At 49.0% G+C, this 250,509-nt stretch overlaps 9 protein-coding genes, 1 long non-coding RNA gene, 2 other non-coding genes and 2 pseudogenes across 15 annotated transcripts in view; 8 read left to right on the forward strand and 6 right to left on the reverse strand.

Moving 5' to 3' along the window:
• GADD45B (growth arrest and DNA damage inducible beta) overlaps positions 1-795 on the reverse strand; it is a 2,115-nt gene extending 1,320 nt beyond the window's left edge. The window contains exons 1-2 of the mRNA XM_077121234.1: positions 524-795; positions 299-400 (exon numbers count right to left, since the gene is read on the reverse strand). Coding sequence (XP_076977349.1) covers positions 299-400; positions 524-567 — 146 coding nt within the window. The 5' untranslated portion in view covers positions 568-795. The remainder of the gene's footprint in view (positions 1-298; positions 401-523) is intronic.
• A 13,557-nt stretch (positions 796-14,352) lies between these two features.
• LMNB2 (lamin B2) lies at positions 14,353-44,322 on the forward strand. 3 transcript variants are annotated; one of them, XM_077121236.1, is made up of 12 exons: positions 14,353-14,574; positions 24,201-24,337; positions 36,761-36,917; positions 37,156-37,281; positions 38,860-39,030; positions 39,135-39,260; positions 39,527-39,747; positions 39,854-40,139; positions 40,216-40,323; positions 40,737-40,856; positions 41,068-41,184; positions 41,724-44,322. In XM_077121236.1, the coding sequence occupies exons 1-12, from the start codon at positions 14,368-14,370 to the stop codon at positions 41,763-41,765; spliced, it is 1,818 nt and encodes a 605-aa protein (XP_076977351.1). In that variant the 5' UTR covers positions 14,353-14,367; the 3' UTR covers positions 41,766-44,322. The 3 variants fall into 3 exon arrangements, with proteins under 3 accessions (XP_076977351.1, XP_076977352.1, XP_076977353.1); XM_077121237.1 differs by lacking the exon at positions 14,353-14,574 and adding an exon at positions 21,182-21,200; XM_077121238.1 differs by lacking the exons at positions 14,353-14,574; positions 24,201-24,337; positions 36,761-36,917; positions 37,156-37,281 and adding an exon at positions 37,819-38,250.
• On the forward strand, positions 22,153-22,270 carry LOC143651144 (U5 spliceosomal RNA). The gene has a single exon (XR_013159877.1). It is a non-coding gene; the product is annotated as a U5 spliceosomal RNA (small nuclear RNA).
• Positions 38,558-73,456, reverse strand: LOC143650456 (uncharacterized). The gene is made up of 2 exons (XR_013159567.1): positions 73,017-73,456; positions 38,558-41,514 (listed from the first exon to the last, which is right to left on the reverse strand). It is a non-coding gene; the product is annotated as an uncharacterized LOC143650456 (long non-coding RNA).
• Positions 52,890-53,529, forward strand: LOC143650455 (small ubiquitin-related modifier 2 pseudogene; annotated as a pseudogene).
• Positions 73,457-73,559: 103 nt separating the features above from the next.
• On the forward strand, positions 73,560-74,577 carry TIMM13 (translocase of inner mitochondrial membrane 13). Its single transcript, XM_077121239.1, has 3 exons — positions 73,560-73,730; positions 73,813-73,881; positions 74,099-74,577. Exons 1-3 carry the CDS (start codon positions 73,611-73,613, stop codon positions 74,195-74,197), a joined length of 288 nt encoding a protein of 95 aa, XP_076977354.1. The 5' UTR covers positions 73,560-73,610; the 3' UTR covers positions 74,198-74,577.
• Positions 74,578-74,868: 291 nt separating this feature from the next.
• TMPRSS9 (transmembrane serine protease 9) lies at positions 74,869-157,651 on the reverse strand. The gene is made up of 19 exons (XM_077121235.1): positions 157,569-157,651; positions 129,608-129,774; positions 120,669-120,796; positions 111,994-112,061; positions 111,707-111,882; positions 110,170-110,211; positions 106,009-106,122; positions 103,809-103,980; positions 102,247-102,521; positions 100,383-100,519; positions 86,941-87,262; positions 85,391-85,562; positions 84,246-84,517; positions 83,616-83,752; positions 78,061-78,448; positions 76,850-77,021; positions 75,921-76,186; positions 75,704-75,840; positions 74,869-75,174 (listed from the first exon to the last, which is right to left on the reverse strand). Exons 2-19 carry the CDS (start codon positions 129,747-129,749, stop codon positions 75,013-75,015), a joined length of 3,282 nt encoding a protein of 1,093 aa, XP_076977350.1. The 5' UTR covers positions 129,750-129,774; positions 157,569-157,651; the 3' UTR covers positions 74,869-75,012.
• Positions 157,652-160,058: 2,407 nt separating this feature from the next.
• On the reverse strand, positions 160,059-177,796 carry SPPL2B (signal peptide peptidase like 2B). 2 transcript variants are annotated; one of them, XM_077121240.1, is made up of 15 exons: positions 177,713-177,796; positions 172,511-172,630; positions 171,894-172,076; positions 170,831-170,920; positions 170,357-170,496; positions 169,190-169,332; positions 168,985-169,081; positions 168,005-168,121; positions 166,118-166,199; positions 165,574-165,648; positions 165,428-165,490; positions 165,121-165,220; positions 164,762-164,839; positions 163,255-163,415; positions 160,059-161,971 (listed from the first exon to the last, which is right to left on the reverse strand). In XM_077121240.1, exons 1-15 carry the CDS (start codon positions 177,782-177,784, stop codon positions 161,708-161,710), a joined length of 1,785 nt encoding a protein of 594 aa, XP_076977355.1. In that variant the 5' UTR covers positions 177,785-177,796; the 3' UTR covers positions 160,059-161,707. The 2 variants fall into 2 exon arrangements, with proteins under 2 accessions (XP_076977355.1, XP_076977356.1); XM_077121241.1 differs by having other exon boundaries at positions 161,858-161,971; positions 163,190-163,415.
• Positions 177,797-177,889: 93 nt separating this feature from the next.
• Positions 177,890-185,203, forward strand: LSM7 (LSM7 homolog, U6 small nuclear RNA and mRNA degradation associated). The gene is made up of 4 exons (XM_077119546.1): positions 177,890-177,919; positions 178,002-178,092; positions 182,992-183,063; positions 184,892-185,203. The coding sequence occupies exons 1-4, from the start codon at positions 177,914-177,916 to the stop codon at positions 185,032-185,034; spliced, it is 312 nt and encodes a 103-aa protein (XP_076975661.1). The 5' UTR covers positions 177,890-177,913; the 3' UTR covers positions 185,035-185,203.
• Positions 185,204-209,452: 24,249 nt separating this feature from the next.
• On the forward strand, positions 209,453-211,252 carry LINGO3 (leucine rich repeat and Ig domain containing 3). The gene has a single exon (XM_077119547.1). The coding sequence runs from the start codon at positions 209,453-209,455 to the stop codon at positions 211,250-211,252; it is 1,800 nt and encodes a 599-aa protein (XP_076975662.1).
• Positions 211,253-217,377: 6,125 nt separating this feature from the next.
• Positions 217,378-221,594, forward strand: PEAK3 (PEAK family member 3). The gene is made up of 3 exons (XM_077121242.1): positions 217,378-217,459; positions 217,896-218,434; positions 219,825-221,594. The coding sequence occupies exons 1-3, from the start codon at positions 217,378-217,380 to the stop codon at positions 220,602-220,604; spliced, it is 1,401 nt and encodes a 466-aa protein (XP_076977357.1). The 3' UTR covers positions 220,605-221,594.
• A 1,333-nt stretch (positions 221,595-222,927) lies between these two features.
• Positions 222,928-226,264, reverse strand: OAZ1 (ornithine decarboxylase antizyme 1). Its single transcript, XM_077121243.1, is given in 6 exon segments — positions 222,928-223,496; positions 223,745-223,830; positions 224,112-224,284; positions 224,625-224,711; positions 224,713-224,764; positions 226,028-226,264. Coding segments are annotated over 6 exon segments (678 nt in total). The 5' UTR covers positions 226,174-226,264; the 3' UTR covers positions 222,928-223,362.
• Positions 226,265-235,901: 9,637 nt separating this feature from the next.
• Positions 235,902-236,831, reverse strand: LOC143649620 (small ribosomal subunit protein uS2 pseudogene; annotated as a pseudogene).
• A 1,658-nt stretch (positions 236,832-238,489) lies between these two features.
• On the forward strand, positions 238,490-238,560 carry TRNAG-GCC (transfer RNA glycine (anticodon GCC)). The gene has a single exon. It is a non-coding gene; the product is annotated as a tRNA-Gly (tRNA).
• Positions 238,561-250,509: the final 11,949 nt, after the last annotated feature.

The raw sequence follows: 250,509 nt of genomic DNA on the forward strand, positions 1-250,509 counted from the left end.
CGGGTGCAGGGCACCGCATCTGCAGGCCGAGGGGGACGGGGGAGGGGTGCAAGGATTAAGGTATTGAGGGGGGACAGCGTAAGTGGAGGAATGCTTGCAGACCATGCAGGTCCTGGACGCCGAAGTCAACCCCCTCCCCTTCCCCCAACACCGAAAGCTAAGAGGTCCCCAACCCACTGTGAGGGCACTAGGGGAAATCCCAGCCCCATGCAAACGGAGGGGTGCTGGGGGCGTGCAGGCGTGCAGCGCGGAGGGGGTGCCCACCCCTGCGCGCGGCCCGGGGAGGGGGGTGACTCACACATTCATCAGCTTGGCCGACTCGTACACCCCCACGGTGAGCCGGTCCTGGCGCTGCGCAGCCACCAGCAGCTCTTCCACGGCTGAGCTCAGCATCTGCATCCTGGGACCAAGGGAGAGGGGGGGTACGTCAGCGCCGGGGACGGTCGCCGCGTTTCCCCCACCCCCCACCCCCACCAGCGTGGCCCCGCCGACCTCAGGCGGCGGGAGGCGTCCCGCAACTTACTTCTGCGCCGCGTTGTCGCACGCCACGAGCTCTTCCAGCGTCATGGTGCAGTTATAATCCACAGCGGAAAGAGCTCCACGACAGCCCCCAGGAAAAAAAAGCCAGATCCGAGGCCACACCGCGCAAAAGCTTCCCACGAGGCCGGAGAGCGCTTCGCACACTTCCGAGAGGCGGCGAAATCCCCACGAATAAAAGCGAAAGAAAAGTGCAAACTCCCCAGCGAAAGAGGCGGGGACAGCAACGAAATACAGACGTGCGTCTGGACTCCCGCGATCTACACCCGCGGCCGGGCGGCGCCGCCCTTTATTTCCTCTCAGACCCGGGGCGGGGCCTCGGCGCCACCGTCCGCCCTTCCGATTGGCCGACGGGCCAACAAAGGCGAGAGCAGCGCGCGCGGCGGTTGGTCCGTGGAGAGAGAGGGCGGGGTGCGGCGCGGTGGGGGCGTCCCACGTGGGGGCGAGAGCCCCAAGGAGGGAAGCGACGTCTAGGGGGTTAGCGGGCGCGGAGGGGGGGGGGGGGCGGTAGCATGAGTGCCAAAAAAAGAAAAAAAAAAAAAAAAGCAGAAGTTTTCTCCTGATTTCCCGGCAGCGGCGCCGCGTTTCGGGGCGCGCGCGGGATTTCCAGCGCGCGAGGCGGCCTAGCGCCGTCCGGACTTTTGGCGGCGGTTGCTGGAATCCTCTCCCGACGCTGGAAGAGCTCCCCTGGCTCGCGCTCTTCGCAGGCTTTGCGGGGTCCTGCCAGGGAGGGGGCGTGGGTGGGCGAAGAAGGAGCCCCGCTTTGCGGCCCGATTGCTCCCAGGTGGCTGCGGGGACCCCAGACCCGGGTTGACTGCTCTTCTCGGGTCTCTGTAGCCCCCCACTCCCCGCCCCGTCCCATACAAAGGCAGCTTTACCTCCCCGGTTGGAGGAAGCATGACAATTTTAAGAGGCATACAGTAAGCGCTCAATAGACGTCACCTGGGGGCGACGGGAGGTTGCCTCGAGGTTCCTCCAACTACAGATGCCCCAGGCATACTTGGGGGAGGAGTCGGGGCGCCCCCTCTCCGCACCTCCACAGCCCCAGTTTCAGGTTGGGGCCCTCGTGGAAGACGCAGGTGGCTTTGCAGCTCGCTCCACCGTCCTTCAGTGGAGGGAAATTAAGACCCAAGAGAAAGTTGGGGGTGGAGGGGGGCAGTAGGTGGTGGTGGTGGGACGGCTCTTGCTTGCATATGCGCTGCAGCCTCTGGCCTGCTTGCATCACGATCGCCGCTTTTATGATATGCATTGGGCGCCTATTGCATACCAGGTGCTCCCCGGTCCGCCCGATCAGGGTTCATTTAATCCTCAAGCACCCGGGAAGCTGGAGCTATGCTTATCTTTATCATGCAAAAGGGGAAACTAAGGCTTGGAGAGGCCGTCCCTCCCCCAAAGCCACTGGCTAGCGGGTGTCGGAGCCCAGCGCGCGCGCGCGCGGGCACTGCCCCACGCAGTCACACCCGCCTGCCCCGGGGAAAGACGCTCACGAAACAGGCAGGCAGCCTCGCGGGGGGCCGGCTCCCACGGGCAATCGGGGGCTCCCGGGTGACTCACGTCTGCGCCCCCTCCCCCGCCAGTCTGGAGCCTGGCTTCACTCCCCCGGCCCCCCCCCACCTCCTCCCGCCCGCGGGGCCAGCTGACGCATCGCGCCGCCTCCGCGCCGCCCACACCTGGGGCGCGAAAGGTCCCGGGTGCTGCCAGGCGCGGCGGCGCCACCTGGTGGTCACGCGGGGTCTCTGAGCCCGAGGGCCCGGAAAAGAGTGTCAATGCCGGAACCCGGATGAGAGTTGCAATATTTTACAGACACAAAATTTTACATACGCAATAGATATTTTACATCCTATAGACGCAATACTTAAAAAAAATCGTCAAACTGCTGCTCAGGGGAACCTGGTATTATAAATAAAATTGTCTGGGACCTGGGTGGAAGCGTAGGGTAAGGCGAGTGAGGCATTTAAGGAGGCGTCAAAAATCTCAGTTGTTAAGATAAACAGCTCCCCCCCTTTTTTCTTTTATTAGAAAAGTTGTGGGCTTAATCATGCATAAGATAAACGATGCTTTAACGCAATCTTTTTTTAAATCAAAACTTTTGCCAAAAAATCTAGAGATGAACCAAACATCAAGATTTTAAATAAAGACAGGATCCAACCGGGCTCGGAGTCGGGGGAGGCGGGGGAGGTGAGTTGTAAAACTGTACAGTTGGTTCCTGTCTTTATTTGCAATTTTGATATTTTCTCCATCACGGATTTTTGGGGGGGGGGGCCTTGATTTTGATTTTTTCTGGAATTAGAGAACGGTGATGGTGACACAACGTTGTGAGTAGACCGCAGCCACTGAACTGTGCAACTTAAAACGGTGAATTTTTTGGTGGATGACTTGCATCTCAATTTTTCAAATGAGGGCACAAAGGTATTTTGAAGTCTGAGTTTGGAGGCTCCCCCTTCAATATTTTGCTCGTTGGAAGTGCCTTCCCTAATCCGGGCCTGAAGGAACCTCGCCAGATGGGAGCAACACCTGGAGAATATTTCCCACGCTCTAGAATCCATAAATTCACCTTTAGTTTTAATTTTGGCTTAATTTTGCACCGCCTTGAGATATTACTAAGAACCAACATTTATTAAAAGCTTACGAAAAGCAGGCATCTTAAAAGCATTTTCTTCTTCAATGCCCGTGAATCCCTGGTAGTCATTATGTCCATTTTACAGAGAGGGAAACAGGGACTGGGGAAAGCAAAGTTATGTCTGCAACTCAGAGCTGCATTGATGCTATTCCAGGATCTTTCCAACATTCCCAAACCCCAGGGACCAGGGCTGGGGGGAGGGGCGGGTGAAGAAAGTCTGCCCCGGGGGGGGAGGGGCGGGGGGAGGGGCGGGGGGGAGGGGAGTGAGCCTTCAGGGATGAAGTGGAGAGGGGGGTCTTCTCTGGGGAAGAAGGAAACAGCACTCCAGGCAAAGGAAACAGTCATCTTGGCGGAGGAGGTTGTCACAGCTGGAGTGGCAGGTGCACATGGAAAAGGGCCTGGAGAAGTTTCTCCCAACTCCTGCTGTGTGCTGGGAAAGGCTAGGGATTAGCACTCAGGTGCCAGATTGAAGGGGGGCCCCCAGACTCACTCCTCAAGATAAATAACATTTTCCCCTCATTTAAAAATTGCGATATAATTCACATATACCCTGAGATTCACCATTTCCAGAACAAGGTAAATAATGACTTAAAAATTCTTTTTTCTCGAAAAAATTTCAAACTTACAGAAAAGCTGCAAAAAGAATACATCAGTGGAAGACTCCAATTTTTCCCCCATGCCCAGATACCCAGTTACCAACTGTTAACATTCTGTCATCTGCGTTATATCGTTCCATCTGTCTATCCATCCATCCATCGATCAATTGATCAATTTTCTAAACATTTGAGTGTAGGTTGTACAAGCCATGCTCCTCAAATTCATCCTAATTCCATGTACGTTTCCTAAGTACAAGGACATTTACATCTATAGCCACTCCAAGTGCAGGAATCAAGTTCATGAAATTTGACATTGATATAAAGCTGACAGTCTAGATTCTGATTTTTTCCTATATCCCAATAATGTCCGTTTGAACATTTTACAATGAGTAACGTTTTGGTCTTTTGTTTTGTTTTGTTTTTTTAATATGGGGAGGCACCGGGAATCAAATCCAGGTCTTGGGCATGGCAGGCGAGAGCTCTGCCACTGAGCCACCATGGCCTGCCCCATGAATAACGTTTTAATGCAACATTTTAAAGTCAAAATGAATTTCCCCAAAATCCATGATGAACAAAATATTAACATTTTAAATCAAGCCACGATTAATAACTGTGCCACACCAAGCCAAGGGGAAAAAAATCAGCGTGACTGATCTTGGCTTGATTTTAAAATTGGAAGGGAAGGTCTCATTTGCAATGGATTTTTGCCCTCATTTTGAGTTTGTAAAATATTGTGTTAAAATATTACTTATCAGGGCGGGCCACGGTGGCTCAGCAGGTAAGAAAGCTTGCCTGCCATGCCCGAGGACCCGGGTTCGATTCCCGGTGCCTGCCTATGTAAAATAGAAAAAAATATATATATATTACTTATCTTGCTCTGAAATTGGATGGCTGCACTTCGAATATACTAGAAACTGCTGAACTGTATGCTTTAAAATGGTGAATTACATCTCAGTTGAAAAAAAAGTCAAAGGGAAATATTTACCTGGGTGATTGAGTTCTTTTGTGCCTGAGATAAATGCCTCGCTCTCCTCACCCTCATCCTGCCGCTACTTGGCACCTGCCTTTAACTCCCAGAGCACACCTGGATGTGGTGGGGTGGTGGGGTAGGGAGGGGCCCACTGGACAAATGAGGAAACCAAGTCTCTGGGAGGTTGAGGGGTTGGCCAGCTAGGATGAGGGATCTGGGTGGAAAGGTCACAGGATTAGGAGCCTCAGAACTGGGGAGGGATGTTGGGAGAGGCAAGCATAGAGACAAAAACCCGATGGCATGGTAGGAGGGGTGAGAGGGACCCGGGCGAGGGGCATGGGGGGACAGACAGATACCCCGAAATAGCTCATGGGAGGGATTTGGGGGTGGGAGGCAGGATGGCTTGAAACCTCTGTTCTGCTCCTGGCCAGCGGTGAGGTCCTGGCCATTCCCCCTTCCAGTGCCTCAGTTTCCCCTTTTGCAAAACGGAAATAGTAAATTCCCCAGGGTGATTCTGAGCATGAAATGATGTTCCAGCCCACCCTAGGAACAGTGACTGGTGGGTCGTTTTCTAATGGTGTGACATTGGTGGAGGACTCACTGGGTGCCAAAATACGGGGTGAATAGGACAGACACAGATCTGGCACTGGGGGTGAGGATGCACGGCTATGTCAGCTTAGGGGGTTGGGGTGGGCTTCTCTGGGGAGGTGGCATTTGAACTGACACCTGCACAACACGGAGAAGCCAGGCTCGGAGACAGCATGTGCAAAGGCCCTGAGGTGAGACAATGCTGGGCATCTTTAAGGAGCCCCAAAAGGCTTGGAGCAGAGTGAGGGGGGGAGGGGGGAATAGTGGGGGGGAATAGCCGGGAAGGGGGAGGAGCGGGGGAGGGGAGCAGGTTGTGTGTGTGTGAGATCAGAAAGGTGGGCCTTGGTTGGGGGCTGCAGGAGGGAGCTAGGTTCGACTCTCAATGTGCTGGGAAGCTGTTGGTAAGTTTTAAGCAGGGAAAGGGCTCGGCTCTGACATCATGTGTTTTGCAAGGACGGACAAGATCTGATGATTCCCGTCCCTGAGGAGAGACTTCCTGGTGAACACGAGTCAGCGTCTGAACTTTGAGACATTTGTAAGATAGGAACTGGGCTGGAGGAGGCGGGAAGGGCATACCACTCGATGTGGGGGTGGAGTGGGGTGGGGGGTTGGGGGGGAGCGGCTGGGGGTGCGGCAAGAGCCAAGGTGAAGAGGTCAGGGAAACTAAGGTGCCTCTAGGGGCAGGACACTAGCCGGTTTCACATCCCAGCTCCACCCCGATGAGCTGTGCATCCTTAAGTTGGTGACTTAACCTCTCTGAACTGCCCGCGCCTCGTGGGAAAAGGATGGCATAAAATGAACACTTAGAATAGACTTGGCGCATAGAAAATGCTCCTTTCAGTGCTGCTGCTGGAGGAAGGACTTTGAAAGCCCCTTGCAGCCCGCATGGCTCCCTGGATACCTGCTGGCCCTCTGCCGGTTCTCTGCACAGTGCCATGAGGGACCCTTTCAAAAACTGAGTCATATCATGTCCCTCCTCAAAAATCTGCTTACCTTCCTAAAGCAAAACAAGGCTGGAAAACCCTTCCTGTTGTTCTTTGAATTTACCCACCATGTTCCTGCCTTGGGGCCTCTGTCCTGCTGGTTCTGTCCCTGGGAGACTGTTCCCCAGGTCCCCATTTTATCGTTGCATCTCACCTCCTCCAGTTCTTGCTGAAACATGCCCTCTCGGTGGGGCTCCACCTGGCCCCCACTCAGTGCATTTCAAAGCCGTCCACCCACACATTTCATCGTCCCTCCCCTGCTTTGGTTTTTTTCTTGTTAGCGCTTACCACCATCTAATATTTTACCTATTTATGATCACTGTGCCTGTGAGAGTTGGACCAACTGTGCCATTTGAGAGAATACATGCCACGCGACTGTGCCCACTCCTGACACCAACTGCAGATTTGGAGGATTCCTCAAATCTCCCTCGGGATTGATAACTTGCTAGAAGGACTCACAGAACTCACAGAAAGCTGTTATCCGCCTGCTTTCCAGTTTATCAGGGGGGAAGGATGCAGATTAACACCAGCCAGGGAGGGCAATGGTGGTGCAGTGGCAGAGTTCTCGCCTGCCATGCTAGGAGACCCGGGTTCAATTCCCGGTGCCTGCCAATGCCAAAAAAAAAAAAAAAAAAAATCAGCCAGGGAAGAAGCAGGAGGAAGTCTGGCAAATAGCAAAAGAGGAGCTCCTGCTATGCTCTCCCTGTGGAGTCAAAATGCATTAATTGCCTAGCATCAATGTGTGATGATATGCACATAGTATTGCCAACCAGAGAGTCTCACCCAAGCCTCTGGGTTCAGGGATTTGATTGGGGCTTCATTAGGTGGGCAAGATAGATGAAGACAGATGGATGGGTGAATGGGTGAGGGTGGATGGATGGGTGAGGGGGTGGATAGGTGGAGGGTGGGTGTATGAGTGGAGGGGTGGGTGGATTGTTCATGTGTATGATTTCAGCCATTGCTCATTGTGCTGGTTTGAAAGGATATATGTCCCCTAGAAAAGCCATGTTTTAATCTAAATCCCATTTTGTAAAGGCAGAATAATCCCTCTTCAATACTGTATGTTTGAAATTGTCATCGGATCATCTCCCTGGAGATGTGATTTAATCTGGATTAGGTGATGACATGTCTCCACCCATTTGGGTGAGTCTTGATAAGTTCCCGGAGTCCTATAAAAGAGGAAACATTTTGGAGAATGAAAGCGATTCAGAGACAGCCGGAGAAAAACGACATAGCCACGAGAGTCCACAGGCCAGTGACCTTTGGAGATGAAGGAAAACGCCTCCAGGGGAGCTTCATGAAACAGGAAGCCAGGAGAGAAAGCTAGCAAATGACTGCTTGCTTGCCATGTGCCCTTCTAGCCAAGAGAGAAACTGTGACTGCATTTGCCATGTGCCCTTCCACTTGAGAGAGAAACCCTGAACTTCTTCGGCCTTCTTGAACCAAAGCATCTTTCCCTGGATGCCTTAAATTGGACATTTCTATAGACTTGTTTTAATTGGGACCTTTTCTCGGCCTTACAACTGTAAACCAGCAACTTATTAAATACCCCCCTTTTTTAATTAATTAAAAAAAATTAACAACAAACAAACAAAACAAATCATTCCATTCTACATATATAATCAGTAATTCTTAATATCATCACATAGTTGCATATTCATCATTTCTTAGAACATTTGCATCGATTTAGAAAAAGAAATAAAAAGACAACAGAACAAGAAATAAAATGATAATAGAGAAAAAAAAGTTATACATACCATACCCCTTACCCCTCGCTTTCATTTATCACTAGCATTTCAAACTAAATTTATTGAATACCCCTTTTTAAAAGCCATTCCACTTCTGGTATATTGCATTCTGGCAGCTAGCAAACTAGAACACTCATAATTGCCACAATGTGGAAAAAACCAAATGTCCACCAATGGGATGAAAGCAGAAACAACATGGGGTCCATCCATTCGGTAGACTATTATTCAGCCCTGAAAAGGAGTGATGGTCTGATTCATGCTACAACTTGGATGCACCTTGAAAGGAGGCAGACACAAAAGACTGCCTATTGTACAATTCCATTTATGTGAAATGTCCAGAACAAGTAAATCCCTAGAGATTGGAAGTAGATTGTTGGTTGCCTGGGCCCGGGGGGGTGGAAAGGAGAGGAGTGACTGCTAAAGGGCACAGGGCTTCTTTTTGGGGTGATGAAATGTTCTAAAATTGTGGCAATGGGTGCCAAAATCTGTGGATATACTTGAGTCCACTGAAAAGCACATCTTAAACAGGCGAATTGCATGGTATGTGAATTAGATCTCAGTAAGAAAGCTGTCCCATTAAAAAACAAAAAGGAAGACTGCAATCCTTGGGCAACCCTGCAATGAGAGGCAGTGGGTTTTCCCTTTCCGTGACTCTGGGCTGGGTCCGTGATTGATATGGCCAGTGTGGCACAGAACCGAAGCTCTGCCAGCTGCAGGACAAAACTCCCAAGGACTGCCACCTTATGTCTTGTTTTCGGGGAGTCCTAGGCCACCGTATAGGAAATCCAACCGGGCTCTAGGGATGTCTATTGAGAGGGCCCAAGGCTACACAGTGAGAGCAAGAGGACAGCTGCATCCAGCCGACCAGCTGTCCCCACCAAGGCACCTGTCTTGAAACCTCCAGCCTGGCCTGGCCACAAGCTGGCCAGCCACCGCCGAGAGACCCCATCTGTTTTCGTTTATGAGCTGTTAAAACCAATACCATACGATGGGTCGGCATAAACAATGGGAGCTTGATGGCTTACGGTTTTGAGGCTAGGAGAAATCCCCAGTCCAGCATCAGCAAAGCAATGCCTTCTCCCCCAAAGACTGGCACTCTGGGCTGGCTTGCCACAAGCCTTGGTGCTTGGCCTTTCTGTCACGTGATATTGCACGTGGAACATACAGGAGGCATGGCTCACTCTTGGGAGGGGCAAGAGGGGATGACAACTGCACAGGCATTGCAAACAGGGAATTCCCGGGACCTGGGTACTCGAAATAAGGTTGAGAAGATGGAAATGTGGGGAGAGGGGCGGCCAGGGGCCAGCCAGCTCAGGGCAGGGAACCCGTTTGCTGTGTCTTAGGGTGGTCCCAGCCACTGCCATCTCTCACCTGCTTGAATGTCCCAGCATCCTCTCTGGTGTCATTCACTCACCTGGGCTGCCCCGGTAGCTTTTTTGGCCATATGAGGCTACTGAGTCCTTGAAACATGGCAAGTGCGACAGAGGGACATAATTGTAGATTGAATTTAATTTTAAATTAACTTCAGCATAAATTAACAAACTTGCAATTTAGGGGTTCAAAACCGAAATCAGATCTAAACTGTCTTTCCACTATTCAAGGCACTTTGTTTTGTTAAACCATGGAAAATGTAGCACCAAAATCACAATATGCCATTAAGTGCAAAATACACACTAAATTTTAAAGGCTTAGTATTAAAAAATGACTGTGAAATATCTCCTCCATAACTTTTACATACTGACTGCAAAATTGTTTGTAGCATTTGGCATATACTGGGCTAAATAAAACGCTAAGATTCATTGCCTCTGTTCCTTTCCATTTTTTAATTAAGTGACAACTAGAATATTTAAAGTTACTTGGGTGGTTTGGATTCTATTTCTATTGGGATAATGTGGCCCTTTCAGCATACCAGGGAGTTTTTTCTCTTTTTCTGCAACTTTTTAATTTTGAAATTATTTTAAACTTACAGTATAGTTGCAAAAAATCTATAAAACACCATACAAAGAGCTCCAACATACACCCCCTCACCGGATACCCAGATCCACCGATTTTTAACATTTTGCCATATTTGCTGTATCATTCTACCTGCCCATCCATCCATCCATTAGTCTATCAATTTTCTGAACTATTGAGTATAGGTTGTATACGTCATGCTCCTTGAACATTTAATACTGCCATGTACATTTCCTATGAACAAAGCTATTCACTTATGCAACCAGGTGATGCCTGGATTCAGGTGTCAATTTGGCAGGCACTGGCCTAACAGTTATTACAATGGCATTTTGTGGACTTAGTAAATCACCAGTATGTTGACTGCATCTATGGCTGATTGCATCTACAATCAACTAAGGAGAATGTCTTCAGCAATGAGAGACCCTTAATCCAATCAGTTGAAGGCTTTAAAAGGAGAGTGATGACTTCAGCAGTCAGAAGAGAGAATTTCCGTCTCTACTTCAGGTGGCCAGCTTCTCCTGGGGAATTAGTTCATCGAAAACCTGCATCCGAGTTGCCAGCTTGCAGCTTGCCCTATGGACTCATGCATCCCCACAGTTGCATAAGGCACTTTTTATAAAATCTCATGCAGACATCTCCTGTAGGTTCTGTTTTCCTAGAGAACTCTGACTGATACACCTAGTAACGTGCTTTGGGGCCTTTTCTCCTCCACTGAAAAATCTAGTCCAGGATCGTGTATTGCATGTATTGTCAGTTTTTTATCATTTTTGAAGCATGAAGCATAACCTACACTCAAAATGCATCTAGCACATCCATGTTCTCTTTAGGGAAGATAAACATCTGTGACGGCCAAGCTTACATAATAGAACACAATCAGTTGTGTGCCCCATTCCTCTCCCCTCCAGAGGGAACCACCGTCCTAATTTTCAGCTCACCTATGACCCTACTTTTCTTTTCAGTTGCATCACATTTATAGCACCCCTAACTAGCATATCAACCAGTTCAAGTGGCTTTTGCATCTTCTGCAAATGGATGCATATGGTAAGTATTCTTCTGCAGTTTGCTTTCTTTGCATTCTATTATGTTTGGAAATGTTGCGGGGGTGTGCTCCTTTGCACTGCTGTATAATATTCCACCATATGAACAAACACCAAATTATTGGCCTGCTGACAGTGGGTTGTTTTCAGTTTTTGTTTTCCTATTATTACAAACAGCGGGGGGCTCAAAACCTAAATCAGACTCCCTCTCTCTCTCATGTTGGCCCCTGGCCATCGGCCACCTAGGACCCAAGGCTCTCGATGCCACAGCCTGCAAAGAACTCCAACCTGTCTACAATCACAAAGGGATTCTGTGGGGTTGAGCCCTGGGAACACCTTCATTGTATCCTGGAGAAACCCTGAGCCTTCATGTCCAGCTAAACCACCCCCAGATTCCTGGCCCTTGGAAACTGAGGATTAACCATTGGGAGTTGTTTTAAGCTGTTACAATGGGGGATGGGGTGGGGGATATTTATTACACAGCAATAAGTAACCGGTATACTTGTGTAAATTATAGGTGTGTTTTATTGTCTAATGTCTGTGTCTCCTGCCAGATTTGGAGCCTTCCTTCATCCCCTCCCGCTGGAATGCCCCCCCATCCCCATTTCTACAGGGCTCAACTCTTCACTCTTCAGTGCTTGCTCAAATGTCTCCTTCTCTGAGAGGCCCAAAACGCATCCTGAAGCCCACAGCCTGCTTTATTTTCCCAGGACACTTATTGCCTTGTAAGATGCCGTGAAATTTCATTATTTGCACCTGGGTTTCTTGTCTGTTCCCCAGCCCACCCCACCTCTGCCACAGGCGCTCCCCCAGGGCAGGGACCTGCCTGCAGCAGCCTGGGGGGCCTAGGACAGCCCCAGCACACAAGACATGCTCGATCCATAATGCGTTTGTCCTGACTCCATTCGCCCACCAGCCGCGTGGACCTGCCCACCGCCCTGATTTCAGGCGCGATCCAGGGTTCAGGGCCCGGGGTCCTCGAATTCTGAACCGAGATCGCAGGCGGGGTTTCCGGGCTTGGGAATTTGAGTTCTCAGCTTTGCAATCAGGGTTCCCGTAGAGCCAGACTCCGGAATTCTAGATCCGGCCTCGAGGTCCGGGCCGGGAGCCAGAGGCAGCCGTTGGAATGAGAATTTGAAAATCTGGCGGCAAAAGTTGGCGCGGAGCAGGGAGAGCCGAGAGGGGGAGAGGCGGGGGGGGGGGGGGGGGAGGGGCGCCCCCGGCTGGGCCGTCCCGCATCCACTCCCCCACCCCCCACCCCATCTCTCCCGAAGCAGATCGCAGCCCGGCGTCAATTTCCCAGTTGCAGCAGGTCCCGCGTTCGAATCCCCGGAGGTCGCGGGACAGGTCCCAGTTCTGAAATGGACCCGGAGCCCCCCCGGCCGCGTGCACGCGCCTGGGGAGGGCATGGGAAAGGGGGCGGGGTGCCCAGGCCGCAGCTGTCGTCGTCCCGCCAGCTCAGCGCCAAGATTTAAAAATTGCCCAACGCCTCCCCTGCAGCCCGCGGGGAGCGGGGAGCCCCCCCGGCCCCACCCCCGGGCAGCGCGGGGCGTGCCGGGACTTGGAGTCCAGCACCCCACCTTCCGGGGGTCCCCCGAGCCCCCGCCCAGCGCCGAGAGAGGAGGGAGGGGAGGAGTTGGAGCCTCCGCCCTACTTTGGAGAGACGGAGACCCAAGCTCGCGCAGTCAGGATGGGAACAGCATTCCACGCGCAAGGAACCGCACGACAAAGCCTGGGAGACTCTTGGGAACCTCGAATCCCCAAGAGGGAACAGAAAAGCGTGACTCCCTGCAAAGTCCGGTCAGACTTATCCCTTTTGATTCTGCCTCCTGCCTTATTATTAATATTATTTCAACTTTTAAAATTATATGGTATAATATATATGCAAAGCAAAGAAATAAAAAAGCAATAGTTTTCAAAGCACTCCTCAACAAGTGGTTACAGGACTGATCCCAGAGTTTGTCATGGGCTGCCATATCCTCTCAGATTTTTCCCTCTAGCTGCTCCAGAATATAGGAGGCTAGAGGGCTTAAAATATTGTTTTTTATCATCACAATCGACTTTTTTCCTTTCTTCTTTTTGTGAAAAATAACACACATATATATATACACCAAAAAAAGCTATAAATTTCAAAGCACAGCACCACAATTAGTTGTAGAACATATTTCAGAGTTTGACATGGGTTACAATTTCACAGTTTTAGATTTTTACTTCTAACTGCTCTAAAACGCTGGAGAGGAACCATTATTTATTTTAAACCTTACTTTAAACCCCTCCTCTCCCCCACCGCCTCAGTTTACCAACTGTCTTTTATATTTATATTCCTACCATTTGGCAGGAAAAAAATGTGCTTGGGGCCCATATGTACAAGGCAACTTTTGATAAGACCAGATAGTTACATTGTAGCCTAGAACAGCTGCCTGCCTCCCTTCTGTTTGAGTCAAATCCCCTAATGCAGGATTTGTGGACTAGGCAGAAAGAACACGTGGCAAATGGCAAAGGGAGAGGAAGGGGCTTTGAGCTGGGGTGGAGGTCTTGGTGGTGATTCTACCCCCACAGAAACGTTTGGCAGTGTCCACAGACACTCCGCGGGGGTGAGGTGGGGGGCTTGTTCTCAGCACCTTCACAATGCCCAAATCCTGCTCTGTAGATCTTTCTGGACGTTTCATATGAATGGAATCTTAAAACATGTGGTCTTTTGCGTCTGGCTTCTTTCGCTTAGCGTGTGTCAGTACTTTAGTCTCCACCTTTAATTTTCCCTACACTAGCAACATTAAGAGATTGTCTTTTATTGCATACTATCGATTCTTATATGGAAAAATGGTAGTGTGTACATGTGCAAGATATGAAGATATCACCGCATGGGTTCCTCCACCCCTCACAGTAACCCCAAGGACCACCGACATAAGGATTCAAGTAGTAACATGAAACGCTAGATTATACAAGCAGGGAAACTGAAGCACTTGACGGCAACCCAACGTCACATAGCAGCTGGGCTGGACTTATGAAGCCGGGGGGTTGGCTTTAGAGGATCTCGCCCTTTAACTAAAATCTAGTGAACAGAGCAGGAAACTGAGGGGGAAAGGGCAGCCCGCCCCTCTGCCCCCTCCCCCACCGCGCCCCACGCGGCCATGAGCCTGGGAACTACGATCCCCAGGATGCTCCGCGCAGGCGCCCAGGCGGCAGGACTACAAGTCCCGGCGTGCCGCGCGGCTCGGCGCAGCGCGCGGGCCGGCGGCGAGCGGCGCCATCTTGGCGGTCGGCGGCGCGGGATTGAATGAGCCCGCGGAGTCGCGGGCCGCTGTCCTGAGCCGCGCAGGCCCCGGGCCGCCGCCATGGCCACGCCGCTGTCCGGCCGCGCGGGCACTGGGCCCGCCACGCCGCTGTCGCCCACGCGCCTGTCGCGGCTGCAGGAGAAGGAGGAGCTGCGGGAGCTCAATGACCGCCTCGCGCATTACATCGACCGGGTCCGAGCGCTCGAGCTCGAGAACGACCGGCTCCTGCTCAAGATCTCCGAGAAGGAGGAGGTGACCACTCGCGAGGTAGCCCGGGCGCCGAGGGGTGCGGGCAGGGGGCCCCGGAGCGAGGGTTGTGGGCTGGGTGGGCCCCTCCTGCTGAGGGGTCCCTGGGGGATCCTGGGGTCCTCTGGAGCGCGGGGGTGCGGGCTGGACGGCCCCCGCCTGCTGGGAGGGATTTTGGGGGCCCCGGTAGTGAGAGGTGCGGACTGGACAGCCCGCCCTCCGAGGGGCCCTCGGGGAATCTCAGAGGCGCTCTTATCGAGGGATGCGGACTGGGTGGGCCCCGCCCTCCGAGGGGTTTCCAGGGAATCTCGGGGGTTCCTGGAGTGAGGGGTGCAGACTGGACGGACTCCGCCTTCCGAGGGGTCCACAGGGAATCTCGGGGACCCCTGCAGTGAGGGGTGCAGACTGGGTAGGCTCCGCTCTCGGAGGGTTCCCTTGGGATTCTTGGGAGCCACCCCCTCCCCCGAGTGAGTGGTGCAGACTGGACAGCCCCTCCTTCTGAGGGGGTCCCTGGGGAATCATGGGGTCCCCCTCCTGAGTGAGAGGTGCAGACTGGTCAGGCCCCACACTCTGAGGGCTCCTTGAGGAATCTCGGGGATTCCCGGAGTAAGAGGTGTAGAATGGATGGCCCGCCCTCTGAGGGGTCTCCAGGGAATCGCAGGGGTACCCTGCCCTGAGCGAGAACTATAGGCTGGGCAGCCCTGCTCTCTAAGGGACCCTAGGGAGTCTTGGAGGCCCTGGAGTGATGGATGTAGACTAGGCAATACCCACCCTCCTAGGGGTCTCTGGGGAATCCTGGGGGGGCCTCACAGAGTGAGGGTTGCAGCCTGGAGCAGGCCCTGTATTCCGAGGAATCTGGCCCCCCATCTTAGTGTGAGCCAGGTTAGGCCCTGCCCCTAAGGCAGTTGTGGGGGAATCTCCCAGGAGATTTGGGTGCTAGGTGTCCAGTAGAAAATTTGGGGGATTGTCTGGACTTTGAGGGGGCTGGGAGACTCCAAGGGGGTCCTGAGGAGGGATGGAGGGTCTTACAGGGGTCCCTGAGACAGGTCACGGTGTCTCTTTTCCGTGGAACTTCTCAGGGGTCTTGTGCTGAATCCTGGGGAGTTCCATAGGTGGGGGTGGGGGGATGGGCAGTAAGCGCTCCTCTCACCGGGGCCTGGGGTGAGATGCGTATCAGGGAGGGGGTTTATGCCCCTGGGGACCCACAGGAAATTTGGGAGGTCCTTACTTGGGCCTCGAGACACCCCCAGTGACTCAGGGGCAGGAGCCGGCTTGGCCTCACCCCTAGGGATGTGAAGGAGAGGGGGTTAAGAGGTCTTGGGGTCAGTGGGAGAAAGTTTTAGGGTTTCAGATAGATCCTGGGACTTCACTGCTACAAAAAGGGGCTACAAAAGCTCTTCCTCAAGAGAGATATGAAAGGGGGATATTGAGGGTCCCCTGCAGTGGTCTTAGGGTCCCCTCTTGGGATCTGACCTCAGTTCACAGCCATGCCTGAGAAGCTGACCCCAGGCCCAGTCATCCGGGCTGCTCTTTTCTCCTTCCCACTGGTCACACCTGACCCAGGGGCAGGTCCTGAGAATAAAGGGTCTGGGAGATGCTCGGCCACGTGGTTTGGGCCCCTGGTGGGGTCCGTGGTCCCCTTCCTTAAGGCTCCACTTCCCCAGCCCCAGCACTGGCCAAGTGATGGGACCGCACGCTGTTGGGGGGTGTGGTCAGCTTATCCTCTGGGTGACCTTGGTTAAGGCACTAGGCCTTTTCAGGTCTCCATAGCCTCGCCTGTAAAATGGGAATGGTCTGCCCACTTTTTTGAGGTTATTTGTGGGGCCGAAATGAGTTAATGCTTGTGAAGTATAGAGCGGAAGCAGTGCTGCTGAACGGAGCTATGTGTTCAGGGCCGGGGAGAGCCTTACAGTTCGTGGAGCAGCTCCAGAGTCTCCCAGGACTGGATTTCCACTCTGGGCAGGTCCCCTCTTTTTCATCACTGTGCCTAACTTTTGTCATTGGCACAATGGGGAGAGAATTGTTTATTCCCAGGGTGGCTTTCGCCTGGGCCAGGTCCTGGGACCTTGTGGCCCACCCCCCCAGGGGTTGCTTTGCTCCCTGCCGCCCCCCACCCCCAAGGAGCACAGGAAACCGCTACACTGCCCTCGCTGGCCCAGGCTGACCCGAGCTTGAGCCAGGGTGGGTGGGCCGGGTGAGTCCACCCTCCTGAGCTGTCTGGGTGGCAGGGTTGTGTATTTCCCAGCTCCCTGGTGCCTCTCAGCGTCCAAGGCTTGTTGGAATGCAGGGCTAGCTTGGGGCTGAAGGGGGCGCTGGTGGGGTGTGTGCAGGGGGCCTCAACCTGCCCCTGTGTGCACCCACAGGGCTCCTGAAAGGGCCAAAGTGTCTCTCCCAGGGGCAGCTGAGAAGGGCGAGCCCACAGGTTGCTGTAGAGAGCAAGTGGCCCAGGTGGCCTTGGGCTCCAGAGAACTGCCCTTCCACACAGGCGGACAAAGCGCAGCTGGTTCAGGGAGTGGCCTGGCAGGAAGTGGGCAGTGGGGGGCAGGGTGCACCCAGGAGAATGCTGGGAAGGGGGTGCTGGCTGTGAAGAGGGATGTGCCCACTGCGAGGAATGTGGGTGTGTCACACATGAGAGTTTGCAGTGTACCTGTAGACCAGGGATTTCCACATGGGGATCTGGACTCCTGCCCCCCAGGGGACATCAGGTGATGTCTGGAGACATTTTGGTTGTCACATCTGGAAAGGGGGTGCTCCTGGCCTCGATGAGGGGGGACAGGGACGCTGCTGTAGAGGTGAGGGGCCACTTAAGTGATGTCCTGGAAATTTGTCATTTGAAATCTCATGGGCATAACACCAACTTGTAGTAGAAAAGAAAGCTTTGTCCCCCTCACCCATGGGCCAGAGCATGTCTCGTCCCCCCTCTTCCGCTCCATAAACATTCTCTCACACATACTTGTGCATACACCCAGAACTGCATGCAGATCCCACCGATTCTCTTTTGACACTTGTCAGTGTCCTTGGTGTCACAGTCCTCTCCTTGAAGGGTCTCCTGGAAGGCGGTGGGGGGAGCTAGTCAGATTCAAGGGTTCAAGTCAGATCTCAGGACCCAGGGGCGGGTGGAGTCAGGGAGGCCGGGCCCAGGGCGGTGGTTCTGAGGGACGGGGAGCGGGGTGCCATCCCAGGGACCTTCCCCGCCGAGGTCTTGAGCTCCTTGAAGGAAGGAAGCTTGGCTGCAGTTTCCCGCCCCTGGGCTGGGGGGCCTCATGGGAGGAGGTGGCACTTATAGTGTCCCGCATGGGTGGCCCAAGGGCTGGAATCTGGATTTCAACTGGAGAGCGATTTTGCTCCCAGGTGACATCTTATATCCCCCAGCTGTGCCGCCTGTCCCCACTGGGCATCTGGGGGACCCCACCAAATAGGCATCTCGGGTCATGGAGGGGCGCCTCCCTGCCCTGGGCTGCCATATGCTGGCACACCTGTTGGGATCCCTCATGCCAGGCACACTGCAGTGAAAGATGCAACGAGAGTGCTGAGACTCCCGCTGGCCGCACCTGGCCATTGCCCTCCTCTCAGGATGGGCCTGCAGGCTGGGGGTTCCACAAATTTTTACTGAAAGGGACCGGGGAGACAGTAATTTTGCTGTAGTGTGAAAGCAGCCACTGCCGTTCCGTGAGCAAAGGGACGGGGCTGGGTGCTGATACAATTTGATTTATACCCACCCAAACTGGAATTGAATGTGATTCACCTGTGTCACGAAACTTCTCCTTCCCCTGTCCCCTAACTATTTAAAAATGTAAAACCATTCTGGGCTTATAGGCTGGGCAGAAACAGGTCCAGGGCTGGAGTCGGCCAGTGGGCTGGAGTTTGCTGACTCTGGCTCCAGAGAACTCCTTAGTAAGACAAAACAGTTAAAAACCTGCACACAGAAACCCATTATACTGCTGGAGAGCCTGAGCGCTTTAAACAAGAGACCCCAAGATTGCAGAGAGGGCACCCTGGGAGCCTGGAGCGAGTCCTGGGCTGGGGTGAGGCACTGGCCTGGAACACAAATGCCAAAATAGTCAGCCATCGAGACAGATCAGATATGTGTGTCTTTTTAATTAATAAAGTGTACTATTTTTTAATGCAGTTTTATTGAGATAAAACACATACCATAGAAACCATCTGAAGTGTGCAATCACTGACTCACAGTATCATCACGTATTGTGCGTACATCCCCATGATCAATTTTAGAACATTTTCATTACTCCAGAAAATGAACAAAAATAAGAAAGGAAACCTAAATTCTCCCATATCCGTTATCCCCCCCATTATTGACCCACAACGTTAGTGTGGTACGTTTGTTATTGTTGATGAAAGAGTTTTAAGATATTACTGTAAATTATAGTCCTTAGTTTGCAAGAGGCACATTTTTCCCCTCTGTTACTTAATTCCTTCTAATTAAACATCTGCTCTAGTTCATGGAAGAACTTTCTTTATATTTGTACACTTGTACACAGTGTATCATAGTCACTGTCCAGCATAAGGTTCAGTTATTCATTCCCGTGTTTTAGCCCCCAGCTTTCCTTCTGTGACATACGTGGCTCTTAACTTCCCCTTTCCACCACTCATTATTCTCACAATAACATGCCACCGTCACCTCTGTCCATTTCCAAACATTTTAAACTATTTTTTCCAGCAGTTTTTGATATACAGAAAAATTGAGAATTTATTACAGTGAGCTCCCCACATCCCACACCCCGTGTCCTCTATTAGCCAACATCTTACAATAGCACCTGGTGCATTTTTCACAATTAAGAGCCCGATCGATACACTTTCATTAGCTAAGGTCCGCACCTGATTCCGATGTCCTCAGCTTTTCACTAATGCCCTTTCTGTCCCCGAGCCCTGTCTGTGACATTTGGTCGCATTTCCTTGGTGATGACTGTTCTTAGGCTTTTCTCGTCTTGGATGACCTTGTCAGTCCTGAAGTGGCCCAACGGTTGGGAGCCTATCTCGGGCCGAGACTCAGGCCTCACCGGGGGAACCCCATCTCAATGGAATCCATTTTTTAAGATCAAAACTGGTGGTTGCTAATGGTACAGAGATTCCACTGGGGCAAAGAAAAACTTTGGAAATAGATAGTGGTGGTGGCTACACAACACTGAATAATTAATGCCACTGGATTGTGCATTAAAAATATGGGGAATTTTATGTTTTATATATGTCACCACAATGTTAGAAAGATTTACGTTCAAGTCTTTAAGGTATAAATTACAGATAAAAAAGGTTAAGGATTTTTTTTAAGTGGCTAAACTGGCAAAGTTTCTTATATTATGTTTTAGCATGGTTGGGAACAAAAAAAGAAAAAACAAATTAATGCCAAAAAAACCCCATGATAAATCAACTGAATATCAAAAACTTAAACATAGCATCAGTCACCGATTTTCCCTTTTCCCTCGCCCTCAAGTAGCTCAGCACTGGTCTCTTATTTAAAGCCCTGATACTTTGTTTCTGGAGCAGGAAGCTGCAGGAGAAAGAGCCCCAGAACCCAGGCCTTGGGGGGAACAGGAACTGTGGACCCTCCCACAGGTTGCAGGACCACCCTTGGGTTCAGGGGAATTGAGAAGCAGGTTCATCCCTGTCACCTGCAGAGCTGCAGTGAGGACATGTCCCCAACCATCCTGGGGGTGAAGCTGCTGCTCTTTGTGAATGAGGGTTTATTCAGAGTTCAGTTCCCAGAGAGCGGCCATTCAGGGTGTGGCCTGGGACGGCCACCCTTGAGGGAGGATTCCCCCCTGCATGTCCCAGGGAAAACAGTCCAGGGGATGACCACCCTGGACCCACCTCAGCCCCCTAGCCAGCTGTGGGCAAGAGATGACATTTTCCTGTTCTGTGCCCCAGTTTATCCATCTGTAAAAGAGGGCAAGGCACCTATGGTAGTTAGATTCAGGTGTCAGCTTGGCCAGGTGAAGGCACCTAGTTCTGTTGCTGTGGCCATCAGCTAGTAGTACTGAACCTCATCTGTTGCTCGTTACATCTGCAGTCAGCTAGGAGGCGTGCCTGCTGCAATGAATGATGTTTGATTTAATTGGCTGGTGCTTAAATGAGAGAGCTCAGCCCAAGCAGCTTACCATACCTCATCTCACCACTTGCAGCCCAGGCCTTTGGAGATGTAGAAAGGAATCACCCCTGGAAAGTTGTTGGAACCCAGAGGCCTGGAGAGAAGGCCAGCAGAGATCACCCTGTGCCTTCCCGCATAAGAAAGAACCTCAGTTGAAAGTTAGTTGTCTTTCCTCTGAAGAACTAATCACCTTTTATTAAAAACCAATCCATCTCTGGTATGTTTCATTCCTGCAGCTAGCAAGCTAGAACAGATTTGGTACTGGAGAGTGGGGTACTGCCTAAGTTTGCAAATACCAGATATGTTGGAACAGTTTTTTTTTGGATGGCTAAGGGGAAGATTTTGGAGGAACTGTGAAGAGAATAATGGAGAAGTCCTAGAGTGCTTGAAGAGACTGTTGGTGTAAATGGAACCACTGCCAATCTGGACAAAGGGGGCAAAAAAGGGACAAATTGGAGTCTGCAGAGTGAGAACCATGGAAACTCGGGTCTGAAGCCAAGAAACCTCAGCCAGGAGAGTGGACCCACCCATATACATGGAGAGGGTGAGTTTACCCTGAGGGCAGAGGATGAGTCTCCCATGTCTTTGCAGTGGAAGAGTTGTGCCGCCTCAGGCCTTGGAGAAGGTACAGCGCACTCCTTGGGGACTAGGTAGAGCCTGGCTGCCACCACCTATAGGGGTTGAGCGTGTGCCTTGGAAATGGCAGAGAGCCCAGGTGTCACTCCTATGCCTGGAGAGAGTGGAGCCGAGGAAAAGGTGGTCTCCTCAGTGTACCCTAAGGTTGATTTGGAAAGAGGCGGGCCACTGCATAGGGCCTTGGAAAGGGTGGGACTGCAGCTTTCTAAAGCTGAAGGATAAGTGGCTTTCAGACTTCGAAATCCAATAGTGTTTGCCCTGCAGCTTTTTCCTTCCGATTTCTCCCTATGGATCCTGTGACTGTCCCTCCTTTGCATATTGGCACCAGATAACTTGTTTTGAGATTCATAGGTCCACAGCCAGACTAGAATTTTTTGCACCTTAATATTGTTTAAGGTGATATGTGTCGTTGCCAAGTTGATGGGGGGTGGGCATATGGTAGTTAGATTCACTTGTCAACTTGGCCAGGTGAAGGCACCTAGTTCTGTTGCTGTGGACGTAAGCCATGGTGCGTGAACCTCATCTGTTGCTGATTTCATCTGCAGTCGGCTAGGAGGCGTGCCTGCTGCAATGAATGACGCTTGACCTAATTGGCTGGTGCTTAAATGAGAGACTCAGCGTAGCACAGTCCCAGCAGTTCAGCACACCTCATCTCGGCACTGGCAGCTCAGCCCAGGCCTTTGGAGATACAGAAAGGAATCACCCCGGGGAAAGTTGTTGGAACCCCGAGGCCTGGAGAGAAGGCCAGCAGAGATCACCCTGTGCCTTCCCACGTAAGAAAGAACTTCAGTTGAAAGTTAGCTGCCTTTCCTCTGAAGAACTAATGAAATAAATCCCCTTTTATTAAAAGCCAATCTGTTATACTCTAGTTTCTCTTCAAATTGTATAAATCTTTCGCCTTTTACTAAAGATTTCCATGGAGAGAAGCAGTTATGAGTCGTTGAACAATTTTTTGAAGGCCTTGGTTTTTTTCAAGGTCCAATGTGTGCGTTAAAGCTATTCCTTTTAAAGTTCTTTGTAATTACTCAGGCTTTTTTCATTAAAAGCGACAGTGTTAATAAAATAAACGACGTAGATGCGTAAGAAATTGCATTTAAAAAAAAAAAAGCCAATCCGTCTCTGGTGTGTTGTGTTCTGGCCGCTAGCAGACTAGAACAGCGCCCTTCTGTACCCTGCCAGCACATAGACTGGGCATGAGGTTCCACCTCGTTCTGGTGTGCCCACTGAATGTCCTGCATTCCATGCAGGCTGGGACGGTTGGTCACCCTGCCTAGAGGTGGGTGCTTGGTGGCTCCCCTAACCCCCTCCACATGGGCCTTTCCTGTAAAGGGAGCGGGGCATGAACCCTTCAGGTCTACCCCAGCTCCTATCCCCGATGCTGGTAGCCCTGGGGGAGATACTGCCCACTAGGTGCCTCCCGTGAATCATGCCCCAGCCTGGCTTTTCCATCACGAGATGGCCCTCTATCAGTTCTACTGAGATAGAACTCACCTGCTATCAAAATCACCCCTTTAAAGGTACAATTCAGGGATTTTAGTATAGTCACAGGTTTGTGCAGCCATCACCACCGATTCAGGAACATCAGCTGATGGACATTTGAGTTCTTCCACCTGAGGGGGCAGGTGGCAGTGTGGCAGCAGCTGGGAAGGGCAGCGTAGGGGGCAGGGTTGTCAGGACTTCAGCTGATGGGGAACCTCTGGGGATACCAGGAATGTGCATCCTGACACGGGCTGGCCAAGGACCCCCAAGCAGGGTAACCTTTCAGGGGCTGTGTGTGCATCCTGAACCCCTGGCTGGGCTACTGGTGGAGCGGGGAGTTGGAAAAGACAGGCCAGCCAGTGTGGGGGAGACCCGAGTAGACAGACACTCCATGTAGACAGGTGCACTGCTCTGCCTGGCACTTGTGTCCAGCAGCTGGGGCTGGAGAGATCAGTGCTGAGTGCCAGGGAGGGCGACGTGGCTTGAGTGAGGAGAGCTCTCAGGAAGGGCGACCCTGAGCTGGGTTTTGCAGACAGCATAGGAGTGTGCCTTAGGCAGCAATGCCCATGAAAGCACCAGGAGTGCAAGAGCACGCCCAGCACCTGGAGGTGGGCTGCCCCCAAAGTTTGGACGGCACAATGTCCTTGGTCATAAGACATACTGGCAATGAAGAGACAGTGCTTTTTGCAGGAAAAAAAAATGCTTTTGTCTGCTGGAAAATTCATTCACTTTTTAGAGAAAAAGAAAATAGAGTAGTGGTTTGTAACCGGTCCTCCCCACCCTTGGACACCTGGCAACTTCTGGGGGCATTTGTGGTTGACATGACTTGGGGGTTGCTGCTGCTGGCATTGACTGGGGGGAACCCAAGGAAGCTGCTCGGCACCCCTCAGTGCCCAGGACGCCCCGAGCGCAGAGAACAACCTGGCCCCAAATGTTGGCCGTGCTGAGGGAGAGAAACACTCTTAGTATTTTTTTTTTTTTAAAACATGGGCAGGCACCGAGAAATGAACCCGGGTCCTCTGGCATGGCAGGCATGCCATGAGTGGCCCACCCCACTCTTAGTTTTTGAAACACTAATTTTTCAGTGATAAACTTGAGCTCCATCTCTCTCACTCACTCTGTACACCAGAATAAATTCTCAATGGGTTAGATGTCATAAACAGAGTGACCCCCTAGCTTCTGGGGTTCCCCCCCACCCCCCACTCAGTTTGTGAATTTAAATGTGTGCTGCTGCTTAGGCTGTCGGCAGGTTTTTGGATGACGATGGGACACAGAGTCCCTTGGGGTTTAACAGAATCTATTCCCCGACAGCATCTCAACTGGGATGACACTGCTCCTGGGCACCCAAGGCTTTGTTGGGACATTTGTGGTTGCCACTTTCTCTCCTCCTTGCCTGGACCCTCACCCCTGCTGTGCTCTCTCTTCCCAGGTGAGCGGGATTAAGGCTCTGTACGAGTCAGAGCTGGCTGATGCCCGCCGAGTCTTGGATGAGACAGCCCGGGAGCGCGCCAGGCTGCAGATCGAGATGGGGAAGTTGAGAGCCGAACTGGAGGAGAGCAACAAGAGGTATGGGGAGCAGCTGGGCTCTTGGGGGCCCCAGTTCCAGGGGTGGTGGTGGGACAGGGTAGCCCTCCTCTTGTGAGGGTAGGTGCACCTATCAGAGATCCCCTCCGAGGGCTCCCCAGGGCTCACCAAAGGCCTCAGGGGTTCTAGCTGTGCCTCTGTAGTGGGTTCCTGAGGACACACGAGCTGGGCCTTGGGGACTCACTGGTGCTGGGGGGCAGTGGCCCGGGCCGCCTTCGATCCCCTGTGGTGGCTGCGTCTGGGCTGGTGAGGGAGTGCCCCAGGTGTTTGCAGTGGGGGCAGCCCCTGGCTTCCCTGGCCTGGTCGTCCAGCTGTCCACCCATCTACCACACTTATTTGCTCCAAATGGGGATGTGAAGCCTGAGCAGCTCTCAGGGCCTGCTCGGCACCCCTGGGAATCTTTGGTGCCTTGGGCTGTGATCTCAGCTCAGGCTTCAGAGTCAGCAGCAGGGAGGAGATGCAGCTGGGCTGGGGCTGGAGCAGCCACTGCAGGCTCGAGCCCTTCTTGTTCTTTCCTGAGCACATTCGTTTCTGTCTTCTTCTGTATGAGTAAAACACACGCAGAAAACATGGGGAACGGTGTTTTTCAGGAAGAACATTTCGTCTCAATGTAGAAACATACTAATGCAGTGGGCTGTCCCATCTGAGGAGTGGCCTTGTCCATTGTCAGGTCCAGTTGTTTCCGTCCGCCTTTAAGCAGAACTTGCCAGATTCTGGGCCTGACTGGGCAAACGCTTAAAAGGACAACAAAGAGAATGTAACTCACACAGTACGAGAAGAAAGTCCGTCAGCATTAGGGCTTACAGCTTCTCTTCAAAGCCCCCATGTAGAGAGAAGGCTTTCTCTGCTCTGCCTCTGGGCACCTCTTGTTTTTCTAAGTCTCTGGCCTTCAGGTTTTTTGAATCAGTAGGAGCTTTGTTAGGGTTTCTTATTTGTCTACAGGCCTTTCGGAGCAGGGAACTCGGTGGAATGTTCCACCTACTCTTTCCCACTGTTTTCCCCCCAATCCTCATAGCCCTCCCCCAGGCCTTGGAGAAGGGTCCGTGGGTGCCTGCTGCCCCCTGCTGGTGGAAGCTGCACAAGGCCTTTCTGCGGGAAGGGGGCTTGGTCTTGCTGCCCACCTCCCTGCCTCCAGGTCCTGCCTGCTGGGGGCGTCCTCTGCCACCTGCCCGGGAGGTGGGGAGTAGGTCTGGGGGGTATAGGAAGTGCTGGCAAGGACTGTCCTGGGGGCTTGGAAATCTGTGTGGTTCCCATGTCGGAATGTGGCCAGAGTCATAGCTGAGGCCCTCGTTTCCATCACTCTCAGTACCTGAGAAGAGCCCCCCGTGACTGGCTGGTGGGGTCCAGCCCTTCTTTGCCTCCTCCATCTGCCCCAGATAGAGGCCAGAGCTGCTTCTGGCAGCAGAGCTGATTTCCCCCTGCCAAGAGCGAAGGCCTTGTGTGCCACTGCTCAGTCCGGGCCTTCAGTGATGGACCCTGTGAGCGCTGTTGGGGGCCCTGGGGGGAACCCGGGGCCAGGCAGGAGTGAGGACGGCTGCCCCCAGTCCTCGCTCACACCCAGCCCTCACCCCAAAAGCAGGCCTTGGGCTCCAGGCTGCCGGCCTGCAGCCAAGGGCCTGCTCTTGGGCTAATTACAATTAGGAGGTTAGGGGAGAAGCAGTGCACGAATCTTTTGACAGAACTATAAAGCATCAGAAGGGGATTTTTTTCCTTTACTATTTTTTAATACAATTTTACTAAGATATTCACACATCACACAATCCATCCAAAGTGTACAGTGGCTTACAGTAATCACATAGTTGCTCACTCACCACCACAGTCAATTTTAGAACATTTTCATTACTCAAAAAAAGAAAAAGAAAACCTAAAACATCCTATACTCCATACACGTTATTACCCGCTATTGTTGACCCATAGCATTGGTGTGGTGCATTTGTTACCACTGATGAAAGAATATTAAGATATGACTGTGAACTGTTGTTCATAGTTTGCAATAGGTACAATTTTCCCCATATGTGACTATTACTAATTCCTTGTCATAGTATCGTACTTTTGTTCTGGTTCATGAAGTTAACATTTTTATTTTTGTACAGTTAATCATGGACATTGTCTACCACAAAATACACTGTGTCGTATGTTCCCATGCTTTAATCTCCAGCTTTCCTCCTGGTGACATACGTGACTCTGAACTTCCCCTTTCCACCACTCTCACCCACAATTCAGCATGTTAATTGTGCTCACAATATCACGCTACCATCACCTCTGTCCACTTCCAAACCTAGTAGGCCTTCTGCACGTATTAAGCTATCACTCCCCACTCTCTAGCCTCATTCTATCTCCTGGTTACCTGTATTCTAGATTTCATGACTATGAGTTTAAATATTATATTTAGTTCATATTAGTGAGATTGCATTATTTGTCCTTTTGTGTGTCACTAATTCCACTCAACATTATGTCCTCAATGTTTATCCATTTTGTGTGCTTCAGGATTTCCTTCTCACTGCTGAATAATCTTCTGTCGAATGCATAGACCACATATCGTTTATCCATTCATTGGTGAATGGACATTTGGGGTGTTTCCATCTTTTGGCGATTGTGAATAATTCTGCTATGAACATTGGGGTGCAAGTGTCTGTTTCCGTCCATGCTTTCAAATCTTCTCGGTGTATACTGAGTGGTGGGATTGCTGGATCATACGGCGACTCTGTACTTAGCTTTCTGAGGAAGCACCAAACCGTCTCCCACAGCGGCTGTACCTCTTCAAATTCTCCCTAGCAGGGAATGGGTGTTCCCCTTTCTCCACATGCTCTCCAACACCTGTCGTTTCCTGTTTGCTTAACAGTGGACATTTTACTAGGTGTGAGATGATCTCACATTGAGGGATTGATTTGTATTTCCCTAGTAGCTATTGAAGATGAACACCTTTTCTTGTGATTTTTTAGCCACTTGTATTTCCTCTTTGAAAAAATGCATAGTCATGTCTTTTGCCATTATTTGAGTTTTTTTATCGTTGAGTTATAGAATTTCTTTCTATAATCTGGATATCAACCCCTTATTAGATATGTGGTGTCCAAATATTTTCTCCTATTGAGTTGGCTTCCTTTTCCCCCTTTGGCAAAGTCCTTTGAATCACAGAAGTATTCAGATTTGGGGGGTGGGGTGGGGGTGCACGGTCTGTGAATCGAACCCGGGTCTTGCACATGGAGGGTGAGCATTCTACCACTGAACCACCTGTGCCCACCCAGAAATATTCAGTTTTGATGTGGTCCCATATATCTATTTTTCCTTTCATTGCTTGTGCTCTGGCTGTAAGGTCCAAGAAACTACCACATATCACTAGATCTTGAAGATGTTTCCCTACATTTTCTTCTAGGAATTTTATAGTACTGGCTTTTATTTTTAGGTCTTTGATCTGTTTTGAGTTAAAATTCATATAAGGTGTGAGGTGGGGTCCTCCTTCATTCTGTTGGATGTGGATCTCCAGTTCTCCCAGCACCATTTCCTGAAGAGACTGACTGTCCACGTTCAGTGAACAATTGAATCTCACTAAGATGAACTAATGATATAGAAACTCACAAGCATAAAATCTAGAATATAGAATATACCAGGAGATAGAACGAGGCTAGAGATTGGGAAGCAGTTGTTTAATATGTGCAGAATTTTTAACTAGGTCAGACATAATCATTTGGGAATAAATAGAGATGGAAGTAGCATGTTATTATGAATATAATCAACATTGCTGAATGGTGTGAGAGTGCAGTGGAAAGGGGAGGTGTAGAGTCGCGTATGTCAGCAGAAGGAAAGCTAGAGGTTAAAACATGGGAGTGTTTATTACAGTAAATCCTGTGGTGGACGATGACTGTGATTTACAATAAAAAATATAAAATATTTTATATTTATACTGATACTGTTAGCCATTGATTGTAGACTTTGGATGGATCGTATAGTTTGTGAATCTCTCTCTAAAGTTACATTAAAAAAAATGAATTGACCAGAGATCTGGAGGTCAGTTCTGGACTCTGGATTTGATTCCGTTGGTCAGTGTATAATCTTTATGCCAGTACCATGCTGTTTTGCCCACTGTACCTTTCTAATAAGCTTTAAAGGCAGGAATTGTGTGACCTCCCACTTCATTCTTTTTCAGAATGTTTTTGAGCATTTAAGGCCCCTTTCTCTACCAAATAAATTTGATAATTAGCTTCTCCATTTCAGCAAAGTACACTGGAATTTGGAGTGTGATTATGTTGAATCTGTAGATTGGTTTGTGCGGAACTGACATCTGAACGAACTGTTGCCTTCCAATCGATGAATATGGGGTGTCTTTCTATTTATTCAGGTCTTTGGTTTCTTTCAGCAGTGTTTTGTAGTTTTCTGTGTACATGACCTTTACATCCTTGGTTACGTTTATTCCTAGATATTTGATTCTTTTCATTGTTATTGTAAATGGACATTTTTTTCTTGGATAGTTCATTAGCATATATAAACCCTACTGGATTTTGCGTGTTGATTGTGCATCCTGCCACTCTGCTGAATTTATTAGCTCTAGGAGCTTTGTTGTAGATTTTTTGGTACTTACCTCTAGGATCATGTCATTTGTGAATAGGGGAAGTTTTACTTCCTTTCCCACTTGGATGTCTTTTATTTTTCTTACCTAATTGCTCTAGCTAGAACTTCTAGTACAGTGTTGAACAGCAATGGGGACAGTGGGCATCCTTGTCTTGTTCTTGACCTTAGAGGGAAAGCTATCAGGTTTCACCAGTGAGTGTAATGCTAGCTGTGGGTTTTTCATGTATGCCCTTTATCATGTCAAGGAAGTGTCCTTCAATTCTTGCCTTTCAAAGTGATTTTTTTCCCCCCAGATTTCTCACATGTTTATTTGGAGTTAAGAGAGAGAATGGGGGTGGTGGTTGTGGTGGTGGAATATTTATAATTAACCAAATTTAGTGAAATATATTTGCTCACCAAATACACCCTTTAGTTGCTGGCTAGAGCCTGCTAAGTATGTCCTGTTTAAGGAGAGGGCAGACAGCTGCACCACTTCATCTACCCGAGGGATGGTGCCCCATAACATCAACCAAAGTTCATCTCCCTCTCACCCTCCCTGGTTTCTTTCAGAAACAGGCAGTTGACCAACAAAAGGACTGAGCAGATCAGCCCATCTACAGGGATGCACACAAGTCACAACTTGGCTTTGGCCGCTCTCTGTAAATCTAAGTCCATGCAGCGTGAAGCCCAGCGCAGCTTGGAAACCCTGCACAGCTGTGTACATTTGGGCAAGATGCTCCGTGGCTCTGGGAAGCCATTCCTGCCCGAGGGCGCACGGAGATGAGGCAGGACCGCTGTGCTTTGAGAAGTGGCACAGCATTACTGCCGTCTCTACCTGGGGTATTGGTAGATGCTTTGCAGTCTCTTCTGAATCTGGCCCTTGCCACACAATGAAAGGAAGATTCCAGTGTGAGGAGAGCCGGTGTGAGAGAAGGGAACTACTGTCTTTTCTGTTCTCTCCTGCAAGGGGAGCTCCTGTAAGCTCCATCCCGCCTGCCCTGGTGGGGCCAGTGGCACCCACCAGGGATCACCCTGAAGGATGTTTCTTCACTGCCTTCTCCAGAAGGCGAGCCAGCACTGCAAAACCTAGATTTCTGTCAGGCTAGTGGGAAACTCTGAGTGTTTCTTGTTGAAGTATCAAGGTTGGTCAAATACATCCTTCCATTTTCTGGTCTCTGAATTTGAGCAAACAACTCTCCTGATAAGGGCGGGGGGATCAGCCTAACTGGCTACCCTTGGCTTGCCCAGACCTTAGAATTTCAGACCTTAGGGGTCTCCAGTGATGTGTTTGGGCTGCCGTTGCAGCCTCTGCCCTCAAAATCAGGAACTTCATGGCTGTCCTTCAGATCCAGGGACCTGTCTGCAACCTTGGGACAGGTCCTCTGCATGGCCTCTCTTGCCAGGTCAAGAACCCAGCACCCTTTCTGTTCCGCCTGCAGAGCAGCTTCCTGCTGGGCTTTACTGGCATCGGGTGGGGGCACACTTGGTGAACTTCTGCTCCCTCCTGCCCCGGGCACTGGCTGCCATTCCCGTTCCTTTAGGGGAAGGAGGACTACTCCTTTCGTCCTATCCAGCAGGGATCCTGAGGGATCCTGGCACGATGGAAAGCTGCTGAAACCTCTTCTGGTTGGGCGGGGGAGGTGGAGATCGATCAAGGAGGAGGGAGAAGGAAAATATACATCAGGGACATGTCTGATCTGAATCTACCTGGAAGTCCACTTGGTTTTGAGCTGGCACGCCACTGCAGGTGAAGGTGACTTGGGCCAGTGGCACCCACATCTCCAGGTTCAGCAGGTTGTTGAGCCCCACTGTTTTAGTTTGTTAATGCTGGCGGAATGCAATACACCAGAAATGGAACAACTTTTAAAAAGGGAATTTGTTTAGTTGCAAGTTTACATTTCTGTGGCCACAAAAGTGTCCAAATTAAGGCATCCAGATAAAAAATACTTTAACTCCAAAGAAAGAGCTGATGACGCTTGGGCTTTCTCAGCTGGAAAGGTACAGGGCAGTGTCTGCTAGCCCTCTCACCAGGCCGCACATTTCATAAGACATCCCCGGGAAGAAAGATGCGTTTTCTTTCTGCAGCTCCAAAGGTCTCTGGCTGTGTGGGCTCCAAAACTTTTTCCAAAATGGTACCCTCTTAAATGGCTCCAGTAAGCAACCCCAACTTGAATAGGTGGGGACACATCTCCATGGAAACCACCCAATCAAAAGCTACCACAATTGGTTGGGTCATATCTCCATGGAAACAATCAAGAAGAGCCCACCCAACAATATTCAATGAGGATTAAAGAACATGGCTTTTCTGGGGCACACGACAGATTCAAACCAGCACACCCATAGTTAGGTTTCCAGCGAGCATGTGGCCCGTGACTCCTCCAAAGCACAAATCCTTGAACTTAGGGTGTGAAGGAAGCACAGTAACACCCAAGAGAAGGTTGCCAACTCAAGTACTGATTCGGCTCCCTGGGGCTACCCTTCTTTCCTTCCTATAAACCCCTTCCTCCCTGCTTCCATCAAAACAGCAGCTCACAACTATTTGCTTGATTTGCAAGTATTTTGTTGAGGATTTTTGCATCTATATTCATTTAAGAGGTTGGTCTGTAGTTTTCTTGTAGTATCTTTATCTGGCTTGGGTATTAGGGTGATGTTGGCTTCATAGAATGAGTTAGGTAGTATATTCCCTTTTCTTCAGTTTTTTGGAAGAGCTTGAGCAGGATTTTTATTAATTCTTCTTGGAATGCTTGGTAAAATTTGCCCATGAAACCATCTGGTTCCTGGGCTTATGAGACACATCTCAGCCTCTGTTTAACTGTGAATATTTTTAGACTCTCCCTCATTGTTGAAGGACACCTGTGCTGGGTAAAGAATTCTTGGCTTGGCAATTTTTCTCTTTTAGAATCTTAAATATATCGCATCACTCCCATCTTGCTTCATGGTGTCTGATGAGAAGGCAACACACAGTCTTGTGTGGCTTCCATTGCATATGGTGAATCACTTCTTTCTTGCTGCTTTCAGAGTTCTCTCCTTCTCCTTGGCATTTGACAATGGGTCTATTTGGATTTATTCTGTTTGGAAACATTGGGCTTCTTGGATTGCTTATTTTTGTCTTTTATAAGAGTTGGGAAGCTTTGGGCTGTTGTTTCCTCAAATATTCTTCCAGGCCCTCTTTTCTTTTCTCCTTTCAGGATACTCATGATGCACATGTTTTTTGCATTTCATGTTATCAGTCATTTCTCTGAACCCCTGTTCAAAGTTTTTCTGTTTTTTCTCCATTTGTTCATTTGTGTTTTCAAATTCAGTTGCTATGGTAATTTGAAGCTGTTATGCAAGCCAACTCACCTGGGACAGAACAGTCTCTTCAATAAATGGTGCCTAGAGAACTGGATATCCATATGCAAAAGAATGAAAGAAGACCCATCTCTCACACCCTATACAAAAGTTAACTCAAAATGGATCAAAGATCTAAACATTAGGTCCAAGACCATAAAACAGTTAGAGGAAAATGTTCGGAGATATCTTATGGATCTTACAACTGGAGGCGGTTTTATGGACCTTAAACCTAAAGCAAGAACACTGAAGAAGGAAATAAATAAATGGGAGCTCCTCAAAATTAAACACTTTTGTGCATCAAAGAACTTCATCAAGAAAGTAGAAAGACAGCCTACACAATGGGAGACAATATTTGGAAATGATACATCAGATAAAGGTCTAGTATCCAGAATTTATAAAGAGATTGTTCATCTCAACAACAAAAAGACAGCCAACCCAATTACAAAATGAAGCTGTTATGTACTCCAGACAAGGCCATATTCTTTTTTTTATAACATATATACAAAGCAAAGAAAAAGCAGTAAGTACAAAAGTACACTTCAACAAGTCGTTACACAACAGATTTCCGAGTTTATCATGGGCTGCCATTCCACTATTGCAGATTTTTCTTTCTAGTTGTTCCAAAACACTGGAGGCTAGAAGGAATATTAATATAGTGATTCGGTAGCCATCCTTGTTTGTTAAATCCTGTTTTCTCTGTCTTGCTCCTCTAATCCTTCTCCTAGTCTTTAGGAATCTTTAGGCAATGCCCATTCTGACTTTTTCATGTTGAGAAGGGGTGTCAACACTAAAGGACAGGGGAATGTAATTAATTGATAACTTTTGAGAGGTCTGTCCCACTGGGTTTCAGGATGTATCTGACCTAGGTTCCAGGAAAGCAAACTTAGTGCATGAAACATTTACAGAGTCGCAGTTTGAGCCCTAGGTGTTCTTAAGAGTTAACAGGAGTGATGTTGATTGGGGTTTAGCAAACCATGGCAGTTAGCACTATCCAACTGAAGCTTGTGTTAAAGAGTAGCCTCCAGAATAGTCTTGACTCTATTTGATTTCTCTTGGCCACTGATGCCTTATTTTATTACATGTCTTTTCCCCTTTTGGTCAGGAAGCCAGTGTCAAGTCGATCCCACGGTACCATGGCCAGATTCATCCCCAGGAGTCATGCACATTCTCAGGGAGATTTTCACCCCTGGATCTCCTGTCCTACGTGGCAGGGTGGGGGGTAATGATTTTACTTGCAGAGTTGGGCTTAAAGAGAGAGAGGCCACATCTGAGTAACAAAGAGGTTTCCTGGAAGCAACTCTTAGACTTCATTATGGGTTGTCTTAGCTTCTCCCCTGCAGAATTAAGTCTCATAAGTGTAAGCCTCAAAATTCGGGGCTTATAGGCCATGTTCTTTTAATCCATTCCTGTGCGTGCAGGCCTTTTATAGGTGTACCTTTTGGTTAGGTTATTTCACTTGAGATGTGACCCAGACCATTTAATCTTTTTACTGGAGTTGTTTGTGAGGATAAAAGACAGAAAAAGCCCACAGAGGGCGGGCCACGGTGGCTCAGCAGGCAGAGTTCTTGCCTGCCATGCCGGAGAGACCCAGGTTCGATTCCCGGAACTAAACAAGATTTGATTAGTTCCAAATTCTGTGTCTCCTCTGACTTTTTAATTTGTTCCTTTGACTGAGTCATATCTTCTGTGTTTTCAAGTGCTTTGTGATTTTTTTGTTGGTGTCTGGTCATCTGATTATCTTGACGGTAGCTTTCTCTCTCTTGTCTAAGATTTCATTGTTGCCTGGGTTTGTATACGGCATTGCTTTGACCATTGAATAGTGTTTCCCTGACAGAACAGGCCCGGGTCTGGTACAGGGGTGTAGACCCACTCCAGGGAATCGGCCTGGGATAGGGTCTGGAGAAGCTCCATAAGGCCCTTGTTTTTTTGCCTGCACTTCCTTGGCCTTCTCAGAAGATGGTGCTGTTCGGCTCCCCAGTTCCCTGCAAACCCGCCTGGAGCCCATCAGTGTCATTTTGTCCTAATAGAATTGTAGGAAAGCATGATGATATATCGTAGTCTGTCACTGGTTGCAATTGCTAGATTTATGGAGCAGATATAGAGTTTTAATAGTTGATTCTCCAAGAAATCTATCTTGGGGGTAATTACAGTATTACAACTGTAAATTTATAGGGTTTTCCTTAAAACACTTCATTTAAGTTATTCTCAGGGTATTTCAATTTCTTTAGCTGTGGGAATTTTTATTTTGGAGATGAACAAATTGAGGTAGCAGGTAGATGAAAAGATCTGCTTATGCTCAGCATTCAGGGTAGGTACAAGACCAAGAAATCCTATTCCTTTTACCCTGATGCATTCTGGAGCCCAAAAACCCGGGTTCAGATCCCAACTCTGCCACGTGCTGTTCGTGCCTATATAAAAATATACACATACAACGTCACTGAGTTGGTTTCGAGGGGATTTACAAGAGCCACATATGATGTGAGAAATACACCATCTCTGACTCAGTGTTGAGGATTCCTAAGTCACATTTTGGCAAACTGCCACCATGTAAAATTAATTATACATTAGACTGATTTCTCAGCCTCATTTATATAATCCCTGCCCTAGTCTGCCAGGGCTGCTGTAACAAAGTACCCTCAGATTAGTGGGTTTCAACAGAAATTTAGTATCTTGCGCTTCTGTATAAAGCCAAGGTGTTGGCAGGGCTGCAGTTTCCTGTCGGGAGAGAATCTGTTCCCTGCTGTCCCTGGCTCCTGGTGGGCTGGCGGCGGTCCCCTGGCAGTTCTTGGCTTGTGCCCCCATCACACAGCCACTGCGTCCAGCACGTGGCCATCTGTATCTCTCTCTCAATGATTGTCCTAATTTCCTCTGCTTATACAGATACAAATAGTAACATCTTCAAAGGCCTTATTTACTATTAAGTTCACATCACAGGATAGGGTTAGGACTTGCACATGTCCTTAACAGTCCCAAACAGCATGCACTTCCCGAGAGGATAATACATTTATCCTCGTAACACTTAGAGGCCTTAGTAAGCCAGGGTCAGTCCAGGAATTAGTTTACACAGTCAAGAAGTCTACTCTAATGCCTTTAGGTGGAGGCTGAGTGAGCCACCAGCCCCTCTGGTTTGGGGGCCATTCCGTGTAGTTCCGTGGAGCCCTAAAATTTCTGTTCAGTTGTTGAGAAATTTTGCACATGACCACATCTGTCTGCTCATCACTGTGGCCTCTGCTGGCCTCGCACCTGCTGGCACACCCTACCCTGGGCCTCTGTCCTTCCCAGGGTGGCTCATTCCAGGGCTCTGGGCCACCTGCTTGGCCTGTATGATGTAAATGTTGGTTCCCAACCAACCCATACACACTCATCTTTCTTCCCTGCCTTTCCCCTCTTATAACTGGATTCACATCTGACAGTATATTTTAGTGTCTCAACCCATGAGAGTGTTCTGCTTCATGAGAGCAAGGGGGTGGTTTTGTTCGTTGATACATCCCAGCAATGAGGACTGCTTTCCACTGGGATTCACTGATCTGTTGAAGGAATGATCCACGTTTTCCCAAACCCATGTAAGAATCCAACCCAGGAATACGGGCTTTGCAGCCCGGTTAGCGAGGGAGCCCAGGAGTGTGGGCTGCCTGGACCCCAAGACCTGTCTTGGCAAGGACATTGACACATCTCAGAGCTCAGCGTCCTTGAGGGGCTGCTGGCAAGTTACTGGCCTCTGTGCCACCCCAGTGGCCCTAAATCGGGCAGTTCTGTGCCACCTCACCTCCTTCCCAGGACATGAGGCAGTGTCTGGAGACATTTCTGGCCGTCAGAACTTACGGGGAGGGAGGTCCTACTGGCATCATGTGACGGGAGCAGGGAGGCTGCCCTCCAGTGGCCAGGACTCCCCCACCCCAGAGAATGAGCTGACGTGCCAACAGTGCTGAACCTGAGAAGTCCCAGAAGCCCCCACCGTAGCTTGGGCTGACACCCTCTGATCCTTGGGGGGAGGAGGGGACAGGCATTGAACTTCAAGAAGATCTAGAATTAAACTTAGTGATGTTCATGAGCCTCGAATCCATGATATAATTCTTTGTGTGTTCATGTCTGAACATGATTCTAAATACTTCACCTCTAAGATGAACTGTCCATTTAGGAGATCAGCTTAGCCTGCTTCCAGTAGTTTACAGGAAGCCTCTTTATAGATGACATCACCCAGTCAAAGGCCAGGGTTCGTAATTTGTAACTAACACATTTACATGAATTTTCCCAAACCAAATGTCCCCTGGAAGGATCTCTTCCGAGTCCAGAAATCACTGGAAAGGAGATTAAAAAAGCCTCGTCTTGCGTCCCTGAGGCTCATGGGCTGTCGACAGCCAGGGCCTTGGGGTGAGGCACATGCCTGCTGCCAGGTGTGTGAGACTGCCGTCCAAGGGACCTGATCGTTCCGTCCCCTTGTGACGGGGGCTCCCCTGGCTCCCTGGCACCCCGAGCTCCAGGGTGGCTGCTTGCCAGCCCTGACTCACAGGTCCTCTTGACTTCCAGCTCCAAGAAGAGAGAGGGCGAGCTCACGGTGGCGCAGGGCCGCGTGAAGGACCTGGAGTCCCTGTTCCACCGGAGCGAGGCGGAGCTGGCTGCCACCCTCAGCGACAAGCGCAGCCTGGAGAGTGATGTGGCTGAGCTGCGGGCCCAGCTGGCGCAGGTAGGCATCGGCACCTGTGCCCCGGCCTGGTGGAAGGAAACCTCTCCACGGTGGCAAAGCTTGACATGAATGGGGGTGGGGGCTTCATGTGCCAGGTCTCAAATACTAGTGGTCAGAGATCCCTCACCCTCATCCACAGCTCATCAAAATGTGCATTTGAGGGCACCCCCCTGGGCCCCAGGGAACTAGCTATGGTCCAGCAAACAGACTGTCATCTTTGTGCCCCTGTGACTTCCAGGCCGAGGACGGCCATGTAGTGGCCAAAAAGCAGCTGGAGAAGGAGACGCTGATGCGCGTCGACCTGGAGAACCGCTGTCAGAGCCTGCAGGAGGAGCTCGACTTCCGGAAGAGCGTGTTTGAGGAGGTGGGTGTGCTGGGTGCCAGCCGGCAGGTGTCAGGGGCTTTTATAGGCTTCCCAGGCCTGCTGTAACAGGCCACCAAATGGCGGGGCAAACGGCAGCAATGGATTCTGTTGGTCTGGAGGTTGTGCACCCTGGGCAGGCTCTGGGAGGGCCGTGCCGGCCTCTTCCGGCTCCTTGTGGCCCTGTGCGCTCCTTGGCTTGCGGCTGTCACGTTTCTGCATCACGTGGCCTTTCCCCACTGTCCGCGTTTCTGTCTCCTCGAGGATGTTGGTTTAGGGCCCCCTGGGAGTACAGGATGATGTAGTCTGAGATCCTTAATTTCAAGACACTTTTTCATAAATTCAGGGGATTAGGATGTGGCCTTATCTTTTAGGGGGCTGCCATTCAAACCACTATAGGGCCTCTGTCAAAAGGATGTTGCTCCCAAACATCCCCTCCTTGGGGCTGTGGGGGTATGGCTGGGAGTGATGGGGGGGTGGAGCTGGGTTGAGCCTGCCCCCAGCTGGGGCCCCTGGTCCAGCCCTGTCCCATCCCCAACGTGTCACAGAGCCCTCTGTGCTGTCACAGCCCAGGGGCCCAGAAGAGAACCCTGGGGCTGGCCAGTGCACTCAGCCCAGGAAGAGCTACCTGCTGGAAGGATGCTGGTGTAGCGGGGGAGCCGTTCCCAGCCCTGACCAGGCCTCGTGGGGGCTGCCGAGGAGGAGGCCAAGAGGGGACCTATGTGGGAAACTCTGAGGGGATCTGTGAAGAGATGTCCTAGGGGACCCGCAAAGAGCACTGGGAGGGAACCCGTGACAGGACATGGGAAGAGATCCCAGGGGGAACCCATGAAGAGCGTTGGGAGGGGACCTGGGAGGGGATGTGGGAAAGGACCTTTGGGGGCACCTGTGATGTGCACTGCTGGGGAAGCCCGAAATGAACCTGTGAGGGAAGCCAGGAGGCACTCCTTGAAGTGGCCCCTAAGGGAAAAGGTGAGGAAGTCATGGAGGGAAGTGCTGAGGCAATCAGGGAAGGGGTCCATGGGGCTGGGCGTGCAGTTGCGAAGGCAGCTATTGAGGTGGGTTTTGTCAGGAGTGGCCCTGGGAGGGGCCCACCCTGGACCCTGGGCTCAACGGTAAAAATGATTGGTTTCCCTTAGAAATATGTTCTTCTATATCCTAGCCATACCAGTGAGCTGTGAGTGGATTCCTGTGGCAGCTGATTTAGGGGGCATGGGTAGAAGTGGGCCCCCCAAGGCTTGGTTCCCTGCAGCCCCAGGAAGGGATGGGTCAGCAGGCCTTCCATTCCCAACTCTGCTTTATTGAGCCCTGATCCCCACACCACAAAGGCCACCCATAAGACACAGGCCAGAGTTTCAGTAGGTTAACAGTGCTAGGAGACAACCACCCCAAATCCCAGAACCTGCTCCCCATGTGGCTGCAGCCACCCACTGTGTGGTAGGGCCGCCTCGCCCCTCCCCCACTGTTTTTCATGGCCACTGGGAGTCCACATGGGAACCCATGGAGGGATCGGGGATGCGCTGGTGCGTGTCGCGCCAGGACTCCTGCCCTGCACTAGAGCTGAGGCCCACCTGCCCCCAGGAGGTGCGGGAGACACGGCGGCGGCACGAGCGGCGCCTGGTGGAGGTGGACAGTAGCCGGCAGCAGGAGCACGAGCTCAAGATGGCGCAGGCACTCGAGGAGCTGCGTGCACAGCACGATGAGCAAGTGCGCCACTACCGCGCCGAGCTGGAGCAGACCTACCAGGCCAAGGTGGGCAGGCTCTGGGGTGGGGGTGGTGCCTCCTTCCTCTCTTGCCCCTTTTCCCTCCCCATGTCTTCCTTTTCCGCCTCTGACAGCCTCTTCCTGTCCCTCAGCTGGAGAACGCCAAGCTGAGCTCAGAGCAGAACGACAAGGCGGCCAGTGCAGCCCGTGAGGAGCTGAAGGAAGCCCGCATGCGGGTGGAGTCCCTCAGCTACCAGCTCTCCAGCCTCCAGAAACAGGTGATCCCCCACTTCTCTCAGGAAACCCCCATGCATCAGGGACCCTGCCTCTTGGTGGCCAGTGAGGCCTCAGAGGTGAGGCAGGTGCCTGGTGACCTGGAGCAGGAAGTCCCTGGTGGTGTCCGCCCCATCCCTTGGGAGCCTGCCACCACCACAGTGGGTGTGGGACACTAGCCTGCCTGTCTGTTTGGTGGAGCCCATCCATGCCCTGTGGCAGCCCCAGTAAGTCTCATAGCCAGAGGCCTGATGCAGCCACCCCTACCCAGGCCAGTGCTGCCGAGGACCGGATCCGGGAACTGGAGGAGATGATGGCTGGAGAGCGGGACAAGTTCCGGAAGATGCTGGATGCCAAGGAGCAGGAGATGCTGGAGATGCGGGACATGATGCAACAGCAGCTGGCCGAGTACCAGGAGCTGCTGGATGTCAAGCTGGCCCTAGACATGGAGATCAGCGCCTACCGCAAGCTCCTGGAGGGCGAGGAGGAGAGGTAGGTGGGCCAGGGGAGGTGGGAGCTGGCCGGAAGGGAGGCTCCTTCTGGTGATCCCAGGGGCGAGCTGGCCCTGCCTGCTGCTCATGCCACCCCTGTCCCTAAGGCTGAAGCTGTCCCCAAGCCCATCGTCTCGCGTCACCATCTCTCGGGCGACCTCGAGCAGCAGCAGCAGCGTGTCTATGGCAGGGCGCCTGGGCCGCAGCAAGAGGAAGCGGCTGGAGGCGGATGAGCCCCTGGGCACGGGCTCCAGTGGCATTGGCACTGGTAGCAGTGCCGGCAGCACCAGCAGCTTCCAGCTGTCCCAGCAGGCATCGGCCACAGGCAGCATCAGCATTGAGGAGATGGACCTGGAGGGCAAGTTCGTGCAGCTGAAGAACAACTCAGAGAAGGTGACGGGTGGCCACGCTGATGGGGAGGACGCGGGATGGCCTCGGGCTGGGTGTCACGTGGGGACTGCTTTCTTAGGACCAGTCTCTGGGGAACTGGAGGATCAAGAGACAGATCCTGGACGGGGACGAGATTGCCTACAAGTTCACGCCCAAATACGTCCTGCGGGCTGGCCAGACAGTCACGGTAGGCAAGGGGGGCTGGGGAGCAGGCATGGAAGGAGTGGGGCAGGAGAATGGAGTGGGGGGTGGGTGGCAGAAAGCGGCCAGGGTACAGAGTGGGGGCCGGGACAGAGATGTGTGGGGTCTGGAGAAGCAGGATGTGGCTTACCAAATTGTGGCCAGGCTCTGAGGACAGTCACTCGTGACACAGCACATGTGCACCGGCAAGAACTCTGATGGCCTTCCACACTGGGCAGGGGGAAACTGAGGCACAGAGCACCTGGGCAACTGGGCCAAAGCAGGGACTGAAGTCAGGCCACAATGGGCATGTACCTGGAGGGCTCCACTGCAGACCCCAGCCACACCCTGTTTGCAGGTAGCCTCCCTGCTGTGGGTCTAAGGGTGGCAGGGACTTTGACAGCTACCTCTTACTCTCAGGTGTGGGCCGCTGGGGCTGGTGTGGCTCACAGCCCCCCTGCCACTCTCGTGTGGAAGAGCCAGAACAGCTGGGGCACAGGCGAGAACTTCCGGACAAGCCTGGTCAATGCCGATGGAGAGGTGAGTCTGGGGCTCTCAATGCCGATAGAGAGGTGGGTCTTGGGGCTCTAGGCTGGGAGGCTTGGGTGGTGCATCCCTGGCACCCTCCACCCCACCCTTGGGCCACGCCCCTAGCACCAGGGTCCCTGAAGAGCTGCCGAAGTCCATTCTTGGTGAGCAAGCCTAGGCCTCCTGGCCAGTGCTGCGGGCCCACAGCTGTCACCTTGCACAGGAAGTGGCAATGAGAACAGTGAAGCAATCCTCGGCGGCGCGGGAGAGTGAGAATGGGGAGGAGGACGAGGAAGACGACGAGGCTGAATTTGGCGAGGAGGATGTTTTTCACCAGCAGGTAGAGGCCCCTGAGCCACCACACCCTCTGCCTGCCGGGTCCCCAGCAGGACAGTCACCTGGCCACGGTGGCTGCAGGTGCAGGAGGGGCCCCTGCCACAGAAAAGGGGCTGCAGGGGAAGAACCTCTGCGTCACTGCTCTGCCCCCGTTCTCAGGTCTTGTCTGTGTGTGGCTCCTTAACAGAGCCCACCAGCGGCGTGCCTGGGGGTCTGTGGGTGCTGAAACGCTGACTGCGTCTCTGAGCTGCCCCAGTCCAGCCCATGAAGCTTCAGTCAGGCATTCCTGCCACTGTCTCCTCCATTCAGCAAGCAGTGATTCAATTGGTGGCTTCTGGGGGGAAAGAATCACAACCGTATTCACATTCAGCATTTACATCCTAAGACCTCTCTGGCTTCTGAAACAATTGGAGGTTGCATGGGAGGTTTGGGAGACTGTTGTAGCCGAAGCCACTGGCCTAGCACCCACTAACCTTCCTGGGATGGGTGGGTGGGCGGGGAGGGTGCCGGGACCCACCCTCAGCACCATGTCCTTCCTTCCAGGGGGACCCCAGGACCACCTCGAGAGGCTGCCGTGTGATGTGAACCAAACACTCCTCATTCACACCTTCCGACACCCAAGAGCCACTGAAAACTATTTTTATATCACTGACCTCCTTTTGTTGTTGATACATTTCTAGAGAATTTTAAAGCAATCTGTGGGAACATGGGGTGGGCCTCTCTGTTGATCGTTCTAGTTGTTTTTTTCTCCGCACACCCTCCCTTCACGCCACTGCCCAGGAAGTGTTTTTTGCCCCATTCCATTTTGGTTGAATTTGAGGCCCAGGTAGGGAACTGGGTGGCAGGAGGGCACTGCCCATTCACTGCCACTGCCTCAGTGCAGACCTGGGCTGCAGCCCACAAAACCGCTTAGGAATCCAGTAGTGTTGTGTGTGTGTGTGTTTAAGCTTTTTAAAAACCAAACTCAGCATCCAGGGTCTGGCCTGGTGGAGCCAGGAGCGCCTGTCAGCAGCGGTCTCCCTGGCCTCCACCCCAGGGCCTAAGGCAGGGCCTCGTTACCTGGCCTTGGACTTAGGGTGTTCCAGAACTTCCCACTCTGATGGCTCTGATTCGGCATCAGGCACAAAGCCTTCTGTGGTTCTCTGTTGGGGCTGGTGAGAAGAGAACCTGCAGCAATATTCGTCACCCAGGTCAGTGACAAGGGGACAAGTGAAAGGTTCGGACGTTCTGCACAAATGTTGTGAGTTTCTGAACCATGGCCATTGGAAGGAAAGTGATTTTGGGGTGCTCTAGGGGTTCCCTGCCCCTCTCTGTATACTTGCTTATGGATAGTGTAGCTTTTACCTGTAACTTCCTTGCTGAAATTAGGTTTCTCAGTCAGACATGCAGATGTAAACTAGCTTGCTTCAATGGAAATTCAGACTGCAGCCCCACTCCAGCTGCCTGGTCCCTTCCTGCATTACCTCGTCCTTTCACCCTGCTCACATAGATGCCCAGAAGTTATTTTTTTAGTGGATATTTATTTTTTTACATTGGTCAGTACACAGGCTACTGGGATCCTGCACTGCTGACAGCCCCCTTACCCCAGGGGCTGGTGTCAGGGCAGGACATGGCTCGGGAGTTCTAAGCCCCCAAACAATAAGCTTCCTTCAGAAAGTGTAGTTGAGTGTAAGTGACACCAACAGTGAGCCTGGGCTGTGTTCCACCCCAGAGTAAACCACGTGGGACATCCCTGCACCCTGCTGGGGTTGGAATATGCCTACAAAACTGCCCTGCCCCAGCTGGTGTACTTTCCCTATCCTGTTTGCATGGCCCCTGTGTCTGGCTTTCCTTGAGAATTGCTTGTGGTGAGGAGGGAACTGGAGCTTTCTGCCTGGACTATGCCAGTGGCTGGCAAACAGAAGAAGGCTGCCATTCCCACTGCCACTGCTTGCAGAATATGCCATCAGCCCCATGTGACTGAGTTCCTTTTTCCCTGTGCCTTACCAGAAACAATTCCCAAGTGAAAGTCCAGACATTCCCAAACCACTAGCTCCAGAGTGCTCTGCCCACTCTGGTAGATGCAGCTTCCCTCCACCCTCACAGCTGAGGCTTTCCTGGGGCTACTGGAGAAGCAGTAATGTTGGTGATGGTGCCCAGGCGCCTCCCTCTGAGCCATGTGCAATCTCCCCTTCCCCTGCCACCCTAGCAGGAAGCACAGATCTGGAGAGCAGAATCTGAGGCTCCATGGGGTGGGTTCTTGGTGGCTCCCAGACAAGAGACACATAGAAAGCCCCCAGGTTTCAGCAACATACACACATTTTGGAAATACCTTGGATTGAAGCCACTTCTAGAGACTGGCCTGCAGACTGAGCTGGTGGACAGGAAAGAATGGGGTCCAGCCTCCCTACAGGTCCAGCACCCTAGTGCCCAGCCTTTCCCCACCCGGAACAAAGCCAAGGTGAATAGGCCTAGGTGGCCTAGGTGGCCTTAGATGGGCTGGGGAGTGGCCTAGGAACTGGGGGGTGGAGGGGCAGCTGGACTGGCAGCCACTGGGTGCTGAGCTCAGCTGACAACGGGTGCTGGTTATCCAGGAGCAGAAAACATGGAGCAGAACCTGATTCTTTAAATGCCTGGGAAACACTTTGTTTTTGTCCTCAAATATGCTAAACTTTAGGCCACTTAAAATGATACGGAAGTATTGGTTTGTATAGGGTCTGGAAACGCTCAGACTTCAGCCCAGTGGAGGTGTGTGAAGCACAGGGCTTCTGAGCCTGCTGGACGGGGGGCTGGGGCCAGCCCCAGAGCAAACACTAAGGCCAGTGGGGCAGCCACTTCCATACCAGTGACAAGATGGGTTCCTTTCCACCAACACTTACATTGCAGCAATTCCATTCCTAGTAAGCACTGAGTGGGGACTGACATTCCTAGTGGACTTGGCCACTCCAAGTGGCTCCCGCCGTGCACTGAGCAAGCAGCAGCACCACAGCAGGTGGAATCTGCCTCGAGAGCTACCGGCTGGTCTAGATGTCAACTTCACAGATCTGCTGGGCTTTTAAGATGCATGCCAAATGTGTGGTCTTTTCTTCCCCCAATGATTTGTAATATACATTTTATGACTGGAAACCTTTTTGTACAACATCCAATAAACATTTTGATTTTATATTCTCTTCCATTTACTCCTAAAAGGGACTGAAATTCACTTGACATGCTGATCAAAGTCACAGCATATTCGCCCACTAAGACAGCGCCTCCCGTTCCCAGATGCCCAAAGCCACAGCATCCCTTCTATCTAATAAGCCCCCCCAAGCCAGTCAGCTGTGCTCACATGGAAAGAGGGACCCTGAATGTAGTGACCCCAGAACATAGAATACCCTGAAAATGGGATTATAGTAAGCAGGGACATCAGGAAAAATAAACACCGGACCCCAAAAGAAAACAAGAGGTCTGTCCACTGTCAGATCCCACAGTCTGGGCCCCCATCCCAACAAAGGGCCCAGCAGCAGCAGGTATGAGTTTGCAGTCCCTAATCTGACTGTTTAAACAGCAGTAGTTAACCTGCAGTTGCTAGGTTAGGTATCTACTAACCAATTCCCGAATGCCAATATCCCAAACATCCTGGTCTGCACCGTCCTATTTTTGGTTTTAATAAATGCCCATGTTCTCTAGTTCTGGGAGGCACATTTGAGACTTGATCTGTCTCCTAACCTCTGCTGGCTCTTTCCTTATTTCCCAAAGACTCAGTTTCACTCTGTTCAGAGCACAACGGGTGAGGACATACTGGGGAGACTGTCCATGTCAGCGTGTCACATCCTCAACCCCTGCAGCTGTTGTGGACAGGGAGAGACAGGGAAGCCCAGGCTCCCTGGGGGAGACGCGGTACAAAGGGGGACACTATAAATTAATAAAAGGGGCAATTCACCAAGAAGAAATAACAACCATAAATACTTAAGCCCCTAATCAACGTGCCCCAAAGTACATGAGGCAAACAGGCAAAATAAGGGAGTAACAGACGGCTCTACTGTAACAGTGGAAGACTTCAACACACCACTCTCTTCAATACACAGAATATCAAGACCAGATCCTTATTGGAAACAGAACCTAAAAGACATATCCATGTAACACTGCACCCCAAACAGCAGGATATACATTCTTCTCAATTGTTCATCGAACATCTCTCGGATCGACTCACACAGGAGCACAAAACAGATTTTAATAAATTAAAAAAAACTGAAATTGTACAGAGCACTTTCTCCAATCATAATGGGAATGAGGCTAGAAATCAGTAACCGGTAGAGAACTAGACATTTCACAAGTATATGGACGTTAAACAACACACTCAGACAATCAGTGGGTCAAAAAAGAAATTGCCAGAGAAATCAATATCTCAAGATGAATGAAAACGAGAACATAACATATCGATACTTATGGGATGCAGTGAAGACGATGCTGAGGGAGATTTACAGTCCTAAACCCTACATTAAAAAAGAATAAACAGCTAAAACCAAAGACCTAACTGCACCAATAGAGGAACTAGAAAAAACAGCAAACTAATCCTACAGCAGGCAGAAGAAAACAAATAACAAAGATTAGAACAGAAATAAATAAACAACAACAAAAAAACAACAATCAATAAACTTCTTTAAGAAGATCAATAAAATCAACAAACCCCTGGTCATACTCACAAAGACAAAAAAAAAAAGATGTAAATAAATAAAATCAGAAATGGGGAGCGGGGGCGGGTTTCATTTCCACAACCACGGAAAGAGTAAAAACGTGAGGATGCTATGAAAAACTGCATGCCAACAAACTAGAAAAGTTAGATGAAATGGACAACTTCCTAGAAACATACAAATTACACTGACTCAGGAGAAGAAATAACAACAAACCAATTACAGTAAAGTGACTGAGCCAGTTATCAAGTCCCTTCCAACAAAGACAGGCCCAGGACCAGTTGGCTTCACAGGGGAATTTACTAAACAATCAAAGAATTAATACCAATCCTACTCAAACTCTTCCAAAAGACTGAAGACAAGGGAACGTTACCTAACTCATTCTGTGAAATCAACATCACCCTAATACCAAAGCCAGATAAAGATACTACAAAAAAAAAAACTATAAACCAATCTCTCTACTGAATATGGATGCAAAAATCCATAACAAAATACTAGCAAATCAAATCCAACAGCACATTATAAGAATTATACAGCATGATCTAATGGGTTTTATTCTAGGTATGCAAGAGTGGTTCAACACAGGAAAATCAATTAATATAATACATCATATTAACAAATTGAAGGGAAAAAAAAACACCGATCATCTCGATCGACACAGAAAAAGCATTTGACAAAATTTAGCATCCTTCCTTGAAAGATAAGAATGGAAGGAAATTTCCCCAACATGACAAAGGGCATATAATGAAAAACCCACAGCTAACATCATATGCAATGTAGAGAGACTGAAAGTCTTCCTTCTAAGACTGGGAATAAGACAAGGACGCCCACTGTCAGCACTGTTATTCAACATTGTACTAGTTCTGGCTAGAGCATCTAGGCAAGAAAAAGAAAAGGCATCCAAACTGGAAGAGATGAAGTAAAACTTTTACTATTTGCAGAGAACATGATCATATTTAGAAAGTCCTGAAAAAACTATGACAAAGTTACTAGAGCTAATAAATGCAGTCCTGCAAAGAGGTGGAATACAAGATCTACACACAAAACCCAGTAGTGTTTCTATACACTAGTGTTTCTATATACTAATGAGCTATCATGAAATTTTTTCAAGAAAAAAATTTTCGTTTACCACAGCAATTAGAAGAGTCAAATATCTAGGAATAAACTTAACCAAGGATATAAAAAAACCTGTATTCAGAACACTTCAAAACACCACTAAAAGAAATCCAAGACCTAAATAAATGGAAAGGCATTTCGTGTTCATGAATTGGAAGGCTAAAGGTCATTAAGATGTCCATTCTACCCAAACTGATCTGTGGATTCAATGCAATACCAACCAAAATTCCAACAGTGTACTTTCTAAATAGGAAAGGCTAATTATCAAATTTACTTGGAAGGGTAAGGGGCCTCAAAAAAAGCCAAAAATATCTTGAAAAAAGAAGAATGAAGTTGGAGGACTCATGCTTCCTGGCTTTAAAGCATATTATAAAGCTACAGAGGTCAAAACAGCATGGGACTGGCATAAAATCAGACATACCGACTGCTGAAATCAAACTGAGAGTTCTGAGAATCTATTTCTGATTTATGGTCAGCTGACTGTTTTTCAAAAGACTAACTTTATTTTTTTTTTTTTTTTTTTTTTTTTTAAAGGAAAGACAGAGAGAAGGAAGGAAGGATAGAAGGAAGGAAGAGAGGAAGAAAGGGAAACATCTTTTTAAACATTTTCTTGTTTTATTGTATTTTGTTTCTCCGTTTTCGTTACATGGGCTGGGGCCGGGAATCGAACCGAGGTCCTCCGGCATAGCAGGCAAGCACTTTGCCCGCTGAGCCACCGCGGCCCGCCCTATTTTTTAAATATACTAACCTAATCAGCACATTAAACAAGATTGGCTGACCATGTTAATAAAACTACATCTCCCTTGATAAACAAACGAAACATCAATTATCTGAATACAGGTTCTTACTTCTTTGTAAACAGTACTAGTTTGCAGTTTGTATCTAATACAGTCATTTTCATTAAAAAAAATTTTATTTAGATATCTACACACACTATACAGACCATCCAAAGCATGCAATCAATGGCTCACAATATCATCACATAGTTGTATATTCATCACCATGATCATTTTTAGAACATGTGAATCACTCAAGAAAAAGAAATAAAAAGAAAAAAGAAAAAAATCCCACACACTCTATACTCTTTACCCCTCCATCTCATTGACCACCAGTATTATAATCTATCCCAATGTTTTTAACCCCTTCTCCCCCCACCATTATTTATTTATTTTTGTCCTTATTTTCCTCTTTTCTGTTCATACCCTGGATAAAGGGCATGTCAGCCACAAGGTCTTCACAATCACACGGTCATAATATCAAAGCTACATAATAATACAATCATCTTCAAGAATCAAGGCTACTGGAACACAGCTCAACAGTTTCTCCAGACACTCCAATACACCATAAACTAAAAAGGGCTATCTATATAATGCATAAGAATAACCTCCAGGATAGCCTCTCGACTGAAATCTCTCAGCCACTGACACTTTATTTTCCCATTTCTCTCCTCCCCCGTTTGGTCAAGAAGACTTTTTCAATCTCATGATGCTGAATCTTGGCTCATCCTTGGGAGTCATGTCCCAAGTAGGGGGCAGGGCAGTGAGTTCATCTGCTGAGTTGACTTAGAGAAAAAGGCCACACCTGAGCAACAAAACAGGCTCTCTGGTTCAGATGTGGCCTATCTCTCTCTCTCCGCCAACATGACAAGCAAACTCAGTGCCCTCCCTCTCTCTACATGGGACAATGACTCCCATGGGGTGTAAACCTTCCTAGCAAAGAGGGTTAGAAATCCTAGAATGAGCTGGGACGCAGCATCAAGGGATTGAGAAAACCTTCTCGACCAGAAGGGAGAAGAGAGAAACGAGACAAAATAAAGTGTCAGTGGCTGAGAGATTTCAAATAGAGTGGCGAGGTTATCCTGGAGGTTATTCTTATGCGTTAAGTAGATATCACCTTGTTAGTCAAGATGTAATGGAGAGGCTGGAGGGAATTGCCTGAAAATGTAGAACTGTGTCCCAGTAGCCATGTTTCTTGAAGATGATTGTATAATGATATACCTTTCACAATGTGACTGTGTGATTGTGAAAACCTTGTGTCTGATGCTCCTTTTATCTATGGTATGGACAAATGAGTAAAAAGTATGGATTAAAAATAAGTAAATAATAGAGGGAACAAACGTTAAAATCAATTTAGTAGATTGAAATACAAGTGATCAATGAAAGGGAGTAGTGGTATAGAAAAGAAAATGGGAACAAAGGTTATAATGTATTGGGCAGATGGAAATACTAATGGTCAATGAGAGGGAGGGGTAAGGGGTATGGTATGTATGAGATTTTTCTTTTTATTTCTTTTTCTGGAGTGATGAAAATGTTCTAAGAAACAATCATGGTGATGAATATACTACTATGTGATGATACTGTAAGCCATTGATTGTCCACATGTATGGAATATCAGTATGTTAAGAATGTTCCTGTTTGTATGCTGTTTGCGTTTGTCAATTAAAAAAAAGAGGCTCTCTGGGGGTTATTCTTAGGCATAATTATAAGTAGGACTAGTGTGCTGTTTTGAAAGAATATATGTACCATAGAAAAGCCATGTTTTAATCCTAATCCCATTTTATAAATCCAGCCGTTTCTTCTAATCCCTGTTTAGTACTCTGTTTGAATCTGTAATTAGATCACCCCCCTGGAGATATGACTCAATCAAGAGCGGTTGTTAAACTGGATTAGGTGGAGACGTGTCTCCACCCATTTGGGTGGATCTTGATTAGTTTATGGGAAACCTATAAAAGAGGAAACATTTTGGAGAAAGTGAGAGATTCAGAGAGAGCAGAGAATGCTGCAGCACCGTGAAACAAAGAGTCCACCAGCCAGCAACCTTTGGAGATGAAGAAGGAAAATGCCTCCTGGGGAGCTTCATGAAACAGAAAGCCAAAAGAGAAAGCTAGCAGATGATGTCATGTTTGTCATGTGCCCTTCCAGCCGAGAGAGAAACCCTGACTGTGTTCGCCATGTGCCTTCTCACCTGAGAGAGAAACCCTGAACTTCACTGGCCTTCTTGAACCAAGGTATCTTTCCCTGGATGCCTTGGATTGGACATTTCTATAGACTTGTTTTAACTGGGACATTTTCTCGGCCTTAGACTGTAAACTAGCAACTTATTAAATTCCCCCCCTTTCTTTTATGCATGGGCAGGCACCAGGAATTGAATCCGGGTCTCCAGAAATTACCCTTTTTAAAAATCATTCCATTTCTGGTATATTGCATTCCGACAGCTAGCAAACTAGAACACCTAGCTTCTCCTTTGCAGGAATAAGTTTCACAGGGGAGAGCCCCAAGACTGAGGGGCTGGCTTATTAAACTGTTTGTCCCCAGGGCTTGAGAGTATCAGGAATTCCCGAGGTAGGGAAGTTATTAAATCCTCCTTTCTTCCTAGTCCCTCACGGGGACTTTGCAAATACTTTTTTTATTCTCTGTCCAAATTACACTGGGATATTTCGGAGCATCCACTAACCTGTACAAACCAACACGATTTCACTCCCTATTCAAGGTTCCATGTAATAATGTGTTTAAATAAACTGAACATACAAGTTAAATTAGATAGTATTTGGCACTTCCTCCAATCTAATTAAATTAGATAAATTTTACACCAAATAAACATCTCTTTCTTCATATCACACAGAAGCTGAAGTTTTAAAATATAGACCACATCATCCTTTACCCTGCAGTCTGATTTACCTTAGTCCTATCCAGATCAGCTTTGTTCTAGTTTGTCAGCTGCCAGAATGCAATATACCAGAAACGGAATGGCTTTTAAAAGTGGAATTTAAAATGTTGCTAGCAAAAAATAAATAAATAAATAAAATTAAAAAATAAAAAAATATAATAAAATGTTGCTAGTTTACAGTTCTAAGGCTGAGAAAATGTCCCAATTAAAACAAGTCTATGGAAATGTGCAATCTAAAGCATCCAGGGAAAGATACCTTGGTTCAAGAAGGCTGATGAAGTTCAGGGTTTCTCTCTCCTCTCTCATCTGGAAGGGCACACGACGAACACGACATCATCTACCAGCTTTCTCTCCAGGCTTCCTGTTTCATGGAAGTCACTGGGAGGCATTTTCCTTCTTCATCTCCAAAGGTCGCTGGCTGGTGGACGCTGCTTCTCGTGGTTATGTCGTTCTGCTCTGCTCTCTCTCAATCTCTCATTCTCCAAAATGTTTCCTCTTTTGTAGGACTCCAGTAAACCAATCAAGACCCACCCGAATAGGTGGAGACATGTCATCACCTAATCCAGCCTAACAACCACTCTTGATTAAATCACATCTCCAGGGAGATGATCTAATTACAGTTTCAGGCATACAGTACTGAATAGGGATGAGAAGAAATGGCTACCATTACAAAATGGGATTAGGAATAACACATGGCTTTTCTAGGGTACATACATCCTTTCAAACCAGCACAAGCTTCATTCATATCTCTGCTTGAAATCTGATCACTTTTTCAATTTTTTAAACAGTTGCTACATGGGGTAATACTGACTTTCACAGCTGTAATGCTCTGAGTCTCAGTTGTCACACAAATACCCGAAGTTCCAAGGAACAATCAGGTTTATTTGTGGGAATAACTGACAAACAGTGCAAAAGGAAACCTTCAGTGAAAACGAAGTAAATACTAAACATTAGATGAGTAAAGGAAACCAACTTGCAAAATAACCACATCAAGATAATCAAAAGACCGAAACACAACAGAAAATCATAAAGCACATGAAGATTCAAGCAGAAATGGCCCAGCCCAAAGACCAAATCAAAATTCCAGATGATTCAAAGAATATGGAACAACAACTCAAGAAAATTTATAAAGAAATAAGGGATATCAGGAAGACACTTCAAAAGCATAAAGAAAAATTTGAAAATTAAATACAAAAATGGCAGATACTCACAGAAATAAAAGATACAATAGACCAAATTAGAAACATACTAGAGACACATGATAGCAGATTTAAAGAAGCAGAAGGAAGAATAAGTGAGCTAGAAGAGCAATTGAACTAGAGTGCACAAAAGAACAAATGGCAAAAAAGATGGAAAAAATACAACTGGACCTTAGGGAAATGACAGACAGTGGAGGTACACAAATGTAAGAATCACTGGTGTCCCAGAAGGAGAAGAGAAAAGGGATGGGAAGGTTAGCTGAAGATGTAATTGGGGAAAATTTCCCAACCCTTATAAAAGACATAATTTGCAAATCAAAGGGGCCTAATGAACTCCAAACAGAATAAACCTGAATAAGCCAACCACAAGACACATACTAATCAAACTGTAAAATGTTGAAGAGAAACAAAGTCCTGAAAGCAACACAAGAAAAGCAATCTACTACATACAAAGAAAACACGTAAGACTGACTTGGGACTACTCAACAGGCATCACGGAAGCAAGAAGGCAGTGGTATGACATATTTAAGATACTGAACGAGAAAGGCTTTCAAAAAAAGAATTCTTTATCAAATCAAGTTTTCCTTTAAAATTGAGGGAGAGATTAAAACCTTCAAAGACAAACAGAGATTGAGAGAACTAGTCAACAAGAGACCTGCCCTACAAGAAATATAAGGGGCATTCTATCAGCTGGAAAAAAAAAGACAGGAGAGGGAGGTCTGGAGGAGAGCACAGAATTGAAGAACATGAGTAATGGTAATTTAAAGGATAAAAAGAGAAAAAACACAAAGAATATACAGATATGACAAATAAAAACTAAAGGATAAGATGGTAGAGTTAGGAACTGCTTTCACAGTAATTATTTTGAAGTTAACAGACTAAACTCACCAATTAAAAGATATACATTGGCAGAATGGATTAAAAAACATAATCCATCTATATGCTGTTTACAAGCGACACATCTTAGACTGAAGGCCGCAATTAGATTGAAAGTGAAAAGATGGAAAAATATCTTCCATGTAAGGTGTCATCAAAAGAAAGCAGGAGTAGACCACTGCCGCCGTCTCCTTCTGCCGCTGTCTCCTTCTGCCGCTCCTGGGGCTGCTTCAGGCTCCCACGGTGTGGGCCTGGTACCACCCTCTCTTGTCGTGGACCCGGTACCTCTCTTGTGAAGTGGTAGCCGAGGAGACTCTGGCTCTCGCCATGGCAGATGAAAAGCCCAAGGAAGGCGTCAAGACTGAGAACAACCATCATATTCATTTGAAGGTGGCGGGGCAGGATGGTTCTGTGGTGCAGTTAAGATTACGAGGCAGACACCACTTAGTAAACTAACGAAAGACTATTGTGAGTGACAGGGTTTGTCAATGAGGCAAATCAGATTCCGATTTGATGAGCAGCCAATCAATGAAACAGACACACCTGCAGAGTTGGAACTGGAGGCTGAAGATACAATTGATGTGTTCCACCAGCAGACAGGAGGTGTCTGTTAAAAAGGGAGCCTGCTACTTCACTCCAGAACTCTGTTCCTACAGACCAAGAATACATTCTCAATTAGGAAAACCGCAATTGGGTTCTACCACATCCTAACTACTACAGTATAGTTTTCTCTCTTCTTTCATTTTACCCTTCCCTGTTCTTTTATTGTACCTAAAGTAACTGGTGTATGTGCACAAGCATATTGCTTCTTCTTTTTTTAACTAAATGCCAATGGTATGTTTTGTTTTAATCGACATCAAATGGAGGTGGGATGGAAAAAAATACTGGTTCTGTGAAAATACCCCTTTTCTCCATCAGTGGCATGCTAATTCAACTCTTATCTTCATATTCCAGTAAGTTATTTTGTTTCACTATTTAACAAAAAGTAACAACATAAAAAAAATCCTTGCATACCTTGTTCGATTGGAGAATTTTAATGTTTTTCATTTATCATTGTAAAACCAAGGACAATTTTATAACTTTTTTGAACGTAGCCGTTACATGTAGGACAATCTGTCTTTTAAATAGGGATAAATTACTCTAAAAGAAATGAATCCTAGATAGTTTTCCCTTCAAGTCAAGTGTCCTGTTGTTTAAATAAAATTCTTGTTTAAAATGGAAAAAAAAAAACAAAACAGAAGGCAGGAATAATTATAGTAATATCAGACAAAACAGACTTTAAATATAAAGACGTCATAAAAGACAAAGAAGGACACTACATAGTAATAAAAGGGACAATTCACTAAGAGGAAATTAGAATCATATATGTGTATGCTTCCAATCGAGGAGCTCCAAAGTACACGAGGCAAACACTGGCAAAACTGAAGGGAGTTATAGATGTTTCAACAATTATAGTGGGAGACTTCAATACATCACTTTTCACTATAAATAGAACAACCAGAGGATCAACAAGGAAACAGAATCTAAACAATGGGATAAATGAATTAAACCTAACAGACATATACAGATCATTACACCCCCAAACACCAGGATATACATTCTTCTCTAGTGCACACAGAACATTCTCCAGGACAGATCATATGCTGGGACTCAAACTGAGTCTTTATAAATTTAATAAGACTGAAATCATCCAAATCACTTTCTCTAATCACACAATGGAAAAACTGGAAATTAATAATCAACAGAGAACCAGAGCTTTCACAAATCTATGGAGATTAAACAACACATTGTTAAATAATGAGTGAGTCAAGGAAGAAATTGCTCAAGAAATCAGTAAATACCTGGATGAATGAAAATCAAACTACAACATATCAAAACTTATGGGATGCAGCAAAGGCAGTGTTGAGAGGGAAATTTATTGCACTAAGTGCCTATGTTAAAAAACAAGAATGAACAAAACTTGTGGATTTAATTGCTCACCCAGAGAATTTTGAGAAAGAACAGCAAACTAACCCCAAAGCAAATAAAAAGAGGAAATAATAAAGATTAAAGCAGAAAAAAAACTGATCTGGAGAACAATAAAACAATAGAATCAATCAAAGAATCAGCAAAACCAAAAGTTGGTTCTTTGAGAAAATCAATTAAATTGATGAATCCCTAGAAGACTAACAAAAATAGAAAGAGGACACAAACAAAATTAGAAATGTCAGGGGGGGTCGTTATCACAGATTATGAAGAAATTTTAAAAATCATAAGAGAATATTATGAACAACTGTATTGCCCACAAACTAAACAACTCAGATGAAATGGACAAATTCCTAGAAACACATGAATTACCATTACCAATTCGAGAAGAAACAGATCTCAACAAAACAATTACAAATACACAGACTCAATGAGTCATCAAAAATCTTCCCACAAAGAAAAGCCCAGGACCAGATGGCTTCACAGGTGAATTTTATCAAACATTCCAAAAAGAACTAGCACCAATCCTGTTCAAATTCTTCCAAAAAACCGAGGGGCAAGGAACACTACCTAACTCATTTTATGAAGCTAACATCACTCTAATACCAAAATTGGATAAAGATGCTACAAGAAAGAAAACTACAGACCAATCTCCCTAATGAACACAGATGCAAAAATTTCTAACAAAATACTAGCAAACTGAATCCAACGACATTAAAATAATTATATATTGTGACCAAGTGGGATTTATACCAGGAATCCAAGGGTGGTTCAATGCAAGAAAATCAATCAACGTAATACAATACTTTAACAAATCAAAAGGAAAAATCACATGATCATATTAATTGATGCTGCAAACATATTCAACAAAATCCAACATCCTTTCTTGATTAAAACACTTCAATAGTTAAGAATCAAAGGAAACTTTCTCAGTATCATAAAGGGCATATATGAAAAACCCACAGCCAGCATCATACTTAATGGTGAGAGATTGGAAGCATTCCCCCTAAGATGGGGAACAAGACAAGGGTGCCCACTGTCACCACTGTTATTCAACATTAGAAAAAAAAAAATATATATATATATATATATATGTATACGAACTATTAAACTCTCCCATCTGGGAAACCCCAGGTACCTTCTCAACCCTCTCAACCACTGGGGACTCCCAAGAAAATAGGTCAAGTCCTGGATTTCGAGGCTTGCTCTTATGAAACTTACTTTTGAAGGGGAGACACGAAGACTACCCCTAACAAGGCCTAAGAGCTGCTTCCAGGAAGCCTCTGCTGCTCAGATGTGGCCTCTCTCTAAGCCCAACTCTGCAAGGAAAACGTTGCCCACCCCCCACCCTACCCCCCCGGGGTGGTACAGGCCATTCAAGGGTGAAAGTCGCCCTGACAATGCGGTGTGTTGACTCTGGGGGATGTCTGGCCCTGGACCAGGTGGGGAAAGAAGTATAATAAAGTAGGGTGCTAGTGGCCAACAGAGATCATCAAGGGAGTCAGGAGGCTGTTCTGGAGGTTGCTCTTAGGCAAGCTTCAGTTAGTGCTGACTGCGATGGTTTGTTAAACCCCAATCAGCACCACTCCTGTTGACTCTTGGGAATAACTAGGGCTCAAACTGAGACTCTCTAAGGCTTCATGCACGAGGTTTGCCTTCCTGGAACATATAATTCCTGGTGGATTTTTTTTTTTTTTATTAACGGAAAGAAAGAAAAAAAAAAAAGAAATTAACACAACATTTAGAAATCATACCATTCTACATATGCAATCAGTAATTCTTAACATCATCACATAGATGCATGATCATCGTTTCTTGGTACATTTGCATCGGTTTAGAGGAACTAGCAACACAACAGAAAAAGATATAAAATGTTAATATAGAGAAAAGAAATAAAAGTAGTAATAATAGTAAAAAACAAAAACAAAAAACCCTATAGCTCAGATGCAGCTTCATTCAGTGTTTTAACATGATTACTTTACAATTAGGTATTATTGTGCTGTCCATTTTTGAGTTTTTGTATCTAGTCCTGTTGCAGTCTGTATCCCTTCCGCTCCAATTACCCATTATCTTACCCTGTTTCTAACTCCTGCTGGACTCTGTTACCAATGACATATTTCAAGTTTATTCTCGAATGTCCGTTCACATCAGTGGGACCATACAGTATTTGTCCTTTAGTTTTTGGCTAGTCTCACTCAGCATAACGTTCTCTAGGTCCATCCATGTTATTACATGCTTCATAAGTTTATCTTGTCTTAAAGCTGCATAATATTCCATCGTATGTATATACCACAGTTTGTTTAGCCATTCTTCTGTTGATGGACATTTTGGCTGTTTCCATCTCTTTGCAATTGTAAATAACGCTGCTATAAACATTGGTGTGCAAATGTCCGTTTGTGTCTTTGCCCTTAAGTCCTTTGAATAGATACCTAGCAATGGTATTGCTGGGTCGTATGGCAATTCTATATTCAGCTTTTTGAGGAACCGCCAAACTGCCTTCCACAGTGGTTGCACCATTTGACATTCCCACCAACAGTGGATAAGTGTGCCTCTTTCTCCGCATCCTCTCCAGCACTTGTCATTTTCTGTTTTGTTGATAATGGCCATTCTGGTGCGTGTGAGATGATATCTCATTGTGGTTTTCATTTGCATTTCTCTAATGGCCAGGGACATTGAGCATCTCTTCATGTGCCTCCTGGCCATCCGTATTTCCTCTTCTGGTAGGTGTCTGTTCAAGTCTTTTTCCCATTTTGTAATTGGGTTGGCTGTCTTTTTGTTGTTGAGTTGAACAATCTCTTTATAAATTCTGGATACTAGACCTTTATCTGATATGTCATTTCCAAATATTATCTCCCATTGTGTAGGCTGTCTTTCTACTTTCTTGATGAAGTTCTTTGATGCACAAAAGTGTTTAATTTTGAGGAGCTCCCATTTATTTCTTTCTTTCTTCAGTGCTCTTGCTTTAGGTTTAAGGTCCATAAAACCACCTCCAATTGTAAGTTTCATAAGATCTCTCCCTACATTTTCCTCTAACTGTTTTATGGTCTTAGATCTAATGTTTAGATCTTTGATCCATTTTGAGTTAACTTTTGTATAAGGTGTGAGATTCCTGGTGGATTTTATAGATCAGATAAATCCCGAAATCCAGAAGGACCAGCCTCTCCAGGATTATCAATGAATTATGTCCCCCTATCCTTTAGTGTGGACCCCCTTTTTCAACATGAAAAATTCAGAAGGGGCACTGCCCAAAGATCCCAATAGATTGGGAGAAGGATCAAAGAAGGAGGAGGCGTAACAGAGAAAATGGGATTTAACAAACGAGTATGGCTGCTGAATCACTATATTGACATTCCTCTAGCCTCCAGTGTTCCGGGGCAGCGAGAAGGAAAAATCTGAGATGGTGGAACAGTAGTCCATGACAAACTCTGGGATCTGTTCCGGAACTGTGTGAGGAAGTGTGCTTTAAAAATTACTGCTTTTTTCTTTCTTCACTTTGTATATATGTTATACGATAAAAACTTTTTTTTTGTTTTAGAAAAAGCAAGTATTAAATTAGAAAACAAACAAACAAAAATCTCCTCTAGGCACCAGGTTTCAAAGTCTTTACACTGTAATTACTGTAAACAAACCTGGAGGTTGGAAAGAAAGGGCCCCCCTGGGATCTGCCCAGGGTAGCAGAGGGCTGCCTCCCATATGGGTGGGGGTGGGGGAATGTCCAACTGTCTGAGTCACATCTTTAGGCAAAATAGATCTAATAATTGGAAACAATTAAAAGAAGGGCATAGGAACACCCATCAATACTAAGGCCACCTTAGATGTCTGAAATCCCACCGTTACTGAACAAAAGTGGTGAGTTCTCCGCCTTATGCACTCAAAGACCAATTCCTGAGACACAGGCAATAAACACTACACCCAAGGAATAACCAGTTAACGGTTAAACAGGCATGCCTAATTCCATTAAATATCAATTAACTGTTAGATGACTTATTTTCCAGGTGTATACGCAACCGCCAGACTCGGGACAGGATGTTAAACCCTATATAGACAAACACAGGTCAGGGCTCCAACCCTGTACAGAAGAGTACCGAGAAAACAGAAAAGTATAGAGATCAGAAAGGGAACTGTTCTGGAAGTGGAACCCTCCTTATTAACTTCCCGACCCACTTACCCGGTCAGATGTCCGGACTTGTAACTTAAAAGAGTTTCTCTCTTTCAAGCTCCTTAAGGTGCCAAAAGGGTCTGTACTGCTGGCGGAACAGAGAAAAACCCGACTGCCAAGCCTCTACACTCAAGCATGTCCAGCGGCCGCAAAAGACTCGCTTATGGCATCTACCTGCTCTACACCCAGGCCGGCAATGGCCAGTCCCGCACCCAAACTAACAAGGAGGAATTCTCTACAATGGAAAAAGAAGTCAGGAGCAGCCATTGGCATCCAGAAGCCATGATCAGGGTAGCCTGGTCACGAGCTGCAGCTGATTCAAACCAGACTTGGAAACCTGTCCTAAGATGAACTCTGGCTCATGATAATAGTAAATTTCCATCTCTAGGAGGAGTTGAAGTGCCATTTTTTGAACATGCTTATGCATATGCATAAAAGATGGAGTGATAAGCAAATGTGTGGTGAGCTGGGGAGGAGGGAAGGGGATGGGGTATAAGGAGGGAGGGAGAAGTGGGCTCGCTCGGGGAGGCAGTGGGTTGCACAGTTAGGGTCGCCCCAGGCCCATGCAGATGCAAATAATAAAGCTGCTGACCTCACCTCTGTGAGCAGCTCCTTCTGTCAGTGGCACTGACGAGTGCCCCCTGCTCAGGTCCACGGTTCCACGGTGCTGCCAGGGACCCAGAACCTCAGGCAGTCAGCCTCCTTGCTTCTTTGGACCTTCTGTCCCATCTGGGGTGCCAAATTGTTACCGGACAAATGCAATGGATTCTCTGCCTGATGTGTTCAAATGACCAATTCCTGAGACACTGGGATTTCAAAGAGAGTTTATTGCTAGGTGCAAATCAGGAGAGGAGATGGCCGATGGGTCTAAAACTCTGTTCCCCTGAACTGCTATAATTCTAACAGTTTTATAGTATCAAAAGTTGGGCAGGGTTTAGGATAATGAGCACAGTGGCCCCAGATGATATAATCAGAGGGGATCTAATCATTGGACATGCACAGATCGATTACATACTTAGCCACAGGATGTATGTAAGAAAACGGCACCTTCATATGATGACTGGGCATGATTTTAGTACTGTAATGAAGTATAGGTGAGTTATAGGTTAAAGTCGAAGCTACTGAGCATGTCAAGCGGGCCCATTTTGGTTAGATCCCGTTTCAATTATCAAGGTAACTTTGGACTTGGGGTGGGTTAGGTCTGGGCTGACCTAGGACCCTGCGTTAATAAACATTAGGGGCTGTGCTTCGTGACCACAAGACTCCAAAGTGAAAAAACCAGATAAAAAGGGTACAGGTAAAGATCAGTCACAAGGTTTTTACAATCACGAGGGCACAAGATAAAGACGATACAATCATCATCAGAGATCAAGGCAGCTGGGTTACAGCTCAGAGATTCCAGGTATTTCCCTCTGTCTACTGCAATATACCAGAAAGCAAAAAGCAGTATCTAGACAGTGATTCAGTAATCAAAATCATCCCCTAAATCCTCACTTCTCAGTTACACTAGAGCCACCTTAGGAGTCCAAAACCCCACTGCCCTCATTTTAAAACTTTCAAAACCAAAGTCAACAAACCAGGCCTCATTCTCTTTCTTTCCCTAACCCTGCCTCAGGGTGTAACCATTTAGAGCACCTACGGGGGAAGGGCTGGGTGCAGAGAGACGGGGGACGTGCAGAGAGACAGGGGACATGCAGGCTTGGTGTACAATTCTTTCTACTGGGCCTGCAGATTAGAAATGTTAGGAAATGTTGCAGCCCAGACCATGCTTATTCTGGGAGAATCCCCCACTTTCAAATAATTTTTTCCAATAATACTTTTGCAAAGCTGGCCCCAATAAACAAATCATTATGCTTAGAGATAAATAATTGTAGCATATTTTCCAGAGTTTCATGCTCTTTCGGTTGTTCATAATTTTAGGATACTATGAAAACAAAGAGTTTTCTTTTCAAAACCTCCAGTTAAAAAAAAAAGGACAAACACACTTGCAAAAATACAGTGACAAAGTCTAGTCCTATTCTTGTTTTTATGATGACCTTTGTAACAAACAAATATGATTTTATTCTACTTGATAAATGTGGTTTACCCTAAATGTAGACAAGCTTACTGCTAAAATAAGCAAGGCTCATATCTGTTAAACCCTTAAGGTTGTGAAAAAAGTAAGTTTGTTTAATAAAATTAAATGATTATTCTGACAATTTTTTAAACAATTAGTTTTTTTATAGGATGTTTAAAAAACGCATCAAAGATCTTTTTGGTAACTGAGGTACGCGGGTGTGTGAAGTAGGCCGGATGTGCTTTGTTAAGGAAGAATATGGAATTCTGTTCTCTGGAATGTATAGGAAAAAGCCTGGGTGAAAAGGGAAAGTTGCGGGAATTTGTGAAAAAGAATTCCATTTGTTGTAATCGATGCCAGTCAAAAATGTGACAGGAGGGGACTTCCGGGTCAAGATGGCGGCTTAACAACGTGCGTGTTTTAGTTCGTCCTCCAGAACAACTACTAAATAACCAGAAACAGTACAGAACAGCTCCTTGGGCCACGTAAGTGACCAGACACACAGTGTACCCCAGTCTGGACCAGCTGGACCGGCTGCGAGCACCCCCCCCCCCCAACCGTGAGTTCCCAAAGCTGAGGCAGCCAGTGCCCCTCCCCCACAGGCTGCTTTCCAGAGGGGAAAGGAAAGGACTTTACCAGCAGCAGAGACTGGGCACAAACACCAATTGTGGAACTAATTAACAAATTCTGACTACTAAAAATAGGCCCCCAGCTTAGGTGAACCTGATCAAAGCAGAGGTTGCTCATTTTTGCCCCAGCGCCAAGGGGGCAGGACTGACAGAAAGAGGGGGAAAAAAAAGAAGGAAACAGAGGTTTTTGTGGCTGTGTATCTATAAAGGCTTGACTGCCTCTGGATACAGCAGCAGGACTTTTCAGGCTACAACTGCCCCAGACATAGGCAGAAGTGAGCTCTTTTGGGGGCTTGTCTGGAGCCTGTGCCTTCCCCAGGGGAGGGGTGAAGCCCAACTCAGGTGGAATCCCTCCATCAAGGAATTCAAACACCAGGGCTTGGTAATTTGAAGCCATTAAAACCAGCCTACAACCTCTCCTCTGCCTCCACCACGCCCCCAGCAGGGTGAGTCTGCCAAAGTTAAAGGTACCACATCATCTTATGCTGGTGGGACCTGCAGTCAGACAAGCACCACATACTGGGCAGGATAAGAAAAACAGAGTTCAGAGACTTCACAGGAAAGTCTTTCAACCTGTTGGGTCTCACCTCAGGGAAAACCGACCCAGGTGACTCTTTCCTCCTGATAGGAGGCCAGTTTGGTCTGGGAAAATCTGACTGGGGTCTATAATATCTAAGTAGACCCTCCTAAATGTGTGTGGGTGAAAGGCACCACACAAGCAGGGCAAGAAACAAGAAAACAAGAACTGGAAAATTCTCCTCTGTTAAACAAAACTTAAGCTAAAGGTCCAGATAAAGCTGAACGGAATGTCAAAGAACAGATAGACAACAAATTCATCCAGCAAGAAAACCCTAGATAAAAGAAATGAAAGCAACCTCCAGAATAAACTAATTAAGGTAATTAAATGCCTAGACGCCAGCAAAAAATAACAAATCACACTAGGAAAATTGAAGATATGGCCCAATCAAAGGAACAAACCAACAATTCAAATGACATACAGGAGCTGAAACAATTAATTCAGAATGTACGAACAGACATGGAAAACCTCATCAAAAACCAAATCAATGAATTGAGGGAGGATATAAAGAAGGCAAGGAAAGAACAAAAAGAAGAAACTGAAAGTCTGAAAAAACAAATCACAGAACTTATGGGAATGAAAGACACAGAAGAAAAAAACAATGGAAACCTACAATGGTAGATTTCGAGAGACAGAACATAGGATTTCAAAACTGGAGGATGGAACATCTGAAATTCGACAAGAAACAGAAACTATAGGAAAAACAATGGAAAAATATGAGCAGGGATTCAGGGAATTGAAAGACAATATGAAGCGCATGAATATACGTGTTGTGGGTGTCCCAGAAGGAGAAGAGAAGGGAAAAGGAGGAGAAAAACTAATGGAGGAAATTATCACTGAAAATTTCCCAACTCTTATGAAAGACTTAAAATTACAGATCCAAGAAGTGCAGCGTACCCCAAAGAGAATAGATCCAAATAGACATACTCCAAGACATTTAATAATCAGAATGTCAGAGGTCAAAGAGAAAGAGAGGATCTTGAAAGCAGCAAGAGAAAAGCAACCCATCACATACAAGGGAAGCCCAATAAGACTATGCGCAGATCTCTCAGCAGAAACCATGGAGGCGAGAAGACAGTGGGATAATATATTTAAATTATTCAAACAGAAAAACTGCCAACCAAGAATTCTATATCCAGCAAAACTGTCCTTCAAAAATGAGGGAAAAATTAAAACATTTTCAGACAAAAAATCACTGAGAGAATTTGTGACCCAGAGACCAGCTCTGCAAGAAATGCTAAAGGGAACACTAGAGACAGATACAAAGACAGAACAGAGAGGTGTGGAGAAGAGTGTAGAAAGGAAGACTATGAGTAAAGGTAAAAAGAAGGAAAATTAGATATGACATATAAAATCCAGAAGGCAAAATAGCAGAAGAAAGTACTACCCATGCAGTAATAACACTGAATGTTAATGGTTTAAACTCTCCAGTCAAAAGACATAGTCTGGCAGAATGGATTAAAAAACAGGACCCATCTATATGCTGTCTCTACTCAAAGAACATGAGGCCAAGGACACAAATGGACATTTTACACGTCAATGTTTATAGCAGCATTATTAACAATTACCAAGAGATGGAAACAGCCGAAATGTCCATCAATAGACAGCTGACTAAACAATCTGTGACATTTACATAAGATGGAATATTATGCAGCTGTAAGACACAACAAAGTTATGAAGTATGTAACAACATGAATGGACCTTAAGGACATTAGGCTGAGTGTGATTAGCCAGGAACAAAAGGACAAATACTGTATGGTCTCATTGATATGAACTGACATTAGTGAATAAACTTGGAATATTTCCTTGGTAACAGAGACCATCAGGAGATAGAAATAGGGTGAGATATTGGGTAATTGGAGCTGAAGGGATACAGATTGTGCAACAGGACTGAATATAAAAACTCAGAAATGGACAGTACAATACTACCTAACTGTAATGTAATTATATTAAAACACCGAATGAAGCTGCATGTGAGAATGATAGAGGGAGGAGGACTAGGGACATAAATGAAATCAGAAAGAAAGATAGATGGTAAAGATCGAGATGGTATAATCTAGGAATGCCTAGCATGTATAATAATAGTGAAATGTACAATGTAGAAATTTTAAAAATGTTTTTGCATGAGGAAGAACAAAGGAATGTCATTATTGGAGGGTGCTGAAAATAGATGATAATTAATACTTTAAAATGTCACCTTATGTGTGAGACTAAAGCAAAAAATGTTTATTTGCTACAAAATTTATATTTTGGTTAGAGCATTTCCTAATATAACTCATGTAGATAGTTTGATTGAATGTCATAAGTACTTGGAATCTCAGGTAGCACATGAGATTATGTTAGTTTGTCCAAAGTGATGCCCTGATGAATCCCAGAGTGATTTGATCAGTGACTAGAAAAGTGTTTGCAAGCCCCCTTCGGGGAATGGTCAGAGTGGGGAGATATTCAACTTCCGCAAGTTGAACTGCTGATATTCTCACAAGCAGTGTAGACAACCAAAGCTATAGGCTGAGCCCCCAGTCTTGGGGGTTGTTCATATGAAACTTAACCCCACAAAAGATATGTCAAGTCTACTTAAAATTTAGGCCTAAGAATCACCCCCAAGAGAGCCTCTTTTGTTGCTCAGATGTGGCCTCTCTCTCCAGCCAACATGACGAGCAGTCTTACCACCCTCCCCTTCTCTGCGTGGGACATGACTCCCAGGGGTGTGGACCTTCCTGGCAACATGGGACAGAGATCCTGGAATGAGCTGAGACTCAGCATCAAGGGACTGAGAGAACCTTCTCGACCAAAGGGGGAAGAGTGAAATGAGACTAAGTGTCAATGGCTAAGAGATTCCAAACAGAGTTGAGAGGTTATCTTGACGGTTATTCTTATGCATTAAGTAGATATCACCTTGTTGTTCAAGATGTAGCAGAGAGGCTGGAGGGAACTGCCTGAAAATGTGGAGCTGTGTTCCAGTAGCCATGTTTCTTGATGATGATTGAACAATGATATAGCTTTCACAATGAGACTCTGTGAATGTGAAAACCTTTGTGTCTGATGCTCCTTTTAGCTACTATATCAACAGAAGAGTAGAACATATGGAATAAAAATAAATAATAGGGGAACAGCCTCTTCCGCCTTCACCGGCTCCTCCACCACCGTCCTTGACAGCCTTGCCATCCTCACCTTTCCTCCTCCAGAACAGCTACTAGGGGAGTAGAAACGATACAGAACAGCTCCCAGAGCCACGACAGAGATCAAAAAGACAGCGTACCCCATCCTGGAACGGCTGACTGGCTGGGAGAACCTGCTCCGGTGAGATCGCCGAGGGGCGCGGGCTTCCCCAGGTGGGGCAGCAAGCGGCAGAAGTCCCTCCCCTCCTCCTTCCCGGGCCAGCTGACAGAATTGGGCAGGCGGTCCCCTCAAGCCGCGGCGGCTGGCGCCACCACCACGCGCGGCCCCGCGGACCAACTGAGAGAATTGGATCGGAAATCCCCAGGCCGCGGAGAACGGTGACCCGGGGGGTCCCTTCCAAACACGTGACTCCCCGTTCTGGCTGGGATCGGTGCACTATCTCGGGCCGCAGCGGCTGGCACCCTCCCACCACGCTTGGCACCCCGGGCCGACTAGGAAATTCGGACAGGCGCTCACCCAGGCTGCGGCGGCCGGCGACCCTCCCCACGTTCAGACCCCCAGGCCGGCTGGCACTCTTCCAAGCGGCTTCGGCTGGTGAACCTCCCCCACGGCGAGAGTTTTCCAAAGTTAAAGGACCCACTGCACCTTTTACTGGTGGGACCCGCAGACAAACGTGTGCCACGAGCGCCACCTACTGGGCAGGATAAGAAAAACAGAACCCAGAGATTTCACAGAAAAATCTTTCAACCTGTTGGGTCCAACACCCAGGGAAATCTGACTAAATGCCCAGACGCGAGCAGAAGATAACGGACCACGCTCAGAAAATTGAAAATATGGCCCAGTCAAAGGAACAAACCAATAGTTCAAATGAGATACAGGAGCTGAGACAACTAATGTTGAATATATGAACAGAAATGGAAAACCTCTTCAAAAACCAAATCAATAAATTGAGGGAGGACATGAAGAAGACATGGGCTGAACAAAAAGAAGAAATAGAAAAACTGAAAAAACAAATCACAGAACTTATGGAAGTGAAGGATAAAGTAGAAAAGATGGAAAAAACAATGGATACCTACAATGATAGATTTAAAGAGACAGAAGATAGAATTAGTGATTTGGAGGATGGAACATCTGAATTCCAAAAAGAAACAGAAACTATCGGGAAAAGAATGGAAAAATTTGATCAGGGGATCAGGGAACTCAAGGACAATATGAACCGCACAAATATACGTGTTGTGGGTGTCCCAGAAGAAGAGAAGGGAAAAGGAGGAGAAAAACTAATGGAAGAAATTTTCACTGAAAATTTCCCAACTCTTATGAAAGACCTAAAATTACAGATTCAAGAAGTGCAGTGCACCCCAAAGAGATTAGACCCAAATAGGCATTCTCCAAGACACTTACTAGTTAGAATGTCAGAGGTCAAAGAGAAAGAGAGGATCTTGAAAGCAGCAAGAGAAAAACAATCCATCACATACAAGGGAAACCCAATAAGACTATGTGTAGATTTCTCAGCAGAAACCATGGAAGCTAGAAGACAGTGGGATGATATATTTAAATTACTAAAAGAGGAAAACTGCCAGTCAAGACTCCTATATCCAGCAAAATTGTCCTTCAAAAATGAGGGAGAAATTAAAACATTCTCAGACAAAAAGTCACTGAGAGAATTTGTGACCAAGAGACCAGCTCTGCAAGAAATACTAAAGGGACCACTAGAGTCAGATATGAAAAGACAGAAGAGAGAGGTATGGAGAAGAGTGTAGAAAGAAAGAAAGTCAGATATGATATATATAATACAAAAGGCAAAATGGTAGAGGAAAATATTATCCAAACAGTAATAACACTAAATGTTAATGGACTGAATTCCCCAATCAAAAGACATAGACTGGCAGAATGGATTAAAAAACAGGATCCTTCTATATGCTGTTTACAGGAAACACATCTTAGACCCAAAGATAAACATAGGTTGAAAGCGAAAGGTTGGGAAAAGATATTTCATACAAATAACAACCAGAAAAGAGCAGGAGTGGCTATACTAATATCCAACAAATTAGACTTCAAATGTAAAACAGTTAAAAGAGACAAAGAAGGACACTATATACTAATAAAAGGAACAATTAAACAAGAAGACATAACAATCATAAATATTTACGCACCGAACCAGAATGCCCCAAAATACGTGAGGAATACACTGCAAACACTGAAAAGGGAAATAGACACATATACCATAATAGTTGGAGACTTCAATTCACCATTCTCATCAATGGACAGAACATCTAGACAGAGGATCAATAAAGAAATAGAGAATCTGAATATTACTATAAATGAGCTAGACTTAACAGACATTTATAGGACATTACATCCCACAACAGCAGGATACACCTTTTTCTCAAGTGCTCATGGATCATTCTCAAAGACAGACCATACGCTGGGTCACAAAGCAAGTCTTAACAAATTTAAAAAGATTGAAATCATACACAACACTTTCTCGGATCATAAAGGAATGAAGTTGGAAATCAATAATAGGCGGAGTGCCAGAAAATTCCCAAATACGTGGAGGTTCAACAACACACTCTTAAACAACAAGTGGGTCAAAGAAGAAATTGCAAGAGAAATTAGTAAATACCTCGAGGCGAATGAAAATGAAAACACAACATATCAAAACTTAAGGGATGCAGCAAAGGCAGTGCTAAGAGGGAAATTTATTGCCCTAAATGCCTATATCAGAAAAGAAGAAAAGGCAAAAATGCAGGAATTAACTGTCCACTTGGAAGAACTGGAGAAAGAACAGCAAACTAATCCCAAAGCAAGCAAAAGGAAAGAAATAACAAAGATTAGCAGAAATAAATGAAATTGAAAACATGAAAACAATAGAGAAAATCAGTAAGACCAGAAGTTGGTTCTATGAGAAAATCAATAAGATTGATGGGCCCTTAGCAAGATTGACAAAAAGAAGAAGAGAGAGGATGCAAATAAGTAAGATCAGAAATGGAAGAGGAGACATCACTACTGACCTCACAGAAATAAAGGAGGTAATAACAGGATACTATGAACAACTTTACGCTAATAAATACAACAATTTAGATGAAATGGATGGGTTCCTGGAAAGACATGAACAACCAACTTTGACTCAAGAAGAAATAGATGACCTCAACAAACCAATCACAAGTAAAGAAATTGAATTAGTCTTTCAAAAGCTTCCTAAAAAGAAAAGTCCAGGACCAGACGGCTTCACATGTGAATTCTATCAAACATTCCAGAAAGAATTAGTACCAACTCTCCTCAAACTCTTCAAAATAATCGAAGTGGAGGGAAAACTACCTAATTCATTCTATGAAGCCAACATCACCCTCATACCAAAACCAGGCAAAGATATTACAAAAAAAGAAAACTACAGACCAATCTCTCTAATGAATATAGATGCAAAAATCCTCAATAAAATTCTAGCAAATCGTATCCAACAACACGTTAAAAGAATTATACATCATGACCAAGTAGGATTCATCCCAGGTATGCAAGGATGGTTCAACATAAGAAAATCAATTAATGTAATACACCATATCAACAAATCAAAGCAGAAAAATCACATGATCATCTCAATTGATGCAGAGAAGGCATCTGACAAGATTCAACATCCTTTCCTGTTGAATACACTTCAAAAGATAGGAATACAAGGGAACTTCCTTAAAATGATAGAGGGAATATATGAAAAACCCACAGCTAATATCATCCTCAATGGGGAAAAATTGAAAACTTTCCCCCTAAGATCAGGAACAAGACAAGGATGTCCACTATCACCACTATTATTCAACATTGTGTTGGAGGTTCTAGCCAGAGCAATTAGACAAGAAAAAGAAATACAAGGCATCAAAATTGGAAAGGAAGAAGTAAAACTATCACTGTTTGCAGACGATATGATACTATACGTCGAAAACCCGGAAAAATCCACAACAAAACTACTAGAGCTAATAAATGAGTACAGCAAAGTAGCAGGTTACAAGATCAATATTCAAAAATCTGTAGCATTTCTATACACTAGTAATGAACAAGCTGAGGGGGAAATCAAGAAACGAATCCCATTTACAATTGCAACTAAAAGAATAAAATACCTAGGAGTAAATTTAACTAAAGAGACAAAAAACCTATATAAAGAAAACTACAAAAAACTGCTAAAAGAAATCACAGAAGACCTAAATAGATGGAAGGGCATACCGTATTTATGGATTGGAAGACTAAATATAGTTAAGATGTCAATCCTACCTAAATTGATTTACAGATTCAATGCAATACCAATCAAAATCCCAACAACTTATTTTTCAGAAATAGAAAAACCAATAAGCAAATTTATCTGGAAGGGCAGGGTGCCCCGAATTGCTAAAAACATCTTGAGGAAAAAAAACGAAGCTGGAGGTCTCGCGCTGCCTGACTTTAAGGCATATTATGAAGCCACAGTGGTCAAAACAGCATGGTATTGGCATAAAGATAGATATATCGACCAATGGAATCGAATAGAGTGCTCAGATATAGACCCTCTCATCTATGGACATTTGATCTTTGATAAGGCAGTCAAGCCAACTCACCTGGGACAGAACAGTCTCTTCAATAAATGGTGCCTAGAGAACTGGATATCCATATGCAAAAGAATGAAAGAAGACCCATATCTCACACCCTATACAAAAGTTAACTCAAAATGGATCAAAGATCTAAACATTAGATCTAAGACCATAAAACAGTTAGAGGAAAATGTAGGGAGATATCTTATGAAACTTACAATTGGAGGTGGTTTTATGGACCTTAAACCTAAAGCAAGAGCACTGAAGAAAGAAATAAATAAATGGGAGCTCCTCAAAATTAAACACTTTTGTGCATCAAAGAACTTCATCAAGAAAGTAGAAAGACAGCCTACACAATGGGAGACAATATTTGGAAATGACATATCAGATAAAGGTCTAGTATCCAGAATTTATAAAGAGATGGTTCAACTCAACAACAAAAAGCCAATTACAAAATGGGTAAAAGACTTGAACAGACACCTACCAGAAGAGGAAATACAAATGGCCAAAAGGCACATGAAGAGATGCTCAATGTCCCTGGCCATTAGAGAAATGCAAATCAAAACCACAATGAAATATCATCTCACACCCACCAGAATGGCCATTATCAACAAAACAGAAAATGACAAGTGCTGGAGAGGATGCGGAGAAAGAGGCACACTTATCCACTGTTGGTGGGAATGTCAAATGGTGCAACCACTGTGAAAGGCAGTTTGGCGGTTCCTCAAAAAGCTGAATATAGAATTGCCATATGACCCAGCAATACCATTGCTGGGTATTTACACAAAGGACTTAAGGGCAAAGACACAAACGGACATTTGCACACCAATGTTTATAGCAGCGTTATTTACAATTGCAAAGAGATGGAAACAGCCAAAATGTCCATCAACAGAAGAGTGGCTAAACAAACTGTCGTATATACATACGATGGAATATTATGCAGCTTTAAGATAGGATAAACTTATGAAGCATGTAATAACATGGATGGACCTAGAGAACATTATGCTGAGTGAGTCTAGCCAAAAACTAAAGGACAAATACTGTATGGTCCCACTGATGTGAACCGACATTCGAGATTAAACTTGGAATATGTCATTGGTAACAGAGTCCAGCAGGAGTTAGAAACAGGGTAAGATAATGGGTAATTGGAGCTGAAGGGACACAGACTGTGCAACAGGACTAGATACAAAAACTCAAAAATGGACAGCACAATAATACCTAATTGTAAAGTAATCATGTTAAAACACTGAATGAAGCTGCATCTGAGCTATAGGTTTTTGTTTTGTTTTGTTTTGTTTTTTACTATTATTACTTTTATTTTTTTCTCTATATTAACATTCTATATCTTTTTCGGTTGTGTTGCTAGTTCTTCTAAACCGATGCAAATGTACTAAGAAACGATGATCATGCATCTATGTGATGATGTTAAGAATTACTGATTGCATATGTAGAATGGTATGATTTCTAAATGTTGGGCTAATTTCTTTTTTTCCGTTAATTAATAAAAAAAATACAATAAAACACTTTCTCTTTCAAAAAAAATAAATAAATAATAGGGGGAACAAATGTTAAAATAAATTTAGTTTGAAATGCTAGTGGTAAATCAAAGCGAGGGGTAAGGGGTATGGTATGTATAATCTTTTTTTTCTCTGTTATCGTTTTATTTCTTTTTCTGTTGTCTTTTTATTTCTTTTTCTAAATCGATGCAAATGTTCTAAGAAATGATGAATATGCAACTATGTGATGATATTAAGAATTACTGATTGTATATGTAGAATGGAATGATATCTTAATGTTTTGTTTGTTAATTTTTTTAATTAATAAAAGAAGTTAAAAAAAGTGACAGGATTATTTACAACATATTTTTAAGAGCTTTTGTGTCAAACTGTGTATTCATACAAAACTGGGGTTTAGTTTTCTCTCTGTTAAAATAATGCAGAGTGAGGTCTGCACTTAAAAAAGGTTATAAAATGTTTTTCTTAATCACCTGTGGATCCTATCTAGAAGACAAAGATTTTATGTCACATCAGAATAAGTTCCTTGTTGATGTGTGTTGACCTTCTTATCCTTTATTTTAGAAGACACGTCATCTCACTTTTAAAGGAATTAAAAATCTTTTTCTTAACAATCATATCAACTCCTATTTTGCTTTTCATCGTCACTTTGGTTAAATAAGAAACCGCATATTGTTTCATAGTAGCCCAATTTCCCTGTTTAACATAATATTCAAACCTACCAACTTTTGACACTTTGCCCTCCCCAAAATCAAACCTACTCCCTGGTTAATAAACTTGGAGGACATTTTGGAGGTGACTCTTATGCAGATGCTGTAGAAACTGCCAACACTTCCTGAAAACCTTAAGGCACACCCCAGATTCTATCTAAAATCTATCAGAAGTTACTTCCCCAGGGTAATACAGTTATAAATCACCTCCTTTTACTCCTTGGGTTTAAACATCTAATTTCAATTTACTCAAATTTATTTTTCAGAGTCGTAAAAGCTCTGGACTGTTCCCCTGCCAGCTAAGCCCTGAGCCCAGAAGTACCTGTCTCTCCAAGGGCCACCTCCAGTTCCACCCTCAACCCCTTTTCAATGCCCCTGGCCAGTAGGAAGTAACCCAGTGGAGGTCGCCGCCAGACCTTCAGGACTGAGGAATTTGGCAACAGAAAAGGGGGCCTGAAAGGGAGTGAAATCATCACGCACGTAACCTACTAACCCAGCTGTCAGTTAATAATCATTCTTGTTAACTAGAAGAGCCCCACCCCCTCCACACCCCGTGCAGAGAAAGCCCAGGTAAGACCCCTGCCTCCCTCTCATCTAATAAACTGTCCACATCAGCTGCTGGGCAAGCCCTGAAAGAGGGACTCCGAAGGTAAAGCGACCCCCGGAACACAAATCAGCTCTGGCAATCTCACGTCCCTACTCCCGACCTTCCCCAATCCCCGCCATCCCAACAAAGCACGAATGTACAGAAGTAACGCGACTGCCGGTGCCCTCATTTGAATATTTTTCAACAGCCCCTGGCAGCAGTTAACCTGCAATGGCTAATTCAGACATTTACCAGTCCCCAAAGGCCAAAACCCCAAACGTCCTTGTCGGCACCTCCCTTTGCTGGCTATTAATTAAAACCCACGTTTCTCTAGCTGGGGGAGGTAGATGCGAGGCTCGGGCCGTGTCCCGACCTCCTGCTCACTTTGCAATAATGTTCCTTGTTTCTTCCTCAAAGTCTCGGGTCTCTTTTAGGCTCAGAGTGCACCGGGCAGGACTCACCTTCGAGGGTCCACTTCACTCCCGGGCGGACTGCAACCAGAGCCTCTGACGAGGTGGGAGGCTGGGAACCCCCACCTGGGTGTAGACCAAGCCGCCGACCGTCAGCTCCGAGAGGTGTCCCTGCCAGGTTTCCTGAACCTGAAGTCCCCGCCTTTTCCGGGTCCTCAGCGAGCATCTGGGACCTGCCGTGCCACGTGGCGGGTCCCGGCCCCATCCTCCCCCTCACGGCGCTCGGTGTAGACGGCCGGCAGGGTGTCCGTACGCATGCGCTGCGGCGTCCGCGAACAGGGGTGAAATTCGCAGACCTGAGTTAGTTCTCGGCCGAATCAAGAGCCACCCCCGCCTAGAGGTGCTCTTAATTGCGCCCACCTGCCCGTAGACTCAATTACGGGACCCAAGGTAGTCGGTAATCGGGTGGCTCCCGGCTGCGCATGCGCGCAATCCTCGTTTGCGTGCGTGCGCGCGCGACTTCGCGGGAGTTGTAGTCAGGCTGCAGCCCCACCCAGCCCGTCCGTGGTTCCGCCCCCAGCCCTCCCGTACTCTATTTCCCGCCGTGCCCCGCGCTGCCCGACTTCCGGTTGACTTTGCGGAGCCATGGAGGGCGCCTTCGGCTCGGATTTCGGGAGTTCGGGCGGCGGGAAGCTGGACCCCGGGGTCATCATGGAGCAGGTGAAAGTGCAGATTGCCGTGGCCAACGCGCAGGAGTTGCTGCAGGTTCGTGGCCCGGCCGGGGACTGGGGTTGGGGGGTCGACCCGGGGCTGGGAGTTGTGGCTGAGGGCTCCCGTGTCTCCGCAGAGGATGACGGACAAGTGCTTCCGGAAGTGCATCGGGAAGCCGGGGGGTTCCCTGGACAACTCCGAGCAGGTGAGACCTGCGAGGTCGGATCGGACGGGGCCCCAGGACCTCGAACCCGGCTGAGTGGCCGCTACCGGTGCCCAGTCGGCTGGGGAACTGTGGCGGAGAGGCTTCTGCGCGTGCGCAGTCCTTCCCCCGGGTGGTATCAACCAGGGCCGTGCGGGTGGTCCCTGCGGGAGTGGAGGGGCAGGTCCTGAGCTATGCGCGCCCCCCTCCCCATCTCCAGAAGTGCATTGCCATGTGCATGGACCGCTACATGGACGCCTGGAATACCGTGTCCCGCGCCTACAATTCGCGGCTGCAGCGGGAGCGAGCCAACATGTGAGCGGAGGCGTCGGGACCGGCCCTACAGGCTGCCAGGAGGCCACCTCGACCCCCTGCTTCCGTTCTCATCAGTATTCCTGGAGACTATGACAGCTTCGAGGCTGGAGCCAGCAAGTGAACACTGCCCACGACCTGTGAGGAAGTGGCAAGCCGTCCAGGTGGGACTGTGGCCCACCCGGCCAGCTGGTGTAGCTGGAGTCTCGGGGTCCCTGTGCCTCCCATAGTGCTGGCAGCCAAATGGCACCTGCTTTAGACTTGAGAGCCAGCCGGTCGTGTCCAGGGTCTCCCTGATTTGTACCTTCTGGGGAGTGGGGAGATCCCACCTGAACTGTGACCTCTTGAAAGCAGACAAATAAATTGCTGAGGGAGGAACAGAAAGAACCTTGTGCATTTTTCCTCCAGTGGGTCTTGGGAGTAGGTGCCTGGCTTGGCCTGAGACCCCTGCCCAGACTAGGCCTCAGCCTCCCCCTGGGGAGGATCCATCTTTCTTCTCCAGGCCACTGGGATGCCAGATGTGTTTTTCAACAAAATAGAAATCTCCAAGATGAGGCTGGCATCCCTGCCCTTGGAGGATTTGCATCCTTCCACCTCTGGACCCTGGGTGAGTGATGGTTAGTACCCCTTTCTGTGACATGGACATGCTCAACGTGCACGCTGGGGATGACGGGCTGAGTTTATTAAAACAAAACATGCAGCTGAACTGCTTCCCGATGCCCGCAGCCCCGTCAAACCAACCACTGCACACTGCTGGTCAAGCTGGCTGCCTCCTGCTTGCCTTCACGTCTAACGTCCCAGGCCTGGGCAGCCTTTTGATGGTCACCCCTGGATGTTCTGCCCGATCCAGCTTCTCACAGCTGCCACCCGGGTGTAGACACCTGGGAAGTGGGGCCGGCCGCAGCCATAACCCCAGCTTGTGACCCCAGTTAGCACCCACCGGCCAGAGGGCTCCCTGCAGGCCAGGGGTCCCCCAGCATCACCCTGGGAAGGAGAAGAAAAGATGGTGTTCAGAGCATACCAGTGTCTCCCCCACATCAGCCTCCGGGACACAGAGGGCTGGTCCAACCCAAGTACCCCCAGGTCACTGGCCAATCCAAGGTGTTGCTGGGGCTCCCTGCCTCCTCTGTGAGCCTCAACTTTTATGAGCTGGGAAATGGATTTGATTTGCTGATAGGACTCACTAGTCCAGTCGAGGGACATATGTGGACCTCACCCTGACCCCACCTGGAACAGGAGTAGGGGAACCCAGATCCTCATTTTCCCAGAGCAGCCCGGCCTGCTGTCCAGGCTGTCAGTCTCACCAGGATCGAAAATTTTCTATCTCTGCTGATCCCAGGGCCCAGGACAAGTTGTGGAGGGTGGGAATTGGCTCACAGTGGGCCCAATAAACAGTTATCCAGTAAAAATTCCTACAAAGGTGGAAAAGGCGCCCTGCCTGAGAAGTTCGCCCCCACGAGCGGAGCTTGGACAGGGAGATGGTGTGAAGGGCGCCTGGCCGGCAGGGGCTTACCAAGCAGCTGTCCACGCCGCCCTGCGGGAAGCCGGCGCACAGCATGCGGCTGCTGATCTGCACCGGGTAGAAGCGGCGGCACGTCTGCTCACTGAGGAGGCCCACGGCCGCCTTCTGCAGCTGCCGCGCCATCGAGCCTGCGGGCGACACGGGGTCGGCTGGGTTGCGCGCGGGATCCCGGCTGGGGGGAGCCGCCGGAGCCCCGGCCCGCGCCTACCTCCCTCGCGCACCGAGCCCCAGCCGGTGATGACGCAGCGCGCGCCGTCGGGGAGCCGGGGCGCAGGTTCCGGGAGGCAGATGGGCCGCACCAGGCGGCTGCGGCGCACGGGCCCCGCCAGCTCGAGCAGCGCCACATCGTAGTCGAGCGTGTAGACGTTGTAGAACGGGTGCTTGTAGATGTGGGCCACGCGCTCCAGCTGCCCGTCGGCGCCGCTCAGGAACGGGGTGCCCAGGAAGGCCGCCCACAGCTTGGGGTCCCCGTAGCTGCGGGGCGCACGGACACCGCCGTGGGGCCGGGTCCCCGCGCACCCCCTCCGGGCCCTGGGCCCCGGCCCCGCGCAGGGCCGTGCCCTACCCCACCCTACCCCACCCCACGCCCCCGGCCCTCCGGTCGAGCCTTTTGGAGCAGCGGGGAAGGCGCCCAGGCGAGCGCCTGGCCCGGAGGAAGGCGCCCCAGCTGCAGCCAGTGGTGCCCCGCAAAGAAACCCTGGGGGGATGGGGGTGGGTCCTGGTGGTCGTGAGGGGCCCCGAGCCCCGCGAGGCGCAGAGCTGGGCGGCTTTCCTTAAAGAGGGTATCTGGTCCCTCGCCTGGCCCACCCGATGGAGCACCCTGCCAGGAAGCGCCCTGGCCCTTGACTGCGCCCCACTGGGTGGCCTTGGAGGGCTGGGGCCACGCCGAGGAGGGAGGCTTGGGGAACGGTCCGTCTTCTGGACGGCGCCTCCAGAGTCTCCGGGAGAGGACAGGAGCTGCGGGCCGGCCTCGGTGGAGGGCGCGGAGTGGAGGCCCCTCCTAGCCTCGCGTGGTCAGAATCGGCGGGCGGGCAGGGAAGGCTGCAGGAGGGAGGCCAGCGACCCGCGGGGGACTGCCCCGCCAAAAGGTGACCCAGGGACGCGGGGTCAGGGGTGTCTGGGACCGGCCGGACTCACACGTCGAAGCAGTGCGCCGCCGAAAGCAGCCACTTCTCGGCCACCAGCACGGCCCCGCAGCGGTGCTCCCGGCGCCGCAGCCACAGGCTCACCTGCCACGGCCACTCTCCGCGAGCCGCGGCGCTGCCACCCACGATCCTCGTCAGCGCCGCCGCTGGCGCCAGGCCGCAGTCTGCCGGGAGGGAGCGCGCGGCGCGTTGGCTGCAGGCCACATCTCCTCCATGCAGCCCGCCCTGTGCGCCCGGGCGTGGGGACCCCGGGGGAAAAAGGAGGAGGTGTTGCAGGGCTGATCCCAGGGGGCACCTACTTCTGGAAAATTGTGCTCAAAGGGCCGCTGGGCCTAGCTTGGTCCTCCAAATGACTCTGCGCTTTTCTCAAATATTTGTCATTAAATTTAACTTGGTTTTCTATAACCCTGGCTTGGAGCCAGGCCTTCTTGCCTCTTCTCCCGACAGAGGCCCAGGCCAGGGGTGTCGCCCTCCACCCCCACCACCCCCAGGGTGCCAGGTGCCCTCTGCCCCAGGGTCTTTGCAAGGGCCTTGTGCCCTGCACGGAGGCCCCACCTGGCCTCTGCAGTCCCTGTTCCGCTCTGGCACCCTTTCCTTGGGATCTCGGGGACCCAGATCCTTCCTTTGAATCTTCCCCCACTCCCCCACCCTGCCACCAAGAGGGGCCAGGCACGAGTCAGGCAGGTCCTCAGAAGAACAAATGGTGGTTTTAAGGGGTACTGCAGCAACCACCACACCACCCATCCGGTGCACCGGTACCTGTCCTGCAATCCTGCAGGACCTTCTCCCCATCCGGAGCCAGCTCCCCACCCCAGCTGGCTTGCCCACCCTCCTGTCCCAGCCTCGGCAGGCACAAAGGCTGCCAAGTTCCCTGCCAACCCCGAGCCTCCTCTCCCCATCTTGACCTCACTCAACACCAGGCAGCCTTTGGGAACCCATGGAAGCTACATCCCCTCTCCCTGAAAAGCTCCGCCTCTACGTGAACTCTGCAAACCATTTCAGAGGGCTTCCCGCGCCTCTTGTGGAACCAGAAGTTAAGAATTCCCGGGATGTAGCGATTGCAAAAGCAAAACAGCAACAGTCTGAGAAAGTAAAACGTCTGCACGCTGGGAGGGTGGACCCACCCAGGCGATCCTGGAAAGGCTGCTGCCTCCCAGCTGCCCTGGTACCCGCCCCCCATGGGCCCTCTGCCTCTCTTGGTACCTGGCAGCTGGGAGCGCGTGGTTGTCCCGGGGGTGGCCGCAGGGGACGTCTGTCTCCTGGCCGTGCTGCTCGTGACGGTGACGAAGGGACTGGTGGGCTGGCGGGTAGTGCTGCCGGTCGAGACCCCAAGCACAGCTAGGCCAGTAGTTGTCCTTTGGGGGAGCCTGGGGGTGGTGGCCGCGTTGGGGTGTGTCCTCGCGGTGGAGCGGGGAGTGGAAGGGAGGGGGGCGGAGGTCATGGTCTCCAGGACCCAGCCTTGCAGCCTGGTGATCCGCGTGTAGACACCAGGTTTCCTGGCCTGGGCACAGCCGATGCCCCAGCTGACAATGCCCGCGAGATAGAAGACGCCAGGGGTCTCCTCACAGGCCAGGGGGCCCCCGGAGTCGCCCTAAGGAAGGAGAAGAGAGGGCTGATGTCCTGGGCACTCTGGCCTCCTGCTTGGGCAATCGGGACCCACCTGTGATCTTGACAAGCCACTGCTTGACCCCAAGCCTCAATTTTTTTTTTTTTTAATGGCAAAATACACACAATATAAAACTGACCACGCTGGCCATTCCAAAATGAATGTTTGGTAGCATTTGAGGAACCATCAACCATCTACTTCCAGGACATCTTCCAGAATGTCATCCCCACCCCACCCCGGACACCCTCTGCCCCCCACCTCTAAACTACCTCCTCTCTTTCCAGATGTCCCTGTTCTGGACATTTTGTGTCAACAAGACCAGACAGCCGTGGCCTTTTCCATCTGGCCTCTCTCACCGAGCCCCACCTCCTCCAGGCCCACCTGTGTTGCTGCACGTCTCAGGAATTCACCCCTCTTTTTTGGTTTAATGTATTGTGTCATTGTCCATGTGCCATAACATCTGCCACTCTCTAAGTGGGCGTGCCAGCAGCAGGGATCCTCTCCCAAGGCTGCACTGCCCTCACCGCATGCTGGTTCTTTGTTACGTTGCTCCAGGGGGCTGGGGGTAGACTGAATTACATTCCCCAACAAAGACAGGCTCGCCATCTTACCCCATTGCCAGTTTGAAAGTACTGTGTACCCCAGAAAAGCAATGCTTCATCCTGATCCAATCTTGTTTCTTCTAACCCTGATTCAATACTGTAGGTTGGAAGCTTTTGATCAGATTATCTCCACAGAGCTATGGCCCGCCCAATTGTGGGTGTGGCTTATGATTATATGGAGATGTGACTCCACCTGTTCCAGGTGGGTCTTGAATAGTTTACCAGAATCCTTTAAAAGAAGAAACATTTTGGGGAGAGTCAGAAAGGACAGAAACCTCAGAGAGGGTCCACAGAAACTTCAGAGCCGCAAGGACACAGATACTGACACCTGGAGAACAGAGACACGGATGTTTGGAGATGCTTGGAGCCCAGCAGATGTCGCCATGAGATGCTAAGCAAGCCAGATCCTGGAGAGAGCCAAGGGAAGCAGAGAGATGAAAGCCAGCCCCAGAGAAGCAAAGTGAGGGACCCCCACAGACACAGAGGCTGAAAGCAACAGAGCCCAGGAGCAAGGGACCAGCAGATGCCAGCCACGTGCCTTCCCACCTGACCCGTCAGCCTTACATGAATTAAGGTATCTTTCCCTGGATGCCTTAGCTTGGACATTTTTATAGGCTTAGAACTGTAAACGTGTAACCTATCAAATTCCCTTTTTAAAAGCCATTCTAGTTCTGGTATATTGCACTCTGGCAGCTTGCAAACTAACACACCCCCCCCACCCTGTGGGTGTGAACCATTGTAAAGCAGATCCCCTCAAGGCGTTATTTCAGCTAAAGTGGGGCCCAGCTGAGTCAGGGAGGGTTGGGGGGCGGGCTTCATTCCAGATGCCTGGAAACCTTTAAAAGCAGAACATTTGGGCACCATCCAGAAGAACAGGCCACAGGGAGAAGTCACAAGTTGGAGGAAACAGGAAAAGCATATGCGGGGGGGGGGGGGGGGGGGCATGTCATGGAAGCAGGGACACCAGCAGAAGAGCCCCAGGAATGCACCAAGCCAGCACCAGGGCGCTATAGACTTCGGGGAGAAAGCACAGCCTTGCCGATGCCTTGATTTTGGACTTGTGGTCTCTGAGACAGTGAGATGATAAATTCTGGTTGTTAAGGCAAACCCGCCATGTGGTGTTTGTCGTAGCGGCACTAGCAAACTAAGACACACTGCACAGCCCACTCCTAAGGGAAGCATGTCTACATAAATTACTTGAAATCTTTCTGCAACAGGATATCTGTGACAGGAAAGCTTTAGATTCAGGCTTGTATTGATTTGAATCTGTTATGTACCCCAGTAAAGGCCATGTTCTTTTTTGGCTTATTTTTGTCTTAATTATTTAATTTATTTTGCATGATCAAACCAAAACAACATACAAACATGGCCATTCTTAACATATTGTCATTCTGTGCATGGTGGACAATCAATGGCTCGCAATATCATCACATAGTAATATATTCATCACCATGATCATTTTTTAGAACATGTGATTCACTCCAGAAAAAGAAATAAAAAGAAAAAATTCACACATGCCATACCCCTTACCCCTCCCTCTCACTGGCCACTAGTATTTCCATCTACTCAATAGATTTTAACTTTTGTCCCCCCTATTTTTTTTCTGTACCCCTGTGCTGGTCTGAATCTGTGGTGGACCCCAGAAAAGCCATCCCCTTTGATCCTTGTTCTATATTGCTGGGTGGGAGCATCTTGATTGTTCCCATGGAGATGTGACCCACCCAATTGTGGGTGGTAACTTCTAATTAGATGATTTCCATGGAGGTGTGTCTCCACCCACTGAAGGTGGAGTTGCTTGCTGGAATCCTTTAAAAGAGGAAACATTTTGGAGAGAGTCCCTTTTTGGTAGAGCCACGAGAAAGCCAGCAGACATCACCATGTGTTCACCATGTGCCCTTCCAGCTGAGAGAGAAATGTCAAACGTTATCGGCCTTCTTGTACCAAGGTATCTTTCCCTGGATGCTTTAAATTGGACATTTCTATAGACTTGTGGTAATTGGGACATTTTCTCAGCCTCAGAACTGTAAACTAGCAACTTATTAAATTCTCCTTTTTAAAAGCCATTCCGTTTCTGGTGTATTGCATTCCGGCAGCTAGCAAACTAGAGCACCCCCTTACTGCTACTCCCTTTCCTTGTTCACTAGTATTTCAATCTACTCAATTTATTTTAACATTTGTTCCCCCTATTATTTGTTTATTTTTATTCCATATTTTTTACTCATCTGTCAATATCATAGGCAAAAGGAGCATCAGACACAAGGTTTTCAAAATCACACAGTCACATTGCAAAAGCTGTATCATTATACATTCATCTTCAAGAAACATGAAGGCCACTTTTTTTGTTGTTGTTGTTGTTTTTTGCATGGGCAGCACCGGGAATCGAACCTGGGTCTCCAGCATGGCAGGTGAGAACAGGCCACGTTCTTTCAATCCATTCCTGCAGGTATAGACCTACAGTGGGTGGGACCTTTTGGTAGGCTACTTCAACTGAGATGTGACCCAGCCCATTCAAGATGGATCTGAATCCTTTACTGGAGTCCTCTGTCAAGAGGATAAACGAAAAAGTCCAGAAAGCTGAGAGAGAAACACCCCAAGAGAAACAAGAAGAACCCACAGGAGCTGAGGGAGACAGCCACTGAAATTAGAACACCGGAGAAAAGGCCCAGCAGATATCACCATGGGCCTTCCCATGAGACAGAGGAATCCTGGATGCCAGCAGCCTTTCTTCAGAGAAGGTATCTTCCTCTAGATGCCTTCATCTGGATATTTTTCATGGCCTTGGAACTGTAAATTTGTAAACTAATAACTCCCCATTGTAAAAGCCAACCCATTTCTGGCATATTGCATTTTGGTAACAAGCTTGATGTTGGTATAAGTTTCTCTTAGATAGCCTCCATCGGGCTGGCATTTAAAAATACTTTCAATTACACATGGTTGTTAAAAATAATCTAGTGACTTTTTTCCTGAGCTTTCTGAGATGATCCTATATCTTTCAGTCATGTGATGAATGATGTGACTAGGTTTTCCAGGGTTGAACCAACCTTTCTTATGAGATAAACTTGCCATGGTTATGATGAATGTATTTCATGTGCATGGTTTCCTTTGAAATCATTGAATTTAATTTGTTGCTATTTCATTAAGAATTTTTGCATCTATATTTTCAAGTAAGACTGCCCTAGATGTCGTTTCCCTGTGTGTGTGTGCCTGGCTTTGACATCAGGGTCCAGCTAGCTTCCTCTGCTGTTCCAGGGCAGGGTTTTCTGGTCCTTTATTTGACCAGCCATGTTTCAAGCACCCAATGACTTTCCCTTGCACAGTGTGGTGACATATGTGCTAATCTGCAATTTGGCTTTTTTTTTTCTGTTAATATATTCTGTACATCTTTTAAAATCAGCCTGTGACACCATGCTAAGTAAATTAAGCCCAACAATTGGGCCCATGTTCTCTGATTCCATTTCTACAAAATATCTAGAATAAGCACATTCAGAAACAGGAAGTAGATTCGAGATTACCAGGGGCTAGGGAGGCAGGAAAAGGGGGTAGTTTTTACTTAATATGTATCTGGGGTGATGGAAAAATTCTGGTGATGGAACCACAACACGGTGAATGGAACAGACACTGCTGAATTATAGATTTGGATGTAGTTAGAGGAGGAATTTTAGGGGCTGTGCTGGTTTGAAACTGTCGTGTACCCCAGAAAAGCCATGTTCTTTAATCCTGATTCAATATTGTTGGGTGGGCTCTTTCTGATTAAGTTGTTTCCATGGAGATGGGACCCACCTAATTGGGGGTGGGCCATTCTGATTAAATGGTTTCCATGGAGAGGCGTCTCCACCCATTCAAGGTGGGGTTGCTTTCTGGAGTCCTTTAAGAGGGAAATATTTTGGGAAAAGCTTCAGAGCCCACATAGCCAGAGACCTTTGGAGATGCAGAAATAAAATGCACCCCTGGGAAAGCTGTTTGAAAACAGGAGCCAAAGGACCAGCAGAGGTCAGCCATGTGCCTTCCCAGCTGACAGGAGTTCCTGACTCATGGCCTTTCTTGTGGGAAGGTATCTTTCCCTGGAGGCCTTAGTTTGGACATTTTTATGGCCTCAGAACTGTAAACTCGCAACTTAACAAATCACCTTTATAAAAGCCACTCTATTTCTGGTAGATTGCACTCCGGCAGCTTTAACAAACTAAAACAGGTGGACTGTGCTGCTCCCATGATAAAAAGGCAAAAGTGCAAATGAATAAATAATATAGCTCCCCATTAAAAAAAAAAATCGGCATGTCTCTGTTGCATGGAGAATCTACAACACGCTCTTAAACTGCAGCTTCAGCCTCTGCCAGGACATTTCGTGAATTCTCTATGCAGCTTCCTATTGGATGGACACTCGCCTCGGTCCCGGGATTTCTCCAACTCACGCTGCCTGGAAAATTCCTTGACTTCCATCACGGCGCACAGGGTCAGTGCCATGGAAGTCTAGACCTGCCCTGGACAGCTGCCGGGTCGGGGTGGGGGGTGGGGGGCCACACCCGGCCGGAGCACCCCTCGGGCCCGTGTACCTGGCAGGAGTCCACTCTGCCCTCCAGGAACCCAGCGCAGAGCATGCGGTCGGTCAGGGAGAAGTTGTAGAGGACGCTGCACGTCTTCTGGTGTATGATTCCCACAGATGCTTTCTGTAGGATATCGGGCTTGGTCGCTATAAGGAAAAGGAGACCCCAATAGGCCCCTTACCCAGCGGTCTCCGACCCCCTGGGAGCCACCCTCCCGGCCCCAGATGTGAATGGCAAAGTGCAGGCATCAACACACTTTCCCGTTAAGGGCCAGATAACCAGTATTTCCCGTTTTGCACAGCCCCAGATGCTACTCATGCCAATGGGCATGGCCACGTGCCAATAAAACTTTATTTAAAAACAAACACGCCAGGGGCCAGATTTGGCCTCCAGGCCCTCACGTGCGCCCCCTGGTGGGCGGGTGAGTAAACCACGGTTGGTTGGACCCTGTGTTGGGAGCGTGATTTAGAGCACATCTAAAGGATACCAAATACAGTCCACCCCTCCAGCTGTAGGTGCCGGGATGCAGACTGGAGGGCTTCCCCCAAATCCCTCCCTTGGGGCCTGGCAGGAGCTGGGAAATAAAACTATCACCCTCCACCCCTGACCCCCACCCCCACACCCCCAGGCCGGGCTTACCGTTTCCTTCCTGGGTGTTACCCCACCCGGAGATCATGCACCGGCGGCCCACGGGGAACTTCTGGATGGCCAGAGGGAGGCAGACGGGCTGGATGTACTTGTTGAAGCGCAGGGGCTCGGCCAGCTCCAGCACCGCCAGGTCAAAGTCGAGGGAGCCGGGGTTAAACAGTGGGTGCAGCACCACCCTGCGGAGGGCCACCTTCACGGGGCTCCCGCCCACGCCCGCCAGGGACGCCGTGCCCAGGTGGGCACGCGCCAGCTCCACCTTGGTGCTGCAGAGACAGGGGCCACAGGGCCGGGGCGGCTGCCTCCAGGGCGAAAGGTAGAGCTCCCAGGGGCCCCGCCGGGGGGGGGGGAGTGGGGGGACTGGAGGGGGGACACTCTGGTCGATGCCAGCCTCGTATCCTCTGTGTGTCACAAGAGGGAGTCGGCCCTGCAGGCACCCAAAAGCCCCGAGATGCCACCAGCATAATGACTATCAAAACCTGGTCATCAAGCGGAGGGGACAGAGGCCCTTATTTCCTTTCCCCCCATGCCCTAGAAGCCCTTCTCTGTCCTCCAGAAGACAGCTCGGCCCACCCCTGGAGGAGGACAGGCCAGTGCGGGACAGGGGCCCCAGCACCTGCTCTGCTCTCATCTTGTTTTGCAATCAGACATTCAGGGATGCCACGTCTGAGCTGTTAAGTAAGGAATCTGGGCTCCAAAAAAAGATCTGGCTTTTGTCCCAGCTCCTGGGGGTACATCCTGGGAATTCCCCAAGCGAAGGGAATGTCTCGTGTTCTCTGTGGAGGGGACCCCCCAGGTCACACCTGGCACTTTATGCCGGTGCAACGACTCGGGGTGCTTTTGGAGTTGGGGTGGGAGGGAGCTGCCCATGCCAGAAGGACCCACCAGGTGAGTGAGCATTGATCAGCCTGAGCTTGGGGACAGGACAGGGGGGCAGAAGAGTGGCTTCAACCATGCCGACGGAAGCAGATCCCAATAAACACCATGGACAAAGGCTCAGGTGAGCCTCCCTGGCTAGGGATGCCAGAGACAGTGGTGGCCCAGGCAGTGGCCCCCAGGACCAAGATGGTCACACCATGGTAAGCGGTTATTGAATATATGGGGGTGCCCAGCAGTACCTGGGGCGAGGCAGGACTTACTGGTTGAAGCAATGGGCGGCGGAGAGCAGCCAGCGATCACCCACCACAGTGGCTCCGCAGAAGTGCCGGGGACCCTCCTTCAGGCTGACCTGCCAGGGCACCTCCCCTGAGGCGGCTCCGAGCCCACCCACGATGCGGGTCGGCTTCTCCATGGCGGGCCTGGCCCCACACTCTGCAGGGGAGAGAGGGAAGGACTCAGGACCCAAAGGAATGGAGAGCGGGGACTCGGGGAGATACCTGCACACCAGTGGTCATCACAGCATTAGCCACAGGAGCCAAAAGGTGGAAACCACCTAAGTGTCCATCGAGCAAGGAATGGACCCACCAAATGTGGTCCACAGAGACAGTGGAATATTATGCAGCCATTAAAAAGGAACGAAGTCCCAATATGTTACAAGGTGGATGCAGCTTGAAGATATCACATCCAGTGAAAGAGGCCAGATGCAAGAGCACAAATGCTGTATGATCTTGCTTATATGAAATACCCAGAAGAAGCAAATTGTATGAAGACAGAGAGTAGATTCCAGGCTGCCAAAGGCCAGGGGGTGTGGAGGTGGTGGAGGAGTTATTGCTTTCTGGGCACAGAATTTCCGTTTGAGATGATGAAAAAGTTTTGGTGATTGTGCCCTTGTACACTGCTGGTGGGAATGCAACAGGGTGTGGCTGCTGTGAGAAACAAGTCTGATAGTTCCTCAAAGTGTTAAGCGTGGAGTTACCACATGATCTAGGAATCCCACTTTTAGACATATGCCTCAGAAAATGAAAACATAAGTCCGTGCAAAACAGTGTTCATGAATATTCATAGCAGTATTATTCATAATAATGAAAAGGTGGAAACAGCCCAAGTGTCCAGCAACTGGTAAACAGAAATACAAAACATGACCCGTCCATACAATAGAAGAAGCATGAGCCACTGATTGTATACTTCAGATGGATTGTATGGTGTGTGAATATATAGCTCTATAAAGTTGCATTAAAAAAAAGGAATGAAGCACTGATACATACATCAACACAGATGGAAAGTATAACTGGAAGAGAACCAAGAAATGATCACTGGTCACTCCCAGGTCACTGAGTGACTCCAGATGGATCTAAAAGTTAGTCTCTCACCCACACTGTTCCCACAATCACTTTTGCCAGATTCTTGTGGATCCTTCAGAGATATTCTATGTATACCCTCTTTTTTTTTGCTGAAATTTTTCATATTTTAGTGATTTTTCTACAAGAATAGAAATATAAGGTTCTTAAGCATTATGTTGCATTCCTAATAAATGCTGAATCAGCCAGCTTCTATATGAAACTTAATGGTGTAAATATACCCTCTTGCATTGACTGAATTTACCATGTGTGTAGACTATCCTTTAAAAAATAAAAAATATAAATCTGAAAAATGGCCAAGCTGTAACCTCCCTCTATGCCTGTGCTCATGACAGACATTACTAATCAACTGCCAGTCGCTTTCACACAGAAAGCTTCAGAAAGCCAGAACCAATCAACCCCATCCAGCATAGGAGATGACACCTCCTTCTGCCTGTCTCCCCAGAAAGTACCTTGTGGCTTGGAAGCAGTGGCTGAGTTGAGAGCTTCGGTGCCAGGGGTCAGCATGGGGTTGTTGGTAGGGCTGTTAGCTACAGGATTCCTGGTGCCAGTGGGCCAGGCACTGCTGAGGGTGACAGGTGCAGGGGCCTCCGTGGGGACCAGAGTCGTGCTTGCCATGGTAACTGCCTCCAAGATCCAGTCACGCAGCCTTGTCACGCGGGCATAGACTCCTGGCCGCCGAGCTTCTGCACAACCGATTCCCCAGCTCACGATGCCAGCCAGGAAGAACCTTCCAGAAGGTTCCTCACAGACCAGGGGGCCTCCCGAGTCACCCTAGGAGCCAAAGGCACACACTTAGGCTGAGCTGGGGTTCTGCACAGCAGCCGGCCCAAATCCCAGAGCTTCAGGGTAAAAGATGGAGCCCTGAGCTAGGGCTCCCAAGATCTCTCTCCACATGAGCTCATGGGGCAAATTTGGGCTAAAAATTCACAACTCAGACTCTTAGTTTCTTCTTTTGTAAAAATAAAACAAGACACTTGGACTATGGGCTCTCCAAAATCTCTTTTGGTTCTAAAACCTGAGCGAAATAAACAACATCCCCTCCAATCCTCACCCCAGTAGATCTTTGGTAATATTACCACTTGCTTAGGCTGCCAGTGTGGCTGCCCTGCTGGAGCCTCCCAACACTCCACCGGCAGCTGCAGCATTTCTCCCAGAGTGTCCCTCTGCTCTCACTCACCCTCTCTTTCTACCCTTTGTCTTCTCTCCATCCGCAGTTCACGTGAACTGAGAACACAAGTTCCCTCATTATTTCTCAACTTTTTCTCCAGCTCTGGTTCACCCACGCACAGGCAGAAGTCCCTCCCATCTTTCCCCCTCCCTGCTAGGTCTTAGAAATGAGAGCAAAGATTTAAACTAAAAAGAAAGGAATCTGTACTTGCACTAAAAATCAAGCAGGGAAGGACCAGAAACTATGAGGGACTCAGGAGAGGCCGAGAGAAGGAAGCAGCTGCCCAGCTGTATGGTGACACCCAAGGAGGAAGAGAAGGCTTCCTCTAAAGGAGGAGATAGCTGGCAGGGGTGTTGGTTGGGGTGCAGCAAAGTATTTGGGCAACAGCAAGGGATGAGCAAGACAGGAAGGTATTCAATTCCTTGAAAGGGGACACCTAATCCTGGAAAACGAGCTGCTGGTGTCCCCCACCCAGGGACAAATATGAAATCAACCCAAGTGTCCATCAATAGGTGAATGGGTAAACAAAAATGTGGTCCAGCCACACCATGGAATATTATTCACCTATACAAAAGGAATGAAGTTCTGATACATCCTGCAACATGTGGTCCTTGAAGATACCATGCTGAGTGAAATAAGCTAGACAAATAAGGACAAACAGCATCTGGCTTCAGTTATATGAAATGCCTAGAATATGCAAATTCCTGGAGAGACATTAGATTACAGGTTACTTGGGGGAGGGGCAGGGGAAAGGAGATTGGGGGCTCAATACACCCCACACAGAGTTTCAGTTAGGGTGACGGAAAAATTTTGGTAATGGCTGGCAGTGACATCAGCACAACATTGTTGAGTGTGACTAATGCCACTGAATTGTATACTTAAAAGTGGTTAAAATGGGGCAAAATAAAGTTTCAGAGGCTGAGAGATTTCAAACATAGTCAAGAGGTTATCCTCCTGGAGGTTATTTCTTATGCATTATGTAGATATCCCTTTTTAGTTTATGGTGTATTAGAGAGGCTAGAGGGAAGTACCTGAAACTGTTGAACTGTGTTCCAGTAGCCTTGATTCTTCTTCTTCTTTTTTTAAACATGGGCAGGCACCAGGAATCGAACCCAGGTCTCCTGCATGGCAGGCGAAAACTCTGCCACTGAGCCACCATTGCCCACCCAAGGAGCCTTGATTCTTGAAGACTGTATAACTACGTAGCTTTTACAATGTGACTGTGTGATTGTGAAAACCTTGTGCCTGATGCTCCTTTTATCCAGGTTATGGACAGATAAGTAAAAAAATAAGGATAAAAAATAAATGCATAATGGGGGGTGGATAAAGGGTAAAAAACGGTTAGATTGAAATACTAGTGGTCAAGTAAGGGGTATGCGATGTATGAGTTTTTTCTTTTTTTCTTTTTATTTCTTTTTCTGGAGTGACACAAACGTGCTAAGAATGATCATGGTGATGAATACACAACTATGTGATGATATTGTGAGCCACTGATTGTATACCATGTATGGAATATAAGAAGAAAAAATCCCATTCACAATAGCAACTAAAAGAATCAAATATCTAGGAATAAATCTAACCAAAGATATAAAGGACTGTACACAGAAAACTACGAAACATTGCTAAAAGAAATCAAAGGCCTAAATAAAGGGAAGAATAGTCTGTGTTCATGGACTGGAAGACTAAATATCGTTAAGATGTCAATACTACCCTAAGTAATTTATAGATTCAATGCAATCCCAATCAAAATTCCAACATTCTTCTTTGCAAAACTGGAAAATCCAGTCATAAAATTTATATAGAAGGATAAGGGGTCCTGAATAGCTAAAACCATCTTGAAAAAGAAGAATGTAGTTGGAAGACTCACACTCCCAATCTTAAAACTTATTACAAAGCCACAGTAATCAAAACATCATGCTATTGGCACAAGGACAAACATACAGACTAATCAAATAGAACTGAGAGCTCAGAAATCAACCCTCACATTTAGGGCCAATGGATTTTTGACAAGATGGCAAAGACCTGTCAATTAGAAAAGAATAGTCTCCTAAACAAATGCTGCCAGGAAAACTGGATCTCCATTTGCAAAAAGAGACCATGCCGGAGACCCGGGTTCAATTTTCAATTCCCAGTGCCTGCCCATGCAAAAAAAAAAAAAGAAAAAGAAAAAGGAGAAGCCCTACCTCACACCATATAAAAAATCAACTAAAATGGATCAAAGACCTAAATACAAGAGCTAGAACTATCAAACTCCTAGAAGAAAACATAGGGAACCATCTTCAGGACCTTGTGTTAAGAAATGGTTTCTTAGACTTAACATCCAAAGCACAAGCAAGAAAATAAAAAAAATAGATAAATGGGACCTCATTAAATTTAAAACTTCTGTTCCTCAAAGGATTTTATCATGAAAGTAAAATGACAACATACACACCAAGAGAAAATATTTGGAAACCACCTATTGGATAGAGGATTAATACTCAGAATATATAAAGAAATCCTTCAATGTAACAACAAAAAAGACAAAGAACGTAATTTAAAAATGGGCAAAAGACTTGAACAGATGTATCTCCAAGGAAGATAAACAAATGGGCAGAAAGCACATTAAAAAGAAGCTCAGAAAACCTTCTTGACCCAAAGGGGGAAGAGTGAAATGAGACTAAGTGTCAATGGCTGAGAGATTCCAAACAGAGTCGACAGGTTATCCTGGAGGTTATTCTTACACATTAAGTAGATATCACCTTGTTAGTCAAGATGTAATGGAGAGGCTGGAGGGAACTGCCTGAAAATGTAGAGCTGTGTTCCAGTAGCCATTTTTTTGAGGATAACTGAATAATGATAAAGCTTTCACAATGTGACTGTGTGACTGTGAAAACCTTGTGTCTGATGCTCCTTTTATCTACCTTGTCAACAGACGAGTAGAACATATGGAATAAAAATAAATAACAGGGGTAACAAATGTTAAAATAAATTTAGTTTGAAATGCTAGTGATCAATGAAAGCAAGGGGTAAGGGGTATGGTAGGTATAATCTTTTTTTTTCTTTTCTGTTTTTGTTTTATTTCTTTTTCTATTGTCTTTTTAGTTCTTTTTCTGAATTGATGCGAATGTTCTAAGAAATGAAGAATATGCAACTAAGTGATGATATTGTGAATTACTGATATATATGTTAATGTTTTATTTGGTTTGTTAAATTTCCTTTAATTAATAAATAAATTTTAAAAAAAATAAAAAGAAGCTCAGCATCATTAGCCACCAGGGAAATGTAAATCAAAACTACAATGAGATACCATTTCATACTAGTTAGAATGGCTACTATTAAAAATTGGAAAATTGTAAGTGTTAGAGAGGATGCAGAGAAATAGGAACACGCATTCATTGCTGATAGCAATGTATAGTAAAATGGTGCAGCTTCTGTGGAAGAGAGTTTGGAGATTTCTCAGAAAGCAGTCTCACCACTAGGTTTAGAACCAAAAGAATTGAAAGCAGAGACTCAAACAAAAACTTCCACATCAGCATTCATAGCAGCATTATCACAATTGCTGGAAAATGGAAGCAACCCAAGTGTCCATCAACCAATGAATGGATAAACAAAATGAGATACACACGATGAAATATTATGCAGCCATAAAAAGGAATAAAGTTCTGACATGTGCGACAACATGGAAAAACCTTGAAGACAACATTGCTATGAGAAAGAAGCTAAACACAAAAGAACAAATATTGTATGACCTCATTGTTTTGAAACAATTAGTATAAGCAAACTCAGAGTCAGAGCCAAAATATACAGGTTACCAGGGGATGATGTGGGGAAAGGGCACAGAAAGTTAAGGCTTAAAACATACAAGTTTCCTACTGGGAATGATGGAAATGTTTTGGTAAGGGATAGTGGTGATGGTAGCACAACGTTGTGAGTGCGATTAACAGCATGAAATATGTGTTCTTAAAAATGGGACATTTTGTGTTGTATATATGTCACCACAATAAAAATTATTCATGAAAGAAAGACATTCAGGTCAAACTGAATAACTATGTTTGCATGAAACATACTTAATGGAATAACCACACCTGGAATTAAATTACAGTTCTCCGACTAAAAAGAAGAAATGGCATACATGCAGCAAGAACAGGAGACTACAAAACAAAAACAGATGGCTGCGAGGAAGAAGGAAACAATTACAGTTCTTAAAGAAAAGTAGAATTACTGAAATATCCAAACAGATGGGCTGAATGGCAGAATGGATGCAGCTAATGAGTAAATCAGAAGACGGCATAGGGAAAAATCTACCCAGAATCCTCTCTCCATCTCAAGGTTAGCTGGCCAGTGACCCTCATTCCAGCTGCAATCTTCATGCTCTCAGGTTCCAGGCTTAGGATGTGGGTGTCTGGGGGTGGGGGGAGGTGGCCATTATTCAACTGACCATCATGGTAAGGGACACTCAAGGAAGGGGGTCAGATCCTAAGCCTAATAGAACCAAGGAAGCTCTCCTTAAAAATCAGCGTTCAGCCATTAAGTACTTGGAATCTCAGGTAGGACATGAGATTTTGTTGGTTTGTCCAGAGTGATGCCCCGATGAATCCCTGAGTGATTTGATCAGTGAGTGGAAAAGTATTTGCAAAGTCCCCTTTGGGGAATGGTGAGAATGGGAGAAAATTCAACCTCCCCAAGTTGAATTCTTTTTTTTTTTTTCTTTCTTTTTTTTTTTTATTAATTAAAAAAAGAATTAACAAAACAATTACAAATCATTCCAATCTACATGTACAATCAGTAATTCTTAATAACATCACATAGTTGCATATTCATCATTTCTTAGTACATTTGCATCGATTTAGAAAAAGAAATAAAAAGACAACAGAATAAGAATTAAAACAATAGAAAGAAAAAAAAACATAAAAAAACAAAAACAAAAAACCTATACCTCACATGCAGCTTCATTCAGTGTTTTAACATAATTGCATTACAATTGGGTAGTATTGTGCTGTCCATTTCTGAGTTTTTATATCCAGTCCCGTTGTACAGTCTGTATCCCTTCAGCTCCAATTATCCCTTCTCTTTTTTTTTTTTTTTAATTAACGGAGAAAAAGAAATTAACCCAACATTTAGAGATCATACCATTCTACATATGCAATCATTAATTCTTAACATCATCACATAGATGCATGATCATCATTTCTTAGTACATATGCATTGGTTTAGAAGAACTAGCAACACAACCGAAAAAGATATAGAATGTTAATATAGAGAAAAAAATAAAAGTAATAATAGTAAAATCAAAACAAAACAAAACAAAAACCTATAGCTCAGATGCAGCTTCATTCAGTGTTTTAACATGATTACTTTACGATTAGGTATTATTGTGCTGTCCATTTTTGAGTTTTTGTATCTAGTCCTGTTACACCATCTGTATCCCTTCAACTCCAATTGCCCATTATCTTACCCTGTTTCTACCTCCTGCTGGACTCTGTTATCAAGGACATATTCCAAATTTATTCTCGAATGTCTGTTCACATCAGTGGGACCATACAGTATTTGTCCTTTAGTTTTTGGCTAGACTCACTCAGCATAATGTTCTCTAGGTCCATCCATGTTATTACATGCTTCATAAGTTTATCCTGTCTTAAAGCTGCATAGTATTCCATCGTATGTATATACCACAGTTTGTTTAGCCATTCTTCTGTTGATGGAGATTTCGGCTGTTTCCATCTCTCTGCAATTGTAAATAACGCTGCTATAAACATTGGTGTGCAAATGTCCGTTTGTGTCCTTGCCCTTAAGTCCTTTGAGTAGATTCCCAGAAATGGTATTGCTGGGTCGTATGGCAATTCTATATTCAGCTTTTTGAGGAACCGCCAAACTGCCTTCCACAGTGATTGCACCATTTGACATTCCCACCAACAGTGGATAAGTGTACCTCTTTCTCCGCATCCTCTCCAGCACTTGTCATTTTCTGTTTTGTTGATAATGGCCATTCTGGTGGGTGTGAGATGTTATCTCATTGTGGTTTTCATTTGCATTTCTCTAATGGTCAGGGACATTGAGCATCTCTTCATGTGCCTTTTGGCCATTTGTATTTCCTCTTCTGAGAGGTGTCTGTTCAAGTCTTTTTCCCATTTTGTAATTGGGTTGGCTGTCTTTTTGTTGTTGAGATGAACAATCTCTTTATAAATTCTGGATACTAGACCTTTATCTGATATATCATTTCCAAATATTGTCTCCCATTGTGAAGGCTGTCTTTCTACTTTCTTGATAAAGTTCTTTGATGCACAAAAGTGTTTAATTTTGAGGAGTTCCCATTTATTTATTTCCTTCTTCAGTGCTCTTGCTTTAGGTTTAAGGTCCATAAAACCGCCTCCAGTTGTAAGATCCATAAGATATCTCCCAACATTTTCCTCTAACTGTTTTATGGTCTTAGATCTAATGTTTAGATCTTTGATCCATTTTGAGTTAACTTTTGTATAGGGTGTGAGATATGGGTCTTCTTTCATTCTTTTGCATATGGATATCCAGTTCTCTAGGCACCATTTATTGAAGAGACTGTTCTGTCCCAGGTGAGTTGGCTTGACTGCCTTATCAAAGATCAAATGTCCATAGATGAGAGGGTCTATATCTGAGCACTCTATTCGATTCCATTGGTCGATATATCTATCTTTATGCCAATACCATGCTGTTTTGACCACTGTGGCTTCATAATATGCCTTAAAGTCAGGCAGCACGAGACCTCCAGCTTCGTTTTTTTTCCTCAAGATGTTTTTAGCAATTCGGGGCACCCTGCCCTTCCAGATAAATTTGCTTATTGGTTTTTCTATTTCTGAAAAATAAGTTGTTGGGATTTTGATTGGTATTGCATTGAATCTGTAGATCAATTTAGGTAGGATTGACATCTTAACTATATTTAGTCTTCCAATCCATGAACACGGTATGCCCTTCCATATATTTAGGTCTTCTGTGATTTCTTTTAGCAGTTTTTTGTAGTTTTCTTTATATAGGTTTTTTGTCTCTTTAGTTAAATTTACTCCTAGGTATTTTATTGTTTTAGTTGCAATTGTAAATGGGATTCGTTTCTTGATTTCCCCCTCAGCTTGTACATTACTAGTGTATAGAAATGCTACAGATTTTTGAATGTTGATCTTGTAACCTGCTACTTTGCTGTACTCATTTATTAGCTCTAGTAGTTTTGTTGTGGATTTTTCCGGGTTTTCGACATATAGTATCATATCGTCTGCAAACAGTGATAGTTTTACTTCTTCCTTTCCAATTTTGATGCCTTGTATTTCTTTTTCTTGTCTAATTGCTCTGGCTAGAACCTCCAACACAATGTTGAATAATAGTGGTGATAGTGGACATCCTTGTCTTGTTCCTGATCTTAGGGGGAAAGTTTTCAATTTTTCCCCATTGAGGATGATATTAGCTGTGGGTTTTTCATATATTCCCTCTATCATTTTAAGGAAGTTCCCTTGTATTCCTATCTTTTGAAGTGTTTTCAACAGGAAAGGATGTTGAATCTTGTCAAATGCCTTCTCTGCATCAATTGAGATGATCATGTGATTTTTCTGCTTTGAGTTGTTGATATGGTGTATTACATTAATTGATTTTCTTATGTTGAACCATCCTTGCATACCTGGGATGAATCCTACTTGGTCATGATGTATAATTCTTTTAATGTGTTGTTGGATACGATTTGCTAGAATTTTATTGAGGATTTTTGCATCTGTATTCATTAGAGAGATTGGTCTGTAGTTTTCTTTTTTTGTAATATCTTTGCCTGGTTTTGGTATGAGGGTGATGTTGGCTTCATAGAATGAATTAGGCAGTTTTCCCTCCACTTCAATTTTTTTGCAGAGTTTGAGGAGAATTGGTACTAATTCTTTCTGGAACGTTTGGTAGAATTCACATGTGAAGCCATCTGGTCCTGGACTTTTCTTTTTAGGAAGCTTTTGAATGACTAATTCAATTTCTTTACTTGTGATTGGTTTGTTGAGGTCATTTATGTCTTCTTGAGTCAAAGTTGGTTGTTCATGTCTTTCCAGGAACCCGTCCATTTCATCTAAATTGTTGTATTTATTAGCGTAAAGTTGTTCATAGTATCCTGTTATTACCTCCTTTATTTCTGTGAGGTCAGTAGTGATGTCTCCTCTTCCATTTCTGATCTTATTTATTTGCATCCTCTCTCTTCTTCTTTTTGTCAATCTTGATAGGGGCCCATCAATCTTATTGATTTTCTCATAGAACCAACTTCTGGTCTTATTGATTTTCTCTACTGTTTTCATATTTGCAATTTCATTTATTTCTGCTCTGATCTTTGTTATTTCTTTCCTTTTGCTTGCTTTGGGATTAGTTTGCTGTTCTTTCTCCAGTTCTTCCAATTGAACAGTTAATTCCTGCATTTTTGCCTTTTCTTCTTTTCTGATATAGGCATTTAGGGCAATAAATTTCCCTCTTAGCACTGCCTTTGCTGCGTCCCATAAGTTTTGATATGTTGTGTTTTCATTTTCATTTGCCTCGGGGTATTTACTAATTTCTCTTGCAATTTCTTCTTTGACCCACTCGTTGTTTAAGAGTGTGTTGTTGAGCCTCCAGGTATTTGTGAATTTGCTGGCATTCCGCCTATTATTGATTTCCAACTTCATTCCTTTATGATCCGAGAAAGTGTTGTGTATGATTTCAATCTTTTTAAATTTGTTAAGACTTCCTTTGTGACCCAGCATATGGTCTATCTTTGAGAATGATCCATGAGCACTTGAGAAAAAGGTGTATCCTGCTGTTGTGGGATGTAATGTCCTATAAATGTCTGTTAAGTCTAGCTCCTTTATAGTAATATTCAGATTCTCTATTTCTTTATTGATCCTGTCTAGATGTTCTGTCCATTGATGAGAGTGGGGAATTGAAGTCTCCAACTATTATGGTATTTGTGTCTATTTCCCTTTTCAGTGTTTGCAGTGTATTCCTCACGTATTTTGGGGCATTCTGGTTCGGTGCGTAAATATTTATGATTGTTATGTCTTCTTGTTTAATTGTTCCTTTTATTAGTATATAGTGTCCTTCTTTGTCTCTTTTAACTGTTTTACATTTGAAGTCTAACTTGTTGGATATTAGTATAGCCACTCCTGCTATTTTCTGGTTGTTATTTGCATGAAATATCTTTTCCCAACCTTTCACTTTCAACCTATGTTTATCTTTGGGTCTAAGATGTGTTTCCTGTAAACAGCATATAGAAGGATCCTGTTTTTTAATCCATTCTGCCAATCTATGTCTTTTGATTGGGGAATTCAGTCCATTAACATTTAGTGTTATTACTGTTTGGATAATATTTTCCTCTGCCATTTTGCCTTTTGTATTATATATATCATATCTGACTTTCCTTCTTACTACACTCTTCTCCATACCTCTCTCTTCTGTCTTTTCATATCTGACTCTAGTGGTCCCTTTAGTATTTCTTGCAGAGCTGGTCTCTTGGTCACAAATTCTCTCAGTGACTTTTTGTCTGAGAATGTTTTAATTTCTCCCTCATTTTTGAAGGACATTTTGCTGGATATAGGAGTCTTGGTTGGCAGTTTTTCTCTTTTAGTAATTTAAATATATTATCCCACTGTCTTCTAGCCTCCATGGTTTCTGCTGAGAAATCTACACATAGTCTTATTGGGTTTCCCTTGCATGTGATGGATTGTTTTTCTCTTGCTGCTTTCAAGATCCTCTCTTTCTCTTTGACCTCTGACATTCTAACTAGTAAGTGTCTTGGAGAACGCCTATTTGGGTCTAATCTCTTTGGGGTGCGCTGCACTTCTTGGATCTGTAATTTTAGGTCTTTCATAAGAGTTGGGAAATTTTCAGTGAAAATTTCTTCCATTAGTTTTTCTCCTCCTTTTCCCTTCTCTTCTCCTTCTGGGACACCCACAACACGTATATTTGTGCGGTTCATATTGTCCTTGAGTTCCCTGATACCCTGTTCAAATTTTTCCATTCTTTTCCCGATAGTTTCTGTTTCTTTTTGGAATTCAGATGTTCCATCCTCCAAATCACTAATTCTATCTTCTGTCTCTTTGAATCTATCATTGTAGGTATCCATTGTTTTTTCCATCTTTTCTACTTTGTCCTTCACTTCCATAAGTTCTGTGATTTGTTTTTTCAGTTTTTTTATTTCTTCTTTATTTTCAGCCCATGTCTTCTTCATGTCCTCCCTCAATTTATCGATTTCGTTTTTGAAGAGGTTTTCCATTTCTGTTCGTATATTTAGCATTAGTTGTCTCAGCTCCTGTATCTCATTTGAACTATCGGTTTGTTCCTTTGACTGGGCCATATTTTCAATTATTTGAGCATGATCCGTTATCTTCTGTTGGCGTCTGCGCATTTAGAGAGATTTCCCTGGGTATTGGATCCAAAAGTTTGGAAGATTTTTCTGTGAAATCTCTGGGTTCTGTTTTTTTTTTATCCTGCCCAGTAGGTGGCGCTTGTGGCACACGTTTGTCTGCGAGTCCCACCAGTAAAAGGTGCTGTGGGACCTTAAACTTTGGAAAACTCTCGCCGTCCGGGGGGTTCGCTAGCCGAAGTGGCTTGAGCCAGCCCGGGGTCCGAATGCAGGGAGGGTTGCTGGTCGCCGCAGCCCGGGAAAGCGCCCGTCTGAATTTCCTAGTCGGCCCTGGGCGACAAGTGTGGCGGGAGGGCGCCAGCGGCAGCGGCCCGCCCGAGAGAGTGCACGTTCCCCGGGAGTCACGGGTTTGGAAGGGGCCTCCCCCACCCGTCACCGTTCTCCGCGGCCTGGGGATTTCCGATCCAATTCTCTCAGTTGGTCCGGGGGGCTGCGCGTGGTGTGGGCGCCAGCCGCCTTGGTTTCAGGGGACCGCCTCTCCAATTCTCCCAGCCGGCCCGGGAAGGGGGAAGGGAGTAACTCCGGTCGCTTCACGCTCCGCCCGGTGAGGCCCATGCGCCTCGGCAATCTCACCCGAGCTGCTTCTCTCAGCCAGCCAGCCGTTCCAGGATGGGGTACGCTGTCTTTTTTATCTCTGTTGTGGCTTTGGGCACTTTCTGTATCGTTTCTACTCCCCTAGTAGCTGTCCTGGAGAAGAAACTAAGATCCGCGCGTCTTACTAAGCCGCCATCTTCCAGGAAGTCCCCCCAAGTTGAATTCTTGATATTCTCACAAGCAGTGTGGACAACCAAAGCTATAGGCTGAGCCCCCAATCTTGGGGTTTGTTCATATGAAACTTAACCCCACAAATGATAGGTCAAGCCTACTTAAAATTAGGCCTAAGAGTCACCCTCAAGAGAGCCTCTTTTGTTGCTCAGATGTGGCCCGTTTCTCCAGCAACACAACAAGCAAACTCACCACCCTCCCCCTGTCTACGTGGGACATGACTCCCAGGGGTGTGGACATTCCTGGCAACGTGGGACAGAAATCCTGGAATGAGCTGAGATCCAGCATCAAGGGACTGAGAAAACCTTCTCGACCAAAAGGGGGAAGAGTGAAATGAGACAAAGTATCAATGGCTGAGAGATTCCAAACATAGAGTCGAGAGGTTATCCTGGAGGTTATTCTTACACATTAAGTAGGTATCACCTTGTTAGTCAAGATGTAATGGAGAGGCTGGAGGGAACCGCCTGAAAATGTAGAGCTGTGTTCCAGTAGCCATGTTTCTTGAAGATGAATGAATAATAATATAGCTGTCACAAGGTGACTGTGTGATTGTGTGTAAAGAAGGATTTTATAAAACTTAACAGCAGCTAATTTTTCTTGCTTAATTTAGCTATTTACATATATTTTAGCTTCTGAATGATAGAAATATCCAGAAAAAGCATTTGTGTCATTTTATATTCACTGCTATGCATTTGGTGTGAGTTAAGAATTGTAAAGGAAAGAGTTATGGGCCCCAACAGGCTAAGAAAAACAACTCGGGACTTCCTAGGGGCGGTTATCTGCTTAAAAGGGTTATGGGCCCCATCAGGCTAAGAAAAACAACTCGGAACTTCTCAGGGGCGGTTATCTGCTTCTTGCATGAAGCAACTCCCATGACTCATGCGCGAAAAATGCTTGTTGTAAAAATGTTTGTTATCTGCTTCTTGCATGAAGCAGCACCTGTGCCCCATGCTCGACCCTCACCCCCCCTCATCCTACCCCTTAAAAGCTTCCCCAAACCCAGGCTGGGGGCTCTCTCTCTCTCTCTGTTCCTGCGTGCTCAGTGAGCCCCATGCATGTGTGGTAAATAAACCCCTCGCGTGTTGCATGAGAGAGCGTCTCTTGGAGTCCTCCTTTGCGTGGCAAAACTCTCGAATTCTTACAGTGAAAACCTTGTGTCTGATGCTCCTTTTATCTACCTTGTCAACAGATGAGTGGAACATATGGAATAAAAATGATTAATAGGAGGAACAAATGTTAAAATAGATTTAGTCTGAAATGCTGATGATCAATGAAAGCGAGGTGTCTAGGCAAGGACACCAGGACAGGCTTGGAGGCCATTCTGGGAAGGAAAGGGGGTTTGGAGAGCAAGGGTTGAGGTTCGGTAAGACCATCAGAGCTAGCCCTTGTGAGCAAAGTGGAGCCCGGTGCCCAATCCCCATTCCCTAAAGATCCTTCCAGAACAAGGGTCCCTAAGTCTGTGGACCTCCTGGCATTTGAGACTAAGTCATGTCCATGTGGGCACTTTTCTGGGGAAGGGGGCTGGACCTCCGCTAGAGAGGAGTCAAGAAGTGGGGTACAGGCCCCATCCCTGAGAGCTGCAGGTAGCAGGGTCTTACCTGGCAGGAATCCACCTTTCCATCCAGGTAGCCAGCACACACCATCCTGTCAGTGAGCGAGTGGCCATAGAGGCTGGCACACAGGTCTTCGTCCAGTAGCTCCACTGTGGCTTTCTGCAGCACCTCTGGCTTGACCACTGCCCGGGATGGAGACAGACGAGTTGGGGGAGCATGCAGAGCCCCAGGCAGACACCCCGAAGCCGGGAGGCTGAAGGAAATCTCCCTTCTAAGCCTCGGTTTCCCCTGCTGCTAACGGGACTGCTAGCAGCACCTCACTCAGATACTAGCTGAGCCCCTGGTTCACCATCTCCACCCAGACAGCTAAGAGGCATGGGACTGACCACCAGCAAGGGAGAAGTCCTGGTTTCCCCTGTCCAAACCTGCTGCACTATCAGCTGCCCCAATCCCCAGCTCTGTCCTGCTAGAACTCAGGCCCCAAATCTCCAAGTCAACCTCTGGCCGCTCTCTGCCCAGACATCAGTCATTCCAGAATCTGCCCGTGTCTCCCTGCCCAGCCAGGAAGCTGTCATTCCTTGCTTGGGTCATTGCTTCTGCGTTACCCTATCCCTACTCAGATTATATTTGTTCTTAATCCTGCAGCCAGTACGATGCTTGTGAAATGCTTACTCAGGTCATGCTGTCGTCTCTTCAAACGCTGCACGGGCTTCTCCTGGCCCCAGTGAACGCCAACCTCAGGGGCCTCCTTGTTATCCTTCCCATGTGCCAGGCATCCTCCTACCCAAAGCCTTTGCCTCCCTGTTCCCTCTGCCTGGAATGCTTGTCCCTGCAGTATCTGTATGGCTCCCTCTATCATCTCCCTTCTCCACGAGGCCTACCCTGACCCTCCCCCTATTTAAAATTGCAGCCCCTCCCCACTTTATCCCTGCCTTACTTTTCTCTATTAGATTCATGACCATCTATGGCTTTTATTTTCTCTCTCTCTCCCTATAGCTGCCCTGTCCAGTACATTTGGCCACTAGCCACTTGTGCCTATTTAAATGCAGACTTTAAGTAATTCAAATGGAAACAAAAGCCAAAACTCAGTTTCTCAGGCCCACCGGACACATTTTGAAGGTTCGGTGTGGTGGCTTTTGTATGGCTAGCAGAGAGTAAAACATTCTCACAGTCGCTGGTTTAAACTGCGAGCCCCACATGGGCAGAGATTTCTGTGTTCTGATGACAGCTATTCCCTGGAACAGAGACTGGCATGCCGAAGACATGCAAATGTTTATCGGCTACATTTAACAACTGTCATCACCATCATCACTTATCATTGATGATGATATGCCTGGAAACACCGTGTCCTCATTAGGTAACTTGTGGCAAATGTCTTTCCTTACTGCAAGGTGTAAAAATCTTCCAGAGTTTCTCTTCCTTCTTAGCCAGGCACAGACACAGGTAAACACTCAAACCAAGACCGAGTGGCCCCTTCCCGGGATGTCAGTGGTGGTAAATCCTCAGGTTCTGCAGACAAAGCCCCCTGACCTTGGGCTGTACCCCCAGACACCCGCTCAACTAGCTTGTTTCGGCTAACTGCAGAATTAGGCAGTGAGCCTTAGAATGTTCTAGAAGTGTGCTGCCCAATACAACTTTCTGTGGCCATGGGAATGTTCTATTCCATGTCCTCTGACACCCCCCGAACACACCAGGCCCCTTTTCTGCCCGCCCCCTAGAGTTTGCACTCCCTGTCCTGCTCTGGTCTGAGCCTAAGTGTCACCTCCCTTTCCTAAAAACTGGGTCCCCCTGATTCATTTCCCTTGCAGCGTCCTGCTGGTCTCTTCCCGAGAGCCTGACCCCGCCGAGTCATCTGGCTCACTGCCTGCCCGCGGGGGACCTCCCCGCTCCGGCTGTCGGGGGTGCTTACGAAAATCTTCCTTGAGATACCCCCAGCCGGAGATCAGGCACTTCTTCCTGGGCGGGAAAACGTGCGAGGCCGCAGGAAGGCACACGGGCTGGATGTGCCGGCCGAAGGGCAGGGCGCTGCTCAGCTGGAGCACCGCCACGTCGAAATCGGCCGTGTCCGCGTCGTAGCGCGGGTGCTTGATGATTCGGGTGATCCGTGTTCTCACGGCGCTGGCCTCCGAGCCACTCAGGTGGGTGGTGCCCGCGGAGACCACCCATTCCCTGGGGTCTTGGAATCTGCCGGGACAAAGCAAGGCTCAGAGTGGGGGGGGGGGGACACCGCCGCGCACAGCGTCAGGCCGGGAAAGGGTGAGGCGAGCGAGGCACTCGCCGCAGGCAAGGAATTTATGGCGGCGACCAAAAACACAGCCACTGAGACGGATGACACGGTCATCACCACGTTGCAAAAAGTCAAAACAAAATGCAGGAGGTTCTGGATGACAGAATAGCAAAGGTTTTAAGCAGAGACAGGAGCTGGCAGGGAACTCTGCCTTCTTGCTACAGCTCTCCTATTGTAAACAAATATCATTTTATGGCCCGAATAGAACTGATACATATATATAATAAAATATAATATATATATATATATATATATATTTTTTTTTGGTGGGTGATTTTGCTGTTTAAAATGCCCCCCACCCCCCAGTTGTAGTGCTGCAGTGCCAGCCACTGCTCCTAAGCAGAAAAGGCTGTGACGTGCCTTACCAAGAAAATCTTCCTTCAGACACAACTTTTAGTGCCGTTCATTGGCTCTAAGTTCAAAGTTAATGAATGAACAATATAAATGAAATGTCACCAGAAACCGACATCAAACAAGGTGATGTGCCGATCTGCTGACGGAATAGTTGTGTCCATACGCCGGCAGGAACGACCCCTGCATTTGCTGATTCAGCATCCAGGGAGAGCAATCATAACTAATAAAAAATTAATAAACTTACAGCTGCAAATAACAAGAATCGACTGCGAATGAAATTCGCACATGGGTAGAGTAGAAATGCCCGTTATAAGCTCTTATTCTGTTAGGCTTTCTTAGAGACGCTTGTAAGAAACATTTTTTTTTTAATTCTGCCTCTTCCAGAGCATGGAAACTACCAAAATGGGGCAGTCGTTCTGCTTCTCGTGGGAATCTGCTAGTGTACCAGTTAGGGATAAATCCTCTTCCTGGGAAATCAGCCAGAAGGGGCTGCCTGTGTCACACCCCGTCCCTGGGGACAGTCTGCCTGAGTTAATGACGCCCACTGGGGTGGCAGGGAAAGGGACCCTTGGCTAATCCTCAGTCTGCCAGATGCTCTACAGCGAATGTTTACTACTGTCCTGACTCAGAAATAAAGCAATTGACATTACCTTTGAGGAACTGAGGCAGGGGCTTGTGCCAGGAGCCAGAGTTCCTTGGGGGTCCCCGAGAAAGCTGAGGAAACGGGTGTCACCCCGGAGCCAAAGGGTGGGTGGACAGAAAGGGATCTGAGCCGGCCTCTGAGCCTGCAAGGGTGTGGACGGCTGAGGCCACGGGGGCAGGGGGCTTACTCGTTGAAGCAGTGGGCAGCCGACACCAGCCACGTGGCGCTAAGGATACTGGCTCCGCAGAAGTGCTCGTTGTTTTCCCGCAGGCTGACTTGCCAAGGGAACTCTCCAGGGGCCGCTTCCACGCCACCCACGATCCTGCCGGCCGCCTTCCAGGCAGGTTGCAAACCGCAGTCTGCAAAGACGCAAGATTCCCACAATCAGGACCCCAAAGGCCCTTCTTTGGGAGGGTGCCAGCCAGGCAGGACTGGCACCTGAGCTCCTGGGACCCTTGCACTTGACTTTTGCTGCGTCCTTCGGGATAAGCCAGCCTTCCCTCTGCAGCACCTACAGCTGCCCCACCCCGGCACAGAGGTCAAACACACAAGGTCATATGCAGTTAGTGGCTGAGAAGTTCTCCATCCAGGAATCGTTTCTCTGCCCAAGCGTGTGTGACCTTCCTGGGGTGGACGTCACTTTGCCATCTTACATTTTGCCTATTACATTTATGGCCACAAGTGCCAGGTTCAAGGTGGACACTTTGGAAACAGATTTCACTCGAATTTGGGCTCTGCTGGCCCATAAACCAGAGTTGAGTCTTTGGTTTCTTGCCTTTTCCTCTCTTCTTCCCAGGCTGACCCTTGCTCCTAACTGCTCAATTCCAACGAATGTAGCCACTATCAACCAGCCTCAATAGGCTGAGGACATCTTTACCTCCCCTTGCCTTTGTCATCATCTACGTCAGGTGCCAGATTCTGAAGGTTTCCTTCATGACATTTTGCAAGTTTCAAGATTCTTATATGTTCATCTTTGACGCTGGATGCCGTGTCTTTCTAATAACTCAACTCTACTTTTATATCCTCTGGTAAAGTTTTGTGATCTTCTACTACATGTAAGCATGACACCTATTTATAGGTTTAAGTCTTTGATATTTTATTGCTTGTTGCTATCGATAATGAATGGCATTTTTCCCATTGAATCTTCTACCTTATTATCACTTGTATAGTTCAAAAGCAATAGCTTTATTATATATTTCTATTTATCTTATCCTGCCTGATTACTGCCTTGTCTTATTTTGCTAATAACTTTGGGGTCAATTTATTGATTCATTTTAGATAGACAAATATATCAACTGCAAGTTACAACAGCTTTGCCTCTTCCTTTGCAATACTTAAAGTTGCTTTTCTTATCATATCGCATGGGCTAGCTAGCATTGTTAAAAAAATGTCGACCACTCTTACAGCATTTTAATTGGCTATTCTCTTCCTCAAATCCCTTTGGCAACTCTCTACCATTTATAGGCTAAAGCTCCAGTTTCTAGTATTTAAGGCTTTCCTTGAATGTTCTGGTCTATTATTTCAGCCCAATTTCTTTTCCTACTCACTTAAGGATCCTGGACTCTACAACCTGGTCCTTTCCCTTTTCTCTGTTAGTTGTTGTGCTGGTTTGAAAGGAAGTATGCCCCCTAAGAAAAGCCATGTTTTAATATAAATCTCATTTCTTAAACATAGAATAATTCCTATTCAATACTGTATATTTGAAACTGTAATGAGATCATCTCCCTGGTTGATGTGATTTAGTTAAGAATGGTCGTTAAACTAGATTAGGGGATGACATGTCTCCACCCATTTGAGTGGGTCTTGATTAGTTTCTGAAGTCCTATGAAAGAGGAAACATTTTGGAGAATGAGAGATTCAGAGAGATTCAGAGAGAGCAGAATGACATAGCCATGAGAAGCAGAGTCCACCAGCCAGCGACTTTGGAGATGAAGGAAAATGCCTCCCGGGGGAGCTTCACGAAACAGGAAGCCAGGAGAAGACGCTAGCAGATGATGCCGTATTTGCCATGTGCCCTTCCAGATGGGAGAGAAACCCTGAACTTCATCGGCCTTCTTGAACCAAGGTATCTTTCCCTGGATGCCTTAGATTGGACATTTCTACGGATTTGTTTTAATTGGGACATTTTCTCAGACTTAGAACTGTAATCTAGCAACTCATTAAATTCCCCTTTTAAAAGCCATTCCGTTTCTGGTATATTGCATTCCGGCAGCTAGCAAACTAGAACAGTTGTTTATGTTTCTCCCCATACAATGGGTACCCCACCCTCTTCTCTACCAGCTCCGAAGCCAGCTGTGCCTGGCTGTCATGTGCCCAGAAAGCCAGACAGCAGGGCCAGCAGCTGACCCTGGGAGGGGTGCATGGCCTAGAGTCCAGGCCAGACTGACCACAGCGGGCCTCGTCGGATCCATCGGCACAGTCCACTCTGTCGTCACACTCGGGGTTCACTTTGGCGACGCACTGACCGTTCCTACAGGAAAATGCATTCCCTGGACAGCCACCTGCGGACAGAAAAAAGCCAAGTTCCGACCTTGCCTCATCTTCCCTGAGTTTTTGCTCTCTTCTCCAGAGCCCCAGAGCAGGGAAATAGCTCTTACGGGTCTGCTTAGTTCAACTGCTTCTGAGATAATTTTCTTGGAATGAGTGCAAAAAAAAATACATTAGAATTTCAGGAAGCATCGAGGCTAGGTCAGAAATATAATGAGGGCCGCATTCGGGTAGTTTTTTTTTTTTTTTAGATACACTAAAAAAAGTTTATTTTGTACCTAATTATGTATATTTTAATACTATATTTTATTAACTGCAATACTATATTTCAATTTTTTTTTTTTTTTTTTTTTTTTTTTTTTTTAAAGGAAAGACAGAGAGAAGGAAGGAAGGATAGAAGGAAGGAAGGAAGGAAGAAAGGGAAACATTTTTAAACATTTTCTTGTTTTATTGTATTCTGTTTCTCCGTTTTTGTTACATGGGCTGGGGCCGGGAATCGAACCGAGGTCCTCCGGCATAGCAGGCAAGCACTTTGCCCGCTGAGCCACCGCGGCCCGCCCTATATTTCAATTTTTATTAGCTAATTGTTTTTTGTACGCTGTATGGTGTGGGTCACATTTCATTCTTTTTCCCATGTGACTATTCTGTTACTGCAGCACCAGTTATTGAATTTTGTTGTAGTTGCTGCTGTTTTCATCATTTTGTTGTCTTTGTTGTTTCGGGAAAGTGCATGGGCTGGGAATCAAACCTGTATCTCTTGCATGGCAGGTGAGAATTCTACCCTTGCACCCCCAAGTTTAATACTATATTAATACCATAACTGTAACACTATATTAAAATAGTAACTAATGCCAATTAATTTTAACACTATATTAACGTTAATATCATATCAATTTTAATAGTATTAAAATCAGTACTAATTGATTTGCGATGTTCATTTTAATACTACATTTTTTTCAACATGCTAGATCTAAAATATTCATCAGCTCAACATGTTAACCATAGAAAAAGTGACAAGGAGGAACTTTACATGTTGTTTCTCGCACAAGTCTTAGTAACCTGGTGTGTGTTTCACACGTGTGACTTATTGGGGTTCGGAACCTGGGTTCGGAACGCGGCCATAGGGTGACAAGCATCCTGGAGGGGCTTCCCAGGACACGCTAAAGCTGGACACTTTCAGGCAAGTCAAGGCACCTTATTACTATTATTTTTTACCCTATACATTGAGAAGCTGTTTTTCATGCTATGAAAGTAGAGTGTTTCGTTCAGAGCTTTGAAGCCACTGCTCAGGGACAAAGAGTGCAAGAGACGTTTAAAGTCTTTCTTAACATTAGCAGGGGCAAAAGAGACGGGGCCTCTCGCGGTGTTGCCCGCGCTGGAGTGCGGTGGCGACTCACAGGCAGCACCCCACTACTCATCAGCGCCGGAGTTTGGACCCGCTCGATTTCCGACCTGGGGAACCTGGTTTCCCTCCGTAGGAAAACCTGGTCCCCCGCTCCCGGGAACTTATCATACTGATGCCGAACAAAATGCGGACAGCCGAGGGGCGCGGCGCCCTGCAGCCCAGGCTGCCTGGGGTGGGGGGGAAGCGGTCCCCCCCGCCCCCACCTCCCGCGAGCTGGGACTACAGGCGCCGGGGACGTCTTGGCTACAGTGAGTCAGGGATCTCGGTGCAGAAAAAAGATTTCACCACCAGATGGCAGGGACACAAGGGCTTACTCGTGGGGTGCTTGTTGGTGGGCTGGGAGGTGCAAGGAAAACTTGCCCCTGGGGATAGGGCTGGGGCATGACACGTCCAGCTGGAGGGGAGGCAGAAGCAGCTGGGTTTTTTTTTTTATGACTTCAGGGTTTTATCTCACCTGGGGTCAGCAGATGAGGGGGACAGTTTCGTAGGTCTGCAAAGCAGGCTGGCTCTAAACGGCTAGGGAATGGTTATTAGGGCAATTTTTTTTTTTAATGGAAGAATTATTTCTTTTATTGATGTAAATTATGTATTCACATCCCATGTAGCACTCCAAAGTGAACGAGCAATGGTTCACAGTATCATCATATAGCTGTGCATTTATCATCACAATCGACTTATTTTTTTTCTTTTTTGTGAAAAATAACACGTATACAAAAAAGCAATACATTTCAAAGCCCAGCACCACCATTAGTTGGAGAACAGATTTCAGAGTTTGGTATGGGTTACAATTCCACCATTTTAGGCTTTTACTTCTAGTTGCTCTAAGATACTGGAGACTGAAAGAAATATCAATATATTAATTCAGCAATCATACTAATTTGTTAAACCCTACCTTCTCGGTATAACTCCACCATCACCTCTGATCTTTCTGCCACTTTTTAGGGGTATTTGTACTATAACCATTCTAACTTTTTCATGTTGGAAGGGGCTGTCAATAATATGGGATGGGGGTTAGAACTAGCTGATGTTGTGGAGAGGCTGGGCCCTCTAGGAATAAGGACTTGTCTGGTCCAGAGACCCATCTGGAGGTTGTAGGTTTCTGGAAAGTTACCCTAGTGCATGGAACCTTTGTAGAATCTTATATAATGCCCTAAGAATTCTTTATAATTGGCAGGAATGGTTTTGGTTGGGGGTTGGCAAGCTATGATAGGTAGCAATATCTAACTGAAGCTTGCATAAGACCAACGTCCAGAGTAGCCTCTCAACTCTATTTGAACTCTCTCTGCCACTGATACCTTATTTTTACACTTCCTTTCCCCCTTTTGGTCAGGATGGCATTGTTGATCCCACGGTGCCAAGGCCAGGCTCATCCCTGGGAGTCATGTCCCACGCTATTCGAACAATTTTTAAAGCAGCTGGAGGTCTAAGAATTTCGGTTTGGCCCTGGTGGGCTTTGGGCCAACGGTCCCACCTGCCATGAAGATGTACTGAACGCCCAGGGCAGTGCGCAGTGGGGGTCTCTGGCTCATTTCTAGGACGGCTAGCTGGTTTCCTCACACGTAGTTCTATAATCTAAACCCTGCGTGGCAGGGAGAGCCACACCGGGCTCTTTCCATGGCTGTATTTCCCATCCCACACGCTCTCACGAGGTGCAATGACTCTGCTCCGAGCGCCTACAACAGCCCAGGCGGGGCGAGGTTTTGCACTGCTCTGGGGGCCGCGTCCCTGCAGTGCAGAAAAGCTGAGCAACTGGAGCCATGGATGGCTGCTCACAGGCTGCCCTGCCAGCTCCCATCCAGGCCATGGACTGAAAAAAAAAAAAAAAAAACCCACCACCCCCGAGTCAAAATGTACACTGAGCACATCCCTTCATCCAGCAAGTCAACTTGGAGGATATTTTCTTTTCTAACTGGATACCTGCACGGTCTGGATCAGGATACCAAAAAAGCTGACTATAATTTACGTGTATCGATCATGGGGACTAACGCAATCGATTTACATTGTCTGTATCATCAGGAATTTATTCTGGAACCTAACCTGGCTATTTTCCAAATAATTAACGCAGGGTGTCCTGCAGAGTTTGGCGAACGTGGGGGCGTCCTGTGCATTGGGGGTTTGCTGAGCAACGCCCTGGGGTTCCCCCACTTGATGCCAGGAGCAGCCCCGTCCCCAGCTGTGACAACCACAAATGTCTCCTGATATCACCCCATGTCCCCCAGGGGCAAAACTGCCTCTGGGTGAGAACCAGTGAGATAAAGCTAAATAAAATGTGCATTTATACATATAAATATGTAAATAAATGTACACGCATTTACATCTATATAGTGAGTTGTCTCAAAGGGTGTGCATCAAAATATTAAAATGATGAGATTCTAGGTAATCTGATACTCTTCTTTCTGTTGCTGTTGTTGGTTTTTTTTGACCTTTTTTGTTTCATTTTGTTTATTTTCCGGAAGAACACAATGCTTTCTCTGAACTACACTCAGCCATTCAATAGCACCTCTGAATTCTTGGAGGCTGGTAATCGAAACTACTATTTACTACGTTCTAGGGATTTTATTTGCTTATTTGAAAGAAGGAATAGGAAATCCCTGGAGGCAAATCAGAAAAAAATCTGGTAGCTTCCAGGGACCGCCTGGCAAGGAGAAAAACTTACGTGACTTTAAATCTCTTTCTGCTAGTGGTCCCTTCCGGTTTCCTGCAGAGAAACAGGGAAGATAAAAGGTGATTCCATTAGTGGCAAAGTTCTTATTACATGCAAAGCATCAAGCATCAAGAGAGCAACTTGACTCAAACTTAAATCAATTGAATTCCAATCAAATTGGACATTCTGTTCCTCGGTGGCACAGGCCACTTCTTAAGCGCTTGACAGCCACAGGACAACCATATTGAATTGCACAGAAATGGAACACTTCCATCATCGTGGAAACTTCTAGAAGCCTGTACTGCCATGGAGACTGCTTTAAGACCTCAACTACTGGGGAGAGGACTGCTTATAGGTGTCCTGGAGAGCAAGGTCAAGGTGATAAATCTTTATGACAGCAGTCTAAACTGGAGCACCTGAGTTGAGTCAAGAGGTGAGTCTGCCCTGAAATTACAATGCGCTGCATGCAACGCAATATTACGCAGCTGTAAAAAGGAATGAAGCTCTGATACATGAGCCAACATGTTTGAACCTTGAAGATGTCATGTTGAGTGAAATAAGCCAGATGCAAAAGGACAAATATTGTATGACTCACCGACACTAAATAATTAGAACAAGCAAATTCATAGTCTCAGAGTCTAGAATGCAGGTTCCCAGAGAGAGGCTGGGGTAAGGAATAAAGAGTTAATGCTTAAATTGCAGAGTTTCTATTTGAGATGATGGAACAGTTTTGGACATGGATAGTGGTGATGGTAGCATGACATTGAGAATGTAATTCACACCACTACATATACTTGACTGCGGCTAAAATGGGAAACTCTAGATTGCTTATATGTTACTAGAACAAAATTTTTACAGAAAAGCCCATAGGAGTGTACCACACAAACTGTGAACCCTAAAGTAAATCTTGGACTAGTTAATAGCACAACTACAAAAGCGTTTTTTTCATCAAGTGCCATGAATGCACGCAAATGCAAGGTGGCATAAGAAATATAAATAAAATAAATAAATAAAATAGAGTGGCATAAGGGGAATCTGTATTTTCTGCCTGATTTTTCTATAAACCTACAGCTTCTCTAAGAAAAATACATGCACAAATGTTAGAAATTACAATGTCCTGGAGCAGAGACTTTTGGAGTGGAGCATTTACTCTTATTTCTATACCAGGGGCTGCAAAGCACAGCCCGGGGTGGGGAGGCAAGATTGGCCCACCGCCAGTATTTATAAATAAAGTTTTATTGGCACACAGCTGTAGCCGTTCCTTTACAAATTGCTTGTGTCTACTTTTGTCCAAGAAGAGCAGAGCTGAGTCCTTGTGAGACCATCCAGGAATAGTTATTCGCTGGCCTTTTACAGGAAAACAGCGCACCAACCCCTGATCTCTCAAAGGTGAGAGTAGCGCGTGTGTATTTGTGTCTTCTCTCCACGGGGGGTGGCGATGCCTGAAAATCTAGTGGTTAATGTGACTCATAAACACGCGGCCCCAGTTGGGGGGGGGGGGCAGCTGACCCCTCTCCCCCAGCACCCACCAGCCACGGCGTCTGCTCACCGGTGAGCTCGGCCGACAGGATGGTGCCGTATGGGTCCAGGGGGATGCTGTGTTCCCGCAGCCTGGCCCGCAGCCCCTGCTGCAAGAGTTCTTCTTCTAGGTCCGGGCTCAGTGGCCGGAGACCTCGCAGCAGGAAGCGCAGTCGGAAATGCACGAGGACGCTGGAGTTCCCGTCCCTACGGGTTGGGGAAGACGTCTGCTGGAGAGTTCGGGAACCTTCCGGAACCTTCCAGAACCTTCCGGAACCTTCTGGAATCCCACCCCCTGGAAAGGCGGCCCCGGCTCACCTGTAACTCAGCACGGTGCAGCCCACGCAGCTCGTTTCTAACTCTGTCTTCTGAAAGCTACTTAAAAACTGCAAGAGATGGCGCCAGCCAAGGGAGAGGTTAGAGGATGGACCGCCACCACTGAGTGTTTCCAAAACTTTTTCCATCCCCCCCCCCCCCCGCCCCCAAACAGAAACTCCGTGCCCATCCTCCAGCTCTACCCTGACCCCTGGTGACCTCTAACCCACTTTTTAATTTTTTTGGATTTGCCTATTCTGGACCGTTCAGATAAACTGGAATCAGACAGCGGGTGGCCTTTTGTCTGACTTCTTTCACAGAGCAGCATGTCTTCAAGGGCCACCCATGTTGTCCCAGGTGTCAGAACTTCACTGTTTTATATAACATATATACAAAGCAAAGAAATAAAAAAGCAATAGTTTTCAAAAGCACTCTTCAACAAGTGGTTACAGGACAGATCCCAGAGTTTGTCATGGGCTACCATACGATCCTCTCAGGTTTTTCCCTCTAGCTGCTCCAGAATATAGGAGGCTAAAGGGCTTAAATACTTTTTAATCATCACAACCGAGTTTTTTCCTTCTTTTTTTGTCAATAACATGTATACAAAAAAGCTATAAATTTCCAAGCACAGCACCGCAATTAGTTGTAGAACATATTTCAGACTTTGTCATGGGTTACGATTTCACAATTTTAGGTTTTACTTGTAGCTGCCCTAAAATACTGGAGACTAAAAGAGATATCAATTTAATGATTCAGCATTCATATTCATTTGTTAAGTCCTATCTTCTATGTATAATTCCACCATCACCTTTGATCTTTCCAGACCTCTCTTTGGGGTTGTTTGGGCTATGGCAATTTTAAATTTTTGATATTGGAAGGGTTTGTCACTAATATGGGGTAGGGAGAAGGAAATGTCTGATGTTCTGGACAGGCTGGGCTAGATTTCACGACTTCTCTGGACCAGGGACCCATCTGGAGGTTGTAGGTTTCTGGAAAGTTACTCTAGTGCATGGAACCCTTGTGGAATCTTCTATATTGCCCTCGGTGTTCTTTAGGATTGGCTGGAATGGTCCTGGTTGGGGGTTGGCAGGTCATGACAGGTAGCAATGTCTACCTGAAGCTTGCATAAGAGCAACCTCCAGAGTAGCCTCTTGACTATTTGAACTCTCTCTGCCGCTGCTACTTTATTAATTACACTTCTTTCCCCCCTTTTGGTCATGATGGAATTGTTGATTGCATGGTGACAGGACTGGATTCATCCCTGGGAGTCATGTCCCATGTTGCCAGGAGACTTTCACCCCTGGATGTCATGTCCCACGTAGAGGGGAGGGCATTGATTTCACTTGTAGAGAACTTCACTCCTTCTTATGGCTGAATAAGATTCCATGGTCTGGAGGGACCATATTTTATTTGTCCAGTCCTCTGCAATGCATACTTCGCTTGCTTCACTTTTCAGCTGTTGTGAATCGTGCCACAATGAACACTGGGTTACAAGAATCCATCCAAGTCCCTGTTCTCAATTTGTAAGGGATCAGGAGCTCGACCCCAGCCGGTGGAAAATCCCCCCCAGGCCCATGAAGAACACCCGGTAATGGGGGCCAGGATGTGGGAATCACCCAAACCTGTTTTTGCAAAAGCTAATAGCACTCTTTGCTTCTGTAGATAAGCTTGCTTGCTTACAGCTGCAAAACCAGGATGTGGGTCTGTGAAACTAACGCCACTTCTCTGCTTCTGTGAATAAGCTTGCGGTTTCAGCCTTTATAAGCCCACCCTGCAAACCCCACGGTGCTGCTCTCTGAATCCTTCTTGGGATTTCTGAGGATTTCTGAGGCAGTTGCCAGCCGGCTAATAAAGACTCCAAATTGGCTTGCAGTTTTGGAATTTGTGGTCTCTCTTTCAGTGCGCCCCACAATAAATTCTTTTGGGAAATCATCTCCTTCTAAACTCAGTAAATGCAGTGAATTCACAGCATTGTGTAAATGACAGGAAACAAGCATTCCAAAGTTATTCTTATAAAAATAGCGTTGCCATATAATTTCTGGAGGGTTCCTAGGTAGCTCAGAGGGACCAGCCTCTCCAAGATTATCAACTAATTACATCTCCCTATCTGTTAGTGTGGACACCCCTTCTCAGTATGAAAAATTCAGGACAGGTATTGCCCAAATATCCCTATAGTTTGGGAGGAGGTGTAACAGAGAAAATGGGATTTTTTTTTAAATTAATTATTTAATTTTTAAAACATAACAAACACACATTCTTCCATATGATCATTCCATTCTACATATATAATCAGTAATTCACAGTATCACCACATAGTTGTATATTCATCATCATGATCATTTCTTAGAACATTTGTATCAATTCAGAAAAAGAAATAAAAAGAAAACAGAAAAAAATTCATATATACCATATCCCTTACCCCTCCCTTTCATTGATCACTAGCATTTCAATCTACTAAATTTAACATTTGTTCCCCCTATTATTTATTTTTAATCTGTATGTTTTACTCATCTGTCGAAAAGGTAGATAAAAAGGAACATCAGACACAAGGTTTTCACAATCACACAGTCACAATGTGAAAGCTATATCATTACACAATCATCTTCAAGAAACATGGCTACTGGAACACAGCTCTACAGTTTCAGGCAGTTCCCTCCAGCCTATCCACTACCCTTTAACTAAAAAGGTGATATCTATTTAATGCATAACAATAACCTCCAGGATAACCTCTCAACTCTGTTTGGAATCTCTCAGCCATTGACACTTGACTTTGTCTCATTTCGCTCTTCCCCCTTTTGGTCGAGAAGGTTTTCTCAATCCCTTGATGCAGAGAAAATGGGATATATCAAATGAGTATGGCTGCTGAATCACTATATTAATATTTCTTCTAACTTCCAGTGTTTTGGAGCAGCTAGAAGGAAAAACCTGAGAGGATGGTATGGTAGCCCATGATAAACTCTGGGACCTGTTCTGTAACTACTTGTTGAAGGGTGCTTTGAAAGTTATTGCTTTTTTTCTTTCTTTGCTTTGTGTATATATTATACAATAAAAAAGTTTTTAAAAAATTTCACATTGTGATACCACTGTACACATATAAGAATAGCTCAAATGGAAAAGAAAGACATCAATAGATCAAAAGAGTGGAGTATTGGCAAGGATGGGAAAACTGGAGTTCGTATTTATGCTGATGGAAGTATGAATTGGTAGAATCACTCTGGGAAACTATTTTGCAGTAGCTACAAAACCTGAACATATGACCCACCAATTCCACGCCTGGTTTCCATCCAACAGAAACGCAAGCAAATGCTTACTAAAAGCCATATCATAGGTTGAACTATTTGTATAAAAATGCCAATATTGGACTGTTGCAAACTTGCAGGAATGTTGATTTCACATGATTCAAACTAATGCAAATTCAAAGTTCATAGCAGGACTATTTGTATTAGCCAAATCCAGAATTTCTCAAATGCCCCTCAAAATGATGGTGGATATACTGAATAAACAATCTTCAAGAGTTATTCCATAAACAAAATCCAGCAACATGGATGAATCTCACAAACATGACGCTGAATGAAAGAAGTCAGCACTTACATAAAGAACAAAAAATGGACAAAACTAATCAGGATGAAAGACAAAAATAAATAAGTAATAGGGGATACCCTAGAAAAGCCATATTTTAATCCTGATCCATCTTGGGGAGGCAGCTGTTTTTTTTAATCCCTGTTCAGCACTGCAGGTTGGAAACTTGATTAGATTATCTGCACAGAGATGTGGCGTGCCCAACTGTGGGTATTAACCTTTGATTAGAGGGAGATGTGACTCGACCCATTCCAGGTGGGTCTTGATTAGTTTACTGGAATCCTTTAAAAAAGGAAACATTTTGGAAGAAGCTTTAGAGCCACGAACTCACAGAGCCCACACAGCCAGAGACTTTTGGAGAGGAAGAAGGAAAATGCCCTCGAGGGAGCTTCATGAAACAAGAAGCCTGGAGAGAAAGCTAGCAGACGTCGCCCTGTTCACCATGTGCCTTTCCAGCTGGGAGAGAAACCCTGAAAGTCATCGGCCTTTTTTGAGTGATGGTAACCTCTTGTTGGTGCCTTAATTTGGTCATTTTTATAGACTTGCTTTAATTTGGATATTTTCACGGCCATAGAACTATAAACTATCAACTTAATAAATTCCCCCTTATAAAAGCTATTCTGTTTCTGGTATATCGCATTCCGGCAGCTAGCAAACTAGAACAGAGAGTATTGAGAATGTTGAAAAATCTATTGTGATGACAAATGCACATCTATATGATGATACTGTGAACCACTGATTGTTCAATTTTGATGATTATATGGTACATGAATATGTAATACATCTCAGTATAACTGTATTAAAAATATATAGTGGTGCCTTACGCTCTCAAACCTTTCTACTCAAGTACTACCAACAATAAAGAGAAATGTTGAGCAAGTATGCATCTAGGGGCTCGAAGGGTTCCCAAACTCAAAAATCTCTTTGGCAGCCTCGTTTACATTTGCGTCACAAAAAGATAATATTTTAAATTACTGATCAGTTCAGTGAGCTTTCCCCCCAAAATGTGATTCCACGGCATCCTACCTCCTTTTGAGAATCTTAGCTTCAAGAAGAAAAATGTTAGATGTGACTTTTTGCAAGTGGTGAACACTGGAAGAAGATGAATTAAAAGCCCAGTGTAAGCAGGAAGATGAAATAAGCCCTGAAGCCCATGGCTACGTGGGTTTTAACTAGAGGATCTAAGGCTGCATGAAATAAGCCAGACGCATAAGGATAGATACTGTATGATCTCAGTATTATGACTCTGGTAAAGAAAGCAAACTCCAAATCATAAGGCCCAGGGAAGAAAATCTCTGCTCATATATAGCAATGAACCAGATTTTGCAACTCTGCAGCAAGAACATGCAAATGACTTCCCAAGCAATGGCTTCCATGTTTCATATTTTCAACACTATACCATTCATAAGAAAGATTTTTTTTAATCCTAAAAAAAGAAAGCCTGGTATGTATCAGCTGATATTAATACTGATTCAAGTATTTTTTTTTAGATCCGTTTATTATTTTATTCAATGTGCAAAACTTTCTCATTAGATTTACAGAAATATATATATACAATATATAAATACATGAGGGCCCTCATGCTATTATTAGGCAACATCTAAACCTAAGGGTATTTGACATATACAACTTTTATTTGTATATTTGTGCCATGCTGATTCAAGTATTTTATTAAACAAATGTCATCTTTAGTCACCAGCCCATACCCGAAACACCCTCAGTGCTTCCTTCATCCATCCCTTGGAGAAAAGGAGCCTAACAACAGATCGAGGGCTGCCTCTCCCAACACACTGGCTTTTATTGAATTCCCTGCAGCCCAGGGGACTCCTAATGGCAGGGTCCAACCTCTGCACCAACCCCAGGTCCTTGGGCTCTAAAATCCTGTGCCCTAAAAGAGAATGAAGAACTGACCCACGTGACAACATGACAGTGAAAGGAACCAGTCACAAGAGGCCACATACTGTCTGATTCCACTTACATGAAATGTCCAGAATAGGTAAATCCCTAGAGATAGGAAGTAGATTTGTGGTTGTGAGGGGCTGGGGGAGGGGAATTGGGGGTGGTGGTGATGGCTAATGGGCGCATGGGGTTCTGGAGTTGGGCAGTGAGGTGGTCACCTATAAAGACTGAATATACTAAAACCTGCTGTATTGCATATCTCAAATAATGGTTAATTTTATGCTCATATGCCACTCACCTCAATTAAACAACAACAAAAAGCACTGTGGCCAAGCCTGCTTTGCCAATGCAAGTACCAAAAAAATGCTAGAAGGATCTTTCTTGCTCCTCATGTACTGTTAGTGTGACCCACCAGTTTCCCCGGGGATTGTCCCCATGAAAAGTCCCACATTCCAGGAACCCCCCCACCTCTATCTTGGGTCGGTGATCTGCTTGGGTGCCAGTTCCCATGAGACCGAGGCCGAGGCTCAAGGCAACCAATCCATTTGGATTTCTCTGCTCTTGACTTTGGCAGTCAACCCTTACCATGTGGTTGGGTGACCAGATGTCCCAGGATGCCAGCACACTTCCTGTAGATTTGCTCTCCCAGTGCTATGAAGAGTCTATCCTTTCACTGGCTTAGACGCTAAACCCATGGCTGCCATACCTCCTTCCTAAACCCCCATGATGCGGTCCATTGCCTGTGGATTCTACCTCTTAAAACTTCCTTAGATCAGCACACTTTTCCCAACTCCACTGCCCCAGGCCTGCCATCTAGACCCACGCTATCTGATGGGACTCTTGGAGGTAAAGCATTTGTGCTACACCCGTGCTGTCCCATATGCAACAACCAGCCATGCAGCAGGTACTGAGCGTGTGAACTGTAGTTCGTGCGGCCGAGGGGCCGATTTCAAAATTCTATTTCACTTTAATTAATTTCGATTTCAATTTAAACACCGATTCTTGATTTGGTTACGTGTGTTTGCAGCAACTTGAGTATATAAATGTTGCAGAATCTGAACACAGATGGAGCTTTTTGTTTTTTGCATTAAAAAAAAGGAATGTGATATATTTTTCGGGTACTAAATTCCATAATAGAGCAAAATGCCTTTGTTGTCTTGTTTCATTCTACCTTGCCTAAATTTTAAGATTGCTACTAACTTTAAATTTTTAGTGAATTTTTAAAATTATTTATTTTTACTAATATATGTTATATATTCACACACCGTGTAAGCATCCAAAGCGTACAAGCAGTGTTCACAATATCATCAGACAGCTATACATTTAACATCACAATCGACTCTTTTTTCTTTTTTTGTGAAAAATAACATATATAAAAAAAGCAATAAATTTCAAAGTACACTGCAACAATTAGTTGTAGAACAGATTTCAGAGTTTGGTATGGGTTACAATTCCACAATTTTAGGTTTTTACTTCTAGTTGCTCTAAGATACTGGAGACTAAAAGAAATAATGATTATAATATAACCAAACTCATTCGTTAAACCATACTTCGCTTCATAACCAGATGGAGCATTTTTGATACAACCATACTGTCCGAATTGAGATGTGCTGTGAGTGCAAAATACACACCGATTTTGAAGGCTTAGTACAAAGAAAAGAAGGTAAAAATATCTTAATTCTTGTTTTCCATTGAAGGCATGCTGAGATGATAATAATTGGGATATACTGGTTTAAATGAAATATTAAAATTAATCTCACCTGCTTCTCTGTACATTTAAGCGACCGCTAGAAACATTTAAATGACACAAGGGGCTTGCATTATATTTCTATTGGAGACAGGTGCTTTGGGGTATCGGGTTTGCAAACTGTGGCCCCTGGACCAAATTTAAATGGTTGCCTGCTTTTGTGCTGTCTATAAACTAAGACTGATTTTTACATTTTTAAATGGTTGCAAAAAAAGAAAAAAAAATAAGAAAGAAAAATAATGTTTCATGGGTACATGAAATTTCTACAAAATTCAAATTTCAGCATCCTTAATTAAATTTTATTGGCACACCCCCATGCCCGGCCCTCCACATGCTGGTTGACTAGAGCTATTTTTGTGCCTCAACAATCCTTTGCAGAAAATGTTTGCCAAGCCCTGCTCTGGAGAACCTCTTGCTCCTCTCTTATCTTATCCTTCCTCCATCCTGTGTGCAGGGAACTCTTTGAGAAACACAAATTCTGACCCAGTCACCCTTCAATCACTCTTAAGACTAAAATTTTAAACGACTTTTTTATCCAGGTATAATTCACCTACCATAAAATTTGCCCTTTTAAATGGGACAATTAACTGAGTTTCAGAATATTCACAGACTTGTGCAACCAATGCCACAACCAACTGGAGAACGCTTTCACCCCCAAAAGAAATCCCAGGCCCATCCACAGTCACTCCCCCAAACCCCTCCCTAGCCCTCAGTAACCACCCATCTAGTTTCTGTCCCCATGGATTTGCCCTTTTTTGCGTATTTTGTGTGAATGGAATCAGACAACATATGGCCTTTTGCATCTGACTTCTCTCCCTGAGCACCATGTTGTCAAGATTTGTCCATGTCATTGCATGGATCTGAATCCATCCCTTTTCACAGCTGCGTAATATTCCATTGTCTCAATGGACACCACTTTGTTTTTCCATGCATCTCCTTATGTACACATGGGGTGCTTCCACTGTGCAATGTTTATGCATAATTCTTCTATGAACCTTTGTGTCCAAGTTCCTGAGTGTTCCCCTTTCCCTTGGGTAGATACAGAGGGCCGGAATTGCTGGGTCCTCTGGTAACTCCATGCCAAATCTTTTTTATTCGTATGCTTAATTTGTCGTGTTGTTGTTGTTTTGAGAAAAGCTGTAGGTTTATGGAAAGATCACACAGAAAATACAAAGTTCCCACACATCCACCTTCGTTTTGAGAAGCTATGGTGTTGTTTTCCTCAGTGGCGTCACCATTTCCCTTTCCCACCAGCCGTGCGTGAGGATTCCAACTTTGCCACGAGAATAAACTTTGAAATCTTTAAACACAGCCTAGAGCCTTGCGGGAGTCGGTGCCCAACGGATGCAACTGTCTCCCATGCTCCTCCTCACTCTTTGGGCATGAGTGGGCTGCTCGAGGGCAGCACCGCCGGCTGCCTACTCGGCCCCCCCACCCCGCAGGCCACACTCACCAGCCTTTCCAGGGTGGCCGTCAGTGTCCGGTAGTAGCCCGAGGCCTCCTGCTGCAAGCTGCCATCGTACTGGATGCCCTGCAGCTGGGCCGTGTGCTCCACATCGATGCCCTGCATAGAGAGGGCAGCTGCGGACGAAACCGGGGCCCCATGAGAGAGCATGGCCCAGGCAGGGGCTGGGGGGTGGTGTCCCGATAGGTGGGGTGGCCCGAGGTCCCCGACAGCTGGGACGGTCCCCTCTGCACATGTTTTTCTGAGCAATTCTTACCAGCCCCCTCTCCTCAATTCTCAGCAGTATCCTGGTTTCATGGGTGGATCTGTGTCCCCCAAAAGGCTATGTTTCAAGAGCTAACTCCCAGTCTCTGGGCATATGGCCTTATTTGGAAATCAGGTCGTGAGTGATGTGATTAACGGAATTTAAGGGTGAGGTCCTGGGGGCGGGGGGTGGGCCTGAATCCATACGACTGGGAAGAGAATAGAAGAGACACGGACGGACACACGGAGATGGCCGTGGGCACACAGGACAGAGGCTGGAGAGAGGCGTCCACAAGCCAAGGAAACCAAGGGAGGCCGGCAAACACCTGAAGCTGCAAGAGGCAGGAAGGAGCCTCCCCAAGAACCTTCCAGAGCCCTGCACCAGACTGGGGCCTGCAGCTTCTCTAAGTAAATGCCAAAAAAACTCAGGGGACTTTCCCACCACCTTAAACCTCCCTGGCGTGGGGTAGGGGCTGTGGGGACAGATGACATTCAAGGGGCATATTGTCCCTGGAGGTGGCACCCCCTAACACCACCCCAGGGGGCTCCTGCTTGAAACACTGCATCAAAAACCCACAACAGCAAAAAAAAAAAAAAAAACCCTCCACATAATCAAAAAAAACAAGGACAAGAATAGCAACCACAGGACAAGTTTCTAACTACCAAAAAGACATTGGAACCGCCGAAATACACACCAGCTAAATAAAAGATCATAATTTAAAATTTCAAAATGAAAGTAGCGACTGCTTACACCGTAAAAGGTGAGTCTGGTTCTATATATTGTTCGAATCTAGCAATGGGATGTTTTCCATCCAAGAGAGACTACAAATAAAGAAAAATGCATAAATGATTCTGTAGAGCAAATTGCCCACGCTCTGCCTCCCAGCTAGTTGGACTTTTAATTTTAAAATCAACATAGATTTGCAGGAAGTTGCAAAAAAAAAAAAAATGGTCCAGAGAAATTCCAAGCGTCCTTTGAGATGGCTTCTCCAGATGGAAACGTCTCTGACTAAATGTTTAGGCTCCCTCTGGGAAAGGGTTGAATTTTAAGGGCTTTTCAAAGGCATGCTGTGATTCCTGGGGCCCTGCTGAGGGCTTTACTTATCTGTTGTTTCCAAAATGCATCTGTGTCTCTAAGTGTCAGCCTCTGACCCCTGCTTCTCACTAACGCAAGTATACACACAGACACACACGGGGAGCCCAAGTTTTACTGCACTTGACTCCTGCATCCCTGAGGGAGTCTCGGTCAAACGTATCAGTCTTTGGAACACTCTGGAGAGATCAGGCAAATTTTTTAAAATATTTAAAAAAAGAACCCAATATGTTATTTTGCCAAATGAGGGCACGTCCCCCAAACTACCTATAGCATTGTTTCCTGAGACAAAGGTGATCTTAATGTCCAAAAACAAAACCGTAGTAAGTGCATCACTTCGAAGTAAGTCCGTTCGCGGTCAGCCACGCCCAACGGAACTTCCTGCCATGATGGAATGTTCTAGATCTGTGCCTGTCCAAATTGACGGCCACCAGCCACATATGGCCTTTGGGTGCTTGGAAGGTGGCTGTTGAGACGGAGGAACTGAATTTTAAATTAAATTAAATTTATTTAAATTTAGATAGGCACACGGAGTTGGTAACTGCTATATATTGGACATTGCTTTTGTAAAACATACAAGATGAACATTCTAGATATAACCTTTTTTTTTTTTTTTTTTTTTTGCATGGGCAGGCACTGGAAATTGAACCCGGGTCTCCAGCATGGCAGGTGAAAACTTTGCCTGCTGAGCCACGGTGATCCACCCTAGATACAATGTTTTAAAAATGGAAATAGCTCAGTGTTTCTCAAGAGGACTGTCTAAATACATTCTCTACATTAACACTGAAAGGACTTTAAAACAGATTATTAAAGGACAAAAGCAAATTTGGGGAAGATGTGCAGATTCTGCAACCACTGGTGCAACAGCTACGTGCTGTTCTAGTTTGCTAGCTATCAGAATGCGATATTCCAGAACTGGAGTGGCTTTTAAAAAGGGGGATTTAATAAGTTACGAGGTTGCAGTTCTAAGGACACAGAAATGTCCCAATTACAGCAAGGATATAGAGCTGTCCAATCTAAGGCATCCAGGGAAAGATACCTTGGTTCAAGAAGGCTGATGAAGTTCAGGGTTTCTCTCTCAACTGGAGAGAGGCACATGGTGAACAGGGCGACGTCTGCTAGCTTCTTCTCCAGGCTTCTTGTTTCATGAAGCTCCGCCAAGGGCATTCTCTTTCATCTCAAAAGGCTGCTGGCTGATGGACTCCGTAGTTCTTGTGTCTCTGCTGCCCTCACTGTTCTCCTGACTCTGCTCTGTTGCTTTCCCATCATTCTGAAGCTCTCTCCAAAATGTCTCCTCTTTTAAATGATTCCAGTATACTAACTGTGCTGGTTTAAAAGGAAGTATGCCCCCTAGAAAAGCCATGTTTTAATCAAAATCCCATTTCATAAAGGTAGAGTAATCCCTATTCAATACTGTATGTTTGAAACGGTCATCAGATCATCTCCCTGGATGCTGTGATTTAGTCAAGAGTGGTTGTTAAACTGGATTAGGTAGAGGCATATCTCCACCCATCTGGGTGGGTCTTGATTGGTTTATGGGAGTCCTATAAAAGAGGAAACGTTTTGGAGAATGGAAGACTCAGAGAGAGCAGAGAATGCTGCAGCACCACGAAGTAGAGAGTCCACCAGCCAGCGACCTTTGGGGATGAAGAAGGAAAACGCCTCCTGGGGAGCTTCATGAAACCAGAAGCCAGGAGAGAAAGCTAGCAGATGACACCAGGTCCACCATGTGCCCTTCCCGATGAGAGAGAAGCCCTGACTGTGTTCACCATGTGCCTTCTCACTTGAGAGAGAAATCTTGAACTTCATCAGCCTTCCTGAACCAAGGTATCTTTCCCTGGATGGATGCCTTTGATTGGACATTTCTATAGACTTGTTTTAATTGGGACATTTTCTCGGCCTTAGAATTGTAAACTAGCGACTTATGTAATTCTCTTTTGAAAAAATCACTCCATTTCTGGTATATTGCCTTCCAGCAGCTAGCAAACCAGAACCGTAATCAAGACCCACCTGGAATGGGTGGAGTCACATCTTCTTCCAATGAAAGGTTAAAACCCATAAGCGGGTGAGTCACATCTCCGTGGAGATAACCTAATCAAGTTTCCAACCTACATTATTGAAAAGGGATTAAGAGAAATGGTTGCTCCCACAAGACTGATGAGGATTAAAACATGGCTTTTTTAGGGTACATAAATCCTTTCAAACCAGCTCCCATGCAAAAATACTAAGCACTATTTATGGAAACATGTACAGTTGATCCTCACTATTCAAGGATGCCTTATGGCAAAACTGCCTATTTGCTAAAATTTATTTGTAACCTGAGTATCAATGTGCATAGAGATTGTGCAGCTGCAGGCAGATGTGGGCACAGTAACACAAAATCTGAGTCATCCGACTCACACATCCCCAGCTCAAGTCCAACAAGGCAAGGTGCCGCCTTCTGGTCTCGTCTCTCACCCTGTAAACAAGAGTCCTTTTCACAGTATATTTAGAAACACGTGTTTTCAAGTTCTGTGCTTTCCGTGGCTGACTTCGCTGGGTAAAATGGCCCCGTGTGTAGCGCCGAAGTGCTGTCCAGTGTCCCTAAGTGCAAGGTGGCAGTGGGCTTGATGGAGGAAATCACTGTGTGCTGGATAATCTCCATGGACGCAAGAGTGAAACTTCTGCTGGTAGTGCATTCACTGGTAATGAGTCAAAATCTTATTTAATGAGCTGTCTCAATAAGATTTATGATTAATCTTGATATTCTCACAAGCAGTGTGGATAATCAAAGCTACAGGCTGAGCCCCCAGTTTTGGGGTTTGTTTGCGTGAACTTAACCCCACAAAGGATAGGCTAAGCCTACTTAAAATTAGGCCTAAGACTGCACGGGACATGACTCCCAGGGGTGTGGACCTTCCTGGCAACGTGGGACAAAGATCCTGGAATGAGCTGAGACTCAGCATCAAAGGACTGAGAAAAACCCTAGAATGAGCTGAGAATTAACATCAAGAGACTGAGAGAACCTTCTGACCAAAAGGGGGGAAGAGTAAAATGAGACAAAGTGTCAATGGCTGAGAGATTCCAAACAGAGTTGAGAGGTTATCTTGACGGTTATTCTTATGCATTAAGTAGATATCACCTTGTTGTTCAAGATGTAGTGGAGAGGCTGGAGGGAATTGCCTGAAAATGTAGTGCTGTGTTCCAGTAGCCATGTTTCTTGAAGATGATTGTATAATGATTTAAAGCTTTCACAATGTGACTGTGTGATTGTGAAAACCTTGTGTGTGATGATCCTTTTATCTACTTTGTCAACAGACGAGTAAAACATATGGAATAAAGATGAATAATAGGGGGAACAAATGTTAAAGTGAATTTAGAGTGAAATGCTGGTGATCGGTGAGGGGGAGGGGTGGGGGGTATGGTATGTATGTATTTTTTCTGTTTTCTTTTTATTTCTTTTTCTGAATAGATGCAAATGTTCCAAGAAATGATCATGATGATGAATATGCAACTATGTGATGATATTGTGAATTACTGATTATATATGTAGAACGGAATAATCAAAAGATATGAATGTTTGTGTTTGGTGTTTTTTGGTATTTAAAAAATAATAATAAAAAAATTATGAATAAAACTTCCTTAAACTTATGTTATTTGCATGTAAATGCTATCATAAAATGCTCAGGAGGATTCTACAAAATTTTCATGCACTATGAATATTTTCCAGAAAGCTACAATCTCCAGATGGTTCCTAGGTCAGATAAGTCCTGGCACCAAGAGGGACCAGTCTTTCCAAGAACATCAACCAGTTCCATCCCCTATCCTATACTGTTAATACTCCTTTCCAACATGAAAAAGTTAGATTGGGTTTAGCCCAAATACCCCTAAAGACTGGGGAAAAAAATCAAAGCCAAAAGTGGAGTTTTAACAGAGAAGACAGGATTTAACAAATGAGTATGACTGCTGAATCATTATATCGATATTTCTTTTTAGTCTCCAGTGTCTGGAGCAGCTAAAAGGAAAAAAACTAAAATTGTGGAATTGTAACCCATACCAAATTCTGAAATCTGTTCTATAACTACTTGTTACAATGTGCTTTGAAATTTATCTTTTTGCATATGTTACATGTCACAATAAAATACATTTTTAAAAAAAGGGAAAGGGGAATAAAATGCTCAGTAGGCAACAATCCTCTTTCTAGATGGAGTTCTCTAAAAAGTTGGTGAAACAAAGAGCTGCCTAGGAAATCCTTGCATGCAAATTCAAGGAGGAAGCAAAGGATAGAAGGGGTCTTTGGCAGAAGCCCACGTAAAAGGAGGTTCTGTATGGACTGACTAATAAAATGTAATGACCCTGTGTCCTCTAAGAGCAGAGGTTTTGTTATTTGCTAATCCAGTGTTCCTGGTGACAATAAAGAACCGCAAATAACAACCACAAATACCGACATTCAACTGTAAATGTATGCAAATGTGTGTTGTAAAACCACTTGTGATAAAATTTGCCATAGAAATGTCAGAGAAAAGAAGGGAAAGGTCATGATCTGTGATGTTCCTATTTCATACTTTAAAAAATGCAACTTTTCGACAGACGAGTAGAACACATGGAATAAAAATAAATAATAGGGGCAACAAGTGTTAAAATAAATTTAGTTTGAAATGCTACTGATTGATGAAAGGGAGGGGTGGGGGGTATGGTATGTATAAATTTTTTTTCTGTTTCATCTTATTTCTTCATCTGAATAGATGCAAATGTTCTAAGAAATGATCATGATGATGAATATGTGATAATATTGTGAATTACTGATTATATATGTAGAAAGGAATGATTGAAATAGGAATGCTTGCATTTGATATTTTTTGGTATTTAAAAAAGTAAAATAAAAAAAATTTTTTTAACTTTTTTATTAAAAAAATTAACAAAACATTTAGAAATCATTCCATTCTACATATATAATCAGTAATTCTTAATATCATCACATAGTTGCATATTCATCATTTCTTAGTACATTTGCATCGATTTAGAAAAAGAAATAAAATGATAATAGAGAAAAAAAAAACTATACGTACCATATCCCTTACCCCTCGCTTTCATTTACCACTATTTCAAACTGAATTTAACATTTGTTCCCCCTATTATTTATTTTTATTCCATATGTTCTACTCTTCTGTTGATATAGTAGCTAAAAGAAGCATCAGACATAAGGTTTTCACATTCACAGAGTCTCATTGTGAAAGCTATATCATTGTTCAATCATCATCAAGAAACATGGCTACTGGAACACAGCACTACATTTTCAGGCAATTCCCTCCAGCCTCTCCACTACATTTTGAACAACAAGGTGATATCTACTTAATGCCTCCAGGATAACCTCTCGACTCTGTTTGGAATCTCTCAGCCATTGACACTTTGTCTCATTTTACTCTTCCCCCTTTTGGTTGAGAAGGTTCTCTCAGTCTCTTGATGTTAATTCTCAGCTCATTCTAGGGTTTTTCTTAGTCCTTTGATGCTGAGTCTCAGCTCATTCCAGGATCTTTGTCCCACGTTGCCAGGAAGGTCCACACCCCTGGGAGTCATGTCCCACGTAGAGAGGAGGAGGGTGGTGAGACTGCTCGTCATGTTGGCTGGAGAGAGAGGCCACATCTGAGCAACAAAAGAGGCTCTCTTGGGGGTGACTCTTAGGCCTAAATTTTAAGTAGACTTGACCTATCTTTTGTGGGGTTAAGTTTCATGTGAACAAACCCCAAGACTGGGGGCTCAGCTTATAGCTTTGGTTGTCCACACTGCTTGTGAGAATATCAAGAATTCAACTTGGGGAAGTTGAATTTCTCCCCACTCTCACCATTCCCCGAAGGGAGCTTGCAAATACTTTTCCAGTCACTGATCAAATCATTCTGGGATTCATCGGGGCATCACTCTGGACAAACCAACAAAATCTCATGTGCTACCTGAGATTCCAAGTACTTAGGACATTCAATCAAACTATCTACATGAGTTATATTAGGAAATGCTCTAGTCAAAATATAAATTTTGTAACAAATAAACATTTGTTGCTTTAGTCTCACACATAAAGTGACATTTTAAAGTATTGATTATCATCTATTTTTAGCACCCTGAAATAATGACAATCCTCTGTTCTTCCTCATGCAAAAACATTTTTAAAATTTGTACATTGTACATTTCACTATTGTTATACACTCTAGGCATTCCTAGATTATACCATCTCGATCTTTAAAATCTATCTTTCTTTCTGATTTCATTTATGTCCCCAGCCCTTCTCCCTCTATCATTCTCACACGCAGCTTCATTCAGTGAAAAAATAAAAAAGTAAAAAATACTTTTGAAAAAGTGTAAAATATCCACATGATTCAAAAATCGAGCAATACTGAAAAGTATATGGCAAAAAAATTCTCCCTTTCTCACCTGTCAGAGTCCTCTTCTGTCCCTCCCAAGACAATCAATTAGACTCTGAAGCTTCCTTCCCAAAAATAATTTATGCACATAAGCAAACTTTTTCTTACCTGCTCTTCTGCACTGCCCCTTTATTTATTTTTTTTTTAACTTAGTGTGCTGGGTTTGAAACTGTTGTGGACCCCAGAAAAGCCAAGTTCTTTCATCCTCATTCAATACTGCTGGGTGGGACTGTTTCCATGGAGATGTGACCCACCCAATTATGGGTGGTAACTTTTGATGAGATGGTTTCCATTGAGATGTGTCTCCACCCATTCAAGGTGGGGTTGCTTACGGAAGCCCTTTAAGCAGGAACCATTTTGGAAAGAGCTTCAGAGCCGACACAGACAGAGACCTTTGGAGATGCCTAAGGAAAACACCCTGGGGGAAGTTGTTTGAAACCAGGAGCCAAAGGACCAGCAAATGCCAGCCACATGCCTTCCCAGATCAGCCTTTCTTGAGTCAACATAACTTTACTTGGATGCCTTACTTTGGATGTTTTTATGGCCTTAGAACTGTAAACTTGTAACTTAATAAATTCCCTTTTATAAAAGCCTTTTCATTTCTGGTATACTGCATTCCAGCAGCTTTAGCAAAGCAAAACACTTAGGGACTTTTGAGATCATTCTATTCAAACATGAAAGGTGCCTCCTTTGCCAGGCACAATCTTGTATGTTTTCTCTTAAATAATATAAATATCATACTCGTATGAGAAAAAAGACAGGGAGCAAATATGATAGCTGAACGACTGTTGATTGTGGCTGGTGGGAATATAAGCAATTACTCTTTTTGAATACTATTTCTTCGTACTTTTCAAATTTCCCAACATAAAAAGAAAAGTTCATTCCCACCACCCTTATTTTACTCCCTCTCACCCCAGCCATGAAAAATCCCCCTGGGAACCCCGTTCGGTTGGGAAAGTCAAAAGGCACCGTGACTTTCTCCCCTCCGCCCACCGTCCATTCACCCCACTGGACATTTTAACCATGTGCAGGCCTCCGGCCTCAGCGATCTCAGCGTCACCCTTCACCTCCGAGCATGGACACTCGCACCTGGCCTTTCGATTCTGAGATCATTGCACAGATCCCAGAGGGGCACGTGCAGGCATCCAAGCTCGAGTCTCCTCGGCTTTGTGAACCCCGCCGGTTCCCCGGCCACTTACCCAGGAGGATGCCCAGGGAGACGATGACCACGCTCACAAACCCGACAGTGGCCACAGCCGGCCGGCAGCACGTGGCATCTGGGGTGGCAGGCGCCTTTGTTGCATCGGACACAAATTTTAAGTCTGTGATGGCGGACTCCATGGTTCAGAGATGCAAGGACAGAAATCTAGATGCCAAAAAGGAAGGGGGGACAGAAAAAGAGATCAGCACTCCAGGGGTCCCTGTGGCCCGAAGCTGGGGCCTTCAATGTGCACACGTGAGTGACCAGCCAACGTGCTGCAGAGGAGCCCACTGAGAAAGGAATAAGAGACGGATTTAGCAGGCCTACCGGTGGGGGAATGGCGTGTGCAAGCTTCCCGCAAACCGCTGGGGTTCACTGCCGGAGAAAAAAGAATAGACAAAGAGCATTTTTAGCAAATACAGTTGATTCTGGCGATTTGCAATCGTTAGGCTCAGTTTGCGGAGGCAGAACCACCGCTCCAGGGGAAGACTTGGGGCAACGTCACACAGCATTGTGTCAACCGAGAAATACACAACCTTGTCTTAGGTGTGTCCTTTTTTTCTTTTCTTGAACCTTTTGCACATTAAGGATTTCTATCAAGAAAGTGAAAGTATGACCTACAGAAAATATCTGCAAATTACATATCGGACAAGGGTCCAGTATACAGAGTATACAAAGCACTCTTACAACGTAATCACAAAAAGGCAAACAACCCAATCAAAAGTCAGGTGAAGAGCTTGATTAGACATTTCTCAAAAAGATATCTAAATCACCAACGAGCACATGAAAAGATGCTCGACGTCATTAGGCACATTAAGGAAATGCAAATCAAAACCGAAATGCAGTACCACAACACATCCACCAGCAAGGCCATAAGGAAAAATAAAAAAACAGAAAATATCAAGTATTGATGAGGACACAGACAAATTGGGACACTTGTACCTTGTTGGATGGACTGTAAAATGGTGGCGCTACTGTGAAAAAAGTTTGACAGTTCCTCAAAAAGTTAATAATAGAATTACCATATGACCCAGTAATATTTCTAGATATATACCCCTAAAGAATTGAAAAGAGGCACTCAAACAGTACACATACATGGATGCTCATAGGACTGTTTACAATGGCCAAAATGTTTGTGTGTCCTTCTTTAAAGACGCCTTTTTAATTTATACGCAGCCAAAGTTCTCCACCTGAACAGACTACCCTAACACACTCTCTTAAATGACTCAAAAGCATTTGTCCTAGTGTTCTACAAATGGTCATGGTGATGAATGCACAATTATGTGATGATACTGCGAGCCACTGATTGTACACTTTGGGTGGACTGCATGGCGCATGAAGGTATCTCAATAAAAATATATTTTTTTAAAGAAGGCATTTGTCCTTATAGGGCAGACATCCTCTGCAGAGGGCATATCACCTCCAAGAGGGCAAAAAATGGACTTGGCATCCTTTTTATGTATATCACACAAGTATGCGGACATAAACAGATACAGGATATCCGTGGTATTAAATTTTCAAGGGGGGTGGAGAGAAAATTAGGAAAAAATGTCTAAAATTGCCCCATAGTGTAAAAATAATTTTCAAAGGTTGAAAAACACTTCTATAGTAAGATACTTTCTTTTTTCAATGTACTAAATTCAAAAGCAGCTTAGCCAAGGGGATTCTGGCTCAGGGCCTCTCTTTTTTTTTTTTTTAATCAATGAAAGTTTATTATTGCATTTATCATGTAAATCTGTTCTGGATACAGTAATAAACCAGACAGGCATATTCCTATCTTGTGAAACCTGCAGGGAAAATAAAGAGGAAACAAGTAAATACTCATATCTCTTATCAAACATTAAAATTCTAAATGGACTAAAAGCTACATGTAAGTACAAAACTAGAAAATTTATTAGAAGAAAATAAAAGAGGGTAGGAAATGCTTTTTTTGATTAAGCAATGTACAAGCACTTACATCTTAACATACATACACTCCATACATGGTGTATAATCAGCGTCTCACAATATCATCACACAGTTGTGTATTCATCACCATAATTTTTTAAAACATTTGTATCACTCCAGAAGAAGAAATAAAAGGAAAAACTCATACATACCATACCCCTTACCCCTCCCTCTCACTGACCACTAGTATTTCCATCTACCCATTATATATATTTTTAATTTTAACATTGGTTTCCCCTATTATTTATTTATTTTTAATCCGTATGTTTTACTCATCTGTTCATACTGTAGATAAAAGCAGCATCACACACAAGGTTTTCACAATCATACAGTCACATTATGATAGCTATATCATTATATAATCATCTTCAAGAAACATGGCCACTGGAACACAGCTCTACAGTTTCAGGCACTTCCCTCTAGTCAGGGCGTCTCTTGAGGTCACAGTGGAGACACCAGCCAGGGCTGCAAATCTGAACGTTTGACCGAGGCTGGAAGACCCCTTCTAGGATGGCTGCCTCCCATGGTGGCTGGCTAGAGGCCACGATTTTCTGCCATGTAGACCTCTCCACGGGGTGGTTTGAATGTTCTCCCAATATGGTGGCCGGCTTCCCCGGGGTGGGGTAGGGGGGCAAGTGACCCATGCAAGAGCAAGGAGGAAGCCACAGGACCTTTTGGGACCTGGTCTGAGTCGTCCACCACTGGTCACCCCTGCCACGTTCTATTCACTAGAAGCAGGCCCCTAGTTGCAGCCCACACAAGGGAAAGCAAAGCAAGCTCCATCTTTTGAAGAGAGGAGATCAAAGAATTTGGGGACATGTTTTCAAATCACCCCTGGCTCTCCTGTCTCATTCATTTGCAACTCAATCTGCAAAAGAGATTCTGGATCTGGACACTTGTCACCATCTTTGCACATTCCACTCAGAACAGATCACCACCATCCCCTCTGGAGGGCCAGGTCTCCTGCCCCCTTCCCTGGCCCCCTGCAGTTGTGCTCCTCCTAGCCATTTAGGGGTCCCCTTGAAATGTAAACTATGTCATGGGGCCCACTGCTAAGAATCCTCCAGTAGCCCAAGAGGTCACAACCTCCTCACCCCTGCCAATATCTCCAGTTCTATCTACTCTCTCCATCTCTCACCCCCCTCCTCCCACTACTATCTTCAGAGGCCACAAGCATGACACTGTGCCAGGTATTTATTTTCACTAGAATCTAAGTGCCATGGGAGTTAGCACTAGGGGTGTGTTGGCCCATGGTCAACAACCAGCTCTTTGGTGGAAGGAGGCACTCAAACAACTGTTGGATGAACACAGCCTATAGAATCGTCACCAACATTGCATTGTTTCTCAGGTCAATCCAGTTGGATCACTTAGTACAATAGGACCATTTTGTAAATGCATACAGTGAGCAGTTCCTTCCTATAATTTATATGAAACTTGCTGTTTACAGTAGATTCACCTGTTATATGTAAATAAATTTAACATTGGAGAGGGTCAAGAGGGACAAAAAGGATTCCGATCCAGAGTACTGACCTCCCCTTAAAGGTAAATGTCTAGGTAAATAATGGTCTAAGAGACTAAATCTGACCCCATGGTTGCTTGATAAATAAAGTTTTATTGTAACATAGATATGTTGTGCTGGTTTGAAACTGTTGTGTACCCCAGAAAAGCCATGTTCTTTAATCCTGATTTAATATTGTAGGTTGGAAAACTTAGACTGGATTGTTTCTATCAAGATGTGACACACCCATCTGCAGGTGGGACCTTTTCATTTAGATGAGATGTGACTTGGCCCATTCAAGGTAGGTCTTGATTAGTTTACTGGAGTCCTTTAAAAGAGGAAATATTTTGGAGAACGCTCATGGCCGACAGAAACACAGACATTTGGAAAGGTTTGGTGTGCTGAGAGAGAGAGCGGATACCTGAACACGGACGTTTGGAGATGCAGAGTCCAGAGGACATTGCCAAGTCCCTTCCCATAAGATGTTAAGCAAACAAGAACCCACAATTGTGTCACAGAGGAGCTAAATGAAGGCCCACAGATGCTTAGAGAGGAAACCACTGGCATCAGAAGCTGAAGCAATAAAACCCAGAACAAGGATCAGGAGACGGCGGCCATGTGCTTTCCCAGATCTTGAGTCAAGGTATCTTTCTGCGGATGCCTTACTCAGACATTTATATGGCCTCAGAACTGTAAACTTGTAGCTTCATAAATTCCCTTTTTAAAAGCCATTCTATGGCGGGCCGCGGTGGCTCAGCGGGCAAGAGTGCTTGCCTGCCATGCCGGAGGACCCCGGTTCGATTCCCGGCCCCAGCCCATGTAAAAAACAAACAAACAAACAAAATATAATAAAATAAGAAAATGTTTAAAGATGTTTCCCTTTCTTCCTCCTTTCCTTCCTTCTATCCTTCCTTCCTTCTCTGTCTTTCTTTAAAAAAAAAAAAAAAAAAAAAAAAAAAAAAGCCATTCTATTTCTGGTATATTGCGTTCTGGCAGCATTTAGTAAACTAAAACACATGCCCATCTGTTTTTGTCAGTGGTCCTCAGGGGAAATTTGTCGATGTCTAGAGGCATTTTTGGTGGTTATAAATGGGAGGGAGAGCTGCTGGAGCTGAGTGGGGGGAGCCCAGGAGGCTGCTCCACACCTCACAGTGCCCAGGACGGCTCCCAATGCAAAGGACCAGCCAGCCCAAGTGTGAACCATGCTGAAGTTGAAAAATCCTGGGTTACGTATTATTTCCGGCTACTCTGTACACAATGACAATACCGATGATTTACCGTCTGGTTGTCCTAGTCTTCTAGGGCCACCAAAACAAAGAATCACACACTGGGAGGCTTAAAACTGTAAAACAACAGAAATCCACAGTCTCCCAGTTCTGGAGACCCAAAGTTTGAAATCAAGGTCTGGGCAGGGCAGGCTCCCTGCAAAGCTTCCAGGTAGGCTCCTTCCTTGTCCGCTGGCCTCGGGAGCTGCCAGCAGGGCCTAGCATCCCTTGGCTTGTGGCTGCAGCACCTCAACCCTGGCTTCCATCATCTTGTGGCACCGCCCCTACCTGGTCTGTGTGTTTCTCTGTCCAAAGCTCTCTCTCTCCTCATTAAGGACCAGTTATATTGGATGAGGGCCAACCCTAACCCCCATTCAGCTGCATCTTAACACACTGCATCTTCAAAGACCCATTTCTGCAAAGCAGCTCAGTCATGGGACAGTGTCTTTTGAGGGGACACAATTCAATTCATCACACCAGCCCTTATGAAAACGTCTGCTTACACCCATGTGAAGCCATCTGTACTGGTTCGTTAAAGCTGCCAGAATGCAATATACCAGAAAACGGAACAATTTTTAAAAAGGGAATTTATTAAGTTACACGTTTACAGTTCTATAAAAATGTCCAAACTAAGGCATCCAGAGACAGATACATTTCAGGAAAGGCCAAGGGGTCCAGAACACTTCTGGCAGCTAGGAAGGCATGCAGTGATTGATGTCTGCTAGGTTTCTCTACCATCTTCTTCAAATAGCTTCCGAGAGAGCACTTTCTTTCTGCATCTCCAAAGGTCTCTGGCTCTGTTAGCTCTGAAGCTTTTTCTAAAACGGCTCCCTCTTAAAGGACTCTAGTTAGCAACCCCACCTTGAATGGGTGGAAACACCTGTCCATGGAAATGACCTCATCAATGGGTCCTATCCATACCTGGGTCACATCTCCATGGAAACAACTTAATCAAAACTATTCCATCCAGCAATACTGAATAAGGCTTAAAGAACATGGTTTTTCTGGGGTGCACAACAGATTCAACTAGCACACCATCTCCAACTGACATGTCAACACCTACACTTTGAAATTCTGGAGGATTTGGAAATATGGGAACCAGAATCTGCTCAGGCATCACACCACGAGTGTCCGGCGATGCCATCTTCCCCCTTGGCTCTCGGCTCATTCTATCGAGCTGCAAATGCATCCCAGAGAAGCCCACGACAAATTGCCTCTCCGCGAAAGGTCTCGAAAGCTGGTGAGCCCTGGAAAGATGCAATCAATGACTGCTGCAGACAGACTCTAAATCAGCTGGTGGATTCGCTTCCCAGGGCTTCTGAAGCGAAGTAGCAGGAACTGGACTGCTTGCAGCCAAAGAAACGAATTCTCCCTAGTTCTGGAGGCTACAAGTTCAAATTTGACGTGTCAGGCAGGGCTGAGCTCCCTCTGAAAGCTCAAAGGAAAGACCCTGCCCTGCCTCTTTCAGCTTCCAATGGCTTTCAAGGACTGCAGATTCAAAGCCCATGGATCCCTCGCTCCCACCACCATCCGCGGCAGGCCCTAGCATCCCTTGGCTTGTGGCCGCAGCACCTCGAACTTGGCTTCCATCACCTTGTAGCACCTTCCCTGCCTGGTCTGTGTGTTTCTCTGTCCAAAGCTCTCTCTCTCCTCAGTAAGGTCCAGTCATATTGGATGAGGGCCCACCCTAACCCCCGTTCAGCTGCATCTTAACACTTCAAAGTGTATCTTCAAAGACCCATTTCTGCAAAGCAGCTCAGTTATGGGACAGTGTCTTTTTGGGGGACACAATTCAATTCATCACACCAGCCCTTATGAAAACGTCTGCCAATGCCATTTTCCTCTGTGTGAGTTTTCTCTCCAAGTGTCCTCTCCTCTTCTTATAAGGACACCAGTCATTGAATGTAGGGCTCTCCTAATCTGGTATGGCCCCGTCTTCACTAAGCACATCTGTGAAGAGTCTCTTTCCAAATAAGGTCACATACTGTGGCTCAGAGCGGACGCGGATATTTTGGGGATCAGTGTTCAACCCACTTAGGCACCACGAGCCTGCCCTCTGCTGTCCAAATCCTCGTGTGTTCTTCTTGCCCCAAGCACAGATACTAGCTTGCTTCTAGCCAGTGAATATGGTGAAAGTGATGAGATGCATGTGTTTATGAATTCACAATTATGTGGCATCAGCTTGTAGCACCCTTCATAACAGGAGCCTCTCTCCCTCATCTAAGTTGATGGAGCAAGTTGTCACGTCGGGGAGGCCCACAGGGCAAGAGGCTGAGAGTGGACTCTGGCTGAAAGCCAGCAAGAAAATGAAACCCTTGGGCCTACACCTGCCTAGAACTGAATCTGCCAACCACAGCATGAGCTTGGAAGTACATCCTTCTCCAGTTGAGCCTCAAGTGAGAGTGCAGCCCTCGCTAATAGCTTGATCCAACCCTTGAGGAGCCCTTAAGAAGAGGACTCAGTTAAGCCAGGCTCGGACCCATGTGTGCTGTCGTTAAGCTGCTAAGTTTGTGGTCACATTGTTATGCAGCAATAGCTCACTGATACAAAGGCACGCTATCCATTAAATGTCATTCAGAAGCCAACTGCTGGCTCAATTTTTATCACCCCGGAAAATGTGAGCCATAGGATACTTCTCCATCATAACAGTCAATGCTTCCTTTTTTAAAAAAAAAACCCTCAAGCAGCAAGGTTCCTCTGTGATCTCTGTAAAATGGAACTAATTACTCTGGGTTCCAGCTGCCTTCTCTGCCAAATAGGCACAATGGTTGAATTTGCAACTCAGCAGCCTCGGGTCCAAGGACACAGTGCTGATAGGGGAACGGCAGGCTGAGTCCCGACATCTTTGCCTCTGAAACTTTTCAAGGTCAAGAGCTGCCACCTCCCTTTTTCCACCTAAGACAGTTCGAGTTGGTTTTGGCAACTAGCATCTAACAGAGTCGTGAGATACATCCTTGGCTGCTAACACACACCCAGCCTCCACCTTGGTCATTCTCTGGCATTCATGAACCCTGAGCAGTCTGCAGTTTCAGAAAAGCCTTGTTCTCCCGCTTTTCTCCAGCTCAGCTGCCCCTCCCCCTGGGGTGTTGACTTGTGGATGGAGAGTGATTCGTACCTGGCCTCCAACATGTTTCTCCCCATTAGGAAACGACAGAGAAGGAAGCTGGGTGAAGATTCCATTCAATTTCCCTGGACCGGGCTCCGTGGAGGTACAATGCAGCGTGCTTCCCCAGAGAGGCTGCAGCTGCTTCCAAGGCCCGCAGTGGGAGGCAGGGGCCTGGGTGCCAGGTAAAATATGGAACACCCTGTCCAATTTGAGTTTCAGGTAAATGACAAATAGTTTTTTTTAAAGCTAAGTACACCCAGAATATGTATTTTAGTATAAGCATATCCCGTGTGCTATTTGGCATATGGTTATCCTTTAAAAAAAATGTATTTCTTGTTTCTCTGAAATTAAAAATTTTTTTGTCTCCCTTTTCTTAAAACTTTATTTATTGTATAATATAACATATATACAAGGCAAAGAAAGAAGGAAGAAATAGTTTTCAAAGAACTCTTCAAGAGGTAGTTACAGGACAGACCCCAGAATTTGTTGTTGGCCACTATACCATCCTCTCTGTTCTAGTTTGCTACCTGCCCGAATGCAACACACCAGAGACGGATTGGCTTTTAATAAAAGGGGATTTATTTTGTTAGTTCTTCAGAGGAAAGGCAGCTAACTTTCCACTGAGGTTCTTTCTTACGTGGGAAGGCACAGGATGGTCTCTGCTGGTCTTCTCTCCAGGCCCCTGGGTTCCAACAACTTTCCCCGGGGTGACTTCTTTCTGCATCTCCAAAGGCCTGGGCTGAGCTGCGAGTGCTGAGATGAGGAATGCCGAGCTGCTAGGCTGTGCTGAGCAGCTAGGCTGTGCTACGCTGTGCTCTCTCATTTAAGCACCAGCCAATTAAGTCAAACGTCACTCATTGCAGCAGACACGCCTCCTAGCCGACTGCAGATGTAATTAGCAACAGATGAGGTTCAGGTACCATTAGCTTATGTCCGCAGCAACAGAACTAGGTATGCTCACCTGGCCAAGTTGACAACTGAATCTAACAAACACACTCTCTGATTTTTTCCTTCTATCTGTTCCAGATGGTTGGAGGCTAGAAGGAATATATATATATATTTTTATCATCACTTTTTTTTCTTTTTTGTGAAAAATAACGCATACACAAAAAAGCAATAAATTTCAAAAGCACAGCACAACCATTAGTTGTAGAACAGGTTTCAGAGTTTTGGGTATGGGTTACAATTCCACAATTTTAGATTTTTACTTCCAGCTGCTCTAAGATATTGGAGACTAAAAGAAATATCAGTATAATGATTCAGCATTCATATTCATTTGTTAAACTCTACCTTCTCTGTAGAACTGCACCATCACCTTTGAGCTTTCTATCCCATTCTTTAGGGGTATCTGGGCTATGCCCATTCTACCTTTTCCATGTTGAAAGGGGCTGTCGATAACATGGGATGGGGGATGGAACTAATTGGTACTCTGGAGAGCCTGGCCCCTCTGCATTTCAGGACTTATCTGGTCCGAAGACCATTTGGAGGTTGCAGGTTTCTGGAAAGTTACCCTAGTGCACAGACCTTTGTAGAATCTTAGATAATGCCCTAGGTGTTTTCTGGAATTGGCAGGAATGGTTTTGGTTGGGGGTTGGTAAGCTATGATGGGTAGCAATGTCTAATGCAGCTTGCATAAGAGTGACCTCCAGAGTAGCCTCTCAACTCCATTTGAAATCTCTCAGCCACTGATACCTTATTCGCTACACTTCTTTCCCCCCTTTTGATCAGGATGGAATTGTTGATCCCACGGTGCCAGTGCTGGATTCATCCCTGGGAGTCAGGACCCACGCCACCAGGGAGACTTTCACCCCTGGATGTCATGACCCACGTAGCGTGAAAATTCAAATTTATCCTGGGGCGTGCTGTATGTTCACTGCTAAAAGCCTGACAACCCTGTGCTGGGGCTCAACATGAAGCTTCCATCCCCGGGGAAATGTGTCCCTGCTGCCGACCTCAGCGCTGGTGAGAAAGAGGAGATTCATGGGGGCGGTGGGAGCGGTGCTGGCAACGTAGAGGGGTGGCCTCTATTCTTACACTTGAGCTTGAGTCGCCCTCAGGGGAGCCAGGAAATCTCTAAGAATCACTCGATGAAATGTTTTAGGGACAACAGACGCCAAGACTCGCTTCTGTGATTAGAGCTGGAGCCTCGAATTTGGTGTATGAGCTCACTGACGTCTCCCCCACATCTCACACACACTATGTTCATTCAACCCCAGGTGCCCCCTGCCACCCCCCATCCCGCGGGTTTTCTAAGGATTCCTGTGTTCTCTGAATTGTCTTGTCATCACCATCATTAGTGCACAGAAGGGGCCTCCTGCTATTTAGCATCGAATATAAAAGCACTATTCATTCGGCTTTCCACCCATCCGATATTTACAACAGGCTTGGAGGCTCCGTTCTGGGTACTTAGCCCTGAATGAAGCAGACAAGATGCTCTGTACTCATAGAGCTTAGATCTTAGCAGGAGAGACCCGGATAAATGAAAATTACAGCCACTGTATAGGCTGAAAGAAGAGATACATCCCTGGGGCTCTGGGTCTGTTTAAAGGGGATTCTGATCAATTAGGGGGAAGGTTTCCGAAGAGGATGATGAGTTATCTGAGTTTTGAAGGATAAGTAGGGATTCGGTAAGTGACAAACAGAAGAAACAGATATCCATCCGGTAAGAATAAAATATGTAAAAGCCCTGCAGCATGAAGGAGGAAGTGAAGGCCAAAGTAAAGAAAGTGTATTAGTTAGCTACTGCTGAGTAACAAACCATCACAAACTTGAAAGCTTAAAACAGCACACGTTTTCATGATTCACAAGCCTGGCATGCTTTATCCGGGTCCACTATTTGCAGAAGGCTGCCATCGAGGCATCAGCCAGCCGTAGTCTCATCTGGAGGCTCAACTGGGGAGGGGTCTGCCTCCAAGCACCCTCAGGTTGTTGGCAGGATTCAGTGCCTGCAGTTGTAGAACTGAAGTTTCTATCTTGTGGATGGCTCTCAGCCAGGCACTGCCCTTGGTTCCCAGAGCCTCCTGCTCACAGACTATCCAACGACATGGCAGCTGACCACTGCAAGTCAGGCGGAGAAACTCACTCCCATCGGCAACAGATGCAGTCGTGGGCGTGGCAATGCAACACCTTGCTCTTGGAAAGTAACCTAATAAAGGGAGGGACCGTCACGTCAAATTCACTGGTCTGGCTGCACTCAAAGGGAAGGGACTGTTCACAGCATGTACAGCAGAGATTGAGGCTCTCAGGGGGTGTCTGGAATTCTGCCTGCTGCAGAAAGCAAAAGGAACGGTGGTCGGGATGGAGCTGGAGGTAGGCAGGGGCCTGCCCAGGCAGGGTCACCTCCACCTAAAAAGGAACACTAGGTGTGCTGGTTTGAAAGGATGTATGCCCCCTAGAAAAGCCATGTTTTAATCAAAATCCCATTTCATAAAGGTAGAGTAATCCCTATTCAATACTGTATGTTTGACACTGTCATGAGACCATCTCCCTGGATGATGTGATTTAGTCAAGAGTGGTTGTTAAGCTGGATTAGGTGATGGCATGTCTCCACCCATTTGGGCAGGTCTTGACTGGTTTATTGGAGTCCTATAAAACAGGAAACATTTTGGAGAATGGGAGATTCAGAGAGAGCAGAAAATGCTGCAGCACCACGAAGCAGAGAGTCCACGAGCCAGCGACCTTTGGAGATGAAGAAGGAAAATGCCTCCCAGGCAGCTTCATGAAACAGGGGGCCAGGAGAGAAGCTAGCAGATGATGCCGTGTTCGCCATGTGCCCTTCCAGCTGAGAGAGAAGCCCTGATTGTGTTCGCCATGTGCCTTCTCACTTGAGAGAGAAACCCTGAACTTCATCGGCCTTCTTGAACCAAGGTATCTTTCCCTGGATGCCTTAGATTGGACATTTCTATAGACTTATTTTAATTGGTCATTTTCTCGACCTTAAAACTGTAAACTGGTAACGTATTAAATTCCCCTCTTTAAAAGCCATTCCATTTCTGGTATATTGCATTCCAGCAGCTAGCAAACTAGAACACTAAGGCATGTGAAAGATGTGTGCTCGAGGGGCCAGACCTGGGAAACAACCAAAATCATCACTGAGGGGGAGTTGGGTAAATACATGAGGATAAAGGTGCATCTGAGCTGCCCAAAACAGTATCCACTGGCCAGGTGTGCTATTCAGATTTATGTTCATTAAAATTAAATGAAAGAGAAAATTCTATTCCTCAGTTGCACTGGCCACATTTCAAATGCTCACTAACCCAGGAGGCTGGTGGGCACTCGGATATAGCGGATTTCCCTCAAAGCAGAAGGTTCTATTGGGCAGTTCTGGTCTTAGAGTAGGGGGCAGCAGACTATGTCTGGGGGCCAAATCCGGCCCACTGCTTGTTTGTATAAATGCAGTTTTATTGGGACACAGCCATACTCATTCATTTGCATATTGCTTCTGGTGCTTTCACCAGAGACAATGTTTGGGACATTTTTGGTTGTCATGAGTAGAGGTGGACATTACCGGCATCTTTTGGTTCTGCACGGTGCTCCATAATGCACAAGACAGACCTTTTCCTCAGGGAACAACCCATCATAAAATGCCAACAGTGCCAAGTTTTAAAAAATCCTGCTACAGACTTACGGTATCTTTTATAATGAGAAACTGTCCATTAACTATGCATTCAGCAAACAATTTAACAGGGAAACAAAGGGGCTCTGGAAGGCCTAGATGTCATCTGGGGACACGAGTCAGCAAAGGTTGGTGTACTAGTTTGCTAGCTGCTGGAATGCAATATACCAGAAATGGAATGGCTTTTAAAAACGGGAATTTAATAAGTTGCTAGTTTACAGTTCTAAGGCCAAGAAAATGTCCCAATTACAACAAATCTATAGAAATGTCCAATCAAAGGCATCCAGGGAAAGATATCTTGGTTCAGGAAGGCCGATGAAGTTCAGGGTTTCTCTCTCAAGTGGAAAGGCACAAGGTGAACACATCAGGGTTCCTCTCTCACCTAGAAGGGCACATGGCAAACATGGTGTTATCTGTTAGCTTCCTCTCCTGGCTGTTTCATGAAGCGCCCTGGGAGGTGTTTTCCTTCTTCATCTCCAAAGGCTGGTAGACTCTCTGCTTCTCGTAGCTATGTCATTCTTCTCTGCTCTCTCTGAATTGCTTTCGCCAAAAAGTTTCCTCTTTTATAGAATTCCAGTAAACTAATCAAGACCCACCTAGAATGGGTGGAGACATGGCTCCACCTAATCCAGTTTAACAGCAACTTTTCATTGAGTCACATCTCCAGGGAGATGATCAATTACAGTTTCAAGCATACAATACTAAATAGGGGTTAGAAGAAACAGCTGCCTTTACAAAATGGGATTAGGATGAAAACATGGCTTTTCTCGGGTCCATACATCCTTTCGAACAGGCACTGTTGGTTTATTAGTCTTCTAAGGTTGCCCCAAGAATGAAAAACCGAGTGACTTATGACAACAGAAATTCATTCTCTCCTAGTCTGGAGGCTAGAATTCCAAAGATCAACATGTCAGGAAACCCGTGCTCCCCAGGAGGCTCTCGGGAAGGTCTTCCTTTTCTCTCCCTGGCTTCTGGGTGTGGCTGGCAATCTATGGACCTCTTGGCTTGCAGCTCCAATGTCCGCCTCTGTCACCACATGGCTGTGTTTCTTCTGTGTCGTGTGTCTTCTCCTCTACTTCTAGGAACGCCTGTCACTGGATCTGGGCACAACGTCCCTAATCCAGCACAACCTCAACTTGATCACATCTTTAAAGACTCATTTTCCAAATAAAGTCGTGTTCCCAGGTACCAGGGATGAGGACTTAAAACGTATCTTCTTGGGGGGGGTTGACACTTGTTTCCCTATAGTGGGAAAAGTTGGGCATATTATAGATAATCAGCTGTGCTAGCACTTAAAGGATAGGCAGACTAGCTAGTTGGAAAACAGAATTCCAGAAGAAATGAGCAATATGCAAGGCCAGTGGGATCAAAATGGGACAGTTTTAGGGATCCACACGGCCTAGTGGGTCTCCTCCACACCCTGGAGGAAAGTATGTGAAACGGTGGGGCAAAGTGGGTGAAAGGTGGGTCTAGAAAGGTTCTGGAAAGCCATCACATATCACACTCAGAAGGCCAAATTCTGTCTGATAGGCGAAGGAGCGCTTTAGAGCAAATTTAGAAAAGTTTTGCCAACGACATCCTTGAGTCTCTCTCCAGATATCTATGACAACCAACCATCCTGATTCTCTTGGGACAGTACCTATTTTGACACTGGAAGTCCTACATCCCAGGACATCCCTCAATCGCAGGCAAACCTAGGATTATCGACATCACCCTACAGGTGACCCTAAAGACAGGCTATCCAAAATTGAGCTCATTTTCTTTCTCCAAACGACCCCTCAACCACACAACACTTGCCCAAGACCTAACTTCTTCCTCTCACTTACCCATAGCCTCCACATCTCCAAATCCTGCAGATTCTAGCTACTGAATTGCTCTGAAACAGAGGTCATCAAACTTTTTCTGACAAGGGCCAGAGAGTAAATATTTTCATCTTTATGGTAACTACTCAACTCTGCCATGGTAGCACAAAAGCAGTTGTAACCACATATTAAAAAAATGAGTGTGGTGGTGGTTGGCCACTCACTGCTTATCTGGATTCCCACTGACTAATGCAAATAATTAGAGCCAAAGTCATCTCTCAACAAGAAAGTGCAGTTACTCCTCTGCTTACAATTGGTAAAAAAAAAAAAAAAAAAACCAATGAACATGAGGCAGAACACAAAGTGAAAAAAAACCCAAAACTTCAAAAAGAGACACACCCTCATGCAAGGCTACACGAGATTCCCACAGATAACAGTGTGTTAAGGATGAGCTCACAATCCCAAATGACAAAACACACTGGGGAAAACACCACTATGAGCAAGAGTCAGCAGTTTTAGACAGCCAAGAAGTTCAGAAAATAAAACCATCAGAGAGTACTCAATTAAGAGATTCAGACACTGGTTGTTTAAGACTAGGATTCTTTCTGTTTACTTGGGATCCCCAATGTACTGATCGTTAATTATTTTTAAAATCACCCACTGGGTAATATCAAAGGTTGGCAAAGACATGGAAAAGAGGGCCTGTTCTTTCTCTGCTGATGGCGGCGTAAAATTTGGCAGTAGTAATCCTCATTATTTGTGGCTTTGCTAAGTGAGAATTCACCTACCAGTGAAATGGATTTGCAACCCCAAAGTCAACACTCGCCATGCTTTTGCAGTCATTTGAAGACATGTGCAGGGCAGCAAAAAAATTTGAGTTGCCCGATGCCCTTGTTGTCAGCTGAGGTAGAACAGGGAAACGCTCTGCTTTCTTGCTTCAGTTCTCAGACTGTAAACACGTGTCTTTTTTGCAGCCTACTCAGCGCCACCCTTTTCACTCTTCTGTGCTTTTTGTTGGTGACGTCACTGCCTGCCACGTGTAGCACTGAAGTGCTGTCTAGTATTCCTAAGCATAAGAAGGTGGTAACGTGCATCGTGCAGAAAATACACGTGTCCGATGAGGTTTGTCCAGACAAATGAATAGATATTAAATCAGGCGCACAGCAATCTGGAGAAGCCAAGGCTAAGTACTGACCAATGGGTGAAAATGTTGGGACTGGAAGTTCATGGGAACTTAACCCCATGTTTCCCCAGGGGCAGTGGGTCAGTATTTGTTAAATCAGGCAACGTTACAGAGGACAACTCAAACAATGAGACTCGGTGATATTTAGGGAGATGAAGTCAGTGACTTCCTGTGTGCTACCACTCATCTCCAGGTCACAGAGGCAGAAATCCCCAAGCCTTCTGGGCTCACAGCAACCTTAGGCAATAATTTTGTCACCACTCCCCTGGACCAAAAGAAATGCAGGGCGCTTCTGTTTGGTAAGCAGTCAGGGCCAAACAACTTGAGAAGCACATCTGTCCTCTAAATCGTGCAGCAGTTTGGAAAAACAAATCCGCACGCGCTGAAAGAAAGATAATATTTTATTTCACTCTTTCATAGTGATGGCCGCTGATGGATGGAAAACGTGCACCCCTTGTCTACCCTTGGCTTTTCCGTCCTCTGGCCCGGATTGGATGCTGCCACCCTCACATCCTTTTCTGCCTCAAGTGTCCTGCCATATTTGCTTCTGATCAGCAGACGCTGCAAACCCGGCTTCGTGAAGACAAGACTCTTTGGAAGAGACAGAGCATGAGCCGGTGCTGCAACTGTGGACGAAGCTGAGCTGGCAGTTAGCCTGGTGCCCGACATGGTCAACTCTGGCTGTGTTTCTCAAAAAAAAAAAGGAAGGAACCCGTGGCATACCTGGGGGCTTGCCGTGGTACCTGCTGGGCCTTGGGTCCCACATGAGGGCCAAAAGCTCCCAATATTGGGGACCCACGATGGATTCATAATTGAACCTCGCTGAGGCTGTTTCCTCCTCCATAAAGTGACGTTTTGGAGGATTAAATGAAATGCAGTGGGGTATCCGGCAGGTGGAACTTTCCAGAATACACAGGAGTCACCCTCCCTGCTAAAATCAACTCAGGCAACTGGACACGCCATGCAGTTACTGGCAGTCTCGGTGTCCTGGGACAGCCGTAACAAAGTACCCCAGGGTGGGTGGCTTAAAACAACAGAAATTCATTCTCTCCCAGGTCTACAGGCCAAAATCAACGGTGTGAGCATGGCCGCACTCCCCGAGAAACCTGCAGGGAAGGAAGGGTCCTTCCTGGCCCCCGCCAGCTTCTGACGGTGGCCGGCCATCCTTGGAGCGCCTTGGCTTGGGCTAGGCTCTGCCTCCATCGTCACGTGGGCTTCTCCCCTGCACCTGTCTGTCTCCGTGTACAAATTTCCCTCTTCTTATGAGGACACCAGCCACAGTGGATCAGCGCACACTTTACTGCAGTTTGGCTTCTTCTTAACTAACCCCATGTTCAAAAACCTGCAAGTGAGGTCCCATCCCCGGGACCCGGGTTTAGGGGGGGGTCTGACCCCTGACACCAGGTCTCTGTGGCAAACCCTGAGCTGGGGCCCTGGTATCCTCAGAGGAGAGGCCCCCAGCCCGGCTTTTACTGTCTCCAAAGAACCCCCATCTTTGCACTGAAGGCCCAAGAAGGGCTCTTCATTTCTCCCTGCAGAAGCACCAAGCAGGCAAGTTCACCAGGAAGAGAAGAGCATGGCGGGGGTGGGGGTGGGGGGTGAGAAATCTCATCGTAGGGAAAAGAGTTTTAAAAACCACAGAGAGAAAGAGAGATAGAGACACAGAACAAAGAGGAACTGATAGAGGCTGGAAACTGAAATGAGAGAAGGGAGTGGGCGGGGAGTCCCAGGACCAGATGACTTGCCAGCCACCCACCGTGGGGTGGGGCACGCTGAAGCATTTCCATGCAGAAATATCCGGAAAGTGAGTGCCAGGAAGGAGTATCTGTGAGTAAAACAGGGAAACTCAGGGCGAGCCAGCGGAGGCGGCTGCCTGCCAGAGAGCACGCTGCCTCCTCTCAGATTCCCAGAAAAACTCTGGGTCCGGCTCTGGCCAGCGTGCTGATGGCCTGGGGTGACCCCAACGTGGCTGTCCCTCCAGGGCCGAGAAACTGCATCTCCACGTTTGGCAGCCTTGGCTGGGAGCTGATAAAAATCAGGCCGTGAAGTCTTCCTTTGAAGCGAGCAAAGCTCAGAAAGAGTCGTGACTCCTGATCGGAGAGATCCGACAGCGCCTTGGGGACTGGGGACTTTCGTAGAAACGGCAGCTGACCGGCTAAATCATGCCCCCCCCCCAAAAAAAAGGCATCCACGTTCTAATCCTGGGAACCCACGACTGTGTCCCCTCGAATGGCAAAAGGCACTCTGCAGATGGCGTGATGCGAAGGGTCTTGGTGGGGGATTTCCTGGGGTTCTGAAGATGGGGGTGGGGCGCAGGTGCCAAGGAGAGGGCCAGGACACAGCTTCTCCCTTGGAGCCTTCAGAAGGACCCAGCTTCGCCGATGGCTGGACTTCAGACCCGGGGGCCCATCGTGTCACAGCTGCAGTAGGAGAATGACAGAGGTGGCCCGCAGGCAGTGCTGTTCCATGTTGATCGAGGAGAGAGAGGAGTGGGGTGATTCAGGGCATTTGGTGTCATTGCAGGAAGAATAACTTGAAAACTGGATCTGTCCTCTCGTCTCATGCTGCTGAGACACTCCCACCTGAGCCAACGGCACCCCCAACCTCCCTACCAAAGATGGACCCCTGGGGGCTGTTGCTGACACCCCCTCGTCCCTCGCCCAACAGTATTTGAGCTCCCCTGAGAAAAAAATGCAAGTCTATAATCTCTCCCCATCTGCCTCTGCCCTTCTTTGAGCAACCATCCTCACTAGCCCAGACCATGGCAATTTCTTAGTTCCCTGTCTCACCTCCTCTGATCCCCTCCCCCAGCTGCAGCCATCTGAAGCCCAGAGGCAAGCTGACCATGCCACACATCTGCCTCTACACCCTTATTTCGCCCTTTAAGATGGGACATTCTGCACTTCTGGCCAGTCCCTGCTGCCCTGGCCCCCAGCTCATTGCTCCAGCCATGTGTGCCCTCCGATGCCTCAGGGCCTTTGCACATGCAGTTTCCTCTAATGGGAAAGGACCTGTCAAGCCCTTACCTCTCCCCTTCTCCAATGGCACCCCCTTGCAATTCATTTAAGCACCCTCCTTTACCAGCCTTCCATCCCCCACCCACCTCAGTGACTGGCTCACCTTTATCCATGCCCTGTTTTACATCCATATAATTGTGGGCTTCCTTTTGGGAAGTCTCTCTCCATGGTTGGCTTTGCCAGAGTCCCCTGCCATGACTCCTGTAGCCACAAGGAACTGAATGCTGCCATCGGCTCCACCAGCAGGGAGGTGTGTCCTTCCCCAGGCAGGCCTCCAGGTGGGAATGTAGTTCCAGGTGACCCCTTGGGAGGCTCCCAAGCAGAACACCCAGCTAAACTCCGCCAGGACTTACAACCCCAGACACCCAGAGAATCATTGTGCTTTGTTTGGAGCTGCTATATTTGCAACAATTTGCTAAGCAACCACAGAATATAAATGCAGTCTCTACCATCAAATTCTAGTCCGTGGTTTCATCCCCAGAGCAAAGGCTCATGAAACAGGTGTGAATACACAGTCAGAACTTCTCCAGAATAAGCAGAAGAATCAGCACCATTCTCTCCCGTAAGGCGTAAGGAAGACAGAACTGGGGCCAGCAGACCAAGTCCCAGATGCCACACCCACTTGGGCAACCAACCAATCACAGTATTCAACCCTCCCCATCAAGGATTGGTCCAGAGTGGACCCACATCTGCCAATCACAGTATCCATTCCTCCCCATCAGTGGCTGGTCTACAAAGGACCCACACCTGCCATTCACACTATCCATCTCTTCCCATTAGTGATTGGTCGAGAGGGGACCCACATCTGCCAATCACATTATTGATCCCTCCCCATTATTGATTGGTCCAGAGGGGATCCACATTTGCCAATCACATTATTCATTCCTCCCCATCAGTGATTGGTCCAGAGGGAATCCTCATCTGCCAATCACAGTATCCATCCCTTCCTAACAGTGGTTGGTTCACATGGGACTACCATCTGCCAATCACACTATCCATCTCATCCTATCAATGATTGGTCTAGAGGGGAGCCACGCCTGACAAACAGAGTATTTACCACCACAGTTATTGGTCCAAAGGGTTGTACATGACTTAAGCTTCTTCTTTATGAACATTATGAAACTGTCATTTTGGTAGACCCAAAACAATAGACAGTTTCAAATGCTTCAACTAATAAAAAGCAGGGAGGAAGATGCCTTCTTTCCACAGAGGCTTCTAGGTGGCAAAGATTGGCCCATGGGCCGTCATTTTGGCTACCACCAATAGGAAAGCTTGAGGTCAGGATGCCAAAGGAAGTGGGGGGGAGGTCCCACCACAGGAAAGAACTTCAGGGGAAAGATGGAATGACTGGAATCAATTGCAGGAGCCATGTTCTCCTCTGGATTGCTGAGCTACGGGAAGCAGTGCTTGCTTGGGTTGATTCAACTTGGGTTATCTCTTACAAGACCAAGATGCGCAGTCAAGGACAAAGCAGACCCGGGAGCAGTAATGTCTACAAGGCCAGCCACAAAGGAAATGCCTTCACCCACCTCTCCTGCTGTCGTCACAAAGAAAATGGCCCATTCAGCATGTTCTATGTTCTCCAGGACAAAAGGAGGGACAAAAAAGCCTTGAATAAGGTCTCTGTCCTCATTAATTATCCTTCTTGGTCGGTATAATCTTGGGACGTGCAGAGTCACAATGAAAAACAGGTTCCCCACTCCATATTCCAGGCAAAAGACCTTCCCTCGTTCTGTCTTTCTCTCACATCCCACTTTCCACCCCTCTGGTGCCCAGAAAGGCTCCTGGATCCTTTTTTTCTCTTCTGGTGCAGTGAGCCCCCTAGGAGACACCATCAGTGACCAGCACGAACGTCTGTCTGGAACTTCCAACCAGTGTGGCCACGGGGACGTCTCGACCTGCAAATCAGCCTTTCCAAAGGGGAGGCCACCTTCTCCCGGCAGACCTGCTGGCTGGCTGTCCTCCCAGAGTCTCAGCCTCAGTCATCAGCTCTCCATCTAGGAGGACACTCAACCCAGCCACCTGGGACTGTCCTTCACGTCTCCATTCTCCTTCCACCACCCATGCCTGTTTGCCTCCAGAGCCTGCTGAGTCCACCATCTGCTCCACTGAGTTCTTGCACCCATTCCCCCTCTCGCTTCTGACTGCCCTCACCCCTTCCCTGGGCTAATGGTCTTCTTGCCGACCACAGTCCTTCTCCCCCCAGTTCCACTTTTCATACAACGAGAGACACCTGCCTGGACCAGTGGGTCTCGCTTGGGGCGACTCCTGCCCTCCCACCCCCACCCCAGGACACTCGACAAGCTCTGGAGATACTTTTTGGTTGTCACAACTTGGGGGGGGGTAGCTCCTGGCATCAACTGGGGAGACCCCAGGGAGGCTGCTCAATACCCCACAATGCCCAGGACACCTCCACCCCAGAGAATGACCCAGCCCCAATGTCAGCCATGCCTAAGTGGGAAACGCCCCCCTCCAAGTTAATTATTTCGGAGGGAAGCTAACTTTGATCCCTGCTCATACCATACACCAAAATAAATCCTCTGTGAGAGAGACGGCATAAACCAGCTTCTGGGGTCAGCAACTCTCTCCCTCACATTCGGACTGTGAATTTAAACGTGGGCCTCGTCCTGGGATGTCAGCAGGTTGGAGCAGGGTCTCCTGGGGGCCGGTGGACTCCCCCAGCCCAGGGGGGTCTCCACCAGGGACAATTCTGCCCAAGTCAACTTCTGATCAAGATAAAAAGTCCATTTAGGGTAAAAAGAAAAAATGAGCTAAACCAAATTAATTATTGGGTGCTGAGGAGACCAAAAGCGAAACAAAACAAAGCCCGACCCTGCCTGTTTAGATGATTCTTTCCCTTTTTTCATTCACTCGCAGTGGAGACAGGCCTGTCTCAGACGAGCCGGCGTTTTACTTAAGAAAGAGACGAGAGGCAGGATGGCTCTGGAGGATTCTTCACTCCACTAATCTCAGGCTACAAAGTAGGATTGTAGGATTTTGTGTGTGTGTGTGCAAAGAGTGGGGATGGGAGAGAATGAAATTCAAAACCTAAGTAAAAAGAGGGAAGATGGCTGATTAAGGGAAAGGAGAGAGGACACACAAAAAAGGCAATTTCTGATGCACGGGGTCACCTTGACAGGAGGAGGCATACTTTAATTTCTGAAAGCCACACACGGGGGTAAATTAGCACCCCTGACGAAAAGGTCTAGCACCCAAGGTGTGCGTATGTAAAAAAGAGAAGGGAGAGGCGGGGCAGAATCGCTCTCCCCTCCTACAAGAAGGAAAAAGCTTCAAGAAGGATTGATAACAAGGAATCTAAGACCGCCAGGTCTGTCAGGCTTACGGTTTCAAGCATTGCCTGGGCATGTCTGAGCCTCCCCAGGGCCCCAAAGGGCCGACCGTGAGGCACCCCCCCATGCTCTTTCCCAGGGGGAAGGGCACCCACCCCTGCTGGCTAAGGCCAGCTGCACCCACCAGTTTTTCCCTCCAGTGGGCTGCAGGGGGCACCTGGCCGCTTTGGATCCATGACACCCAGCTCCTGGGACCCCCGCTGGAGCACTCCATGCCCGGGGGCGGTCCCCGTGGCCCTGGGTGCTGGGCGGTGCCCTCCAGCACTGGCCCTTGAGTATCCGTGACAAATGAACTCCATTCATTCCAGAGTCCAGAGCGCTTGGCCATCTTGTGCTGGGTAGGGCGGGGGGGGTGTCCCTCCCTCACCCACCGGCCCAACAGAAGGTGATCTGAGCGCTGTGTTGTGCACAGAGACTTGGGGGGGAGGGGGGCCTCACAATCGCTGGACAAAGCCCCAACGCCCAGGGAGCTCTGCCAGCATCCAGCCTGACATGCCAGCGTCCTCTCGGCCCGGGCATGGGAGGCGACCACGCAGGAGGCAGGGCCGTATCGCCCCCCCCAACTTGGCCGTGATGGGGTGACTCCTTCCTGGGCTGAAAGACTATCCTGAAAGCCCTGCAGTCCTGGAAATCTGGGATAAACCAGGGCAGCCCCAGACACTGGTCACCCCCTACCCGATGGTTCCCCCCTTTAATAGCCCAATGGGGGGGTCTGGACGAGTTTGGGGGTTCCCAGGGGGTGCTGAGAGTGAGGACTTCCCAGACAGAGCCAGGAGTGTCTGGGAATGAAGAACGCTTGTTCCCAGCCTACTGATGAGGCTGTGGGATTAGTCTTGAAGGTAAAACACAGTCATCAAGATAAAGAATTTTTTAGGCAATAGTTTTAAAAATCAAAATTAATGCCAAAAAAAAAAATCCAAGACCAACAAAACGTCAACATTGTACACAAAGACAGGATCGGACAAACTCACAAGTCCCAGCCCTGCGGGATACTTATCTTTGCTTACGACGTTGATATCTTGTTTGTCACATGTTCCTCTGCACCCATGTTTTACAATATTGCATTGAAATATTCTTTATTGCAATGGTTGTGTTTTTTGGAGCCCCGTACATTTTCTACCTGAGGCAAATGCCTCGCTTGCCTCACCCTAGTTCCTCCAACCCTGGAGGACAGTAACAGTTTGATAATGCTCTTTTGTTTTCTTCCTTCCCTCCCCCCCTCCGCCTCCACCAGTTGCCTTCTCTTGCTTGTTTCCTATGTGTGTGTGACAATAACTAAGTTTTCTTTAAAAAATATTTTTTAAACTTTCAAAAGTAGGCTAATAAAAGAAGATCAGAGAAATGTCTTCCTGGGCTCCCTGCAACTACGCACCTTCCCTCCATGAGCCCTTGCAGCCTCCTCCTGAGGGCAAGATTTCTGCTTTGGTGTCTACAGGCTCTAGCCCGGACTCACTTCTCAATTCTTGCCTTGGGTTTCCTAAGAAATGGACTTTGCTTCCAGGTGGGCTGTAGTTGGGAGACCCCCAGTACTTCCACTGCTTCTCCACCTCCCTGTCATCCCCTCTCTTGGGTGTGGGTGGGACCTTAGAATATGTAAAGGCCACTGAACATCACTGCCATGGTTATGCTGTATTATATATGACTCTGGCTGACCACGATGGAGCCAGATCTTGTCCTTGCTGGCTTGATGAGGGAAGGAGACACCTTGGAGAAGTCCACTCTGGGTGTCCTCTAGTAGCTGAGGTGGGCTCCAGGTGAAAGCTAGCAAAAAGCCACACCCTTGGTGTCTGCCAACAAAACACGTGACTTTGGAAGCAGATCCTTCCCTGGTCGGGCCTCCAGAAGAGAACACAGCCCAGCCAATGGTTTGATCATGAGACCCTGATCAGAGAACCCAGTTAAGTTGTTCCTGAGCTCCTGAGGCCACAGAAGCAGTGAGAGAAGAAAAGGGTGCTGTTTTAAGCCACTATGTTTGCGATCATTTGTTACGTGGCATAACTAACTGATACAGTTTCCCAAATTTGACATGCACCAAACTCAACTCCTGATGTCCCTCTCCCAGGCCAAAAACAAAAAACTGTCCTCCCACAATCTTCCCTAGCTCAAATAGAAGTTCCATTTTTTATGGTCACTCAAGCTGAAAATCCTGGGGTCATCCACCTCTCTCATATCCCCCATACAGTCTGTCCTGAAAATACTGTCAGCTCTATCTTTAAATACCTCTAGGGGTGCAAGGGTCGTTCAGTGGTCGAATTCTTGCCTGCCAGGCAGGAGACCTAGGTTCAATTGCCGGCCCATGCACTTCCCAAAAAACAAACAAACAAGCAAAGAAAGAGAGAAAAACCAACAAAAATTCAACAAATGGTACTGCAATAACAGGATACTCACATGGAAAAAGAATGAAACGTGACACCAAGCATACAGCATACAAAATATATATACATACACATAGAGAGAGAGTCAGGCCACCTCTGGCCTGGTCTAAGCAGCACCCAGGCTTGTACTTGGGTTTGCCACTTCTGTCCTCACCTCCCTTGGTCTATTCGCAACCTGATCTCACTTTTGCTCAGATGCCCATGACCTCCCTGCCCCTCTCAGGGTAGAAGTTCCATATGACCTGTCCCATCCCACTTTCTCTCCTTGCTTTCTCTTGGATCAGCAGCTCTGGGGAAGCAAGAAGCCATGGTGTGAGGGGACTCCAGTAGCTCTCTGGACAGGTCAACACAGCAAGAACTGAGGTCCTGTGAGAATCAGTTGAAGCTTCAAATTATGCCATGCCAGTTGATATCTTAACCCCAACTTCATGAGACACCCCCGGCTAAATCACTCCCGAATTCCTTACCCATGGCTACTGGAGCTAATATATGTGTGTTGCTTCAATTTGCTAAACCCAGGGCCATTTGTTACAGCCCTGTAACAAATAAATAGCTAATACACTGGACTCCAAAGTCCAGGACCTCCCTGCCTTGCTATCTATTTTTCACTTCCAGGAAACACATACTCTCTGTTCTTGGTGATCCTTTCCCGTCCTCCACCCCCAGTGTCTCTGTTGTCCTTGTTAGTTCCTCATCCTTTTGTAGTCCTGAGTCTCTGCCACGAATCTTCTCTTTGCCTTTAATGGAAGATTGTTTTTGGTTAATCCAGTGGCTTGAGCTCTCAAAGGGGAAATAGAGCTGTTGGGTTCAATTTTTCCATTCATAGGCAACCATCAACTTTAATAAAACCCAAAAGGTCATCTTTGCTGCTAGGCACCTAAATTTCTACCTCTCACTCAGCCCCTCAACCGTCTTGTCCACCTTGTTTATCTTTTTTTTTTTTTTCATTTCATTTCATTCAAAATGATCATAGTTTTCTGAATGCCACATCCCATATGCTTTCTTCACTTCCACGGCAGCCAAAGCCTGCTGATGGAACAGGCATCTCTTGTGCATCTGCAGCCTCTCTGATTTCACCCACAACTCTCGTCAGGCGCAAATCTAGCTGGGAAAACCTCCCGTCTTCCCCTGCCCCAACTGCCTGAAATAAATCACTCAGCAAGCCTAAAAGAAATTTAATAAGCTTGGTCTTTTTTTTTTTTTTTGTCTGTGAACTTTTTGTTAGGATTTCATGGGAAGAGATGTTTCTGAGAAAACTGTTTACAGCAATGAGCTCTTGGGTTCTTTCAGCTTTCTAATGTGCAGAGAGGAAAAAGGAGTTGCTGATTCTAGGAGAGGGCGGGGACATGATGAGCGGAAAAGCTGATGAACGAGAGCATGGCAAGGAAAACCCATAGACACGTACAGATTTTTTAAAAAAACATATTTTAGATCACTTACTAATTTGGGATCAGTACAATGAGGAATTGCAACCTGGAAAAAGGGCATTGGGGGAAAAACTGGGGAAATCCCAATAAATCCTACCAATATCAATCTCCTAGTTTTGGTAACTACACCATTATCCTGTAAGATACATACAAAATGAGAAGCTGGGTGAAAGGTGGACGGGGCTCTCTGTACATGTTTGCAACTAAAAGTATTCCATAATAAACTTTTGAAAGTGGAAAAAAACAATCAAAGCCTCGTGCAGATATCAGCCTTGTGTGCTTTATTTTCTGCACCGATTTCAGAGCTCCATATACTGAAATAAAAGGTTCTGAACAGCCTGCAGGACAGAGGGGGCCAACAACAGGGAAGAGGGGCAGCTATGCCGACAGAAAGCAGCCACACACAGAAAGTTCTTGGCCAACGTTTGTGGAGCGCTGGCAGGCTGAAATGAGTGGGTTTTGTCTTCCCAGTAACTTCACGATAACCCCCATTATTCAGATGAGGAAACTGAGGCTCGGAGACAAGCAAACACACACAAATACAGCATTCTTAGAATTCTGGTGACTTCCCACGCTTTGCTGTACGTCTTATCTATCACAAAATGGCCATTGCCACCCCAGGACCTGCTCTCCAGGTAAGGTAGGTGGTCAAGGTGACAAGAGGGAGGAGACGCCGAAGGAACAATGTTGGGGTCCCATCCCAGGCTGGAATCCCGGCTCCTTGGAAAGATGGAACTTTGGGGACCCCACACAGGGGGCGGCTGAGAAAATTAAATAGGAGGGAGTTGGCTGCGAGGTGGGGGCGTCACAGTGACGGCTGAGGCCAGTCCAGGGGACCCTGGGGAGGCGCCACGCAGGGTACAGAGAGCAGCCCCACTTCCACCAGGACAGAGGCCAAGGGTGCAGACAGACAGAAATCTTGCAAGCAGGGGGGTTCACATGCATGGTAATTCGCATGGACATACACCACATACCACACAACCACACACCACATAGACACAAAACCACACATGGAAACACACGACACACAAACACACCACACATCACTCAAGGACACATACCACGTACAGACACATGCTGCACATGGACACACACACACCACACACGGATACACAAGCACACATGACCACAAATATCCACACATGGCCACAACGCAGCCACAAACACTGTCACACACATGACCACACACACACAACCACACAGTGTCATATGTGATCTTACACACAGTCTCACATCCTCCCACCCAATACACAGGATCACACTCACAATCTCGCACACACAACCCCACAGGACCATACACAGCCACACAGGACCACGCACACTTGGCCCACATGCACAACCCTATACACACACCCACACAGTGTCACACAATCACACAACCTCACCCACATGCCCACCCCCTCCAGCACGGGCTAGCTGCACGGCGCAGGGGACTCCCCAGTAACTGCTTTCACCTGCCCCACATGTCCACACAGTCGGGACCCCCCAAATGGCCCTTAGACTCCTGCGAAATGAGGAGGGGGTGCCCAGATTTGGCTATTCCACCCGCGACCCCTCAGTGACTCTATGACAGCTGCCCCCTCCCCAGGCAACAGACCCCACCCCAATTCCAGGCCTTTCCCTCTCACTGTCCTCAAACCGTTTCCAAAAACTCTCGTCCTTCGCGCACATCTGTGAGCAGCGGGCAGGGAAGCGCTTTCACAGCGCCTCGCAAACACTCCGCATCCCGACCCGGTCTTTGAAAATCCGAGTTCTACCATACTCGGTCCCCTCCTCCTGGCTGAGGTCTTCTTCCTGGTTTTGGCAAAGTTAAGGTGCAGGGCCGGAGGGAAACCCGCCGCGGGGGAGGGGTGCCTGGAAGAGGAGGCGGTTCCGGGGTCCTGCGCCCTCCACCCTGCAGGCAGCGTCTACGCAGACGGCCGAGTCTACGCACACCTGCCCAGTCCCCACCGCCCCGGCCAATCGCACACAGCCTGACTCTCTCCACACAGTCCCGCCGCGTCTTCGCAGCCCGACCCCGTCTGCCCAGCCCCGCCGCGTCTACGCAGCCCGGCTGTCTACACAACTCCGCCTCGTCTACACAGCCCGACCCTGTCTACACAACACCGCCGCGTTTACACAGCCTGACCCGGTCTACGCAGTCCGCTCCGTCTGCACAGACCCGCTGCGCCTACGCCGCCCGAGCCCGTCTACACAGCCCTTCTACACACCACCACCGCATCTACGCAGTCCTACCGCGTCTACACAGCCTGAACCTGGCTATAGAACCCCGCCACAACTACGCAGCCAATTGAGGGGCAGGGAGGTGGGCGCTGCAGCGGCCCCCACACTCCGGAGGGGAAACCGAGCCCTGGCGGGCAGCTCCGGGACTCACCGCGCTCCGGGGCGTCGAGGCGACCCCCCGCTCCAGGCTCCCGCCGCGCTAGGCAAAGGGAGCCGCATCCGGGGTCTTTAGGGGCCACGGGCGGAGCGAGGCGAGGGCGGGGCCGGGGCGGCACCTGGAACCTCCCTCCACCTCCCACCCCCCACCCCCACCCCCAGCCCCCAGCCCCACCCCCACCCCACCTCCCGCCGCAGATCTGCCCGGCCCTGCGCACCCCGTTTCCTCCCGCGGGCCCAGGTCAGGGGTGACCCAGGAGGGAGCCCCCGGCAGGTCCGATCTGCCCACAGATCCTGCGAGAGAGGGCTGGGGGGTGGGGGGCGGCCGGTCGGTGCTCGGGCTGCTGGGAGGGGGGCAGCTGTGCCGGCGGCCAGGTGGAGGGCGGGCGGGCCGGGGAGCGGTGGGCGTGGCCGGCGGTGAGCCACTTGGAGATGCTGGGGCCGCGTCCCAGGAAGGAGAGGAGAGAGGGTGGGATGTGTGTGGGTGGTAACTAGACTACTTTTTAAACAAATTTTATTTTAGGTAGATTTCTTTAGAGGAAAGTTGCAAAGGCAGTCAGAGTCATCTTACCTGCAGCATGTGTGTCACCATCATTAAGCCCAAAAGGATTTCAAGTCCATTTCCTTTTAGTTTTCAACTCAAGTCCACATGCAATTTGGGATTCCTCAGTTTCCTAGGAGCTCACCCAGGACCCCAGGTGACAGTTGCCACATCCAGGGAGGTTGCTCGGTTTACATGCTTGGTGTCTTGGACAGCTCTGAGCTGAGCCGACCGGGTATGTCTGGAGGTCTTCTTGAGATTAGACTGGGTGCTGGGCTCTGGGTGCAGCATCGGCCGGCCTTTGGGTGGAGACTGGGTGGGAGAGGGCAGCCCCGAGGGGTCTGCTGAGGTAGAGGCAGTGGTGCCCAGGGCTTCCCCAGGCTCTCCTGACACCCCCCCACCCCACCCCTTGCTCTGCCCCATCCACTTTTTTGGAGAAAGCCACAAGTCTTGGGAGCCATGCCTGGTGCTGGAAGGAGAGCAATCCTGCAGGCCCACCATTGGGTGTTTCCTGGCTGCCTGCAGAGTGGTCCAATTCATTGATGTGTGCTGGGACTTGGCACAGGCAGGGATTCCACCCGGTTCTCTCTGGCCCTCACTGTGACCCGGCACTAGTAGCTGCCACTCCCTCTGCACAGAAAGGGAAGCAGGAGTCCAAGAGGCCATATAGCTGCCAGAATGCAAGCTGGGGCTCCAGACCCGGAGGGGACCCAAGCCTGGCTCTATCCCTTGCTGCTCCCTTCTTTTGGCTGTAGCTGATCCCAAGGGGCATCTGTTACCTGCTTCAAATGGGAGATTGGGGGGGGGGCAGAAGAAACCCATGGAATTCTATTTTTTGGTTGTTTGTGAATCCCACTGCTATGAACATTCAAATTCATGTTTGAGTCCCTCATTTCATTTCTTTTAAGTTCACTTTTTTCATTCATTCATACTTTCATTTATTCAACAGTCTTTATTGGGCACCTGTTTTGCTCAGGGCAGCCAGTGGGATCTTTCTAGGACTCCAGTCTTGTCACCCTCTGACTTCCCATCAGCGGCTTCCCATTTGACCCTGAAACACTAAGTCCCAACTCCCCTGTGGCCAGCTTCCTAGCCTCCTTCGCAGAACACAGCATCAACCATTCTCCTCTCCTCCATGTGCATCCCTTGGTCTCAGCTGACAGCCCTCTCCTCCAGGCAGCCCTCCTGGGTGTCTCTCCTGTGTGAATACAGAATCCCATGGTGACCCATTTCCAAGCTGGGTCACATTTAGCTGAAAACCTGCCCTTCCTCATCAGGCCAAGCCACCTGGAACAGAGAGCCTGGTACACAATAGGTGCCCAAAAGACTGACTGGTTGGATGTATAAAATAGGTGGATGGGGGAGGATGGATGGATAGGTGAGAGGATAGGATATATGGATGGATGGGTGGATAGGTGGATGAATGGGTGGGTGGACGGATGAGTGGATGGGAGGATGGGTGGGTAGGTGGGAGGCTGGATGTAAGAACAGATGGAATTTACTTATAAGATTCCTTCTGATTCTAAAGATCCACTGATTAGGATGCCACAGGATGTAATTAACTGCACTGCACGACAGAAAATGCAAGGGCTACATTGTAAATACCAAAAGCCCATGTTTAATGATCAGATTCAAACAGAAGGAAGGCAGAAAGTACAAAACAAAGTCTGGGAAGTACATTGTTGTAGTATTCCTTGACATGTGTCAAACTTCCCAAACAGAAAGCAAAATCCCCGCTTCATTGTGCCGACATATGAAATGGCTTAAATTAAGGCGCAATCCTCATGGCAGAGGGGCTCAAATCAGGCCCCTTGCCTCGGCCTCCCTCTGGAGGGTTCCATCCCAGGGTCCCAACTCCCCAAGACCAGGAATTCTCATGGGGTAGGAAGGGCTGGTTGATCCTATTCCCAGGTCTTCAGCTTTCAAGAAACACACAGAAATAGGTTTAAGGGGACTTCTTCTTTTTGTTTATTGGAGAGAAAACACGGATTCCCCCGGAGATGTGTGGCTGACAGAGGCTGTCTGCAGGTCCCTGGCACAGGTATTTTCCAGAGTGGATCACGGTTCACCCCCAAACCTTCTGCCTGGGACAGGGCAGCAAGAAAGCGTAGGACAGAGGAGAGCGAGCAGATCCCTGCATCCTGGGAGGTGAGCTGTCACTGTGGAGATGGGAGACTGGTGTCCTTTTAGGCCAATGGAAATGTCTTTCTGGGCTTGGACCTGGAGGCTGGTGGGTGGGACGAGTGGGGCAGGGGCCCTGGGCCCAGGACACCCTGGCTGACAGTCAGCAGCCTGGGCCTGGTGTCCATCGGCTACAGGGCGCACTGCTTCGAAGGGTGGTGGTGTGGCAGCTGCGAGGTGGGCGTCACCAGCACGTGCGGAGAGGTGGGCCGGGAGGACAGCCCCTGCTGGGCTCCACGCGGGCATTTCTGTCCCGGGGCTGGGAGAGAACCCCTCGGTGAGGTAGAAGGCAAAAAGCTATGAACATCCTTGCACATTCCAGAAGCTCCTTGGGTGCTCTTAAAAAAGTGCCCTCACCTGTGCTGTACACGGGGCTAGGTTAGCTGCATGGGCTGAGGAATGTCACATCAACAAGGTGGCTCGGGGAGCCTCCACGCTGAAAGGCCAAAGCACGGACCCCAGACAACAAGGCCATATGCCTGCCGGGCTGCCCGGACCAGCCCTTCCTCCTGGTGAGCAGGCCAGGCGGATGCTGTGAGCAGAAGCCCTGGCCGGTGCTCACCCCACCCTCACATCCCGAGAGGCAACGCTACGGGGATGCCAAAGCGCAGCGGCTGTTTATTGAAATGTGGAGTTGGATGCACAAAGGGCAGGTGCTCTTGGGGCTAAGTGGAGGGCCGCAGCGGCTTCTGTCCCAGAAGGAGCAGCTCAGCTGTTCGCCTTCAGACCATGAGCCCCAGTACACCCAGAAGCAGGGTCCGGGCCTCATATCCACCCCTCCCCACCTAGCTGGGGCCAACAGTTTTAGTCCTGGTGTGAGACTCCGCTTTCAATTTTCCAGACAATCCATGAAGTTTTCAGCTTCTAGGCTTAACTAGACTTAAAAAAAAAAAAAAAAAAAAAAAAAACGTGCAGCAAAATGTTTCTCTAGGGAAGCAGTGAAAACCTTTTCCTTTCTTGCCCCTAAGAACTGACTGTCTTGTAGGTAAGAAGAAAAAAAAAACCCTGAAGGAAAAACAAGAAGCAGGTTAAGCACCAAATATAAATGCATCTGGCCATTTGCGTGTTGACCATTCCTGGCCTCTCCTCGGGCAGGCGGTTCAACTCTGCACTCAGACGGAAGGTTCCACAAAGAGGAAACTAAGGCGGAAGACTCAGTGCGAGGCGGTAGAACTGGCGGCTGGGGGTTGGCGGCAGCCACGGGGGTTGGGTCTGAGCAGTGCCAGGGGGCTCGGGCAGCTGAGGCCTGGGGCATCGGCCGGACAAGAGCACCATGTTTCGGGGAGAGGGGGGCGGGCCCGACGTGCATCCACAGTCCTGGACGAGTCATCGCGTCCCCATCCTACGGCCAGCGGGGCCCAGGACGTGGCGTGCTGCAAGGTGGGGGCCGAGAGCCTCGTGACCCCGCTCACCTAGTCTGAGGCGCCAGGCTGGCCCTGATCCTGGGCTGTGGGTACGGGGGTGCTAGTAGCCGGGCTGGTGGGCTCGCAGGCAGGAGCACTGGCAGCAGCCTCTGTGTCCTGAGGCGTGGCAGGCTCGGGGGGCTGCTCAGCCTGGAGGGGCGGCCTGAGCAGTTCTTCATTAGGAGGTGGCGGGGAGGGGCAGGTGCCCGCATCTTTTGGAGGCTGTGGGCCGTCGGCTCCAGCCGGGGCCCAGGAAGACTGAGGTAGGTCTTTCTGTAAGAGAAGAGATGGCACTGGTAAAAAGGCAAGTGAGGACCCACAGACCCCGGCGCCGGCAGGCAGGATATCCGGGCCACAAAGAAGCTGGGGCAGGGGAGGGGCATCTGACGGAAACACAGCATGCATAGGGAGCAGAGTGCGGCACCGTCAGAGTCTGGTCCAGGCTCAGACAAGCGGGAAGCCCCCTGTCTCAGTGGGATGTTAGCCCCAGGGACCTCCAGGGGCTCCCGCTGACCCCAGCACCAAGCCTCAGCACCCGGGCCCTCAAGGTGAATCAGAGGCCTACTGAGGGCACAGTGAGCTGCTCAAGAAAGCCCTCTTTGCAAGGAACCTTCCAGACATCCTTCTGTCCCTTGGGGCTTGGCTTGTCTCCCTCCTCCCTCTGGCTCCTCTGCTTCTCAGAACCTTCTGGAAATAATCACTCCTTCTTGGGGTAAAGTTAACAGAGGAGCCTTTCCAAGGAGAGTGGACTCTGAACCTGGAAGGGCTCTCCTCAAGCCTCAAGAGGTGTTTACACCTGAAGCCACTGTCCCCTTTAAATGCCAGGACAGACAGAACCCAAAACACAACACAGGAACACCCCACATGACTGGCACTGGAGGGTGAGTGATTTCACACAGAGGGAGGGAACTTTGTTTATGTAAACAGTTTGCAAAGACCAAATGGTCTCAAAATGAAACATTTACAGATAGAACTGCTCCCCCCGCCCCCGCGGTGACTTCCTGAACAGGGCACCCAGAAGACAATTTCATACTTTTCTGGCAAATGCAGAAGCCCAGCAGATCCTGAAGAGTTACCGAGATGTCTGAAATTGTTCGCTCTGAAGCTGACTGGTCTCCAGCTGCCAGGGATGGTGTCCCCACTCGCCCCACCCCTTCCCTTTCCCTGTGAAGGCGCCGCCCTCCTCTAGAAGACAGAGCTCGGGTCTGGGCACTGTGCATCCCATGGCCAGTCAGATGGGGTGTTACTGTGCTTGGAAGTTTGAGCAATTTTAGAAAAGAGTAGCATCCGAGCAGTTAGCACAAATCTCCAAACACGACCGGCACCACAGCCACAGCACGCCCTGGTATCCGACTGCCTCGGCTGCCAGAGCTGCATGGGCAGGACACACGCGCGGGTAGGACACGCGCGCAGGCAGGCCCCCGAGAAGACACTGACGACCTGCGTGCTGGCCGCAGGGCTTACCCAGAACGCCAGGGGGGTTTACTCAACTTTAATTCTAGTTAGGGCTTATTGGGTTATTATGTCTCCAACAGTCATAGCAAACTGGTATTCACCGCAAAGCCGCTTCCTGTCCAGAACACGCCCAGCTCCCGGCGCCACAGGGCCACAGCGCAGCTAGTGATCAGCGTGCAGGGCACCAGGTAGAGCAGGGCGGGCTGGCCACGCTGCATCAGGGCCAGCGCCACAAACGTCACCAGGAGGCCGATGCCGTAGGCTGCAGTGGGCAGACAGGGGAGCTGTCACCTCAGGCCAGTGTCAGGCCTGACACCCCTGTCCCCCCTGCAGGAAGATCAACTGTCTCTGTGGGACACCATGATCAGACATGGATGGGGAGCACGAGGAAGAGAGGCAAGCCAAGCGCCACAGGTGGGGAAGGGGGGTAGGAAGCAGCCAGGGCCTTCCAGAACCTTCCCACCAGCTACCTCCACTAGGTCAGGCCGCAACAAGAATGCGAAAGAGGCAGCAAGGGGAGGAGGGAGGTGAGGGATGGCAGCTTCCAGGTCAAAACCCAGACAGAACCCAACAACCAGCAACTGCAGAAGAATCTGGAACTACAGAAGCAGCTCCAGAAGGAGCTATGAGATTTGTCCCAATATCTGTTGGTTATGAGCCTTTAACTAGAAAATTATTTATTTAATTAATATATGCACACAGTTTTGTGAAGTCAAATCTCTGATAACTAACCCAGGGTCATGGAAAGATATCCCTGTGCTCTGGAAATCCCTACTATCGTATCTTGGGGTAAAGGGACAACAGCAGCAACTGTTTTCCTCACCATTAAGTCAGGAAAAAATAATGCATGTATAAATATGTATTTGGAAAGAGAAAGGAAAAAGTGAGCATGTAAGAAAGCAAATGTGATTTTAAAAAATGTTAATAGGTGGCAAATCCAAAGGCAGGACACACAATCCCTATAACTTTAAGTGTGCAATTATTTCCAAATAAATAGTTACAAGAAAAAAACACTCTTTTCCTAAAAGCTTCAGAAAAAGAGCCTCTCTCTAGGGATCACCATGGGCAAGGGGCTGCTGTGTGAGCCCTGCCTCCGCATTTCCAGAGGCAGCTACGGCAAGCGAGACTTATCTGCCAATAGTGCTATCCATACATCGCAAAGAAATGACACAACAGGAGCCAAATACAGATGACCAGAGGCGTGGCCACCACTGAGGGTCTAAGTGGCCCGGGTTACTGTGAGTGATTGGGCACGGCAGCATTTGGGAAGGGAAAGTCCCCGTGGCCCCGTACACTCTTTACAGAATAACCTGGAAGCTGTGTAAACGCAGGAAGTGCTCAGGAGTGTTAGACAGAAGGAAGGGGGTGAATGGCAGCCATGGCGGTGAGGGACAGCCTGCAATGAACCCACACACTCAGGATTGGCCTGCACCCCTGGATGTGCCTCCGCACCCCCACGCTGGTGTGTGAGGGAGCATATGCAAGCCCTTTCTGCCCTCGGGGCTGACCGGGAGGTGGGGACAACCAAGCTGGTTTGGAAAATTTAAAAACAGGCCCATCTGGCTCCAGGCCATTTAGGTGGGCCTGCCCCCAGGGCCCGGCACCTACCGATGGTGCAGGCCACGAAGTAGATGCGGGAGGACTGCACGTGGATGTCGAACCTGTGGCAGTACGCCACCAGGAGCCCTGTGGGGAGGACGGGCCTTGCTGCGTGACTCACTACAGCACATGGTGGGCCACGCACAGGAACCCAAGGCCACGGTTGAGCTCAGACCCCAGCATGGGCCTCCAGCGAGGGGCCAGCCTCCACCCCTGCACTACCTAGTCCCTCCCCACCCCTCCAGCACCCCCAGCCCTCAGACCTGCTGGAACATCTTTCCCAAAGACTAGTCCCAGACACCCAGTGACCTGGACCCAGGGGCCCGTGGGCCCAAAGGTGGAACACAGACACCCCCCGGTCTAGATACCTGGCACCAAGATGTCCCCGAAGCCCAGGAGGGAGAAGGGCCGGTCGCAGAGGGCCAGAGGGGAAGAGGAAAGTCTGGGCACTTTCAGAACCATGGGCAGCTGTGGGAGAGGGAGGGAGAGCACCCACACCTCAGCCTGACGGCCTGTCCAAGGCAGGAAGGTGGCTCTGCCTGAGGGACCAAGACCCTAACCCCAGGCCCGCCAGCCCTGGCCACTGCCTCCACAGCCTGTGGCCACCTCGGCCCTCTCTGGTGGAGGAACAGCAGGCTAGGCTGGATACTTGAGGCCTCAGGGTCAAGGACGTACCTTCTCACGGGTGGCTGAGTCTGAGGGGCCGGTGGCCACTTCTACCATGATGCTGTTCCCACTCTAAACAAAAACAGGAGGTCAGGGACGGTAGCTGCTGGCTGGGGGGTGGTGGCCATGGGCTGGGGGCAGCAGGGAGCACCTACCTTGGTCAGGAAGGGCGTCACGAACACAAAGAAGACGTCATAGATGAAAAGCACCAGCAGCAGCAGTGTACAGGCCTGGGGGTAGGGGCAGGGGTGAGGGTGGGAGGGGTAGCGGTGCAGAGGCCCACCCTGAGACCCCCCACGGGCTGCAAAGCTCTGCAGCCATACCTGGACATTCCAAAGCTCTTTGAACCCGGGGTTGTGCTTGCAAAGCCCATGAGCAGATCCGTGGCTGGTCCTAGCCATGCCCACCAAGGCTCTGGGGCCCTGACCTCCACCCCCAAGGACCTGTGAGCTACCCCTCCTTCCCTCCTTGGAGGGCTAGGTATTTCCTTGTCTGGAGGAACTCTTGACTAAGCCTAAGTAAGCCAACCAGTCACTGTGGAGAAATGAGAGCTGGGGAGATGGGCTCTGAGAGCAGAAGGTCAAGCGTTGAGCAAAGGCCAGGGCTAAGCGAGCATCCCCAAGTGGCTGGGACACAGGCCCTGGGCAGAGGAGGGGCATCATGGCTGCTCCCCACAGGCCTCCCTGGCCACGCACTTACCTTGAAGGTGGGCAGCCGGATGGTCTTCAACATGTAGAGGCAGAAAGCAATGCCCAGGGCGTCCTGCAGGACCCAGGCCCACCTGGGGACAGAACAGTATCAGTGGCCAGAGGCCAGGCGGGAGGCCTAAGGCTGAGCTGCTGCCCAGGGCAGCCCCTCGGGGGAGGGGGCAGAGGCACTGCTCACAGGCCCTTCTAATTGTGACCGGTACCAGGGTCAGGATGGGATGGTCCCATGCGGCTGGAGGGTGTGCAGGACGGGACCTGCGCACCCTGCTCCCCAACACCCAGGGGCCAGGGAGGGCCTCCTACAGCACCTTCCTGTGGGTATGGCTCACTCCAGTTGACAGGGCAGAAACAGCTGTGTCCTAGCCTCCCACATGGTGACCCACAGGGTTCAGGCAGGGCAGGGGGCTGAGGAGGGCGTCCATAGGATTTGAACATTTTTTTTCAAGATACAGATTGCAAATGATTTAGAAATGGACACTGGCACCTGACCAGGCTTTGCACTGACTCCTGCCCACAAGGGAGGAGAACTGTGTCCTGGGGACAGCCTTGGGCAGGAAGAGAAGAATCTGGAATTTTCCTAATGTGCGACCCAAACAAAGCACAAGTGAGTGGCGCAGGGATGTGTCAGCCCTGTCCACAGCCAACCCAAGTAGCCTGCTGGCTGGTGAACAAACACCAGGCTTTCGAATTTTTAAGATAAACCAACTGTTGGTGTCACACTAAGGAATAACCGAGTTGAGGAAGGAGCCGCTGAAGAAAGCACATCTGCACTGGGTGCCCCCCATCCCTGGCAGTGTCTATAGCCCTGCCACCCTCCCACCTCGGGCAACCTACACAGCATGCCCGGGTCCCACGACTCTCTTCCTGGCCCCCATCCTCATGCTCTCCCTCACCCACCCTGAGTGGCTGCCATGCCCCCGTCCCTGCATCCTGCATTATGGTCAGGCCCCTCTGGGCAGGGTGCCGGGTGCTGGCCCTGCCACCCGCCTGCTAGGGAGTCACCTGAGCACTAGGTGCTCATCTGAAATGGGGGGGAAGCGCCTCCTGGCTGGGGCTGTGGTGAGGTGTGAGAAGGCAGCTGGAGGCAGGGTCAGTGACCTGCAGCAGCAAAGAGGGCACGACCGGGCGGCACCCTGCAACCCACAGCCCGCGTCCAGGAGCAGCTGGGAAAAGGCATCTGTCCCAACTTCACGTGATGGAGCGAGTTTCCTGGCTTAGATCTGATGGTAACAGTTCACTTTCTCTTTGTGTATAAAGAACTCAAAATATTTCCACTTCTCCCTTCTGCCAGGGAGATCTGTTGCAGCTCCAGATGGCGCCGGCACACGAGCAGCTAACTGCCAGGCTCAGAGCGCGCTGATGGGGCCTGCATGGTGCTCCTGAGGCCCACAGGCACCCTGCGTGGGGTGCAGCCCCTCCACCCAGCAATCAGCCCGCCAAGTGGGAAGTCGGCATCTCGGGGACACGTGGCCCCCTTCCCAGTCCTGCCCCCCCACCGTCCCCAGAACAGGGAGCACACGGGGTGGGCGTTTCCGTGCCCCTGGGCGGCCAGGGGAGCCTGCACAGAGCCAGGACCAGGAGCAAGGCTCTTATCTAGATTCCGATCGCAGGCCCCATGGCACCCGGACAGACCCCCCAGCTCGCTCCAGCCCCGAGTGAAACTGGATGCGGGCAGCAGGCAGGGCCACCGCGGCGGCTGATCAGATGCGGGTCAGTGCCTGGGGACGAGGGCCCTGGCTCCGGGGATGTGGAAAGGAGCGTCTTTAATAACCCAGGAGTTGAAATGGATCCAGGCTGCTCTGGGGCCGTGTGAGGACAGCTGTGGAGGCTGGGCCGAGGGGGGCACCCACCCTTCCAGCCCCGAGGAGGCTGCACTTACTGGTCCTCGTTGCGGAAGACGCCCCACACCACGCTGACGGAGACGCAGGCCAGTGCCAGCAGCAGCAGGCGGACCTGCGGGCGCTTGTGGAAGTAGGGCAGGCTGTTGTCGGGGACCCTGGGGGGCGGGGGGTGACAGGGCGGTCAGAGCCCAGGTGCCCGACTCCCACCCATCCATCCACGCACTCTAATTCCCACCATCACTCACACCCCCATCCCCACCCCACAGCCGTGCCCCAGACCAGACCTGAGCCCGTTTTCACCCGGCAGCCTGAGGGGCTCCTCAGCGACCACCTGAGCCCCTGCTCAGCTCCAGCCTCGCCTGACCCCATGCCCTCCCTGCTGGCCTCTGAACAGATCCTTGTCCTGTCTGACCCCATAGCCCCTGAACTACCCTCAGCCCTCACTACCACCTTTACATCCTGGACACTTCGTCATGTGGGTGAGGCCTCAAAGCCCTGAAGAGCAGGGTACCTGGCCATGACTCATCTCAGCCCTGACTAGCTGTGCCAGAATTCCAGCTCTGCCCCAAGCCCTTCAGCAGCCCCTCACCTGCTCCAGGGGAGCCTGACAGACCCATCCCCTGGATTGCAGAGAACCCTTCAGGCCTGGGACTGCAGGGGGCTAAGCAGGGCTGGCCTGCTGCCAACCCCCCTGGAGACCCTCAGAACCCAGGTAGATCCTGGTCCCTTTCCCACCCCTCCTTACTCTGCACGGAAAGGGAACTCCAAGTGACCCCTCTCTGTCACCAGTACAGCTCTTTGTTCAGCAGGATATAGGAAGAGGAGTGCTGGCATAGACGGGGAAGCCTCAGGAGACCAGAAATTGGCTTCCCAACCCTGCCCAGAGCTCCCCAGATGCCACGGTCACAGCCGTATGAGTGCCTGCTGTATGCCCCATACAGGGCCAGGTGGGCCCTGGTGGGTGATGGACAGTGAGGGGGCAGGGCGAGGGTGGCCGGAGGTACAGAGCAGGGCTCACCTGCATTTGCCAAAGGGCAGCCTCCGGACGAAGGGTGCCAGGCAGCTGTAGAGGCCGGTGGAAGAAGCCAGGCAGAAAATCCCGATGACCACATACACTGCGGGGGTGGCCAGCGGTGAGGAGGGACACTTGCCCCCAGTCCCTACCCCCACCCCGAGGCACCGTGTGTCCACCTGGGCCCGCCCACCCACTCCTGGGGGCACACCGAGGTGGTCGTAGAAGTAGTACAGCAGCACCAGCATGGAGCAGCACATAACAACGAAAACACCAATCATCACAGGCGTCACGTCCACAGCCTCATCCTCCTGCTTCTCGGGCCCGTCATCCCGCTTATGCTTCATGTACCTTCTGGAGGGACAGGACACTGGGTGTGGGACCTCCACCCATGGGGAGTGCCCCAACTCTGGCTGCCTGTCCCCTGCCTGATCCTACAGACAACCCCCTTCCCCCACCCCCTGGCATGTGGCTGATAAGCAGCTCAGAGTGAGGGGGACAGGATGGGATGGGGGGGCTCTGGCTCCCCAGAAGGACAAAGCACAATATCTGGGGCCCAAAAGGCAGACGGGGAGGTCAGCAACCCCCTGCAGACCCCTTGCTCCCATCCCAGAGAGGGGCATGTCCAGAGGAGAAAGAAAGGTAGTATCGCTTTTGAGGCAGGTGGGAAATGGGAATTTTACTTTTATCAGCCATAAAAATCCCCCACACGGGGCCACTGGGCTTAAGTGTGGCTCATGGGGAACCAAGAGACTCAGCAGGGTGAGCTGAACATTTGCCCGATGTGCCAACCCATTGTCTCCAAGCCCAGCACCGATACCAGGTGACAGGGAACAAGTCACGTGCTCCCCCAAGGACTTCCCCAGGACGAGGCAGAGCAGCTTGGAGGCCCAAGCACCTGCATTTCCAAGCAAGGAGAGGTGAACCCCACCAGGACAAGCGCCGTGAGAGCCTGCTTTTCAGGGAAGAGCTTGGAAGCGCCGTGAGAGCCTTCTTTTCACGGAAGAGCTTGGGGACACTCCCCTGACCCCTGTGTGGGGCACGAGGCTACCCCGGCCCCTTGAGAGCTTCTCTGGGCAGCAAGCAGGCCCAGGCCCACCCCACCACACCGCCTGCTTGCCGCCCGCACTCTGCCACAGGAGAAGTGGCCTGTGCGCTGAGACGCCAAGTGGGCAGGGGTCTGGGTCTCCACAGCAGACCTAAAGAATGGACTTGCAGAGACAGGGCCAGGTGCCCCCAACAGTCCAGGATCCCCACCTGCTACCTGGGCACAGGCCTTCATGGACAAACTGTGTTCCAGAGGCTCCCCAGGAGGGTGAGACACCACACACCCGCTCTGACCTGTGCCCACACTCTGTGCCCACCCCTGCCCACTCACCTCTTGACGTCCCGGCTCCCAGCCCAGTAGCCCCCGACGGCGACGGTGCCGACAGCCATGAGGAAGATGGTGACCATGTTGTAGTCCAGCACGGGCTCATCGGGTGCATACAGCGCCGCCTTCGCCGCTCGCCCGAAACTCTGCCTCGGAAAGCACACCCTCCTCCTCCTCCTCCTCCTCCTTCTCCTGGGGGCCCCGCACCTCCAACCCCCTCCTCCTGGGGACCCACCCTCTCCTCCTGGCCGTCCCCAGCCTGGGGACAGTGACTGGCTCAGTCACACTGGGATGCCCTGGGGGATGTGTGCTCCCTGGGCACTCTCATCAGTCATCCAGAAAGTACGTACTTCTGGGGGCCTCGGGTGCGCTCCTGACAATGAGGAGGCCTGCCTGGGGAGAACCACCCAGGCCAACCCCTGGGGGGTGGCACTGCCACAAGCGTCCTCCCAGGTCCAGAGGCAGGGGGTGGGCGCCTACCTTGAAAAGATCCAGCATATCTCTGTGGCTGAGCAGGGCCACGGGGATCCCAACCTCATCGTACTGTGTCTTGTTGCCTCCTGGGGGCACCTGGGGTAAAGGGGGTGGAGAAAGGCCACAGCTCACAAAGACCGCCCGAGGCCCAGCTGGCTCCCTGAGGGAGCTGGGGAGCCCACTTCCACGGGGCTGGGATGCCAGGGAGGCAGAGGCACACAGACCAGCCAATGGCCAGCAGGCCCGACCCACCGCAGCCCAGTAACTGGAGATCCAGTCCCTGTAACCTGCGAGCTCAATCCCACCCTGAGACCAACAGGGTCCCATGGGGGAACTCTGAGGCCCCGCCCAGCTGTCACCCCACAGCTACCATACAGGGATGTGTAGGAAGCTTCTCCAGGCAGATGCTGTCCAGGACAGGGAAAGCAGGGGGTAGGCAGGAGGCGGGCTGTAGGTGAGGGGAGGGGGTCCAACACCCACCGCCAAGCTTACTACCACCTGTGTGACCTGGGGCCTCCACCCCCACCACCTGCAGAGACCCTGCCTCTGACACAAACCATTTCCAGACATAAAGTATTTAATGACTAAATCCCCTTGTCACATAAGCCCTGCATGAAACCACTGTGAACTCCTGTATGTAATGAAGTTACAGCAGGCACCCCACCTCAGTGTTTTAAAGCCCCCATCTTCAGGTGCTGTCACTGGCTCATGTGGTCGTGTCTGTGCAGCCATCACAGGGCCACGAGGACTGAGGGGATGGAAACCTCCACCCAATGAGCTCAGCACCCTGAGGCTAGAAGAGCAAGGTGCCGCCCCTGCGGGCTCTGGGAGCAGGCCCCGCCCTGGCGCCCATGCAGCACTAGAGCAGCACCTGCCCTGACCACAGGAGAGAAGGGCCTGAACTGCAAATCACCCAGGGATACTCTTCCGACTACAAAGCCAAGCGTGTGTCAGGTACAACGTTCTGCTCCTTCCCAACCCTTGAGCCAGGGGTGGGGGTGAGAGCGCCCGGGGAGGAACGCCCCCCAGGGATGCCATCTAACCCTGCACCCTACCCCCACAGCCGTACCAGCTTCTCCCGGCTGACGATGAGCAGCCCTCGTGCCCCACTGCCCTGGGCCAGCCTCACTTTCTCGTAGAAGGTGCAGTTTCCACGCGCCACCAGTGGGATCCGGTTGCTGAAGCCGGCAGTGGGCAGGTCAGAGGGTGAGCAGAGCATGGAGGACGTCCAGTCCTGCAGCTGCAGCAGGGGCTGAGGGAAGGCAGGGTCAGTTAGGAGAATGCTCAGGGTACCCGCTGAGACGCAGGACCCACCCCAGGCCTGAGAGCCCCACCCCTGGCCTGACCGCCCCCCCCCCCCAGTACCCTATGGTGAGAAGACAGCACCTCAGTGAGGAAAGGCACCAAGCACACTGGGGGGGGGGGGTCACTGTGGCATCTGGAGCCCCTTCCCCAGGTCCCTCTTGCAGTCACCCACTGGGGTCTTGGCCTCACAAATGCTGGTCCCCAGGGTGAGTTGGTGTCACCCTCCCGTTACTGCCTCTGGGGGCCCTCGTTTTTAATCAAGGATCCCGAGGACCCGGGAGGTCAAGGGGGTCCTCCTCAGAAATCTCCCCTTAGTCCTGCAGCCCCTCTGCCCACGTGAGAAGTAAGGGCCGGCAGGCAGGGTGGGAGATAGGTACTCACGGCTTTGCTGAGGTCATGGGGCAGGCGGGCCCACTGTGGGTTGTAAAGGATGCAGTAGTCCCGGCCTCGGGGGTCACCCAGCTCAGACGCCACATGCACCATACCGTACTCGCAGGCCACCTGGGGCGACAAGGTGGGGTCAGAGGCCTCGCCCATGGACAGTAGGTCTCCCTATTTGGGGACGGGGTCTCTCCTTTAGGACAGGCCAGGGTGGAGAGTATGCATACCTCTCTCAGGTGAGGTATGAGCCACCCTGGCTCCCCAGTTTCCTTGTACACAAAACAGGGACCACACCACCTCCCAGGGACCTGGTGGAGTCCAAGAGGGCCCTATGAGAATCAGGGCCTGGGATCCGGCAGGCCAGCAGTAGAAAGCCTCACAGTTCCTTTCCAAGGAGGGAGACGCTCTCTGCTGGGTGTCACCTCATAGGCCAAAAGTCGAGGGCCACATGGATGTGAGGGGCCCAAAGAGGCAGCCAGCATGCAGCAAGCTGGCAGCGCCCCTCCCCCACAGCTCGCGTAGGGGTGCCTGCCAGACACGTGCAACAACCCCAGCAGCACTTCACTTTAGTGGTGACACCAGCTCCCCGGCTAAGCGGCCACTGGAAACGCCTCCAGTGCGGCAAGAAGGGGCAGTGCCGGGATGGCTGCCTCGGGGACAAGGTTGGCAGGTGCACTTCCACTCCAGACAGGTGAGCACTTCACAGTATCTCATCGTTCCAGGCTCATAGGGAACAGCAGGCCGTGGACGCTGTCCCTGCCTCAGCTCTCCCGGAGTGGGAACTGGTCACTGCAGTAGCTCCACGGCCTGAACTGCACCACCCCCGGCCTCCCCAGACAGCAGCGGGTGCCTGTGGACCCCTCCAACCTTCCTCCCCACCCCCAGCCTCCCCTGACAGCAGCGGGTGCCTATGGACCCCTCCAACCTTCCTCCCCACCCCCGGCCTCCCCTAATAGCAGCGGGTGCCTGGGTACCCCTCCAACCTTCCTCCTCACCCCCGGCCTCCCCTGACAGCAGCGGGTGCCTGGGGACCCCTCCAACCTTCCTCCCCACCCCTGGCCTCCCCTGACAGAAGTGGGTGCCTGGGGACCACCCCCAACTTTCCTCCCCACCCCCGGCCTCCCCTGACAGCAGCAGGTGCCTGGGGACCCCTCCAACCTTCCTCCCCACTCCCCTTCCGCACACTCGGCTCCAGCCAAACAGCCCACAGAGCCCCTAGCCCCACCTGCAATGGGGAGCTTCTCGGTCTGGGCAGCTCCCCAGGGTCTACCAGTAGGATGAGGGATCCCAGGAGAGAAGCCTTATGCTAGACACTGCGGGGATCCCCCAAGGTGGCCCTCCCCAGCCCTGGCTGTCTCCTAGTGCCTGCCCTGAAGAATCCCCAGGTAGAGCCTGGCTGGGCCCCAAAGGGCCAGCAATGAGGAAGGTCCTCTGGGTCCCCCTGAGCACCTGCCCAGGTACAAACAGCCAGCAACTGCCCACCTGAGGTACATACAAGGGATAGGAACACAGACAGGAGGCTCCTGGAGGTTAAGGAGGGCTGGGCCTTCAAGGGACATGGCAAAGCGGGCCTGGGGAGGGGTTCGGATCAGACCAGGGGTCTTGATGCACATGGGCCCCTGGCTCCGGGACTCAGTAAAATCACATCGGGAGCTCCTCCTGTCATGCCTGCCAACCCCCGTTTTGTGGGATATGGGCTTTTAGAGGAAAAGCCCCACAAGACCACACACATGAGCCCCAGGCCCAAGCCTGGCCCCTCCCCAGCAGCCTGCTGACCATGTGCCCCAAGCGAGGGGCTACAGGGACCCCAGACACCAGCTCAGGCGCAGTGCCTTCTCTGTCATCTCAGGCAGGAGCCGGACCCCTGGTGCCAGCCATCAAATGAGAATCAGGCCCATCCTCACTGTGCTGGTCAGGGGCACACCCAGAGAAGTTGAGTTTTGAAGGTGCCCTGCCCTGAAGAAGCTGGGCAGGGGGCCACCATCCCTGCAGCCTCAGGAGGGAAGGGAGGGCCTGAAGTTGTGGACAGGGGTGCTGCACTAAGGTGGCTTCCCACTCCCCCAGCCTCTCCCACTGGCAAACCACTGGGTACCTCTTGACCCTGAGGCAGAACTAGGAGCCCCTTCCTCCCAGACTCGCCCCAGAGGCCACCCCTCTACAGCAGGGGGCCCGGAGTCTGTGCTGGCCAGATGCCCACTCAAGTAGGTCACGGCCACAGACAGGGCCTTGCTGTCAGCAAGTCTGCTCCTCGGCAGAGGTCAGAAACCAACACCCCACAGGCCAAATGCAGAGCCCCCTGCTTCTGTAAATAAAAGTTTTACAGGCACACAGCCACGCCCTCTCACTGCTTCTGAATGCAAAAGCAGAGTCCAGCGGCTGTAACAGGGCACATGCAGACGTATGGCACCCAAAGTATCCACTGCTGAGCGCTTCGCAAGACACAGCTGCTGACGCCCATTTTGTGGGATACGGGCTTTTAGAGGAAAAGCTTTCATTGTGTAAAATGAAAATTGATAGAAACTGTTCCTTCGAAAAAGGTGACTTAAGAATACAAAACAGCTTTCACAGGTTCTCCTTCCCAAAATTTGAAGAACTGCCTTCAAAAAAAAAAAAACTGTGATTTTATCAAACCTCAGAGAAGGCAAGCTCTTGCCTTGAATAGTTTTTCTCACCTGCTGAGCTAAAAGAACCAGGGAAGGTTCTTCAAAAGGATGCAGATTCTGAGTTCTCGTACAATCATTCTGAATTGGGAGAACCGAGACAGACAGCCTTCCAACACCTCACAGCTAACACACACTCAGGGGCTCTGTAGCGGCTCCATGGACACATAAGCCTCAGGAGAGTTTTAAAAAAAACTGATGCATCAGGGCTATGGGGCGGACTCCTTCTAAGAGATATTTCAGGAAAGGGTGAAAAACAAGGATGCAGGAACTTTGGAAAAAGATGTCATGGTGGCAGGGTGAAGGGGGACACTGGAGGGGGGAGGTAGGGGCAGGAGGGGCTGTGGAGGGTCCATGTGGGGTGAGGGGGCTACAGAGGGGTGGTAAAGGGAGCTTGTGGGGGCTGCAGAGGGGATCTCTGATCAACTCAGGCCTGAGTAACCAGCCCCGCAGGCCTCTGCATCTCCTCTCACAGGCTTTGTTGTTACTGAGAAGGGGGATATAATCTGGAGAGGCCGACTCACTTGTCCAGGGTTACCAAATGGTGGCAAGTGAATGTGGGATCATCATCAAGCAATCTCCAAGACAGCCAGTCTTGGGAGTCAGGACTCAAACACCCCCGCTTCCACTGCCCTGACTCAGAAGCCAAGTGGGCAGAGCCCCAGAGCCGCAGTCAGCATGGGCTCCCTGGTATGCCTGTTGCAACTAGGCTATTGGGAGGGTAGGGCCACGTCCCCCTGGCACTCCTCAGGAGCATTCCTGGGCTCCCCATGCTCAGGGCAAAGCATGAACACCTCAGCAACAAGAGCCCTCAGAATCTGGTTCTAACCTGTCTGGCCCATGCCCTGAACTCCAGCCCTGCCTTGTGCCTTCTGCCTGCAGCTTTGCTGGGGGACCCCATTCCCTTCCTCCATTCCAGGTCCATCTGTGCCTCCTTCACAGCGACACCTCCTCCAGGGGGGGTAGGTGAGCTCCCCTCATACCTATACCACCCTATGCACCAAACATAGCAAGCCCCCTCACCAGTCCCTAAAATAAGTCATCAGCCTTCTCACCCACTGTTCCCACTGCCTACAACAGCCTCTCCCTTCCCAACCTGGCAAACTCCTACGCATCCTTCAAAACACTCCTAGGGGGTCACTGCTTCTGAAAAGCCTTTCCGGGTCATCCCCTCCATGGCATTCCCATAATGCATTGCCCATTTCCTGCTTTTCTCTCATTGGGAAGATCTTCAGAGCTCAAATTCCCCTATTCAAATTGCTCACGAACTGGTGAGGAAGGCCAGAAAACAGAGTGTGATCAGGCTACAATGGGGGAAGAAGGGGAGGGCCTGAAGCAGCTGGGGAAGAGGTATCTCTGCACTTGTGAGACTGCAGGACTTGCAGGGCCAGAAGTGGAGGAGGGGTATTTGAGGGCTATAAAAGCGACTAGAGCTCAAGCTGTCCTCCATAAATGCCTCCCCATTAGGGAGAGCTGAAAAGGGAGGGAAGTTCCCAGAGCAGCCGGATCACAAAGAAAGGCCTTTCTCAATGAGACAGGAAGCCGCTGGAAGCTCTCATCTGGAAGTGACCAGAGCTGACACACATTTGGAAAAGATTGCTCCTGCTGTGTTGCAAATGGCTTGGTAGGGGATTGCTGGGGGAAGTCAACAGTGGCCAAAGGGAGATCTGACAGGAACTACAGCAGAGAGAAGCAGACTGAGAGGAGCAGAGAGATTCGAAAGACCTTTTAAGTTAGAATTGCAAGAGAGGAGTCAAGGTTAACTGCCCACCAGCGCATCTGGAGAGCTCTTAGGGGCACTTTTGCCTGGGCTGCAGCGCTTGGGAGGAAGGGAGAGTTTGGAAAGATGAGTTTATGACAATACACATCAGCTACCTCCTTGTCCACTCTATCCTTTAGAACCAGAGCCCCTTAACGCTAAATAACAACATACTGAGCCCAGCAGGCTGGTCACTCCTTGTAGCATAGGAATGAACCCACAAAACTCTCCTCTCATCCCCCCTTTTACAGACAAGCAACTGACCCCCAAGAGGGAACTCCCTTGTCCAAGGTCAGAGAGTAAAAGGGAGCGGGGATTCGCTCCCCGACGCTGCCAGGCCTACGGTCCTGCCCTGCCTTGACCACAATCCCTGGGAGGAGTGCTAGCATCATGCCCGTTTTTGCATACGGGAAAACTGAGGCTTGGACAGGGGCAGCCACCTGCCCCAGGCCACGCAGCCGGGGAGGGGCGGACGGTGACTCCGAGACCGACAAGCGGAACCGTACAGAAGGGAGGGACGGGGTCCCGCAAACTACAACCCCGGCTGGGACGGAGTGACGCTGTAACTGGGAAGGATTTCCTCGACGGGGAAGGAGTACAGGCCAGAGAACAGCCCGCAAGGTCACGGCCGGTCCCCAGACCCCGAGGGCCGCCAGCGCGGGGTCGCGGGTCCCCGAGGCTGGTCCCAAGCCCGGGCCGGGTGGGTTTCTGCTAGGGGCCCGAGGGACGCGGAACGGGGGGAGCCGCAGCCTTCGGGACTGTCGGGCCCGGCGTGGCCCTCACCTGGGCCGCGAGAAGGAGAAAGGCGGTCCCGAGCCGCGCCAGCGCCAGCGCCGCCGCCGCCGCCGCCGCCATGTCAGCCGGTCCCCGCCGCAGCCGTCGGCCGACGTTTCCCGGCAACTCCCGGGGCGCCGGGGCGCTGGGGCGCAGGGGCGCGCATGCGCCAGAAGGCCGCGCCTGCGCAGAGCGGTGCGGGGCGGCAAGATGGCGGTGAGCGCGCGGAGGTGTGCCGGGGCGGGCGGCGCGAGGCCGAGACACGCTCTCCGCCTCACGAGGTCTGCTTTCCACACAGGACAAAGAGAAGAAGAAGAAGGAGAGCATTTTGGATCTGTCCAAATACATCGACAAGACGATCCGCGTGAAGTTTCAGGGAGGCCGCGAAGGTGAGGACCCCGCCACCCAGCACCCTCCTTGAACAATTTAAAATAAATAGTAACATCAATTATCATAACTTGCACTTAGGCAGCTCGTTCAATGAGCAGACACGGCTTTAAGCGCTTTAGATGGACTAACTCGTTCAATCCTAACACCGGGAGGTAGGTACTGTTGTGCCCATTTTGCAGACGGGGAGACTGAGGCACAAACTTAACGCAAAGTCACAGCGGCGCGGCCAGGATCGGGATTCACGAGCTCGCTTCCTTTGCGGTCTTGTCTTTCCATCTCCTGCCAGGGGGAGGGGGGCGCCCCGGGGTGGGGGGGCCGCCCCAGCACCTCACTGGTTTGCCGGCTATGTTCATGCCCCCCCTTCCTCAGCCTCACCGCAGTTGACCCTGGGGACCTGATAGGTCCTGGGCACTTCAGGATTTTGACTTGCATCCCTGGCCTCTACCCATTCGATGCCAGTGCCATGCACTACCACCCCCCATCCAAAAACGTCTTAAGTCGTTGGTAATTAATGTAGCATTGAAAACTAATACAAACGTGTTGAAAAGCAAAAGATGTGTCTCATTCATATATCCTGGCGCATGGTGTAGATTGAGTTAACATTTGTTCAAATTCAGAGTCTTACTTCTACCAAATACCTAGTCTAGCTATCACTGCGCTGCATTGCCAAATTCCCCTGGGGGGCAAATTCGCCCCAGCTTGAGAATGGGGCCCCACCTTCAGTCTCCTCTCAGAGGGCAGAGGGACCTGTTAAAAACAGAAACTGAATCTCAAGTTGCTCCCTGCTGACTCCTCTTTCTTTTTTTTCTTTTTTTTTTTTTTTTTCACATGGGCAGGCACTGGGAATCGAACCCGGGTCCTCTGGCATGGCAGGCAAGCATTCTTGCCGCTGAGCCATGGTGGCCTGCCCTGGTGACTCCTCTTTGTTTAAGATAAAAAATGGCCTGTGGGGTGGGGCGTGCAAGGGGGGGGGGGGGTGCAACCTGTGAAGCACGTGTTTTTTCTTTATCTGGAATGTTTGTACCAGAATAACTCCCAGAGTCATTCTCTTTCTCCCAGATCAAGGTTGTTGTCTCTGGGAAGCCTTCTCTGCCCACCTCCATCCTCAGGCAAGGCCCTTGGTTATAGGTTCCTGGTAGTTGCCTATCACAGTTTGCGAGTTTATGCTCCTTAATATGATGCTTAATCTTGCAGCTGACTCTTTGACTGGAATCTAAAAAATTCTACATGGTAAGTGCCCTGAGGATAGGGACCAAGTCGAGTTCTGCTAACTTGTGTGGGCAGTGGCTCTGCTGTCTAACTCTGGGTTCTGGTTCTAACCCATCAATTAGATGGCACAGGTTAGAATCCCAGCTCTTCCACGCGCTGGCTGTGGGACTTTGCACAAGTTACTATCCTCTCTTAGCCTCAGTTTCCTCATTTGTCAAATCCTTATCAGGTTGTGGTGATAATCAAAGGGCATAAGGCATGTTTAGCAGGGTACCTAGCACATAGCTTTTTTTTCTTGTATAATATATATACAAAGCAAAGAAAAAAGCAATAGTTTTCAAAGCACTCTTCAATAAATAGTTACAGGACAGAGCGTAGTGTGGGACATAGCTTTTGACCACATTTCATTTATTCAGCAAACTTTGAGCCTCAGTTTCTTTATTTCACAGGACAGATCTCCTGATCCCTTCTTCCCCAAGGTATAGGCAATTGGGTAGCATCTGAGATGTTGAAAACACAGCGCTTGAAAGAGTAGGTGCCTGGCAGAATTTGAATAGAATTTGAATCCAAATAAATGTTGGCTCAATTTATACTATGCTGGAACTGGGATATACGGATGAGATACAACTCTTGCTTTTCAAAACATTTGCCTTAGTTTTCTATGCTATGTACCAAATTACCACAAGTGTAGCACCTTAAGCAACAAATTTATGATGTCTTCATTTCTGGAGGTCAGGAGTCCAGGGGCCTCTGTCTCAGAGTCTCCCACAAGGTTGCAATCCAAGGTGTTGCTGTGGGACCACGGCCATCTCAGGTACAGGGTCCTTTTCCAGGCTCACTGGTTGTTGGCAGAATTCAGTTCCTTGAATTTGTTGGACTGAGATCCCTGTTTTCTGTCTAGTGCCCTGAGCTCCCAGTCCACGTGGCCCCTCCACCACCTGGCTGTTTGCTCCTTCAGGGCCAACAGGAGAATCTCGTAGAACAAGTATAGTTACTAGTACAATTATAAAAGTATTCTTTCAAGATAAAAGTGTCTTTCATGAAGTGTAACAATACGCTACACTAATGGAAGGGATTAATAGTAGGGCGATATATGGGGGCCCTGAATCTTGTACATGATTTTTCTGTAAACCTACAATTTCTCTAATCAAAAAAAAAGTGTCCATTCCCTTTATGGGCTCACCTGATTAGTTCAGGCCCACCCCAATTAATCCGCCTTTGGATTAACTCAAAAGTCAACTGATTTTGGAGGGTGCAAGGGTAGCTCAGTGGTAGAATTCTCCCCTGCCGTGCAGGAGACTTGGGTTCGATTCCTGATCCATGCACTTCCCCCAAAAAAACAAACAAACAAGCAAAACAAACACAAAAATTCAACAAATGGTGCTACAGTAATGGGATACTCACATGGAAAAAGAATGAAATTATTTTTCTTTTTTTTTGTATAGCATACAAAAAAAAACAGTCAATGGATTTGGGGACCTTAATTATGTCTGCAAAATATCGTCATCTTTATCACATCACTTAATCACAGGAGTGGCATTCCCATCACATTCACTGGTCCCATCCCGCACCCAAGGGTGTGCCCACCTACCACAGTGCTCCTGTTCCATGAAGGGTACAGCCCCACACAGGGGCCCACTGTGTGTCAGGCCCCAGGCCAAGACACTCACCATAAGCCTGGGAGGTAGCTGTCCTCATGATCCTCATTTTACCAGGCAGGCAATCCAGTAAAAAGACAAAAGAATTAGAGACATGTGCACATAACAGAGCCCTCAGATACATAAAACAAGACCTGATAGAACTGAGGGAAGAAATAGGCTGTTCTATAATAATAGTTGAAGATGTCAATATCCCACTTTCAATAATGGATGGAACACCTGGACAGAAGATCAGTAGGGAAAGAGAGAACATGGACAATGCTATAAACCAACCAGACCTCACAAACATGCACAGATCACTCCACCCCACAAGACATATTCTTCTCAAGTGCACATGAAACGTTCTCCGTGGTAGACTACATGTTAGGTCAGGAGTAAAATCTTAATATGTTTTAAAAGGTGCATATCACACCAACTGTCTTTTTTGGTCACAGTGAAATAAAACTAGAAATCAGCAACAGGAGGAAAATTCAAACCTAGGCAGTCAGGTGGAAGGCCACACCCTGAGCTAGCAAACCTTTTCTGCAAAGGGCCAGAGAGTGAATATCTTCAGCTTTGCAGGCCAGATTCCCTGTCACATCTACTCAACCCCCTGCAGTAAGAAAGCTGCCATAGATAACAGGTGAACAAATAAGCGTGGCTGTGTACCAGTAACACTTAATTCACAAAAACAGGCGGCAGAGCAGATTTGGCCTGCAGACCATACTGTGTGGGCCCCAGCTCTCCCTGGCCACATGGGCACCATGCCATGTGCCTGCAGCATAGTCCTTGCCTTTCAGGGGAGATGAGCAGGATTAAGGATGGGATAGAATCCTTACTTCCGCAAGACAAGACCAGAGCGGGTGGAGGAGGGGAGGAGAGGCCCCCAAAGCAGCATGGGTTGGCATCCTAGAGGAAGATGCCTGACAGATGAGAGGCGCTAGAAAGAAATGTGAGAGATAAGAGTCACTGAAAGACGCATCCCAGTGTGCACAAGTCAGCAGGCTAGAGGGGACAGGTGGGAGCACTGGCCACATGGTGAGGCGGTGGCTGAAACAGACCATTCAGATGAGGTGCCAGGGGGACAAGGGATTTCCAGGAAGGAAGGGCGGATGGGCCAACCTGTCCAGGGGCTCTCGGGTTCCTGGGGAGTGTCACTGACAAGGCACCAAGGAGGGGGACATGAAGATGCATCATGTGGCTTAGGCAGCAGGAAGTGAGCCTAGAGAGAGAAGTAGAGGCACAGCCTCATCCGGAAAGGTTCATGCCACTGGCCAAGGATTTGGAGCCTTGGCTGGGACTCAGAGTATCCATTCTATCTGCTCCTGTCAACCCTCTCTGAGCAGTGGGGTCTGCCTTTGTTCTTTGAGCTCCCTGAGTATTTACTGGGCACTTGCCTTCCGTCCAGCACCGTACTGGGCACTGGGGCTCAGCAGGATGTGGAGGTGTAGCTGTCAGCCTCAGGGAGCTGATATCCTAATGCAGGAGTCGCAGACTACAGCTCACAGGCCACATTCGGCCCACCACCTATTTTATGTTACCCATGAATGGTATTTCCATTTTTTAAATAGTTGAGAAACTAGGCAAAGGAGGAGTATGTCATAACATGTGAAGATTCCATGAAATTCAGATTTCAGTCTCTAGAATCAAGTTTTATTGGCACACAGCTGTGCTGTTCGACTGCATGTTATCTGGCTGCTTTTGTGCTCCAAGCAGTAGAGCTGAGTAGTCACAACAGATACCTGGCCACAAAGCTGGAAATGCTGACCATCTGCCCTTCATAAAGTTTGCTGAGCTCCATTGTAGTAGGAGATGGTTTGGAGTCTGCTGTCCCCATTCCCCTTACCAGACCCCATGCCTCCCTGTCCCCCAAACCTTCCATTGCCCCCGTCCCTAGGAAAGTCGTTCTATGTCTGTCTTGCCAAGGTGAGGGGTGCCCACCCTCTTTCCATCTGCAGCAGCCAGCCCGTGGGCAGAGTTCTCTCATTCCAAAAAGAAAATATTGACTTTACGCCTTCCCTTTTCTCTTATCTTTCCGGTGATTTCTACAAGCCAGTGGAATCCTGAAAGGGTTTGACCCCCTCCTCAACCTTGTGTTGGACGGCACCATCGAGTACATGCGAGGTAAGCCGTGGGACCTTGGGCTCCCCACCCCCACCAACCTGGGGTCCTTTTCCCTTGGGAACCCGCGGAACCTCCACATAAGTTAAGAACATGATGCCTTGTTGACTGGACAGCTCACGGCTGCGTTTGAGCTGCCCTGGTGGTCCTGGGCGTTTCTGCAGAGCTTCCAAAGGCCACAGTCTCGGGGACTTGAAGGTCACAGAACTATTTGGTTAAGTCACCCATTGATCTTGAAGTTTCTACAGGGTACTTAAAACGTGCCCAGCACACGTAAAGAAAGGATGCTTTGCCACTCTTCTGAAGATGGGAAAATGAAAACGCTTTAGAACATCTCTGTACCTTCCTCAGCTCCTGTCCTCCGTGCTAGGCTCCCACTGGGAACAAAGGGTCCTCGTCCCCTTACCCAGAAGACCGACTCTTGTTTCCCTGCCCCGAGTTGTCTTCTTCCTTGGTGAAATCCCAGCCAAATCCCAAGACCCTTCTCCAGACCCATCAGCCAACCGCTTCACCGGGTCAGCCCCACTGAGTCATCCAGGGGATGCAAAGCCTGGAAAATAGGGAACATCTTGCCCCTCGGCACCCCAGAAATGTGGGTCAGGCAAGGTTCACTGTCGGGAAAGGTTAAATGATTTCCACAACCACAGAGGAAGTGCCACAGGGCCGCCTGGGGGAGCCATCCTCCTCTTCAGTCCCCCAGCACCCTGTGAAGCTTAGCGTCTTGTCCCTTACCTTTCCTCCTCTCCCCCCAGGTCTTGGGCCAATCAGGTTTGGGCCCCCTGAGCTGGAACTTGGCTTGCCTCCCCCAGCAAATTACTTTCCTCATGGGAAAGGTCATTGCATGGGGTTGTTAAGAAAATTGTGACCTTCCTCTAAGAGCTTAGGTGCTTACCATGTCTGATCGGTCCGCACAAGTGCAGCTGCTGTGACATGCGCCTTCTCACAGTGCCTGGCACCCAGAGGGACTGGTACACACTGTCAGATAAATCCCACCCTCCTGCCTCACCTCACAACAACCGGTGACAGGCACCGGAACCTTCCCTGCCACGCGGGGGGTCGGGAGGTTGGGTTCAAGTAGTCGTTATTTCTGCAGCAGAGCCAGACATCAAACTGGGTCTCTGGTTTCAAATCCCAGCCCGCTTGGTATCCCCCGCCAACACCGCCTGATAACGATAATGAATTTTGATTGCCCGGTATTTCATGACAGCTCTTCTCCAGCTTGCACTCACCCCACCGTGACAGGCAGGGATGTTGGCAACCATCAGGGCTTCTGGGACTTTGCTTTTCTTCTGAGCGGCCTGCCTAGTAGCGTGGTCCCGGGAGCCCCTGCCGGCTCAGGGGCCTCTGCCTGCAATTAGTCCTGTGACCCAGGCAACTGCTAGCCTTCCCCTGGGCCTCCTTGTTCTCGTTTGGAGAATGAGGCCAGGCTGGGCATGATTATTTCCAGAGCTCCTTCTGGGCAGATCAGCTCAGGGAGAAAGGCTGTGCATCTGGGTTTCCATGTGGTCCTTGAGTGGCTGGAAGGGCTCTGACTTACTGTCCCACCTGGCAAGCAGGGCATAGCACCGTGGAGTCCTCCCCAACCGGTAGGGAGCTCCTGCCTCTGGGTACATCTCCTCTGAGGTCCCAGGGCTTCCCAGCACCCACGGGTAATGGTGGGGGCAAGTGGGAAAGGTAGTCTTCCCAGCTTCCCCTGCGATTCAAGCCGGAAGCACTTGCCTCCCCTTCCAGCTCAGCCATCCACCCCGAAGCCCCCTGTTCTCATCATGCCTGCTTGCTCCCCCACTCTCCCGGCATAGCTGCCTGACACCCCATCTGCCCCTCCCTCCAGACCCCGATGACCAGTACAAGCTCACAGAAGACACCCGCCAGCTGGGCCTGGTGGTCTGCAGGGGCACATCTGTCGTGCTCATCTGCCCCCAGGACGGCATGGAGGCCATCCCCAACCCCTTCATCCAGCAGCAGGACGGCTAGCAGGGCCTTGGTGCCAGACGAGGGCACAAGCGGGGCCCGGGTGGCACAGCTTTCTACGGACTCAGAGCTGCTCCTTCCTGCGCCACCCACTGGGACAGAAAGTCTTTTCCTTTTGTATGGATTAAATTTTTGTTTTCTTAATAAAACTGCAAACCTCAAGTGTTAGGGAGGCGTGGAGTTCTCTCGGCCATGATTTTCAGGGAAAACCTGGGTCCCAGGGATTTAATTCAATTTATCAGCTTGTGGAGCGCCGGCATGGTCTCTGCTGGTCCTGAGGGGTCTCACCTGTGAGTTGGGAGCCTCCGTCCCATGATGGACCTTTCCAGGGCACCCCCTGTACCAAAGAGAGGCGGGGCCTTCATCCAGAAGCCCTGGGGGGTGGGGGTGGTTCCAGAGGACCCTGGAGACCAGGAGCAGCAACGGACATTTTCATTGTTTTTTTCCCTCCAGAGCCACCTCCATACATGAGCCAGAGTGAACTTCTAAAACCTAGTCTGTCTGGGTCCCTTCCCTGCTTAAATCCTCATCATGACAGAACCCCACCAGCCACCCCTTCCTGCCCCTGGCAGGAAAAAAAAAGCTCAGGCTTTCCTTAGGCACCTACATGCCCCTCTTTAGAAAGGTCGTCTTATCATTGGACCCATTTTCTAAATTCTGTGCCCTTGTTAGGGCTCCCCTGTCCCCAGCTGGACTGTCTTCCCTGCTGAGAACAGGGACCGGTTCATCACCTCTGACCAGCACAGAGCCTGGGAGTGAGTCAGAGAGGACTCCCCTGGCAGGAGCCTCGGACTGGTAACCACTCACAGAGGGGGAGGCAGTCGGGTCCAGAATGCAAACGCTGTCAGATTCGGGGCCTGGAAGGGCTCACTGAATTCCCTGAAACCAGCTGGCTGCTGGGCTTATGGCAGATGGCACAGCCTCCCAGCTTTGCAGCAGCTCAGGCAGTATTAGCTCCTGGGCAGGGAATTAGTTATCAGTCATCGCAGCCAGCCCAAGCCTACCGCATCCTTCCCTGCCCGTGGCCTGGCCCTGCCTCCATCTGCCCCCTTTTTGCAGGTCCTGTTTGTGGAGCCAGAGCCCCGAACAGCTGGGGAGCAGGAGAGGCCAGTTCAGGGAGGGCGCGTTGCCGGGGTCACAGTCTCCAGGGAAGGGGCAGCCAAAGTTTGGGTGCACCCAGAATGCTGACATTTGGCCTGTCGTTTTTTTCTTTGTTTTGTTTTGTTTTTTTAATGTAGAAAAGCAGTTTATTCTATTATAAGCACTTACACAGTTAGTCTTGGAGAATAACAGGCCTGCTGGTGAAACAGGTCACCTAAAAGGGAGATGGTATCAAACTAGTGGTTTTAGGACTAACTCCTAAAAAAAAGATGCAAACTCTTATCCGGGATTAATTTTAATTTATGTTAAAAACAAATAACAGCCATTGAGTCATTCTTCTCAACTGGACAGGCTTTGTCAGGTAAAAACATACATCTTTACAACTTGATGTGGTCCCAAGTTTAAAAAAACAACCATTTCACAGAAAGGAAAGAAATAATAGGAAATAGCTCAAGAAATATACTAACGAGCAAAAATAAATGGGGAAGAGGAACATGTAAAATAAAGTTTTGACTTAACTGAAGATACCGAGAGGAGACTAGTCTACAGAGGAAAATGCATCCTGGAAAGTTAGGTATGACCGTTTTAGAGTAGGAACCTCTATGACTTCAATCTCTCCCCTATTTCCTGAATAAACACATCTTGCAGTATTCTAACTGGTGGCTCAGACACCCACCCAATGTGGCTCTATTCCTTATCCACTCTAACCTTAAGTAAGTCTGAAAAACCCGGGAATATAGCATAAGAAGAAAAATGACCACACATACATTTCCCTGTCTGTGCCTACGTAGGACCTGGGTTTGATTCTAGAAAATTCCTGAAGAAAATTTAAATATAAGTTTGTGGCTTTGCTAAGTGAAGTCCCCCAGTTAATACTTAGAAAACACCCAGTGTCTGGGCTAATAGCATTGTTGATGATAACCAACAGAGGGGTGGCCCAATGAAGTCTGTGTCTCAAAACCAGTGTTAAATCAATCTCACGGTTGAGAGGAAAAAAGGGGAGTTTAAAATCACAAGTGCAGACATATGTAGGATCCTTGTCCTGGATCCACCGACCTGCCGTAGCTTGCCATTGGGGAGCAGTCACCCCCATGCCAGTCTGACAGATTAGGAGACCATGCAAGGAGGTTACACCGAGTCTGGTCAGCGCTGTCTGCCCCAAGCCCGAATTCTCTGCCATGCATACCCAGCCAGCCTGTCTGAGACCAGAGGCCTCAGTCCTTGGGGTGGGATAGGGCTGCAGGGTCTCAGAGGCCAGTCAGATCACAGGAGGGCCTCCAGGGACCAAGAGGCAAAGGAGGACTGCTTCTCCAGATCCTGCTTATATACTGCAGGGGAGGACACCATCCCTGGCATTCCCCACACTTGCTGTGGGAACCCCCCAAAACAGCTCCCAGGCCCAGACCCTATCACCTACCCCCATCAACTCCCAGCAAGCTCACAGGACAAAAGCTGCCCTCCGGAGCCTCAGAGCCCCTCCCACCACTAGTTACGTAGCTTAGAGTGAGTGACACAGCCTCTCGGGTCCAGTTCCTTCTCTCGGTGTCTGAGCATGGGCATTGGGTATCCTCTCTGTGACTGGGGACCAGGCCAGAGTTGTAAGGGGTGACAGGAGCACAAGGTCCAAAGACAAGAACAGAATGCTGAGGGGGCCCAGGAGAGGGAGACCCTGGCTCCCTGAAGATTCAGGATTCCCCAGAGCAGGGGATAAAATGCGCCCGCTCCCTCAAACCATGTCTGCCTAGAAAGCCCCTCTGGCCTTGTTTCATTAGCATCAAAAACTTGAAATCGCCAAGCTATGGAGCTGGGGATCCTGAGCCAATTACAGACCAGCTTTTTACAAAGTGGTAGACCTCTCTGTGCAGTGATGGATTCAAGTTAGCTGCGGATTGTTTGCAGCCCCTCCCAGCTGGCAGGGGAGCCTTTTCTTCTCTCAAATCTGGGCTAGCCTAGTGAGTGGCTTTGACCACAAGGACATGGTGGAGTGGCACTGTGTGATCTCAGAGCATAGTCCTCCAGGGGGCAGTGCCAGTTTCCCAGAGGCTGAGAGGAGGAGAGCTGAGGCCTCCGAGCCCCAGCCAGCACTGCCCACCCAGGCACAGGCAGGGGTCTCAGCCCTCCCAGCCCGGCCCATCCTTCAGGTGGTTGTGACCTCATGACTCAGCCCAGGCAAGAGCAGCAGAGAAGCTTCCTAAACCCACAGAGCCATGAGAAATAAATCATCTTACACCACTAAGTTTGGGGGGATGTTTGTTACACAGTGATAGGTCACTGAAACTTGCTGACAGAGTCCTGTGACAAACTGCAAAGTGAAAACACCAACTCAAGCACAATAATACATATGGTATTTGGTGGAATGAACTGTGAGCCCCGATTTGGACATGTTCTCCATCTTGGTCCACGTTCTGGTCTCTGGTGCATGCGGACCCACTGTAAATAGGATGTTTTAAAGATGTTACTTCAGCCGAGCTGGGGCCTTACTGAATCAGCGTGGGCTTTAATCAGGATTATTGGAGTCCTTTGTAAGCAGAGTAAAAGTCAGAGAAGAAAGTTACAGGAAGCAAGAAAGCTGGAAGTCAATGGAACCCAGAGAAGGGAAAAGATGCTGTCATGGGCATGGCCTTGTGACGGAAAAGCCAAGGGCCAAGGGTGGCCGACAGCCAGCCCCAGAGTGCCGCAGTCTTTGGAGAGAAAGCAACGCCTTGATGACACCTCAATTTTGGATTCTTCCCGACCTCAAAGCCATGAGCCAATAAATTCCCCTTATTTAAGCCAAACCATGGTATGGTACTTGTTTCAGTAGCCAGGAAACAATATACTGCCATTTATTAAAAATTATCATTTAAAAACAGATCTTCTGTCTCTGTGTGTATAAGTGTGTAGAGAAAGATCCAGAACGGCCTGTATGGCTTAGGATTGAAGAAGGTGGTCAAAGCGGGACTTCAGCCTGCAGTCCAGGCTGTAATATTTGACAAGGAAAAGACGCAAGTCAGAGAGAGTATGGGAAAATAAGAAATGGAGGGGGAAATGGAGGAGGAAATGCAGGGAAACAAGGAAAGGTGAAGCAGAAGGGAGAAAGCGATGGGCAACGGGCCATGACACTGGGTCCCCCAGCCCTCACCCAGCCTCCCCTGCAGCTGGCCATGCCCTCAGGAGGCTACCCAGTGACCCCTGCCCATGCATCAGAACAGGGTGTGGCAACTAGGACTCACGGCTCCTAGGTGTTAGTGGAGAGGCAACAGGTATTCTCCAGGGAGGCTGTCCTCTGGGAGACATTGCTGCAGGGAGGGGCAGGCCCTGGCCGAAGATCACCAGGACACCCTCTCACAACGGGTTCCAGAGTCTTCTGAGGGTGGCCAAGATCTCAAGGGGGCCAACTGCAAGCCCTGACCCCTACCCCAGCTGCGTGGTGCCTGGATCTGCCAGCTTCCACCTTCCAGCTTGCTCGGCCTCCCCCAACCCCCCCGGCAGTCTCTTTCATTATCCCTGTTTACAGATGAGAAATGGGAGGCCCAGAGAGGCTAGGCACCCTGCCCAGGGTCACACAGCTGGATTCTAACCCAGGTGCCATCCCCACCACCACATCCTACCTCTGCTCCCAAGCTGTCCGAGGCTCCCAATTGCCCCACCTCGTGGGTGCAGAAACCGAGATCCAAAGCTAGTTGGGGGAGTGGGCACACATGGAAGAGAGGGACAAGTAGGAAAGAAGGAATGACTCGCCTGCCCGCCCTGGCCCCAAGAGCGTGGGGAAACTCAGTCACCCTCTCTCTCATGGCCACAGATCAGTTCCTGCTGGGAATAGCCAAAGGGGGACCTCCCTTCAGCCCGGAGCCCCAGCAAGAGGACCCAGCCATGCCATGTACCTCAACCTGTGGCCCCAAAACCCAGACGTCTGCCCGCGGGTCTGGGGCACATCGCCTGCCAACCTTAGGTCCCAACTACTACTCAAAAATAGGGAAGAAGGAGTCCAGTTTTGCCTGGACTTAGACAAGGAAATGGACATAAAAGGAAAATGGTAAACAGGGCAAACTTTGCCACTTACTGGGGGGGTGTCTTAGATTAAGAGGTTTGTTGATCTGGGCTCAGGGACACCCAGGGTCAGAGAGTGAAGCCACCCCCAGGATGCAACCCTACTGCCTCTCTCTCCCCCACCCCCGTCCCCACTCCCAACACCTCCCTCCCTGCTGCAAACCCACCTGAGCCCCCACTGTCTGCAGGAATGACTTAGATGCTTCCACTTCCTTCCCCATCACCCCAGAAGCTTGGTGGGGGTGGGTCACTGCCGTGTCCCTGCACCAGTGTCCAAGAGAGACCCAGTAGGTACTCAATAGCAATATTTGTTAGTGAATGTGTGAGTCTCAGGCAACTTTGCCTCCAGAAAACCACATTTCTAGTGTGCTAGGCACTGAACAGGGCAGGTGCAGAGAGAGGAAATGGGGACATCCAAGAAGTCTGGGGGACAGAGCCTGGCACATGGGGACCTGGAAGGCAGACGACATAGGAAGTGAAGCTTGAGACAGAGATGCCCCTGGATTCCCAGCCTTGTTGCCAAAAATGTGTCCCTTTCCCTGCTCGCACGGCTCCCCTTGACCTCACCATGAGGTGTCTCAGTGGCTCCCCAAGCTCATGCTCCCTCTTCCCAGCTTTCCCCCTCCCAGGAAACAGCTTCACAGTTTCCTCCTTGCTCAACCCCAAAACCTTGGGTCACCCTTGCCTCCTCTTTCTCACCCCCCCACACCTCATCCATCAGCAAATGCAGACAACTCCACCTGAAACATTGAAGGAACAAATAACACAATCGTACACAAACCCCTTTAGAAACTAGAAGAGGAGGGAACACTTCCCAGCATCACCAAAACATGTCAAAGACATTACCAAAAAAGAAAATAGCATACCAGTATCCCTCATGAATATAGATAGAAAATCCTTAATAAATTGTCAGTAAATTGAATCCAGCCACATAGAAAAAAGGCTGATACATTGCAACCAAGTGGTCATATGACCCAGGAATGCAAGGTTGGTTCAACATCCAAATATCAACACTATTTGCCACATCAACAGGATAAACCAGGAGTCATCTCAATTGATAGCGAAAAGGTATTTGACAAAATTCAATACCCATTCAGATAAAAAACTCAGCCTCGAGGAATAGAACGGCACTTCATCAGCCTGATCAAGGGCAGCTATGGAAAACAACAGCACACCTCGTTCTAGATGGAAAAAGCCTAATCATTTTTCCCCTGAGATCAGGAAAGAGACAACACTGTGCTAACAATCCTAAACAGCGTGATAGGGCAGGAAAACAAAAGAAAAGAAAGATCAGAAAGGAAGAACTAAAATGGTCTCTGTGCAAAATTGATCTGAGAATGTCCACTGCTGTCTCTCTCCACTGCACCCAGGGATTCCCTCACCTGACAATGATCATCTCAGCCTCCTCTTGTCTCCTTCCCCTCCCCAGACCCCATACAGTCCAGGAGCATATCACATACCTGCTCAAATCTGCCCCATCACATTAGAACAAAACCCAAACTCAATCCTTGGGGTTCTGCATAACCTGGCCTCCCTGCACTTATCCTGCCCCCCATTCCTACCCCCCTCCCCAGTCTCTGCAGTCTAGCCACACCAGCCTCCCTGATGACTGTCATGTGCACCAGGCTTGTTCCTGCCCCAGGGCCTTTGCACCAGTTCTCTGTACTCCTGAAACACTTTTCCTCCTGTAGATTTCACAAGGCCCATCCTTGCTTCCTCCAGGCCCTTGCCCAACAGCTTTTCCCTTTCCTGAAGACTACAACATTTCCATGACCCTCATTATCAACTGCAATCACCTTCTGTCGTTGCCTGTTTCTGTGCTTGCTGTGCGTATTCTCCACTCATCTCAACACTCCATGAGGTCAGGGACTGCGCCTGTCTCGGTCAACCCAGTAAGATGTCAGGTACCACAGGGGATTCCAGTAAGAGCTGAATGGAAATCCAGCCTGTGGAAAACTGTGAGACAAATGACCAGCTGCTTCCACAAATAAATTGCAAGGAGAAAAAGAAAGACGGAGGGAAGGAGACCCTATAGATTAAAAGAGACGCAGCCCAAGCATCCATCAACTGATGAAGGGATAAGTAAAATGTGGTAGGTACAGACCATGGGGTATTACTCAGCTGTCCAAAAGAAATGAAGTGCTGATTCACGCAAATAAACATATGAACCTCGAAGGGACACATATTGTATGATCTCACTGATATGAATTAATTAGAATAAGCAAACTCATAGAGTCCGAAACTAGAATAGAGGTTACCCGGGGCCGCGGCAGGCGGGTAGAGAATGGGGAAATAATGCTTCCATTGTACAGAGCTTTTCTGATTGTTAAGTTTTGGAAACGGATGGTGGTGATGGTAGCACAGCTCTGTGAATGTAATTAGCAGTACTGGGATATATTTCACTGTGGTCAAAAGGGGAAATTTTAGGTTGTATATATGTTACTAGAATAAAATAATAATAAACCATCAAACTGCATAAAGCAAATGGTGAGTTCTAAGGTAGACAATGGACTATGGTGAATAGTATAATTATGAAAACACTTTTTCATGAATTGTAACAAATCTGCCACACAAATGCAAGGGGTTAATAAGAGTGGTCTACGGGAACTCTATTTTAGTCATGATTTTTCTGTGAACCTACAACTTCTCTAATAAAAGAAAAAAGAGAAGAGACATATCAATCAGTTGCAGCAGATGGATTTTATTTGATCCTAGTCTGAACAAAGTATGAAAAAACAATTCTGCAAGACAATCAAGAAAACTGGGCACTGACTTGATGGTCAAGAATATTGAAGAATTACTGTTCATTTTTTAAAGCCTGATAATAGAATGGTTGGTTATTTTTTTAAAAATTCTTTATGTTTCAGAAATGCAAATATTTACAGATGAATTCTACAATATCTGGATTTGCTTTGACAATATCTGGTGGGAGAGTCGGGGGCAGAGGGGGGCCCAGCTGGGTCACGTGGATCATGGGTTCATGGGGCTTTGTGGGATGGCTCTCTCTCCTCTTATTTACATTTGAAAATTCCCACAATAAAAAATTAACACAACAAGTGGTCCCTTGGGCATCTGCTGGGGCCTGAAGGCATCAGGAAGGAGAGAGGGTTGAATGTAGTGGATGAACGAACTCTGTCCTAAACCCAGGATTTGTTGGGGAGGCATTTCTCCGAGGGCCTGGCTTCTGAATCCTCTCTTGCCACCCTCCCTGTCTACAACACTCTATGGCTCCCGACTGCCCTTAACATAGCTTCTCAGTGCCTGTCCCACGGCCAGCTCTCAGTGCTCCTTTCCTCGCTGTCCCCCAAACACACCATGCCCCCTTGTCACCTCCGGGCCTTTGCAGGCTGTCGTTGCCAGCTGTCCTCTTTGCCATCCCCTCGGGCCCTTTAGAACTTGCACCTGAGGCTGTCCTGGGAAGCCTGCCCAGAAGCCTTGATTTGGGGCCCTGAGTCTTCCCAGGCTGTAACGGCGGGGCTGTTTGGGGCTTCAATGTCCCTGTGCCCTTGCACCTTACATGGCACTGAGTGAATGTTGACAGGGGAATGAAAAGAGCTCACCTTCTAGATTTGTTTCCTGGACCAGACCGCCCTATAAAACTCACATGTCCATTTAGTCGTTCTGACCACAGCAGAGACGAGTTACTCATATTTGCACTTTACAGATAAAGGCCCTGAGAGGGCAAGTCGTTGGCCCAAGGTCACACAGCAGGGACGTGGGGGAGCCGGGGCTCAGCGGCAGCAGGCGGCAGGGTCTGTCTCAGCGAGTTCCCTCCACACCTCTCAGCAGCCAATGGCTGTACCCCTACATAGAGAGGGGCTCCTCAGGGCTCAGAGAGGTGCGGTTCCCAGGACACCTGCTTCCCAGCCTCTCAGGACTGGCCGTGACCACCTCCCTGGCTGCACCTGACTGCACACATCACGCCGGAGACAGGGCACAGGGGGAGGCCTCTCCATTTTAGAAGGAATGACTGCCACCAAAGGGCTCCTGCCAGCATGAGAGAGAGAGCAGGTCGGGGGGGGGCCACATCCCCCCCCAAACGCAGCCTCATCCCCGCCCGCAGCCCCCTCCCCACCCACCCAGGGCCTCCCTCTCCTCCCAGGTGCTCTGTCTCCATGGCAACACCCATCACAGGTGGCCATAACCTTGGCAACCAGGTACTACGGGCCCCCTACCGGGAGGCTTTCACCACGCCTGCACCCCTTCCCACGCTGCACTCCCCCCGCCCCCACCTCCCACAGCACAGCTCCTAGGGAGACCCACCAGGGCAGCTGCGCCCAGAGAGGCAAGGGGCTCCCTCAAGGTCACGCAGCCCCACCCCTACCTCTGTCCCACCCCCACCCCCAGCAGACTCTCAGGGCCAGGAGAGGGAAGAAGACAATGCCAGGAGCCAGAGGCAAACCACTCAAACCCTCAGAAAGTTCCCCGCCTCCTGGGAACAAATGAAGCCCTATTCACATTGCTGGATCATTCATTCATTCATCCCACAAGTATCTATGAGACGCCTCCTGGGTGCTGGGTGCTCGTGGAGACACGAGCAAAGGGAGGGCTGAGGACAAACAGGATAAATTAGCAAATTACATGGTATCTTAACCATCTTAACCGGGAGAGAGGCAACGCCGGTGGGGGGTGGGGTGGGGGCAGGGCAGGAGGTGGGGGGAGTCGAGAAGGAAGCCAGGGGCCAGCCAGGCAGAGAGCTGCGGGTGGGGAGGGGGTAGCTGGGGGGGGTGTCAGGATGTTCAAGGCAGAGGCAAAGACCCCAGTAAAGGCCATGGGGTGGGGGTGGGGGGTTCCCTGGCCAGGCTGCTCCAGGTCTCCCCCCACCCTTCAGCCACGTTTCCAGAACCAGGACCAGAAGCCAGCAGAGCCCCCACGGGTCCTGGTGTGCCCCTGTGATGGGGGGTGGGGGGTGGGGGAGTCTCGGCAACCCTATCTGCTCTCATCCTCATTTTACAGAAGTGGAAACTGAGGCTAGAGGGGCTCCCACAGTCCCACGGGCAGGAAGTGGAAGGACCTGGGTTAGAGCCCAGGCTCTCCACAATCCCCCACCCCACCAAGACTCATCTCAAGGGTCCCCTCCTTGAGGAAACCTGCCCACCCACACCTCCTGCACAGGCTTGCCTCCCCAGCTCCCTGCTGCGTCTCCCCCACTCCCCCACCCCCGCATCTTCCCCCTGCGCTTCCTTTCCCCCACCCCGAGGTCACCTGGCACTGCCTGGCCCTCTTCTAGCTCTGGGCTGGCCATGGGGGTTGCAGAACCCGGGAGGGGAACCATCCCCCCCACCTTGTCTCATGGGGGCCTGGCCTGCGGCCTCCCAGGAGGTGCTTTCTGGGCCTCCCGCCAATGCGACAGTCTGGGAACGGAGCCTGCTTGAGTCACAGGTGGCCGGGCCGACGCCAAGCCACCATCAGAGCAGCTAGGAAGACACAGCAGGAGCGGCAGGGGACAAGGAGGGGGGGCCACAGACCGCCCCAGGGGAGGTGGGGTAAAGCAAGGTCACGCGCCCAGGCCCCCCAGGTCCCCAAGGCCTCCACACACCCCTTGCCGGGGACAAACGGCTGCTCTGAGCCTTGGCTGGCGCAGCTGTGAAATGGGGAGAATAATAGCATCCACCTGGTGATAGTGGGCTGCAGCAAGGGCAAGAGTTTAGAACGGAACCTGGCACCTGGCAAGGGGCAGGGGTCAGGGGGAGGCCCCTGCACCCCCCCCACACACACTACAGGAACGCCCCACCTCCCAGGCCGGACCCCACAGCTTGAGAGTCCAAGGGCCAGCACTCAGCTCCTGCCCAGCGCTGGACAGGTCCTAGGAAGGCCCTGTCCTGGGGGTTCAGGACACCCCCAAAACTGGTCCCACTTCCAGCCGCCTGCCTCGCTGCCACTCCGAAGCCTCAGTTTCCCCACCCGAGGAACGAGTGTAGGGACCCTTCCTCTGACAGTTAATGATTCCAGGGTGTCTGACCCTCCCTCTTATTGAGATAGCAAAGCATGGGGGTGCCCTCGGGCCCCCAAACTGCTCACTGTATATAAAAGGCTCATCGCTTCACAGATTTTCAAGGCGAGCTTGGCAGGTGCCAGCCCTGTGCTGGACTCTGAGCGTGAGACAAGCGAAAAGACCCAGTTAGACACGTGTACAGATGACAAACCACTCCACAGATGGATGAAGGGACAAGCACTCCAGATGGGGGGAACAGAACATGCAAAGGCCCCGAGAATGGAGGGAACTAACACGTTTGAGAAAGCCACTGCAGCCAGTGTACTGGAGAGAATGAGGGGGGGGTGAGGGGACAGAGCACAAGCAGATGTGAAGACTGCCCCCAGCGGAAGAGGTTGGGGGGCTTGGGGTCCAGGTGCTAGATGGTGGATGGTGGGGGCCTGGTCGGGGGCAGGGGGGCAGCAGGGACTGCAGCAGAGGTGGCAGATTCCAGAGGGGCAGGTAGAGACAGGAGAACTAGGGGACTTGGGGAGCCCCCTGTTTTTCCTGCACCAGGGTCATCAATGGGGCATAGGAAGAGACGCCCTAAGACCCACGCAGGGGCTCCCCACCCACGCAGGGCGTCTGTCACCCACACTCAGCCTGGCCTGGGCCCTCTGCAGACCCGCAAAGCCGGTGCCCGGGCGCCCCTCCCTCCCACCTTGGCACGTGGCCCTGACTCGGGGCGCGCTGCCCCCCCAGCCCCCGGGCACCTGCACCCACGTGTCCCCGCACACCTGGGGGCCCTGAACGCCCCCCACCCCCCACGCCACCCGAGCCCAGGCCGGGCCACACTCACCGCGCAAGCCGCACGCGCGCCTCTGCCGGCCTCCCCCACCCCCATCCCTCCCCCAGCGGAGCGCAGCGCGGGGCGCACGGCCGCAGACCCCGCGCGCCACCGGAGAGGGCGGTGTCGGGCGCGCGCGGGGGGCGCCGGGCGCGCGCGGGGGGGCGGGGGCGCGCACGGCAGAGCCCGGGAGGCGGCGGCTGCGGCCGAGGTTCGTGTCGGCTCCGGGCGGCCCCCGCGCCGCAGCTCGCGCCGTGTCCGCGGCGGAGCCGCCCAGGTGAGTGGCCGGCGGGGGGGGCCCGGCGGGGGGGCGCCCCCAGGGTTGGGGATGCCCGCTCCTCCTGATCTCCCGCGCAGCTCCCCGCCCGCAGCTCCCGTCCTCACCCTCCGTCCTCATCCGGGGTGGGGGGCATCACCCGGCAAGCCCCTCCCGGGGCGCACCGCTCAGCGGCAGCCCCCAAAAGGCCCCCGGAAACTTTGGGGACCAAGTCCCCATACGGGGGTCCCCGCTCCTCTCCCGAGGCACCGAGGATCGGGGAGCTGGGTGGAGGGTGGATATGCCCGGGAGGATGTGACCGGCTCATGGGGCTGGGGGGATTGTGCCGGTGAAGGCTGGATCAGGATAGGGGGTTCAGCCGGAGCCTTCCTATCCTGGGAGGTGTGGAGCTGCCAGGTGGGCAGGCGAAGGGGGGTTCGGGGTTCCCGCCTGACCTGCTCCCTCCCTGGAGTTGGGGACAGCTCGGCCTGGCAGGGAGGGATTTGGGGGTGCAGAGCTGAGCCCGCCCCCTGGTCTATGTGCCTGGGACCAAGCTGCACCAAGGTTTGAGGGCTGGGATGAGCTCTTGAACCCCAAGACTGGGCCTGGAGTCCTCCTCCGGGCTCTGGGGCCTGGCCCAGGATGTCACTGAGCCCCATTCAACAAGTTGGGGGGAAGGCACCTTGTGCCCCAAGATGGGCAACTAGAAAAGACCCAGTTTTTACTTTGGGTTCCTCAGCATGTGTCCCAGGTACAGAAGACGTGGGTATCCTCTCCCCATCCCACTCCCAAGTTCTGAGAGATCAGAATGTCCAGGGGAGGGGGTCAGGACCTGAGACTCTAACAAGTGCCCTGGTGAATCCAGGTGAGGGGTTGAGAACCTCTAGCTTCTGGTGGGGGGTGGGGGTGTCTGATGGGAAGTGGTAGTGGGCCGTGGACGATCTGGGGTTGGGGGATTGGATATTTGGGGCCAGCAGAGCCGTGAGGCCTGGAGCACCCAAAGAGGGCTCCCTGGAGGAGGTGTGGAGGCCGGAAGGATGTGCATGCCTGAAGGTGGAAGATGCAGGGTCTCTAACGAGGGCGGATGAGGCTGGGTCAAGACCAGATGAGGGAGTGGGGCGTTGTGCTGTCAGGGACTGGGGCTAGAGCGGGCTGGGGGTGACTTGTTTTGCCCTGGATCCCCCTGGATCCAAGAAGTAGCCAGGAGCTGAGTGGGAAGACCTCACAGGTTGCCCGGACAGCCACGGCTCCTGTTGGCAACAGGGATGACCCAGAGGCAAGATAAGAATCCCCCCGCCCACGCTTTTCTGTCCCCATTCCAGCTGGTGACTTCGGGCAAACAACATACCCTCTCTGAGCCCCGCTTTCCTAATCTTTAAAACAGACGTGATCGCAGGATTTGCCTTCCACAGGATCCATTCCATGCAACCGTTCTGTCCTTGTACTGGTTTCACACCAGCTCTGCCCTAGACCTGCTCGGCCTTGGTTTTCACATCTGTGAGATGGGGGTGGCCCCTCCCCCGCCATTATGATCCAGAGGTGCCTCACTGGGTGGGAATATAAAGCAGATCTGAGGTGGCGGTTTGATTTCTCTTCCCACAATGCTGTCATCCTGGTGTTCCTGAGTCACCAACCTAGTCACCAGGTAGGGAGCTCTCTGCAAGCAGAGCTTGTCCCAGGTGGGCCCCAGCAAGCCACCCACTGCCATGCACCAGCCCCAAGCCTCCAAAGTGCACCCTCTGCCCTCCAGGGGGGGCACTGGGATTCAGTGGAAAGGAGCTGGCATCAGACCTGACCCAGGTTCAATTGCTGCCCCTGTCCAAGTGAGCTGGGGACCACTCTGACCCTCAGTCTCCTCTCCAAAATCAACCTCCTTGTTCTCACCCTCAGGGCTGGGGGAATGGGTAAGCAGTCATGGTATACAGTAATTACCCCAAAGTGGTTCCAGATCTAGAGGTCCCACCTGCAGAAGTACCAAAAGTCCTGTGCATAGGCTGGCAAGGAAAATGGGTCAGAAGGCCCCCAGCCCCCCAAAGGGTTAACAGGGACTAACAACGGGCAGAGGCTAATTAGGGCTTAATGAATTGTCAAGGATGAAAACCCCAGGAGGGTCTGGATCTAGGACAGAGAATGCACCAATCATGGGGGACAGTGTGTCCCCAAAAGTGGGCCGGGCACTGCCTGGGGCTGGGCCCTGCCTCCCCATCTGCCTTAGAAGCTTGAGTAGGGGATGCTTGGAGAACGCTGCCATGTTCTCCTTGCTCCCGCTGCCCCTAGACTGCAGGAGGGGTGAGGCTGAGGGTTGCAGCATTGGGGAGGGGGGCCTTGGAGGCCCTGGTTGGCCTGGGGACAGAGAGACAGCTGCCAAGTCCCCAACATCTTGCCCCTCCCACCCTCCCTGTGGGTGCAGCTGCCACCTCCGGGGGTGGGGGGTGGCGGCCAGGCTTAGCCTTGCCTGAGGGAGGCTTCAAAACCCTCTGGTTTGGAAGAGGATGTGACAGCTGGACTTCCCCAGGGAGAAAGCCCTGCTCAGAAAAAAAGGGGACGGATGGGAAGGGGCGGGGGGGGGGGGGGGTGTGTGTACCCAGACAGCACAGGAGGGAGCTGGGCTGCCTGTAGCCAAGGGGAGGGGCCCAGGTAACCCCACCCACATTCTGCCCTCTTCCCCTTGGGTTACCAGGCTGATGGAAAATTAATCCAGAAAGCTTTAGGGAAGGACAGCTCAGGGTGTCCCCATTTCCCAGTTCCTCCCATGCTAAACATATTTTGGGGTCCCCAAATCTGACATTTTGATGTTGACACCAGACGTCTTGGGGAACCCAGCACCCCCCACCTCCCAGGGCCCCCAGGAAGCAGGAGCATCGCCCACCCTCCCTCTTGGAGACGGCACAGAGCCTGCCTGAGTTTCCTGGGGTGCTGCGTGATAAACTGCCGCAAAGCTAGCGGCTCCAGACAAATGGTGCTTACTGTCCTCCTGTCCTGGGGGCCGCAAGCCCGACCCGGGTCTCACGGGGTCAAAGTCAGGCTGGGCTGCCGGTGGGGCTCGTTCCTTCCCGAAGCTCCAGGGGAGACCCCGCTTCTTGCTTTTTGCCACTTCTAGGGGCGCCCGCATTCCTGGGCTCGTGGCCCCCGCCTCCATCCTCAAAGCCGGCGGTGCAGCAAATCCCAGTCTGACTCCAACGCTCCCACCCCTCCCCCCCTTATAAGGACCCCTGTGATGACATCGGGTGTGATGAGATCAGGACCTCCAACCCAGAGAGTCCAGGAGAACCCCCTCCCCCATCTCCAGACCCTTCATTTTCTCCCATCTGCAAAATCCCCTTTGCCATATAAGGGGACATGTTCACAGGTCCCAGGGACCGGGACGGGCTGTCTTTGAGGTGGGGGGGGGGGGGCGAGCATCATTCTTCTGAACCCAGCTTTATTTTCCCCATAGCATTTCCCTCCACGTGTCGCTCTTCTTGCACTTACTTATTTTGTCTGCCATCCAGAGACAGACTGGCAGGGGCTTTATCTGTTTTGCTCATGGCTGATTTCCTAGAGATCTAGAACAGTGCCTGGCGCAGAGCAGGTGTCACCAAAAATGCTCGTGGAAGGAACAGATGAACGAATGAGGCTAAGGCTTTATCCGGGACAGGGTGTAGGGCTTGGGACTCCTGGCCCCAGCCGGCACCCAGGCCTGGATCCCGGTTTGCCAAGTACCTTCTCGTCCCACTTGTCATGAGCTAAGGCGGCCGTTAGTCCCGCTCGGTCCTTTTTGGAATGGGGAAACTGAGGCTCAGGGCGTTAGAGCCTCTGCCCAAGGTGGTCAGGCTCAGAAAGGGACCTGGTAGTCCTGGCACCGGAGTGGGTGAGAGAGAGAGAGAGAGAGAGAGAGAGAGAGAGGTGGATGGGCCTGGAGTTCCCTTCAGCCTCCTCTCTGATTCTGTGCTTCCTTTATTGGATATTTTTGAGCCCTCTCGGCTGCCCAGCCCTGTGTGTGTTGGTGGTGAGGGGTAGGAGAGAGAGATAAGACAGTCCTGGAGGGGGCAGGGGGAGACTTCTCAGATCCCGTGGCTTACGGTGCAGGAATCTGCCCACACTCAGCCAGAGACATCTTTTCAAACCGCAACTCAGATCCCATCATGCACTTGCTCTAAAGCCTGCCATGGCTCTCCATTGCCCTTAGAATCAAGGCTGACCACCTCACCGTGGGTTCGACGTCCTGGGTGATTTTCCCTTTGGCCCACCCCATCTCCCACCCACACCACCCACCCCAAGTACAGACATGCCCCCGCCCTCGGCCCCTCTGCTTCTCAAAATCCAAGCTTGTGCCCAGCTCAGGGACTGTGCCCTGGCGGGCTCCTCCGCCTGGAACACTCTTAGGGAGCACCTGCTAATGAAGGCAGGGTTTCTTTTAAATTTTTTATTCTGGTAACATACATGCAACGTAAAATTCCCCATTGTAGCTGTCTTCAAGGACACAGTCCATTGGCCTTCACATTTGCCATGGGGTGCCACCATCCGTGGCTGATGCATTTCCACCCTGTTTCTTTGGGCTGACAGTTGCGCTTATCTGTGAATATAGTAAAAACGTATCGAACTGCGTACTTTAAATGGGGCAGGGGAATGTGCCCCCCAAAAGCAGGGCCTGTATCTGCCATGCCCAGCTCTGTGGGGGGCAAGAAGGTGGAGTCGAGACCTGGGGTGCAATTGGGTCATGGGGAGCCCATACCCGAGCCAGCAGTATCCCCACCTCCTACCCTCTGTGGTTCTTCAAGGAAGCAGTGAGGGGATGGGACCACCAGGAGGGCAGTCCCCGGGGGCCCACATTTTTCAAAAATGTCCATCTCTATCTCTCCAGCCTCAGTGTCCACCGCTCTCTTCTCCAGCCGTCCCCGCATGTGCCCTGCTCGCTGCCATCTCCACGGCTCCCTTCTCACCCACCTGAGGCCTTTTGCACGAATGTCACTTTCCCAGGACATTAGAAAATTCCTGAACCCCATCGTCCATCCCCTGGCTTCGATTTCCTGCACCTGGCACAGGCGAGGATGCATTTGTCCCTTCACCTCTGCCTGCCTCCGTCGCCTTCAGGAAGGCCCCAACGATTGCACTGAAATTCACATACCACACGTGACCATTTCAGAGTGGACAATTCCGTGGCATCGGGGGCAACTGCAGTGCCGTGCAGTCACGGCCTCTGCCTGGTCTTGCAACTTTCACAGCCCGTGTCTATTAGCTGTCATCCCCATCCCCTCCTCCCCCCAAGCCCTAGAGAGCCAGCCACGAATCCACTTCCTGTCTCAATGAATTTGCCCATTCTGGACATTTCTTATCAGTGGGGTCATATGATATGTTTCCTTCATTATCTGGTGCCTTTTGCCCAACACAGCATCTCTGAGGTCTGTCCATGGCATTGTGTGGAACTACTTGCCGTTCCTTCTTACCATCGTATTCCATTCATTGTATGTCAATGAATGTGGCTACCACGAGCCAATTGGTTAGTCCCCGGTGCCACCTCGGACGCCTGTGTCTACCCAAGCAGGGTGACTTATGTTGCTTTGCCTCTTAGCACTCTCGCCTGTAAAGTGGGGGTGACAGCAGGACCCCCCGTGGGGCAACCCAAGTGCCGTCCTCAGCCATCATCATCTTCATCATCACCACCATCGAATTCACAGCCCAGGAAGAGACACCAGCGTGAAACAAGGGCTTAGATTGGCACTTCAGGGAACAGAGTCCAGGCCTGGGGCTGGGAGACAGCAATACCGGGAAGTGACATTGAGGGTGTAACCAAAATAAAGTGAAGGAGAGAGAGTGATGCTGGTCTCTGGGGAGCAGATGGAAGGTATGGCCTGTGCAAAGGTCCTGAGGCAGGGCAGGGCCTAGCAGGCTGGAGGACCTGCAAGGAGGCCCATGTGGCTGGAGCAGAAGGAGCAAGGGGGAGGAGGGGAGGGTATTGCAGGGCCTGACGTGGGCTTTTATTCTAAGGGTGTGAAATCCCCTCCAGCAGAAAGGATGAGCCAGGCAGCTCTGCCCCCATACGGAATCTGTTTGGCATTTCCTTAGTCTCCTGGGGCCGCTATTACACAGGAGATGGGTTGCCTTGAGCAACAGGCATTTATTGTTTCATGGTTCTGGAGGCTAGAGGGTCCAAACCAAGGTGTCAGCAGGCCGTGCATTCTCCAAAGTGGGCCGCGGGAGGGTGCTGGCTTCGCAGCAGTCCTCCCTCACCTCGTTCTCCTGCTTCTGGCTTCTGGCTGTGTCCTCATTTGCTCTCTATAAGGCCTCTCGGATTAGGACCCACCCTGGTTCAGTCTGGCCACACCTTTGCAAACATCTTCAAAAGTTCCCCTTTGCAAATGGCTTTCCACCCACAGAAACACGGATGAAGCCTGGAACATGTCTTTTCTTGGGGGAACAGGATTCAATCTTCAGTAGAGGCCGAAAGTGTCCCCTCCTCCAGACGCGCAGCCACTGCCCACATCCCCCCTCCCCCTCGGGGCCCACAGCGCCCGGAGAGAGAATGACCTAGGAAAACAGCCTCTGGAGGGATTTGCCCCATGGGAATGGGGAGACGAGGGTTGCAGCACCTGTGATGCCCCAGCCAGGACCCCAGAAAGTTCTAACCAGTGGGTGTCCTTCACCCCCGGTTACTCCCTCCCTCAGCCCCCCACTGTGCCCCCCAGCTGAGGACAGGACAGCAGGCTGTCGACCCCACCCAGGCACCGGGAGCTTCTGGGCATCTTCGTGGCGTGACCAGGTTCTTGGTTGCAGCACTTTTCTTCCTGCCACTCCCGAGGCTCTGCCACGCAGTGCGTGCATTCTCAGACTTTTTGTGGGGTGGGCAAATGCTCCGGGACAGCCATAACAAAGTACCCCAAGCTGAGCAGCCTAGAACAACAGGAAATTATCCTCTCCCAGTTCTGGAGGCCAGATGCCCAAAATCAGCTCCCTCTGGAACCTGCAGGGAAGGGTCCTTCCTGGCCTCTGCACGCTCCTGGTGTTTGCCGGCTGTCCCTCGGGACCCTTGGCTTGGGGCCGTGTCCCTCCAGTCTCTCTGCCGCTGCCTTCTATGTATGGGGCTCTGGGCCCAACTTCCGCTTCTCACAAAGACCCCAGTCACATTGGATTTACCCTACTCCAGTGTGTCCTCATCTTAACTAATCACTTCTGTCAACACCCTATTTCCAAATAAAGTCCCATCACATTCTGAGTGTCCAGGGGGATGTGAATTTGTGGGTGGCACTATTAAACCCAGTGCAACCCCCCAAATCTAGAATTCGGTTTGATTCTTCAATTTAATTTTGCCATGACAATTAAGCTGTCTGTAATTGTTTAGCCCTTGATTTTTTCCCCCCATATAGCCAGCAGCCATCTTTCTCTATCGGCACATGCAAATCTCCCTGTGTCTGGCTGCGTATTTGGCAGATCCCCTATTGGTGGACACTGAGGTTAGTTCCTCTTTTTCTTTTTTCACCATATCACTACACCTTAGCCATCTTTCCCTGTCAGTACATATAAATCTCCCTATAGATATGGGCTTCCATCTTTCCCGTCAGTACATATAAATCTCCCTATAGACATGGGCTTCAATTTATTCAACCAATCCCCTATTGATGGACACTTAAGTTAGTCCAATTTTCTTGCTGTTTCCAACAGCACTGCAGTAAACCTCTTTGTTTGGGCCACTCCTTGCCCATGCATGAGTTTTTCTCAAAGACACACCCTCCCCCACAATAATCCCAAATAGCTTCCTTATCACCCATTTTGCAGATGAGAAGACCGAAGCAAAGCCCAAAGATGAGAAGGGATCTCTTCAGAGTCACACACACGTGCTCATGGCATGGCGGGGTGCAAATGCAGGTGTTCTAGTTTGCTAGCTGCTGGAATGCAACACACCAGAGACAGATTGGCTTTTAATAAAAGGGGATTTATTTTGTTCTTTAGAAGAAAGGCAGCTAACTTTCCACTGAGGTTCTTTCTTACGTGGGAAGGCACAGGATGGCCTTCTCTCCGAGCCTCTGGGTTCCGACAACTTTCTGCACCTCCAAAGGCCTGGGCTGAGCTGCGAGTGCTGAGATGAGGAATGCCGAGCTGCTTGGGCTGTGCTACGTTGCGCTCTCTCATTTAAGCACCAGCCAATTAAATCAAACATCATTCACTGCAGCAGGCATGCCTCCTAGCCGACTGTAGATGTAATCAGCAACAGATGAGGTTCACGTACCATTGGCTCATGTCCACAGCAACAGAACTAGGTGCCTTCACCTGGGCAAGTTGACAACTGAATCCAACTACCACAGCAGGTCTGAGGAACTGCCACCAGGAGCACCCTCTCCTTCTTGGTGAACCCCCAACCTGTGGGAGTCTAGAGACCTGCATTCCCCAGCTGCAGTGCTGTGTGACCTTTGCCAGGTCACTTGCCTCTCTGAGCCTCAACAGGCTCATCTGAAAAAACGCAGGGGGAGGATGGCTGAGCATCCACATGACAAGTTGTGGTCTGAGGGCATGTGGTGCCACTGAAAGTTTACCAGAGACCATGATAGGGTTTTATTAATGACTTTCTTATTTATTAAGTGCTTACTTTTTGCAATAAGCTCCTTACACACCTTGAACCCCCCAACCTTGGGGTAGTGGCTCATTTCACCCCATTTACAGACAAGGGGAACTGAACTCCGGATGAGCCAGAGATTTGAGCTCACACAGTGGCCTGGATCTCCCCTTACTTGATGAGAACTGTCCATAGCACGGACCTGGGCTCTGGACACAACCAGCAGATCAAACAAACCAACAAAGCTTCCATCGGTTTTCTGGGCCGCAGCCGGCCCTGAGCACAGGGAAGAAGGATGAAAAACTGGTCCAGCCGCAGCCGCCTCTCCAGCCCCCTCTCCAGCCCCCTTTCCAGAAGCAAGTGCCGTCTCTTGTCTCAGACCTTTCTGGCAGCCACCATCTGGTGACCTGCTGACCCAGCGCAGCCAGCATCTTAATGCTCAGAGGACCCTGCCAACCCCATTGACAGGCAGGGAAACTGAGGCTCGGGAGTGGGTGCTGATCAAAGCAGGGGTGGGGACTCGCCACTGCCCCAGTTACCCCACTTGTGGGGAGAGGGGCTGCTGGTGGACTCAGGGCAGAGACTAATGATCCAACAGAGAAGTCATTCAAATTCCCCTGGCCCAGGGAAGTAGCCTTCAGCCCTCTGCTCCCCGTAACCCTACTGTGGTAGTTAGATTCAGTTGTCAACTTGGCCAGGTGAAAGCACCTAGTTCTGTTGCTGTGGACATGAGCCAATGGTAGGTGAATCTCATCTGTTGCTAATTACATCCGCAGTCGGCTAGGAGGCGTGTCTGCTGCAATGAGTGACGTTTAACTTAATTGGCTTGTGCTTAAATGAGAGAACGCAATGTAGCACAGTCTAGCAGCTTGGCATTCCTCATCTCAGCACTTGCAGCTCAGCCCGGGCCCTTGGAGGTGGAGAAAGAAATCACCCCGGGGAAAGTTGTTGGAACCCAGGGGCCTGGAGAGAAGACCAGCAGAGACCATCCTGTGCCTTCCACGTAAGAAAAGAGCCTCAATGGAAAGTTAGCTGCCTTTCCTCTGAAGAACCAACAAAATAAATCCCCTTTTATTAAAAGCCAATCCGTCTCTGGTGTGTTGCATTCCGGCAGCTAGCAAACTAGAACACCTACTCTCCTCCTTAAAGAATTTAGCATGTACAAATCCCCTGAACGACCTACAACCCGTCTTTGGCGTTGAGCAAACAGTTGCTTGTTTCATTATCGCCTTAATTCTTCAAAAGGGGCCCAGGAAGGCAGAAGCTGCCTTCACAGCCATTTAGCACCAAAGAAACCAGGCCAAGGGGAGCTGGAGGTGTCTAAGGGGCTTCAGCTGCTAAGATGCCAAAAATAGCTGCCCAGCAAAGGGTGAGCGGCCAGACAGATACAGCCTCAGAAGCTGCCATCTGGCCTCTCTCTCCCCCGCTCTGGCCCCCAGGCTCTGGGCTGCAGCCAAGCAGAGGTGGGGGCCAAGGGGGTCGGCGAGCTGCTGGGAGAGATGGGAACAGCCAGGAAGGGCCCTGTTTTAGTTTGGTAATGCTACGGGAATGCAATATACCAGAAATGGAACAGTTTTTTATAAAGAGGGTTTATTTACATGTTTGCAGTTCTAAGGCCTTAAAAATGTTCAAATTCAGGCGTCCAGGGAAAGATTCTTTGACTTCAAAGAAAGGCTGAATGGCATCCAGGATTTGTCTGTCAGCTGGCACCTGAGGTCTGTCCTTAGCTTCTCTAGGGCAAAACTCAGGGTTCTGGCTTATTTAGCATCTCATAGGAAGGTACATGGAGATGTCTGCTGGCCCTTTGCTCTCAAGTCTCATTGCTTTCGGCTCCCGGTTCCAGTGGCCTCCTCTCTGAGCTTCTGTCAGCACGCCAAGCATCTCCAAATGTCTGAGTCTGTGTCGGCTCTGAACTCTTTCCCTTGGCGTCAGCTCTCTTAAAAACTCCAGTAAACTAATTAAGACGTGCCTTGAATGGGCGGAGTCACATCCCCAACTAATCAAAAGGTCATACCCACAAAATAGGTGTGGCACATCTCTATAGAAACAACCTAACCAAGAGGTTCCACCCTAAACAATAAGTCTGGGCCCACAAGAAGATTGGATCAGAGTTGAAAGAACATGGCTTTTCTGGGGTACACAACAATTTCAAACCAGCACAGTCCCTCAAAGGCCTCCTTCCCTCTCAATTCCAGGGCTCCCCATTATCCCACCCCGTGCACCCCCTACCCCTCGCTCACCCTTTTGCAGCCTCTGTGGCCACCTGCTCGTGCCTACCACAGGGCCTTTGCACCAGCTGTACCTTTGCCTGTAGCTGTCTGCCTGGGACACCCACGAAGACCTTCCCTGCTCATCCTTTGGGTCAACTCAGATGTTCACCTCCCCAGAGACACCGTCCCTTGTCTCCTGGCTGAGGCACCCCCTCCTTTGACCCTGACCACCTTCTGTCCATCCATATGTGCTGCTCCCCTTCGAAGCCCACGAGGCCACATCCTGTGGCTTCTTGCTTATTCCTACCTAGTTCATGGCCTGATGTTGATCAGGCAGGTTCTATGTCACAGGCATAGTTCTAGGTGTGAAGCTGACACGCGCACAGAGAGGCCTTACCATCCAGGTGGAGGAGACAGGCTACTACTTGGGTTTTGAGATCCGCTGAGATTTCAGGTGATGGTCGGACCTATGTAGGTCAATGGACAGGGGGAGGACAGACAGTGGGACAGGAGGGAGAGATATGTTAGCTACTTAAGGCCTGTCAGTCTGGGGGACATCAGGGTCCCAGTAGGGCAGAATCTATACTAATCACAAACTGGTATACAGTAGGTGCTCAATGAATGCTTGTTTAAAAAATTTTTACATTGGGCGGGCCACGGTGGCTTAGTTGCAGAGTTCTCGCCTGCCATGCTGAAGACCTGGGTTCAATTCCTGGTGCCTGCCCATATAAAACAAAAAATTTACATTATATTTGTAAGATTTCTCTCTAGTTTGATATGTGCTTTTTTATATTGCAATTTTATTGAGATGAAAAATTCACATCCTATAAAATTTGCCCTTTAAAAGTGTACAATTCAGTGGGTTTTAGTGTAATTCCGAGTCTGTGCACATAGAATGTTCCAGAACATTCCCATCACCCCAAAAAGAGATCCTGCCCCCTTAGCAGTCACCCCCATTCCCCCCTCCCTCCAGCTGCTGGCAACCACATGTAGCTTTTGTCTCAAGGAATCGGCCTCTTCTGGACATTTTCTTTCACCGGAACCCCACAATATTTGATCTTTTGTATCTGGCTTCTTTCCTTGAACATGTTTTCCAGGTTCACCACCACACCTGGTCTGTACCAGAACTTCATTTCTTTTTACCTGCTGCCCATTATCCCATTGTAGGACGACCTGGCTGTGCTTCTCCATTCTCCGGGGGTTGGGACAGACACTTTGGGTGGTTTCCCCTTTGACTCGTGATTGCCAACGCTTATGTCCAAGTGTCCCCGTCCTGTGTTTTCATTTCTCCAAGAGCGAAACGGCTGGGTCTGATGGCAGAGAACTGCTTTCCGGATGGATGCACCGCCGGGGGTCTGGGGCTTGGGTTAGGGGTACGGGCGAGACACACACACACACACACACACACACACACACACACACCGGGGGAGGCGTGGCAGTGGGGGAGGGAGTTCAGAGCTCACGCTGCCTCTCCCTCCCCGCGCCCTCAGGTTACCCAGGAGGATGGTGACGCGGCCCTAAGCCCCGGCCCGGCAACATGGCCCTCTGGCTGCACGTCCTGGGACTGCCCCTCCTGCTGCTGCCGCTGGGCCCGCCGCCCGCGCGGGGCTGCCCGGCCCGCTGCGAGTGCTCGGGCCCGCCGCGCGCGGTGACGTGCGCCCGCCGCCGGCTGACCGCGGTCCCCGAGGGCATCCCCGCCGAGACGCGGCGGCTGGAGCTGAGCCGCAACCGCATCCGCTGCCTGAACCCGGGCGACCTGGCCGCTGTGCCCCTGCTGGAGGAGCTGGACCTGAGCGAGAATGTCATCGCGCACGTGGAGCCCGGCGCCTTCGGCCACCTACCGGGGCTGCGCATCCTGCGGCTGCGCGGCAACCAGCTCAAGCTCATCCCGCCCGGCGTCTTCACGCGCCTGCACAACCTCACGCTGCTGGACCTGAGCGAGAACAGGCTGGTGATCCTGCTGGATTACACCTTCCAGGACCTGCGCAGCCTCCGCCGGCTCGAGGTGGGCGACAACGACCTGGTGTTCATCTCCCGCCGGGCCTTCGCGGGGCTGCTGGCCCTGGAGGAGCTCACCCTGGAGCGCTGCAACCTCACGGCGCTGTCCGGCGAGTCGCTGGGCCACCTGCGCGGCCTGGGCGCCCTGCGGCTGCGCCACCTGGCCATCGCCACCCTGGAGGACCAGAACTTCCGCAGGCTTCCGGGCCTGCTGCACCTGGAGATCGACAACTGGCCTCTGCTGGAGGAGGTGGCGGCGGGCAGCCTACAGGGGCTCAACCTGAGCTCGCTGTCGGTCACCCACACCAACATCAGCGCCGTGCCGGCCGCCGCCCTCCGGCGCCAGGCGCACCTCACCTGCCTCAACCTGTCGCACAACCCCATCAGCACCGTGCCGCGGGGCTCCTTCCGCGACCTGGTCCGCCTGCGCGAGCTGCACCTGGCCGGGGCCCTGCTGGCCGTGGTGGAGCCCCAGGCCTTCCTGGGCCTGCGGCAGATCCGCCTCCTCAACCTCTCCAACAACCTCCTGTCCACGCTGGAGGAGAGCACCTTCCACTCGGTCAACACGCTGGAGACGCTGCGGGTGGACGGCAACCCGCTGGCCTGCGACTGTCGCCTGCTGTGGATCGTGCAGCGCCGCAAGACCCTCAACTTCGACGGGCGCCCGCCGGCCTGCGCCACCCCGGCCGAGGTCCGCGGCGACGCCCTGCGCGCCCTGCCGGACTCGGCGCTCTTCGAGTACTTCGTGTGCCGCAAGCCCCAGATCCGCGAGCGGAGGCTGCAGCGCGTGGCGGCCGCCGCGGGCGACGACGTCCGCTTCCTGTGCCGCGCCGAGGGCGAGCCGGCGCCCAGCGTGGCCTGGGTGACACCCCGGCACCGCGTGGTGACCGCTGCCGCCGCCGCCGCCGCTGGGGACGCGGAGGGCCGGGCGCGCGTGCTGCAAGGGGGCACGCTGGAGATCCGCGACGCGCGGCCGCAGGACAGCGGCACCTACACGTGCGTGGCCAGCAACGCCGGCGGCAACGACACCTACTTCGCCACGCTGAGCGTGCGGCCGGCGCCCGCTACCAACCGGACCCCGGGCGAGGGGCGCAACGAGACACAGGCGGCCGCGCGCTTCCCGCTGGACCTCACCACCATCCTGGTCTCCACCGCCATGGGCTGCATCACCTTCCTGGGCGTGGTTCTCTTCTGCTTCCTGCTGCTCTTCGTCTGGAGCCGCGGGCGCGGCCAGCACAAGAACCACTTCTCCGTGGAGTACTCCTTCCGCAAGGTGGACGGGCCGGCCGCCGCCGCTGGCCAGGGGGGCTCCCGCAAGTTCAACATGAAGATGATCTGAGGGTCCGGGTGGGTCCCAGTCCCCGGCTGCCGCCGCGTCTGCGTGACCATCTATGCACCTTCCAGCTGGGAGACGGGCAGGGCTTGGGTTCCGTGGGTGGGGGTGGCTGCCAGCTGGCTCCGGGCAGACCTACCCACCACCCCCACGCCCCTCTCCAGGCCCGGGTGACCTTCAAGACGCCCCTTTGGCAGCTTCTCACGTATTTTCTAAAGGTTTCCACCCGCGTCTTCCTGCCCTCGCCGACTCCCAAGCCCCGGGCGGGAGGGCTGGGCTCCCTTCCGCCACCCCGGGGCGGGGCCCGGGGCTCGGACCCCACAGCTCCCACCCCGGATGGACACAGCTGCTGCCCCCGGCCGCAGCTCACACCTGGGGGAGACGGTTCCCACCCAGGAGTCACTGACGGCCCCCCTCCCTGGAAAGCCCTACACCACACACCCAAAGCACACACTTATCCACACGTGTGATGCACACACACAGAGTCCCACGGTTCATAAGTGGAACACACATACCTCGCACCTAGCTCATGCCGCGAGCACGCAGGGCTCTCACGAGAGGATGTTCTCGGCTCACACTCAGACACACACCCTCCACGCTAGGATAACCAGAGTTCATATCTAGGACATACAGCTCACACCCAGGGCACAGTCCATTCACACCCGGGTCACACTCAGCTCACACCCAGACACAACTCACACCCGGATCACTCACAGATCACGTCCAGGACACAGCTCACACCCAGAAACACACACTGTGCCCCAGAGCTCACACCAGGAGCACACAGGGCTCTCCCTGGAGGGCACACAGGGCTCACACTTGGAAACACACCATTCATGCCGGGGATAACCAGAGTTCACACCTAGGATATGCACAGTTCACACCGGGTCGCTCACAGCTCACACCCGGGACATGAACAAGTTGCACCCAGGACACACTCAGCTTACTCCCAGCTCCTGCTCAGCATCCCCTGGTGGGACCCTGAGGCCCAGCCTCAGGTCTTGCTGAGCAGGTCAGGCCCACCCCGAGGGGCCCAGCACACACCTGCCCCAGCTCCCTTCCTGCTTGCTCTTGTCCACGGCCCCCAGACTCCCCCACACCAGGCCCCCACTGGCCGGCTGGGAGAAGCCATTCCCCCTTAGTGGCCTCTACCTCCCTTCCAGATGCCACTTGCTTCCACTCTTGGGACGGCTGATGAGGATTTCTCATGGGCTATCCCTCTGAAACAGGCCAGCTGCAGTGACCTCCAACCCTGGGCACCTACTGACCTAATGAAGCTGGCCCTGGACAGAGCCCCGGGGGCTAGTGTGCCCAGGCCAGTGCTCATGCAGGGAACAGGACCAGAGAGGGCAGGGGCTTCCAGGGCTTCTGTTACATTCACTAGCATGGGGCAGCGATGGGGACCAAAGCCAGGGAAAAGGTGTAGGCCACAGGGAGCCTGGACCCAGGTTCTGGGCAGGAAGTGACAGAGGGATCTTAGCCTCTGTGATTTCAGAGGGGGCGGATGAGCTAGGGCCAAAAGTGGACTTCATGGGCAGATTGTGGCTCAAATTAAAGAACTTTCCAAGGTCAATGCTCTGCAGATGGTGAGCTCCTTGTCACTGGCAGTAACCAAGCAGGAGCAGGGATTTTGCAGAATTCAGATACCAGACAGGGACCCCCATGACCCAGCCTCTCCAAGCCCAGTGCCTACACCCACCTCATCTCAGTCAGACAATGATTAGGCATTGTCAGGGGAAGGGGCTCAGGAAATGTATGTCCTCAGTGTCCTCATGGATTTTGTAGGAAGGCTCAAAGCCAGTTCCGCTCCCACCCGGTTGGATGACCTCGCTGGTAACAGGTCCACTCAGACCCTTGGTGTTGTCATCTGTGAAAGGATCTGAGGGTGCCCATTGCCTCATGCACAGAGGCCAGCCCATCTCCTGAATCCTGGATCCCTGAAGGCCCTCCTGAGATGAGCCAGAAAGAAAGCCGGATCAATTCTGGAGGCTTTGAACAAAAGATTCAAACTGACCTCAGAAGGGGACACCAGCCTGTTGCCACTCAGGCTGTGGCTGGGACCATTGGCCCTGCCCCCACAGCATAGACAGGCCAGCGGGACCGAGTGCCATGCTGCGGGGCACATTCACACAGCATCTGATCCCCGTGCCCAGGTCTCCCAGCTAGGGTGGAACCCCTGCCCCCGACCCCACACCTGGCAGGATATCACAAAGGGCGAGAGGGACACCCTGCAACCCTAAACTCTACCCTGATTTTGGCAGATCTCTCTTTTTTTTTTTCTCCCTTAACATCCTCTTGTCTTAAGTTGCCATGACAACCCCAAGGGACCCCGCCCCCCCCTCCAAATAAAACACAGACACACACAAATGACATCCAAAGTGCCTTTAGCATCATCAAAGACGGGTTGGGGGTGCATTCTCAGCAGCTTTAGGGTTTACAGAGTGTCAGCGAATTTGGATTTCCCAGCCCCTCTTCTCCCAGTCTCCTACCACCCTCCTGCTGTACATGGTTGGAATCCAATAAAAAATGAAATCAATCTGATAACTAACGTCAGATTCTTTAATTCCTGTGGGACGAGGAGGAGCAGGAGGCAAGGCTGGGGGATAAGGGGAGGCTGGGGTCAGGACAGCTGCCTGCCCCCAGCCCCAGAGCTGACCCTGAGTCCCAGGGTGTTTGTGGAATGAGATTAACAGGTGGGGAAAATGCTAGTGGCCACATGTCAGGAGCGCCCACTCTGTTCCCAGCACTGTTCCAGGTGCTGTGGGTAGTAACTTCCCTTCATGCTGACCATCAGCCCAAGAGCTGGGTCCTGTTACAATCCGGTTTTACAGAGGAGCAGAGGGAGAGTGGGGGTATGGAGGGGATTTTCCCATAGTCTCCCAGCCCTGGGGGTGGGAGTGCCTGAAGCAGAGCTGGGCTGTCAGGGAAACTCCCCAAACCCAGACCAGGGGCAGAGCCCAGGCAGGGAAGAAAGGAGAAGTGAGCACAGCTCCCTCCTTTGTGCCTCCTGGAGGGAGGGCAACTTCCTCATTTGGGGCTGGCAGGGGCGCAGGGGAAAGTCTCACCTCTTATGGCGGGGAGTCCCATGACAGGTGGGGGAAATTGAGGCAGAGCGGATCCTCCCAGCTGGAGGCAGGGCTCAAACCTCATTGGCCCCTGGTATAGAGGGAGAAGGCTACACTCTTTCTGGAAGGGGTTCAACTAAAGCCACGGCCAAGTGCAGCCCCTCTCGGGACCTTTGTGCCACCAACACGACCCTCTCTGGGCCTCAGTTTCCCCTTTGAACATGGGAAGCAGGCTCCTTTCTCTCCCCGCCCTGTGGGAGACTAAAGCAGAACAGAGACGTAAATTAAGCATCAGAGGCTACGAGGTGGCGCCTCCATGCCTGACTTCAAAGAAGCCTGGGGGGTTCTGGGGATGGGACCCCATGAAATCTCATTTCCACCTTCCCTCCTGCAGCAAAGGCTCTTCCAGGCGCTGTGGGTAGTAACTTCCCCGCCTGGGTTGTGGCGGGGTGGCATTCAGCAGCCAAGGTCCCACTAGGGTGGATCTAGAAGATCGGTGGCTGAAAACCCCAGGAGGGGACCCCTCAAAGGGTCCCCCAAAAGACAGGTGGGGGGTCCTGAACCTCTTCGCTTCAATTTCCCCTCCCAGATGAGGCTGGGGTGCTGGGTGGGCTGGCCCCAGTTCTCCTGCCCTGCAAGCGACCCCCACCTTTCCCTCTCACTCCCCAGCCCCCTTCTCTCTCAGTCAGCCCCTTTCCAGATGATTCTCCAAGCCGCATATATTTACTTGTCCCCTCCCTTCCTTCCTGGTCACCGACACTGTTCCCACCCATGGGCTGTGGCTTGGGGACCGAGGAGAACAAGCTCGGGGATCCTTTGCAAGGTCAATTAAGGGGGTCCCGGGGTATTTCCTGCCTTCTCTGGACCTCTCCCCAAAGAGAAACAGAATGAGGACCCCCAGCAGGAAACTCACACAAACTATTTGCCTTCATGGGCCTACTCCGGGGTCCTGGCCGAGGGCCTCCCATGGGGAGGTTTTCAGCCTGTGCGCACTGGATTTTCACTGTTTGTAGTTTTCCACTTATGACAGTTCCACATAGAGTGTCTTTTTTTTTTTTTTAATAAATGCAATGATTCCACTAAGAAACACATAGATGGGGCAAATTTCTAGAGATAGAACGTAGATTCCAAGTTACCAGGGGCTGGGGGGCGGGGCATGGGTGTGGAGTTAACACTTCACGGGTGCAGAGTCACTGTTGGGATGATGAAACCGTTTCGGTAATGGGTGGCGGTGATGGTGACACCACATTGTGAGTGTGGCTAACGCCACCGAGGTGTACACTTACAGATGCTCCAAATGGGAAATTTGATGTTGTATCTGTCGGCGCAATGAAAATTAAACCCCAAATCCACGGAACTGTACAATGCAGGAGCGAACCCTAATGTAAAGTGTGGACTTTAGTAAATAATATAATCATAATAATATTGGTTCATCAATTGTAACAAAGGTGCCACATGAATGCAAACGATTAATAACAGGGGTAAATTGGTTTATGAAATATACTGTGCAAACACAGGTTTTACAATGATCGTATGGATGCTTTATTTAAATCTGCCTACGGTTAAGCTCACTAAGATATCCATTTTTTGGTGGTTCTAGTGTTTTCTTAAATAAAAATATTTTTTAAAGAAATTAATAACAGGGAAAACTGGGTGTGGGTGGTACATAGGAGCTTTGTACGTTCTACAAAATCTTTCTGTAAACCTGAAACTGCTTTAAAAAATAAAAAAGGGTACACGGGTGGTTCAGTGGTAGAATATTTGCCTTACATGTAGGAGAAGCGGCTTCGATTCCCAGACCATGCACCCACCCCCCAAAATAAATATATAAAAATAAAAAAGAGGGATTCAAATGGCAAATTGTATGACACATACACACAAACACACACATACACACACTACCACAACTTAAGAAAAAAAATTCATTTAAGGGGTGGGGAGGAAAGTGAGTGAGTTGATTAATCTTTTATTTTACTCCAGCTAAAGCGGCTGTTCATGAACCAGTGAGTGGGAAACTTTCTTTTGCACTGGGGCACAGAGAGGCAGGGGTTGGTGGCGACTTGGCCAAGGTCACACAGCAAATCGGAACAGAACTGATTCTGACAGTCTGAGGGCTCTGGGAGGGGCGGGGCCGTGTGCTGGGGGCTTCTCAGGGGGTCACCAGAGAAAAGAGCCTCCCGGGTTGCATTTCACTGGTTGCATTTCACTGCTGTGGCCCCCCGCCCTCACCTAAGATGGGAAAGTCAAATGTATCTCACTCCCCAGCCTCACAGGGCTCCCAGCTCCCCTTCGAGGCTCCCCACCCTGCCACCAGCCCTGGAGTTTATTGCTTTGGGGTCAGTCTTCCTTCTGCCCAGAATGGATTCCAGGTCCACCCTGTCCTTGGATGGCAGGCAGGGTGTGTGGGGCCCCCTGGGAGGTGGGGAAGTGCTGCCGGCAGCCCCGGGCCTGCGGTCTAACTGTTGCTGGACATTTCCTGTTCTCTGCCAGTTCTAGATCAGAAACACCCGGGAAGCCAGGGGCTGCAGCTACTGTGAGCTGGTCCCAACGGTCCCCTCCCCCCACCTCCCCCCACCACAGTCACTCAGGACCTACTTCAGACACCAGCCCTGAAGGTAGGGGCCTCCTGGAGGGGGGACTGGGGCAGGGAATGGGCAGAAGATTTTGGAGCTTGGGGTGACACGGAGTGGGGGAGGAGGGCTGGCTTCTCATATCACCTCTCGGTGCCTTGGGCGGCTGAGCTCTGAGTTGAAGTCCCAGAGAGGGTCCCTGCGTAGCATCTCCCAGCCCCAATTGCCCCCCACCCCCGTCCTCTGGACTGGCTATTCCCAAATGTGCAGGTGACATTCTTATCTCAGGGAGGAGAAAATGGGCCCAGAGAGGGCAAGACACCCACCCGGGTCGCTCAGCAGAAGCACCGGGTGAGAGGAGCCAGAGTCGGGGTCCCCCTGAGGAGGGGCAGACCCTCCCCGGGGGGCACCAGCACTCCCGGGCTCCTGGCTCCCAGGCCCAGACCTGTACCCTCCTGCCCCGGTGTGGCGCTCACTCTGACCTTCCCTCGGTAGCATGAGCAGCCCCGAGCCGCCCGCTGAGACCCCGGGGCCAGGTGACCCCTCCAGGCCAGGGCAGCCCACTTACAGCAACCTCGGTGAGCGGCCGGGGGCGGGGCCAGACTGGGAGGGCGGGGCTGGTGAGGGGGCGGGGATGGGGGGGGCTGGTGAGGGGCGGGACCTGGGGGCGGGGCTGATGGTGGAGGGCGGGACCTGGGCGGGGAGGGAAGAGGTGGGTGGGGAGGGGCCTGGCCCCAGGGTTTCTGGGATTACCCTGCTGGCAAAAATGAGGAAACTGGGGGTTCAAAGAGGCCCAGTCCCGTGCCCAGAGCCTCGCAGGAAAATGAGGTCCACCTGGTGGGGTCAGGAGTCCTCTCTGGCCCTGACTGGTCCCCTCCTCATCTGTAAATCCGGGATGACACCCCGCCCCCCACTCATTTTTAGAGGTGGGGAAATCGAGGCTGAGGGGCGGGGTCAGGAGCCCTGGGTCCCACGTCTTGGACGCCCTCAACCCCCAAATCTCTCCCCGGACAGGCGAGGTCCGTGCCCACCTGCTGCCCTCCAAGGCCTGCCGCCCCCGGACCCCCGGGTCCCTCTCGAGCGACCCGCATCTCCTGCCCCCGCCCCTACCCAAGAAGACCCTGGCCCGCGCCCACTCCCTGCCCACCCACAAGACCCCCTTTCCCAGCCCCGCACGGGCAGGGCAGCCTCGGAGGCCTCTGCTGGAGTCCCACAGTGTGGACGAGAGCCAGGCCGGCGGCGACCAAGCCGGCCGCGCCGGTCCCTCCGCAGAGCTGACCTTCAGCACGCCCGACCCCGAGCTGGGTCACTTCCTCCGCGAGCTGCGGAGTCCCGAGGCCGCGCACGCGGCGCTCGCCGCCCGGCACCTGGAGGGTGTCCGTGCCATCCACACCCGGCTCCTTGCCCGCTTCATGGGGGGTCGCCCCGGGCCCTGCCGCCCGGGCCACAGCTTCCGCCTCCTGGACAGCTCGCCGTGCACCGACGGCGGGGACGCCCTCTACTACCGCGTGGTGCGCGTGGACGGCGAGGCCTGGCACATCCTGGCCGCCAAGGTGAGCCCAGGCCATGCGCCCCTTCCCCCTCCCGTAAGACCCTTCTCTGGGGTTTCCTCCATTTTCCATTTGAGGCATAAGCGGGGGGGGGGGGGGGGCGGGAATGTTCAGCCTGGGTTTCATTGCTTAATTTGCGGCTAACATTTGCATTGACAATTAACACTTGCATTGACAATCAGCAGTTGCTACCAAGTTTGTAAAAGGTGGAGTCACCTATGTTGGAATCACCTGGGAGTTCCCCACCCCAGCACATCTCAGGGGCCCAGGAATCTGCATTTTAATTCACTCCCCAGATGAATTCTCCAAGTTAGAAGGCCACAGAGTTCACCAGCGATAGCTGGCTGACAGCTGCACTTTATAAGTGCAAACATGTATTAAGCACTGCCTTTGTGATTTGCTCTATTCTAAGGGATTTTAGAGCCATTTAATCTCTAAAATTTAATCCACACAGCTACTTTATGATGTATTTCATAAGATGCTCCTTCTATGTGGACATCCAAGAAAAAGAAAATTATTCCTCTTTAAAATATCATCACCTGTAAGATGGATAACAATTTGGGGACAACTGCCTCAATTCGACAATAGGCATTGTCATGAGTTATTGCCAGCTCAACATCAAACGATGGTTCTCCACCCTAGCTCCATGCCAGAGGCATTTTGGGACAATTATTCTTTAAACATCCATGTTCAGCCATGTCCCCACCACCACCAGATGATTCTCATGTAATCCCCAGAGCTGATACGTCCCAAACCTTCTAGAGCTTTGCTGTCCAGTAACGCAGCCCCTGACCATTCATGACTGTGGATCGTTAAAAATACAGCCATAGTCTAGATTGAGATGTGCTAAATGCCCGATATATACCAGCTCTTGAAGAGTTGGTATCACAAATAAATAATAAATAAATAAAGTAAACCATCTCATTAATAAATTTTATTTTGATTCCATGTTGGCACTATTTTGGATAAACTGGGTGAAATAAAATATATTATTAACACCCGTTTCTTTTCACCTTTTGATTTTAACATGGCCACTGGAAAATTGTAAGTCCCATGTGTGGCCCGCTGGACATTTCTATTGGACAGCCCAGCTGTGCTACCCTATCTGACATCCCCTCTTTGGGAATTGAGGAGACTGACCAGGGGGGCAAGCAGGAAACTGTGACCCCCTAATCTAACCACTGTCCTTTCAGATCCAATCTTCCTTAGCAACTAACATCTGGCTTCCCGTTTACCCCCTCCTTCAGGAGGAGATGTAGGTTCCCCAAAGCTGTAGTGGGGAGCAGGGTGCAATGGCAAGCAGGAGAAATGTCAGGGCAGGTAGAGGAGGTGGGATAAACTGAGCTCTGGGGGGCTTCTGGGCTAGGTCCTAATGCTCCCCTCTGTCCCTCAGGTGCCCAAGCCCGAAGCAGAGGCCCCGGACCCATGGGGCATGGAGCTGCAGGCCTCCCTAGCCCCCCACTTCAACCTGCAGGGTCTCTGCGGCCTGCTGCCTGAGGGCACACTGCCCGCTGCGCCCTGGAGGGGCCCGGTGGTGTTAACGGCCGAGGTGCCCGAGCGCACCGTGGCCCAGTGGCTGGCAGAGGTCGGTGCACGGCGACCCGCGGGGTTCGCCCGGCCCGCGGCCCTGCTGCTGCTGCAATTAAGCGCAGCTCTGGAGCGCCTGGAGGCGCGGGGAGCAGCCCTGGCAGAGCTGCGGCTGGAGAACCTACTGCTGGCGGCGCCTAGGGGCTGCACGGGCGGCGGGCCCCAGCGCCTGCTGCTCGCCGACTTTGGCCGCGTCCGACCCCGGCCCCCGGGGCCTCCGGGCCCCCACGCGCCGCAGCTGGGCCGCCTGCTCCGCGCGCTGCTCGGCCCCGCCACGCCCCCGGCCACGCCCTTGGCCGCGGGCCTCGAGCGCCTGGCGGCCCAGCTGCCCCGTGCGCGCCCCTCGGCGGCCCGGATGCGGGGCGCACTGCAGGAGCTGCTTTGGGGGCCCGGGCCTGAGCTGCGCGGCCGCGGGGTGTCGCTCGGGTCCTGGCTGCAGGTGCGCCGCGCGCTGCTGGTCCTGCACCTGGCTGAGCGGGCAGCAGGCGGCCAGGCGCCAGGCCTGGAGGACTGGCTGGCCTGCGAGTACCTGGCCGAGGCCACCGAGGCCTCCCTGGGCCGTGCCCTGGCCCTGCTGTGGGACTAACCCTACCCAAGGGCCCACACGGCCATCCTAACACTCAACGGGGCTCAGGGCCTGCCCAAGAGGCAATTACTGCTTTCCAGTGTCTCCACCATAGAGCAGTGCCTTCTGGCAGCCAAGACTGGCTAAGAGGGCTGGGGTCTGGTCAGTGTCTCCTGGAGTCTGGACGCCTCCCCTCCAATACCTGCTTCATCCTTGGCCAGAGACATAGAACTAAGGCCCCCCTAAGAGTGCAGGTGCTTCCAGGCACTGGAAGCACCTGCTCTGTGTGCTGCCCGGCCCTGCCACACCCTTGGCCACCAGTCTTGCAGGCCTGATGGCCCAGTTGCCCCATGTGTGCTCCTTGGAGCCCTATGCCCCCTGATGGGGTGTGTACAGTGCCCTTCTCATGCCAGGGCCTCTAGCCCCTCTTCCGATGTCTGTGTGTGGTGGTGGTGGTGGGGGAGAACCCTCCCCGTCCAGAAGAAGCCAGGGCCCCCTTCCAGCTCTGATATCTGAAGATCACTGTTTCAATGGCTTCTGGAAGCCCTTCTTCCAATGCCGGGGTCCAAGGCCCACCTGGCTCTGGAGGACCTCCTCATGCTGATCACAGCCAATGAGTGACTCTGCAGGTTTAGACCAACCCAATCCCTCGTTAGGAACTGTCTCCAGGGGCAGGTTCCTCAAACCCCATGCCAGCCACATTCTGCCCAGACAGCCCACCATGAAGTCTAAACTCCCCTGTCTCAAGATCTCCCCTGGGTTCACAAGTCCTGCCCCTCCCCCACTCTCTCCACTCACCCGGGCCTCCTTGCTTTCCTCCATGACATGTGCAATTCTTTCCAGCCTCTGAGCCTTTGCACAGGCAGTTCTCTTGGCCAGACTGTTCAAACCCTACCTCGTTAGAGAATTCCTTTAATCCAATAAAATTGCCCCTCCAGGGCCCTTCTCTAGCCCCTCACCTTGCTTTATTTCCCCCAAAGACCACCTGCAAGTATTTATTCGTCTCTTTATCTGTTCACCTACTATCCACCCTGTCCAGCAGGCTGTGAGCCCTGAGAACAGGCTCTGGGCCTGGCATACAGTAGGTGCTTAAATAGTATAGGATGGTGGAATGAACAGGCACAGACCAGACGCATCAAGGACCTGAGGGAGAGACACGGATGTAGCTTTACCCCTTCGAAAAGGGTGCACAGGAGTTCCAAGAGGCCTGTCTGCTCTTGCCTAGGCCTCTGCCCTGGCATCCAGGATCCACAATCCCCCTCCATTCAACCACCACGCCAACCCCACTGTCCCCTTGGGACCTTTCTAACTCCGATATGACCAGGCCCCTCTTCTGTTCAGATACCTCCCATGGCTCCCTAGCACCCTCAGAATACACACAGGGCTCCTTCAAAGGCCTTGCTAGCTCTCCTTGGACAACCTCCCACCACATGGTACATTCTGAATCCAGGCCTTTGCCCAAGTTGTTTCTTCCGTGGGAAACTACACCAGCATCCACCAATTCCTTTGCTTCAGACTTCTATTCATCCTTTGGTGTCCCAGTGCCAATGCTCTTCTTGATCCTTCCTTTGCCAACAGGGACTGGGGGCATCTCTATAAAACTCTATCTCCCCAGACCTTTGAAGCCTGACCCATCTGTCTGTTACCTCCCCTGGTGCCTTAATCCCACCAAGCCCCTTTCCTCTCCTGCCCGTTTCCCAGCAAAGTGCAGTGACTGAAGCAGTCCTGGGGCGTTTGTTCCAGGGCTGCCCCTATGTTCCAGCCCTAGGTCTGGTCTTTGGCCTTAAACTCTCACTCACCCTCAGGGCCTTCCAGGCAGGGCCACCTATATTGTGCCCCACCCCCTGCTGGGGCACACAGGCTCCAGCTCCAGGGTGCTTTCTGCACAAAGCCCCCCCTCCACCTCAAACCCTACAGCCTCACTCCCAGCTCCACCCCTGGTAGACCTCAGAGATAACCTCACCAAGGACCACCAGGAAGAGGGCACAGCCGGGCAGACCAAGTTCACTCTGGACAGCAGGAAGGCGAGTGGCTGGAGAGGTATGAGCCTCCTACCTACACCAAGTGGTCCTGGGTCTGTCTCGCAGGCCCCACCTGGGCAGACGGTAGGAAGGCAGCTGTGGATAGAGGTGGCCAGGTGGCACCGGGACCCAGAAATAGCCAGCAGTCCAGGGCGGATCCTACACCCTTCCTGTCCAGGGCCCCAAGAGAATCTTTGAAGATCCTACCAGCAATAGCACAGGGAGCCCCCACCCCTTTACCACCCACTTTGGTTCCCACAAGGGCCACCCCACAAAGACAGAAGCTCAGAAAGGGAACGCGCAGGACTGAGGCAGCACAGGTCTCGAGGTGCAATCGCTTTTATTCTGATTTGAGAGCAGAAGGGTAGGTTAACACCTGTCTTTCCAAGGTAAGAGACCTTAGGCCTAAGACTATTTCCAAAATACTTCAAATAAGAAAACTCCTCCTTCAAAGTACAAGGATAATCTTAATCATCTTAAACCAGCAATAAAAAAGTAAAATATAAATTTTTATTTAGAATTAAAGCAAATACTTCAGTATCACAAACACAATATTAAACTTCAAGAAATATACTGCTAATTTGGAGTGAGCGTTTATTTGCACAATTACATCATGCGGACAAGCCCGGAAGAGTCTGCCGTGCCACCTCCCGCCAGCACAGCCGTGGCCCATCGCGTCTCCCCAGAGCGCAGCATTAAGGGAGGCCGGCACCAGACTCCCCCAGGCAGCAGCGAAGCTCTGGGGACGCATGCCGACACTACTCCTCCTCAGCCGAGGAGTCCCTCTCAAACGTGTAGGCCATGAAGCAAGCGTCGGGTCTCTTGGGGACAAGGGGATGCCCGGGTCTCACAATCTCAAAGCCCAAAAAGCTGAAGGTGCGGAGCAGGGCGGCTGTGGGGGAAACAGGCGTCAGAGCCTGCCAGGTGGGGCCTACGAGGACCCAGGGCTCCGAGCAGAAGGGGAATGGGATCGGGGTACAGGGTGAGGGGAGGAGCAAGAGGCTGGCTGAGCGGGTAGGGCCTGGGGGTCTCCCAGCCCTTGCACTGCCCCTCGGGAGTCTGAACAGAGCCCACCCCATGTCCTCTGCGGGGGCCCCCTCCCCACTGCAGGTCTGCTCATCATGGGCCCAAGTCATCTACCTCTGTCATCTCGGTTCTTGTGGAAGCAAATAAAGACGTGGTCAACATGGAGCTGCTCCTCGGCAAACTCGAGCAGAACTGCAAAGCTGAGGGCCGGCCAGCCAGGTCAGGCCAGGCCCGGCCCCACCTCACTGCCCAGGTTCTGAGGCAGGGTCTCCCCACCTCTGTCCTGCTGACATCAGGGTGGGCAGCTCTCTGGGGTGGGGGTGTTCTGAGCACTGAGAGGTGGTGAGCAGCACCCCTGGGCTCCCCCCACTTGATGCCAGGTTTTATGAAAATCAAGCGTCCCCAGACACCGCCCAGTGTTCCCTGGGAACAGACCTGCCTCTGGCTGTGCAACCCTGCACCTGCCCTCATACCCGCTCACCTGTCCTTGCTCCCCTCAGGCAGAGCACCCCCTGGGATCTCGATGTAGAGGCAGCTGCTGCTCAGCACGACTCTCCAAGTGACCTGTTTGCCATCTGCCAGCCTGGACTGGACGGTGAGAATCCTCGTCTTGGCATTAGACGTTAGTTCCTCTGTGACATTCAGCCGATTATCCTGTGGCAGGCAAGTACCAGATGACGCTGTTAGAAACACTCACCTGCTGCAGGTTACTGCCCAGCCCTGCAAGTGCCGTGCTGGCGTTTGGGCCCTGGGTCAAGGCCTGAGGCTCAAACGGGAGCCTGCAAAGCATGACTGGAGGGCTGGGCCTGGGCTGTGTCCCCCATGACAGACCTGAGCTTCTCAAAGGACTGAGTCCAAATGTGTCTATAAAGTTTTGGGCCGCAGGTTCACAAGATGTGCCTGCTCTGTGAAAGGTACCCATGAGCACGTGTGGCTAACAGGTGGAGAACACGTGCATCTAAGGTAAGATGACTCCCGGGCCCGGCATACTTACAGAGTAAAATAACTTAGCTGAAAGACTGTGATCCCTCTGGCTATCCCCTCGCCCACCTGGGATCTTCGGGGGTGGGTGAGGGGCATCAGGAGCACCACCGAGGCCCTGGACCCAGGTTACTACAGCGGTTAAGGGAGACTCTGGAACAGGAAGAAAGCAGAGAGGTAAAGCCTGGCATAGGATCCCATCCTAAAACCCCCAGGACACAAGTCAGGATGACGCTGCTCCCCAGGCCACTGCCCCATCCATCCATGTTTACACTGGGTGACAAAGTCAACATCCGCTTCCATGCAAGCAGCTCCAACTAGCCAGGTACCCCCACAGGCGTTCAGGTAAACAACCAGCCCCTGGAGCAGGACTCCGGTTGACCGCGTTTCACCCCCAGCCCAAACGGGCTCTTGAGCTCCTGGCTCTCAACGCTTGACAGGATTTTAAGACAAGCACAAAGTCACATCCTCAGAGTACACTGCTTCGCCATCAAGTTTTACTTCCCCTTTCTAACTTCAGCCACCTCGGCTTCCCCATTTCCATTCTGCATTCCGAAGCAAACATCAGAGAACTCGACTTTTAAATTTTTATTAGAGAGGTTGGTGGTGCACAGGCAAACACGGGAAGGAAGCCCAGCCTCCTCCGGGATCAACAGACCCTTCAGCCCCGTCTCTGCGGATCCCTTGGGGCGCCCCGCACCCTCTCCCGCAGGCCCCGCTTGCGTCATCGCCGCCCGGGGCGACTTGCACAACCGCGCGCCGGGGCCCAGCAGCCATTTGCTGCGTGGCGTCAGCTGCCCCGGGGACGCCTCCATTTTGCACGGCTCCCGGGGTCGCCCCTGTCCGCGGCGCCACCGACCCCGACCCGAAGGACACCCTCGGGAAGGGGACCCGGCCAGCCCCTGGTGCCCCCGCCGCAGCAGAGAAGGCGCCCTAGGGAGGCGGGAACGCGGAGCCCTCGGGGAGTGCTGGAGGGTCCGGGGCGCCATCTACGTGGCGCCGGTGGCGACCACCCACACCCGCGGGGAACCTCCGATTCCTGCGGCACCCCAAAATGTGCAAATTCACGGGCTCCGGCTCATCCGCGTCGTCCCCACCCCACATCAGACCCCTGACCCGAGTGGGGGAGAAATGAGACGGACGAGCGCAACCCTCAGGTGGACGACCAGGCCGAGGGAAACCTCGGGAAGGCGGGTGTCCCAGCCCGAGGAGCGTCGCCCCCACCCCTAAAGCCCCGAGAGTCGGGGGGGAGGGCGCCCGCCCCGCCCCCACCCCGCCCGCGTACCCGCCTCCAGCGCGATTGTGGCCTGGACAAAGGGGTGCGCCTCGCGCTCCCGGGCCTTGGGGAGTAGCCCGGAGGCTGGGCACTCAGGAGCCGGTGCTTCTGGAAGCTTCGGGCGGGGGCGGGGCGCTCACCTCTCACTGCTGCGGCCGCCGCGGCTGTGCAAGCTGAGGAGCGGCATGGTGCGGCCGGCGTGGACGGTAGCGCTGGATTTATCCCCCTCTTTCTCTCGGGCGAAGCAGTGGCTGTTGAGGATCCGCTGCAGGGAGGATTTCACCATCCGGCCGCTGGGGTCCGAAACCAGGAAAACCTCCGCTGCGCGAGTCCGCGCTGCCGCCGCTGCTCGCCGTTCGCAAAATGGCGCCGCCGCTGCTGCCCGCTTTTATAGGCACCGCTCCCAGGCCACGCCTCCCACGCTGCCGCGGGGCCGCTGGGAAAGCGAGGCGCACCCACCGCCCGCCCCTCCCGGAGTCTGATTGGCGGCGGGCGGCGGGAACGGGGCGGGGTCGCAGCGCCGATTGGATGGAACTCTTAGGGTCCCGCCCCTGAGCCAGTCACTCAGCCGGGGGCGGAGCCAAGGCCGTGCTGAGGAGGTCCCGCCCCCTGCCCCCAACCGGCCAGGACAGGGGGTAGGAGGCTCCGCCTTGGGGCCTGTTTTCCAGGGGCTTCGTGGTGGCCCTGACTCAGTCCACAGTGGTGCCCGTCGCCCTCGCCAGTGTCCCCTCACCCAGCGGGTCTCGCTGCCTCGGGCGCCTCGGGGGCGCAAATGCCTCCCGGATATTGGGGGTGGGGGTGGGGGTGGGGTGAGGGGGGCCCGGCACCCCTCCCCCCACCTTAGGGCATTTGGCTCTCAGGATGATCTCATAATCGGTCCTGGTCGTTTTCTTGATTCCTTCGTTTGGTTTAAAACGGGCAGCCGACAAAGAACAGGAGTTTCCCATGTTGAACAGCCTCAAATCGGGTGAACTATTATTTCCTGGGTGAAGGAAAATTGGGGCCTTAGGAGCCAGTGTCTTACCCCCAGGCCGGTGCATTCGGGTAGGTTTGCACATGTGCATTTACCAAGCCAAACGGTGACCCTTACCAGTTAAAACCACAGCTGTTATTCTGGCGTGAACTAAAATTTGCACTTGGCACGAGCAAAAATATTGCAAACAGGGGCCATCGCTGGGCCCAGATTTACATTTTAAGCACAAATAGGATCTCCGAGGGATTGTCCGTGGCATCGAAGTCACTCGTCTTCCCATTTCTTTGTCCTTCCAAATCCCTGTTTTTGTTTTTGTTTTTTGGAATCTCCTATGTCCACTGGGGCCCAGCAGCACCCACCCACCAAGCAGACCCACCTGGGCTCTAATTTGGAATAATTGTGGGTGAAAAACAAGCGGGAGCAGACTGCAAAATAACTGGGGGCTGGAAGAGAAGATGCCAGTTTCCCCCAAATTGGTCCCTGGGTTGGGAGCGAAGCCATGGGACCCTGCCAGCACTATCTGGGAAACACCCAAAGCGCCTTTGAGATTTTCTCCAGCGCTGAGGTGCTTCCTTGATGTTGGATCTTGATTATGGAGCCTTCAGCATGTGGCTGTTGGAACTGAAATTAATTCCCCTGGTTGGCTTTTGGGGCCGGGTGGTTCTCTGGGGTTGGGGGTGTCCGTTGAGCAGCCTCCCCCTACGTGATGCCAGTAACGCTCCCTCTCCCCAGTTGTGACAACCAAAAATGTCTCTGGTTACTTGAGTGTCCTTGTGGGGGGAGGGGCTGAGAACTCCTGGGTTGAGGGGAGTCCACTGACCCCCAAGAGACTCTGCATCCGGCAGTCAGCTGGCCTGCTGATGTCCTAGGAGGATGCACACATTTAAATACACAAACTGAGTGGGGAGGGAGGGAAAGGAGATGAACCCCAGAAATTGGGGGTTGGGGTCACCCTGGATTATACCATCTCACCCATAAGGAATTGATTCTGGGGTACAGTGGGAGGTAGGGGTCAAACTCCATTCTTTTTTCCAAATAAGGCAGGGTTTCCCACCTTGGCACTGCTGATCCCAGGGCTGGGTGATTCTCTGGTGGGGCCATCATGGGCCCTGGGGGGGTGGGTATTAAGTCTTCCGGGGCTCCCCCCTGCTTCCTCCTCCTCAGTTTGACAGAAATGCTCCCAGTGTCATGCGACCGAATTGCCCCCCATTGAGAATCTCTGGAGTAAACTGAGGCAAGGGGACATCAATGGGAACAGGCATAGCGAGAGGGAGGAGTGGAAGGATGAGACAGGATTCCCTACCCTGCCCAGCACCCGGGGAGCCTTTTCTGTTGTCATTGCAGCTCATGTTCTCCTTTCTCCTTCTCACTCTGGTGACTGCCCTGCAAATGCTGGGTGGCCAGGAGGCAAAAAACAAATACCTCCAAACCCACCAGGCCACATAAGGATAAGGATTTCAAATAGAGTCGAGAGGTTATCCTGGAGGAGACAAAAAATAAACAATAGGGGGTATGGGGAGTATGGGGTGTTTGGGTGTTCTTTTTGCTTTTATTTTTATTTTCCTTACAAGGAAATGCACAGAGCTCCTACTTGGAACAAGGGAAATCTTTTGGAAAAGGTGGTGATGGCAGCACGACATCGTGAACTTAACACCATTGAAATAAATATCCGAATGTGGTTAAAAGGGAAATGCTACAGTGTATATGTAGTAATAGGATAAAAATTAAAAAAAAAAAGTCCATGACACTGCACTACACAATGAACGCTAAATTAACCACAGATTCTAGATAATTGTACAATTATAAAAATGTGCTTTCCCCAATGGTAACAAATGTTACACACCAATGCAAGGAGTTGATAATCAGGTGGTAAATGGGAATCCTGTATTTTATGCATGATTTTTCTGTAAACCCACAATTTCTCTAATCAAACTTTTTTTTTTTTAAGGGAGAGGAGAACTCATCGTTTTTCATCAGGAACTGAGCAGATTAATTATAGTATATCTGTATGATGGAACACTGTTCTGTCGTGAGAATGAATGAGAAAGCTCCTTAGGAGCTAATAATGAACAACCCACAGAGCAAAGAGTCCACAGAAACCTTTACTGCATATCGGGGCCTTTGAAGTTAATGAGAGGAAATGATGTCTTTTTTTTCTGCTGGAAAACACGACAAAACAAACTTGCCCCAGATGATCCTCAAGACGTCTCCGGGTCGCTCCATGTACAGGTTATCTACCAAATAAAACCACAAACAAACGTTGATGTCTGCTTGACGGTGGGTTCACGGAAGTGAGCATTTGAGTCTTGGAGAGGGGGACAGAGATGGGATAAAGCGAATGCAGCAGAATTCGCAGCAGGCATATGTCAGTGGCAAAATTCTCTCCAACTCTCTGCACGTTTGGAGATGTTCATACAAACACACCCAACCTGGGGTCATTTTCAAGCCTGGTGGGAAGGCAGAAGACTTTTGCACCCTTTGTGAGCCAGTTGCTTTGGAAAAAGTGAGCAAAAATGGACGATTTTTATTTTGCCTCAAAGAGCCGGGGATCCAATCGGGCTAAAAAGAGTCAGAATTGAGCCACAAATTCTCAGCTGTGTATGCTCTCGCGTGATAAAGCTCGCGTTGCAAAATCGGGCTCTTGGCATCATGAGAATTCTTGTACACACATACACACAAGCCTGGAAGAGCATGCCATCAGAGATTTCCAGGGTTTGTCTCAGTTTGCTGGGCTACTGTTATTTTATTTGATTGATGTGTTTAATTTTTAATTCTCCTGGCTCTCCTCTTCCATAGTTTTACTCGGTGATGTTTTGAATGTTTTTTACAAAGGTCTCATTCTGGAAAACAGAAAGAATCCCTAGACTGATGCCCTTAACACAAGGGCTGGGCCACTGGGGACTTCCTCCACTGGGGTCCATACCTAGTTGTCACCAAGGTTTATCTTCATTTTTGTACAATTTTTATTGCTAAATATAAGAGCAATTGCTGTTCATTGAGGAAGTTAAATATGTATTTGGGTGTGTTTCCTATGCAACTTTTTCTCTGTGTATATTTCAATACTGTGGTTATACTATATGTGTGCATTTCTCTCTATAATCTGTATGGATTATATAATATTCCTATTATAAATATAATTTGCAATATATTTATATCTATATTCATATGTAAATTAGACATTATATACATTGATATCTAAAATTTATAAACATAGTTAGATTTCATCATACATAATTCTGTAACCTTTACTTATGTGTGCATTGACTTGCGTATTAATAATCATTTTTATTTTCATATTTAAATGATTGGAACATTTAATCTTCCACCTTAGAATACCATCAGTTATTTAAGTGAGCCACCGTCGGGGATGAGATGTTAGGGGATTCTGGTTTTGTGGTTATTATACAAATGCTACATTAGCGCTCTTTGTGTGTGTGCATGTGTGTGTTGTAATGTATGCACAACATAGTTATCCCATTTTAACCATTTTCAAGCAGACAATATGCATTGGTTTTCTTGGCATGTTGATATTTGTGGCATTCTAGATTATTTTTTTAGTATCAGTTCCTAGAGAGGGACTTCCTATGTCAGAGAAATAGCTACCACTTACGTGCATCCTAGGAATGTTGTAATAATTTACACTCTGCAAGCAGTGTTTGTGAAGGCCAGTTTCACCATACCCTCACCAACAGGAAGCTTTGTGTTTAAAAAAAGACGAAAGGTTTTGAAATCTCTTTGTTTTCATTCCGTGTGAATTAGATTTTCTTCTGTGCTTATATTAGTCAGGATAAGCAGAAGTTTGCTACAGGAACAAAGAGCCCCCAAATCTCACTGGTTAAAACAAGTTGTTCATCAGGACTCTCAGAGAAACAGAATTGTAGGATATGTGTACATATGTACATATTAAGAGATTTATTGTAGGAACTTGCTCATGTGACTGTGGGGATTGGCAAGTCCGAATTCCGTAGGACAGGCCACATTTTGGAAACTTCGATGAACGTTTCAATGGAGTCCCCAGGAGAAGCTGGCTGGCTGAAGCAGAGGTCACAATTCTCCCTTCTGACTGATGAAACCCTCGGTTCTCCCTTTAAGGCCTCCAACCGGTTGGATGAGTCTCCTCTCCTTGCTGCAGGCAATCTCCTTTGTTGATTGTAGATGCAATCAACTGGCCAACAATTCAAATCCACCAGCCACCCTCACAGTAACCATCAGGCTAATGTTGACTTGACCAATCAGCTGAACACCATATCCTGGCTAATGGGAAAGGTTTATTTCTTATTTGTGCCTGTTGACCTCCTCGGGCCTGCAGAGAGCAGAGTTCATCATAGCTGCTCAGGTACCTGCCACCCCCACTCCATCTTCTCTGTCGTTGCTCAGACAGAGGGAAAAGGAGAACTGGAAGGTCTCTCTCTCCTGCAATTAAATGCCCCAGCCTGGATGTAACCCTAGGAATGGGGGTCACTTCTTCCCAGGATGAAAAGGGTAGATGCCCAAACAACATTGAAGTGTGAGCCTTGCGAAGCTGGTTAGATGGCCACTCTGCCCTCTTGTTCTCAGGCCCCACATTCATGTCTTGAGGCATTTTCCTCTTGGCTGTTCTTGTCTTCCGGGGGCAGGGGACCTTCTTGTCGGGGCCATGGCTCCAAGCTGGGGCACGGCTGGCGCTCGGTCCCACGGCCTCTGTTGTGGATTTTTTTTCTGCAGCCCTTTCACAGCAGGGATAGAAATACTCCACTACGAACCAACGACCCATACTGAACCCTTTACTTAACGAATTCTCACAATAAAACCACGGGGTGGACTCTATTCTTTCTCCATTTTACGGGGAAAGAAACTGAGGCCCAGTGAGTAAGCAGTGGCTCTGGAGGGAGAGGCCAGGTGGCCCATCCAGAGTCCATGCTCTCGGAATGAGCTGTCTCCTATGGAATTAGCAGAACTGGCGGTCGGTGGTGTTGTAGATAGGTTCAGGTGTCAACTTGGCCAGGTGGTGATTGTTCCATTGCTATGGACTTAAATTATCAGCATGTGAAATTAATCTATGGCTGATTACATCCGCTGTTGGCTAAGGGAAGTGCCTTCCGCATGAGTGAGTGTCCTAGTTTGCCAGCTGCCGGAATGCAACATACCGGAAACGGAATGGCTTTTAACAAAGGGAATTTAATACATTGCTAGATTACAGTTCTAAGGCTGAGAAAATGTCCCAATTAAAACAAGTCTATAGAAATGTCCGATCTAAGGCATCCAGGGAAAGATACCTTGGTTCAAGAAGGCCAATGACGTTCAACATCTCTCTCTCAGCTGGAAGGGCACATGGCGAACATGGTGGCATCTGCTGGCTTTCACGTGGCTCCACCAAAAAAAGGGGTTCTCTCCAAAATGTTTCCTCTTTTAAAGGATTCCAGCAAGCAACTCCACCTTCAGTGGGTGGAAACACACCTCCATGGAAATCACCTACTCAAAAGTTACCACCCACAATTGGGTGGGTCACGTCTTCATGGAAACAATCAAAATGCTCCCCCCCAGCAATATTGAATGAGGATCAAAGGGCATGGCTTTTCTGGGGCCCACCACAGATTCAGATCAGCACAGTGAGGTTTAATTTAATTAGCTGGAGGCTGAAAAGAGAGAGGCTGGAAGCAAGCTCAGCTGGAAGCAAGCTCAGCCCAGATGTTTGGAGATGCAGAAAGGAATTGCCCCAGGGAAAACCACTGGAACCCAGAAGCCAGGAGAGAAGGCCAGCAGACATTACCGTTGCTGCATACCTTCCCGTGTGACAGAGAACCTCAGATGAAAGCTAGCTGCCTTTCCTCTGAAGATCTGTGAATTTTTAACTAAATAAGTCCCCTATTAAAAGCTGATCCATCTCTGGTGTGTTGCATTCTGGCAGCTTTGGCAAACGAAAACAGGGAAACTGGACAAAGCACCTCAAGGAATAACTCTGTAACCATCTCTCTAACACATCTCTAAAGTGGATTCATGAGTTCCAAGGGGAAGCCTTGCTCTCTCCCCATCCCACCCCTACCCATGGAGGTGACGGTATGACAAAATTACTAATGAATGGGCGGAAAGGGTCACCGGTTCTCGTGGGCAGAGGTCCCAGGTGGCCCCTGTTTTGCTTCTTGTTCCCTGTCCTGGGAGAAAGGAGCTTGGGTATTTTAGTTTCTTCTCTCATTAGCTGAATACCAGTATCACCAAACGATATCCACAAGGGACCTTCGATTTTAGTCATGTCTGGGACTCCCAGGGGTGTAAGTGTCCCTGGCAACATGGGACAGGACTCCTGGAATGAGCTGGGACCCAGCCTTATGGGATTGAGAAAGCCTTCCTGACCAAAAGGGCGAAGAGAGAAATGAGGCAAAATAGAGTTTCAGGGACTGAGAGATTTCAGAGTTGGGAGTTTATCCTGGAGGTTATTCTTACCCATTATATAGATATCCTTTTTCAGTTTATGGTGTATTGGAGTGGCTGAAGGGAAGTACCTGAAACTGTAGAGCTGTGTTCCAGTAGCCTTGATTCTTGAAGATTATTGTATAAAGATATAACATTTACAATGTGACCATGTGATTGTGAAAATCTTGTGTCTGATGTTCCTTTTATCCAGGGTATGGACAGATGAGTAAGGAAAAAAAGATAAAAATAAATAAACAATGGGGGGGATGGGATGTTTGGAGTGTTCTTTTTTACTTTTTTTTATTCTTATTTTTATTTTTGTTTTGGAGTAATGAAAATGTTCAAGAATTGATTGTGGTGATGAATGCACAGCTATATGATGATACTGTGAACTAGTGATTGGACAGTTTGTACGACTATACATTATGTGGGTATGTAATATATATCAGTAAAATTGCATAAAAAAAATCATAATGTCTGGGAGCTGCCTCATTCCCTAGGGAGGCACCAGGGCTTGAGTTTAGGACCTTTTCAGGAAAGTGCTTTCAAAGAGAAAGACATGCTATAATAATAGGAAGATCAAAATGCCCTGAGCCTGATCACTTATTGTTAAAGAAATTAATTTTAGCAGAACATTCTCCTTGGGGGTAAAAAATAGAAGCAACCCAGCTTAAAAAAAAGGGGAAGGTAGCGCAGCTGGAAATCTGTGAGCTTTTCTTTCCTGTGTCTCCTGACTTAGAAACAAACGTGGGCACACATGGGCCTGTTTGCCACCGTGGGTTCATCCTGGAAATTCTATTTTGCATCTTGAGTTTCTTGTATAACAATAGACATCCTTGTCAATCTTTTCACATCAGCGCTTATATTTCTATGTTGTTCTTTTAAAAAAAAAATTGTCAATGTGATAGGCTAAGAACCCCATTTTACTTTGATAATCTGATTCTGAGGGAGGTTAAACTCTTTTACCAGGTATTGGGGCCATTTTGCATTTCTTTGAACACGCATTTATATACTTGGGCCATTACCTATTGGGTTGTTTGCCTTTTCTTGTTGTTTTCTAGATGCTCTTTGTATATGGTGACTATCAGCCCTATGTCTAGTGTATAAGTGGCAAATATTTCTTCCCAGTGGTTTTTTCCCCCTTTTGCCTTCAAAGTACATAAGGATGTCCCTTGCCATTTAAAAGTTAAAAATATTTATGCTGTCTTTTATAGTAGATTTCTAACTAAACTTGGTATAGATGCTCTTTTAAAAACAAACTATGGTAGATACATGCAGTAGAATGGTACTTGGTAAGGAAAAGGAACAGATTCCTGATACAAACAACACCCTGGAAGAAATTCAGAATCATCATGTGAGGTGAAAGAAGCCAGACAAAAGACGACATTCAGTCTCATTCCATTTATATGACATTTCTAGAAAAGGCAAACCTGTCCGGACAGAAATCAGGTCGGTAATTGCTTGGGGCTGGATATGGGCGCAGGAATTGATTGCAAACAGGCCCAAGGATACTTTGGCTGAAGGAAGCATTCTAACACAGATGTAAATTTACCCAAACTGTCGAACCTTATATTTGAAATGGGTACATTTGATGGCATGTAAATTATACCTCAAGAAAACTGTCCAAAAATGTCTTCAAAAACTGTCTAAAAATGATTTTTAGAAATCCAAAAAATAGAACAACAAAAAAGCCAACATGTGCCTTCTGAAAGGGATTGTGCAATAAAAAAATACTTTTTTTTTTTAAAGAGATAAATGAGGAAATGGGGTTTAAGGGGAAGTAATGGCAACAAAACAAAGACGCTAAGGACACATTTTCATCCTCTACAGTTCCCACTATTGAGCTGCATATTTATCACTGAGTTTCCTAGCAGACAAGGTGAAAATGGAAACATGGTCCATTGTAGCCTTTGCAGGAAAGAAAGGGTAACCCCTGCTGCCCAGGCTGGGACTGTCTAAACAACAAGATCAAACTTCTGCCTTCCAGGGACAGGCCCAGGCAAGTTCAACCACTTCCACCTACCATCATCCATTGTTCTTATCAGATTTTTCCTCAGAGTGGTTAGGGGTTGCCAGTTAAAATACAGAATGTGCAATTAAATTTTAAGTTCAGATAAACCTTGTGTCTGATGCTCCTTTTATCTATGGTATGGACAGATGAGTAAACCATATGGATTAAAAATAAATAAATAATAGGGAGAACAAATGTTAAAATTAAAAAATATATATATATTGGGTAGATGGAAATACTAGTGGTCAATGAGAGGGAGGGGTTAAGGGATATGGTATGTATGAGCCTTTTCTTTTTTCTTTTTATTTCTTTTTCTGGAGTGATGCAAGTGTTCTAAAAAATGATCATGGTGATGAATATACAACTATGTGATGATATTGTGAGCCATTGATTGTACACCATGTATGAAATGTTTGTATGGTAAGAATGTATGTGCTTGTATGTTGTTTTTTCAATACAAATAATTTTTTAAAAAGAACCAAAAAAATAATAATGCTGTGAACATTTGGGTTCTTGTGAAAGATTCAAAACCATCATTGGAAATGGCTAAATAATATTCTATGACGTCTGTGTTCCATGTCTAGTCTTACCTTATTGGCATTTTTTTTTTTTTATAGAAACTTGTTTATTTTCCGGCAACTTGCTTACGAGCCTATGCAAGAACAGCTTATGACCACTCAGTGGTTGTTCCTACCCACTCAGTGGCCTGAGCAGTGGGAGCTGCAGACCAGTCTTCAGTTGCAGGCTGAGCACTCCAGTCTTCAGTAGGGAACTGCTGAATAGGCACAGAGGGCACCTGTACGCCTTCAGACCAGTCTGCAACTTTAGGCTGAGTAGCAGTAAATTCAGGAGCTGGAGCAGTCCATTCGCCCTGAAATTCCTCCTTGGTCACAGCCTTTTCAGCAGCAGCTTGCTCTTCCTTTTCAATCTCTTCAGGATCCCTGTAGAAGTAGAGATCAGGCACGACTTCCCATGGGTGCTCACGGGAGATGGTGCAACGCATGCGCAAAACTTCCCGGGCCAGCATCCACCACATCAGACCCACTGAGTGAGCTCCCTTGTTGTTGCACAGGATGGCAATGTCCACATAGCGCAGAGGAGAATCTGTGTTACACAGCGCAATGGTGGGCAGGTTAACATAGGATGCCTCTGTGAGAGGCTGGTGGTCAGCCCTGGGATCCGTCACCACCAGAAGACATGGCTCCCGAAAGGCGGCCTGAATCTGGTTAGTGAAAGTTCCAGGGGTGAAGCGCCCGGCAATAGGAGTTGCTCCAGTGGCAGCAGCAAACTTTAGCACAGCCCGCTGGCCTGTATTCCTGGAGGATATGACACTGACATCAGCGGGGTTTTCAATGGCAACAATAGCACGAGCTGCCAGCAGAAGCTTCTCCCACGTCCTCTTCAGATTTATGATGTAGATACCATCACTGTTCCTTTTGTAGATGTACTGTTCCATCTGGAAGTCAAGGTTGGTGCCACCTAAATGGGTTCCTGCTGCAAGGAATTTGAGAACATCCTCCTCCTTCATCTGCAGGACATCAAGGGCTCTGGACATTGTTTAAATTTCCCTTTAAGTTACGAAGGGAACCGAGGACAACGCTGTATGGACCCCTCTGTGGGTAGCGCGGAAAAGCACCTTATTGGCATTTAAACCAGGGTTTGTCAGACTTGCTTCTGTCGATATTTGGGTTTGGAGCATTTTCTGGGGTGGGGGCTTCCTGGGCCCTGGAGGGGGGGCTTCTGAGCAGCCTCTCTGGGCTTCCCCCACTCAATTTCAGCATTTCCCCGCTCCCCAGTCGTGACAAACAAAAACGTCCCCAGACATTGCCAGATGTCCCTGGCTGGGGAAAGGGGGTGGTGGTGGAATTGCCTCCCATTGAAATCCACTGATTTAAAATTATTCAACATTTTCCCTTTAATCAAATCACAAGAAGTATCTTTCTACAAAAAGTCCCTTCTCCATTGTACGGCAGTTTCCAAAGCTCTTTATGTTTTGCAACAGTTTTCTGAAAGTGGGTTTTCTCTTGACATCGATTGAGACTGTCTATGTCACCCCAACCATGCCAGCATTGCATATCTTTGTTTTTTTAAATATTATTAATTAGTGCCATGTTTGATAAGCGAAAAGTGGTATCTCACACCACCTTTTATTTTTAAATGCTTCTTTCGATGGTTCCACAGGTGCAGCCCCCAAGATGCCAGAAAGAGAAGGGAGAAACTCAGAAAGTTCTTCCTTTACTTTGAAAATGAAGCTATCTGATAATTTCCAGTGTTAGCTGGTGGGTAAACTGAGAAAATTCTGAAAATGGGGATTCTGTCGCTACCACCTCTTTTCCAGGGCAACATGGCAAAAGCACGGCCTGTTAGAAATACAACGCAAGTCACATACATAATTTAAAAATTTCTGCTAACCACATTGGAAAAAAAAAAGAAATAGGTGAAATTAATTTTAATATTATATTTTACTTAACCTAATGTACCCCAAATATTATCATTTCAATAGGTCATCGAGGCAAAAGTCATGCGCACGTGAGAGAGATTTCACCTTCTTTTCTTCATTCCGAGTCTTCGAAACCTGTTGAGTGTTTTTTTACACTTGCAGAGTTTCTCTATCCCACTGCAAAAATGTCATCAGGAAGTTTATCTACATTTGTGACCTTCAACTTCATAAAATTTACACTTGAAAAGAATGTCCACACACCTAAATGGTTCCAAGTATATACAAAAGTCTTCCAACCCCTACTTGGAGTGTTTAAATGTAAATTTACATTAATCAAAGCTTCAAACTTTACAGTGGAGAAACCCGGATACAGCAGCTAAAGGCAGGGGGCATTGTCACATCACAGAAAGGGGACAAACAGACCCGATTGCACATGCCAAAGAGGACAGACCCAAATCCAAGGACATTTTACAAAATATTCAAGGACCAGCGGGATGAGGAGAGAATTTCCCAGCCTGGAAGAGACCACAGCTGAGTGCCAAGTGGGATTCGGGTTGTGTCCGTAAACAAAAATGGACATTCATGGGAAAACTGGGGACATCCAAATAATTTCTTTAATACTATCATGCTAATGATAATTTTCCATTTTTGATTGTCGTACCCTGGTTATACGTAAGATGTTACATGTTGGGGGATCTGGAGGCAAGGAAGATGTAAACTCTGTTTTATCTTTGCTACTCCTCCATAAGTCTTAAGTTGATTTCAAAATAAAGTTTCAGGATTGGGATGCAAGGGTGGTTCAGTGGTAGAATTCCTGCCTGCCATGCGGGAGACCCGGGTTCGATTCCCGGCCCATGCACTTTCCAAACAAACAAGCAAACAAACAAATAAAAATTCAAAAAATGGTGCTGTAATAAGGGGATACTCACCTGGAAAAAGAATGAAATGCGACACCGCCATACAGCATAAAAAAAATAAAATTAAAATAAATGAAGTTCAAAGATTAAATTAGATTTAAAATCCCCTTCCTCAGCTGCAATACTGAGGGCACTTAGGCATGGGATTTCCAGGCCCTATGGTAATTCTAGGTTTAACTTTCTGAGGTCCCATCAAAATCTTTCCCATGGTGACTGCACCATTTTACATTCCCAACATGTACAAGCCTGCTTGGTTCTCTCTGTCCTCGTCAACACTTACTAGTTTCAGTTTTTTAAGTAGTAACCACCCTAGTGGATGTGATGTGGAATTTCACTGTAGTTTTAATTCTCATTTCCCTAATGGCTAATGATGTTGAGCATCTTTTCATATTGGCCATTTGAGTATCTTCTTTGGAGGAGTGTCCATTCAAATTCTTGGCCAATTTTTTTCTTTCATTAATTAAAAAAATTTTTTTTAAACATAACAACAAACACAAACATTCTTATCATATGATCACTCCATTCTACATATATAATCAGCAACTCACAATATCATCACATAGTTGTATATTCAGCATCATGATCATTTCTTAGAACATTTGCATCAATTCAGAAAAAGAAATAGAAAGAAAACAGAAAAAAAATTCATGCATACCATACCCCTTACCCCTCCCTTTCATTGATCACTAGCATTTCAAGCTACTGAATTTATTTGAACATTTGTTCCCCCATTATTTATTTATTTTTAATCCATATGTTTTACTCGCCTATTGACAAGGTAGATAAAAGGAGCGTCAGACACAAGGTTTTCACAATCACACAGTCACATTGTGAAAGCTATATCATTATACAGTCATCTTCAAGAAACACATGGCTACTGAACCTTGGCCCATTTTTAAATTGGTTTGTCTGTCTTTTGGTTGTTAAGTTGTAGAAGTTCTTTACATATTTTGGATATTAAACCATTACCAGATCTATGGTTTCCAAATATGTTTTCTCACAAACAAGAGGGGGGAAAAGGTATGTTACAAAACAAGATGGGCAGACTTTTGCTATGACACCAACTTGTAAAAAAAACATATCTGTTAAATAATATTAAAAGAAAGAGACCAGATAAATCCGGAAACCCAGAGGGCCCAGCCTCTCCAGAATATTAACTAGTCCCATACCCCTATCCCATATCATCGACAGCCCCTTCCAATGTGAAAAATTTAGAAAGGACATAGTTCAGATACCCCTAAAGAAAGGAGAAGGGAGAGTTATACAGAGAAGATAGGATTTAACAAATGAGTATGACTGTTGAATAGTGAACATTGATTTCTTTTATTCTCCAGTATCTGAGAGCAGCCAGACGAAATAACCTAAAATTGTGACATTGTAACCCATACCAAACTCTGAAATCTGTTCTGCCCAACTCATTGTTGGGCTGTGCTTTGGAATTTATTGCTTTTTTGTATATATGTGATTTTTCACAGAACAAGCAAACAAACAAGAAGAATTGTGTTTTGTCGGATGTTGGCTTGAAGATTCATTTCGAGATCTTTTCTTCAGTAACTTAAATATGTAAAGTATGCAGGAAGCGTTTTTGTTAAGGAAAAAAAAGTACTTTTCCCCCCTAAAGTAAAATAACTGATTGTTGCAGAATGAGAAACAGGAATGTATAGGACGAAACGGACGGATGACTGTGTGACTGTAAAACCTTGTATCTGATGCTCCTTGTGTCTACTTTATGGACAGACAAGTAAAACATATGGATTAAAAATAAATAAATAATCAGGAAACAAATATTAAAATAAATTTAGTAGATTGAAATGCTCGTGATCAATGAAAGGGAGGAGTAAGGGGTATGGTATGTATGCATTTCTTCCTGCTTTCTTTTTATTTCTTTTTCTGGATTGATGCAAATGTTCTGAGAGGTGATCATGGTGATGACTATACAACTATGTGATGATATTGTGAGTTACTGATTATATACCAAGGATGGAATGATCACATGGTAAGACCATTCGTGTTTGTGTGTTAGGTTTAAAAAAATGAAAAATTGAAAAAAACCATGGATGGATATAGAAAGAAGTCTTGTTGGAAGCGAATTTTATTGGTTGTGGTTAAAGTTGGCTAAGATTCTATAGTTTTATAAGATTTTCACCTTAATTAAATGAGGAATAAAAAAACAAAAGAATAATGATACGGCTGTCACACTGTGACTGTGTGATTGTGAAATCCTTGTGTCTGATGCTCCTTTTATCTACCTTGTCAACAAACGAGTAGAACATATGGAATAAAAATAAATAATACGGGGAACAAATGCTAAAATAAATTTAGTTTGAAATGCTAGTGATCAATGAAAGCGAGGGGTAAGGGGTATGGTAGGTATCTCTTTTTTTCTCTTTCCTGTGTTCGTTTTCTTTCTTTTTCTATTGTCTTTTTGTTTCTTTTTCTGAATCAATGCAAATGTTCTAAGAAATGATGAATATGCAACTAAGTGATGATATTGTGAATTACTGATTATGTATGTTGATGTTTTATTTTGTTTCTTAATTTTTTAACTAATAAATTTAAAAATAAATAAATAAATAACAGTAGCTTTATTAGTAAAAAAAAAAAAATGAAAGAAAGAGTTACGGAGATAAAGAAAGGAGCAGTAAAGGCTGAACGGTCCATTGTTGGATGGCGAAACTATGAGCGTTTATGTATTTTTCATTTCAGGCCTGTCTGAATTTCCTGCATGTTTGCATTTTCCTTGTGTCACAAGGAAGAAAATAAAATGAAATATTTATTTTATTTGAAAATGTAATTTTATTTAATTCATTTGTATTTTTAAACAGCTTTGTTGGGGCGTGATGGACACTGGAAAACTGTATATGAAGTTTTCATAAACGCATCCACATGTGAAATCATCACCACAATCAAAAGAATGAAATTTTCTATCACCCCCAAGTTTCCTCATGCTTCTTTGTCATCGATCTGCTTTCTGTTCCCATAGATTAAGTTTGTATTTTCTAGAATTTTATATAAACGAAATCATGTATATCCTTCTCTCTTCCTGTCTTCTTTCACTCAGCATAATCATATTGAGATTCATCCATGCTGTTTGATGAATTAAGTACCTTTTTTTTTCTCATTCCCTCATACCAAATGTATATGGCATACCAAATGTGTTGGCGGACATTTCGATTATTTCCAATTTGGTCTGCTATGAGTAAAGCTACTACGAACATTCATTTACAGGGTTTTATCTGGATATATTTTTTCTTTTTTCTTTTTTTTTGGAAAAACACCTAGCAGTGGAATGTGGTAGAGGTATGTTTAATATCTTAAGAAATTACCTGTTTTCCAAAGCGGTTGTACAATTTTGCATTCCTGACAACAATGTCAACACCAAGCTTGGACAGTCACTTTAAATTTAGCAATTCTGAGCTGAGACCCAGCATCAAGGGATTGAGAAAACCTTCTCAACCAAAAGGGGGAAGAGTGAAATGAGACAGTGTCAATGGCTGAGAGATTTTAAACAGAGTCGAGAGGTTATCCTGGAGGTTATTCTTACGCATTAAGTAGATATCACCTTGTTAGTCAAGATGTAATGGAGAGGCTGGAGGGAACTGCCTGAAATTGTAGAGCTGTGTTCCAGTAGCCATGTCTCTTGAAGATGATTGTATAATGATATAGCTTTCACAGTGTGACTGTATGATTGTGAAAAGCTTGTGTCTGATGCTTTTATCTACCTTATGGACAGATGAGTAGAACATATGGAATAAAATTAAATAATGGGGGAACAAATGTTAAAATAAATTTAGTTTGAAATGCTAGTGATCAATGAAAGGGAGGGGTAAGGGGTATGGTATGTATAAATTTTTTTTCTGTTTTTGTTCTATTTCTTTTTCTGAATAGATGCAAATGTTCCAAAAAATGATCATGATGATGAATATGCAACTGTTACTGAATTACTGATTATATATGTAGAACAGAATGATCAAAATAGGAATGGTTGCGTTTGTTTGGTGTTTTTTGGTATTTAAAAAAATAAAATTAAAAAATTATTAAAACAAACAAACAAAACATAGCAAAAAAATTTAGCAATTCTAGAACATAAAGTAGTGACATCACATTGTGGTTTTAAATTGCATTTCCCTAGTGACTAATGATATTGATCATGTTTTTGCATGCTTCTTTGCCATCAATATATTTTCCTAGATGGGGTGTGTGTTCAAATCTTTCGAGCATTTTTATTGGGCTGTTTGTTGACTTATTATTGAGTTTTTGAGAGTTCTTTATATACTCTGATAAATAAAGTCCTTTATCAGAGATCACTGTGAAAATGCCTTCTCTGTACACCTCCACCATCTCCTTTGATCTTTCTCTCACTCTTTAGGGGTATTTGGACTATGCGCATTCTAATTTTTTCATGTTGGAAGGGGATGTCGATAATATAGGATAGGGGGATGGAACTAGCTGTTGTCCTGGAGAGGCTGGGCCCAGGGCCCATCTGGAGGTTATAGGTTTCTGGAAAGTTACTCCAGTGCATGGAACCTTTGTAGAATCTTATATAATACTCTAGGTGTTCTTTAGAATTACTCAGGACTTTTAATGGAGCTGTCTCATCACTAAAATTCCACTTCCCCCTTCCCCTCGGGGTCCCAAAGTGGCCCACAGGTTTCAGCTACGATGCAAAGATCAAAAGCACGTACTTTTGCTCAGTACCCTTTTGGAGATGGAGAGAGAGGTGGGAGCATGAAAGCCAGCAGAGAAGGAAGCTGGATTTCCCCACAGAATCATGGAAAGAGGATGAAATTTCAGGGCAAGGGAAGCCTTTGGAGGGAGAGACACTGGTGGCAAAATTCCTTCCAAGAATAAATTCCAGGTGAAACTCCTTCCAGGCAGACCTTCAGGAAAAGGTTTTGTGTGGGCCGTGGGGGGAATCCAAAAAACTGGGGGGTTCATTCCATCCCCAAGCTGAGTGAAGGCCTGGGACCCCCCGACTTTGGGAGGAGTGGGAAATGGGGTCTGAGCATCTCTCTCTCTCTCTCGACCCCCGGGAATGTTGGGGGTCATTTGCAGCTGCCCCCCTCCCTGGGTGTCAGCTTCTGCTCCCCACTCAGCAGCCAAAGGGATCTTGTAAAAGGTGGTCAGACCAAAGGGAGAGATGTTTATTTGGTACAAAATATTTTGCACCAAATAACATTTATTTTGCCAACTATGTTTATTTTTTATATGTCCAAAATATAAATTTTGGGTAGCACATAATTTAACTTTATGGTCAGTTTATTTGAACACCATAAATACATGGAATCTTGAATAGGGCATGAGGTCTTGTTGGTTTGTACAGGTTAGTGTGATGCCCAGATATATTCCAGAGTAATATGGGCAGAGAATAAACAAGTATTTGCAAAATCCCCTTTGAAGACTGGGGAGAAAAAAGGAAACATTCAACTCCCCATCTGGGAAATTCCTGATATTCTCACAAGCAGTGGAGACAGCAAATTCAATTGGCGGAGCCCTTAATCTTGGGATTTTCCCTATGAAGCTTATTTCTGCAAAGGGGAAGCTAAGCCTATTGATAATAATGCCTAAGAGTCATCCCCAGAGAACCTCTTTTGTTGCTCAGATGTGGCCTCTCTCTCTAAGCCAACTCAGCTGGTGAACTCACTGCCCTCCCCCTTACATGGGACATGACTCCCAGGGGTGTAAATCTCCCTGGCAACATGGGAGAGGACTCCAGGGATGTGCCAGGACCAGGCATCAAGAGATTGACAAAGGCTTCTTGACCAAAAGGAGGAGGAGAGAATTGAGACAAAATAAAGTGTCAGTGGCTGAGAGATTTCAGAGTCGAGAGGTTATCCTAGAGATTATTCTTATGTGTTATACAGATATCCTCTTTTTAGTTTAAGGTGTATTGGAGTGGCTGGAGGGAAGTACCGAAACTGTTGAACTGTGTTCCAGTAGTCTTGATTCTTTTTTTTTTTTTTATAGCTCAGATGCAGCCTCATTCAGTGTTTTAACATGATTACTTTACAATTAGGTATTATTGCGTTGTCCATTTTAGAGTTTTTGTATCTAGTCCTGCTGCACAGTCTGTATCCCTTCAGCTCCAATTACCCATTATCTTACCCTGTTTCTAACTCCTGCTGGACTCTGTTACCAATGACATATTCCAAGTTTATTTTCGAATGTCGGTTCACATCAGTGGGACCATACAGTATTTGTCTTTTAGTTTTTGGCTAGACTCACTCAGCATAATGTTCTCTAGGTCCATCCATGTTATTACATGCTTCATAAGTTTATCTTGTCTTAAAGCTGCATAATATTCCATGTATATACCACAGTTTGTTTAGCCACTCTTCTGTTGATGGAGATTTTGGCTGTTTCCATCTCTTTGCAATTGTAAATAACGCTGCTATGAACATTGGTGTGCAAATGTCTGTTTGTGTCTTTGCCCTTAAGTTCTTTGAGTAGATACCTAGCAATGGTATTGCTGGGTCGTATGGCAATTCTATATTCAGATTTTTTAGGAACCGCCAAACTGCCTTCCACAGTGGTTGCACCATTTGACATTCCCACCAACAGTGGATAAGTGTGCCTCTTTCTCCGCATCCTCTAGCCTTGATTCTTGAAGACAGTTATATACTATATACCTTTTACAATCTGACTGTGTGATTGTGAAAACCTTGTTTGGTGTTCCTTTTATCCAGGGTATGGGCAGGTAAGTAAAAAAAAAAAAAAAAAAAAAAAAAAAGGATGAATAAATAATAAAAGGTAACAATTGGGTAGATTGAAATGCTGTGGGTTAATGAGAGAGAGGGATAAGGGGTATGGGATGTATGAGTTTTTCTCATTTCTTTTTCTCGAGTGATGTAAATGTTCTACGAAGATCATGGTGAAGAATACACAACAATGTGATTGTATAATGTGGTTGGACAGTTTGTGTGTGGGTAGTTCTCAATAAAAATATTTTTTTTTAAAAAAAAAGGGGTACAAATTGTAAAAAAAGAAAGAAAGAGAGAAAAGAGTAAAAGGTGGTCAGAGCCCTCCTTACAGAAGGGCCCCATTTTGTATGCACGGGCCCCCTTCAGTAGGCAGAATTAACCCTCCACCGTACCCCTACGTGTGTGCTGGACTCGGGGACACACTTTCTAAAAGTAGGACAAGGAGGGGAAAGAGAGTTCGCCGTGGGAAACCCGGCATGTGGTCGCCACCTCTGCCGGAGGTCAAGGCCACCACCCAGCGGAGGGCATGGGGGTGCTGGGGGCGCCCCGATGAGGCGGGACACAGAGGGTCCCTCACCTCCGTGCATCCCCCCAGGCTAGGAACAAAGGGCAGACAAACCCAGAGGGAAGCCTTCCCAGGGACCGCCGGCCAGGCGTCCTCAGCATTCTCAAGGTCACGGGAGGCAAGGAAACACGGAGAGCCCGTTCTTGGGTCACAGGAGGCCACGGAGGTGAGAGGCCCGAATGCAGAGTGGGGTCCTGGGGGGGCGGTTCCTGGGGCAGAAAGAGAACACTGGGGGATATACCAGTGAAGCCTGGCTAGAGTTAGGGGTTCAGCTAGAGGAATGTGTCATCGCTGGTTTCCTAGTTGGGACACAGCCGAGTGTTTACCGAAGAGGTGGCCGGAGCTCCAGCAAGGCGGAGCTCTCTGTGCCACTTTTTTCCCACAACTTTAAAATAATTCTAAAGTATAAAGTTTACTTTTCAACATGTCAGTCAGATCATGTCCCTCTGCCTGCAGCCCTCCATGGCTCCCATCTGCCTGGGGGTGAGAGCCCATGTCCTCCCCCACGGGCCCCCAGGCCCTGCACACCCTGCCCTGTCCCCTCTCTGCCCTCCCCTCCCCCCTTCCCACTCCCTCAGCTCCAGCCACACGGTCCTCCTCGCTGCTCCTGCAGCACACCAGGCCAAGGTCTGCCTCAGGACCTTTGCACTGGGCTGTTCCCTCACCTGGAATGCCCTTTCCCCAGAGATCCACGCAGCTCACTCTCACAGCTTCAAGTCTTGGCTCAAACCTCACCTTTTCAAGAATCTCATGCCTTCTTATCCTGGCCTGTCCCCCACTGTCCGATCTCCTTACCCCACCACTGGCCTCCTTTCCACACAGCACTTATCACCTTCCTACACACCATGACGCAACTGACTCGGCTCCTTAGCTGTTTATCTGTCGCTCCCAGGAGAAAGGAGCTCCGCGAGGGCAGGGATTTCCATCCGTTAGTTCGTTATCCTCAGCACGTAGGACAGATGAGTTTGCACAAGTCCCCTCTGGTTCCTGGGACAAATGACCACAAACTCAGCGGCTTAAGGCATGCACATTTATTCTCTCACCGTTCTGGGGCTTGGAAGTCTGACATGGATTTCAAGATACTGCAGGGCTGGTCCCTCCCAGAGGTTCAGGGGGAGAATCTCTTCCCTGCCTTTTCCGGTGTCCAGAGGCACCCACAGTCCAGGGCTCATGGCCCCTTCCTTCATCTTCAAGGCAGGCAAAGCTGTTCCACTCTGCGCCTTTTCTCTGGTGTCATGTCTCCCTTCCATCTTTTTGTCTACTCTCTCCTCTGCTGTTAAGGAGTCTCCTGATGACATCAGGTGCCCTCCTGATTATCCAGAAGCCTCTCTCCATCTCAGGGTCAGCTGATTAGCAACTTTAATTCCTGCAACCTCACATCCATCCCCCTTTTCCGTGCAACCTCACGTATTTGCAGGCTCCTGGGAATAGAACCTGGGTGTCTTTGGGGGCTTTTATTCTGCTGACCACAGGGCTCCATTGATACTTGTTGAATGCATGGATGGATATTGGTAGTGAAAGTTTTAGTGAGTGAGACATCCAATAAATGCTGGGGGTCTCAGTGGACCCCTGTTTGAGGGTTCCTGGAAGAAATGACATGTAAATCGGATTTGGAGGAAGGGGCATTCCTGGAGGGTATGGCACAGGAAAGGTTTCTGAGCAGGTCAAGGAGAAAGCACTGAGGCAGGTTGAAGGGTGGTGCAGCTGAAGGGTGCTTCTGGGGATCCTGCTATGTTTGAGGGGGGGCTCCCTGAGCCCTGAGCCTGTGAGTCCCGCAAACCCATTTCTCAGAGTTGGACACTGAGGCCCATGGAGTAGAAATGAAACCTGCTGAGTCCCTGCCTGGCCTAAGATCTGAGCCCAAACATCAGAAGACTTGACTAGCTGCAAAGGAAACCTCTGTGCAATGAGGTGAAGGAAACTTGAGGACATAATGTTGCGTGAAATGAGCCAGAAACAAAAGGAAAAAATAGCGTAGGTTCTCTTTACTATAAGCTAACTGTAATGAAGAAACTCGGAGAATTAAATTCAAGAACATAGGTTATCAGGAGATAGAAACTAGGCAGGGATTGGGCAGTTGAAGATGGAGTGCAGAACAATCACTAAGGTTCCTCGGAAAAGTTCAAACTGCAAGCTCTTACAGCAGTCACAGCTATTCTGGAGTTGTAAGTGTGATTTCCAAATTCTGAGATGCTGAGCTTTTTGTATATAACCTGGTTGTTCCCTGGAACTTTGGATATTTCTGTGACACCTGAGACTCAGAACTGGAGTTCTGCAGCTATGAACATCAGCATTACCCCATACGGCAACTGTAAAAGACACCGAAAAAGTGACCAGACTTCAATTAGAGATATGAATGAGGCTGATCTTCTAAAGTAAAGCAGACTAAAAGGTAAAGGATGATACTGACTGTATTTTTTTTCTTTTTGTTTTGTTCTTTTTAAATATATGGACTGTATTTTAAAACTTTAACTTCGGTATAAGACCAAAGGAAGGATGTTTATGTGCTGCAAAATTTATATTTTCAGTAGCATGCTATCTAATGTAACTTGTATGGCCAGTTTTGCAAACACCGTAACTTCACGGAACCTTGAACAGGACATGAGATCTTGTTAGTTTGTATCAGTTAGTGGGATACATTCCAGAGTAATCTGGGCAGAAGATCAAATAGAATTTGGAAAGTTCCCTTGAGGGACTAGGGGAAAATGTGGAAATATTGAACATTCCCACCTGGGGAATTCCTGCTATTTTCCCAAGCATTGGGGACTGGCAATTTAATAGGCCAAGCCTTAAATCTTGGGGTTTGTCCTTATAGAACATCTTCCTGCAAAGGAGAAACTAAGCCTACTTATACTTATGCCAAAGAGTCACCCCCAGAAAACCTCTTTTGTTGCTCAGATGTAGCCTCTCTCTCTCTTAGCCAAGCTCTGCAAATAAACACACTACCCACCCCGCCCCCCTTCCGTTGGACATGACATCCAAGGGTGTAAATCTCCCTGGCAAAGTAGAACATGACTTCCAGGGATGAGCCTGGCCCTGGCATCGTGGGATTGGCAAATGCCTTCTTGACCAAAATGGGGAGAAGAAATTAAAGAAAGTTTCTGAGGCTAAGAGATTCCAAATAGAGCTGAGAGGTCCTTCTGGAAGTTATTCTTATGCAAGGTTTCAGCAGATACTGCAAATTGCCACAGTACGCCAAGCCCCAACCAATAGTATTTGTACAAATCCTAGAGAATACCCTGGGCTCTATCTGGGACTCTATAAGAGTTTTATTTATTAAGTTTATTTTTTCAGAAATTTAAAGTCTCCACACGACTGCTAGACCAGATAAACCCTGGAACCCAGAGTTACCAGTGTCTCAAAGAACATCAGTCCGTCTCATTCCTCTACCCCATAATATCAACACCCCTTTTTCAGCACGAAGAAGTTAGAGTGAACGCAATCCAGATATCCTGAAAGACTGAGAGAAAGATCAAATGAGAGGGAGGAAGTGTAATGGAAAAATTAGGATTTCACAAACAGTGATAATTATTGACTCATTGACGCTTCTTTTTAGTTTCTAGTGCATTAGAATAGCCAGAAGGAAATACCTGAAATTGTTGAACTGAAACCCGCTAACCTTGATCTTTGAAAATGGTTGTGTAACTATAGAGCTTTTACTGTGTGACCATGGGATTGTGAAAACCTTGTGACCGATGCTCCCTTTACCCAGTGTACAGGTAGACGAGTCATAAAACACAGACATGCATGAAAAAAAATAGGTGAGGAATATGGGGGAAAAATACCGCTACGTAAACCACTGACAATAATTAACAGAACTACTTTGATAATCTTGCATCGATTGTAACAAATGTAACTCTTATAAAAAAATAGAATTACAAAAAAGGGCTGGCATCAATGGTAACAAATTGTCCATGCCAATGCAAGTGTCGGTGGTGGGGTGGGGTAAGGGAAACTTGTATTTTATTCTCGATTTTTCTGTAAACCCACAACTTCTCTAACGAAATTCTTTTTTTATTAAACAAAAAAAAGAAAAGAAAAGAAACCTCTGGTTCTCCAGGGATTAGGGTGACGTGGTAGAGATGCCCAACCCGGGTGCGAAATTTAAGTGGATGCCAAATAACTTAGTGATTAAGGGAAATAGTATTGTAGTGCAACATTTAAAAAAAATCAAAATTAATGCAAATGATTTAAGGCATCTCCTTAAACTTTGAGCCTGGGGTGAGTGCCTCACTTGCCTCACCCTAGCACGGGCCCTGAGACTTGAGGTTTGCAGGGAAAAGCGCAGGCCTGAAGTTGTATTCACAGGTATCTGGGCACTGGTCCTAGCTGGACCATATGTGAGGCATATTTCAATGCAGATGTCCTTAAACACACACACACACACGTAGATGTCAAAATAATTTACCAGCCAGGTGGGCCAAGCTGGGTGTGGTCATGATGAGTGTTTGATGACTGACTAAATGAAGGTATGTTGTGAATGGGTGGGTAAAGGATAAAATAATATAGAAAAGTCACCCGCGATTGCTGGGTGGTTATTTTGCCCCTTTTGCACCTCGCTGCCACCCTGGGAGGAAGGGACCTCACTTTCCAACCGAGGAAACTGAGACCTCTCTGTGCGGGAG

This window comes from Tamandua tetradactyla, chromosome 11 (genome assembly GCF_023851605.1).
Source record: "Tamandua tetradactyla isolate mTamTet1 chromosome 11, mTamTet1.pri, whole genome shotgun sequence".
Lineage (NCBI taxonomy): Eukaryota > Metazoa > Chordata > Mammalia > Pilosa > Myrmecophagidae > Tamandua > Tamandua tetradactyla.

What these genes read in the sequence shown, in the direction of transcription:
- PEAK3 (XM_077121242.1), top strand. Translation starts at nt 217,378, where the DNA reads ATGAGCAGCCCCGAGCCGCCCGCTGAGACCCCGGGGCCAGGTGACCCC. An exon ending in GCCCACTTACAGCAACCTCG is followed by an intron (nt 217,460 to 217,895) that starts GTGAGCGGCCGG and finishes CTCCCCGGACAG; the next exon opens with GCGAGGTCCGTGCCCACCTG. An exon ending in GGCACATCCTGGCCGCCAAG is followed by an intron (nt 218,435 to 219,824) that starts GTGAGCCCAGGC and finishes TCTGTCCCTCAG; the next exon opens with GTGCCCAAGCCCGAAGCAGA.
- TIMM13 (XM_077121239.1), top strand. Translation starts at nt 73,611, where the DNA reads ATGGAGGGCGCCTTCGGCTCGGATTTCGGGAGTTCGGGCGGCGGGAAG. An exon ending in ACGCGCAGGAGTTGCTGCAG is followed by an intron (nt 73,731 to 73,812) that starts GTTCGTGGCCCG and finishes GTGTCTCCGCAG; the next exon opens with AGGATGACGGACAAGTGCTT. An exon ending in CCCTGGACAACTCCGAGCAG is followed by an intron (nt 73,882 to 74,098) that starts GTGAGACCTGCG and finishes CCCCATCTCCAG; the next exon opens with AAGTGCATTGCCATGTGCAT.
- SPPL2B (XM_077121240.1), bottom strand. Translation starts at nt 177,784, where the DNA reads ATGGCGGCGGCGGCGGCGGCGGCGCTGGCGCTGGCGCGGCTCGGGACC. An exon ending in TTCTCCTTCTCGCGGCCCAG is followed by an intron (nt 172,631 to 177,712) that starts GTGAGGGCCACG and finishes TTGTCGCCCCAG; the next exon opens with GTGGCCTGCGAGTACGGTAT. An exon ending in CTTCGTGGCCTGCACCATCG is followed by an intron (nt 163,416 to 164,761) that starts GTAGGTGCCGGG and finishes TGCCCACTGCAG; the next exon opens with CCTACGGCATCGGCCTCCTG.
- LMNB2 (XM_077121236.1), top strand. Translation starts at nt 14,368, where the DNA reads ATGGCCACGCCGCTGTCCGGCCGCGCGGGCACTGGGCCCGCCACGCCG. An exon ending in GGGCTGGCCAGACAGTCACG is followed by an intron (nt 40,324 to 40,736) that starts GTAGGCAAGGGG and finishes TCTTACTCTCAG; the next exon opens with GTGTGGGCCGCTGGGGCTGG. An exon ending in AGGATGTTTTTCACCAGCAG is followed by an intron (nt 41,185 to 41,723) that starts GTAGAGGCCCCT and finishes CCTTCCTTCCAG; the next exon opens with GGGGACCCCAGGACCACCTC.
- TMPRSS9 (XM_077121235.1), bottom strand. Translation starts at nt 129,749, where the DNA reads ATGGAGTCCGCCATCACAGACTTAAAATTTGTGTCCGATGCAACAAAG. An exon ending in ATCCGACGAGGCCCGCTGTG is followed by an intron (nt 103,981 to 106,008) that starts GTCAGTCTGGCC and finishes GCGTCTTTGCAG; the next exon opens with ACTGCGGTTTGCAACCTGCC. An exon ending in GCGGCGTGGACAGCTGCTTG is followed by an intron (nt 75,175 to 75,703) that starts GTAAGCCCCTGC and finishes TCTCCTTCCCAG; the next exon opens with GGTGATGCTGGGGGACCCCT.
- LSM7 (XM_077119546.1), top strand. An exon ending in GTTTCAGGGAGGCCGCGAAG is followed by an intron (nt 178,093 to 182,991) that starts GTGAGGACCCCG and finishes GATTTCTACAAG; the next exon opens with CCAGTGGAATCCTGAAAGGG. An exon ending in CACCATCGAGTACATGCGAG is followed by an intron (nt 183,064 to 184,891) that starts GTAAGCCGTGGG and finishes CCCTCCCTCCAG; the next exon opens with ACCCCGATGACCAGTACAAG.
- LINGO3 (XM_077119547.1), top strand. Translation starts at nt 209,453, where the DNA reads ATGGCCCTCTGGCTGCACGTCCTGGGACTGCCCCTCCTGCTGCTGCCG.